Source organism: Pan paniscus, chromosome 6 (assembly GCF_029289425.2).
Source record: "Pan paniscus chromosome 6, NHGRI_mPanPan1-v2.0_pri, whole genome shotgun sequence".
In the NCBI taxonomy this organism is placed as follows: Eukaryota; Metazoa; Chordata; class Mammalia; order Primates; family Hominidae; genus Pan; species Pan paniscus.
In genome coordinates, this window is record NC_073255.2 from 95,157,693 (window position 1) to 95,386,613 (window position 228,921).

At 40.6% G+C, this 228,921-nt stretch overlaps 1 protein-coding gene, 1 long non-coding RNA gene, 1 other non-coding gene and 1 pseudogene across 9 annotated transcripts; 2 read left to right on the plus strand and 2 right to left on the minus strand.

The window, feature by feature from the left end:
• Positions 1-419: 419 nt before the first annotated feature.
• GSAP (gamma-secretase activating protein) lies at positions 420-112,664 on the minus strand. 7 transcript variants are annotated; one of them, XM_034964310.3, is made up of 31 exons: positions 112,394-112,631; positions 102,214-102,290; positions 100,745-100,801; positions 93,531-93,600; positions 93,167-93,220; positions 83,234-83,322; positions 78,433-78,502; positions 77,165-77,214; positions 73,149-73,253; positions 72,679-72,738; positions 70,884-70,927; positions 69,897-69,982; positions 58,482-58,559; positions 56,726-56,803; positions 48,549-48,641; positions 48,201-48,418; positions 46,565-46,688; positions 45,942-46,024; positions 42,349-42,402; positions 23,240-23,368; positions 22,332-22,390; positions 21,601-21,632; positions 19,210-19,271; positions 16,648-16,743; positions 14,331-14,401; positions 13,723-13,817; positions 7,366-7,485; positions 6,484-6,545; positions 5,185-5,286; positions 4,925-5,024; positions 420-4,533 (listed from the first exon to the last, which is right to left on the minus strand). In XM_034964310.3, the coding sequence occupies exons 1-31, from the start codon at positions 112,500-112,502 to the stop codon at positions 4,442-4,444; spliced, it is 2,619 nt and encodes an 872-aa protein (XP_034820201.2). In that variant the 5' UTR covers positions 112,503-112,631; the 3' UTR covers positions 420-4,441. The 7 variants fall into 7 exon arrangements, with proteins under 7 accessions (XP_034820201.2, XP_034820202.2, XP_034820203.2 ...); XM_034964311.3 differs by having other exon boundaries at positions 46,565-46,634; positions 112,394-112,626; XM_034964312.3 differs by lacking the exon at positions 42,349-42,402 and having other exon boundaries at positions 112,394-112,636.
• On the plus strand, positions 109,854-121,520 carry LOC130541710 (uncharacterized). Its single transcript, XR_008955805.1, has 5 exons — positions 109,854-111,529; positions 117,839-117,936; positions 119,530-119,681; positions 120,708-120,753; positions 121,287-121,520. It is a non-coding gene; the product is annotated as an uncharacterized LOC130541710 (long non-coding RNA).
• LOC112440595 (small nucleolar RNA U13) lies at positions 119,758-119,863 on the minus strand. Its single transcript, XR_003028621.1, has one exon. It is a non-coding gene; the product is annotated as a small nucleolar RNA U13 (small nucleolar RNA).
• A 12,730-nt stretch (positions 121,521-134,250) lies between the features above and the next one.
• LOC100969197 (beta-1,3-galactosyl-O-glycosyl-glycoprotein beta-1,6-N-acetylglucosaminyltransferase-like) lies at positions 134,251-159,294 on the plus strand (annotated as a pseudogene).
• The last annotated feature ends 69,627 nt before the right edge of the window (positions 159,295-228,921 follow it).

Below are 228,921 nucleotides of genomic sequence, written 5' to 3' on the forward strand. Positions count from 1 at the left end.
CCAGGTAAGGTCGGGAACTTCTCCCACAAACAGACCTTCAGCTTCTCCAGTGGGGGTGTGTGTCCAGGAGAGGAGGGTCTCCGTTTCCCACTTCCGCGGTTGGGGCACTCACAGTATTTGGGGTGTCTCCCAGGTCCTGCAGGAGCAGTCTGCTTCCTTCAGAGGGTCTGTGGGTCCTCTCAGCATTGCTGGTCTGTTCTTGTAGTTGATCTGGAGCTAAAATTCATAATGCAAGCCTCTGCATGCTGCTCTTCCAGAGCTGCAATCTAGTTCTGTATCCTGTCTGCCATGATCCACCGAGTCTACATATTTTAAATGGGGGATTTAATCCATTTACATTTTAGGTTATTATTGACAGGTGAGGACTTACTCCTGTCATTTTATTGATTGTTTTCTGGTTATTTATTCTTTGTCCCTTCCTCTTATTTACTTTTGTGGGTAGATGGTTTTCTGTAGTAATAAGGTTTGATTCCTTTCTCTTTGTGTATTGGCTCTACTGATGAGTTTGCCAGTTTTGCAAGTTTAAAAAATTTTTTTTTTTTTTTCTGTAGAGACAGGGTCTCACTATGTTGTGCAGGCTGGCCTTGAACTTGTGGCTTCAAGTGATCTCCCCACCTCAGGCTTTCAAAGTGCTAAGATTACACGTGTGAGCAACCATGCCCAGCCAGTTTCACATATTTTCATGACGATGGCGATTGTCTTTTCACTTCCGGATGTAAGATTCCCTTGAATATTTCGTATGGGACTTCATGTAAGGCCAGTCTAGTGGTGATAGATGTCCTTAGTTTTAGTTTGTCTGTGAAATATTTTATTTCTCCTTCATTTCTGAAGGATAGCTTTTCTGGATATAATATTGTTGGCTTTTTTTTTTCCTTTCAGTACTTTGAAGATATCAACCTATTCTCTCCTAGCCTGTAAGTTTTATGCTGAGAAATCTGCTATTAATCTAATGGGGTTTCCCTTACATGTGACTTGACAGTTTTCTCTTGCTGCTTTTAGCACTCTTTATTGTTGCCTTTTGACAATTTGACTACAATGTGCCTTGGAGATTACCTGTTTGGGTTGAATCTATTTGTGGTTCTTTTCGCTTCCTGGACCTGGATGTCCACCTCTCTCTCATGACTTGTGAAATCTTCTATTCATTACATATGTTTCCCTCACCTTTTCCCTTCTCTTCTCCTTTTGGAATGCCCATAATATGATTATTTGTTCACTTAATAGTTTTCCATAAATCCTATAGGCTTTCTTCATTATTTTTTATTCTTTTTTCTTTGTCTGCCTGTATTATTTCAGAATACTTGAAGTTTAGAAATTCTTTCTTCTGCTTGGTTTAGTCTGTTGTTGCGGTCTTCAATTGTTGTTTTTCATTCATTGAATCCTTCAGCTGTAGGATTTGTTTGGTTCTTTGTTGGATTTTCATTCAAATCATGAATTGTTTTCCTGATTTTGTTGAATTATGTATCTGTATTGTCTTGAATCTGAGTTTCCTTAGGATTATTATTTTGATTTTTTTGGCATTTCCTATATTTTGTTATAATTGGGGTCTGCTACTGGAGAATTGTTTTCCTTTGAAGGTGTCATGTTTCCTTACTTTTTCATGTTTGGTATGTCCTTACATTGATTTCTATGCATCTGGTGGAAAAGTCAGCTCTTCCAATTTTATGGAGGTTTCATAGGGAAAGACTTATTTGTATAAATGAGTTGTGGAGTGTCGGTTCAATGGAGTGCATTGGCCTTCATTCTAGCTGGAAGGAGTAGTGTGCTATCTTTAAAGTTTCTTCAGCTGCAATCCACACTAGTGATGTTTCTCAGTGGCCTAGGTTGAGAGAGTTTGTGGCAACTGCGGTGGGCTCACCAGGCTATTTTTCAAGTTGAGGGCAGATGCTTGCACATGGTGGATCAGCCAACTTGGAGTCTGGCTTGCTGAAGTTGGAGCCACGGAGCTTTTACTTTGGCTAGGGAACACGGGCATGTGGTTGCTCAGTCAGCCTAGGGACGTTTCTGCCAGGGGCAGCCAACTGTTTCAGGCTGTTTCTCACACCCTGAATGCAGGCACAATGCTGCATGGCTGGCCTAGGGGCACATTTGCTTAGAGTGGCCTACGGGGCTGTTTATCATCAGGCCTAGGGCACAGGTGCAAGTCTGCTTGGCAGGCCAGGACGTGCCTATGAGGAGTGGCCCATGGGGCTGTTTTTCAGGCCTGGTATGCAGACGCACAGCTCCTCAGCTGGCCTGGAGGCATGTTTGGTAGGGACACCTCACAGGGCTGTTTCTCAGACCTGGGACATGGTCATACAGCATCTCAGCTGGCCTGGGTATGTGTCTGCTGAGGGTGGTCCACGGGACTGTTTCTCTGGCTCAGGACACAGGCATATAGCTGCTCAGCCAGCCTGGGAGCAGCCCATGGAGCTGCTTCTCAAGCCCAGTATGTGGGTGCAAGGCTGCTCAGCTGGCCTGGGATCATGTCTGTTAGGGGTAGCCCATGGGGCCATTTCTCAGGTCCAGTTCGTGGGCACAGAGCTGCTCAGCTGGCTTGGGGGTATGTCTGCCAGGGGTGGGCCCAGGGCTGTTTCTCAAGCCCATGATATGGCTGCATGACTGTTTAGCTGGCCCAGTGGTGTTTCTGGAGGGAAGGGGGTGAAAGTATCTTTATTTCATACTGGTAGCTGTTATGAATTTTATTTTGCAACTCTGGGAGTGAGAAATATTCCATCCCTTTATTTTACTAAATTCGTCTGTACAAGGTCCTAATCCTGCCAGATTTAAAAGAAATTTAATGTCTCTCAGCCTAAATCTTACCTGCTTGGTGAGTCATAAAGCAATTACTTGGGAGTGCCTTTGAAAATAAGAAATACTGCATATTTAAACATAGTTCCTGTATTGTAGGAATTAGTAACCTCATTAGGGATTCAAAAATACCCACAAAGGAAGTTTGAGCAACCTAAGAATGGAAAACTAACTAACATCACAAAGGGAAGGATAGTTAAATATTACAATGCATGGTACTGACTCAGAAGGAAGATGCCACCAGGTGCTAGAATGACCTGGATCACAGAACTGTTTATCTGACCCTTAAGCATGAATAAGATTTTAACAGACGAGGGAATCCAGGTGTGGGAAATAATAACCTAAAGAAAGGCTTGGAACTAAGACAAGAATTGTGTTCAAAGCCCAGTGAACTGACCTGGCTGGAAGAAAATGTTCCTATTATACAAGGCAGGAATTTGGGGCACCTTAAATGTCAAGGAGTTTGAATTTTATCCTATAATGAATAGCAAGTTATTAAAGGATTATGAGCAGAGTGACCAGATCAAACTAGTGTTTATCTCAAATATGTTTCAGATAAATTTAGACCTTAGGGAGCAACTAAAACAATCCAGGTATGCAAAGAAATGAATGAAAGCAGGGATTGAAAGATAATGACCTTATCAAGAGAAAGAATCAGCATTGCATTGACTAGGCTCCAAGATTTTGAGTATTGGTAACAGTGAAGTATTTGACCAAAAAGGGTAATTCTATAAGAGAGGACAATTTTTAGAACAAAATGATTTTAGACAGGAAGTTGAATGATCATACCAGCTAATGATATTTATAATCATTAAAATCTCAAGTTCAGTCTGAAGACAGAAAAGCAAAGGGTTGTAGGCTGACCTTGGGCTGCAACTGTATTTATGGGTTAGAATGAAATCAATCACTATGGAAAAGCGAAAAAAAGAAATGGTACAATGAGTTAGGTGTCACATGGGGGCCTTTGGAGAAAATGTTCATAGACGCATGATTCTTGGCTTCAATAAGAAGGCTACGTTCAAAAAACAGGGAAAGTCAGGCCCAAACTTTGTTTTCAGGTTTTTTAATGACTGACAAAATATTCCTAGATCAACCTTTTATAAATAAAAAAAATTAAATACGTTTCATCTGAATTCACAAAGACAAACCCTGCTGCAAATACTAAGTACAAATTATTCTGTACTGGACATGGCAAATCTGATTTAGTACAAATTCAGTTTTTAAAAGGAGCCTCTTTCCAAATAGTGTTCTTATGTAACATTTAATTTTTATGCCTATTATTTTAATGACACACCTAGTTTTTGCTTTTCTAAGCACTGTTCCCTGCATTTTTAAAGCATATTTTATTTCAGAGTGCAACAGAAACTAGCTTGTGGCCTATTAAGCTACTAGGAAGAGCATCGTTTATGCCACTGTATGCCTTCTTAGGCCATTTATCATTTCTCTACACTTGATTGCTCGCTGGCTATTCAAAATTGGAATGTGATACAGCAGTTCTGTCTGAACGTGTACCAACCTGAAACTCACATGGCTAAACAATTATGGCTAGACTATTTTTGTTACCAATTTTAAATATTGTTAAAGAATTCTCAAAGGAGTAAGGTTAATAAGCAAGATTAAAATGGCAGCAGCAGATCCAATTGCGTTTTCTTTTTCATAAGCCTAAAAGCATCGCGGTGTGTTTCAGAGCTGCTTCCTCTACAAATTCTGCATCCACATTGTCATGTCCTTCGAAAGGATACAGGGCTGGAAAAAAATGGGGAGGGGGCAGGGAAAAAGGGTTACCATGGGGCCGTGAAACATTTATAACTTTGTGCTCACAGCTCATTAAAATCATAATTGTATTTTAGTAAAATGAATTTTTTAAGAATGTGTTCTTAAATTTAAACTTCAGCACCAAGAACATTTGCATCAACCAAATGGGCTTTAAACCTCTTGACTCTTTTAAAACTTCAGAGGTGATTATTTGGTAATTTACTCTAGGTAGTAAATTTGGTACTGCTAATGTAAACCAATTGCTATAAGGGTCTACTTGTATGTTAAAAGGATTTTGGAAAGAAAACAAAGAAGTGAATAGGGAAGGACTGATGTGTCAAGGGAAAAGTGGTAAGACCCTGAGAACAGGGGAGTAAATTACCTTGATTGGAGGACTCTATATCTGTCAGAATTTCAATGAAGTAGTTCAGAGGCAGAAATTCTACACTGAACGATGACTTGTTAATCATAGAATTCCGAGGCTAAAAGGGAAACCACTTCTGGTGTAAGCTGATTCTCCACAATAAGCACAATTTTAAAATAAAGTGATAAGAACTGTAATTGCTGTCCATACAGATATGTTGTCACGGGCAAACAGGATCCTAAAAACATTTAGTTGGCTGTGCTTTCAGAGAAACTCACCTGTTTCTTATAGTTCTGAAGCAGTCGCGTCATGTGGTTCCGTGAAATGATGTTAGAACTCATAGGATGATCCCAAAGTCTACAAATCTTCTGCCCAATAAGCTATTATGCAAATTGAAAAAAATGTAGAGAATATACCACACACTATATTAAGTAAACACACCTTATATCTATTCATAATTTTAAAAGTATTATTCCAAAGTAGCTGGTTAGTCTCCAGGCCCTTGATGATTAAGGACCCTTGGAGAAATGCCATGTTCCTATGAAGTTTCTATGAGGGAGTAAATACTCTCTCAAATGCTACACTGAGGAAAGTGGTTTATACACTGATGTTGCCAAACCCTTTTACTGAAATGGAGTTTATCTGCTGCTCTTCAAAACCAGAGATGGGCATGCCAACTCTGATGTTTTGACAGGAAACTAAGGGGGGTACGCATGTTTATATCAACTTCTCTGCCATTGTCTTGCCTAGAAAATTTTAATTCCCTAAGAGTACTGGGGAAATAAACAAATTTGGAGACCAAATTAAATATTCAGCAATGTTTCCCAGAGAGATCTAGCTATGGAAAATATGCTTTGTTTTCTATTCTTGCCTTTGCTTCAGTAAGCCTGTGAGTGAGGGGGAAGGGCCACTACAGAGCAGGGCGATTAGGTCCAGAAAGGTAACAGACAGCCGTTCGTGAGAGGACAGTGCCAGAGGTGCAAGTGTGCAAGGCATGTACACAGCAGATGGAGCTGGCTAAGGCTCTCCAGGTCAGGAAGTTTGCAGAGTTAGAGGCTCGGAAGACCTTGCTGTGGAATTTCATATTTTCATAGTATCTCTGACTCTAAGTGTTGATATTCCCTCGTGTTTCTCATTCTTCCTTTGACCTAGGAATGTCTTCCTACCATGGTAGAAATGCAGTAAGGGGAAATACAGTTCTAGAACCTTCTGTCCTCACCTGTATTCAAATGTATCCAAGTTAAATCTGTTTAAATGCCAAAAGCACGTTTCCCCTTCTCCCTCCCTCTCAGACTCAGATGTAAATATTAGTGTGGTTTCCTAAGAGGCAAAAATGGCTTAATGTTCTCACTGGACTGTGCCAAGGCAGTGCAGAGCCAGAGAGCAAGTGCTTTGTAGGCCAAGTGGGAAACAGCTGACAGAGGGCTGGGGACGGGTGGGATTTCTTGGAAGTGTTGAAAAGTGAAACAATTCAATTGACTTTAACCCAAAGCAAGTAAATGCTCTTTTTGCAAGAAGAAATTGAAGGAGGGTAATGCCAAAGCTTAGGGAGAAAATAAAATGTAACTCAGGATTACCGGAGGAAGCCGCACAATGATACTGAATTTCAGTTTTTCATTTTTCTCTGTATTATCCAGATCTACAAGAAAGTTAGAGATTAGCAAATGAAACAAATACCCATTTTGATACTTCAGCAAGTTAATATTAATACTTGAGTGGTTCATCTTGATAAGACATATCCCAACTGTGTATTCTCAAGCTAATCTAACAGCATTTTGGAAATTTTACTCTGACTCTCTGAATAAAAAGGGATTTTTCTATAATAGGCTGCCAGGTACAAAGCAATTTTATTGACTAACTTAAAACAGAAGGTACCTTGAGGAATGACAAATGCTTTCATATAAACAAAAATCATCTTAAAATACAATTGAATAATTTGAGTGATTATACTACAGAATTTAAAGTTCAAATTCATTTAATTGCCCCTCTCAATAATTTTCCTTGCATTTCTAGTCTAACTTTGAGATGACAGAGTTAATCAGCTGAAAGTAAGCCATTTCGTGACATTTTCTTGAGAAACAAGCCTGCAGAGGTTCCTAGCCTCAAGTGCCCTCTTGCACAGAAAAGGAATCTAATAGTTGTATGTGGATTGAAAAGTCCCTTAGGACCTCGTGAAGGGCTCAGAAACCTTAAATTGGCCCAAAAGATGATTACAGGGAATGGATTGTGCTCACAGGACCAGCTGTATAATTTGTGGGGCGCAGCACAAAATGAACATGAGCAAGCCCTCGTTCAAATATTACTAAGAATTTCAAGATGTATTGCAGCATTAAACTGAGCAGGGCACTCTTCTGAGTGCAGCCAGGCTCTTGGTGACTGCACAGGTTGCACACCCAAGAAGCTAGCCTTGGTGGTGCTCAGGCTGGAACTAGCACTCTGGCAAACTCAGGGCTTCTTACCTTTCATGAGCCTTATGACAGCTGTTTCAGTGAGAAGCAACACTCCACTGTCAATGCAATGCAGCAGGTTATGCAAAGGGAGACACTGGACCCCAAGGATGGTGTGCAGAGTATGAAAACCTAGGATGAGAGATCTGGAGGGTAAACACAGTCAGCCAACATCTCCAGCAGCCCCCGGGGAATGGATTAGATCATGTTAATAAAGCACTTAGTTCAGTGCTTGGTGCCTGGAACCAACTGAATTTCTTGAAAACAAGGTCCAAGTTTCCTTCTCTGTATTATTCATAACTAAATATCATGCTGGGTCTATAGTAAGTTTCCGGTAAGTATACATTCCTTGCTCCTTGGGTCTCTTCCTGCACAAAAACAGAGCAAGGGCCTGCTCAATGGTTTTACAGTTTGATATGTTTGTGATTCTACAGTAAGATAGCAAAAGAGTACAGAAGCATTTCAGATTTCATATGTCCAGACTAAAAGGTTGTTGGGATGGGGACCATTTTGCTGAAGGGAAACAAATTTGGACCAGAAGGCAATAGTTTATATGGCTTATCTCTGGGTATGCCCTAGAGAAAGGCTTTTAGAGTCTACTTGGACTAAAGTATAGGAAAGAAAGAATTAAGACAATATGGCCAGATAGTAAATTTATAGGAATTCAATTGAGAGGCAGGCATTCTCAAGCCTGTCTCACGGGTAGAGCTACCCACAGAAACCCAGATCTCTAAGTATACTAGTACTGACAACAGATAAAAACATCATGCATGGGAGAAGGTATCAGACCAGGAGAGAATCAAAACAGCTCTCTTGGAAGTGATGGCATTTGCGGGGAGCTTCAAAGGACAGATGCAATTCCTATCAGTGGAAATGAGTGGGGACAGTAGAAAAAGCCAGGTTTGGCATGAGCAGCCCTAGGCCAGAATCCAGCTGTATTACTCACCAGCTGCAGGCAACTAAGCCTTTCTGAGCCTCCATTTCTTCATCTCTAAATTGGAACCACCAGTACCTTTCCCACAGGGCTGCTTTGAGAACTAGAGCCAGGTCTGTGAAGAGCCTAGCATGCAATATAACAATAGCGACCCATACTGGACATGTACCAAGGCTTTCAACCTGTGTCCTGGCTCATCTGATCCTCATACAAAAGTATGGGGTGGGAATTACTAGATTCCCATTTCATAAATGGAAAAACCAAAAGCCAAGATTCACAGGAGCTAGGAAACTTGCCCAGGATCACAGAAATAACAATGTGTAAGTTGAAATTTGCATCAACTGTGTGATTGTAGGGTAGGCTTTCAACCATAATATCACTGTTAATAACTGGCAGCTGTGTTAATAGAACATGAACAGAGGTCCGAAGATGAGAAAGCACAGGGCATATTCAGAAAATAGTAAATGATCCAGCTGGGTTGGAATCATATTAGAGGAGAGAAAGATTAAGAGGTAAGGTTGGAAAAGCTAATTTATTCAGCACATCCCTTCCACACACCTGGCAAGGGGCTAAGAGTATAAAAATGAGCAAAACAGGCACAACTGCTGCTCCCATACACCTTGCAGTCTGCTGGGGGAGGCAGACAATTACAAAAAATAGACATTTTTAAAAATGTGACCAGTTCTGTGCTTATGAGTGCAGGTGACAGAGGTTGAATGCTGAATGATAGAGATTTATTAATTTGAGAAACTTTGAGGAGGTAATGAAAGTTTTTAAGCAGAACAGAAGATTTACCACTGGGATATTAATATGGCAACAGGCAAAGAATGAGTTGGAGTAATAATTTGCTACAGAAGGTATGAAGACCTGTAGAGAAGCTATTGCCTGAACGTGGATAAGAGGTAATGGAGGCACTGAATCAGAGAGGCATGGTAACATGTACAGGCTTTGCAACTGATTGAATGTGGGAATGACTGACAGAAGAATCACAGCCTACTCTTGGGAAGGTACCTGACAAAAGGATGATGCCCAACGAGCAGGGCTTGGATTCAGAGAAATCATGGGATTTTCTCTCTCTAAACACATGAATCACAAGCCATGGGGCACAGTCCTAAGTCCCTGTAACATCAAGAGTCAGATGAAGTACAGGCTCTGCCCACAAGCATGTGTTAATGGGCTAACAGGATGAGTCCACTAGCTTCCCTGAGTCCAAAAAAACTCCACTATTTTACTAGTTAATTAACAACACAGTTTTTCAAATGGATTTGGAAATTCTTCACAAAACTATTAGTAAAAAGTTACAAAATTATTTCTGAAGAAAAGTTTACACTAGATTATTGATGATATTGATTTTCTGGATTCAAATTTCCCTCTCCAGCCCTGTGTTCATATGCTAAAGGTCCCTGATGACCCTTCATCCTCTATCCCCAGGGCACAGTCCCAAGTTCAGGGACCTGTTCTTGGCCTCTATACATCAGCTCTGAGCAACAGAGCAAATTGGCTATAATTAGTCATCAGCTCCACCCAACTTTAATCCTCATCTTCCAGGGCTCCTGGCCTCCTCTAGCCAGCAAGTGCAATACAGTTCCTTTTTTTAAAAGCAAATGCCCTAGCTCTAAACCCTGACTTCCTTTTTGTGTTCCCCATTCTCTTCTTAACTTTAACCAATTCATGTTACAAGTCTCTGACAATCATAACTCAAATAGTCATCATTAGTCCAATAGGCCTGGAAAGTAAGCACACTTACGCATGTGCATATAGAAACACCCTGAATTCATACAAGCATGCACATGCACACACACACATGATCCAGTGTCACCTCCCCCCCCCATTTCCATGTCACATGATGGAAATAAACATTCAAGAGAAAAGGAGAGAGCATGGAATACTATGCAGCCATAAAAAAGGATGAGTTCATGTCCTTTGCAGGGACATGGATGAAGCTTGAAACCATCATTCTCAGCAAACTATCCCAAGGACAGAAAACCAAACACCACACGTTCTCACTCATAGGTGGGAATTGAACAATGAGAACACTTGGACAAGGGGTGGGGGGGAACATCACACACCGGGGCCTGTCGTGGGGTTGGGGGCTGGGGGACAGATAGCATTAGGAGAAATACCTAATGTAAATGACGAGTTAATAGGTGCAGCAAACCAACATGGCACCTGTATACCTATGTTACAAACCTGCACGTTGTGCACATGTACCCTAGAACTTAAAGTATAATTAAAAAAATGAGAAACACCTTTTCCTTACCTGACCCACAGACACAAGCCATAAGTCTACTTATAATAATTCTCGATCACTATGGATAACATCTTTGTTTTCCCTCCTTATCACTGTGAAGGAATGTGAGTTGGGTAGAAAGTGGATTTTTATGATCTCCAGGCATAACAATGTCCCCAGTAAGTCAGTTTCATTTATTTTCAAAAGAAGCTTGAATATCTGTAATGAACAAATCTAAAACTGTCAATCCATTTCCCTACCAAATTTTTTGTGTTAACAACAAACAATTAAGAATTTAAGCCACAAAGGTAGTTTTCCTGTAATCCTTCAATCTTTCTAGGGTGTACCTCATAACTCATATTCCATTGGGATAATTTTAAACCATCCATTCCCCTCACGAATGGTCCCTTTCAACTCCTTTTGTACTGCCATACAGACAGACATTAAATAAGGTGGATGAAGAATGAAGGATTCCAAACCGTATCAGATGTGTCATAAATGCAGAGCAGCATATGCTGTAGGGATTCTTTAGGCCCATAAATAGCCCATGTTTCAACATCAACTAATTCAACTGGAATATAAAATTCAAGAAGCAGCATGGATTTTGGAGCCAAACTGCCTGGATTTGAATATCAGCTCTGTCACTTAATAGCTATGTGACTTTAGGCAAATTACTTAACCTTTCTGGCCTCAGTTTCACCATCTATAAAATGGGAATAATATTAAGCGGAACCACATGAAAGTGCCATTTTTGTTGGCCAAAAAATGGTTGGGCACTGACAATTTAATGTGGCCCAACTTAAGTTTCTACCAGTTACAAATTTTACGAAAATTAAGTGTACTAATTTGTGTGTACTTTCAACAGTACCTGGCACAAAATGAGTATCGTATATATGTTGGCCTAAAATGAAGCAATGAACAAATGATGAATGGAGGAATATATATGAATGAAGTAACTAAAAATCAGCTGATATGTAGTTACAGCTATCATAAAGTTTAACACTCATTAGAACTTTATATGCAATAATAAACCCATTCATGTATAGGCAACTAATCTTCAAAAGCACCAATAACACACAATGGGGAAAGGATCGTGTATCTCTGATAAATGGTGTTGGAAAAACTGTCCGTAGGCAAAAGAATGAAATGGGACCCTTATCTTTACCATAAACAAAATTCAACTCAAAATGCATTAGAAAGTTAAACATAAGACCTGAAACTGAAAAACCCCTAGAAGAAACATAGAGGGAAAGCTTCTTGACATTGGTCTTGGCAATGATTCCTTGAATATGACATCCAAAGCACAAACAATGAAAACAAAAATATGTAAGAGGGACTACACCAAACAAAAAGGCTTCTGCACAGCAAAGGAAACGATCCTGGGCCTGTTGTGGGGTGGGGGGAGGGGGAAGGGATAGCATTAGGAGATATACCTAATGTAAATGATGAGTTAATGGATGCAGCATACCAACATGGCACATGTATACATATGTAACAAACCTGTGTGTTGTGCACATGTACCCTAAAACTTAAAGTATAATAATAAAAATATATATGTATAAAAGGAAACGATCCAAAGAGTAAAGGCAAAACCTACAGGATGACAAAAAGTGTTTGCAAACCATATATCTAACAAAGAGTTAATATCTAAAACATATAAGGAACTCAAACCTCAATAGCAAGAAAACAACCAGATTAAAAAATGGGCAAGGGACTTGAATAGACATTTCTCCAAAGATTGCAGACAAATGGCCAACACTTATGTGAAAATATGCTCGACATCACTAATCATCAGGGAAATGCACATCAAAACCACAATGAGATATCACCTCACATCTCTCAGGTTGGCTACTATCAAAAAACCACAATTTAAGTGTTATCAGGAATGTGGAGAAAGTGGAACCCTTATACACTGTTGGTGGGAATGTAAAGTGGTACAGCCACTGTGGCGAGCAGTATGGAGGTTCCTCAAAAAATTTTAAAAAAAGAATCAATATATGACCCAGTAATCTCATTTCTGGATAAATATCTGTAAGAATTGAAATCAGGATCTTGAAGAGATATGTATATACTCCCATGTTTATCACAACATATTCACAATAGCCAAGATAGGGAAACAACCTAAATGTCCACTGACAGATGAAGAAAGTGTAGAATTTACAATGGAGTATTATTCAGCCTTAAAAAATGAAATCCTGCTCCATGTGACAACATGGATGAAACTTCAGGTCATTACACTAAGTGAAACAAGCCAGTCACAGGACAGATACTGCATGATTCCACTTACATGCAGTATCTAAAGTAGTCAAACTCATAGACACAGAAGGTAGAACAGTGCTTGCCAGGAACTGGGGAGTAGGGGATAAGTAATTGCTGTTCAATGGGTATAAAGTTTCAGCTATGAAAGATGAGTAAGTTCTAAAGACCTGCTATCCAACATTGTACCTATATTTAACAATACTGTATTGTGCATTTAAAAATTTGTTAAGAGGGTAGGTCTCATGTTAAGTGTTCTTACACAATAAAAAAATGAACTGATATGTAATGAGCACAAGACAGTTTATAGCTAACAGGGGCTTATTTCTCATAATGGATACTGATTTCTATGTACATCTTCCCAACTAGACTCTTACTAATCTTTGTAATTGCTCTAATTTCTAGCACGTTACCGGTCATGTCATAGTTGCTCAACAAATGTTTGTTGACTAAATGAACAAATGACCAATTAAATGAATGACTGCATATACATCTCCCCAGGATGTTTTGTGGCCTGACTTGATCCTATTTAAAAATTCCAAGGGAATTTTTTAGCCTCCAAGCGCATAAGAATCAGTTCAATTCTTGGCACCAAGCCAGACCGACTTCCCAGTGTTAATCTTCAGACATCTCAATCAGATAAACTAGGCCTGGAGACATCAGAGACAGAGCTCCCTGAATTAGTTCTACTAGTTCAAATTATCCTAGAAAGCTGCATGGGGTAAGCCTAGGTTCCCTAAAGTTAGTAATAAGCTACATCATAGTTTAGTAGTCAGAGGAGCTCTGGTCAGCAGAGACCAACCTAAGGGCCCATCACTCACAGTAACACCAGATACACAATTTCTCATACACAAGTCTCATCATCAAACTTATAATGTACCAAAGGCAAGGGCCCATATGAAGAAGAAATAAATTTATTATACCAAAGGACAAAAGAGCCAACACTTACCAGGAGGCAGAGGTAAAAACAAACTGTTTGTAGCTTCCAGAATCCTGGTCATGATGTGAAAAACTGCAAATTCAGCAGCACTGCCACGACTATTGCTGGGTAAAAAAAACAAAGCAGCATGTCAGCCAAGGAGCTCATCTGTGATGCTCCATTTGTCCTAAGCAGTGGCTTTGAGTACTACACAAGGGTTCATGCTAATCATGAAATGCTATGCCTTGTAGAAAGCCCCATAAATATGACTGTGACCATCGGCCTAATGCCTAGAATTTAATCAGAGTAGGAACATATGTTACACATTGTATTAAGTGAAATTCCCCTTCTTGGCAGTACTGGGCTCATTTGTCCCTCCCCTGTCACCAACCATGTGCCAGGGAAAGAGGATGGGTAAAGTAACGGGCATAACTTTGTTTTAATTTTAGCTTTTATTATACATTAAAGGGTACATATGCAGGGGGGCATAACTTTAAATGCTGAGTATAGAATTAAGCTAGATGGTGTTGAAGCTGGTGAGAACTGATTTGAACTAGTGCATTTCAAAAGGGTTTTGCTACAACAGAGTTGTTTCCACTCTTTGTACACCATGATAAAAGTGAGAAATACTTGCGTACAAGTGGAGAACCCAGGAATGAAGATTATGTTTCCTCCAACTGGTTTCTACGATGTGGCAAATGAGATCCAGCTGGAGGGTGAAGACAGTCCATTAACCATTGCTCCATTCCTTCCCTCAAGGGCCCCACAGCTAGGCCTCCACAACTCAGATAAGCATTTCAGGGCAGCTGGCATTCAGGCTGCATCCAGACACACAACTAGCCTTTCTGAGGTCAATTCTGAAGCACTGAACCCAAAATAGAAAGACTGAAAATGTGCACCAGAATCTAACAAAGCATCCTCTGTTTGTGTGGGCAGTGCCCCAGCTCAGCCTCCCCAGCCCAGCTAACTGGCCCCACCACTCACACTTACAGACCCCCATCCATCAGTGAAGGTAAAATGCTACAGGGTTTGCTCCAGGCCTGTCAAAACGCAAGAGCCAACAGTGGACAGTCAGAAGAAAAGAGACACAGAATGGAGGTCATGATCATGAGCTGTGAAGTAAGACTGGTATCAAGTCCAGATTCTATACATTACTAGTTGTGTAACCCTACACAAGTTACCCACCCTCTCCAAATTGCAGTGTCCTCATCTGTAAAGTGAGGGGAAATATTTCATAGGGTTTTTGTAAGAATTGGTTAGCACACTGATTGGAACTAATCAACCAAAGTAGGTAGCCTTCTTTGTCTTAGAGCTTTATCCAGAAACCCATTCTAACGCTGCAACGAGTTTGCCAGCAGAAGAGCAATCCCTATGGAGTTGTTTTCAGCCACGAATCCACACATTGTGTGGGCTAAAAACGGGGCAAAGCAGAAGGATCTCCATAGACTCACAGGCAAACGCTATCCTCGATACAGATCCTCAGTTTCTCTTTGGCTTAAATCAAGTAAGTTAACATGTAACCAATATAATCAGGTTCTGCAGCAACTTCCTTGGATATGTTTTAGAAAGGATGCCAGCCACTCTCCTTAGAGGGGAGCAGAAGGCATGACTAGTGGCTGCTGGGCAGGGGCAGGGAGATGTGGCCTCAATCAGTGACTGCTGAGTCAATGTCAGGGACCTTGAGTTTTCTGAGACTTCATACGTATCGTTTCTGGGCCTATTGGTTCTACAGGCTGTTAACACAAACTAGTGTTAAAACTTATGTTATTAACAATGGAGAAAAATGACGCTTGAATGGAAATCCTTCTTAGCACTTTGGGAAGTAAGATTTCGAGTCAACAGAAATAAAGGTGATAGGTGGATGTGTTAAATCACTGTGTGTTGTGAGTTTTTTTTTTTTTTTTTTTTTTTTTAAAGCAAGTTAATGTCAACATGGGGAGGATCAGTAACACATTCATCAAGTGAGTTCCTTGGTACAGTGCTATTGAGAAGGAGACTTAAGAAAGATTCAAATCCCTGATTATAAATATCACTACATGAGAATACTAACCTCTCCTAATATATTAAATACTATGAAACTCAAACCTTACTATAGAAATTCAAATATATTATGTAGAAACAACACTAATGGCTGCAATAAAGGCAGAAAACTTGAAAATTAAACATGAAATGATTAAATCAGGATTATAGCTAATAAATTTAACAAATCTTCCAGAGTTCAATGGAAAAATATATGTTCACACACTGGCTTATTTGCATACTGGTCTTATACAAATTTGGAGAAATAATGGAGTGTTCTTTCTCTTTCTGTGCAAACATTTTTTTGAATTTGTCAAACATTATTTCTAGACTCTAAGCAAGATCAGGCCTCAACTCTCTATGCTTTTTGAAAGACTCAAGACAACCTTAAAATTCAATCTAGTCATATCACTACTATTTACACATACAGTGGTGTTACTAATCTGGATCACAAAATTTCAGTAAGTGGCTACCAGGTAAGGAACTGCCAATCTCAGCCTCACATGGTAGTATTAATACAAGTGAGCTAGAATCTGGCCTACTTAGGCTACTGGAACTAATTAAGATTTGAAGTTCAAGTTCTCTCCTGTCTGCATAAACCTCCATGTACAGAAATCATCTACATGGAGCTGGAAGTTGCCAAGATGAGATATTAACATTTGGCAAGCATACTAAATTCATTGTCCTATGCATCCATGGGTATAGAATCCGTATTTGAAGGAAGGACAATAAACCACTTTCCAAACCAAATGCTCTTTGTTTATGGTCCTTATTTCCCTTTTCTCAATCTACAGCACCAAATACTGATTTAAGAACAGGAGATCTCCAAAAATCTAATTTGAAAAACACATAAATGGGTTCCCTGAACCACATTTTCAGAACTATATGGGGAGTGGGGTGAAGGGGCATATGAGGAGAATAAAAAGCAAGACCAACCAGTTTTGAAATGTAGTCCAGAACCATCTGTTCAATTTTCTTCTTTTCTACACCCTGTAGATGTCTCAAAAAATGGTCTTTTAGCTCAGACACCATCTGAAAACAGGATATGCATTAGATAAGTCACAGCCTACCCACTCATACCTGCAACTGGTTTGAATTAGATCCACTTATTAACATTCTTCATCAATATAAAAAATACTGGATCTGAAGGTCCCATCAATGGAAATGCATAACTCTCAGTATTTCTCTGGTGAGCATAAATAAGGGGTCCCCAACATTTGCCTCAAAAGGAATTACTTATGATTCACCCAAAGCCCCATGAGCAACTGCGAGTAAGGCTCTAACTCTGACGAGAATCCTCCAAAGAAGACAGTGAAAGTCACCAACTTAGAAGTCACGGGCTTTGGGATCTGCCAAAGGATTAAAGTCTACTTCTCCTAGAGTCCTGGGGGATTAACAGGAACAACTCTATATATAGAATGACTGAGCCAATGGGGGCAACAGTTTTGGGTGTTTTGGAAGGACAGAAGCAGGAGTAAATGGGAAATAACCAGGTACTTCCCTCTACACAGTGGCCACAGACACTTAACACAGCCCCTTGACATGCAAAGGTAATGAAATATTCATTCTGGTGCCTCCAAATAGGTTTGTTTCTATACTCGCTTTGTTTGATCATCCTTGGGCCTCCCCACTTCCCCAACCATTAGCATTCCCAGCCCTCCCCACCTTTTGCTTCTCTCTCTCCTCCTCCCTCCTCTCCCTTTTGCCCAGACAACACGCTCAGCAAGAGCAGGATGCCAGGACCACGTTTGTGCCAATAAACAGCCCAAGGGAGTTGTACAGCTTATATCACCCATGCACACATCTTCTATTTTAGCAGGTTCACATTACAATACCCCGAGTAAAACCAAGTCCACAACCTTCAGGGCCAAGACATAATGGTACCTTAATTCAATTCAGTCTCATGCATGTGCCAATTAATTTGGCTTTAAATAAAAGATGCTTTCTGTGTAATATATAGTGCATACTTCTTTGTGCTTTTCAATTTTTCCATGAAGATAAAAATTAAAATCACCCATAATCCTACCACCCATATTAACAATTGCGTTTTTTTTTTCCTGGTGTGCACACCCATTCTAATGTTGCATGTTTGTCGTGTAAACATTGTTTGCCATACTTTTTTTTTTTTTTTTTTTTTGCTCTGTCACTCAGGCTGGAGTGCAGTGATGCGATCTCAGCTCACTGCAACCTCCACCTCCTGGGTTCAAGCGATTCTCATGCCTCAGCCCCCCAGTAGCCGAGATTACAGGCACGTGCTACCATGCCCAGCCAATTTTTGTATTTTTAGTAGAGACGGGGTTTCACCATGTTGACCAGGCTGGTCTCGAACTCCTGACCTCAGGTGATCCACCCACCTCGGCCTCCCAAAGTGCTGGGATAACAGGTGTGAGCAACAGTGCCCAGCCATGTTTGCCATACTATTTTAATGGCTGTGCAATATTTAATTTTATAAAAGTACTATAATTATTTCCTTCTTGTATATGTGAGATTTTTCTTTTACTATTGTTGGCATATCTAAACTAACCTCTCCTAATATATTAAAAACTATGAAACTCAAACCTTACCATAGAAATTCAAATATATTATGTAGAAACAACACTAATGACTGCAATAAAGGCAGAAAACTTGAAAATTAAACCTAAACTAATAAATAGATTATCCCATTCTTAAGTCCACATGGTATTAAAAAATAACTTATTAGGCTTTCCAGATGTCTCTTTAATCAGCTTTTTAAAGGTTTTGGATTTATTTACAAATTCTGCTTTTCAATTAATTTATTTTGATTCATATTTTTTTGGTCATCCTAGTATTATGACTTCTTGAGAAAAAGTACTTTGTTCTGTTGTTTTTATGTTGTTGTTTTGTGTTGTTTTTTGAGACGGAGTCTCCCTCTGTCGCCCAGGATGGAGGGCAGTGGCGCAATCTTGGTTCACTGCAACCTCCACTTCCTGGGTTCAAGCGATTCTCCTGCCTCAGCCTCCTGAGTAGCTGAGATTACAGGTGTGCACCATCATGCCCAGCTAATTTTTGCATTTTTAGTAGAGACAGGGTTTCACCATGTTGGCCAGGCTGGTCTCGAACTCCTGACTTCAGGTGATTCGCCCACCTTGGCCTCCCAAAGTGCTGGGATTACAGGCATGAGCCACTGTGCCCGGCCTGTTCTGTTGTATTTGAAACCCCAAATACAAATGCCACAAAGATGCAGCTCTTTCCTTTTTTAAAGCACTCTCAACACTATACACTCCTTTTATCATGGTTTGTAAATTACATATGTATTGGTGTGATGCATGTGTGTCTTCCCCCTTTGACTACACATTCCAAGAGGGCAGAAATCATATGGGTTGCTTACCACTGGGCACACAAGGTCCATAATGCTGGCAAAACATACTTGTGCAAAGAATAAAGAATAAGATCAGAATGAGAAGCCCACTGTAATCCTTTCTCCTTGTCTTAGGGTCCCTTGTTTGCCAGCCCCTAAAGAACCCACGTACCACTTACCAGCCCCATGAGCAGCCGCTGGTGGCTGTCTTCCTCCTGCAGGAGGGGTGTTAATCTTGGCCCTGAAATGAAACAGAGCAATAGTTAGGCTCTGAGCAGTTTTCAGGAGATGGGTTAGAAGGAAGAAGAATCAGCCTGGGTTTCCCTTCTCTGAGTCATTGAGAAAACATAACACAGGATGAAAATTTTTCATCACCTAAGTGTGACCTAGTCCTACAAGGTGAACTTATCAGAGCTGTGTGAAACAGGGAATGACCGAGAAAGAAACCAACACATTCCTCAGCGCCAGTAGGCTCTAGCTTTGATTTTTGTTCAACACTAAAACTCACTGCTAAGAACCTCTGCTCCACTGGAAACAGAGGGACTTGGGCCTTCTCTTAACCCTTCTGGGGTCATAAATTGAGGGAACAGCGCTCGGTGGAAGGACTGCATGGCTCCCTTCTACTTTCTGAACCCTGTAGTTCAGTAGCCTTGGGAGTTACTGAGCTGAGGGGGCCAGTCAATTACTGCAGCAAATAATACTAACTGGCACAAGTTATCAGACTACAAAGGTAGTTAGGTAAAGGTGGAAAAGTGATATGTTAAATCAAATGGTACTTTCTCCACCATGATTTGCAATGCACACTTACAGTGTAGTGGCCCTAGGGGCAGACAAACCCAGTCTTGCTGGAAAATCTGCCCCAAAGCGCTTCTAACATCTTTGTATTCCATTCTTTTCTTCTTAAATACTTGAGATCCAGTGCCAGGCAAGAGGGCAGAACCACCCTGCTCAGTGGGCTGGCAACTCCTTCTGGGAGGGCATCGATATCTCTTGACCCCCCGGGATAAATCTTCCCTGGATCCTACACAACCCTCGTGATTGAGATGAAACAATTTAACATGTGAATCCAACAGCCCTGCATGTCACAGAATGTTCTGTTTCAGGCAGTGACATTCTTTATGGGGAACTAGTATACGCAAAGCACGTGCAAGGAAAGGGAAGAGTTTCCTAAAGTGCATTAAGATAGACTGACTAGTAACAGGATGCAAACGGCCCTGACACATACAGTAGCTCCATAAGCAGGGCAGGAGGGGTGGCACGACAGAAACCTCAACCAGACCAGCAACATTCCCCGTGTTGCGAAACCCCCAGCAATGCAAGGATGATAAGCCTGAAACACACACACACATGCCCCTGTCTGGCAGGGTAGATCCCCTGGCTTCAGGGATTGATGGCCTGGTAAGGCAGAGGCTGGTTCCTCCCGGGCTGGTCAGTGAGACCAGGCTCTGTCAGCCTAAGCTGGATGACAAGTGCACTGTCACAGTTCACTGTGCTGTGTGCACAGCTGGAGGAGGTGCAGCAATGCACTGTATAAAATAGTTTCCATTAGAATCACCCAACATCCAAGCCCATAAAACAGGAGTGGGATATAAAAACAAAAGCTTATTTAATGAAGGCTGACCTTCATGAGGCACGAAAGTGTTCTTCTGGCAACTACAAATAAGCCTGTGCCTGAATATGCTCAGCATTCCCCTCCCCTGGTTTCACTTGGCCAAGTCCCCTTTGTTTATCAAGACTTAACTCACCTGTCAGCCCTCTGGGGAGCCTCTTCCAACCTCCCTCCCTCCTCCAGCCATCCCCGCTCCTAACCTATCCTCTCACTCCCTGCACCTATGGATTATATAATACCTGTCATTTGGTTTAGAAGCCACATGTTAACATTTCTTCTTTACACACTAAGGAATAAAGCAGCCACCTCAGGTACCCTCATGTGCTAAGCACTATGTTAGGTGCTATCTGCATTACCCCAGTTAGTCTCATTTTCTCCTCACTCCCCTAAGGACAGTGCACAAATGGGTAAGTGACTTGCCCAGGAGCACATGGTTCACACAAGAGGCCATGCTGGAATATAAGTCCAGCTCTGTCTAGCTCTCAAGCCTGTGCTCTTTCCCCCAGAACCACACTGCTTACCTGGAAGCTCCTCATCTTTATGCCTCTAGGACCTGTGTGCCCAATTTTTAACCCAAATGAGAGGCACAAACAAGGCAAGACCCGGTAGGATCAGACAGCTAGAAAGCAAGCAGCACCAAGCCAAGGGAAATGCCAAAATGCATCCTGTGGGCACAGCCAGAGGGCAGCTCTGTATGACAGGAAATAAGGAGAACCGCAAGGCCATCACCCAGGGACTCCCATCGCAAAAGCACATTCAGCAGCTGTCCCCGGAGGTCCTGGTGCCTAGACAGACATGGGAAGAGCCGTGCAGCCACTCTAACAGCAAGATATTAAAAGGTGCTGCCTGCACCACACTACTGGAAGTGATTCTCTTGCCAACCCACAGTGGTAGGAAGAACAGTGCTACAAACAAAACACTGACTGGAACCCAGAAGGCTTTATTACAGATCTTTTCTTACCCAAATTTCTTGCTTCTAGGTTAGAAATCACCCTACGAAGAAATTAGCCATGTTATTCACAGACAGCATTGCTTTTAAAAAATTTAAAGCCACATCATACAAAGATATCCTCCTTTAAAAATTCATAAAAACCACTGTAGAAACTATTCTCAGGCTGCTGAAAACCTCAAAAACTTTGATCAATGTAGTGAAAGCCACATTAGGCAATTAAAAAATCTCAAAACCCTTTAGTGCCAACAACGGCAATAATTTAGAACAACTGTAGCTCTCAGTTATTGAAAATAATGGGGACAGAAAATAGAACAGAGGTTGGAATGAGGCCTATACTTTTAGTACTCTGAGATGACTCATATATCCAGAAAACAGGCTTTCAAAATAAAAGCAAGCTCACTAGCCCACTGACACTTAAAAAAAAAAAAAAATCAACCTACTATTTGCCTTTCTCTCCTAAAATGCTCACTAATAGGAAATTTCTTTACCAATTATCCATTGTAAACATCTATCCACAGGTTACAAGTCTTTAAGGTTCAACATATAAGCTTTTCCCACCAGAAATTCCAGCACCAAATTCCAGAATAGGGTCCAAGTGGCTGCATTCATGAAGCTGACAATATTATTTTGCTGGGGATATGCAACAAAAGTAAACTACTTCTATAAAAGGTAGCCAACAAAACAAAGTAATTGTAAATGTTAACCATCTTACAGATATGATAACCTCTGCTTTCACTTACTTTACTGCATTATCAAGAATATTCCTCACGTATGCCGCGGACCTTCTTTTTCCTGTTTTCTAGGAGTGAGAACACGTCAGGAATGTGGAAGGTAAAGGTTTTATCGGTGACTTTTCACATCAAGGATATAATGCAATACAGTTAAGAGCATCAGAGAGAAGAAATATACTTTCCAGGTAATCAGAACACCTAGATTTTTTTTAAAGTTTTAAGAAATATTTTATTCTGAAACAATTACAGATTCACAGGAAACTGCGAGTCAACTATATACTACACACAACAACACTAATCTACATGCAGCGATACTAGAGAGAGATGCAATGTACCCTCCACCCAGTCTCCTCAGTGCTTATATCTTACCTAACTAGAGCACAATATCAAAATCAAAAATTGACATTGGCACAATGTGTGTGTGTGTCATTCTATGTCATTTTATCATGTTTAGATTCATGTCCCACAATGTACCACCACAATCAACACATAGAAGTCTTCGATCACCCCCAAAGATTTCCCTGGGTCACCCCTGGACAGTGAGTCACGTCCACTATTCTCCCTCCAACTACCCCAACCCCTAATGACCACTAAGTTGGGAACACCTAGATTTTTTAATATCAATTTTTAACTACATAAGTAACCTGAGAACACATCTGAGACATGGATATTAATCATACTTCTACTATGAATGTGCTGTGTGTCCCCTTAAACTTTCTGCTTTTCAGTTTCCTCCCTAGGAGAACAGAGATCATAGAAGCATCTCTGCCTATTGAGATCAGTAATGACAATGATCAAGTCCCTGGCAATTGGGAAGAGTGCTGCACATGGAAGCCAGCCTTATGATTTAAAGGCATCACCTGGATCCAGTCCACTATGCCTCGCTGCTGGCTTTGTTCTCACTGACCCACTCATACCTCTTCAGAGATCAGGTTGTGCCACTCTCTCCTGACCACACTGTTGTTATAGTGGAAGTGTGGCTTGGCGTACTTAACATATTCTAGGTTGGAGTTCAGTTTTTCCCAGTAGCCCTTAAAGCTGAGCACCTGTAGGAGACAAAAACATCAGTGGCCTTCAGAGGCAGGCCCAGTGGCCCAAACCACCCAGTGAGTATTACACAAGCCTTATTTCCCGAGCTCTCACGGCCCACATTTCTGAGTGAATACTTTGTACAGAGGATGGCATTCTAGACCCAATAGGGATTCTAAAATAGACTTAAAGAATCTTCTTTACCCACTTCATTTTCTGTCTCTTTTGTTTTTTTTTTTTGTTGTCGTTTTTTTTTTAAACCACATAGAGAACTGCTGCTCACTTCCCAAAACCAACAGGACTTCCCCAGATTGAGGCTTAGCAGGGAAACCTGTATTAAACACATTGAGTCATTTCCTCCCTTGAGACCCGTTTTTATGACTTAGGTGGTGTCAACAGTGCCATGTTCACTAAGAGAAAGTTCATTAACATTTGGATAAATGGAGTAGGCGTACTTTCCTGCTAAATTTATTTACTGCCAAGGACATTTTTCAAAACCTAGGAATCAAAAAAAGATAAAATGAACTAATTTTACATTGTCACATACACCAAAACAGAATTAGTCAGCATTCTATCTAGATCTTTGAATTATTGATATAATTGTACTACCCTGAAGCAAGAATGTATCCATTATATTCATTTTTAAATAATAAAATGCAATGTTAATACATTCTTAGTGTTGACCAGGTGCAGTGGCTCATGCCTGTAATCCCAGCACTTTGGGAGGCTGAGGTGGGCGGATCACGAGGTCAGGAGATCGAGACCACGGTGAAACCCCGTCTCTACCAAAAATACAAAAAATTAGCCAGGTGCAGTGGCGGGTGCTTGTAGTCCCAGCTACTCAGGAGGCTGAGGCAGAAGAGTGGCATGAACCCAGGAGGTGGAGCTAGCAGTGAGCCGAGATCATGCCACTGCACTCCAGCCTGGGTGACAGAGCGAGACTCCGTCTCAAAAAAAATAAAAATAAAAAAATACATTCTTAGTGCTGAAGGATATTCTGACACAACTTGGTTTTAAACCAATAAAGGTAGACTTAGGATACTTTTTGCCAAAATATGTGCATTTACAAATGATTTGACTGGGGCCAGAGATGTAATGTGTGGTCATAAAACTAAGTGAACTATTGCCTGCCAAGGTGACAAGACTTGGCTGAACTGCAAGAAAAATAAGAAAACTTAAAAACAAACAAACAAAAACACCTCAATCAAGAAAAATGCCCTCATGTTAAATTATAGCACATTATTACCATTTTTATTCAAAAGACAGTCATAATTGGTTTGAAATGTGTTTTGGAGTATCAGTAAAGTAAGTAACATAATATTAAAACTTGCTCTTTCAGAAGCCTGAAATGCCCATCCAGCCAACATCCCTTCTCCCAGAGACAGAAAAACTCTTCCCAAGAAAGTCTCATGTCCAGGGGAAAACATGAATCAAATCCCACTCCTCACTTGACTCACCTCACTCGTCTTTTCTTTCCCTTTCCATTTATTTATAATGAACGTACACTTATCCACCCTTTGGGTCTTCTTTGTATTTAAGAAGAAAAAAAAAAAAAAAAAAGACAAGACAAATCCTGCAGACGTCTGACGGAATTAGGTCCCTGACTGGAAGTCTCTAAAGCTTTCTTGCTGTCCTAATCTGGGCTCAGGCACAGGAGTGCCAAAAGCCAGAAAACTAATTGGTGTTGTGGTGACATCTAGTGTTCAGTTGAGCTATTAATTCCTCCTGCTTGGCCATAAGAGTCCCACCCACGCAGTTCACCCAGACCTTGCCCAGGACAGGATATGGGAGGGGAGAAACTCAGATGCCCTCTAACTGTCATCTGGCCCCATCCCCTCAAGTCAAATGCTATCCTGTTGTTAGAAGTCCCCAGTCACTGCAGCTCCTAAGAAAAGATCTCTCCCAAATCACCTTCCTTCTTACTCCATTTAAAAAATCCCTTTCCTCATAACCTTTTGGGGAGGTAGGCACATTTTTCATAGTTTTGTTTTATTTTAAATTAACAAATAATTGTATATATTTATGGGTTGCAATGTGGTGTTTCAATACATGCATACATTGTGGAATTATCAAATCAGGCTAATTAGCATAGCCATCTGTCTGCTAAAAAGAAACAGATCAAACAGAGCTCGCCACATGTCAGTGGACAGGCTTTCCAGGGGCTCCAGCACCCACTGCCTGAATGTAAAATAGAGCATGTGTTTGTATGAGCGCTCTTCTGGGGAGATGGTCTATAGCTTGTACCAGATTTTCAAAGAAATCCATGGCCTAAAATAGACTAGAGTTAGAAGGAAAAAGATCTGAATTTAAAATAAAACAAAAATTAAAATTTACACTTAAGTAAGAAATACTGTTAGCCAAACATCCCAAAAATATTTTCACATGAACTTACATGTTTTTTAGGAGGGGGGTCACTGGCCTAATATAGATATTAGATATATCTATAATATCTTACAGATATTAAGATGATACAGAAAAATCTATATATTTCACTATTTGGTATCCACTAGAGAAGTGATCTAACTTTTTTCAGTTAAGAAATGCGGCCAGGTCATGCCTGTACTCCCAGCATTTTGGAAGGCAGAGGCAGGCGGATCACAAGGTCAAGAGATCAAGACCATCCTGGCCAACATGATGAAACCCCATCTCTACTAAAAATACAAAAATTAGCTGGGCGTGGTCGCATGCACCTGTAGTCCCAGCTACTTGGGAGGCTGAGGCAGGAGAATCACTTGAACCCGGGAGGCGGAGGTTGCAGTGAGCCGAGATGGCGCCACTGCACTCCAGCCTGGCGACAGCGCGAGACTGTCTCCAAAAAAAAAAGAAATGCAGAGATTATTCTAAATTGGAAGGTCTATTTGGAAACTTGGAAAACAGAGATGGAACAGGGGAGGGAAATGGATTTGAATCAGTGAAGGACAAGGAAAGGATATTCCAGGTGGGACTCTTTGGGTGTGAGCAAAGAGACAGACTAGAAGATGGATTCGGGGCTCAGATCTGAGCCAGAGCATCAGAGTCAACAGTACTTCATTCTCTATGGTGAAGACAATAGCCTCCAGCATGTGCAACTCCCAGCCTCAGCTGCCCGTTGGAACCACCTGGGTCCCATCCCCAATTAGATTTAATTGGCTTGGGGTGTGCCTGAGCCTTATGAGTTTTACAAGTTCCCCCAAGGCATCCTAATGTTCAGCCAGGACTGAGAACAGTGAGCATGTTCAAGTAATCCCGGGCACCCCACCCCACCCTCAAACACTTTACTCAGTCTATACACCTCTGGCTTAAAGGCTATATAAATCACCAGCTGTCTAAAGACTTCTGATTGTGTGGTTTTAAAATAGGAGATATAGTTAAAGAGGTAGTTAGGGCCAAATCTTTGAGGGATTCTGAATGCCAAGGTGATACCAGCATGCTCATTATCCCAGAGAATAAAGGATCTCCCACATAATGTTTTAGATGTTGTAACCCAGAATGGAGGGGAGGGCAGGGGAAGGGAGAGTTGAATCTGCACAATCCCAAGAGCCAAGACACACCATCGCACCACTATGCTCTAGGATGAGACTGGTCAAGAAACAACAGATGCTGGTGAGGCTGTGGAGAAATAGAAATGCTTTCACACTGTTGGTGGGAATGTAAACTAGTTCAACCATTGTGGAGGACACTATGGCGATTCCTCAAAGACCTAGAACTGGAAGTATTATACCATTTGACCCAGCAATCTCATTGCTGGGTGTATACCCAAAGGAATACAAATCCTTCTATTATAAAGCTACATGCATGTGTATGTTCACTGCAGCACTATTCACAATAGCAAAGACATGGAATCAATCCAAATGCCCATTAATGATAGACTGAATCAAGAAAATGTGGTACATATACACCGTGGAATACTATACAGCCACAAAAAGGAACAAGATCATGTCCTTTGCAGGGACACAGATGGAGCTGGGAGCCATTATCCTCAGCAAACTAACACAGGAAGAGAAAACCAAATGGCACATGTTCTCACTTATAAGTAGGAGCTGAACAATGAGAATACATGGACACAGGGAGGGGAACAACACACACTGGGGCCTGTTGGGGCGTTGGGGGAAGGAGAGCATCAGAATAAATAGCTAATGCATGCTGGGCTTAATACCTAGGTGATGGGTTGAGAGGTGCAGCAAACCACCATGGCATGCGTTTACCTATGTAACAAACCTGCATGTCCTGCACATGTATCCTGGAACTTAAAATTAAAAAAAAAAAAAAAAAAAAAAAAGATGAACCTGGGAGCACAGGAAATCACTGTCAATCAGCTAGCAGTTATCCAACAAAGCAAATACTGTACTCATCAGGAATAACAGCACCACAAAATGAAAGCCACAACTGCCCAGGAAGCCCATCACCAGCGACTCGAAAAGAGCTAATAAAGCTTTAAAAATAAAACACAAAAATGCTGTATAAGAAACATACCCGGCCAGGCATGGTGGCTCATGCCTGTAATCCCAGCACTTTGGGAGGCCGAGGTGGGTGGATCACAAGGTCAGGAGATCGAGACCTTCCTGGCTAACACACTGAAACCCCGTCTCTACTAAAAATACAAAAATTAGCCGGGTGTGGTGGCGGGCGCCTGTAGTCCCAGCTACTCTGGAGGCTGAGGCAGGAGAATGGCATGAACCCGGGAGGCAGAGCTTGCAGTGAGCTGAGATTGCGCCACTGCACTCCAGCCTGGGCGACAGAGCAAGACTCCATCTCAATTAAAAAAAAAAGAAAAAAAGAAACATACCCATGCCAGATGCAGTGGCTCACACCTGCAATCCCAGCACTTTGGGAGGCCAAGATGGGTGGATCACTTGAGCTCAGAAGTTCGAGACCAGCCTGGGCAACATGGTGAAAACCCGGCTCTATTAAAAATGCAAAAAATTAGCCGGGCATGGTGGTGTGTGCCTGTAGGCCCAGCTACTTGGAAGGCTGAGATGGATCACTTGAACCTGGGGAGGCAGAGGTTGCAGTAAGCCAAGATCATGCCACTGCATTCCAGCCTGGATGACAGAATGAGACTGTCTCATAAAAAGCATAGCAAAGAAAAATACCCCTGAATTAGAGACAATGTTAGAAGCAATCAGATCCTCAAGGAATGACCTGGAAGCATTTTCCTACATAAAGGGGAGTTTTTTCTCTTAGGATGACCTGAAATAATTGCCAAACACAGCCCATCACAACTATTCACTGAACAAAAGAACCAGTGGGTTACATTAAGGAATTGTTTCCCATTTATGATTTGGATTGCCAATTGATCCAAAAACAAACAAACAAAAAGCTCTGTGGTACTGGCTCATCTGCAAATTACTGCCAGAAAAAAAATCTGCCTTTCATTTCTAAAAGGCCCTCTGGCTTTGGTCCTACTTCTGCTGATTAAGCAGCATCTTCTTACAGAGAAGGCAGCCAACTCAAAGAGAACCCTTTCCTCTGTGTGCCAGGACTCAACTAGCACAGCTAAAGCATCATCCAATTTGGCTCTTCAGTGGATTCCATCTCAGTATCAGCTTTTACTTAACAACCCAGAGAAACACAGTGACCCACTACCTCTAAGCACTGACAGAATAAATAGAAAATGTTTGTGTGTACATAAAGCTAGGAAGGCACTAAACTAAGATGCTCTAAACAGGAACACTCATACACAGGGCAAGTGACCAGAACTCCTGAGGCTGCCCACTTAGGGAAACACATGCTGCAATTTCAAGGTCTCCTGAATATAATTGGACTTGCTCCTTCTTCCCCAATATCTAGCAAAAATTTCCACTTACTTGCCCATCTGGGTAGTTCTATTAGCCATTTTTAATGGATTGGATTTTTTTCTAAAAATGAAATCACTAAATATGGCTCTAAACTCTTCCATCTCACAATCAGCTTATGCCCTGAGAAAGTCAATGCTAAGCTCTTTCCCTCCTCTCAGTCTTGAGAATGAAAAACACCTGTCCCCAACCAAAACTATGAATAAGACCAGCACAGTGTAGTAGGTGGTAGAAGAGGAACAGAAACAAGAATCCTCCATCCTGGGTCTGTTCCTCAATTTCATCATCTAGGAAGTAGGCTGAAGACACCTCCATTGCTACAGAAACAACAGGAATGATATCACTAGCCTCAAGCTCTTTTTTTTGTTTTTGTTTTTTGAGACAGAGTCTCCCTCTGTCGCCCAGGCTGGAGTGCAATGGCGCAATCTTGGCTCACTGCAACCTCCACCACCTCCCAGGTTCAAGCAATTCTCCTGCCTCAGCCTCCCGAGTAGCTGGGACTACAGGTGCCTGCCACCATGCCCAGCTAATTTTTGTATTTTTAGTAGAGATGGGTTTCACCATGTTGGCCAAGCTAGTCTCAAACTCCTGACCTCAGGTGATCCACCCGCCTAGGCCTCCCAAAGTGACGGGATTATAGGCATGAGCCACCGTGCCCAGCCAGTATCATCTTATTTTTTTTAATCTATGCTAATCTACCTCTAATGAGTATTTCTTTGTTGCATCACAAAATTAAGGTTTATGGTATCCACTGGCCTCACTATAATTAACTGTTCCAGAAAATATGTGCAAACTGAACTTTGGGAAATCAGTATTTCCCACATAACCAACTAACACTGCTATTGATGCTACATCTTTGTCAAAGCAACAATTTTTTAAAATTGTAAACTATTATATTGTAATTATACCATTACTTCAGACCACTAAAAAACTTTTTATTTAAGTGATCATGGTTGTCTGTATTGTGGGGTCAAGTCTTTTGTGTTTCACTAAGCAATTAATTACATTCATGCTCTGCCCAATTAAAACTTTGTGTTTCGTTTGTGAGGTGGAGTCTTGCTCTGTCGCCCAAGCTGGAGTGCAGTGGCACTATCTTGGCTCACTACAACCTCCACCTCCCAGGTTCAAGGGATTCTCTTGCCTCAGCCTCCCAAGTAACGGGGGCGGGGGTGGGGGGGTGGTTACAGGCGTGCACCACCACACCTGGCTAATTTTTGTATTTTCTGTAGAGACAAGGTTTCACCATGTTGGCCAGGCTGGTCTCGAACTCCTGGCCCCAAGTGATCCACCCGCCTCGGCCTCCCAAAGTGCTGGGATTACAGGTGTGAGCCACCGCACCCAGCCTACAACAGTTTAACACCAGTGAAGAAGCAGATAAACAAGTCTCTGGAGAGCAGCCCAGGTATAAACTACTCTTCTCCCAGTTGCTCAGGGGCATCAGACCACTGATAGACATTGGCAGTAACACCCTCACATCTGAGTGGCCATAAGTAGAAGGGAGCAGTAAGTTTTTGTCCTTCCCAGTCTCTGAGTCAGGTAATCAACAATCTCTAACAAGTGATGAAATACACTACAGATGTCCAACTTAAAGACTGTGGTAAAAATATCCCATTTCTCCATTTGTAGCATGCTCATCTTTTATCTTTATATTTAAGCTATTTTCCATTTTTAAAAATCCATACATGCTTCCTGTGGTTGAATAGTTTTAATGGTTTTTCTTCTCAAAAAATCAAGGGCAGCCCAGGTGTGGTGGCTCATGTGTGTAATCCCAGCACTTTGGGAGGCTGAGGTGGGATGATCCCTCGAGGCCAGGAGTTTGAGATCAGCCCCAGCAACATACCAAGACCCTGTCTCTACAGGAAACAAACAAACAAACAAACAAAAATTAGTCAGGCATGGTGGCATGTGCCTGTGGTCCCAACTACTTGGGAGTCTAAGGTGGGAGGATTGCTTATGCCCAGGAGGTCGAGGCTGCAGTGAGCCACTATGGCACCACTGCACTCCAGCCTGGGTGACAGAGGGAGACCCTATCTCAATCAATCAATCAATCAAAAATTTTTAAAAATAACCATAAAATCAAGGGCAATTTTTAGCCTTTTATGAAAGTTGCCGTTTCCCTAGAGCAATCCACAGTTTACAAAGGGATAAAATCATTCTTAGGAAGGATACTCTTAATGACATTCCTTTTAAGGCAAGCACCTTGTTTCAACATATTTCCTGTTAGTGTTTTTAAAATGACTTTGAGAACTATTTATAAGATGAGGAAGTCCTTTGTCTCTCTAGGAAGATTTTCTGATTTAACTGGTTTATTCTGCCCAAGATGTTCATATAGGTCTTAGTCTGTTACAGCAGGTACACCAAAATACCATAAACTGGATGGCTTATCAACAAATTTATTTCTCACAGTTCTTCAGACTGGAGTGCCCAAAATCAGGGTGTGGTCAGTTATGGTGTCTGATGAGGGCCCACTTCCTAGACTGCCATGTGTTCGCTGTAACCTCATGTGGCGGGAGGGCAAGTTGGCTCTGTGGGGTCTCTTCTATGAGGGCACTAATTACAATCACCAGGGCTCTGCCCTCAGAAATAATCACCTCCCAAAGGCACCACCACCTAAAACCATCACCTTGGGGGTCAGGACTTCAACATATGAATCCTGAAGGGATGTAAACATTCAGACCATAGCAATATTGCAATTTATTAAACATTTGTATAGTGTTCCACTTTATACTAAAAGGAAGTGCTTCAGAATGCAGACAGAACAGGAGGAAGGTACCTATCCAGTTCCCACACACACACCCCCGCCCCTCTCCTCCCTTAACTCCTTATCAGGGCACTTATCTACTAAGGAGAAAAGAAATAAGTTTGGTCAGAGTAAATAGGGGTACCTTGGTCCTCAAAGAAAGAATGTGGAAGCAAGCACACACTCTTATGTAATTTGTGATTGAGGTCATGAGTGTCCAGAGCCACCTCCTGTTGGGTAAGTATGGCAAGAACAGTCACATAACTGAGACTAGGGAGAGAGGAGCTGAGGGTGGGACATGCTCATGCAACCAGCTCCATCCCTCTATAATTAAGTTGGGACTTGGGGGTTGAAGAAGTAGGTTAAAGGTGAAGGTAGCAGCTTGGAGTGAATGGGTGGTATTATGCAAGCAGAGATGAGGAAACAAATGAGAAATAGCAGGATCAAGTGCCTGGGAATGAGAATCTCCTGATTAGAGTCTCCCATGCTGAGCATTTGGGGTAGGTGGAGTTGGTCAAACAAAACCCAGTACTATCTTCTCCTGAGTCCAGGGCTAGTCCCAGCAATACAACTCTGCCTTCCTTGATGGATCATGGCTGTGTGCAGAGGGTCATAGAGAGATCTACAGTGCCTCATACTTGTCCTCAGTATTAATAACTACTAGCAGATGAATACATGTGGAGCCAAAAGAGCCCCCAAGCATGTGTGGAAATGGTGAATGGGAAACAACTGTCTGCAGAGCCAAATACAAAAGCTATGGGTAGAGGAGAAAAACGTGAGGAGAAAGAGGGAATGTAAAAGGAGGACAGAAACACATGGAGGACATAAAATACTCCATTTTACACACACCCACACACAGAAAACAAACAAGCCAGTGCAAAAAAGAAGCGACTTTGTTCCTAAGCAAAGCTAAATCATATTCTTAGAAAACCTAATAGGTAAAAGTTAATAGGACCTTTCCATCACTCTTTTATACTTAACTTTTTAAATGAAAATACACAATGTTGATAAGGGTATAGTAAAACTGGTAAACTCATAAATCCCTTGTAAACATAAATTATCCCTTGTCAGGCCTCTGAGCCCAAGCTAAGCTATCATATCCCCTGGGACCTACACGTATACATCCAGCTGGCCTGAAGGAAGTGAAGAATCACAAAAGAAGTGAAAATGGCCAGTTCCTGCCTTAAATGATGACATTCCACCATTGTGATTTGTTTCTGCCCCATCTTAACTGAGCGATTAACCTTGTGAAATTCTTTCTCCTGGCTCAGAAGCTCCCCGACTGAGCACCTTGTGACACACGCCCCTGCCCATAAGACAAAACCCCTTTTGACTGTAATTTTCCACTACCCACCCAAATCCTATGAAACAGTCCCACCCCTCTATCTCCTTTCGCTGACTCTTTTTGGACTCAGCCCACCCAGGTGATTAAAAAGCTTTATTGCTCACACAAACCCTGTTTGGTGGTCTCTTCACACAGACGCACGTGACATTTGGTGCCGAAGACCCGGGACAGGAGGACTCCTTCAGGTGACCGGTCCCCTGTGCTCACCCTCACTTCCGTGAGGAGATCCGTCTACAACCTTGGGTCCTCAGACCAACCAGCCCAAGGAACATCTCACCAATTTCAAATCGGGTAGGCAGTCTTTTCACTCTCTTTTCCAGCCTCTCTTGCTACCCTTCAATCTCCCTGTCCTTCCAATTCCAGTTATTTTTCCTCTCTAGTAGAGACAAAGAAGACACATTTTATCCGTGGACCCAAAACTCCGACGCCAGTCACAGACTCGGGAAGATAGTCTTCCCTTGGTGTTTAATCACTGCGGGGACGCCTGCCTGATTATTCACCCACACTCCATTGTGTCTGATCACCGTGGGGATGCCTGCCTTGGTCATTCACCCACATTCCCTTGGTGGCAAGTCAATTGCGGGGATGCCTGCTTTGGCTGCTCACCCACATTGCAGCCCAGGGCTGCTCACTACCCCCACCCCTTCTCCGTGTCTCTACCCTCTCTTTTCTCTGGGCTTGCCTCCTTCACTATGGGCAACCTTCCACCCTCCATTCCCCCTTCTGCTCCCTTAGCCTGTCTTCTCAAAAACTTAAAACCTCTTCACCTCTCACCTGACCTAAAACCTAAGCGTCTTATTTTCTTGTGTAACACCGCTTGGCCCCAATACAAACTCGATAATGGTTCTAAATAGCCAGAAAACAGCACTTTTGATTTCTCCATTTTACAAGACCCGGATGATTTTTGTTGAAAAATGGGCAAATGGGTCTGAGGTGCCTGACTTCCAGGCATTCTTCTACACATTGGTCCCTCCCTAGTCTCTGCTCCCAATGTGACTCATCCCAAATCTGTCTTCTTTCTCTCCTGTCTGTTCCTTCAGTCTCCACCCCAAGCTCTGAGTCCTTTGAATCCTCCTTTTCTACAGACCCATCAGACTTCTCCCCTCCTCCCCAAGGCTGCTCCTCACCAGGCCAAGCCAGGTCCCAATTCTTCTTCAGCCTCCACTATCCCACCCTATAATCCTTTTATCACCTCGCCTCCTCACACCTGGTCTGGCTTACAGTTTCATTCCACGACTAGCCCTCCCCTACCTGCCCAACAATTTCCTCTTAAAGAGGTGGCTGGAGCTAAAGGCACAGTCAAGGTTAATGCTCCTTTTTCTTTATCTGACCTCTCCCAAATCAGTTAGTGTTTAGGCTCTTTTTCATCAAATATAAAACTCAACCCAGTTCATGGCCCATTTGGCAACAACCCTTAGATGCTTTACCACCCTAGACCCAGAAGGGCCAGAAGGCCATCTTATTCTCAGTATGCATTTTTTTACCCAATCCACTCCCGACATTAAATAAAGCTCCAAAAATTAGATTCCGGCCCTCAAACCCCATAACAGGACTTAACTAACCTCGCCTTCAAGATGTACAATAATAGAGTAGAGGCAGCCAAGTAGCAACATATTTCTGAGTTGCAATTCCTTGCCTCCACCGTGAGAGAAACCCCAGCCACATCTCCAGCACACAAGAACTTCAAAATGCCTAAGCCACAGTGGTCAAGCATTCCTTCAGGACCTCCTCCCCCAGGATCTTACTTCAGTGCCAGAAATCTGGCCACTGGGCCAAGGAATGCCCACAGCCCAGGATACCTCCTAAGCCACATCCCATCTATGCGGGACCCCACTGGAAATCAGACTGTCCAACTCGCCCAGCAGCCACTCCCAGAGCCCCTGGAACTCTGGCCCAAGGCTCTCTGACTGACTCCTTCCCAGATCTTCTTGGCTTAGCGGCTGAAGACTGACGCTGCACCATCACCTCAGAAGCCTCCTGGACCATCACAGATGCTTTTGGCAACTCTCACAGTGGAAGGTAAGTCCGCCCCCTTCTTAATCAATACAGAGGATACCCACTCCACATTACCTTCTTTTCAAGGGCCTGTTTCCCTTGCCTCCATAACTGTTGTGGGTATTGAAGGCCAGGCTTCAAAACCCCTTAAAACTCCCCCAACTCTGGTGCCAACTTGGACAACATTCTTTTATGCACTCCTTTTTAGTTATCCCCACCTGCCCAGTTCCCTTATTAGGTCAAGACATTTTAACTAAATTATCTGCTTGCCTGACTATTCCTAGGTTACAGCCACACTCTCATTCTGCCCTTTTCCCTAGTTCAAAGCCTCCTTCGCATCTCCCCCTGTATCTCCCCACCTTAATCCACAAGTATAGGACATCTCTACTCCCCCCTTGGCGACCGATCATGCACCCCTTACCATCCCATTAAAACCTAATCACCCTTACACTGCTCAATGCCAATATTCCATCCCACAGCACACTTTAAAAGGATTAAAGCCTGTTATCACTTGCCTATTACAGCATGGCCTTTTAAAGCCTGTAAACTCTCCTTACAATTCCCCCATTTTACCTGTCCAAAAACCAGACAAGCCTTACAGGTTAGCTCAGGATCTGCGACTTATCAACCAAATTGTTTTGCCTATCCACCCCACGGTGCCAAACCTATATACTCTCCTATCCTCAATACCTCCCTCCACAACCCATTATTCTATTCTAGATAAACCTACTTGACCCCATAGATCCTAAATCCTTTCCCCACTCTCCTTTCCATTCCTTAAAAAACAGCTCCCACACTAGCTCTCCCTAACTTATCACTCCCTTTTCATTACACACAGCCGAAGTGCAGGGCTGTATGGTTGGAGTTCTCACACAAGAGACGGGACCGTGTCCTGCAGCCTTTCTGTCCAAACAACTTGATCTTACTGTTTTAGCCTAGCCTTCATGTCTGTGTGTGGCAGCTGCCGCTGCTTTAATACTTTTAGAGGCCCTCAAAATCACAAACTATGCTCAACTCACTCTCTACAGTTCTCATAACTTCCAAAATCTATTTTCTTCCTCACACCTGACGCATATACTTTCTGCCCCCCTCCACTACTTCTCAGCAAGCCGAACTCATTGCCTTAACTCAAGCCCTCAATCTTGCAAAAGGACTATGCATCAATATTTATACTGACTCTAAATATGCCTTCCATATCCTGCACCTCCATGCTGTTATATTATAGGCAAAAAGAGGTTTCCTCACTATGCAAGGGTCCTCCTTCATTAATGTCTCTTTAATAAAAACTCTTCTCAAGGCCACTTTACTTCCAAAGGAAGCTGGAGTCATTCACTGCAAAGGCCATCAAAAGGTGTCAGATCCCATCGCTCAAGGCAACGCTTATGCTGATAAGGTAGCTAAAGAAGCAGCTAGCATTCCAATTTCTGTCCCTCACTGCCAGTTTTTCTCCTTCTCATCGGTCACTTCCACCTACTCCCCCACTGACTAACTTCCACCTATCAATCTCTTCCCACACAAGACAAATGGTTCTTAGGCCAAGGAAAATTATCTCCTTCCAGCCTCACAGGCCCATTCTATTCTGTCGTCATTTCATAACCTCTTCCATATAGGTTATAAGCCGCTAGCCCATCTCTTAAAACCTCTCGTTTCCTTTCCACCGTGGAAATCTATCCTCAAGGAAATCACTTCTCAGTGTTCCATCTGCTATTCTACTACTCTTCAGGGATTGTTTAGGCCCCCTCCCTTCCCTACACATCAAGCTTGAGGATTTGCCCCTGCCCAGGACTGGCAAATTAATTTTACTCACATGCCCGGAGTCAGGAAACTAAAACACTTCTTGGTCTGGGTAGACACTTTCACTGGATGGGTAGAGGACTTTCCCACAGGGTCTGTGAAGGCCACCGTAGTCATTTCTTCCCTTCTGTCAGATATAATTCCTCGGTTTGGCCTTCCCACCTCTATACAGTCCAATAACACACAGGCCTTTACTAGTCAAATCACCCAAGCAGTTTCTCAGGCTCTTGGTATTCAGTGGAACCTTCAGACCCCTTACCATCCTCAATCTTCAGGAAAGGTAAAATGGACTAATGGTCTTATAAAAACACACCTCGCCAAGTTCAGCCTCCAACTTAAAAAGGACTGGACAATACTTTTACCACTTGCCCTTCTCAGAATTCAGGCCTCTCCTCGGGATGCTACAGGGTACAGCCCATTTGAGCTTCTGTATGGACGCTCCTTTTTATTAGGCTCCAAGCTCATTCCAGACACCAGCCCAACTTGGACTGCACCCCAAAAACTTGTCATCCGTACTATCTTCTGTCTAGTCATACTCCTATTCACTGTTCTCAACTACTCATAAATGTCCTGCTCTTGTTTACACTGCTGGTTTACACTGTTGCTCCAAGCCATCACAGCTAGTATCTCCTGGTGCTATCCCCAACTGCCACTCTTAACTTCCTTTTAGAGTGGATAGATGATCTTTGCTGATGGGGTACACTCCAATACTTTCACCCTGACGAAGTCCTATTCTTTACTTTTATACTCAGTCTTATTCTTGTTCCCATTCTTATGCCACCCTCTACCTCTCCCCAGCTATCTCCACCACAATGCCAATCTCACTCTCACCTAGCCGTTTCTAATCCTTCTTTAACAAACAATTGCTGGCTTTGCATTTCTCTTTCCTCCAAAATTGCTGAGGCCTCAACTTACTCACTGCAACAACAACAACAAAAAAAGAAAGGACTCTGTATATTTTTAAATGAAAAGTGTTGTTTTTACCTAAATCAATCTGGCCTGGTATATGACAACATAAAAATCTAAAGGATAGAGCCTAAACTTGCCAACCAAGCAAGTAATTATGCTGAACCCCCTTGGGCACTCTCTAATTGGATGTCCTCCCAATTCTTAGTCTTTTAATATCTGTTTTTCTCATTCTCTTATTCGAACCTTGTATTTAGTTTCTCAATTCATCCAAAACCACATCCAGGCCATCACCAATCATTCTATATGACAAATGCTCCTTCTAACAACCCCACAATATCACCCCTTACCACAAAATCTTCCTTCAGCTTAATCTATACCACTCTAGGTTCCTATGCTGCCCCTAATCCTGCTCGAAGCAGCCCTGAGAAACATTGCCCATTATTGCTCCATATCACCCCCAAAAAATTTTTGCTGCCCCAACACTTCAATACTATTTTATGTTATTTTTCTTATTAATATAAGAAGACAGGACTATCAGGCCTCTGAGCCCAAGCTAAGCCATCATATCCCCTGTGACCTGCACGTATACATCCAGATGGCCTGAAGGAAGTGAAGAATCACAAAAGAAGTGAAAATGGCCGGTTTCTGCCTTAACTGATGACATTCCACCATTGCGACTTGTTTCTGCCCCATCTTAACTGAGCGATTAACCTTGTGAAATTCCTTCTCCTGGCTCAGAAGCTCCCCCACTGAGCAACTTGTGACACACGCCCCTGCCCATAAGAGAAAACCCCCTTTAACTGTAATTTTTGACTACCCACCCAAATCCTATAAAACGGCCCCACCCCATCTCCATTCGCTGACTCTTTTCGGACTCAGCCCACCTGCACCCAGGTGATTAAAAAGCTCTATTGCTCACACAAAGCCTGTTTGGTGGTCTCTTCACGTGGACGCACGTGACATCCCTTTCATTGAATATCAATTTATCACAAAATAAGAATCAAATGCTATAAAAATCATCATAGCCTTTCACCCAATGTTACTTCTGGGCTCTTAACCTTAGGGGAATAGATCAAAAGAAAAACTGTATGTATAAAAATGTTCACTTTGGGAGGCCGAGGTGGGCAGATCACCTGAGGTCAGGAGTTCGAGACCAGCCTGACCAACATGGTGAAACCCCGCCTCTACTAAAAATACAAAAATTATCCCGGCATAGTGGTGCACACCTGTAATCCCAGCTACTCAGGAGGCTGAGGCAGGAGAATCGCTTGAACCCAGGAGGCAGAGGCTGCAGTGAGCCGAGATCACACCAAAGCACTTCAGCCTGGGCAACAAGAATGAGACTCCATCTCAAAAAAAAAAAAAAAAAAAAGAAAGAAAGAAAAAAAATTCACTGCAACATTATTTCTAACAGCAAAAAGAAATTTTTTTAATGGGGGCTAGGGACAAACTAAATGTCCAAAAAACAGAAGAACAATTGAGTTAAGGCACTGCAACCCAGCAGGGCATGGTGGCTCATACCTGTAATACCAACACTTTGGGAGGCCGAGTTAGGAGGATGGCTTTAGCTTAGGAGTTTGAAACTAGCTTGGGCAACATAGTAAGACCCTGTCTCTACCAAAAAAAAAAAAAAAAGTTTTAATTAACCAGACACGATGACATGTACGTGTAGTCCTAGCTACTCAGGAGGCTGAAGCAAGAGGACTGCTTGAGCCCAGGAGTTCAAGGTTGCAGTGAGCTGTGACTATGTCATTGCACTCCAGCCTGGGCAACAGAGTGAGACCCTACCTCAAAAAAAGAAAAAAAAAAGTATGACATACTTATCGTGGTGTTTTGTATGTATTAATTTTCATCCACCCACTCCTGGTTCACAATGCCCATAGCCTTTGTTACAGCCTGATGTTATAATATCGGGTATTTTAGGCTTCGGGACCAGGACTAGTCTCAGGAAACTCTCTCTCTCCTGCCTTCCTTTCACCTGCCCTAAGGCATGACTCTCCCCTCCACCACTCCCCACCACCACCCCCCGCCCCACCCCCCTGCCTTTCTGATTGCAGATCTTAAGACCCTCCCCTAAGAGGGTCCCGCCTCATACCCTGGAGGGAAGGAATGCTTCCATAAAAATCCCAGAAGACTGGGTTGGGGAAGTTTCCCCATAGCTGAACAGGTGGAGGTTCCTGGAGGGTGGTGAATCGAAAGAGGGCATGGAAGCTCCACGTCCCTTCCCCCATACCCCACTCTATGCGTCTCTTCATCTGTTTCCTTTGCAATATCCTTTATAATAGGCCAGTAAACATGTTTCCCTGAGTTCTGTGAGCCACCCCAGCAAATTAATCAAACCTAAAGAGGTACCGTGGGAACCCCAACTTGAAGACAGTTGGTCAGAAGTTCCAGAGGTCTGGACTTGCACCTGTTATCTGGGGGTGTGGAGGGTAGTCTTGGGGACTATGTCCCCCAACCTGTGGGATCTGACACTGTCTCTAGGTAGATAGTGTCAGAACTGAATTAAAGGACACCCAGCTGGTGTCCGCTGCTTGGTACATGAAGAATTCCCACACATTTGGTAACAGAAGTGTTTTTCTGTGTTGATGATTATTGTTGCAGTGTGAGAGAGAGGGAAAACACAGTTTGGACAGAGTTTTTCCTCACACACTTACTAATTTAAAATAATAAAAAGAAAAAGACACTGCCATCCAGTGGAATCCTATGGAGTCATTAGAAATTATAAGTTTACATAGCAACATGAAAAAATGTTTACAATAACATAATTTCTAAAATTTATCTAATATCTGTAGATCACAATTACTACTGGGTAAAATATGCATACCTATAACAAAGGCCAAGAGGAAATGGGGGAGAAGAGACAGTTGGTACATTAGGAACTGTAGAATTATGGATGATATTTCTTTCAAAATTTTTCTTCACTGGTTTGTTGTCCATTAAAAAATTATGGTCCAGCATGGTGGTTCACACCTATAATCCTAGCACTCTAAGAGGCTAAGGCAGGAGGATGACTTGAGGCCAGGAGATTGAGATCATCCTGGCAACAAAGCAAGACCCCATCTCTACAAAAAAAATAAGAAGAAGAAGAAAAAATAAGAAACTGGATGGGTGTGGTGGCTCATGACTGTAGTACCAACCACTCAGGAGGCTGAGACGGGAGGATTGCTTGAGCCCAGGAATTAGAGATTATAGTGAGCTATGATCATGCCACTGCACTCCAGCCTGGGCAACAAAGAGAGACCCCATGTCTAAAAATAAATAAATAAAAACACATTATGGATTTGGTAAGACTAGTAGAAAAGGCAGAAACAATAAACAATAAATAAAATGAATGGGTGGAATCTTTTAAAACACCTTTTAAACTATTAATAAAACCTTTCTTTTCTCTTCATCTTCATATGTTAGTAGGACTTCACAGCAGTCCCATGCTTTTGCCTGGAAACACAGATCATCAGTCTATTTTTAAGGGATTCTTCTTAGGACCAAAACCTAGAACCACTAACCTGGCCCCCGATCTACCCTCTCTTGCCCCCAGTGAATCACTGTGACCTAAAATGCCACAGCCTTCCCCCAGCTGTCCAGGCCCAGCCTGCCCTTCACAGATACAAAAGAATCAAATGGAAATAAAAGGCATCAGCACCCTGAGCTCCCTGCTGCCAGAAGTTGAGATTTCCCAGTCTACCTCAAGCTATGATTAACAGGAGGCAATGCTAAATGCCAAAAACAACAAAGGAGCTTCAAGGAAACTGTGCTAAAACACTCCCCCTAGTTTTAACTACATACATATCCTTTTCTATTCACTCCACCCCATTCTCCTATGGTACTCCAAAACTATTGTGAAGCCACCAGGTTGCAGAAAGACACTAACAGCTACAGCTTAACGTTCAGAGGTTGATGAAGACCACATAGTGGGCCAATACAGATCACTCCTGAGAAACAAAAAAGCTGTTTTTACAACCAGAAGGAAATTAGATAATCCTAGCCCACATTACTTAATGGTTTTAAGACTGGAAATTCTGTGTGTGTGTGTGTGTGTGTGTGCACGTGCACGTGCGCAAGCTCATTTTGAGGGAGTAATAGTGCAAATAAAGTAAAAGCAGCTACCAGCCTCTCTAAAGATCATCTACAAGACCTCCCCCAGTACAGCCTGTTCTGAGGTACAGTGGCAAGTGCTGGTTCTGGAAGGTTTAAGTTGAGCACTGTAATTCTCTCCTATCTTCAGGAAACTTCCTTCAAAGAGCATTCCTGAGAATTGCCATAATACCATACTCAGTGATCACTCACCCATGTAGGAAGGATTCTCCAGAAAACCCACCCTACTGCCTTGCCCTCCCCTCCCCTGCCAATTTGCAATCCCTTTTGGAACCACCATAATACTCAGGCAGCAGAGCTTTAGTCATGTATCTGTACTTTTGTTTCTTGCTGTAAGGGACCTACCTTCATAAGAGGCAATGCAATGTCTTCTGTCACAAGAGTTATTCCAGGAATTTCCTATAGTGGGGAAAAACACACACACACAGCTGCTCAGTGTATGAACTACCACTAGCTCAAGCTTTCAGGGAGTGTTTTCTGCACAGACAGAAGCTGAGGGCAGCTTCCAGCTTCTAACCTCTACTTTAAATAAACCTTGGAGGGCATAAATAACAGTGAATATAGCCTATCTCTTGCCTCAGGAAGGGACACATTCTTTAAAGTCACAATTATAATAGGTGACAGGGTCTCTAAAGTAAAGGAAAAGACTATTACAAAGAAATAGAGAGCAAATAGGGTATTTTTATACATTTCTATTAAAGAACAAATGAGGCAAATTATGTTTGCACCAAATGTAACGATAAAGGGGAAATGTTTCATTATCAATACTCCTTCCTCTCTCTTCTTTCACTTAAATGTATTATAGTTGGCCCCTACCTCACTAGAAGGAATCAAGACTAACAGGATTCTTGCATGACTTGACTGGGTAATTTTTCTGTACCTCATTGTCCTCTGTAATTTCAGAGGTAGGAGCCCCCCATACCCAAAGGACTATAAATCATGCTGCTATAAAGACACATGCACACGTATGTTTATTGCGGCATTATTCACAATAGCAAAGACTTGGAACCAACCCAAATGTCCAACAATGATAGACTGGATTAAGAAAATGTGGCACATATACAACACCATGGAATACTATGCAGCCATAAAAAATGATGAGTTCATGTCCTTTGTAGGGACATGGATGAAATTGGAAATCATCATTCTCAGTAAACTATCGCAAGGACAAAAAACCAAACACTGCATGTTCTCACTCATAGATGGGAACTGAACAATGAGAACACATGGACACAGGAAGGGGAACATCACACTCTGGGGACTGTTGTGGGGTGGGGGGAGGGGGGAGGGATAGCATTAGGAGATATACCTAATGCTAAATGACGAGTTAATGGGTGCAGCACACCAGCATGGCACATGTATACATATGTAACTAACCTGCACATTGTGCACATGTACCCTAAAACTTAAAGTATAATAATTTAAAAAAAAAAAGTTTCTGCAGCAGCCAGGTGCAGTGGCTCGCGCCTGTAATCCCAGAACTTTGGGAGGCCAAGGCTGGCAGATCACTTTAGATCAAGAGTTTGAGACCGACCTGGCCAACATGGTGAAACCCCGCTCTACTAAAAAAAAAAAAAAAAAAAATTAGCCAGCCATGGTGGCGGGCGCCTGTATTTCCAGCTACTCAGGAGGCTGAGGCAGGAGAATCACTTGAACCTGGGAGATGGAGGTTGCAGTGAGCTGAGACTGCACCATTGCACTCCAGACTGGACGACAGAGCAAGACTCCGTCTCCAAAGAAAAAAAAGTCTCTGCAGTGCTATCATCATGGCAAATCTGAAAGGTGAACAATTCATTTCAAGAAGGGCAAATGATAGCATTCTGCTAACTAGTGAGTGTTAAAACAGAAATTTAATAAAAGGATAAACTTTCAAGATTGCCTTTTATTCACTATTATTTTGAAAAGTGTATCTGTATGTTAATTATGTAATTAGCCTCTCATCTGGTCAAATCAGCTTTCATTTCCTTAAAAAAAAGTAGATAAGTGTATAAGAAAATATTTTAGGAGATGTAATGTAGAAATAAAAATTGATATTTGTCTATAATTTAAATGACTGAGATTTTACTGATATAGAATATTCCTGTAAAAAAGGGTATCATGGGGACAGAGAAATAAGTTTTCAGAACATGCAAACAACTAAGTTCTTCAATGTGACAGTTGAAAGCCGTGATAAGAATCTATTGTGTGCTTCATTTATCACTACAGAGGATACCTCAAAAAAAATTAAAATTTCATTACAGTTTTGGTTATAAATAGCATTTTAAAAGAGGTATAGTTGTTTGCAAAACATAATTCAGGATTATCTATGTGTAAGGGCATCACATTTTCTATTATCTTAAAAAATCCAAGAGAGTTGTCTCCTACAAAAATGTGAAATCCATGTTTTCGCCTGTGGAAACTTTTTATTAAGGTTGTAGCATTAAGAACATTTGCAGATAAGAGAAAAATAAATGATTTGCATCACAGCTAATGATAAGCATAGACTGATAGATTTTCAAGATTAGAAGAGACCTTTAAGGTAACCTAGTCCAACCACAAGAAGTTTAAAGCAACATGGCAAACCCCAAGATTAGTTCAGTACAGGGAGGTTATAACCACAGGTTTCTTTATATCGCTCTTCTTGGACTTCCTGATGTCACCCTGTGCGTGTCCACAATAGCTGCTCCACCCTGCACAATCTTGAGAAGTGCAAAAGGGAAGCGTTACCCTCAGGGTGATATTCTCACACCACATCCAATTAACATGTGGCTCAGTCTTTTAACACAACCCTGGGAACCAGTGGTCCCAGCTGCCTCCTGGACACTTTGAACACAGGACATAACAGCAGGGGGTTGGTAAGGGTAAGGGAGGGAGCGGAGATGTGCATTTCCTGACTCTGGGGTGGTGTAACCTGCAGACTTCCTGCCATATGACCACAGGGTCTGCATGTCTATTCACATGTGTTCCAAAAGAAAAACGTGGGCGCCTAGAGAGGGAACAAGTTCAGGTCTTTCTTTCCCTTAAATTCTAAGGTGGGGCATAAAAATCTAATAACCACGACAGTAAAAGACAAAGAAAAGGCCTTTAGGAAAGCACTGCCACTGTGCATACCAAAAATTTAGAAATTAATCAAACACACTTGATACATCTTTTTTAAGGACTATATTTAGACAGGGTCTAAACATAAAGTGTCACCATTTACTCTAGTACATATTTTCCTATGACTGTGTTATTTAAATTCAATTTATTTTTCTAAGTACCTTTTTGATATAAACTTCTGCCTCAAAAGCAAGCATGTAGTTCTAATATCTAAATAAGAAACATGAGGCAGAACTTTTTCAGACACAGCCTATGTACGGTTTTCACTTGCTGGGCCAGCAAAGCTCTGTCTACTGTACCATATTCAAGAGAAAATGAGCAGTGTTTTAGCTCAGCACATCCTAATTTAAAAGGAGGGAGTCAGAACCAACAGGGAGAAAAAGTCATTTGGGGTGAATGTACCTAAGATTGCTGACTTTTACTGATCCTGAAGCTCTAGAGTTATTACAGACTTCTTAATGGGGCTGGAAAAAGGGGTCATGAAGGTCCTTATCTACCAAGTATGATAGCAGCAATCCACCCATTCCTCACTTATAAAAACTCAGTACATATTTTAATCCACTCTAGTCACTTAGAAAATAAAAATACCATGATAGAGGTTTAGTTCTGCCTGGTAATAGGAAGAATAATAAATACCCTGTGTACCTGCTCCTTTGGTTTTACTGTTTTTATACAAATACTTTTGGCCAATAGCAGGGATTTGCTATTACTTTTCTGCCAAAAAAAATTCAACTGAGTTCTTTATCAGTCAAAACAGTAGTGAAATCACGACCTTGATGGCTATAAGAGAGGTGTCCAACAACTGACCCACAACTGTGAATTGATTTTATTTGCATACAGCATACACAGTGTTAACTTACTGTATTCCAAGTGAGCACTGAGGAATGTGGCAATAGTTTGTCCATGTTACTTGTCTCTGAATATACACTCCAGTATGAAGAAGCTGAGTAGATTTTTTTTGAAACGGGGAAAAAAGATGTGGTTTAATAAGATGATGACAGCATTGTAATTCAACCAAAACAAGCAAACCAACAAAGTTTTCATTGTCTTATCCCTCATCCTCAAAACGGTAACCATTATGATTTTATCTACTGACTAAAATGTTCAGGTTCTGCTTTTTACAATGAGAACAATAACTTAGTACCATATCTACCCAAATGACATTATATCATTTCATACGAAACCAGCCAACACAAAACTGGGCTAAGAAAGTTACATCTTACTGGAAAAAAAAATCACTAATAAGGTTATAGAATCAAGATCCTATCTTGTATCTCATCAATCTCTGTACAGCCATAGCTTCTTAGAAAACCACAAGAGAATGAAATTTAATTAGCTGCTGACTCCGATAGAGTTTTTTTTTTTTTAAATGTGCTCCAAAGCAGCATTTGGACAGGTTGAGGCATTCACTATCAATTTACTGCTTTCCCTCAAGCAAAAAGGTCAAGTATTCAACTGAAGCTGCAACATCAGCAACACTTACCAATTATAAATTCCTGAATGAGGTCAAATGAATGGCAGGCAGAGACATTCTCAGAAATCCATTGAATAATCTTTAAAAAGTCAGACAGAACTCTGTTGGTATTTAAATCTGCTCTCTGCCTCCACTACCAAAGAAGTACAAATATACATGAATCTTTTGCATTCTATACCTATTTTAGAATTGCCTAAGAATATACTCACTTCTATACTATCTTCAAGATACATAATGCAATTCTGGGTAGGTAAAACAGTATTTTATAAGTGAGATCCTTTTTATACATCTTTTTAATAAATCTCCTTGGCTGGAAACCAAATAAACTTTCCTCAACCTAACGTTTGTGCAAGAATAGGTCATGTTATAGCAAAGCCCAGTGGAAAGAGCCGTGGGATACAGGAAAAAAAGAAAAACAAAACCACTAGGCTTGGGGGCAGCAGAGCTGGGTGTGAATTCCAGCTGGGTCCTGGGTGTGAATACGGACACACCAGTTAACCTTTGTGAGCATCACTGTACTGCCTCCTGAGGGAGGGATAATCCCTGCTATACCATCAACTCGCTCATCTCCATAATCATCCTCACCTGCTAGAGGAATGTTTGCCATCTCAGCACTGACAGATATTATAAGGCATGCCTAACCATGGTGCACACTTGTACTTCTGCTCCTACCAGTAAGCTGTTTAATTCAAAACCGATTTATGTTATTGTACTTATTTTCAAAATTAGGTAATACAATATTACTATCGACAAGTAAAATGTGGATGCAGAGAGTGTCATTGGGTCAGTAAAAGTTGAATGCTTTGTAAAGAGTCAAAGGCATGTCTCTAAAACACTAGAAAATTAGGTTTAGGGGAAACAACTAAAAAAGACTGGGTAAAAAATGTCTGGTATACACAGCTTGCTTTGTAAGGGTCTTTAAATTACTATATCCTTAGAAATAAAAATTTTTAAAAAGTAACAGGAAGTTAGAGGTAACTCATTACTAGTGCTTTTATGCATGAAAAATGATGTTGAACTTCAATTAGCAGATGCACAAAGAAAGGCTTGAGTCAAAACATGGGTGAATAATGTACATTGTTATGTTTCAGGTTAAAATAAAACGTCTAATGTCTTTTTTTTTTTGTAGTTAACCAGCCACTCTTTGATCTTAACCACATCTGATAAAGAGATTTTTCTGACTTCACAGGATAGCTGTAAAATAACACAGAATGCATGTGGAAGTACTTAATAAACTCTAATGTGAAATACAAATGTAAGCTATTTTTATTACAAATGTAATAAATATCTGCCACCAGATTTTAGTCCTTTTGATAATTATAGATCAAATACAGACCAGGAGAAAAAGTAGATATTTAAGAAACGCATTATTTACCGAGCTCTTCATTGAAATATTACTGACACAGCTAAACTTTTATTCCCAATATGGAAAAGGGGGTACCCAAAAGAACAGAAACACCCTGAGTGTGAGACCTGGTAGGGATCCATAAAAAAGCAGCGCAAAAGATGACGATGTCAGCAGCAAGGCCATACACCTCAATTAATTGTTACTAAATAAAAATAACTCCTGACCATTTTCAACCACAAAATAAATATGTTCAGTGTCGTCTATCTGCCCATTTTAAAACATGAGCTATCTTCTCACCTGGCCTTCCAGGAACTGCGCACCTTGACCGCAGTAGAGCGCACAGTGCAACGCAGCCATCTTCTCACAGTCTAAGCAAGTGTTCTGCAGAAGCTGTAATAAAGACGACTGGCTGAGCAGTGCTCTATAGAGCTTTCCAGAACAACAATCCAATACCAGGGACCCTGACAATGACTGTAAAGGGCAATGAGGTAGCATATCAATCATTTCATTATTTCCTGGCAAAAAAAAAAAAAACAAAAACAGTAGATCAGCAAATAAAAGAAACTCCTTTCACCCAAACATAGATATTAAAGTCAAAACAAACTCAAATGGGCCACCTCTACAAGAGAAAAACTATAGCCGTACCTGTCAGAAAGAGATTGTGGCAGATCAGGTCTGGATGTTGAACATTAAGTAGGTGGAAGAAATGACCAGGTAAGTAAACAGCCACATAATAGTCTATAGAAGAGAAAGATTTACGTCATCTACATGTGGTAAGAGCTGCACAGGTACAGAATGTCACATTATCCCTGCTTGTCTCTGAATATCTCAAAAGGCAAAAGTTTTACCAATGTAATAAGCTATCTAATGACAGCCCGTTTTTTTTGTTTGTTTTTTTTTTTGTTTTTTTTGTTTTTTTGAGACAGGGTCTGACTCTGTCACCCAGGCTGGAGTAGCGGTGGTGTGATGTCGGCCCACTGCAGCCTCAAACTCCTGGGCTCAAGTGATCCTCCCCACCTCAGCCTCCCAAGTAGCTGGGACTACAGGACTGTGCCCACAACACCCCACTAATATTTTCTATTTTTATAGAGATGGAGTCTCACCATGTTGCCCAGGCTGGTCTTGAACTCCTGGGCTCAAGCAATCCTCCTGCCTCGGCCTCCCAAAGTGCTGGGATTACAGGCATGTTGCCCAGGCTGGTCTTGAACTCCTGGGCTTGAGCAATCCTCCTGCCTCAGCCTCCCCAAATGCTGGGATTACAAGCATGAGCCACCACACCCAGCCACATTTCTCTTACTAGGTAAACCTCATTTATTTCCATCTTTGGCTAATTTTCTTCAGATATTTAGCTATGGTTATCTTAATTTATACCTGCAGTTTTGTTTCTAAGTGATTTGTGGCTTTATGTGAATCTAAATGATCTCAGAGCAAATTAGAATAAAAATATCAAGCAACACGAATTATTCCTTAATCTGATAGGCTGGAAATAGCCTATATTGGGAATTTTCTTCATAATTTCTGCCAGTTTCGGGAAGCTCTAAAATTTTGTTGCCCATGTTTGTCCAGTGATCATCATTATCATCATCAGTAGCAGGAGCATTTTGTTTAGAGAACCTTTAAATCGATATTCATCAGAATAATCTCTGCAGACACATTGACACTTTGTGAAGTACTAATTTATTTCCTTGCATATCAAGCTGACTAGAATTCACACCTTCAGTCCCTGCACTAGATATTTTTGTATCAAGAACATTTGTACTCAGATGGAGACAAGGTATAAAAAATAGGTTTCTGGAGAATGGAAGGGTGGAAGTAGCCCTTGCCAATACTTTTTCTAGGATCTTAGAAAACAGAAATTCACACAGTAGTAATTTTATATAGATGAAACATTTAGATTATAAGTGAGCCAGCTAGACTCCTTTTCCTAAGAAGTGAAGGAACACATGCTAATCATTTGCATAGAAGGCGTTCTGTGGAAAGGAAAGAGGATATAGAACTCAAACCAGTCGACTTACAAGTGTCCTTTCAGTCAACGTGGATTAAATGATGCTAAAGTGCTTAGCACAAATGGTTGCAATCATCTTATTACAGCAACACTTTACTAGAAAAAGACAAACAACAATACAGTGCGACATAATGGAAAGGGTATCGGCATCAAATGACCTAGTTACCTCCCAGCTGTACCACTTAACTAGTTAATTAGGATGGCACTATGTCCGTGGGGTGGTGGCATTTGAAAATATATGACAGTGATTTGGGTTGTTAACATCATTGAGGTAGTGAGAGGGAGATTCCTATTTGGCATTTGGTGAGTGGGCTCTAGGGATGGATGTTCAGTCCCTCAATGAACAGGGAATTTTTGTCTCACCAAAAGGGGCAGTAGTATCTGTGGTAGGCTGAATGATGGCTCCTGAAGATATGCACGTGCTAATCCCCAGAGCCTGTGAATAGGGTAAAAGAGACCTTGCAGATGTGACTAGGATCTTGAGATGGGGAGACTATCCTGGAATATCCAGGTAGACACAGGTAGGCACAAAAGTCCTTATGAGAGGGAGATTTGACTAGAGAAGAGAAGACGACCATACGATGAGGAAAGTAGTTGGAATGAAGTGGCCACAAGCCAAGAAATACTAGCCTCTAGTCAGGGGTGTCCAATCTTTTGGGTTCCCTGGGCCACACTGGGAAGAAGAAGAATTGCCTTGGGCCACACATAAAATACACTAATAACAGCTGATAGCTAAAAAAAATTAAAATCTCAAAAAAATAAAGTTTTAAGAAGTTTTACAGATTTGTCTTGGGCCACATTCAAGCCATCCTGGGCTGTGTGCAGCCCATGGGCCAAGGGTTGGACAAGCTTGCTCTAGAGGCTGGAGGGAGGACGCAAGGAACAAATTCTTCCCTGGAGCCTCCAGAAGGCACTAGTCCTGCCCACACTTTGGTTTAGCCCCTTCAAGACTCATTTCGAACTTCCAACTTTACAGAACTTTAAGAGAATATTTGTGGTGTTTGAAGTTCTAAGTTTGCCACAATTTGTTACAGCAACAATAAACTAATACAGGATATGCTAACTAGCCTGATTTGATCATTCCACAATGTATATAGGTATCGAAACACCACATTGTACTCCATAAACATATACAATTACTATTTGTCAGTTAAAAACAAAATAAGGTAGGGTATTATTTTTATTGGCTGGGCACGGTGGCTCACGCCTGTAATCCCAGCACTTTGGGAGGCTGAGGCAGGTGGATTACTTGAGGTCAGGAGTTCGAGACCACCCTGGGCAGCATGACAAAACCCCATCTCTACAAAAAATACAAAAAATTAGCTGGGCATGGCGGCATGCGCCTGTAATCCCAGCTACTCAGGAGGCTGAGGTGGGAGGATAGTTTGAGCCCAGAGGCAGAGGTTGCAGTGAGCCAAGATCATACCACTGCACTCCAGCCTAGGCAACAGAGCAAGATCCTGTCTCAAACAAACAAACAAAAAAGTTTGCTAGGAAAATTTGATGAAATAACTCTGTATAAATTTGTTATATTTTATTTGCTGACTTTTCTAATAAAGATCTTATATGGAGAAGAAAAGGTACTACACATAAGCAGACGCTATACCTACATTCATATGCCACATGTAAAATGGATACTTCTTATAATTTCAAGAAAATACTTTAGTCACTTATATTTAGTTAAAACTTTAATGCTTGAAAACATTTAGACTGAAGTTTTATATTTTTAAAAATATATCGATATTCAGAGAAGGACTGTGTGGTAGATAGAGCTCCCTCTCCCCTCTCCCCTCTCCCCTCCCCCCTCTCCCCTCTCCCCTCTTTCCACGGTCTCCCTCTGATGCTGAGCCGAAGCTGGACGGTACTGCTGCCATCTCAGCTCACTGCAACCTCCCTGCCCGATTCTCCTGCCTCAGCCTGCCGAGTGCCTGCGATTGCAGGCGTGCGCCGCCACGCCTGACTGGTTTTCGTATTTTTTTGGTGGAGACGGGGTTTCGATGTGTCGGCTGGGCTGGTCTCCAGCTCCTAACCACGAGTGATCCGCCAGCCTCGGCCTCCCGAGGTGCCGGGATTGCAGACGGAGTCTCGTTAACTCAGTGCTCAATGGCGCCCAGGCTGGAGTGCAGTGGCGTGATCTCGGCTCGCTACAACCACCTCCCAGCCGCCTGCCTTGGCCTCCCTAAGTGCCGAGATTGCAGCCTCTGCCTGGCAGCCACCCCGTCTGGGAAGTGAGGAGCGTCTCCGCCTGACCACCCATCGTCTGGGATGTGAGGAGCCCCTCCGCCTGGCTGCCCAGTCTGGAAAGTGAGGAGCGTCTCTGCCCGGCCGCCATCCCATCTAGGAAGTGAGGAGCGCCTCTTCCCGGCCGCCATCACATCTGGGAAGTGAGGAGCGTCTCTGCCCGGCCGCCCATCGTCTGAGATGTGGGGAGCACCTCTGCCCTGCCGCCCCGTCCGGGATGTGAGGAGTGTCTCTGCCCGGCCGCCCTGTCTGAGAAGTGAGGAGACCCTCTGCCTGGCAGCCACCCCGTCTGAGAAGTGAGGAGCGTCCTCCCTCCTCGTCTGGGAAGGAGGTGGGGGGGTCAGCCCCCCACCCGGCCAGCCGCCCCGTCCGGGAGGTGAGGGGCACCTCTGCCCGGCCGCCCCTACCGGGAAGTGAGGAGCCCCTCTGCCCGGCCAGCCGCCTCGTCCGGGAGGGAGGTGGGGGGGTCAGCCCCCCGCCTGGCCAGCCGCCCCGTCCGGGAGGCGAGGGGTGCCTCTGCCCGGCCGCCCCTACTGGGAAGTGAGGAGCCCCTCTGCCCGGCCAGCCGCCCCGTCCGGGAGGGAGGTGGGGGGGTCAGCCCCCCTCCCGGCCAGCCGCCCCATCCGGGAGGGAGGTGGGGGGGTCAGCCCCCCGCCCGGCCAGCCGCCCTGTCCGGGAGGGAGGTGGGCGGATCAGCCCCCCGCCTGGCCAGCCGCCCCGTCCGGGAGGGAGGTGGGGGGATCAGCCCCCTGCCCGGCCAGCCGCCCTGTCCAGGAGGTGGGGGGGGCGCCTCTGCCCGGCCGCCCCTACTGGGAAGTGAGGAGCCCCTCTGCCCGGCCAGCCGCTCTGTCTGGGAGGGAGGTGGGGGGGTCAGCCCCCGGCCCGGCCAGCCGCCCCGTCCAGGAGGGAGGTGGGGGGGTTAGCCCCCCGCCTGGCCAGCCGCCCCATCCGGGAGGTGAGGGGCGCCTCTGCCCGGCCGCCCCTTCTGGGAAGTGAGGAGCCCCTCTGCCCGGCCAGCCGCCCCGTCCGGGAGGGAGGTGGGGGGGTCAGCCCCCCGCCCGGCCAGCCGCCCCGTCCGGGAGGGAGGTGGGGGGGTCAGCCCCCCGCCCGGCCAGCCGCCCCGTCCGGGAGGGAGGTGGGGGGGTCAGCCCCCCGCCCGGCCAGCCGCCCCGTCCGGGAGGGAGGTGGGGGGGTCAGCCCCCCGCCCGGCCAGCCGCCCCGTCCGGGAGGGAGGTGGGGGGGTCAGCCCCCCGCCCGGCCAGCCGCCCCGTCCGGGAGGGAGGTGGGGGGGTCAGCCCCCCGCCCGGCCAGCCGCCCCGTCCGGGAGGGAGGTGGGGGGGTCAGCCCCCCGTCCGGGAGGGAGGTGGGGGGGTCAGCCCCCCGCCCGGCCAGCCGCCCCGTCCGGGAGGGAGGTGGGGGGATCAGCCCCCCGCCCGGCCAGCCGCCCTGTCCGGGAGGTGAGGGGCGCCTCTGCCCGGCCGCCCCTACCGGGAAGTGAGGAGCCCCTCTGCCCGGCCAGCCGCCCCCTCCGGGAGGGAGGTTGGGGGGTCAGCCCCCCGCCGGGCCAGCCGCCCCGTTGGGGAAGTGAGGGGCGCCTCTGCCCGGCTGCCCCTACTGGGAAGTGAGGAGCCCCTCTGCCCGGCCAGCCGCCCTGTCCGGGAGGGAGGTGGGGGGTCAGCCCCCCGCCCGGCCAGCCGCCCCGTCCGGGAGGGAGGTGGGGGGGGTCAGCCCCCCGCCCGGCCAGCCGCCCCGTCCGGGAGGTGAGGGGCGCTTCTGCCCGGCCGCCCCTACTGGGAAGTGAGGAGCTCCTCTGCCCGGCCACCACCCCATCTGGGAGGTGTACTCAACAGCTCATTGAGAACGGGCCATGAAGACAATGGCGGTTTTGTGGAATAGAAAGGGGGGAAAGGTGGGGAAAAGATTGAGAAATCGGATGGTTGCTGTGTCTGTGTAGAAAGAGGTAGACATGGGAGACTTTTCATTTTGTTCTGTACTAAGAAAAATTCTTCTGCCTTGGGATCCTGTTGATCTGTGACCTTACCCCCAACCCTGTGCTCTCTGAAACATGTGCTGTATCCACTCAGGGTTGAATGGATTAAGGGCGGTGCAAGATGTGCTTTGTTAAACAGATGCTTGAAGGCAGCATGTTCGTTAAGAGTCATCACCACTCCTTAATCTCAAGTACCCAGGGACACAAACACTGCGGAAGGCCGCAGGGTCCTCTGCCTAGGAAAACCAGAGAACTTTGTTCACTTGTTTATCTGCTGACCTTCCCTCCACTATTGTCCTGTGACCCTGCCAAATCCCCCTCTGCGAGAAACACCCAAGAATGATCAATAAAAAAGAAAAAATATATATATATATCAAAAATGCTATAAGATAAAAATCAAATTCTATGAATAAATCTTTTTAAATTAAGTACTCTAGGATTGTAACACTGACAACACTAATTATCTTTTCTAGTTTGGGTAGTTATGTTGCATACTGTTTGGGTGACTGATGGGATCATTTCACTTCATTTTCTCTCAGTTTATTCTGGATTGCATTACAGAAAAATACTAGAACAAAACCTCTAAACAAAACACTTGATAAAGTTTTAGTTGAAATAAAATGCTAAAAAACAAAAATTACAAAATGTTTAAAGAAACTATTAATAGGCTAGGCACAGTGGCTCACGCCTGTAATCCCAGCACTTTGGAAGGCCGAGGCGGGTGGATCACGAGGTCAGGAGTTCAAGACCAGCCTGGCCAAGATGGTGAAACATCGTCTCTACTGAAACTACAAAATAATTAGCTAGGCATGGTGGTGCGTGCCTGTAATCCCAGCTACTTGGGAGGCTGAGGCAGAGATGGAGGTTGCAGTGGGAACCTTGAACCCGGGAGGCGGAAGTTACAGTGAGCTAAAATTGCACCACTGCACTCCAGCCTGGGAGACAGAACAAGATTCCATCTCAAAAAAAAAAAAAGAAACTATTAATAATCTAGTGTCCCTTATAAAAGACACTGAGGTAAGCCTAAGCACAGAGCTCACTCTTTCTGAGCCTCAGTTTCATTATCTGTAAAATGGGGATAATATCACCAATCAGAATTGCTGTAGGGAGCAAGATAACAAGTAAAATACTTAACATATACTATTCATTAAATAAATAGTAGCTCATTATTTATAAACATATCTTTCTTACATAGAAGTGTCTGGGGTTCATGGAAATTTTCAAAAAATTATTCTTTAATATTTTAATCAATATAAGCCCATTTTAATAGGGTGACAGTCCAGGGAAATTGCACGTAATAGCAAAAAATATATTACTCAAAACAATATTGTTGTCATAAAAATTACCTGTACAGCAGTTTTAAACTGGGCTATGATTTTGTGCCTATAAAATATGCTTAAGAAGGAAAGACAACATGTTTAAGATAGCCTATTTTTACAAAGCTTATATTTCTGGCCTCTCCACACGCTGAAGACCACAGATTAAATCTTGCCTGCCCTTTGCAAGTCATTCCCAGGGGTAAAAAAAGGAAGGATACCTTTGCCCTCACAAAGTGCTGTTTTCTTAGTGGAAAGTTTCCCACATCACTCTTGAGATGGGATGCTGATAAAGCATTGCTGATAAGAATCAAGTCCCAGACCCAGGAAACCTTCTATAATATTTCTCTCTCTTATCACAGGAAGCAGTAGAACCAGGCTTCCCTAAGGCAATTTCCCACAAATTCAGAGATCATGTTAAAATTTGCCCATACTGGCCCACTCAGCGTAAGTATCCAACCTCATCAATGGTATCATTCAAAATAAAAATAACTTTGCTCAGTTTCCTCACATTGCACTCTCCCAAACATGCGTCATGACAGTGGATGGACTGTGGAATAGGGATGGAAAAAGATATCAAAGAATTACATGCTCTAAACCTGAAACTCCTTTTTTAAAGGAAATGTTCCATATGCCATGTTCCATATGTAAGCAAGTAAATAATTACTTAGTCTTGTGCTAAACTTTGTGCACCACATCCTAACTGGCATGGAAAAGCAGCTTTCAGGGGGGAGGTACAACAAACCCTTTCTTTATTTTCCTCATTATACTCAGGTTCCCTTCGCCATATTTACTCAATCAAAACAACTCAAGCTGATCCATAAATCATTAATGGGACTTGGAAGCTTTTCAAGATTAGCAACAGGAAATAGACAATTTCCCAGAGGCCCCGTCCTCTCTATAATCAAGGGATAACATGATGTATTATTTCTCATGGGCTATTTGGGAACATCTCATACAAGTTATCATTTTTATGTTAACAAATAGCTTTTTAGGCTGCTACCAAAAAACATAAGAAAGCTCACAGCCTAGGTTCTCTAAAAAGGGAAGATACAACCCCCAACCCTTTTCAAGCCAAAGGCTAAGGAGTTGAGAGGGAAGGGTGTGTTCCAGAGAAAATCTTCTCTCATCAGATTTCAAGTGGGTCATTGATTGTCATCACAATCCGAGTCTCAAAGAGGCATGAGAAATGGGATAGTATAGAAGGCTGAGGTATACCATGCCTAGGAACAAGTGTTCAGAGCAGGGGTGTGATCTCTCCATCACTCACCAAGGTTGAGAAAAGTAATGCCCTTTGTCATGTGTGAGCCAACATTCTCAAGAGAAGTGGTGAAGGTCTTGCTGTGTCCTGCAAAGAGAGAACATGAAGCCAGAGAATGTTAAACAAAGAACTGGAACTCCACCCAAGGCAGTGACTATGTAACACTATATTTTCAGTGACCATGAAACTGGTAAGCAGGCATCTTCAGACTTCTAGATTTCACGGTTCCCCTCATTCTCCAAAAACCAGCATTGAAGGCAGATAATCTGAGTGCAGTCACACTCCAGTAGTTGTTCTGGGCTTATTATAATCTTAGACCATGACAGGTGGATTGTTCAGGGAGGAGAGGATCTGAAGGAATTTACTTAAAGATCCAAGAGATAGAGATGACCACATGGCTCATTGGCCCACATTCCTCAAGGCTCACCGCCACACACGTGCAGTCATTAAGACCCTCTGAGACTTCTCCAAATCACTTACAAATCCCACTTTTAGGTAGGAAGGGAATTAGTCGAGCTAATAACCTCAGTATATTGGCCTTTCCTGTCTACTTTCTAACTCTTAATCTTCAGAAAAGTTTTATTTACTGCCTTTGATCAATAGATTAACCATTAGAAAAATGTGTGAAAATTTTCCACAAAAATCTCAAACTTATACAACTTAAGTATGAATAGTATATATGTCTAGTTCTGAAGTTACTTTAGCTTCTCCATTAAGTTCTTAAACTTTTTTACCTTAATCTCTAAACTGAGGAGGTAATATCAGGTCCATCTATAGAATAAGCAGCTCTGGTGTGGCTTGGCGTAATTTTTTTTAAATATTGGAAAAATTTTCATGTTTAAAAAAATTTAAATACACCCATAGTATATACTGCACAAATACTCATTTTAAGGAATTAAACAAGCAAAACAATAACTCCTTAGCATGGTTCAAACTAAAACTACTACAGGGCACACTGTGATTGACTACAGAACCAGGAGAAATTAGTTAGGCATTTGACGGCTTCTCCCTAGACTTTTTATCAATATCTTGGGCCATAGATGTGTGAAATGGAATAAATGTATCTTAGATCTAAAACCTGTTGAGGTCTGAGATCATGGACGCTTTTAACTGAAACCCTATTTAACTCTGTAAGTTAAATCTATACATACTTTCCAAATAGCGATAACTAAAAAGCAAATAAACACACTTTGGATAAATACCTTCCTTAGGATTGGTCCACAAGCCTAGAAAAATATATAGACCAGGATAAAAATATATGATATATAAAAATAACTAGCTAACTTGATACTCACCATTGACAACTTTCTTCAGGAAATATATATCCTGTAAGTATACAGATATAGAATGAACTGATAAAAATTGATTCCATGGTAATAATACTCTCAGCCGGGCATGGTGGCTCATGCCTATAATCCCCACACTTTGGGAAGCTGAGGCGGGTGGATCACTTGAGCTCAGAAGTTCAAGACCACCCTGGGCAACATGGTGAAACCCCATCTCCACAAAAAATACAAAAATTAGCTAGGCATGACGGCACACGCCTGTAGTCCCAGCTACTTGGTGGGCTGAGGAGGGAGGATCACTTGAGACCATAAGGTTGAGGCTTCAGTGAGCAGTATTCATGCCACCGCATTCCAGCCTGGGTGACAAAGGGAGACCCTGTCTCCAAAAAATTACTAATAACACTGTTAAGAGCTATCTAATTTGCTACTATTTGGAAAAAGTTATTATGTAAAAGTAACAAAGAAGACATGAAAAGTACCTTTATGAATGTAAAACACTGAATATGTGATTTGTTCCCAAGAGGCACACTTTGGGCTGTAACATACACACAAACTTCCTAGAAGAAAAAGGATATTTAGTAGAGTTTAACAGAATCTATGTCATAAATAAAGTTTCCTAAACCACTTAAACTTACTTCTGTTCCTTTAGATGTCCTGTCTCATCTTACCTCATAGATTATTCCCAAGTCCTAGAAGTGGTCTATTAACAAGTTGCTAAGAAATTTCAAAGCAGTAATTTTTTAGTGCACACTATATAGCAACATATTGTGGCAGGCTATTGAAGGATAGGAAAATGAACACAGACATACTCCTGCATATGAAATAATGGGGTTCTAGACAGTTTCCAAAGCTTCATGAGATTCTCCTAGTAAGCATGCATTGTCCTTCCTTATCTAGCTTGTCACCTTCCAATTATTACTAACAGCTATGAACACCAGTTTATCAAAAATGTGTTCATTTCACAGAAAGTTACCAGTCTCTAGTTTATCTTGATTGAAAGGCAAAGTGTGATCTATCTTATGGGTCAGTGAAAACAAATGTGGCATGTGAGTCCATATCCATCCATAACTGAGTCACTGAAGGCATTGGCCCAAGGCCAAAGGAGAGCTCTTGGCATAGAGTGGCCTTTCCAGGTGAGTCTTGACCCCCTTCACTTACCCCATCACTCCAGAACACCCTCAACTTTCCCCACCTCTCTCAATGCGTGAAACTGTACATTATCTCTAGCAGCTGCTGCTGTATGGACTAATGTCCATCAGTGACCTACATACAATTGAGGACAGTATGCTTAAACAGGTATGTCTATCATTTATGTGATTAACTGAAATAGGAGATTGACAGGTAGAAAGTAACTTGACAAGGAGTCAGGAAACCTGAGTTCTAGCCCCAGAGCTAATGTTAACTAGCTGTGTGAATTCAATCGCTACTCTACTTCAGTGGATTTCAATGTTTCCTCTACTTTCCTTCATTAGTTTCATCATCAAAGAATCATGGTAGAAAAAAAGTCAGTTTCCCCTAAGAGGGCTATTCAAAGACATTTATAAGTATTCTGTTATAATATTTATCAATTATGACTTTTTAATGACATTTAACACTGCAAAGTATTGTCAGCAGTACATTTTATTGCAATTATCTGAAACACAAAATAGCAAAAAAGAATAACTTCATCAGATAACATGGTAACAATTCTATTAGATGTAAAATGACTGTTACGGTTACTGAGCACACAATAACAACTTTTCTTTACAATTACAGCTGACTCACAACTCACTGAGAATAAAAGTAATCTATCACTAAAGTATAAACAAAATAATAAGAGTTACAAAAGTCTCATATACCACTTGGACTGCTTTCATACAGTAAACATTATCAGCAAAAAACTACTTGTTTATCCATTCTTTCATATACTATAATCACAAGGAACATGAAATTGCTTAAAAAAAAGACAGACTTTAGATTCTCTAGTAATAAATGAAAATTAAAACAAGGTACCATAATTTTCCTTTAGAAGTAGTTTTTTAAATGATAATGAAATACTGTCAAGGGAGCATGTGCTTCTTACACAATTCTCAAATAGTAGTGAATGAGTCAACTAACACAATATCTCAGAAAAATTCTTTCACAGAGGGTTAAATATATTCATACCTGTTCACCCAGTAATTCTTTTAGGATTCTATCCTGGGAAATGAACATGATGGCAACATAGATCATAACCTCCATTCTAGCAAACTATCTGCACTCCATCCTTTAGAGAATGAAAGTTTTTTTCTCATTTTGAAAACAAGTAAGATGTACATTCTCAGTAAACTATCACAAGAACAAAAAACCAAACACCGCATATTCTCACTCATAGGTGGGAATGAACAACGAGAACACATGGACACAGGAAGGGGAACATTCCACTCTGGGGACTGTTGTGGGGTGGGGGGAGGGGGGAGGGATAGCATTAGGAGATATACCTAATGCTAAATGATGAGTTAATGGGTGCAGCACACCGGCATTGCACATTTATACATATGTATAATAAAATAAAATAAGTGAGATGTAGAATAAATGTACCTAATTACATATTCTAAGAACCATATCCAGAACTTATAAGCAAATATTTCCAAATTGTTAGGTCATGCTTAGTTGCCCCACCCAATCCCAAAGGGAAAAAAAGACACAGCAAGTTGAAATGGTATGTACACAGGCTCTGTGAAGCTATCCAACAGAACTGTCTTTGACAATGGAAATGTTATATACCTGTATAGTCCAATATGGTGGCAACTAGCCACATGTAGTCATTGAACACTCAAAATGTGGATAATATGACTGAAGCACTATTTATTTGAGACAAAGTCTCACTCTGTTGCCCAGGCTGGAGTGCAGTGGCGCAAACGTGGCTCACTGTAGCCTTAACCTCCCAGGCTCAAACAATCCTCCCACTTCAGCCTTCCAAATAGCTAGGACTACATGTGTGCCTGGCTAATTATTTTATTTTTTTAAGAGATGGAGTCTATGTTACCCAGGGTGGTCTTGAACTCCTGGGCTCATGTGATCTTCCTACTTTGGCCTCCCAAAGAGCTGGGACTACAGGAATTTTTAACTTCTATTTTCAGTTCAGGGGTACATGTGAAAGTTTGTTATATAGGTAAACTCATATCACAGGGGTTTATTTTTACAGATAATTTCATCACCCAGCTATTAAGCCTGGTACTCAATAGTTACTTTTTCTGCTCCGCTCCCTCCTCCCACCCTCCACCCTCAAGAAGACCCCAGTGTCTGTTGTTCCCTTGTGTTCAGGAGTTCTCATCATTTAGCTCCTACCTATAAGTGAGAACATTAGGTATTTCGTTTTACTGTTCCTGCGTTAGTTTGCTAAGGATAATAGCCTCTATCTCCATCCATGTTCCCACAAAAGACATGATCTCATTCTTTTTTATAGCTGCACAGTATTCCATGGTATGTATGTACCACATTTTCTTTATCCAATCTGTCACTGATGGGCATTCAGGTTGATTCCATGTCTTTGCTATCATGAATCACGCTGCAATTGACATTTGCAGACGTATATCTTTATGGTAGAATGATTTTTATTCCTCTAAGTATATACCTAGTAATCAGATTGCTGGGTCCAATGGTAGTTCTGCTGTTAGCCTTTGAGTAATCACCATACTGCTTTCCACAATGGTAGAACTAATTTACACTCTCATCAACAGTGTATAAGTCTTCCCTTTTCTCTGCAACCTTGCCAGCAACTGTGGGTTTTTTTGTTTTTGTTTTACTTTTTAATAATAGCCATTCTGACTGGTATGAGATGGTATCTCATTGTAACCTCTATCTGCATTTCTCTAATCCTCAGTGATACTGAGTTTTTCATATGCTTGCTGGCCACATGTCTTCTTTTGTAAAGTATCTGTTCATGTCCTTTGCCCACTTTTTAATGGAGTTGTTTTTGTCTTATAAATTTAAGTACCTTGTAGATGTGGATACTAGGCCTTTGTCAGATGCATAGTTTGCAAATATTTTCTCCCAATTCTGTAGGTCGTTTGGTTTACTCTATTAGTTTCTTTTGCTGTGCAGAAGCTCTTAAGTTTAATTAGATCCCATTTGTCAATTTTTGCTTCTTTTGTGATTACTTTTGATGTCTTTGTTATGAAATATTTGCCCATTCCTATGACTAGGATGGTATTGCCTACGTTTTCTTTCACAATTTTTATAAATTTTGGGCTTTACATTTAAGTCTTTAATGCATCTTGAGTTGATTTTTGTGTATGTTGTAAGGAAGGGTTCCAGTTTCAATTTCTATATATGGCTAGCCAGTTATCCCAACACCATTTATTGAGTAGGGAGTCTTTTCCCCATTGCTTTTGTCAGCTTTGTTGAAGATCAGGTAGTCATAGGTGTGCAGCCTTATTTCTAGGTTCGCTATTCCATTCTATTGGTCTATGTGCCTGTTTTGGTAACAGTACCATACTGTTTTGGTTACTGTAGCCCTGTAGTATAGTTTGAAGTTGGGTAACATAACTCCAGCTTTGTTCTTTTTGCTTAGGTGTACCTTAGCTACTCAGGCTTTTTTGGTTCCATATGAATTTTAAGACAGTTTTTTCTAGTTCTGTGAAGAATATTGATAGTTTGATAGGAATAGCATTGAATCTGTACACTGTTTTGGGCAGTATGGTCATTTTAATGATATTGATTCTTCCTATCCATGAGCATGTTTTTCCATTTCTTTGTAACTTCTGATTTCTTTGAGCAGTGTTTTGTAATTCTCATTGTAGACATCTTTAACTTCCCCTCCCTGGTTAGCTGTATTCCTAGGTATTTTATTCTTTCTGTGGCAATTGTGAATGGGATTGCCTTTCTGATTTGGCTCTTGACTTTGCTCTTGTTGGTATAAAGAAATGCGAGAGATTTCTGTACATTGATTTTGTATCCTGAAAGTTTGCTGAAGTTGTTTATCAGTTGAAGGAGCTTTTGGGCTGAGACTATGGGGTTTTCTACAGAATCATGCCATATGCAAACAGGGATAGCCTGACTTCCTCTCTTCCTATTTGGGATGCTCTCTTGCCTGATTGCTCTAGCTATGACTTCCAATACCATGTTGGATAGGAGTGGTGAGAGAGGACATCCTTGTCCTGTGCCAGTTTTCAAGGGAAATGCTACCAGCTTTTGCCCATTCAGTATGATGTTGGCTATGGGTTTGTCATAGATGGCTATTATTTTGAGGTTTTCCTTCAATACCTAGTTTATTGAGAGTTTTTAACATGAAGGGGTATTGAGTTTTATCGAAAGCCTTTTCTGCATCTATTGAGATAAACGTGGTTTTTGTCTTTAATTCTGTTTATGTGATGAATCACATTTACTGAATTGCTATGTTGAGCCAACCTTGCCTCCCAGGGATGAAACCTACTTGACTGTGTTAGATTAGCTTTTTGACATGTTATTGGATTTGGTTTCCATGTATTTTGATGATTTTTGCATCAGCGTTCATCAAGGATATTGGCCTGAAGTTTTCTTTTGTTCTTATGTCTCTGACAGGTTTTCAGTATCAGGATGATGCTGGCCTCATAGAATGAACTGGGGAAGAGTCCATCCTCCTCAATTTTTTGAAAGGGTTTCAGTAGGAATGGTACCAGCTTTTCTTTGTACATCTGGTAGAATTCAGTTGTGAATCCATCAGATCCTGAGCTTTTTTTGGTTGGTAGGTTATGTATTACTGATTCAATTTGGGAGCTTATTATTGGTCTGTTCAGTGAATCAATATCTTCCTGGTTCAGCCTTGGGAGGCTGTATGTGTCCAAGAATTTATCTGTCTCTTCTAGGTTTTCTAGTTTGTGTACTTAGAGGTGTTCTTAGTAGTTTCTGATGATTATTTTTATTTCTGTGAGGTCAGTGGTAACATCCCATTTGTCATTTCTAATTGTGTTTATTTGGATCTTCTCTCTTGTCTTCTTAGTCCAGCATGGGTTCCTGGAGTTGTACATTTACTCACCACTTCCCTGGGTGGTGGAAGTTCCCCTGGCTCTGTGTCACTCCTAGGTGGGCTGTCATCCTGCCTTGCTTTTCGCCATTCTCCATGGGTCAAGTTGTTTCCTGGATTAGTCCCAATGTGAACATCTACCTGGATGATTCAGTTGAAGGTGCTGCATTTACTCGCCCCTTCCCTGTGAGAGTGGCATTTACGCTTCCCTGTGAGAGTGGCTCACATTAGCTGCTTCTAGTCAGCCCTGGATTTTTTAAATTTTAATTAATGTAAATTCAAATAGCCACATGTGGCTATTGGCTACCATATTGGACAACACAGCTCTAGAGCACTGGTTCTTAACCCTGACAGCACATTAAACTTACTTGGGATCACAGATGCCCAGGTTCCACATCAGAAGAATTAAGTCAGAATCTCTGGGGGGTGAGACTCAGGCATTTGTATTTTTTAAAGCTCACTAAATGATTCTAACGTGAACCCAGATTGAGAACAACTTTTGAAATCAGCAGATTTGGATGTGAATCCTGCTTTTGGCTTACTAAGTCTATTGCCTCAGGCGAGTTAATTAAATTATCTAAGCCTCAGTTTCCTCATCTGTAAATAAAGAAAATATAGAACTTATTTCACAGGGTTCTTGTGAGATAATTAAATAAGATAGTGTGTATAAAGAGATTGTTAGTGTTAGATTGTTAGTTGCAAAGAAGTTATATCTGGCTATAAAGGTTAGCTGGTGTTATTCCATAACAGTCTTGCTGCTATTTACAAGCTGGGGAAGCATGCTCTTAAGGATGTATCCCGAGATGTTTAATGAAATTCATCAATGATGAAGATAATATCTCAACGTTGGCTAGCCTTGGGGAAACCATTTGGACAATGAAAACTACTGTGGACAAAGTTTTCCAAGGGAAATTATGTTATTGGAGCAATTATTAAAAGGCTCTATAAAGTGCTAAAACATAGGCCTAATCGGGAACTTGTGAAGAGCAACTCTTGCAGTTATATGAATAGGAAGGAGAATTTACACACTTCCCTACTCACTACCCTCCCAGTAGGTGGTGCACAAAAAAGAATTACAGCCACTGACTTAGAACACACAAGAGCACTACAGCTTCAGAGTTGACTATTAGGTAGGGAAATAGTAAGATATGCTTTCAATGCTTAGAAAGTCTGATTTATCCTTTTTATTAGAAAAAAATATATAAACTCATGTTAAATAATACACAAGTGGCCTGACAGCAGCAGTGGCAGCAGCACTTTTGCCCACCACCAATCTCATGAGCACGCCCATCACCTAGATTGTAACCTCTAGTTCCTTGGAAGACAGCCGTCTTTATTTCTTAGTGCTGGGAAATTCAGGACGAATGTTTTCAAGAATATAAAAAGTAATGCTGAAAGGACAAAATAGCTTCTGAAGATCAAAATGTGATAGCAAAATGTCAAATATTATTATATCATCATCATTAATGTAAATAGTTGAAATAAGTTTGTATAAGGGCCTAAGTCCATCAGCATTCCTTTCGTGAACCACAGTTTCTGGCCTCTATGCCAGTGAAGAATTCAGCTTTCTACTATAGAGGGAGTCACATTTAGATTAGACTCTTTGCTTCCTTCTCCTATCCTATTTTGCTGGAATAGATTTTGTTTAACAACAAAGGTAAAAAAAACACTTTTGAAGAGTAATATAGGAAACACATGAACAATTTCTTAGTCAAAAAACAAAAGGTTGCTTCTCTGGCTTGTTTCATCTTAAATCTGGAAGCATCTCATTTGAAACAGGTTTTTTTATTTATTTTTTCAAAGCTGATTGTGAAGAGTGAAGCTTATTTTCTACCCTTCCACACACTGCCGAGAAGGGGAAAAACAGACTCTTCCACAATTTATGTCAGATAAACCTAACATTTTATTAAATATGTCATAACTAGCCCCATTTATAACTTACAGCTAGTAATGGTCACGAGAAATTCCTGTGGAAATAGAAAAAGGAATAAAAAGCCGCACTGGATTAAAGCCAAAATGATTGTTCATATCCAATAGATTTAAAGCAAAGTACCAGGGGCCAGGCGCGGTGGCTCACGCCTGTAATCCTAGCACTTTGGGAAGCCAAGATGTGTGGATCATCTGAGGTCAGGAGTTCGAGACCAGCGTGGTCAACATGGCGAAACCCCATCTCCACTAAAAATACAAAAAAAATTAGCCAGGCATGGTGATGTGTGCCTGTAATCCCAGCTACTCGGAAGGCTGAGGCAAGAGAATCTCTTGAACCCGGGAGGCGGAGGTTGCAGTGAGCTGAGATCGTTCCATTGCACTCCAGCCTAGGCAACAGAGCAGAGCAGGACTCCATCTCATTCATAAATAAATAAATAAAGCAAAGCACCAGGGAAGAACCCACCCTGCTCCCTCCATGTGAGCTCCGGATCCCATTCCACCTTCTAAGCAAATTCACTATACCAGTTATCCTCTCTGCTATGTATTGTCCTGTTTCCTCTCCACTCAATATATGCTGTGAGCATTCAAACATCCTAGAGTCTGTACTGTCTTAAAATATTCCCTAAATCCTATTTCCCATTCCAGCTGCTGCCTCTGTCATGTCTACACATGCTGCTATGACTTTTTTCAATTCCCATATGCCACTTAACCCAGCATAGTTAAGATTTCACCTCAATTCCACAACACAAACAGTAATCTTCATGCTACTAGACACAGTGGACTCCACCTCTCACTACCTATTCAGTCATTTCTTTGTGAAACTACCCTGTGCCTTCAGCTATTACAATACAATACTTGTTTTGGTTTTCCCTTTCTCTCTCTCCAGACATTCTTTTTTCCTTTTCGTTTGGATGTTCCACCTAACCTTTATATATTTATGTTCCCAGATCTTATTCGTAAGTGTCCTCCCTCCTGACCAAATACTCCCTCCTATGCCTTCAAATGCCAGCTATATTCTAAAAACTTCCACATTTATTCATTGCCAGTCTTGACCCCTCTTCTAAGCTCCAGATCTTTTAGTCAACATGTCTAAAACAAAACTCACAATCTTCCTAAACTCCACCAAAACCCCTAAAACCTCAGTAAACGACACTACTGTTCACTCATTTGCTGATGCCAGAAACCTGAGAACCATTCCTCTAATTTATAGCAAATTATCTTAATTTCATCTCCAAAATGCATCCCAAACCCATCTAGTTCCTTCCACCTGTACTGCCCATCCTAGTTCACCCTTATTTCAAACATAGGACTAGACTTAACTGCTCATCTTCCCACTTTTTCTCTTGCCTTCTCCAATCCATCCTCCATCTTTTTTTTTTTTTTTTTTTTTTAAGACAGAGTCTTGCTCTGTTGCCCATGCTGGAGTGCAGTGGTGTGACCTCAGCTCACTGCAACCTCTGCCTCTTGGGTTCAAGTGATTCTCCTGCCTCAGCCTCCTGAGTAGCTGCAACTACAGGCACGTGCCACCACACCCAGCTAATTTTTTTGTGTTTTTACTAGAGGCGGGGTTTCGCCATGTTGGCCAGGCTGCTCTCAAACTCCTGACTTCAGGTGATCTGCCTGCCTCGGCCTCCCGAAGTTCTGGGATTACAGGCGTGAGCCACCGTACCCGGCCCAATCCATCCTCCATACAGCAGCCACAGTGATCTTTTGAAAATATGTATCTAATCATGTTACTGCCTGCACAGACGCTTCAGTGAAGGAGTATCAGTGAATCCTAAAACTGACAGGTGAAAAGCTGAGAATAGAATAGTCACGTGGTGACAAAGTACCATCCTATAAATTACTAATTCAGAGGTTAAAATGTGCCCTCACAAGGGAGACATACAGTGGTTACCACTTAACCAAATGACCAGACTTAGCATCACTAACAGTAGGATATTCTGACATTATAGGCCTCCTGATCTGATACAAATGAGGTTCACAACATCACCTGTGAAGTACTCTCACTAAAAATGCTTATGTCTAACTGTGCCTTTACTCAGTTGTGTGTAGCTTCCAATTTACAAATAATGTATAGAGGAAAAAGTTAAATGCCTATGTAAGTAAACAATTGGATAAATCCAGAATGTGGATCATTCTACAAGACAAATGGCCTGGACTTTTCAATATGTCAATGAAAAGAAAAGAAAGGCAGGGAGTAGGACATGAGAATTGTTGCACATGTTAATGCAAGACTATGAAGATTTAAACGGCCAAATGTAATGCATGAATCTTGATGGAATCCTGACTTTAAAAGTTATATACATACATATTTATTTATATATACACACATGACATTTTTCAAGAAATTATGAAAATTTGAATAGAAAATAAAGTTTATTGATTAATGTGATTAATTTATTTCAGTAATAAGGGAACAGATTATGTAGAAGAGTGTCCTTAATCAAAAGAGGTGTGTACTGAATTATCTAGTGGTTAGGTGTTATGATGTCTGCAACCTATTTTTGAATGGACTTGGTCAAAAAATAAAATGATATATATATATAGTGAGAATGATAAAGCAAATACTGTAAATGATATGATTGTATAAGTAAAAGGTAAATGGATGTTCATTATATTTTTGAACTTTACAGCGAGCTTGCGCATTCTCAAAATAAATTGTATAGTAACAAAAAATACCCTTCAATGACTTCTCATCACTCTTAGGATAAAGTCTAAAATCCTCCCATGATCCACAAGGTCCCACACAGCCTGGCCCCTGCCTACCTCTCCAGCTTTCTCTCTCTCACTCACTCTACTTCAGTGACATGGTCTTAGTTCATACATATCCTTCAAGTCTCTACTGAAATACCACCTCCTTGAGCTCCCTAGGACTGGTGTATGAAGGGATGAGTACAGCTGAGGGATACCTGGGATGGACAGGAAAAAGGGGAATGGATTATGCAGCAGTGAAGTGGGAAAGGGGGCCATTTTCAGGACTAAGAATGGAATGGGATGGGATATCTTGGAGGGAGGCAGAAATGAGGATAGACTGGCTGAACTAGAACATGGTTGAAGATACTAATATCTTCTATTAAACCTCCATAAGTTTTCATGAATTCCTATAATGCTCATTCATAATATGATTCTATTTAAATACTAAGTGTGCACTTATGTAATGTCTAAAATCTGTGCCAAATAGTAACCTTTACGCTAATAAAGATCAGAGCAGTTTTACTTATCATATCCCCAACACCTAGCAAACAGTAAGTCCTCAATAAATGTTGGCCTAATGGGTGAATATCCCACAATAATTTGGCTTTAAAGGAATACAATTTTAGTCCAAATGCTACTTAACTCAAGTAGTAAATGTCCATTAAAGTTGGGATATTAAAAATGGCTATTACATGTAGTTATCAGAGCTGATTGTTTAGATGATTATTAAGGTTAATGAGCAGTTTTTCACCAGATTTATTGAATGTAATCATATTCAGCTTCTCTCATCTTTAGGTATTTTCTTTACCCTCTCCATTTTTTCTATCTATAAAAACTGGTATTAAGGAACAAAATATTTCACATTAATAACTTTATGTCAAGCTCTGATTGTTACATTGGTGGGCTGCAGCATGGCTCTTAAAGCCAGGTACATAAGTTTAGAACCAAACACATCAGTAAGCCTGACACAGAAAGCATAGCCATCGCTGTTTGTCATTTGTTAAAAGATGAAGCAGGTGAGAAAATGTAGATTGGTTAAATACAATCCATTTTCTCTGTTAGAACCATCCAAATAATAACTACTAGAAGAATAACTCTGCCGTTAAGAATAACTGTGGCTTCCTCAATACAGACAGTGTATATTTAAAATTAATGAAGATTTGATATATGACAATCCATATGATCACCAACATAAAAATGTAGCTCTGTTCTATTTTCAGACTCCATATAGCTAAACAATGAGTAAATTTTGTCTAGAACTCAAATACGGTTGAATAAATTGATAGATACAACCCTAGTTTACCTGTATGGTTGGTAAAAACACACAGAGTCAGGTGTTTGGAAAATTTATCTCGGTCTTGATGATAATCACATCCAAAGTTGACAAGTCTAAGAACATAAAGAATGAGAAATTATTGAATGCATTTAAAAATACATCCCTTCATAAAGGATGTGAGTAACCACTAAATAATATACCCACAGAAGTAGAAACACATTCCTGAGAAATTTAAGTAGATAACTTTTTTTTGGTTAATAAATTCTGTAGTTTTTTCAAAATTCATGGTATATAAATGGCATCAGCCTGATAACAAGGAAAAAATATTACTTTCATCTTACATTTTTATAACTTTTCTGATATAGAGTAATGCACACACTAGTTTCAAAGTAAGCACAGCTAAATGTTCATATATGATGAAATAAAGCTAGTGAAATACTTAACGGTTCAGGATTATCATTACTCTAATTTAGGAAGATTTTCATGTCTTCTACAGATTGATGGCCTTATGCTTATTTTTTTAGAAGCATCTCATGTTCCCGCTACATGTAAAATAGAGTGGGAAAAGGAAAAAAACCTTGTCTTTTGTGTAAAAAGGAAAACAGAAAAAAAAAAACAATTAATTCAGCTGAGCTACAAGTGGATTGACCTGTGACATCCTCTTTGATGGCAACAAAAAGGGTTTTGATGTTTGATTCTCAATGTAGCTCTCTGACCCATCGAATCCCTCTATTTAATCGCAGGGAGAAGGGTATATCCTTATACCAAAATAAATGGAGATGCACTACAGAAATAAATGGCTAAGAAAATCAATACAATTGACCTTATATGTAAAATCCTGGGTTCATGTTTGATAAAGTTGTTTATATTTGCTATGGAGAATGGGAATACAAAAAAAGATGCACACAGAATATCAAACTCTCTTTTTATCTGCATAATATAATGTATGAATAAATATAATCATTTTGCCCACAAGTATCTATAAAAATTAGTAACAACCTATGAATAACTTACTTAAATCCTGAGTTGCTTAATGATATGTCCAAGGGTACTTCAAACTGTCAAAAAAATCAAAGAAAATGAACCCAAAATGACAGAAAGTGATGACAGTTCTGTAAACCAGAGCAAGCCCAAGTAAACCAGAAAAATATTATGCTTGCCTAATAATGATATTTAGCCATCATTGTCTTCAGAGGTTATTATACTCCAAATCCATTGCATAGAAAGTCCACTGAAAATACTCTGGAATTTACATACAATCATGAGCTTGATGTTTGTTTATTTCTTAAAGGGCTAATGCTTGACAAACTTTGTCTTAGATTTGAATATCAAAAACAGGTTGTACAATAGGCCAATTGGAAGCAACCATCTTTTACAAGACATAGATGACTGAGTAAGGAAGGAAGGAAGGACTGGGTGTCTTTAGAAGGAGAGCAGAGGGCAGGAGGGGTAAGTGCAATTCTTGCAATGGCATAACAATCTGTATTAGATAGCAACATTAGTCCTACTCAAGAAGAATAGGCTGGCATGGTGGCTCACGCCTGTAATTCCAGAAATTTGGGAGGCCAAGGCAGGTGGATTGCTTGAGGCCAGAAGTTCAAGACCAGCCTGGCCAACATGGTGAAATCCCATCTCTACTAAAATATAAAAATTAGCTGGTCATGGTGACAGGTGCCTGTAATCCCAGCTACTAGGGAGGCTGAGGCAGGAGAATTGCTTGAATCCAGGAGGCAGAGGTTGCAGTGAATAGACAACATGCCACTGCACTCCAGCCAGGGCAACAGAGTGACACTCCGTCTTAAAAAAAAAAAAAAAAAAAAAAAAAAACACCATATTGTTCATCACAAAGATATTAAGAACCCTTCACCACAATTCTAATTTTTTTAATCTTTTTTTAAAAAATTCAAGTTCTTAAATTGAAATTTTCCTATTTTTAGAAGTTTTTTTTCCACTGATAGAACACAATGCTAACGTTCCAAATAGCTTTATTCGGGGTAACGCTAGATTTTGGTTAAACTATACCCTCTCATTGACTTGTCTCTTTATTCTCAAATCCACCATCCTCACAAGTCCTTTGGGTCAAATAACTTATAACCCCTTAAAGCTATCTCTTACAGACCCCATCAATTATTAGGTTGGTGCAAAAGTAACTGCAGTTCTTGCCATTACTTTTAAATGATTAGAAACCGCAATTACTTTTGCGCCAACCTGACACCTTCTACTAATCCCCACTTACACATTTTTCTTTGATGTGAAGCATTCAGTTACTGGACATTTCTGGTGTGTGTTCTTCTAATGACCTACATTAACTGGATTTGTTATAGAGTGGAAGCCTGGAGGTGGCAAGAACTAATTTTACTTGCTCATACGAGTAACTAACACAACCATCAGGAATGCTAAAGCGCTGCTTATGATAACAATTCTCTTAAAAGAGAGTAATCTATAGGCTGGGCGCAGTGGCTCATGCCTGTAATCCCAGCACTTTGGGAGGCCGAGGCAGGTGGATCACGAGGTAAGGAGATCAAGACCATCCTGGCTAATACAGTGAAGCGCTGTCTCTACAAAAAAATACAAAAAAAATTAGCTGGTCGTGGTGGCGGGTGCCTGTAGTCCTAGCTACTCAGGAGGCTGAGGCAGGAGAATGGCGTTAACCCAGGAGGCAGAGCTTGCAGTGAGCCGAGATCGCGCCACTGCACACCAGCATGTGCGACAGAGTGAGACTCCATCTCAAAAAAAAAAAAAAAGAAAAGAAAAAAAGAGAGTAATGTATCATAAACTTTCCTGTAGTGTGATCATTTTCTGGACTTACCATTAAGTTATACCTCTCATCAGCATAAAACTGGATACATTTTAAGATACTCCTTGATTTCTAAAAGAGAAAACAGAATGGCATATTAAAAAACCAGGAAAAAAAGAAAAGGAAGCAGTCAAGAAGCAAACAATAATGAAAATCTTTTCATTATGTTTAATAAAACTTCACTATTTCCATCAATGAAAATGTAATGATTAGTGAACTGCAGTAATAATAATGTCAAAATCAAATTGTTCTTATAAAAAAGAGTGCTGGGGCCAAGCACTATGGCTCATGCCTGTAATCCATGTTTTAAGAGCCTGAGGCAGGTGCATCACTTGAGCCCAGGAGTTCAAGGCTGCAGTGAGCTATGATCACACCACTGCACTCCAGCCTCAGCAAGAGAGCAAGACCCTGTCTCTAAAAAATTTAATATTTTTGTAAAAAAAAAAAAAAAAAAAAGGAGTGCCCATGAACTAGTTTTTTACCTTCAGGTCAATGTAATATAATCTCTGTTCTGACATATCCCACTGAGCCCAAACGAAATCCTCAGCTATTCTGTCTCTTGGGAGATGGCCAGAATTTTTAATCACCTAAAAATGCAAAAAAAAAAAAAAGTATGAATAACTTTTAAAGGAGAACATATCTGGAATTCATAATTATTTTCCATGTCTATCTTTATGATACATGTAAATATTTCCACAGTTCACTGTTAGAAGCTCCCCACCCCTAGTATACACAGTCTTTCCAGAAATGTTTTAAGACATCATTTCATTGCCTCCTCTTCTTCCCACGTATAATATATGATTTTATTCTTGCTCTTAGTTTAGCAGACAGGCTGAGGCTGTTGAAGACAACACCACACCTCCCACAAATCAATAGCTGCATTAATAGAAGATTCGGAACTTACTGTTCTGTACCTAACTCTCTTAAGTCAAGCCTCTGCAGACAACAGCCCTCCACTACCAAAGACAGAGGCTGTGATGCCAAGGAAAAACTCAGGCCTGACAGTGGAAAGTAGTAGGCAATGACCCCAATTTGGCCATAAACCAACCATGCAGCTTTGGGCATGCCTCTCACCTTTATGTCTTCCATGATGAGTATGATGATATTGCCCATCTCTCAGCAATACTTAACTACTCATTCTTCAAGACCTGACTTACACATTGTGTTCTACACAAAGCCTTCCCTCACATCCCCAAGATGTAGTATAATCCTCACCTGTTTTCCTATGGTGCATTGGCATGCTGCTTTGACAATTACATTTTAATTAATGCTATAAGCCTCCCCCAGTGAGTACGCACTCTTCTACAACACGTTTCTATTATCAATGCATTGACTGTTTATAGCATGTAACAGTGCTCAAGGAATGTTTGTTTGGAAGGCGGAAAATGGGCCGGGCACGGTGGCTCATGCCTGTAATCCCAGCACTTTGGGAGGCCGAGGTAGGTGGATTACCTGAGGTCAGGAGTTCAAGACCAGCCTGGCTAACATGGTGAAACCCCATCTCTACTAAAAAAATACAAAAATTAGCCAGGCATGGTGGTGCATGCCTGTAATCCCAGCTAATCGGGAGGCTGAGGCAGGAGAATCGCTTGAATCCAAGAGGCGGAGGTTACAGTGAGCCGAGATCCCACCACTGCACTCCAGCCTGGGTGACAGAGCAAGAGTCCATCTCAAAAAAAATAAAAAACAAAACAAAACAAAACAAAAAACAAAAAAAAAAAAAAACAAAGGCAGAAAATGAAATAAGGTGTGCAAGAGTAAATTTGAAATATTTGTTTACTAAGTAACAAAGTCAGAACTATGGAACATTAAAATCAGGAGATTCTAGAAACCATGCAATTCAACCCCTTAACAGGTAAGAAAACTGAGGTCCTGAGCAGTTAGATTAGGCTGCATAGTTAGTTCTGCAAGGTCTGGAATCCACGTCCTGGAATCCTCCCAGTGCCCTTTCAGTGCATCAGCTGACCTCGAAATAATTTAACAGAAGCAGTTAAGAATTAACTTTCCTCAAAATGCTTATCAAGCAAAAGTAATCTACATTGAGATAGATGAGTAAAGAATAAAGACAGGTTGGGGTAGAAGAAATGAGGAAAAAAGGAAACACCAGAATGGTCCATATTCATGCCTAAACCCTCCCTAATCCTAATAGGGATTTCTCCACCGATGGTAACTTGCAACTTGAGGGGGGCCATGTGGCATAAAGAGTTGTAAACCACTATTTCCGCTTACCGTGTCCATTATATTTAGACAAGAGGAAAGTGATGCCAGAGAAAAGATCCAAGAGGACCTGTCTGTCTCTAAACCTTGGACAATCATTTTTCTGAAATTTGTTGAGTTGGAGTAGATCTGAGAACCGTTCCAGGTAAAGGTATGTACTAACAAGAAAATGAATGTCAGATTGTGGCATACCCAGGTTCAAATCTCAGTTTTGTTCCTCTCTAGAGTCACCTCACCTCTGTGAGTCTTGGTTGCTGTCTTCTCTGTAAAAATAGGGATAAGCCTAATACCATCTCTATCATGCAGGGATGTTGCAAAGAATATGTGGAATTGCATATTCTTTGCAACATCCCTGCATGATAGAGATGGTATTATACTTATGCTGTGTGAAGCTGTCATCTAAGCCTTTAAGAATGAAGGCAGAAGTACTTCTTGGAAGAACACATGTGAATTAAGGAATGCTGAAGCTGCACCATCCTGAATGGCAGAATCTTTTCTGGGCTGCTGACAGGTGTCCCCTCCATCACTCTTCCCAGTGTGTGTGTCTGTCTGCCTCTCTCTCTCTTTTTGCTCTCAAGCCCTCTTCTAACCAGCCAGTCCCCTGTCTATGCTCACTCCCAGTTCCTGACCCCAACTTGCTTGTTTATTTCTCTCCTAAATTCTCATCACTGGCTTTGGGATTCAGCCTTGATCTTTCCTCTTGGGCTTGACCCTCTTCTGACTCCTGGCCCTCTCTGTCCTTGTGCTCCCATCCGTCTGTCCTTGTGCTCCCATCCACTTAGCCCCTGCGGGACAATGGTAGCCCAGAGCTCCAGTGACATACTTTCTCCTGGCAATTTTCCAGCCAGGCTTCTTGATTTGAGGCTTTCAATAGCTGATACACAATTGATAAATTCCATTTTCTGTTTCAATTTGTTCATTTAACTTTAAAATCTTCAGAGAAATGTTAAAATCTTCAGAGACAATTTTGATGCAGACTAAATATTGAAGAAAATCATTTTTAATATCAATAACATATTAAGATCCTATACAAATTATCAAGAAAAAGACAAGCCAGTAGAAAAACAGATAAGGATGTAACTAAACAATTTTCAAAAAAGCAAATCAAATAGCCAGTAGGCTTAGGAGAAGATGCTGAAATGCATTAATATTAAGGGAAACACAGACTAAGATAATATGCTATCAACTTAGACTCATCCAATTGGAAATTTTTTAAAAGGTAAACATACCTTTTCATGATATGAATTGAGGGAACATGTACTCTTACATTTTGCTTCTAAAACTGTCAATTGTTAGAAGTTTTTTTGGAAAGCAATCTGGAAAAATCTGTTGGAATTTATTAAATGCATGTACCCATCAAACAATCCATCCCTGAGGATTTAGCTCAAAGAAATATATGTACCAATACATAAGGCTATAGGAAAAAAAGGTTTAAGATGATTTATAATTCAAAAGCAAAAACAAAAAACTAGCAATTTAGTGAATGTCTATCCACACCAGGGACTATTATCTACTTCTAAAGAGACTGAATTGGAGCTATTCTAGTTTACTTGTAGGTAATTCCACAAAGCTGAATGAGTAAAAAATGAATAATAAACCCCTGGGTGGGTAAGAGGTGGGGGTAGGAGATTAGTATTAGTGCGGAAAAAAGTATGATACATACCAGGTTGTGAACAAAAGAGATTTTTAAAAAAGGTACATGTGGAAAACAAGCAAAAAAAATTATACTCTATGAAACCCATATATGGCATGATACATAGTATGATTGTATATATGGTATAAATATATGGTATGATCCCATGATATGCATATAGATACATATAAAAATTAGAGTAAATAACCAATTAGTTATATCTCTATTTTAGTAACCCATAGGGATACTCCTGATCTTTTTACCTGCTAAGCAAAAAGTAAACACAAAAGCAGCAGGTAAATATATGTATTATGATTCTACTTTGGTAAAAACAATTGAATCCCCACATATGTGCATCTAACCTTGCATAGGTTTGCACGAGCAAGGTAAAAGCTGTGGAAAGACACACAGGCTGTTATTAGCTACCTCAGGATACTGAGATTGAGGGTTGAGGTAGAGAAAAAGGGGATAATTAACTTCATACATATTTGTATCATTTCACACATTAAAACAGCAAGTCTATACTTCAAAAGTCATCAAATAAAGAAAACATTACATATCAATAACATTAATTTATCTTTAGCAGTCTAGTAATGTACTTCTTTTTGGGAAAAAAACTATGAAGCGAAAAGAATTTCAAATCTTTACCACTCTATTTCCATCTTCCTGGGCAACATGGATACGAAATTGTTCAATATCTTTAAAAGAAAAACAAAGAAAGATAATTTAACCTTAAGGAAATATATGAGTACTATTTTTGCCTAACTCTTGTAAAAACATTGTTATAAAAGCAATGCAGATTGAACAACTGGCCAGAAAAACAACACTATCACAAACTGTAATCTCACAACAGAGGTTCAAAAACTTTTTAAAACCCATTTTTCTCCAACCTCCCTTTACAGTTAATTTCAAGTCCTGCATTTATTCTGCTCCTCAATATCAACAATACATGAAGTATTTAGCCCTCCTGCTTCCCTGGGTTCCCTCAGCAAGTACTTGACTCCCCTATACCATCAGCGTTATATAGGGCTAACAAGGGCTTACTTAGCAGAGTTTATTCTTCAATTCCCAAATACCAAACACTTGTTTGTATGAACATACCAGATAAAAAACTCATTATACAAGACATTTTGGGGAAGCATTTTAATAGAGGTCAATTTCACATGAACAAAACCCTGAACACTAAAGACAATCTGTGTAGATGGTCTCTTTCTATCAGTAACAATTTGAATTCAGCCATATTTACCTTCTGCTGGTCCTAGTTACAAAACTGAGCAAGAGCTTAGAGACTGAACAAAGCCTTACCCCTCAAGCCTGTCCTTCCAACTATAAACTAGCAGTTTCATCTTGTAATGCAAAAGACAGCTTACTAGATAAGCTCCACCAGTAAATTCTGTCCTTCCTCTCCCTCTCTAACTTGAAATCATCATGGAAGGACATAACCTTTTATGTCCTAAACTTATTTGCCTCTACCTGAACTTGTCTAAGTTAGTAGGTCTTCTCAAGTTCTGCCATGGGATTCTTCTAGCTAATAAAATCTTCCCCTCTCTCCATCCAAGCATCTCCATATTATAGTTATCCACTATGACAGACATCCAAAAGACAGATGAACTAAAATGACAAAAATGACCTATGCAACTTTCTACAAACATTCTACCATGGGACAAAATTGCAGATCCATGTATGCAAGAGCCCATCATTCCCAGGATGAGAAAGCTGAACAGAGCCAAAGGGAACAACACTTGGGGGCCAAAGGAAAAGCCCTTCCCAAGGAATTCCAGGTCTCATATGGACATCAAAGCTTAGCAGACCCTTGGCAATGGCAGGTGGATATCTAGAAGATTCAATCATGTACCACACTAGGAGACGATATGCCATTCATGAAATTCCCGTATTCCACCTAAAGATACACTTACATTTCTCTTCTGAAATCAGTAACAGATGGTTCTCTGGAAGAGGATGACTTTCAATATGTGGGTAGAGAAACTGTAAAAAAGAAATTAATCATAATTGTAAGCAACTATCTTGCTTGAACAAGTATTTCCAAAGTTGTGCTTGATGACTGTACTATTACATACCATTGAAGAAACTGGGAATCACAGAAGAGTTTAGGGGAATCACCTGCACACACACATTGCAGGTCAAAGCAAGCAAGAAAACAGAACACTTTCAGAACCTCAGTTTTCCAGAGGGGAACTGATCTCAAATACAACACTATCTTCACTTATTTAAACAGTAAGGCTTCTCGCTGGGCACAGTGGCTCACACCTGTATCCCCAGCACTTTGGGAAGCCAAGACAGGCAGATCACTTGACCTCAGGAGTTCAAGACCAGCCTGGGCAACATGGCAAGACCGCATCTCTACAAAAAATACAAAAGATTAGCCAAGTGTGGTGGCACGTGCCTGTAGTCCCAGCTACTCAGGAGGTTGAAGTGGGAGGATCACTTGAACCCAGGAGGTTGAAGTTGGAGTGAGCCAAGATCATGCCACTATACTCTAGCCTGGGTGATAGAGCAAGACTCTGTCTAAAAATAAAGTAAAATAAAGAGTAAATTTCAAGGTTGAAGCTAATTCTAGGGATGGTACTTCCTATTTGGAATATTTGATTCTGAAACCAATCAGAAACAATGCAAACAACATTTATACAAAATGTTCTATTTCACACACACACACACACACACACACACACACACACACACACAGAGGTCGATATAGTCATGCAACTAAACCTAGTATATAATTTGAGAGCCAAGTAAATATATTCCCCACGACAACTTCCAAAGTTCCACATCCAAGAGACAAAGCACAACATAACCAGAACTTGTCAAGAAAGAACAGTGAGTCATGGTGTCACATGAGTTGAGGATTTACAAGTCTGAAAGCATAGAACGACTGTCACCAGGAAGAAAAGGCTTAAATCCACCCCATTCCTCCTTCTCTGTGCTCTCCCATATAAGCCCACCATTATGTGTCTGTTTGCAGGACAAAGTAGGCTGCCAGCAACACAAGTCCTGACCCCGTCAGCTGTGATAATGAGGAAAAATTGGTCACAGGATGACTCAAAAGGGCAATTGTAAACCAGCCATTTCATTTTGCAGCATGAAAGACCCGTGAATTTTGTTCTTTTCCTCACCCAAAACTTGAAAGTAATATAAAAGGGCACAACTTTTATGTCCCAATCTCCGAGTCATTAGTCTCACTAAACTTAGGACAATTTTTAATTATTTCCTAGTGTCCTACCTTTGCATAATATCAGATTAAAAATAGTACTAGTCAAATTTTGGAACATTTATAGTTGAGTTCCCTTTTAGAAATGAAAAGCAAAACATATGCTTCACAGCAATAAAGTCAAAATTATAAAATAGCAATGCAGAATTCAGCTACAAAAATAATACAGAACTAATTGTCTCATAATTTGTAAAATGTCACACAACAAGATACTTTGTATACCAGAGTTGAGGAAAAGCAGAGATGAATGACACCACATATAGGATGGGAGAACAAATGTTCAGTGCCTCAAAATATGGAGATATCTGCTGCTATGGAAGATGGTATGGCCTCCCGGTCTACAGAGGTGGCCAGGGCATGCCTGCTTAGGAATGTGACATGGACTGAGGTGCTGAAGAGGTATAACTGCCAACCTCTAAACCTCTGCCTGGTCTTCCTGTGACAATCAGGGAAAATGTTATTTTAAAAGTCCCGTTCAGGTAGGTGTTGTTTTTCTTTCTATTATAAGGTGGTCCTAGAGTAAGGCCTGGAAGCCAAAAGTAGACAGGATTCAGACACAGCTCTGCAAAAGCACTCAAGGTTATTTTTTTTGTATTGTAAGTAGGATTCTATGCAGATTATATTTACTTTGAAAAATTTATCTTCACAAATATGGAGCTAGACTTAGAATGAATATTGGTCTTTGGAGGTCTGTAGTCTCGGTGTGTAGAGGGTGTGTAATTACCCACTGGAACTATCTTGAAGACACACCTTGTGCTGGAAGGAAACACTCAAAGGGTCCCGGATTGGGATCCAAGCCCCACCTGCCACTGTCCTGCTGAAGCTCCTCTGTGTAGGTTGTCAAGACTACACATGCAGAGTTAGGGAAATGTGCTGCTGGAGATCACCATGGATGTTTTTGTAAGAAAAAGGAAATTGATCCCAGGGCAAGACCAACTCAATGGACAGTAGATGTCATTTCTCTAGAGGCAGGAGGGAGAAGGCGGGGATTTGCCACTGGGGTTTGAAGGAGTTTCTCTCTCCAGAGGCAGAGACATGGGGGCAGAAGGCAGGGCTAGGGACTGAGATGGGTCCACAGAATTAGTACAAGTTTTACTTTATTTGGGTTGGGACTTTTCCTTTGGCCTATAGATGCTGTCCTGTTCCACGTACTTCTAACTTTTTTTTTTTTTTTTTTTTGAGATGGAGTTTCGCTCTGTTGCCCAGGCTGGAGTGCAATGGCACGATCTTGGCTCACTGCAACCTCTGCCTCCCAGGTTCAAGCAATTCTCCCACCTCAGCCACCCAAGTAGATGGGATTACAGTAGCACACCACCACGCCCAGCTAATTTTTATATTTTTAGTAGAGATGGGGTTTTGCCACGTTGGCCAGGCTGGTCTCAAACTCCTGAGCTCAGGCAATCTACCCTCCTTGGCCTCCTAAAGTGCTAGGATTATAGGCATGAGCCACTGCGCCCAGCCACTTTTAACTTTTTTAAACTGAGTTCACATAACATAAAATTTACCATTTTAACCACTTTAATATATACAATTTTTGGTAGATTTTAATATATTCGCAATGTATACAACCACTTGCTTTTAAAAACTTTTCCCCTTTCTATGCTCCAATTCCCTTTAGTTACCCCAATCCTTCAGTCATGTCTCTACCATCTATATGGCCCTAACAAGATGCTAAGGAAGCCAAAGAACAGACCAGAAAAGGGAAGTGTGCTCTGTCCCCAGCCTCCCCACACTGATGACAGTGTAGATGGAGTAGCTTCCTGAGGGTAGGAGAATGCAGCTTGGGAGCTTCAGGCCAGGCCATATCTGGAATTGAGGAGCGACCACAGTGCTGTCAGGAGTGGCGGGGAAATGCGCAGCTGAAAGGACTGGCTGACAGGGGAGGACCCTGGGAAGAGAAAGACAACCCTCTCCCCTAACCCACTGGAATAGGGAGGCCCATAGGGTGGAGGCTGGTAGTAGCTTGGGGGACAAAAAGGCAGATACTTTGAGTGGTGCAAATTGACTCTGGCTAGACCAAAAGAAATGATATTTTGACCCTGTAACAAAATGTGAAATTAGGCGAAAGGAAATTATGCTGTAGCACTGTGTGAACACACACAGTTGATTCAAATTATTTGCAGTAGTTATGTTCTGTAAAGTCACCACAAATGTCGTATGCTGAATACTGAACCATTGTTTCTAGGGAAAATACAAAGGGAGTTGATCATAACCCCTGAAAGACACAATCCCAAATGCCATAATCCTAAATATTGAAATCCCAAAAGATCAAAATCCCAAAAATATAATTCTGGAAGAAAATAATTTTAAAAGTTATTTAAAAGATGTATTGACATTTTTAAAAGAAGACTTATCTGAGAAGCAAAACACAAAAGAACACTTCATAGTCCACTTTATACAATAAAATAGGCAATAATAACATACACAGTTTTGAAAGTATAGACACTCGTGTATACTAACTATCCTGTGATCATGGCTTTTGGGACTTTAGACTTTTGACCTTTCAGGATTTCAACATTCAGGATTATGGTGTTCAGGATTGTCTTTTGGGATTATGATCCAAACCCAAACAAGGATAAATTCTTGGAAGCCTCTAGTCACAGCATGTTTGTCAACAGATCAGTATATAACTTTGTTTTGTGTGTTTCTATTTAAAGACACTCCCTAACCTCATGGCCAACAGCATAGTAACTCATGCCTGAATGAAGCTTATCTGAAACACATATTTTCTCCCTAAGGCATCTGACAGCCTTCTTGCACTTAGAACACTAGACGGTGCCTCAGCGCTATTCCTGGAAGCCGTTTAAACTGTGAAATCGCCAGGAAGAAGCACAAAAATTGAAAGATGGAACTAGGCCATGAAAACAACTGTCATTTTAGTATGAGAGCTAAAGCAAAAAAGGCAGGGCATCGCCGTGTTCAACCTCAATTGCGAATGTCCATGTTGGGTGACAAATTCTTTCACCACTCAGCATGTATCTGCAAATAACTGACCAAGTACTATAAGTGTTTAATTTAGGGGTTACAAATAAATTTTAGGAGTAGCAGAATATGCAAATATGGAATCTGCAAATAATGAGGAATGACTATATCTATGCCACCTACATTATACATGCAGTTTCTGCATCAACTCATGAAGTTGATAAATTCAGGGATTAAGCCATTTAATCATACATACTTAATCTGTCAACCATGCAAATACATTATATTGACCATTTTAAAGCTTACCTTAAATGTGTTTTAATATTTGATATTTTATCATGAGAAAATATTACATTACTAAGAAACAAACAGAGTTGGTGGAGCTAGCTTCGAGTTCTTAATTTCCATGCTTGCAAAGAAAGAGCGGATACTTCCAGCCATAGTAGTCTACAAGACTGTTCTGAGGATTAAATATGATAGAGTGAAAGTACTTTGTAAACCCCAATTCTTCTAGGCTGCACACCTTTTGATTAATGAGGTAAGTGATAAATGGTATGCTTACTTACCTGAACCCAAATATAGCTATCCACAGCCTTTAGAACCTTCACATTGTTAACAGGGTGGATTTCAACCAACAAAGTCAAGCACTTTGATCCTACAGAGAAAAGAAGGCTTTTAGTAACGAAGATTATAATATCACACATTATTTTTTCCAAAGCAAGGAGTAAGAACAATTTCCGGTAAATCCTACTACAGTGACTATAAACTAATAAAACAATTCTACCACCATCCTAAAGTCCTGTGAGGAGACTGAAACTATAAATCTGTTCCCAGTTCTACTCTCTAGGATGTGTGGTGGCTCCAGGACCCCAAAAGAGCAATCAGCCCAGCAAAGGACCTGCCTTCCACACCCTCAGGAGCCCTGAAGAAGCTGCATTTTATTATGAAAACCACAGGATACTCAAGAAATGCAAATGTGAAAAGGGAAGTCTTTGAACAGCCCTGGAAACAACAGTAGATACAAGGGAGACAAATTTCAGGTTATAAGAATTCTGCATTTACAGAAAAGCATCACATTTAAAACACAAGTGGCTTCTGAATTCAAAGATCACTGTATATTACTTTGCACTCTCACCAGCAACATATAAGAGGGCCTAACGGGTTTCTAATGGATATCATTTTTCCCAATTATCACAATTCTATGATTTGCAAAAGCAGACATGTCTGAACTTTCTGAAAATATAAATATGCTAACTATTGTATTAGCTATTCTACCGGGGGAAAAAAAGGTGATTTTCTTAAAGTTTGACTTTAAAGTTTGACTTTGACACTTCTACAAATTCAACAGAGACACAGAAAAGATCTCAAGGGAGAAATCAATGTACACGGAGTGAAGAAGTTGTTTGTACTCACTCCATGCCATTTTTAGCATAGCTCCACAAGCCCTCTAGGCTTTTAAGTCTAAACAAACACAGTGTGATTCTCTGTCACTCCAATTCGGCAGCACAATGGCAAATATTGTTTGTGTAAGAAAATAAAAAGATTTCTGATACATGAACATGTTAAGGCTGACAGTATCTATCATTAGGACACAGGCTGGGTTTCCCTCGGGGACAGTGGTATAGCACTGATAATGACCCACTTACTTCTTCAGTGTCATATCTGAGCAAATGCCATAAAATACAGCAATCAAGAGGAAGTCCATGGACACGGGCTTCCCCGCATGGAGTTACCAAAGATATCTAAATTTAGGTCAAGGTTCCCCTTCCCCCAAGATTACACCGTAGAAAAGAAGGACTGGCCTTGTATTTGAGCTTTTACTGAGACTCTAATATGATCCAGTGTCTCTCAGTGACTTCACTGTGAAAAATAATATACAAAATTTGGGGATGGCACAGAAGCGTGGAATTAAATCAGTGTTAGTTTTCAATATTTAAGAAAGCAACCTGAGAGCACTGCTTTATTTTTTGAAAAAAGCAAAGAACGTAAAACAATTTCTGAGCTATGTCCTAACAACTGGAAGGTCTGGATCTATCTATAAACATGCCTTTTAAATATTACTTGAAAAAGACAGTAAGTGAGTTATACTGAATCATATAATATACATACTACAGAACAAATGGAAATCCAATGTTTGGTAAATGGGTGCTTGTGGCTTAGGATGAAAATCTTAGTGACAGGATCTTACAACCAAGGGTATGGATGAGTTACTTTGGGAATCTGCTTGATGACTCAAAAAATGGCTCCAGGAATACGAAAGACGTTGGTGTTAAAGATATTTGTGAAGAAAAATAGAATAGAAATGCTCTGTTGAGAGGTGAGTATGTGGGGGGGAAAATGAATTTTTCTTATTGTTATCTTAAATGTGTATGACTAAATTAGTATATTAAATAGCACGAACTGACTTTTTTTGACCTAAAAGTATGTGTGTGTGTATATATGTATATTTTTTGACCTAAAAGTATGTGTGTGTGTATATATTTTTTTTGTTTTGTTTTGTTTTTTACAAGACTGAGTCTCACTATGTCACCCAGGCTAGAGTGCAGTGGCACAATCTCGGCTCACTGTAACCTCCGCCTCCTGGGTTCAAGCAATTCTCCTGCTTCAGCCTCCTGAGTAGCTGGGGTTATAGGCACCCGCCACCACACTAGGCTAATTTTTTTTGCATTTTTAGTAGAGATGGGGTTTCACCATGTGCCAGGCCAAAAGTTTATGTATTTTAACTTGGAGGGGGGAGAAAAGCCTTTTTGGGGGAGATAGAGGAAATTTTCTCATTAGAAAAATAATCGCAGCCAGGCATGGTGGCTCACACCTGTAATCCCAGCACTTTGGGAGGCTGAGGCTGGCAGATCATGAGCTCAGAATATTGAGACCATCCTGGTTAACATAGTGAAATGCCGTCTCTACTAAAAATACAAAAAAAACACGTCATTTAGCATTAGGTATATCTCCTAATGCTATCCCTCCCCCCTCTCCCCACCCCACGACAGTCCCCGATGTGTGATGTTCCCCTTCCTGTGTCCATGTGTTCTCATTGTTCGATTCCCACCTATGAGTGAGAATATGCGGTGTTTGGTTTTTTGTCCTTGCGATAGTTTGCTGAGAATGATGGTTTCCAGCTTCATCCATGTCCCTACGAAGGACATGAACTCATCATTTTTTATGGCTGCATAGTATTCCATGGTGTATATGTGCCACATTTTCTTAATCCAGTCTATCATTATTGGACATTTGGGTTGGTTCCAAGTCTTTGCTATTGTGAATAGTGCCACAATAAATATACGTGTGCATGTGTCTTTATAGCAGCATGATTTATAATCCTTTGGGTATATACCCAGTAATGGGATGGCTGGGTCAAATGGTATTTCTAGTTCTAGATCCCTGAGGAATCGCCACACTGTCTTCCACAATGGTTGAACTAGTTTACAGTCCCACCAACAGTGTAAAAGTGTTCCTATTTCTCCACCTCCTCTCCAGCACCTGTTGTTTCCTGACTTTTTAATGATTGCCATTCTAACTGGTGTGAGATAGTATCTCATTGTGGTTTTGATTTGCATTTCTCTGATGGCCAGTGATCATGAGCATTTTTTCGTTTTTTGGCTGCATAAATGTCTTCTTTTGAGAAGTGTCTGTTCATATCCTTCGCCCACTTTTTGATGGGGTTGTTTGTTTTTTCTTGTAAATTTGTTTGAGTTCATTGTAGATTCTGGATATTAGCCGTTTGTCAGATGAGTAGGTTGCAAAAATTTTCTCCCATTCTATAGGCTGCCTGTTCACTCTGATGGTGGTTTCTTTTGCTGTGCAGAAGCTCTTTAGTTTAATTAGATCCCATTTGTCAATTTTGGCTTTTGTTGCCATTGCTTTTGGTGTTTTAGCCATGCCTATGTCCTGAATGGTATTGCCTAGGTTTTCTTCTAGTGTTTTTATGGTTTTAGGTCTTACATTTAAGTCTTTAATCCATCTTGAATTAATTTTTGTATAAGGTGTAAGGAAGGGATCCAGTTTCAGCTTTCTACATATGGCTAGCCAGTTTTCCCAGCACCATTTATTAAATAGGGAATCCTTTACCCATTTCTTCTTTTTGTCAGGTTTGTCAAAGATCAGATAGTTGTAGATATGGGGCATTATATCTGAGGGCTCTGTTCTGTTCCATTGGTATATACCTAAGCTAAATGACGAGTTAATGGGTGCAGCACACCATCATGGCACATGTATACATATGTAACAAACCTGCACGTTGTGCACATGTACCCTAAAACTTAAAGTATAATAATAAAAATAAAAAATAAAAAAATACAAATACAAATACAATTACAAAAAAAAATAGCTGGGCATGGTGGCACACGCCTGTAGTCCCAGCTACCCGGGAGGCTAAGGCAGGAGACTCACTTGAAACCAGGAGGCGGAAGTTGCAGTGAGCCAAGGTTGCGCCACTGCACTCCAGCCTGGTGACAGAGCGAGACTCCGTCTAAAAAAAAAAAAAAAAAAAAAAAAAAAATTAGCCGGGTGTGGTGGCACTCATCTGTAGCTACTCGGGAGGCTGAGGCAGGACAATCACTTGAACCCAGGAAGCGGAGGTTGCAGTGAGCTGAGATCACACCACTGCACTCCAGCGTGGGCAACAGATGAGGCTCCGTCTCAAAAAAAAAAAAAAAGAAAAGAAAAAGAAAAAGAATCACCATATATTTGGCTTTTTTTTTTTTAAGCAGGAATTTGTACCCAAAGGAGATAGCCAGCTATCAGCAAGATTTTCTTACCTTTAAAATGGGAAGATCTTTGAAGGCAGAAAACACCTTTCTACACTAATTTTTCCCTTCTGGAGTACAACCCAGACATTTGACTAATATTACTAGCTTAATAAGAGTAAACCTTTGCAAATAGTAATTTCTCTCAATAACATAACATGTGCTTTCACAGTGAAAAAGGAAGCATCGTGAATTAAGATTCTAGAGACATCAGTTCTAGTTTCAGTTCTGCCATTATCCTGGTATTTACTTCACAGCAAATCACCAAGCTTTCCTAGGCCTCAATGCCTCATTATTAAACATAATAAAACATGCAGGGCAAGGTGCTCACACCTGTAATCCCAACACTTTTGGAGGCCAAGGCAGGAAGATCACTTGAGGCCAGGAATTTGAGACCAGCCTGGGCAACATAGTGAAACCCCATCTCTACAAAAAAATGAAAAAAATATTAATAACAAGCTGGACATGGTGGTGTGTGCCTATAGTCCCAGTTACTCAGAAGGTTGAGGTGGGAAGATCACCTGGGCCAGGGAGGTCGAGGCTGTAGTGAGCCATAAGAATGTCAGTGCACCCCAGCTTGGGCAACAGAGCAAGACCCTGTCTCAAAAATAATCAGAATAAAATGAAAGACCAAAGAACCAGATTACTTCTACAATCCCTTTCAGCCATAAAATCCCATTATTCTATGAGGTGCTAAATTGAGAATTTTGATGGCCGGGAGTGGTGGCTCACACCTGTAATCCCAGCACTTTGGGAAGCCAAGGCGGGTGGATCACCTGAGGTCAGGAGTTCGAGACCAGCCTGGCCAACACGGGGAAACCCCATCTCTACTAAAAATACAAAAATTAGCCGGAAGTGGTGGTGGATGCCTGCGGTGCTGGCTACTCAGGAGGCTGAGGCAGGAGAATCTGAACCTGGGAGGCGGAGGTTACAGTGAGCCGAGACCGCACCATTGCACTCCAGCCTGGGTGACAGAGCAAGACTCCATCTCAGGAAAAAAAAAAAAAAAGAATTTTGAGAATCAAGATATCAGTGGAGACTGGACACAGTGGCTCATGCCTGTAATCCTAACATATTGGGTGGCTGAGGTGGGCAGATTCCCTGAGCTCAGGAGTTCAAGACCAGCCTGGGCAACATGACTAATCCCCTCTCTGCTAAAAACACAAAAAATTAGCCAGGTGTGGTGGCGCACACTTGTAATCCCAGCTACTCGGGAGACTGAGGCAGGAGTATCGCTTGAACCCGTAAGTTGGAGGTTGCAGTGAGCTGAGATCACACCACTGCACTCCAGCCTGGGTGACAGAGCAAGGCACTGTCTCAAAAAAAAAAAAAAGATTATCAGTGGAGACTGGGAGACCATCACTGAAGGGGAAGACAAGACCAGGCAATATCTGGATACCACAAGGAGAGACAGCAGGATCAGGCAGAGGGATAGACATGACATGAGGAGAACGGAGGTGAGCAAAAGACCGTGGTGTGATCCAGGCACATGCTGTGAAATGGTGACAAGGATGGGAGAGTTCAATATGGCCTGGTTCTGAAGGAGCTCTGGTTATTCAAGCTCTTGAACCGAATCACAGCTTCACAGAGCATCTGTGACACTTGACTGTCTATGATGGTGAGAGGGAGTTCTGGAAAATCTCAGTGGCAATGGGGCCCCTGACCCATATGGTCACCCCAATTGCTGCCCAGTGGGAATCTGCTGTGACTTGTGGCAAATGCAGCTCCACAGGGGAGGATGAAGGGGACAGCCAGAGCCTGGTTTCCTATGGAAGTCCGTTTTCTCAGTAAAATATTCACTCTGCCATGTCTACAGCCAAGAAAAGGAGCATTACTGATTAAAAAAAGAAAAAAAACTGCATTGTAAAGTATGTGGATCAAAGAACCCTGTTTACAAAAAAATGGTACAATTTGTCTCATCTACAGTGGAAAAATCTTATTTTAAGCAACAGTGTTAAACCCCACCTGAGACAAACCACATCTTATAATCAAATGGCTTGTAAGGCCATTTGATGGACAGACAAAATAAATGTTTCCAAAATATTCGTTCAAATAAAACATTCTAATAAATCCTATAGTGCTTTCTGGTTACATCATCTGAAATCTTTACTGAACAAAATGAAACCTTCCCATGATGAGCAATACCTTTCATATACTGATGACTCCTAAATGTGCCTCTCCAGCCGTGACCTCTTACCTGGCCTTCTGACTCAACTCCAAACTCCACCTCACAACTCCACTGGGATGTCTATTAGGCATGTCAAACTGAGCAAGTCCAAAATGAAACTCTTCCTTCCTGCCCCTCCCATACACACATACACACCCACATGCCCTTCTACCTGTTCTAGCCAAAAACCTTAAAGTGAGTCACGCTTGACTTGTCTCTTTTTCTTATGTTCCCATCAAATCCAGCGGCATGCATGCATATATATATATATATAAAAACACTTTTTTTTTTTTTTTTTTTTTTTTTTGGAGACAGAGTCTCACTGTGTCACCCAGGCTGGAGTACAATGGCACGATCTCTGCTCACGGCAACCTTTATTTCCTGGGATCAAGCAATTCTCCTGCCTCAGCTTCCCAAGTAGCTGGGATTACAGGTGTGTGCCACCACACTCGGCTAATTTTTCTATTTTTAGTAAAGACAGGGTTTCACCACGTTGGCCAGGCTGGTCTCAAACTCCTGACCGCAGGTGATCAACTGCCTCAGCCTCCCAAAGTGCTAGGATTACAGGCGTGAGCCACTGTGCCCGGCCAAGCAGCTAATCTTGACAAGTCGATCTTTTGAATACATCCAAACACAGCCACTTAGCCCTTGCTCCACTTTACCAGTCCAAGCCATTAGACTGTAATAGTTCTCTCCTTGCCCTGCTGCAGTCCATCTTCCACGCAGCAGCTACAGCAATCCTTTTATGAAGCAAGTTAGATCATGTCCCTGCTCAGTATGCTTATCTCTTCCCATTTTACTAGGAATGAGGGCCACACCTTTACAATGGCCTCCTTGGGTCTATGTGATCCGTCTGCACCTCACCTCTTTTTTCCTTTGCCCTCAGTTCCTACCACTCTGTCCCTTGTTCACTCCACTCATCTCACTGACCTCCTCACTATCCTTGAACAGCGAGTCTACCAAGTATAGTCCTGTGATGACTGTTCGATCTGCCAGAAATGTGCTTTCTCCATAGCCTCGTGCTTGTTCCATCCCCACCTTCAGGTCTCTGTTTAAACATTCCCCTAATGGCCTTTCCTAGTATCATTCCCCAGATAAATTAATTGGACTCAAATCTCTGCTTCAGACACAGTTATGGGGAAATTCACACTAAGATAAGAACTTATCTCAGGGAGCAATATAACTCTAGGATCACTCTAGCCAGCATTGGCATAAGAGATTGGGAAAAATGAAACAGGGAAGAAAAGTATACCAGTAAATGGGGCATTATCAAATTAGTGACCACCTTGGATTTTAAGCTGCTTGGAGTACACCTCACAATTACCCACTTTAGAGATGGAAAGGAAGACCATTTATCTTTCAGCTCCTTGCCACCATTGGTCATGGGTTATTCTCCTGAGCATCATGCCCAACCATACTTCCAAGCTGTACATGTGTAGGCAGTAAATAGATTTTCCCAAGCGCCCTTGGCAGAAAGCAAGACACAGGTAGGGCAACTGAGGCGAGGCACTGTCTCACTACACCTAGGCAGAGCTGGCCAACATGATAAAGTTGTGAGGTATCCAACACAATAACTAATAACGTTCATTGCACTGTTTTTAAAGATGCAAGCAGATCATCTCACTATAAGTGCATCAAACTTACAAGACAGAGCAAGCATCCCTGAATAGACTTTAATGTTGTAATCAGGTAAAGTTTAAAATTGGCCTGAAAGTAAATTTTATAATCTACATAATCATAAAGGACTACTGTTCTGTGTGACAGTCAGGCATAGATGGTGAACAATAGACAGATGTAAAAAATGTAGTTACTACTCAGTTTCCCAACACAATAAAGAATTTTTAAGGCTAAAAAAATAAGGCTCAAGAAGAACTGGGAGGCACAGGAGCCAACCCAAGTTTCTACACAGATGCCCACCCTCACCACCTCCAGGAACACAGCAGCTAGGCCTTTCCTCTTCTTAGAGAAATGGGTCTATTAGTCCAAAGGTCGCAGCCATATCCTGGGGTTTTGCCCATACCCTTGTTTTAAGGGTCAGAACACTAATGTCCCAGATCGTATTTCACTTAAGCTATTCCAGTTCCATCTCCTCTGAAGCAAGCCTTGCACTTAATTCTAAAAGGAGCAGAGAGTTCTGACAGTACTGGGAAAAGGAGGACATGGCACCAAAGACGGAAGGGGTTGTTCTCAGTATATCATGGCAGGGGGAGGGTAAGGATGAGCAATACAAATGATGAGATTTCAGGTGAGCCTCCTGCCCACCAAATCTCCCATAAACAATTTTACTGAGGCCCCCAAGAAGGTCCCTTGCAGACTAGGCTCTGGGGAAATGTGTGTCATGAGAAGCCTGGGAGTGCCTCACAAGTCTCATGTGGAAAGTAAGTACAAAGGGTTTTTCCATCACATGCAATGGCAGGAAAATACATCTGAGTGGGAACTATGCTAACAAAAGAAGTAATTTAAGAAGGAATTTAAGTGTCAAATAAACAGAACAGATGGAAAGCACCTGGGAGCAGAATAGTAAGAGATTGATAGGAGACCCACTAGGCCAGAAGTTGACCAATGGTAATCACAGGCTGGCTCCAGCCCACAGGTGGTTATTATTGTCCCAAGTACGATTTTCAAATAGATTCAAGCCAACATTTACAAATTCGATCTTTACAAGAAGCTCCAGACTTCCCTTGATAAATTGAAAAGCCAGTTCCACTGGACTTGCTAGTGACAACAAAAAGCTAGAGCTGAGTAGTGGCTCCCCTTCTTGAAAGTCCCCCATGGGGCATCCCCACCCTACTACTAGTCTCTATATCTCTTGAACTTTTTTTTTTTCATTAAAGAAAAAAAATATTTCTTGGTTTCTATGTTAAAAATGGAAAAAAAAAAAACAAAGACATTCTGCTGGTGACTTGATTTTTTTCTTACATTCAATCTGCTTCACATATTTACATGGTCTCTCTGGCTAATGTATGCATTTGCAATTGAAACCCCAGACTAGACTGAAAGCCCCATGAGGGTAGATGCCTATACCTCTCTTACACACCATTGTATCCCCAGCACCATGCATAATGCCTGACCCCCAGGAGGCACTCAATACTGTTGAGTTATAGACAGAGGGATGACTTACAGCAGTTTTTAAAAGGTGGTGGGGAGGGGCCAGGGAGCATCACATAGCTACAAAACTATAAAGTGGGCCTTGGCAAATGAGCAGAATTAATCTTTAGTATTGGTGTAGTACTTACAATGTGTTAGGTACTAATCAATACCTAACCAGATATAAGAAAAGATGCATTCTTGACTTTCCCTATCTTTTATACCAACATCTGACCATAGGTTTCTACTTCAGCATTTATTTAGCCTGCAGGTACTAATTACCATCTTAATACTTCTGCTGAATCACTGTTAGAACATTGTCTGTCCTTTTCTGTTTGCTTGAAAAAAAAATTTTTTTAAGTCTTTTTCATGCTTGACATGACCTTTGCCTTTTATTCTGAGATACGATAAGGCTATTTCTAAATGATTTGGTAGTATAATAAATCATCTACCAATAACCTTCATCTACCCATAGGTACTAAAAAGTGTAATTTCATTACCTGGTTGAAGTTCGTTCCTTTTTCCTTCTTTAGTAGACTGAACTAAACTTGCAGCTAATGGAAAAAGAAAAAAAATACATTAGCAATTGATCCATATGGTAGCTTGTTAAAGTTTACCAGTTTAAACCTGAAATAGATGAGGGCTCAAAGGATATGTCAACGGAAGATAAGGGCAGAACACAAAGCATTCTTTTTTGTAGGTATACCCTCTACATTCTTTATTTCAAACTTAACTTCTCAAGAACATTTCTTTCCTAGGAAATTATTGTTATAGAATAATTTAATACTGCAAAAATCTAATACTTTGAAACTCTTGAAAGATGTAGTTCAGTTCTTGACATGTAGCAATAAGAGCTCAACTTACCAAGCAAAGTCCTTTCACTGTTGACAGAGCAACTGAAAACTTGCAAGTCTTTCTCAAAGGTATATAGAAGCTATTAAAACAAAAATATTTTTTAATTTGAAGTTTCATACATTAAATAACAATTGTATGAACATAAATTCCCATTAAGCTCTGTGCTAAGTATTACTAGGGCAAAATATTTCAGTGAAGAATCAAACTAGTTTAGCTATGCTGACACATTCCAGACTACTCTTTACCAAAAAAAAGTTTGCTATTGTAAGCCATGTTGGCACCGATATTTAGCCATGAGACAACCAAGTATAGTGGTTAACAGCATAGACATTGGAGCCCAGCTAGATCCAGGTTCAAATCCTGACTCTGTCACTTGCTAGCTGCGTGACCTTGGATAAATTATTCAGCTTCTCTATCCCCCCATTGGTAAAATAGGAATCATAACATCTACTCATGGGATTGTTAGGAGGATCAAGTGAGATAAGGGCTACATGAAGCACTTAGTGCAATAAGCACTCAAATATTAGCTATTGTAATTACTGAGGTAATTAATTACCTCAGTAATCATTAGTTTTCTTACCCACTGTCACAAGTGCATCTCCCATAGGCCTTTCATATTTAGAGGACTGGGAAGGTAGACTTCTTTAATTTTTTTTCCTTGTTGTTGTTTAAAATGTTCAAAATATTGCAAGATTCCATTTTCTTGAATATTAAAGAAAATGAAAATGCCCATGCAGGAGGATGTGATGTAGAGATTGAGGAACTAGAGAACACCAGTTCTATTAGGCAGGCTCTCTTAAAGAACACCCAGAGGATAAGGGAAAGAGACAGTCTTCCACCTCAGAAGAGAACTGACTAAGAGAAACAGTAAATAGTATAAGTATTAAGAAGGTTACTAGTATCTGCACACTAAAAAAGTATCGAAAACACACCAGACCCCTATAGCTAGAAGTTGATGGGAAAAGCTGGGAAAGTTAGGGAACAATTGATTACACAAAGTGAACTTTCAGTTAATCAGATACTGAATTCATGTGAGAATTGTCGGTTTCCTTTGACTCTTGCTCTAACTGAGGGATTCTAAATTATTACTAAGAAGAATCTAATTCTAAATTATTACTAAGAAGAATGGGTATATACACTTAATTTTTAGTTTGTTATCTTTTAATTACAAAGATAACATAAGTATAGTCTCAATGTTTAAAAGATTCAAACACTATCAAATAAAAAGTCAAAGCCAGCCTGGACACCACGACAAAATCCTATCTCTACAAAAGTTTTTAAAAAAATATGCCAGGCATGGTGGCATGCCTGTAGTCCTAGCTACTTGGGAGGCTGAGATAGGAGGATTACTTGAGCCCAGGAGGTCAAGACTGCTGTGAGCCATGATTGTGCCACTGCACTCCAGCCCAAGTGACAGAGTGACACCCTGTCTCAAACAAAAAAAAAAGGTCAAAAGAAATGACAGTCCTTTATACTCAGCCAATCCCAACTCTCTTCCAAAAGGAAGCATGTTTATGAATTTTCTATATTTATGCACTTATATTACACAGTTACATTGCAAGTTTTTTAAAAACATAAATGGAATGTATTATTCTGACAACTTGCTTTTTTCATGTAACAACATGTTTTGGAGAGACTTCTGTACCAGTACATTTATAGACTTCTTAATCCTTTAATAGCTGTATCAATTTCCAAAAACTTACTGATGGGCATTTAGTTTGCCTCCTACATTTAGGTAATATAATAATCCAATGAACCTTTTACATAAACCTGTGTGAATTTGTGCAGATATTTCTGTAGAATCAAAACCTCAAAGTGGAATTTCTAGGTCAATAGGTGTGCAAGTATCAGAAGTCTTTAACTCCAAGCATCAAAAAATCTTCCCCAAACTAGCTTAGGCAAAAAGACAATTAGTGGCTCATGAAATTGAACAGAATGGGGTGTTACTTCAGTATTGGCTTGATCCAGAGCTGGAAATATACATTCTCCTAGCTTTCTGGGTTCAATACATTCGTCAGCTTCCATACAATAGAGCTCCAAGTTCTATTCCCCAAAGCCACAGCAATTCCAACCCAGTGAATTCACTTATCACCAAACCCAGTGGAAAAGAGAAGAATCCATGTCCCAAATTACCAGCAAAGCATTCTCTTGTATCCAACCAGTTTAGGTCATGTTCACTCTTGTATGCACTACCAGGGAAGTCCTACATGACAGAAGGTGGGAGAAAGAGGTGGAAGAGGGTGAGGAAGGAAAGCTATTGGGACCGTGCTTATGCTTATCCCATTACTTATGCTAATGGGAAGCATAAGTAATACACTGCTTCCCATTTGCATATTGCAGGGTGAGACCATTAACTCAAAACGTGAGGTGGTGGGGGGGCGGGGCAAAGTGGAGTCAACCCACTTGTCCCTATTGCTCCCACCAAGTACAGTTTTAAAACCCTGGACATATATTTTTTAAGTTTCAATGACGACTCTGAAATGCAGAGAGAAGGCAGCAGACTCTTTAGGGACCTCAGATCCTGATGAATGACATAGTGGTGAGTTCCCTGGGTTTTCCTTTTGTGTCATATAGCCTAGACTCAGAGCTAAAGAGGTGAAAACAACAGAAATACTGATGGGAGCGGACAAAAACAAACACACACCCATGCTCTCTAGCCAAAGGAACTGGAAAGAGGAAACATAGCAAGAGAGAAACTTTTTTACTATAACCACCCTAACTCCAGCCAAACACCACAAAAGAAAATGCAACCCCACTCCCATCTCTACCAGCAAAGGCTGCATGGGGAGCTTAGACTCCCACCTTTGCCCAGGTGTTAACAAGGCAGCCTTCCCCCTTCTGCAAGAAGAGTATCAAAGAAGACCAAGTAGGAAATCAGGACTTTCAACCATTCCCAGTGGTAAACAAGCTTTCCCCCCACCAAGAGTGCCAGCAAATCCACGTGGATCCTGGACTCCCACCCAGACCCAGTAGTAAAGAGTTCCCTTTCCACCTCCTCACTGGGATTGTGTCCAAGGTGGCTGAATGGGAAACCAAAACTTTCGCTACCATCTAATGATAATGAGGCCTTCACCTACCTTTCCCCCATCCTGCTCCTCTGCTGTGGTATCAGTGGAGGCCAAGTGGGGAGACTGAAATCCCACCTCTGTCTAGCCATAACAAGACACTTCTCTCCACTGGGGTGTCCAAGTAGGGCAAGTGGGGAACCTGGAACTTCCCCTGGCACAACCTAGCAGTAGTAGGCTGTACCACCAACCCCGCTAATTCCCCAACAGGTAAATTATCACAGGAGGTATGCTAAAGAGAAGACTTAAAAAACATCCAGAGTTTCATAATGCAGTACTCGAAATGTCTAACATACAATAGAAAACCTCATGTCATACCAAAAACCAGGAAGATCTCAAACTGAGTGAGGAAACAATAGGCACAAACACTGAGATAACAAAGATATTGGAATTTTCTGACAAAGATTTTAAAACGGTCATAAAAATGCTTCAATAAGTAATTACAAGCATGCTTGAAGCAAATGAAAAAAAGTCTCAGCAAGAAATAGAATATATAAAGAAAAATACAAATGGAAATTTCACAACTGAAAAATACAATTACCAAATTTTTTTTTTTTTTTTTAACAAAACCTCCATGGGTAGGCTCAACAACATAGTGGAGAGGACAGAACAATCAGTGAACTTGAAAACAATAGAAGTTACCTAATTTAAACAACAGAAAATCAAAAAATAAAAGAAACAGAACCTCAGAGATCCATGTGACTGTAACAAAAGATCTACCATTCCTGTAATCAGAGTCCATAAAAAGAGAAGAGAAACAGATTGGAACTTTAAGAAAAAATACTTGAAGAAATATTGGCTAATGACTAAAAATGTCCCAAATTTGGCAAGAGACTACAGATTCAATAAGCGGAGTAAACCCCAAACAGGCAAAATCCAAACAAATCCACACCAAGACACAGCACAATCAAACTTCAGAAAACTAAGGAGAAAGGAAAATTTTTTTCAAAAACAGCAAAGAAAAAAGTGACATCTATATGGGGGGGAGAAAAATTCAAAAGACAGCAGATTTCTCATGAGAAACCAGAGAACCCAGAAGGAAGTGGCATGTTTTTCAAGAGAGGAACAAAAAGAACTATGAATCCTGAATTCTATACTTGGCAAAACTATCCTTCAGGAATGAAAGGAAACAAACACATTCTCAGATGAAGAAAACTATGAAAATTTGTCATCGGCATAGCTACCCTAAAAAAAATGGTTAAAAAAAGTTCTTGAAAGAGAAAGGAAATGATAAAAGAGGAACCTTAGAACATCAGAAAGAACCATGGAAAGAGCAAATATATAGGTAAACACAATAGACTTTCCTTCTCCTGTGTTTTCTAAATTATGTTCGACAATCAGGGCAAAAAGTATAACATTGCCTGATGTGGATCTTAAAGAATGTATAGGAAATATCGAAGACAATCAAAAACACGGAAAGGTAAAGAGACTCAAAAGGAGATAATAGTTCCACACTTCATTCGAACTGGTAAAATTTCAACACCAATAGATCTTGTAGAAATGGAATAACTCTTTCTCGATTGCAGTGGTAATTACAAGAATCTACACAAGTAATGAAATGGCATAGAACCATATGCACACATTCTACCGACATTAATTTATTGGTTTTAATATATTATCCTATAGTTACACAAGATTTAACAATTGAGAGAAACTGAGTGAAGAGTACACAGGACATTACTGTACTAGTTTTATCAAATTTAAAAAATAAAAACTTTTAGAGAAGGATGGGTAAGCATTAAGACTCAAACACTGTTATCCCATCCTGAAGCTCAATTACCAAGAGAAAGATTTTTTTTTTTCTCTTGATGGCACCATCTTTCCTCAGGGTGGCACCTTTCCAAGTAAAAATATAGTACTTGAAAAGAATCTTAGGCCGGGCACGGTGGCTCAAACCTGTAATCTCAGCACTTTGGGGCTGAGGCAGGCAGATCACGAGGTCAAGAGATTGAGACCATCCTGGCCAACATGGGAAACCCCATCTCTACTAAAAAAAAAAAAAAGAAAAAAGAAAAAATATATATATATACACACACACACACACACAAAAGATTAGCTGGGCATGGTGGCACACACCTGTAGTTCCAGCTACTTGGGACGCTGAGGCAGGAGATTTGCTTGAACCCAGGAGGCGGAGGTTGCAGTGAGCTGAGATGGCGCCACTGCACTCCAGCCTGGCAATAGAGTGAGACTGTCTCGAAAAAAAAAAAAAAAGAATTTTAAAGCCCATCTAGATTTGGTATACAAATCCATTCCTTCAATAAAACCATCAAAAGGTCTGTAAAAAAAAAAAAAAAAACATATGGGCTGTAAGGGTTGTGCCTACATGGAGAAGAGATGGGAGAAGGGGAGGGTTTGTTTAGCGACTACGGTTCAGAAGAAAAATTTGCCGTTTACAAAGCTAGTTTAAATTTCCTATTAATTTATCCTTTGGCCAATTTATTTTCTGGACTAACTTTCACATTTTGGAATTCAAAGCAGCTTTGTCACTGGAAAATTTTTGAAAAACAGCCACTCTGGAGGGAACCTATCACTATCAATCCATTGAAAAACATTCACTGTACTCCTACCACTCACAGGCAGTAAGCTAAAGGTAACAGGGATAAAACACATTGGTATGCAAAGCGCTCCTACTATCAAGTGCTCACAGTCTTGGGAGAGAGGAATATGACCACAAAAGATAGCAGCAGTCACCACAACTGGATTGACAGAAGACAGACTATGATGTCTCCTCTCAACCCACCTTTTTAGAATACATGCCACACAGAAATTAAGCTAACAATTGCACTGAAAACTTGAGATTTTATTCTCTTTCCCTAGACTGTGTATTGTGAGTTTATGTTGATCATCACTGTGTCTCCAGCACCTGACAGGGAAAACACTCAATGATTATTTGTTGGATCAGTGAATGGGTGAATGAATTAATGAATAAAGGTGAAAGGGGTGGAAGAAGGGAAGAGAGAATTAACCAAGCAGCGTATTGGAACCCTGAAGAGTAAGGTGACCTGTAAAAAATTTGTAATGGATAAAGGACATTTAAGTTCAAAGATGTCTAATATTCAATTCTAAATTGTTTTTACATAGGTACAAAATTACTCCCTCCCATTTGCTCCCAGAATTAGACAAAGCCTGTCACATCAACCAACGCCTTATGTTAGTAATTTGGGGAAAAAAATAAGGAAAGGGGTTCCTTGTCTGGATCAGTAAGAAATAATGAGAAACAAGACACGTGAAGGTTAAGCAGAAGCAGAAAGAGTCAGAGGTCATTATAAGATGACCTGGGAGTACACAAATCTCAAGGAGGACATTGGACCTCCTACTTTCTTAGAGGATATTGAATAATTTGTTTGAGCCAATTTTACTTAAATCTCAAAGGTCTAAGAGACTTCACCTCACTTTGTGGTCCAATAGTCCTTGCATTTTTTGTTTAAGATAACAGGACCAAGAGATCGTTAAGGGAGAAGAGAAGGAAAGCAAAGAAATATAATTTTTTAGAAAATAAAGTTGGTATTCCCACTCCTAGATACACACACAAAAGAATTAAAAAAATAGCTATGTATACAATAGTGTTCATAACAGGCAAATATTAGAAACAGGTGTCCATCAACAAATAAATGAATAAAACTGTTGCATGTACTGTGATAACTGATTACAAGAACTGGAGTTATTCTGTCATACTCAATCGAGTTAAATCAAGAGATCAGGAGAGGAAAAGAGAAGCACACAGGGCACAAGGGCCTGCCCAGGTATTGTGCAAGCCAGCTGCCAAAATGACCAAATGCCATAAACTTAAGAACAGCTTCACCTAGTAGCTGCTGAAACAAACTGCCATGGCTCTAAAACTAGTTTTACCTACTGCTTTCACACACCGATGAGATCTGCCAGCTCCTGGAAACTTTCCTATTGCCAATGAGTTTTCTTTCAAAGCCATGTGTAACATTTCTCTTTCTGATAAAACCCCCAACCTTTCTTAGTTCTTTGGACATACCAAAGACTACCCTGGTCTGTGTGTATGCCTCAAATTGCAATTCTGTTTTTTCAAATAAAATGTTTACAAAAAAAGAGAAAATAAAGTTGGAATTTATATCTAGAAAAAGGAGGAGACAAAGAAAACTCTAAAGGCAGTAAAGTAACCAATGAGTAATCTATGATTTTTACCTCATTTTGTCTGGTTTGACAATCATATAATCCAAAGACGACATTTCCCTTATCATCCTAAAAAAAAAATTAACCAGATGTTTATTAAATGTCATTGTTTAGGAAGTTAGAATGTTACTAGTTTTAAAACCAACCTGCAATAACTCAATCTTAGCAGTAAGCACTCTAAAAGAAGCTTTCTGTGCCTGTCAGAGGGGGACTGAATCCAGTTCAGCTAGTCATTTGGGCTCAAAGAATGAAATGGATCAACAGTGTAGAGCTCAGTGAGTTTGGGGAACTGTCTAGTAGGACTGAGCATGGTGGGCGTAAATCTTTTTATACTTCCACTTATGTCTTTGAAAATATACACATATGATAGATAATAGGGATGACTAGGACAAGTCCATAACATTCTTATAAGTAAAACATTGTGAATCACACAATTCCTTAAAGGTACCATTCTAAGACACAACTTAAAATAATTATTTTTACTTTAAAAAGTACAGTGATATAACTGTGCAAAGCAAACTGGCCATTTGAATTATTCATGTGTGCTTATTATAGTAAAGTTAAATTTTCCTTAGAACACTTGACATTGAAAACACATTGTTAAATAACATGCTTCACATGCCTATAGTCCTAGCTACTGGGGAGGCTGAGGCAGGAGCTCAAGGAACCTACTTGAGCCCATGAGTTTGAGGCTGCAGTGAGCTATGATTGTGCCACCACACCCCAGCCTGGGTGACAGGGCAAGACTCTGTTTCTAAAAACAAAATAATAATGCTTCGAAAGTCCTAATATATCTATGTCTGAAGAGAGTAATCATATTTAATATTTTCTCCAATGATAAAATGTTAACATATTAATTAGGTTTAAACATTTTTACTTGGCATTTTTTGTCTAGAAAATGAAATTGTTCATTGATTCAAAATTTGAGTATTATGTCAGATATGCCTGTTTAGTTTTATTTTAAAATGAAGAAACATTTAATATTTAAAAAAATTTTTTTTTCTTTTTGAGACAGGGTTTCGCTCTGTCACCCAGGCTGGAGTGCAGTGGCACAATCTCAGCTCACTGCAACCTCCTCCTCCTGGGTTCAAGCGATTCTCCTGCCTCAGCCTCCTGAGTAGCTGGAACTACAGGTGTGCGCCACAACACCCAGCTCATTTTTGTATTTTTTGGTACAAACGGGGTTTTGCCATGTTGGCAAGGCTGGTCTCGATCTCGTGACCTCAAGTGATCTGCCCGTTGCAGCCTTCCAAAGTGCTAGAATTACAATTGTGAGCCACCATGCCCAGCCAAATACTACTAAATTTCAATCACTTTATTCAGTCTCACACACACAAAGTCATATGTTAAGATTAAATGCCAACAAGTTTATTCATTACCCTTCAATAAGATACAGTATAGAATTCTGTAAAAAGAGAATATAAATGATTAAAAACAGTAAATTTTACATCTTACCACAATAAAAAAGAATATAGACATACCTTATAGGTATAAATAATATTTCCATTTCTTTCAACATTTAATACACGTAAGCTCTCATAATCGTTTTCTAAAACATCTGAAATGATAATAGGAGGTTAATACTCAGCAGAAGATGGTTAAAAACATATGTAACCAATATATTAGTGAAGGAAGCCAAATATAAATATATACTAATAATTCTATTATATAAAACTTAAAAACAGGCAAAACGAATCTCTTTTATTAGAAGTACAAACAGTAGTAACCTTTAAGGAAGGAGAAAGCCATAGTCATTGAGAGGTATCTCAAGTGAGCCTTGTTACGTGTTGGTAATGTTAAATGTTTTGGGTATACTGATATACTCTGCAATAACTCACTGAACTGTACACTCTTTTCAGTGTGAATGTTATACAATAAATTTCAAGTATCTATTAGTTTTTGCTTTATGCATTTTGAGGATATATCATTAAGGGCATACGAATTTGGAATTGTTAGAGCCTCCTGTAGATTAACCACTGTTAGGCTCTAAGCTGAGCTGCCAGGTGTCTGAGTACTCAATTAAAACAAGATTAAAAAGTTAATATTAACTTTTTAACAGTCAAGCTTTTAATCACTTACTGTGATGCTATAAAGCAAGAGGCTAAACAAGAGAAAGTGCTAATGTCCCTGGTCTATTTTCTCCGCATGGAATGGTGCCGTTAGCCAAGGGTCAGGTGAATCAGCACAGATATGGAGCTCTCTTCACTATCGAGGGACCCTCCCAAAAAGGTTCCTGCAGGATCATGGATACAGGAGCCGAGGGTAGGGAGAGGGAGAAGAGCTAGGAGTGGAAAAGTATTTCACTGGAGTAGAGAAAAAACAGTCTTTGAAGCTCCCCTCTCCCCGCTGCTAAGGCGGTTTTAGTGGTTTAGAGGCACCTGAGAAAGGTCTCTGCTAAAGGCCTCTGATAAAGAGGCCTCTAAATGAAGAACCCGGGCTAGGGATGCAGCTATCTGTAAGAGTATGGCTGGCCAGCGGGGCCTGAATCACAGGCACAACTCATTTCAGGGACTACAGGGCATTGACCACACACCAAGTCGGATTTGGGGAGGGCAGCTTTCTCCCGTAAGGCCTGTCAGATAAAGTCTTTGTAACTGCACATAGTTGGGTCTGAAAAATTACACTTAAGTTTTTAAAATAGGAGCTGGATTAGCAACCCTTTATTCATTATACAATGTCCTTTATTTCTAATAATTATTTTTACTTTAAGGTCTACTTTGTCTGATATTAGTATAACTACATCAGCTTGGTTAGTGCTTGCATAACCTTCTGTTATTAATCTTCCTGTGTCCTTATATTGAAGATATGTTTTATAAGCAGTATCCACTTGAGATTTTTTCCTCCAATCTGACATTCTTAATCTTTTAATTGGGATATGTAGTCCATTTTTACATTCAATGTAATTACTAACATATTGGGTTGATATTTATCATATTACTATTTGTTTTCTATGTGTCTCACCTGTTTTACTACTCTTCTAAGTTTATTATTTCATTCTATTACCTATTAACTTGTCAGTTATGTTTTTGCTATTCTTTTATTAGTTATACTAAAAGTTATAACATGCATCCTTGACTTATTATGTTTTAGTATTATGTGATGCAAAAAAAATCTGAAGCAACTGAAACTCTCATACATTGTTAATGGGAGTATAAATTGGAAAACTGGCAATATCTAGTGAAGCTGAACACATGACTCAGCAACTGCACTTGTACATATATCTTCAAAAGAAATATATACATATATTTAGCAAGGGACACATAAGAATGTCTATAGTACTGTGGTACATTATTGCCCAAACCAGAAACCCAAACTATCCATTAAGTGAAGAATGAATAAATTGTGTTATATCCAAACAGTGGAATAGTACAAAACAATGAATTAATATTCTGCAATAACACATGTGAAACTGAGCAAAAGAACCTTCCCCACCACCAAAAGAAGGTACAAATTGTATGTTTCAATTCACACACAAGTTTTCAATAATGGGCACAACTAATCTACAGTGTTAGATAAGTGACTGTTAGAAAGGAGCATGAAGGACTTCTGAGGTTCCATTAATGTTTTCCTTCCTGTTCTGAGTCTTAGTTGCATAAGTGTGTTTCACTTGGTGAAAATTAACTAAGCTGTGAACTTATAACTTGTGTCCTTGTCTATATGAAAGCCCTATTTTGCTGAAGGATATACAGACTCTTTACACAAAACATTTAACCTATAAGTTAACTGACCATCTTTCTTCTAAAATTTTAGGGTATTTCTCCTAATTCTACAGTTAAAGGATTTAAACACTGGTAGATTCACCATTGTAATTATCACTAATTGGGCAGAAGTGTGTACTTTCCCAATTTCCTCAAAAGTTATCCAAAATTATGGCCGGCACAGTGGCTCACGCCTGTAATCCCAGCACTTTGGAAGGCTGAGGTAGATGGATCACTTGAGGCCAGGAATTCAAGAGCAGCCTGGTCAACATGGTGAAACCCAATCTCTACTAAAAAATACAGAAAATTAGCTGGGCACGGTGGTGCACACCTGTAATCCCAGCTACTCAGGAGGCTGAGACAGGAGAATCACTTGAACCCAGGAGGTGGAGGTTGCAATGAGCCGGGATTGAGCCATTGCACTTCAGACCAAGACTCTGTCTCCAAAAAAAAAAAAAAAAAGAAAAGAAAAGATAAATTGCTTAAATTTGACTCATTTTTCCCATACAGGAATAGTTTTTACATGTTAATTACATTGATTATGACAAATTCTAATATTCAGACAAAACATATGCAAACTATCTGTAACTCAGCAAATTTCTATCTGTATTCCTAAAAGGAAAAGACAAGATAAAAAATAAGGATAATTGGTGAGCTGGACACCTGCACTGGAGCTGGAGGTGGGAAACATTTAGAGAGAGGAAGACCAGGTTTCACTGAGAACTTAGACATCATCCTGAGATCTCTCTTCCCCACCCCTCACAAGCAGCAGCTTCGTGGGTCTCCTAGGGGCAGGGCAAAGGGATAGGGCAAAGTGTTTTCTATACATGGGTATAAACGTTTGTCAGTATATTGACATGTATATGGAGCTGTCAGACTCACTTCACACTGAAGGATAATAAGGATAATAATTTGGTCTCTTAGGAGACTAGGATTTAAATAATCAGTTCATGGGCCAAGCATGATGACTCATGCCTGTAATCTCAGCACTCTGGGAGGCCAAGGTGGGAGGATGGCTTGAGCTCAGGAGTTCAAGACCAACCTGGGCAACACAGCAAAACCCTGTCTCTTAATAATAATAATAAGCTTATGGCTAAGTAGGCCTTCACAATTTAGAGAGTTCTCATTTCTATCTCATCTGCATTGTATAAGGTATTCCAGGCCTACTATACTTTTCAATGAGATAATGATACTTGACCAATATACAGTGAAAAGGTGGCGTAGACTGAACTCAAACCTAGAAAAAGGTAAACAGAACAATGGACTGAGTGTTCTGTATCAAGCTTACAATGAGAAAATGGGTAATTACTCAAAAGTCCTTTGAAAGGCAGATATTGTAGACATCTAAAGAGAATTTCAATGAGTTTGTTCATCCTGTACATGACTCAAAACTTCTGGAATGCAATGTGTCAATATTTTGAGAAGTATTTTTTTTCTTTCAAGATTATAAGTATGCGAGGAGAGATCGTCGCAAAAGTACAGTTAAAAGGTTTCGGCTAAGATAAGAACTCCTTCACAAGAAATCTTGTTAAATCCAATTTACTTGCAAAAGCATATCTATTTTCAGATTACTATAATACTAAGAGAAAAAATTCTCCAACAAACGCAGATTACAATAAATGGCACATTTTTATCCCATTAAACTAGTGGTTCTCAACTCTGGCTGTCTTAAAATCATTAAGGGAGCTTTTAAAAGAACACTGATGCCCCAAGCCATACCCAGGATATTCTGATTTTATTGAGCTGGTGTGGAGCCCACTCTCTGGTGTATATGTATGTGTTTTAGATTCCCTGGGTGATTCTAATGTACAGCCAGGGTTAAGAACCATTGAACTACAAATGTACATTACATATTAAGCAATATTTGTTAGAGGGCATAACTTGGACCATCTTATAATATAACTATGGTAGACAGAGAGTTGAAAGAAATAAAAATAATGTTTTCATGGGAACATTAGGTAATAACTGCAGGGCTGAATACCCTGCAGTTAAGTACACAGTTCACATTTCAAGGACATGTGAAATAGACAAATTTGGTAATGTTGCAAATCCAGAGACCAATGTCTCACCACATACTATTAAGCCATCGGCTCTTTCTCCCTGGACGAGTTGCCCATGTCTTAACACACCCTTTTAAAAGAAGTATTCAGTAACCTCTTTGCTTATTCATTCTGACTCTTCTCCCAGTAGTTCATCACTGGAAAGTCCAGAGGAAGAAGTTTTGCAATTTCAAATGAGGAAATGTGGCTTAATTTCACAGTTTAGTATATTCAGTTCTCATGAATAAAACAATGTAGCATTTTGACAGATACTTGCATAGGTAAACCTATAAAAGAAAGGAGAGTACCTAGATATTAAAGATATTGGCAAGGCATAGCTCTTGTAAAACAAAAGCTGGTTGGCCAGATATTCTCATTCGTTTCAATCTATTCTTTGTCAAACAAAAGTGATTTCACTTTACAGGAATAGGGGTTCTCAAATGTGTACATTTTATCCCAAACTGCTATGAGACAAAAATTAAAGTATTTGTCTTTCCAATGACCATATTTAAGGAGAAAAACGTCATTCAGCCTCATATAAAATTTTGAACTAGTTCCTAATACATACATCAAGAGGTGACAAAATATGATTACACCTATAACATTCCTATTCTGTAAATAATTCATATAAATCCTCAGGCTCAAGATGACCAGTTATTATAATTCCTAAACCTATGCAGTAAACATTATGTGATTTATATTTCATATTCTGAGTAAAATGAAGTTAAGAGAGAGATGAGAATTAGAAAAGGAGACTAGGAAAGAATTAGCGGAAAGAAAAGTAAAAAGGACAGATAGTGGCAAGAAAATAGTAAAAAAAAAAAAAAAAAAAAAAAGTGAAAACAATGTGATTAAGGTAACCCTCTGGCCCCCAAATCAATCTAGGAATACACAGGAGGCAACCAAAAAAAAGCATTATTCTTGAATCAGTCACTTGGTAAAATATACCACTTCCCTGGCAAAGATTACAATATTTGAAAGACAAGTCAATCTGGTGTATCATAAATCCAAGACTAATAAAAGCAGGCAAGAAAATCTACATCCTTTCCAGTCTTAAATATTGACATTTAAATGTTAGAAAACTTACATATTGCAGATCTTATTTTCTTGAAGATGTGATCAATCCCAACAAGGGATTAAGCACGGGATACAAAAGTCAACATATAAGATCTATCTATTATAGTGCTATATACCAGCAATAGTTACAACTTGTCATGTTTTTAAGTGTGCTAGTTATGAGAGCAACAAAAAAATAACCTAGGATGAAATCTAGCAAAACATGCGCAGAACCTTCATGGAGAAAATTCTAAGACTTATTAAGAGTCATTTAAAAAGATCTAAATAAATAATGAGCTGTATTTTGTTCATAGTTGGAAAGATCCAATATTGTAAAGATGCCAATTCTCCCCAAACCGATCTATAGAGGCAATACAACTAAAGGAAATCCAAATCAACTTTTTTTGTAAAATCTGACAAGCAGATTCAAAAATATATATATGAAAAAGCAAAGGGCATACAATAGTTAAGACACTCGTGAAGAATACTAAGGTGAGGGGACTTACCCTACCAGTTATCAATACCTACCATAAAGCATAGTTATTAAGATGTTGTCATGGCCGGGCATGGTGGCTCACAACTGTAATCCCAGCACTTTGGGAGGCCGAGGTAGGCGGATCACCTGAGGTCAGGAGTTCAATACCAGCCTGACCAATATGGTGAAACTCTGTCTCTACTAAAAATATAAAAATTAGCTGGGCGTGGTAGCATATGCCCTTAATCCCAGCTACTTGGGAGGCTGAGGCAGGAGAATCGCTTGAACCCGGGAGGTGGAGGTTGCAGTGAGCTGAGATTGTGCCACTGCACTCCAGCTGGGTGACAGAGCTTGACTCTCAAAAGAAAGTTGTCAAGTTGAGATAATGAAACAAAATGAACTCAGAAAAGGAGACCTACATAAGGAAGCTTGATGTGACAGAAGTGGTTTTGTTGTGAGAACAAAAAGGACTGTTTGATTGATAATATTGAAACAATTAGCTATTAATTTTTTAAAAAAAATTGGACTCCTATAAATCACATAAAAATAAATTCTAGGTGGATTAAAATCAAAAGGTGAAAAAGTCATAAAGCTTCCAAAAGTTAATACTAAAAATGTCTTCACGACTTCAAAACAGGGAGGATTTAAGAGATCCAAAAAGGAACAAACTATAAAGAAAAACTCCTAATTTAGACTACATTAAAATTAAGAACTCCTGTTTATCAAAGGCACCATCACAAACCGAAACAGAAGTGACAGATTGAGAGAAAAATATTTGCAACACGTGATAAAGAACTATAATCCCAAAAACATAACCCCTAAAATAATCAATTTAAAAAAATAGGAAAGTGGACAAAAGGATGAATAGACATTTCACAGGCAGGGAGATTCAAGTGGCCAGTAAATACATAGAGATGCTCAACCTCGGAGCACAATGAAATAATTAATCCTACCAGTTTGACAAAAAAAAAAAAAAATTAAATTTTGAGCTGTCACGGGCTTGTGAGGATAGTGAGTATCAGAAACATTTCCACACCACAAATCAGAGTGTTAATAAGTACAACACTCTGGAAAACAATTTGGCACTGCCCAGGAAAGACGAAGATGTGCACAGCCTATGACTTAGCAACTCTACTTTTAGACATACATTCTAGAGAAACATATGCCTGTGTGCACCAGGTGGTTAGTAAGAGTACTGACCATACAGCAAACCCCAGAAACCCCCCAAAAGCCACCCACTGGAAAAATAAGTTGGGTTCCCCAGGATGCACTCTGAGACAGAGTTTAGTACCCAGTATGTTCATCAGGGAGTGCTCAGTAAAGTGGGATTAACACCCTTAAGAGGAAGGAGAAGGAAGCAAGTCCTGGTAGGTGAGAAGTCCAGTAGCAACGCAGGCCCAATATCCTCAGGTGACCTTGGGTCCCCCAAAGAGGAAGCTTCGGAACTGAAATGGAGTTGTCCCATGTTCAGTCAAAATGGCCAGGCCTTTAAAGCCCACTCAGTTTCACGTGGTCCATACCCAAAAGGAAGTGAAGTTGGGTAGGGCAGCCCTCTTGGCAGGCAATCCCTGAAGGGGCTGACAGCTGAAGACTGCCTGCTGACTATACTCACAGCACCTGGGACAAGCTGTTCTTTGAAAGGAAAATCTAAGGGGTGCATCTCCATGTCCACCATCGTGTTGAATTCACACTATGGAACACTATATAGCATTAATTAATACAAATTAATAACCTGCAGCTAGCCAGTCAATATGGGTAAATCTCACAATATTGAGAAGGAAAATAAGCAAAAGGAATGCATACAGTATGTTTAAAGTTCACAGGCAAGCAAAATGAAATATTTTGCCCATACATATAGGCTAAAACTACAAATAAAGTCAAAGTAATGTTAAAATATAAAAATGTAAATGGTTGCTAACCTAGGAGGTGAGGATGAGAGAAAGAAATAGAATCAGAAAGGAGCACATAAGAGACTTCAAGAGTCTTGACATTGCTCTGTTTTTAAGCTGGGTAGTGGATACACGGTTTTACTTCGGTGGTTTTTTTTTTCTTTTATCATTTACAGCTACCTGTTAAAATATTCTTTTATGTAGTTGTTTTGATTTTTAACAAATATCTTCTTTTATTTCAGGAGAAACTGTTTTCTCAAAAGTTCAACCCAGAACCAGGAGCAAATGCAGTAACCAAATCTGTTCTCCTTCCTCCTTGACCCCTTGTTGACCAAAATGCTTACAGGCACAGAATTTCCATGGCTGACTCAGCCCTGCTCTCTGTTTTGCCAGGAATATATCATACATATCTCATGAGAATTACTTAGCACCTCTAAGAAAACTTCAATTGTATTTGTTGATGTAAAAACATTAAGGCTTCAAATTTAGAAAGCAAGTATGCATAGAGGAGGCATTACAATGGTATAGTAATTCATAATTTACATTTGAAAAGCCAGAACTTTGAAAGGATAAAGATTTCCACAAATGTGTGTAGTAACTGCTGTGCTAGAAATGAGACAGAATCCCAGATTTCCCTGCCACTGCTATAAATTACAGAACAGGAATTAATTTGTGTGGGGGTATTTTTGAGCTACCACCCACTGGTGATTATCAGAGGTGATAATTCTCTTAGTATAACAAGGCTACTATCTTACCAAGATATTTGCTCTGAAAGAGCAAAATACTACCAGTATCAGAAAAGCTAGTATTTCCAGAAAGTACCTTCTGAGGACCTAGGGCTATCTGTTGTTTAGTGGAAGGTCAATACACAAGTTTGTATTTCTTCAGAGATGAGCGAAAGATACAAGGAAGCCAGGTCCCAGTGGGTCACACACAGCTTTTCAAGCACGACACACATTACGGAAACATAAGACTGTGGCATTTCACACTCATCTAACTTCTCATTTGCAGACACCTGCCATTTAGCAAAATAAAGTGGGAGTCCAGAAATAGGAGTACTTGGTAGTAGAAGACAGAGCTGCCTGTTGTATTTCAAAAAGTTAAGCCTTCAAAAACTTTTCAGACATTTGGGCGACTTTTTTTTTTTTTTTTTTTTTTTTTTTTTTTGAGATGGAGACTTACTCTGTTGCCCAGGCTGGAGTGCAGTGGCGAGATCTCGGCTCACTGCAACCTCTGCCTCCCAGGTTCAAGCGATTCTCCTGCCTCAGCCTCCCGAGTAGCTGGGATTACAGGCGCGTGTCACCCCGCCCAGCTAATTTTTGTATAAAATTCTTTCTTGACCACCCTCTCCACCTCGAAAAAAAGTAAAGCCTTACTAAGCATGACACTAATGCAAACTCAATGCATACGCTACACAAACATATAACTCCTTATTTGGAGCTAATAATATTCCAAGCCAAGGAAACCTACAAATAATTTCGCTATAGTCATAGGAGAGTGTGAAGATACAAGATAGCAACTTGATATATAACTCACATCAAGAAAACTTTCACCAGCGTTTAAGGGAAAGGAGTTGTAGATGTGGGTCATTTAATACCCACTTCCAAATTCACTGAAGTGGACAGCGCCCTACACACAAGGTGAGACCTACAGGCATCATTGCTTTGAAGCTGCATTTAAGCTCTGAAGCTCCAATATTTATAGAAGACCTTTAAAACTTTGTAAGAAATCACAAAGTTCCCCTTCTTTAAAACAGATCAGTGCTGGGAAGGCTCAAAAGTCACTTTCACTCCCTTACCAAATCATCAAAAAGCCCGGAGTGGCAGGGCCGGGAGCCGAGCATCTCGCGCGCAGCCCCAGCCTGCACAGGTGCGGAGCTCGGGGGCGGCTGGGGGCTCTCGCCCCGCCGCGCGCAGCCTGGAGGCGGCCCCTGCCCTCTTGCGCCTCACCGCCGAGGCCCATGTCCCCTGAGCCACGGACACGGTTCAACAGACACATAAACACGTCTCGCAAATGTGGGGACAAACTGTTCCACCGTTAGGTATAGGGTGGTTCGCTTGGTGGTCACGGATTCTTTCTCAAAACGTGAAGCTTCCAGGAGCACTCCTGTCTTGACAAAGCCCCTGCGCTGCCGATGAACCCCCCGGGAGGTGGGATGCGGCCGCTGAGCTGAGCACGACCCTCTGCCCTCGCCGTGAGGTGATGCTGAGGGAACTGCCAGCGGCCTGGCCCCTCTGCCAAGGGCGAATTTCCGCGGGCCGGCAGCGAGCCAGGCGCCTCAGGCCCCACCGCGACCTGGCCCGGGCTCTGCCCCCAGACCTTCCGCCGTGGCTGGGTGAGGGTGGCAAAGCCAAAACAGCCCTCTGAGGAGGGGAGCGGCGCCCTCGCACCAGCCTTCCCAGGGCGGCGACGCCCCGGGTTGCTCCCCACCGGGTCGGAGTCCGGGGGATATGAGGGACTCCCACTCCCCGCCCCCACCCCTCTCCGCAGCGCGCCTCCCGCACCTGCGCCGCCGCTTCCGGCCCCGCTGGCCTCGGACACTGCCCGCTGCGCCCGCAACCACGGGAGCACGTCCTTCCCGAGGTCGAAGTCGGCGACCAGGCGAAGAGCCATCGCCCGGACACGACCACCGGGCGGCTCTGGGGCCCCGCACCGCGGGCATTCCCGGCCCCGCGTGGCCGCCTCGCCCTCGCGTCCCCGCTCCCGCCCCCTCTTTCCTCTCCCCCGCCCCCTGCTGCTTTCGGTTCTGCAGCGCCCTGGCCTGAGAAGCTCCGGCACCACCTCCTCCCGGCCGGCGGCCCGCACCTGAGCCTGAGCCGGAGCCGGAGCCGGAGCCGGGCACGGCGGGTAGCGGTGGGGCGGGGAGGACCAGGCGCCAGGACCAGGCCCGCCGGGGCGGGAGGCCTCCGCGCGCACCTTCGGGGCTGAAGATAGAGGGCGCAAGGACGTGGGCGCTTCAGGGCCTTGGCGAGGCCGCTAGCCCAGTGGCTTCCAAACCTGGAGGGTCGGCCTATTTTCTTTATTCTACAAGTGCCTCCACAGTGCAGCAAAGTGTGGAAACCACTTGGCTTGAGAGAGCTGGGTCCTCTGGAGCAGTTCAGGGTCACCACAGAAGTAGGCCGTCTCTTGGACCTATTCGCCCCAGCTTCGAGGTGGTGGTGCTTTATTAGTGTTATTAAGGTAATGAGTAGCAACTGGGAGCGTATGACGAAGGTGATGATCCCATTGTAAGAGAAACGCTAAAAGGGGTTAATGCGCTTGATACAAACAGCGTCCTTTTTGCCTTTTAACTCTAGTACATCTCATTTGATGCCTTGAGACGTGAAAACTGAATCTTAAGTCTCCACGCAAACCCTCTGCCTCCCACCAGGGTCTAACAGAGCACTCTGGAAGGTGCTCGACAATTACTGAAGAATGAGTGAATACAGTAATAAAGAATGCTTTTTCACATGTTTCCGAAATTAAGGTCTGAAAACTACTTGTATTGACGTCATCTGGGGCACTATTTTACAATGCAGACTCCTGATCTCTACACCTGGACAAGACCAGAAACGTGCATTTTACCCAGAGCCTCGGGTGATTCTTAGGCTTACTAAGTTTGAAAACTACTCCAACCAAATGTAAAAGAAAGTCTTGAATTTTTTTCCCTCCTAGAGACATGTTTCTCCAGCTGAGGTAGTGGATGATTTCAGGTAGAACTCCATTACTCACCACCATATACAGAGGAAAGTCCTCCCACCCGGGAAGTGCATGCAAATTCAAGATAAATGCCTAATGAAGCTGCTAATATTATCAGTGAATAAAAGGAAGGCCACTGGAGCCCCCAAGGAGCTAATGCAACTATTTCATATCAAATAAGCTTGTTGCCTTTGTCATACAGAAACACTGTTGGCCAATTTTTTAAAGTCAGTACATTTCCATTGTTTTTATTTTTGCAGTTAACTTCTATTTTTGCCAGGCAGGACTGATTTTATAGTCAAGCAGTGATGATATAAAAAAATCTCTTCAAATTAAGTGAAAAAGCCAATGTAAAGAAGGTGAGAAATAATAAGATAATGATAGAAAGATGTGGCCAAAATCATGAGGGTGCTATATGAAGGCATGTGTATCAGTTAGGATTAGATTCTCCAGAAGTTAATAAGAACTCAGATTAACAGTAAATTAAACACACAAGTTTTATTCTGTCACCTAGCTGGAGGTAGGCAGAATAAAGCTCTTAGGGCAGGTTCCTGAATTTATCAGGGACCCAGGCTCCTTCCAGTTCTTTGCTCCACCTGATCCTGAGTGTACCCTTGTCCTCATGATCAAAGAGGGTTGCAGAAGCTTCAGCCTTCACGTCTGCATTCCAGAAATCAGAATGGAAGAAGAGGAATAAAAAGAGGATGCTACCTCTCTTTTAAGGATACTTCCCAGAAGTTCGACACAACATTTCTACGTATGTTTCACTCACCAGAATTTAGTCACATGGCCAAATGTAGCTTTCAAGGGAGGCAAGGAAATATACCTGGCCATTGCTGTGCCCAGATAAAAATCAGGACGGTATTACTGAAGAAGGTGGGGAAAGTAGATATTCAGAAGCAATTAGAGATCTCTGTCAGAGTATGATACCCAATTCTGGCCACTGAGTTGTAAGGAAACCTCTGCTATGACAGATTTCTCTATTCTTAAAACAAGAGACATGGGAAAAGATGGTCCCTTTCAGTCTTTAACTATTTCGGGATCTAGATATGATTGCTGGAATTTCAGCCATCTAGCACACTGAAAATGGAGTCATTGGAGTCAGGAGAGTCCTGAGAACTGCAGAGAAGAGAAACCTTGGTAAATTATTTTTGGAGCCATCCTCTGCCCTTTCTGATATTAGAGATGTTGAATTTCCTATTGTTTAAATGATATTGAGTCAGACTTTTATTTTACTTGCAACCAAGGGTTTCAATTTTAAGGAGTGATCATTTCAAAATTTAGGGCACAGGCCAAAGAGCACTATAATAATAGGTTTGTGTTTGAACACATATTAGAACACATTCTATATTTTGTATTGTTAACATAAAATGAAGTTATGTTGAGGGAGTAGGCTTACAGGAAACAGCTCAGATAAGCAAAAAGAGTTTGTTGCAAAGCCCTGAAAACCTAAGGGCCTCTAGATTAGATCACCTGAAAGTCATTCTACGTATCATGCAAGCCAGTTTGAGTTGGGTTTTCTGTTACTTGTGCCAAAAGCATCTTAAATCAGCGATTTTCAAACTTTAATGAGCATTCAAATCACCTAAGGATCTTGATAAAAGGCAGATTCTGATTCAGCAGGGTGAGGTGGTGCTGAAGAGTCTACATTTTAACGAGTTTCCAGGTCATGCCAAAGCTGCTGGTCCACAGATGACATTTTGAATAGCAACATTCTGCTACTTAATGTGAGGAGCTTTCCACCTCTGTATTGCTGCCTTACTGTCCACCATAGAGAGGGCCAGGTGAGGAAATGCATGAAATGGCTAGCTTTGAAGATATACCAGAGCTAAAGGTCGGTATGTGAGGAGAAATCTAAAATGGAGGTAAATATTGATTCCAGAAGTTTGAACCACGCCATGAGTCACAAGTTTTAGTAGCAAGCCATAGAGAATCAGCTAAAGGGAGGAGATAAAGGTGCTTACACTATAGTAGAGATGCAAGCACAAGGCAAGAAAAGAGATGAAGCAATGCAGTGAATCAGAATCTTCAAAATTATGATTCTTGTGCACACCGAAGTTTGGGAAGCACTGGTCTAGCTATCTGGTGCTTTAAATGGAGGTGGTTTTCTTTCCTTCTCTTCGTGACTGGATTACTGAGTTTCAAGCCTGTGTTGATTTGTTGCAGAGCAGAGACCTCACCAAGATGCAGTAGGCAAGAGGGGAGAGGAACATGAGTCCTCCGAAACACACACTCTGTGCACAGCACAACACAGTGATCCTAATAAAATAAATAGGCATCCTAAATCAAGGTGATCTACTTTACATATGTTCACTAACTTTTCAGTGTTCTTCTTAGTATAATTTCAAGAATACTATTAAAGATTTGTACAAGAGAAGATGAAAACAGTTGTGGTTTTTCTAGAGAATTTTTAAAACTACATAAGATGTTCAAGATGAATAATTCCTGAATTGCCAATTCCAAGTGCTGTTATAATAAAGATGTCTTTGCAGTCATTTCATAGCAGTTTTTTATTCTGTCCTAAAAATGAAGCACATTGACACCCTACATATTTTCTTCATCTAACAGTTTTATTTAGATATGTTTTAAAATAGAAGATATAGTCCTATTTCTTAACAGTTACAAGTGGAATTCCAAGGACTTTCCCAACTCCTAACTGTTAACAATAGTTTTCTGTGGGGAACGTAACTCAGTGAAGGTTGTTTTTTGTTTTTGTTTTTGTTTAACGTTAGGCACATGTTAGCTTTTCAATTTTAAAAACTAGCTTAATTTTTAAAAATGTATCTTCACTCAGATTTTGACTATAAAATTATTGTTCAGCCTTTAAGGGACCATCTTCCTGACAACTTCTGCTAATTTTTGTCCTGTGTAGTTACATAGATGGCTACATGCTCAGGGTCATCATATATTGTTGTTTTTTGTTTTTGGTTTTTTTTTTTTTTGAGACAGGGTCTCACTCAGTTGCCCAGGCTTGAGCATAGTGGCGTGATCTCGGCTCACTGTAACCTCCGCCTCCCGGGTTCAAACGATTCTCCTGCCTTAGCCACCTGAGTAGCTGGGATTACAGGCACGCGCCACCACACCCAATTAATTTTTGTATTTTTAGTAGAGACAGGGTTTCGCCATGTTGGTCAGGCTGGTCACGAACTCATATTGTTTTTATTTGTTTTCTTAGAAAGCTGACACTGAGTTTAGCAATGATTAATAGAATAACTCTTTAAATCTGCTTCGTTATTATTTATGATGTTAGAGTGAAAGCACTCATCCTGAAATTTGTTGAAAAGAAGACTGACACAGATTTTTTTACGGAAATTTTCTATGGAATGATAGCCCTATGACTTGGCAGGAAATAAAGAACTGCCATTTGACAAGATGGGCTAGACAACAATTCAAATATTCTAAAGGAACTATATCTGATTTAATCAAAGGAACAAGGAAGAACTGAGGTGAAAATAGAGTACTAAACATTTCTGAGAGCAAGAATGCTTCACTAAGTTCCTTTTAAAGTTTTGTTGATGAACAAATATTAACTGTATGGTTTTAGTATCATTTGTAATGACCAAGAAAGAAAGGATGTTATATTCTATATCAGTCAGAAAACACTCCATTTTAAGTGGCTTGATTCTTCTCTTATTAAAACTGTATCATTTTCAAACAGAAACTTAATCTCGTGACTTCCACATAAATGTTCTTCCCCTTTCCTCCTTTTCCTTCCTACTTTTCACGCTTTATTCCTTCCCCTTCCACTTCTAAACAATTCCATCCTAAAACTACCAGATTAGACAAAGAAAAGCAAGCCTCTGCACAGGGGTTTGGAGCAAGGTGTTGACCAAAATTTGGATGTCAGAACTCAAGCAGGGAGAAGAGGTTATCCCTGGGGGATGGTGTGGGGACTAGGGAATGGTCACCCAGCATGAGATGTCAGAGTCTAACTAAGTAGGGTGAGAAGGGTGTCCATGTGGGCCATGTGGGTGGATGAGTGGGCAAGGAGTGGTTGTCCAGCCTGGGGTGTCAGATTTCACGTGGCTTAGAGAGGGCATCTGCCAAGGATGGGAGTGGGAGCTGAGACGAGGTTGAATTATTTAAGTGAATGTGTTAAGAATAATGTGACCCATGTCTCTCACTGGCAGGCAAAAGAGTCACAAAAAAGAAAAAAAATAGCTGTAGTGTTGGATTGGAATTATAAATATTGGGGTAAACATAGTTTTTATTTATTTATTTATTCTTATTTATTTATTTATTTTTGAGATGGTGTCTTGCCCTGTCTCCAGGCTAGAGTGCAGTGGTGCGATCTCGGCTCACTACAACTTCTACCTCCTGAGTTCAAGCGATTCTCCTGCCTCAGCCTCCCGAGTAGCCAGGACTACAGGTACGTGCCACCATGCCTGGCTAATTTTTGTATTTCTAGTAGAGACAGGGTTTCACCATGTTGGCCAGGATGGTCTCGATCTCTTGACCTCATGATCCACCCACCTCCGCCTCCCAAAGTGCTGGGATTACAGGCGTGAACCACCGTGCCCAGCCAACATAGTTTTTAATACACAGATGATGATAGGGAGATAGAGGGGTACATATCATAATAAATATGCATATGCATGTATGCACATACACACATATATTCTTTAGTTCTGTCCACTGAACATCGGGGAGCAGCAATGCCCCTATATCAATCAACACATCTGGCATAAAGAAAGATGAACCTGGAACACCTTGTAGTGCCAGAAAGCAAGAACATGCTCAAAGAACCATGAGGACATGTCAGAAGGACACAGCAGCCAGTGTGAATGAAACCCCTGTTGCAAAAATTATAACAGTGAGAAAATTATGACAGTGAAAGAGATCTGACCTAATTGACTCCAACTTGCTTCAAATCTCCAAGTTGTCCTTGTTCATTCCTGGATGTAGGCCAAACTAACTTTGAGAGGAACTTAACTTTAACTTTGAAACAAAGATGATAACAGCCTTTTCCCAAAACATACCCCCTTCTTGCCTGGGGACCAGACTGCCTTTGTAGGACTAACAAGTTAGATACAAGATCAGAAATTATGGTTTAAGAGTCATGCAGCCAGAAACCCCAAGATCACTAACCCCCCCAATTGCTCCTATAATAACTTCAGTATTGTAAAACCCAATATTGGTGTTTGAGGTCTTTTTCAGACCTTGTACTCCATGGATCAGCTGGTCCCACCCAGATCAATAAACTGGCTCATCTGGTCTTGCGGCCCCCACCCAGGAACTGACTCTGCACAAGAGGACTCCTTATGATTTCATCCAACCTGACCAATCAGCACTCCCCACTCCCTGTTCCCCAACCCGCCAAATTATCCCTAAAAGCCCAAGTCCCTGAATTTTCAGGGAGACTGATTTGAGTAATAATAAAACTTTGGTTTCCTGTTCAGCCAGCTCTGCATGAGTTGAACTCTTTATTGCAATTCCTGTGTCTTGATAAATTGACTCTATCTGGGCAGGGCAAAATGAACCCACCGCGCAGTTACATGAAGGAGCTTCCAACTGGCCAGATCTGGGACAATTTGAACATCAAAATACACAATGGCAATAAATAAGTATAACTTATTAAAACAAGAAACCATAAGTCCACAGGAATATAGATACATATATATGTATATGCATATGATATCTGTATATATACAGATATATATGTATTAAAATATATACATATATTAAAATACATGTAATATATGTATTAAAAATACATATATATATATACATTGAAAGTTTGAGGAACAGGACATCTAGTTTCCAAATACTATCCCACAAAATACTTATTAAGCCTGCTATACATCACTTTAATTAAGTGAACATCATCAGTAATAGGACAAATGGAAATCATATGATACAACCTCTTCCAGAAATGAATAACCTTAATCTAATCATGAGGAAACAGCAGACAAAACCAATGGAAGGACATTCTACATAATAACTGAACTGTAATCTTTTGAAGTGTCAAGGTCATGAAAGCCACTGAAAGACTGAGAACTGTTCCAGAAAGGAGACTAGAGAGACATGGCAGCCAAATGCTCCACATAATCCTGTCCTGGATTCTTTTCCTACAAAGGAAGGGGTCTGAGGATTAGGTGGTAGTACTGAATCAAGGTTAGTTCCCTGATTTTGATGTTTGTACTGTGGTTATATAGGAGAATGTTCTTTTTTTTTTTTAATAGTTTTTTCATGTCAGATGGGTAATGTCCCAACATTGTACCAAGATTCGAGGGTGGCACATGTCACATATGAGCATGTGAACACCCGATCATCACGCTTATGAACTACGAAAGGATCAGAGAATATTCCTGTTTGTACAAAATACATCCTAAAGTATCTGGGAGTAATGGGACATCAGATCAGCAGTTATTCTCAAATAGCTCAAAAAAACATGTTTCCTGTATTAAACTCCCAACTTTTCTGTAAGTTTGTGATTGTTTCAAAATGGAAAAAAAAAATTTTTTTTTTGAGACAGGGGCTCTCTCTGTCACCCAGGCTGGAGTGCAGTGACATGATCACAGCTAACTGCAACCTCCACCTCCTGGGCTCAAGCAATTCTCCCACCTCAGCCTCCAGAGTAGTTGGGACTACAAGTGTGTACCACCATACTCGGATAATTTTTTAATTTTTTTTGTAGAGACAGGGTCTCACTATCTTGACAGGCTAGTCTTAAACTCCTGGGCTCAACTGATCCTCCCAAAGTGTTGGAATTACAGGCAAGAGCCACCATGCCTGGCCTGAAATAAACATATATACTTTTTTTTTTTTTTGAGATGGAGTCTCACCCTGTCGCCCAGGCTGGAGTGCAGTGGCGCAATCTCGGCTCACTGCAACCTCCGCCTCCCGGGTTCAAGCAATTCTTCTGCCTCAGCCTCCTGAGTAGCTGGGACTACAGGCACATGCCATCGTGCCTGGCTAATTTTTTGTGTTTTTAGTAGAGACAGGGTTTCACCGTGTTAGCCAGGATGGTCTCGATCTCCTGACCTCGCAATCTGCCTGCCTCGGCCTCCCAGATTGCTGGGATTATAGGCATGAGCCACTGCGCCCAGCCGAAAAATATTTTTTAAAATCATAAATGTTATCAGAAGGACTGGTATTTCTGAAGTCTCATAAAGTTTTTTTCTTTTTCCCCCACGTAAGGAACTATCATCTCCTATTGTGCTGTAGGCAAACTTGAGTGACATGGGTAAGTTTGATTTAAAACACTGAATTAAAAGATGCAAGGGCTTTACATTAGATTGCATTTTCCCCCCACTGTACTGCAAACCCCTAATGAAATTAACCGCATTTATTGGCCTTGTGCTGTATGAATTTAATTCTCCAAAACTGGCTGAAATAAACTATAGTCAAATAACAGAAGAAGCTTAATGAAAAGTGTTATTTTTACCTTTTAAATGACTGTCCTTTCCTCTATAATAAGAAACTTCCATTAACTGGTCTCAGGAAAAAAATTACTAAAATCAAACTTTTTTTGCAAAATAATCATATGACTTAATTGCACAGGCAAATTCATGACAAGGAATAAATAATATCTATTACAGAAATATTTTCATTAAAATATACACATTGACTTCCTGAAATCCTTTGTGAATTTCATGAGTAGCACTTAGCCATTTTAAAAGAAACGTATGACAGATACTTGTGTGTGTGGCAGATTTTTAATGTCCAACTGCCATGTGTTCTGTACATAGATTTTTTTTCTCAAATTTCTAAACACAGTGGAAGCCACCAGAGAGAATATCTGAAGCAATTCATTAAAAACTTGGCAGCCAGACCCCAGCTCCCACTTTCCCTGAAAGCTCCCTTTAATGAAGCTGAACGCTGTCCCAGCAATTCCCTCCACAGAAGACCTACTGTCACCACCTCTGGAGGGGCAATTCCTGGAGGAACCAAGTCAGCCAATCGAAGGTCCTGAATAAGCAAAAACTAAGTAAATAAATTACCATCTCGAAAGTGATGGGTTAGTGTGCTCTTTTGAACGCCCCGTAGGAAAATAAATTTGATTAAAATTAAATATTTTGTTGTACGATGTAATGCTCAAATTCAGGGGATTCTGGTGTCCCTCTGGACAGTGTCAGTTGTGGGGGGAGGAGGGAAATGCCAGCTGTCCTATGGCTGTTGAATCACAAGAGCTTATTTTCTTTGATAGGATTTTACTTTGAAAATATGTTGTAGGTGATCATAAATGAAGGATGTGCCTCCTTGCTAAGAACATTACATTTTTCTGCATTTTTCACCTGTTTGTGGCTTTGCATGTTGTTTTTTTCACTGCTGTTCCCTCCAGCCGGTTTTGATAATGAGGGCTGGGAAATTTTTTCTGATTCCAGTGCTCCACAGGAGCCTCTTGCCTCCCTCCGGTCTCCTCCCAGTGGCTATCTCTTTGGTGTCTTTGTTCTCAACACAAAATAGTCCCTGCTAGCATTGATCAAACTTCTGTGAATACACACTGACTCATTAGCTACTTAAAGATCTTCGTTAAGCAGCTTCTTTTTTAAAATTTCAATCGTGGTTTATTTTTTATTTATCTTAGCATGAATCACAATATACAAAAGAAACCTGACTTAACATGGGGTATAAAAGAATTACCATATCATAGAAAATTGTTTTGAAAAAGATTTTACTGTGCAAACAAAAAAAAAAGCAAACCTCTGAACCTTTCTTTACATGAATGCTAATAATACAGACGACTTTAGAGAAATTGAAACTAGCCCAGCCTGTTCGAAAGGGGATCCAAGCAGTTCATCACTAAAACGGCCACAGCTCAGCTCTCTTAAAACCCGTTATTTTCTGAAAATAATCTGTAGAAGTATTGAGATTCGTAGGTAATATTTTAAACATTTTATGAAGGATTCCATTAGTTTCCCTCTTATGTTTAATTTTTTGAACTATGTTTAATTTAAACCCTGTTCATTCTCAAAAATCTACATCTTTCCCAGATTTTAAAAGAGGCTACCTCCTCCACCACAGAATTTTTCTTTAAGAAGACAATCAGCACGTCTATCTTTTTAGTCAAGATCCATCTCTGGATCTGCTAGAAGAGAGACTATGGAGACAAATTAGAGTCCATGGGAAAGCGATATCTCTGTCCCCTGCGTGGAAGCAGCATGCCATCAGAATGCTTAGTATTAATCGCAAACTGAACCCTGTAATGTGTCACCTTTCTCTTCAGGGCCTCCAGCTTTCCAAATGTCCATCTAATCTGTGTCCACCCCCGGGAGCAGATAGTAGTTTCCCGTGTTCTTTGATAGTATCAAAACTTTGTCACTTAAGAAAAAGCCTGATATTTACACCAGGTTGGCCAAATGCTCAGCTGAGTCTCAAGAGGGTAAAGAATTTCAGGCATTTAAAAAAAAAAGAAAAGAAAAAGGCCAGCAATAGAGTCATGTATTTAGTACTTGACTCAGAGTTAACAGGCCTGGATTCTTGAGGCAGCCCTGGCATGAACAGGCTCTGTGACCTTAGGCAAGTTGCTTAACTTTTCTGAACTTGGTTTTCTCATTTGTAAAATAAAAGAAGTTGAACTATGATCCCCAAGGCCCCATTTGCTTATCAACAGTGCTGATTCTTAACTATAGTAGCAATAAGATCATCAAAAAAATTCACTTCCCAATCCCTGTCACCAAGTTCATATGCAGAGAGACAGAGGGGCTTAGGAGAAAACTGCAACCTAGTAACCAAGGAAACATGAAAATTTTAACAGTGAAAGACATCCTGTGTAGCAAATTCTACAAAGTGAACCAGGAAAATAGAATTAAGGATGAAGAAATAGGCTGGGCGCGGTGGCTCACGCCTGTAATCCCAGCGCTTTGGGAGGCTGAGACAGGTGGCTCACAAGGTCAAGAGATCGAGACCATCCTGGCCAACGTGGTGAAACTCTGTCTCTACTAAAAATACAAAAATTAGCTGGGTGTTTTGGCACGTGCCTGTAGTCCCAGCTACTTGGGAGGCTGAGGCAGGAGAATTGCTTGAACCCGGGAGACGGAGGTTACAGTGAGCCAAGATTGTGCAACTGCACTCTAGCCTGGTGACAGAGCAAGACTCCGTCTCAAAAAATAAAACAGGAAATAGTAGGGAGAGTTTTCAGAAACTCTCTTCTACTCCCCAACTTACCCTCAAAAATCAAATTGTAGGTTTCCCCACAGATCTCTGGAAAAAAATGCTTGACAGTTCTCTGGGGTAAACTCTTCTATTTGATCTAAGATTCAGGTAGTGTTAACTTTTGCTTCAAATGCCTTAGTCAAGATTGCTTTTACTGTTAGAAAAATCCTAACTCCTTACATACTGATTATATGCAATCTAGGTAAGCCAAGCCTTCTGCCCTGTCTGCCATTCAGAAGTCTCTTTCATGTATGTAGCTGAATAGTAATCTCATAAAATAATATTGGAATGAATAAAGACCCAGATGTCTCAGGTCATTCCATCCACGCAGTTTCCTCTTTCTCCTTCCTATATTTACATGTTAATTTTAAGTCACAGGTGAAAATTAAAGCTTGCTGTCTCTCAGTCTCTCTTTGATATTGCAAAGAAATGTTACAAAGCTTCCTAAGGGAAGGTTTCTTGCAGGAAATAGTGACTCCCAGTATGATTAGTCCCCAGATCTGCCTGCTAGGCTGAGTGAAGAGGACTGAAATGCTCTGTGGGTCACAAGGTCATCAACCTCAGGAATCTGGCCACACTGTCAGGCATTCTCCGCCAAGGACTGGGGGATGTGGGTTCCTATTAGAAGCCAGGTCACCACCAGCTGAAATTGAAACATACATCATAGTCACATCCTGTTTAAGTGAAAACTAACTTCTATTTCCTGGAATTGCTTTTTATCTGAGGAGAGGGAGTGATTGGGGTGTAGTTAAGGGTAGCTAAGGTGCATGTCATCCCTTGGAATGGGAAGCACGCAGGTTAACGGGGGATGTGGGGACTGCCCTGGAGCATCTTGTCTCTCAGCCATCTCTAGCTCACGTCTCACCCTCCCTTGTTCACCTCTCCCAAGTTCTCGAGTGAGCATTCTGGGCACAGGGAGGTCAAGAGGAAAATGGGGGAAAGTAGTGGGAAGGGTAAGTGAGATGAGAGATGGTAATGATAGAGAGCAAATCCTTTTTAGGCCTCCTGTCCCTTGTTTTTCCATCTTGGAGATAGGCTCAAGCTCCGAAATTGAGGGCTACAAGAGCAATAGAGAGAAGCTTTGCTTTCATGGCTGGCACAAAATATGAACCACAAGTTAGAATATCTCCTATTTGAGCATTTATCTGGGATGAGCTCTGAATCCCAGAGGAGGAGTTTCTGCTCCAAGATACAAGTCCTGAACTGGCTCAGAAAGAGAAGCACCCTCTAATGAGTTGGTGGGATAAGCTTTGCGCTGTTTGTGATCAGCCACTCCCCATACTGCCCACAGGCTGGCCCGCCCGTCCCAACCTTGCTATCACCCTGTGGAATGGCAATTCTAAGAGGCACTTGTATAGAGGGCTTGTTAAAACACTGATTGCTAGGCTCCACCCCACAGCTTCTGATTTGCGTCTCTAACAAGTTCCCACGTGATGCTGATGTTGATGATGCTGAACCACACTTGAGAACCACTAGCCCAGCACATAGTAGGCATTTAACCAACATTTGTCATTCATTTCACAATGGGAAGTCAAGGATGAGTGCTGTGGAACTGAAGAAAATAGGAATCATCTCATTCTGGATCTCTGAGTTTATAAGTATTTGTTGCATGTTTCCTGCTTCCCACACTGTTCATGCAATTTTAGCAATTTTCAGGAAACAGCTGCTGCTTTCCACCTTGAAAGACAATGAAAACTTAATAATAGGTAAAACGACATTTTGGAAGAAACTGATGTACCTTATATATCTGGGACAGCCTCGCCTCTTACATAATTAACGGTAGACATTGTAAGGATTATGTAAATTGACTTGATTTTCTTTTAAATCTTTAGGAAGACTTATCAATTAAAGAAGTCTAAGTGACTTGCCAAGCTTTACACAAAAACTTTTTTTTGGTCATAAACAAACATTTCTCACCTGAAAATTTTTTTTTCTAACTCAAGTGATCAATTTTGATCATGAGTCAGAAAAATATTGGGGCAATGTGGGGTTTAGGATTGCTGCTTACTTCATGCCATTTCTTCAGCTCATCTCCTTTAGCTTCAAGGCTGAACACAAATGAGTTAAAAGGAAATGGATTACTTAAAACCTACATTTGTGGCTCATTTTCCATTCACCAAACTCTCTCCTCCTTCCTCTTAGACATACACACTTTGGGAAAACCTCACAGAGCATGAAGAGCCAGCTCTTTTTTTGTTGTTTTGTTTTGTTTTTGAAAACAGTCTTGCTCTGTCACCCAGGCTGGAGTGCAGTGCAGTGGCGGGATCTCAGCTCACGGCAACATCTGCCTCTGAGGTTCAAATGATTCTTGTGCCTCAGTCTCCCCAGTAGCTGGGATTACGGGCGCACCCCACCAGACCCGGCTAATTTTTGTATTTTTAGTAGAGATGGGGTTTTGCCATGTTGGCCAGGCTGATCTCAAACTCCTGGCTTCAAGTGATCTGCCTGCCTCGGCCTCCCAAAATGCTGGGATTACAGGCCTGAGCCACCGCGCCTGGCAGAGCCAGCTTTTATTTAATGAAACTGAATAATGCGTATTCATCAATATATCGATAACTGGAATTAAGATTTGCAAGGACCACTGCAACGACAATATATATTCTTGCAACTATACTTCTCCTTGCTCAAAAAGCTTTATAGGCTTTCAAAATGAATGCCTGTAACATCCCTCTGAGGTAAATGAGGAGCAGGTGTAATTATCTTCTCTTCACAGATGGACAGGCAGACACAAAGGAATGGACTGAATCAGCCAGGAAGGGAATCAAGCTAAGGACCTAAATAATTCTAATACAATCTGCCTGTCTTGTCAGTGCTGCTTTCCTTCGATGCATGAAAATCTGTATTGTGGGAAACTCTGAAGGTATTGTTTTTGTATTCTTTAGTGATGTAAGAAACAAAACTCCGCACAGATACCTAAAGAGAGGAAGTGATGGGACTGGTAAATATGGGTGGCAGCAGGGCAAGTCTATAAAAATCAAATTTAATTTTGCTGGATAATATGATCAAGGCCCTTCAATGCTGGATTCCATCAGCATCTGATCAGCCAGTAGCATGCTGCTATTTACATAAAAGCACGCAGAGAAGGGGTAATATTAAACTAATAGACATTATCGTATGGCTACAAACCTCTAAAAGTATTCAACATTTGGGAAGTACTAAGCAACTGGAAATTTTTTCAATGACAATAGTTTTCGGTGCAACAGGCTTAGAAATCTACTGTCTCTGGCCAGAAGCCAGATGGCTGACACAAAACAGCAGAGCCACAGACCCCAGGGAGAGGAGAATAACAGTAGCCCCAAAACTGGCACTACTAACCCTGTTTCATATTATGCTGTTTTGTTAAGAAGAAATTCATACTACAAAAACAGGGTCGTTTAGAAATTATACGTTTTAATGATCTCACCTCTTAAGCAATGGACACATTGACAGGATCATCAACCAGAAGGCCTGGAAGAGTCTCCACACTGCTGCCTTCCGCGTGGCCCCTCTGCATACCCCAGCTTCTGAGGTCATCTGGCAGCAAAATCCCCAGCTTACCAGAGACCTCATTATTCCTGTCCCTCAGACACAGTTACCTTCTCAAGGCCAGCGACCTCCATGAAATCTCTCCTGCCCAGATGCCTCCATCCCAGAGGTCATGAGACTACAGGAAATGAAAGGCTGCAGCAGGGAGAGGCCTCAAACTACAATGGTTTGGGGTTTTCCTTTTCTATAATACTGTTCTTTACCAAGTGGAGTACATTTTAAAGTGCAGAATTCAATTCAAGGATAGAACAAAATACACAAAGTTCTCGAGAGAGCCAGAGATTATAATATGGGTAAACTGCTATTCTAAAAGGTACTAGGGTCCAGGCATGGTGGCTCATGCCTGTAATCCCAACACTTTGGGAGGCCGAGGTGGGTGGATCACTTGAATCCAGGAGTTTGAGACCAGCCTGGGCAATATGGTGAAACCCCATCTCTATAAAACTACAATAAATGAGCCTAGCCGGGTGGTGCACACCCGTAGTCCCAGCTACTCGGGAGGCTGAGGTGGGAGGATCGCTTGAGCCTGGGAGACAGAGGTGGCAGTGAGCCCAGATCATGCCACTGCACTCCAACCTGGGCAAAAGAGTGAGACCCTGTCTCAAAAATTAAAAATTAAAAAATAATAAAAAGTATTACCCTTAAAATTCAAACAATAAAAATAAAGGAAGGGTCTTATCTATACAGTTCCTTCTAATATTTTGAGGTGGATAAGGTAACATAATACATATACAACTACCTACGAAGACTGATTATGTAAAGATATAAATAGGTATTTAAAGGGAGAGTTACAGTTCTAATAAAATAAAACTTACAGCTTAATCAAACACATCTGATGTTATACTTAGTTGTTGTGTTACATGGTAAGAAGATACAGCAGTAAGGAGATCACTGAAATGACTGGAATTAGGGCTATTTTACACTGCCTTAGGTTTTTTCAGGAGTTTTGTTGTTGTTGTTACCTTGATAGTTGAGAATCTTTACACCAGCAATATTATTAGTCCATCAATCAATATTACCAGCTTTCCATAATATCATAAATTTTTTTGATGATCATCATTCACACAGATATATTCACATTGGGGGGGAAGAAATCAGGGCTGAATCCAATTTCTTCTTACCCAGAGATTTCCTTGTTCCTCCCCCACAACTTCTGCCCATGTACCTCATGGGTCTTCATTCTGCCAGCTCTCACTATGTACATTAGCAATTTTTCTTAAAGTTGTCAGGTCAAAAAAAATCATCTAAAGAAAAAACAGGCTGGGCACGGTGGCTCACGCCTGTAATTCCAACACTTTGGGAGGCCCAGGCGGGCAGATCACGAGGTGAAGAGATTGAGACCAGCCTGGCCAATATGGTGAAACCCCGTCTCTACTAAAAATACAAAAATTAGCTGGGCGTGGTGGCATGCGCCTGTAGTCCCAGCCACTCGGGAGGCTGAGGCAGGAGAATCACTTGAATCTGGGAGGTGGAGGTTGCAGTGAGCCGAGATCATGCCACTGCACTCCAGCCTGGCGACAGAGTGGGACTCCGTCTCAAAAAAAAAAAAAAAAAAACTAAAGAAAAAACAAACAAAAAACTTTCAGGGCCATTCAATTAGCTAAATCAGAATATCCAAGGGAAAAGCTTAGAGAATCTGTATATTTAACAAGCAGCACCGGTAATTCTTATTAAGTGAGTTCAGGCAATACTGTACTATAGGGTCCGTATTTTCTGAGTCAAAATCAGAGCTCGCGTATTTTTTTTAACTAGTTAGTGAACTTATTTACAAAACAATCTCCTAAGATATACTTACCTCAAATACTTTTATAAATAAGATGGAATACAAATAAATGGTTTAAAGATGATAGATATTAAATTGCATTTTGGCATATTTTATAAAACTTCTTTTTTTTCCCAAAAGAAGAAGATGGCTTTACCTGAAATGAGAACCATCTTGAATGTATAGCCCCTTTCTGGCCAGGAGTTCTGAAGTGGCGGGGATCAATGCTCAGAACTCCCCAGGGGAGCTGGGTACTAGTAGGTGAGACAGTCAATCCTGAGCAAGGGGGTGCGGGGCGGGGAGCGTGACGGGGAAGAGCAGGCCAAAACGGTGGCACAGAAAAAAGGAAAGGAGAATAAAAACAGATTGGATCCCAGACATCTGAGAGGGAAAGGGATAAAAGATGTCAAAATTAAGGAAGGGGCTAAGACTGTGTTGGTGGTGCTGCAATCACCACTAGGTATTCACCACCTTCCACAGAATATACACTCTGAAGCTGTGACTACTGTCGTTTATCCAGTATACCCTTTGGATACAAAATAGGGTTAGAGAAGACAAACACCATGTCTTCAGTTTCTTAAGTTCCTTCCCTAAAAACAACCAAAGAAGATTTATTTTTAAAGTCACCTAAGATATAATTGGCTGTAAAAACAGCAAGATGGACTATGCCCAAAGAAATATACATTCCCCTAGGAAGGAAGAAAGTATTATTTATTATGTACTTGTTCTATGTTAAATACTGTGGAAGGTACTCTGATGTGTGGGTCTGATATTCATTCCACAAATTCTTCTCAAGGATCTGTCAGGTGCTAAGCACTGGATTAGGAGCTAAGAATATAGAACAAAAAAAGGATGGTCTGTGCCTTCATGAAACTTACAATCTAGGGAAGACAGACATTTAAAATAAACATATATGAGATCTCAAGCGGCAATAAAAAATAAAAATAACTAACATAAACACATAAATGTGAGTGGTGTGGTGGGTTTAAAATGTATAGCCATATCCCAGATGTGCTGGAATATACTTTTAACTTTTCTGATGGCATTCAACTTAACTCTTGCATCCCCTTTCTGCTAATGAAAGGAAAATTAACTCAGTCTTGTCATTTGAAGATAACTTAGCCTCTTTCAGTATAAAATGAGTAAGTATTCAAAGTTCTCCTCTTCCTTCTTCTGTTTCCCTTTTTCGGGAGGATGGCCCAATTTCCTCTAGAAAGCCTTAACTATCCTCCAGCGTCAGGGCACAAGGGGCGTCTATGGTGTGGTTGTCCACATGGCCCTTGCTGGGTCACATACGTGCATCAGCTGAGGTGCAGTTTATCACAAGTGGTATCTGGCATTCACTGCTGGTGTTCATGGTCCCTGCCATTGCTTCCAGCCCCAAAGTCCACACACGCCATCTTTCCTCGTTCCATGGACACCTTGGCATTTTTCCACTACCCTCAAATCCCTCAGGACTCAGAACCTTTCAACAATTTCCCCACACTATCCTGGAATGTGCAGGGTTCTGTAACGCTGTCCTCGGCCCATCTGCATTTCAAACTTGAGATGTTCCTAAATAAGTGTGGTTATTACAGTTACCTCCTTTGGTTTTGCCTCAACAGGAAACAGGGTGCTGGGGGCTTCTCTTCAGTATCTACTAGCATCTGTACTCTCACCTTTTCTGAATCTCTTCTTCCTATCTATTTGGAGGACTGACCACACTGTTAATACAACAAGCCTATGAAATGAAGAAATAGCCCAAACCTCAGTTAAGGGTGAGAATCAAGTAAAGAACGGCATACATATGGGATAACCTTTGCCCAGGAACCTAGTTCTTCTTCCCAGGGGAGGAGAAAAGGGGAAGGAAGAATTGAATTTGACTTGGTGCTTAGTCACAAGAGAAAAAGTTCCCATCTGGAAATGAATATCACAAATTGTCAAATGTATATTTTCCTATTCCCAGCTGGAAACCATGCTTGTGGTTTTATACAGAACTCCCTTGTGCTCAAAGTTACATTCATGCACTCCTGACTTTTCTAACTATAAAAATGTCAAAGTCTGCTACAGTTTCATCCTGACAATTGCTGGGAAGGAAAAGTAGCGGGTATTCTGAAAAGATACAGCAAGAGGTCCAATTTAGATTAGAGAACAGGAAGGGATTGGGGCAAGAGAGACAAACTTTCTCAGCCTGATAGCAGCTAACCCAGTCACAGCGCCCACAGGCAGCTGGGATCCACCAGAAATGCTGGTTTCTCTGACTTCCAGTTGTTATCATTAGTGTCCAAAATTAACCAGCAAAATTAAATGAAATCTGATAATAATATGCATGAACATTTCCTTTAACGTTTCAAGCTGGCTTGTAACTACACCATGGGCATGAAAGCAGCAAAATCCAGACTGCAAAGAAAGCTACAGCTCAAAAATCTGTTTTCTTCAACAAATAAATTACAAGGAGAATACAGAGAGAGAAGTAACATGTAGATCAAGGAGAAATCATCACAATGTGTGGCACTGGAGGCTGATTTTCTTTAAAGTAACTTTAAAAGTTGGTGTTTTTAAAACAATGGGAAAATTGAATACTGATGGCCTATTTGATGATTGTATGGAATTTGCATTACAATTTTGGGTATGATAATTAATCTCGTGGTTTTTTCTGAAAGTTTTTTAAATCTTCTAGACAAATATGCTTCAACGACAAGGCACGGTGCCTCACGCCTGTAATCCTAGCACTTTGAGAGGCTAAGGTGGGCGGATCGCTTGAGCTCAGAGTTCGAGACCAGCCTGGCCAACATGGTGAAACCCCGTCTCTACTAAAAATACAAAATTAGCCGGGTGTGGTGGCAGGCGCCTGTAGTCCCAGCTACTCAGGAGGCTGAGGCAGGAGAATGGCGTGAACCCGGGAGGCGGAGCTTGCAGTGAGCCGAGATCCCGCCACTGCACTCGGGCAACAGAGCCAGACTCTGTCTCAAAACAAACAAACAAACAAACAAACAACAACAACAAAAAAAAAACAAATATTAGGCCGGGTGCGGTGGCTCACGCCTGTAATCCTAGCACTTTGGGAGGCCAAGGTGGGCGGATTGCCTGAGCACAGGAGTTTGAGACCAGCCTGGGCAACAACGGTGAAACCCTCTCTCTCCTAAAATACAAAAAATTAGCCAGGCCTGGCGGCGTGCGCCTGGAGTCCCAGCTACTCGGGAGGCTGAGGCAGGAGAATCACTTCAAACCAGGAGACGGAGGTTGCAGTGAGCCAAGATCACGCCACTACACTGCAGCCTGGGCGACAGAGCGAGACTCCGTCTCAAAAAAAAAAAAAAAAAATTACAAATATTAGCCTTCACTGTGGCGGGCGCCTGTAGTCCCAGCTACTCAGCAGGCTGAAGCAAGAGAATCGCTTGAACCTGGGAGGCGGAGGTTGCCCTGAGCGGAGATCGGCCGAGATCACACCACTGCACTCCAGCCTGGGCGACAGAGCAAGACTCTGTCTCAAAAAAAAAAAAAAAAAAGAGAGAGAGAGAGAGAATATGCTTCAAATATGTAAACAGGAAATGATATAATGTCTGTAAGTTGCATCAACATAATACCAATGACAGAGTGGATGAGGGGATGGACAGGAGAGGATTGGCCTCAGGTTGTTGGATATTGGGGCTGAGTGGTGGCTACATAGGAATTAATTGTGCTATTCTATCTACTTTTCTGTGTATTTAAAATCCACCACAATTAAAAATTAAAAAACGAAAGAAACAAAAATAAAATCTGCCTTGTAATTCTCCTCTTCATACATGACTATGTGAACAGACAAGTACCACCAGGCACAGTGTGTCAGTGGAAAATAGTTGTCATTTTTCTTTATGACTGTGTATTAATATATACACACATATGCATTTAGTCTTACATACACTTACTGCCTGTCATCAGTCCAGTGTCATTCAACGGACCTAGGTTCCTGGGTTCCACTTTGCTGCTTCCATATTTGTGTGTCTTCAAGCATGTAGTTCATGTTTCTCACTTTGAACTCCAAATGGTGACGTTGTTGCTTTTAGGGTGGTATTGGGAGAACTGGTGATGGAACATTTAAAATAGTTTAGCATTATGCAGTATAATAGAAGGATGTTAGGGACTAGGGCTGGTTTAAGATCTGTTATTAGTCCTGGCTCAGCCATTGGTCGGTCATGTGAAGGTGCAAGTTGGACAGCTCCTTTAACTTGGTTAGTTCTCAGTTTCTTTACCTGTATATAAAGTGCTGAGCCTGCTCTCCAAGGTGCTTTAGGCTCCAGTACTCCATGATTCATTAAATTTTATTACAGAATATTATAAAAGCTTATCATATAAAATATATTGCTTTTTTGCTCATAAAGGAGAGCATGGTATATACATATATATAGATAGATAGCCTGAACAGCATAAGTTAAATATATTCTTTTTTTGTTTTTGTTTTGGTAGAAAGTGATTCTTAGTCTTCTATAAATAAAGAAAACAGAATAAATAATATTTAACAGCAAATGACAATAAAAGTTAAGTTCATATCACACTGTAAGCTAATCAGGGTTATGACTAGGGTTTCAAGACTGCGAAATTATATGGGAACATAGAAATTAAATTACTCTTATTAATATCCATAAACACTAGAAAAAGGTCAAGGAAACATTTTTTAAAATAAACTAACAACATAATGGTTAAAACTGAAAGAAATGATGATAGCAGCATTAACAATATTAATAATTGTGGTAGCAAATTTTTATTTCACTCTTGCTGTAATATAGTAAGCACTATTTTAAGCAGTTTGCATACATTCAACTTGTTTAATTTTCATAACGATCTTAGGAGTGGTTATTATTATTTTCCTCATCTCTAAAGTGACGACCCTTGCCCAAAGTTATAGAGTCGGTTTACCTGCAGGGTGTTCTGTGAGTATCAGATAATATTTGTGAAATAGTGTATATGAAAATGCTTTGTAAGCTGGACGTGGTGGCACGTGCCTGTAGTCCCAGCTTCTTGGGAGGCTAAGGCAGGAGGATCACTTGAGGCCAGGAGTTTGAGGCCGTCATGAGCTATGATCGAATCTGTGAATGGCCACTGCAATCCAGCCTAGGCAACATAGCAAGACCATGTCCCTTAAAAAAAAAATGCTTTGTAAAGTGTTAAATGCCAAACGTGTTAATTATCATTATTAGAATTAGAGGGAAGTTTAAATGTTTTAAATATGTTTAATAATGTAAGAAGAAAAAATAAAATATTTTTAAAACATTGGAAAATCTCATTGCAAAAAGAGACAAGACATGCCTAATGAAATAATAGACTAGGCAATGATCATCAATGGCAGCCAAGGCAACTAGGCGAAAAGCCAAAGGCAAACTTTATAATGAATGCATCTGGTAAAAACTCTTAAACCCACTAATAAATGTTAACATCAAAAAGAGAGATAACCAGACATTATGCCTTCTGGTGGAGATACACAACCCCACCCTTTGATGAAAAACCAAAACCTGAATCTGATCAAGATAGTTTGCAGGAAATACTGGGGACAGAAGTACATGAAACTGTTGCACAAACCAGAAGAAAAGAATCAGCCAAATCCAGAGAATGAGAATCATTATAGGACAAATGTCCTTGTTTCTTCAACAAATAAATTCCAAGGGGGAAAAAAGGAGCAGAGAAAAGACTTGTTGTTTTAAAAATATTTAAGAGGAATGTCTAAAATGTATTGTGTGTATCCCTTGTTTGTATCTTTTCATTTTTAAGTTTCTTAATGGTGTTTTCTGAGTATTGTAAACCACTTTATTGGGGGTATGATTGGCATACGAAATGCTGTACATAATTAACGTATATACCTTGATGAGCCTGGAGATAAGTACACATCTGTGAAACCATCACCACAACCTATGCCATACATACATCCATCACCTCCAAAAGTTTCCTCCTGCCTTCTTTATTTATTTATTTAGAGTGTGTGAGTGTGTGTGTGTGTGTGTGTGTGATAAAAACACGTAGATCTTGTTTGGATCTTGATTTGAACAAACCAATTGTTTAAAAAACTATGGGAAATTTAAGTACTAACTGGATTATTTAGTGATACTAAGGGATTATTGTTATTTTAAAATGAGATATAGCATTGTGGGGTATTTTTGGACAAGGCCTTACCTTGTCCAAAGGTCTGGTGTTACAGACATATTTACATATGAAATAATATATTTGTGTTTAGCTTCAAGAAATTTAGTGTGGGAGGGAAGTGAGTATATAGATTTTAAAAGACTGGGCATGGGCCAATTATTGTTAAAGCTAGGTAATATGTACATGAGATTTCATTACAATACCCTGTCCATTTTCATATATATGTTAATTTTTCTATAATAAAAAGACAAGAATATAAAGACAAACAAGATGAAATGGTTAAAAATAGTCCATAGAAGCAGAAAATAATATTATTATTTTGAAATTGAAGATACTGCAGCTAAATTTCACTTTCTGTAGGTGAAGTGAGAAATTGCATTGCAAAGTACTGTTTTAAAAAAGACAGAACCATTAGGGATTTGTCAACTTTGTTTCCCTTTCTGTGTTTAATTTAGGAATTAAGAATTTTTTTAAAAAGTCTACATAAATCTATTATTTAACAAAGACATTTCCTGAGCACACACTAAATGCCAGACTCTTGTCTTACTGTATATATTTGAGGAATTTTAGTTACAGTGTGAAATCCAGCTGGAGATGCCAAGACAACACCCACAAAGCAATTAGAAATCAGAACAGGACAACATTGTAACAAAGCTAGCTACTCCCCAGATTTGTGCTTCTCTTCCATAGAGAAGAGTAGTTCCAGGGATATAGACACCCAGCCAGGGGGTACATTTCCCAGCACAAGGTGGAGCCCTGTGCCTAGTTCTCACCAGCGGAAGTGTTATGACATGCCACTTCTGGACGGAGGTGGCAAAGAAGCAGATAGACTGTCCCTTCTTTCCAACATTCAGCAAATACCAATGCCTGGGGCAACTCTGGGAGCTTTGTGTTGAAGATGGCAAAGCCTCCATCACCCTGAGTCTCTAAACGGCTGCAAAAAGCACAGCGCTCCTTTTCCCCATCCCTGCCCCCAAAGCATCATGAATTATACACTCTCACCTGTGATCAGCAAGTATAACTTCTACGGTGTTAGGCCACTGAGATTTTGGGGTTTTATCTCTTATAGAGGTTAGTTCATGTATCAGTTGCTAAGTGGGATGTTACAGTGTATATTTGGAGATTAAGAAATCACTGTAATCACAAAATGTTTCAGGGGGAAGGTGGAGCTTAAGCCGGAATTTTTTTCTTTTTTTTTTTTGAGACAGGGTCTTGCTGTGTCACCCAGGCTGGAGTGCAGTGGTGCAAACTTGGCTCAGCTCACTGCAGCCTCTGCCTTCCGGGTTCAAGCGATTCTCATGCCTCAGCCTCCTGAGTAGCTGGGACTACAGGCGTGCACCACCATGCTCAGCTAAGTTTTGTATTTTTAGTAGAGACTGGGTTTCGCCATGTTGCCCAGGCCGGTCTCAAACTTCAGACCTCAAGTGATCTGCCCACCTCAGCCTCCCAAAGTGCTGGGATTACAGGCATGAGCTGGCACCCCCGGCCTTGAGCTGGATTTTGAACAATGAGTTGAAAGTGACTAAATGGAGAGGATGGGGAGTGAGTGGGTACCAGGATAAGGAACCAACATAAGAACCACAGCACTAATTCACATGCAGCTAGAGGAGAGTGAGACCATCTTGATGAGTAGATGCAGTTGGGGAACAAGGGAAATAAGGATGAAGAGGCAGGATGGAATCAGAGCATCGAGATCCTTGATAATTCAGGATCTGATTCAATGACGACCACTTCTGAATTAAAAGGATGAAGCTTCTGGAGTAAAAGGATGATTTATGAAAGGTCTGTATTAGCAAAATCAGTGAGACAAAATAAAGGAGATGGACCGGAGAGAAAAAAGATTAGGCTACATGACTAGCTAAGAGGATGTCGCAACAATCCAGTTCTGATATAATTAGAGACCACATTGGCAAACTCAGTAGAAAGGAAGGGTGAATGTAATCATCATCTTAAAGAACAAATCCACAGGGATTGACAGCAGAGAAAAAAACATGAATTCAAACATTTATTAAACCAGAAGTATGTCTAGTTCTAACACTCAAAATTGTGAGTTCTATTATTTGGGATATTATTTAATCTCATTGAGTTTGTGTCTTCTGTCAAATGAGAGGAAAGAACCAAATGACCCAAAAGTTCTTTTCACCTGTGAAAGTCTATGGCTGTAAAGTCATGAGTTAAAAAAAAAAAAAAAAGTAAATGACATATTCAGTAGGAGGAGGCAAAGAAGGGGGAGTATACTAATGTATGACTGAAACATACTCTATTTGAACTAGAACTGGTCCTCTATACTGGATGTTTGAATTGTTACTAATCTTTTGTATTACAAACAATGTAGCAATGAATGATGGGAAAGTACTTTAACTTTCCTAGATTTTCAATTACACCTGGTTTTAAGAACTAAGTCCTGGGCTGTGCAAGGTGGCTCACACGTGTAATCCTAGCACTTTGGGAGACCAAGGCGGGAAGATTGCTTGAGCCCAGGAGTTAAGAGGCCAGCTTGGTTAATACAGTGAGACCCCATCTCTACAAAAAACACAAAAAATTGGCCAGGCATTGTGGCATGTGCCTGTAGCCCCAGCTACCCGGCAGGCTGAGATGGAAGGATCACCTGACCCTGGGAAGTCGAGGCTGCAGTGAACTGTGATCTGTGGGTGACAGAGTGAGACCCTGTCTCAAAACAAAAATTAAAACTAAAACTAAAAACTAAACCCCGAATATGATAACTTGCCACAACAGTTACACTAGATGCAGTATTAATTCCCTCTTAGAGATGAAGATAACTAAAGTTTATTTCCTAATTATAAAGATTTAAAAATGTGAAAGTATTTGGGGGAAAAATGAAGACTTCGCAAATATAAAGTATTAACATCAACTTTGTTATTACCATCAAGCACAGGTAACACTGGCTACTTTTTTCCCTAGATAACTATGTATAAAGTAGCATTAAAATGTGTTTTGGGGTGGGCACAGTGGCTCATTCCTATAATCCCAGCACTTTTGGAGGCCGAGGCAAGTGGATCGCTTGAGCCCATGAGTTTGAGACCAGCCTGTACAACATACCAAAACTCTGTCTCCACCGAAAAAAAAAAAAAAAAAGCACAAATTAGGCGAGCATGGTGGCATGCACCTGTAGTCCCAGCTACTCAGAAGGCTGAAGTGGGAGGATCGCTTGACCCCAGGAGGTTGAGGCTGCAGTGGGCTGAGATCACACCACTGCACTTCAGCCTGGGTGACAGCAAGACCCTGTCTCAAAAAAAAAAAAAAAACTTTAGTTTTCTGTTTTACAATTACTCTTAGGCTTGTTTCATTTTGTATTACTTTATAAACAGACCCCTAGATGAAACTGTTAGTAAACTAAGAAAGTGAGCACTACTTTCCATCCTGAAAATAACAACTAATAAGGGCAAATAGAAAGTACAGTCTCTGACACTCAGTAGTTTTCTGGTACTCCAGCATTGCCTTGCTATGTATCAAAGAAAGATACCACCTAGCCAGTATGTATTTCACAAACTTATAAGGATCTTTAGGCAAGCTATATAGACAGTGCTAGACATGGGTTCCATTATACTACAGAATGAAGACCAAGATGGATGAAATCAAAGAAGAAATTGATTCACAAACATATATCGGACAAGAGACTGGTATCTAGGGTATATAAATAACTTCTATAACTCAATAACAAAAACATAAAGCATCCACTAAAAAGTGGGCAAATATTTTGAACAGACACTTCACAAAGAATGGTCGATAAGCATGTGAAAAGTGCTGAACATCATTAGTCATCAGGAAATGCCAGTTAATACCACAATGAGACACCATTATGCATCCACCAAAACAGTGAAAATTCAAAAGACTGACAGCCCCAAATGTTGGCAAGAATGTGAAGCAACCAGGACATTCAGACATTGCTGGCAGAAGTATAAAGTGGCATACTCATTTTGGAGACAGGCCTGGTAGCTTCTTATAATATGAAGCACACACATATTCTATGACCTGGCAATTTCACTCCTAAATATTCAAAAGAAATAAAAACATAATGTCCTCAAAAACACTTGTATGGAAATGCTCTCAGAAGCTTTATTCATCATTGCCGAAATCCAGAAACCATTCAGGTGTTCACCAATAGGAAGGTGGATAAACCAACTGTGGTGCAGTCAGGTAACAGAATATTACTCAACAACAAAAAGGAACTATTGATGCACACAAAAACATGAATGAATTGCAAAAACATTATGCTGAATGAACAGTCTTACCCATAAAAGCACATACTTTATGACTCAATTTATATAAGTTCTAGAACAGGCACAGCTAATCTATCATGGGAAAAAATTAGAACACTGTTTGCCTGGGGCTAGGGGAAGGTAAGAGAGGATTGACTGCAAAGGGTCAGGGGAAACTTTCTGGGGTGATAGTAACATTCTGTCTTGAGAGGGCATTAGGATACACAGGTGTATACATTTATCAAAACTTGGCCAGGCACAGTAGCTCATGCCTATAATCTTAGCACTTTGGGAGGCCGAGGTGGGAGGATCACTTGAGCCCAGGAGTTTGAGACCAGCCTGGGCAACATAGTGAGACCTCTACTCTACAAAAAATAAAAAATTAGCCAGAGGTGATGGCACATGCCTTCAGTCCCAGCTACTCAGGAGGCTGAGCTGGGAAGGATCACTTGAGCCCAGAAGGTTGAGGCTGCAGTGAGCTGTGATCTTGCCACTGCACTCCGGCCTGGGAGACAGAGTGAAACCCCATCTCAAAAAAAAAAAACAACCAGCTCTGTGACTGGTAAGCTTAATATTTATACAGATCATATTACTTGAAGAGAAAAAAGAGCAATACAAAAATCTAGTTAAAGGCCAGGCACGGTGGCTCACACCTATAATCCCAGCACTTTGGGAGGCTGAGGCGGGCAGATTGCTTGAGGTCAGGAGTTCAAGACCAGCCTGGCCACATGGTGAAAACTTGTCTGTACTAAAATACAGAAATTTGCCGGGAGTGGTGGCATGCACCTGTAATCCCAGCTACCAGGGAGGCTGAGGCAGGAGAAAACTCCTGTTCTGATCAGGAAATTGTTAGCCATGTAAGCCTTTCCAAGCCTAATAGGCTTCTCTAGGTCTGGGAGGGACTTGAAAGCAAAATTTAATTTGATTTGAAGTGACCTCATGGAGAGAGAGCTGCAATGAATAATTGTTCTTATGATGCCCAACTAACACTGGGCTCTTTAAAAATATGCCTGCATTTGTGAGTGTCCACTTCTGTGCCTGTTGTTGAGGTCTTTGAGAGGCAGCATTCCAATGGAGTTAGGGCTGTGCAGCTGCCACTGTGACTAAACAGCAGAGAACACTCCAACGTACAAGGGAGCAATTTCAGGGTCACTCCCCCTCCTCCAAGCAGAATCTTTCCCATTCCCACCCCCCCAGCCAATCTGAAGTACACATAAACACAAACACATTTGTACACTGGGAGCTCCTGCTGTGTGCTGAGATCTCAGTGTGTGCTGAAAGATCTCCTTCCATACTGCAAGTGAAAGCTGTCCCTTTTCCCAGCTACTGAAGGCTACCCCTTACGCTGAGCACAAGTTTCCAGCAGTATTTCTCTCTCCTCATACAAAAAGTCTGATAACCAAAAATACATTGAAAGAGAAGAAACTAAAAATCGCCTTTTTATCTTAAACTCACAAAAACAAAAGCCTCAAAAATTATGTGGAGGCTGAAAACTAGGAATCCTGATCTGGAAACTGAGGTCCAACGTTGCCAATATTTGGATGGAGGTGAGCTTGCACAAGATCTAAAAATTGTTACATTTAGCAGGTGCAGGCCTGAACCAACAATGACAGTTTTTTCTATGGAGAAATATAATCTGACTGTCAAATAACCAGTTTGCAAATTTTGGAATACAACTCATTTGTGAACACTCTAATTCGATAAATTGTAATGTTAAAATTACAGGATAGATTATCATTTATATTTCAAACCAGTGTCCATTTTGCTGTATGATATTTGATAATCTAATCATTAAATGTTTGTTGAGCATTTACTATGTGTCAAGCACTATGCTAGGCACTAGGTATAGGGAAGTAAACAAAATGGACATGATCTCTAATGTTATAGGATTTATTATCTAATCTAGATAAAAATAAGCACCAAATTAATACATAATTAGAAATTATGACAACTGATAATGAAGGGAAAGGGTCAATAAGAGAGACTCCTAAAATCATAGCAGGCTTTTCTGAGGAGACATTTAGCTGAGAAATTAAGAGTAAGTGAGAATTAACCTCAGGAAGGGTTAGGGAAAAGACGTTCCTGACAAAGGAACGTTTCCCAAAGCCTTGGAGTGGGAAAGCATGTCGTTCCTTCAAGAGTTGAAAGGCCCGGCACGGTGACTCATGCCTGTAATCCCAGCACTTTAGGAGGCCAAGGCGGGCGGATCACCTGAGGTCGGGAGTCCAAGACCAGCCTGACCAACATGGAGAAACCCTGTCTCTACTAAAAATACAAAAATTAGCTGGGCGTGGTAGCGCACGCCTGTGATCCCAGCTACTCGGGAGGCTGAGGCAGGAGAATCTCTTGAACCCAGGAGGTGGAGGTGCACTGAGTGGAGATCGCGCCATTGCACTCCAGCCTGGGCAACAAGAGCGAAACTTCATCTCAAAAAAAAAAAAAAAAAAAAAAAAAAAAGAGTTGAAAGAAAGCCAATCTGAGCAAAGGGGAGAAGCCCAAGATGATGTTGGGGGAAAAGGCAGGAGCAGACTCTACAGAGCTTTGGAGAACGTGTTAAGGAAACTGTAGGTTCTAATAAATGCGATGGGGAGCCCAAAAAGAGGGAGTGATGCCATTTACACTCTTAAAACCATCTTTCAAAAGGCCGGACGTGGAGAATGGATTAAATGGAAGCAAGAGTCATGTCTCTTTCTCTGTAAGCTCCCCATTCAGAAAAATGACAACTTCCAATTTACAACCATGTTAATGTAGCATACTTAAAGTTATTTCTTTTAAATAATTATAAAAACTTAACATCCCGGCCAGGCGCAGTGGCTCACGCCTGTAATACCAACACTTTGGGAGGCCGAGGCTGGCGGATCATGAGGTCAGGAGATCGAGACCATCCTGGCGAATATGTGAAACCCCATCTCTACTAAAAATACAAAAAATTAGCTGGGCGTGGTGACGGGTGCCTGTAGTCCCAGCTACTTGGGAGGCTGAGGCAGGAGAATGGCATGAACCCAGAAGGCAGAGCTTGCAGTGAGCTGAGATAACACCACTGCACTCCAGCCTGGGTGACACAGTGAGACTCCATCTCAGAGAAAAAAAAAAAAAGTTTAACATCCCACACATTTTTTGCTTACTAGGCAACTCGCTCCCAAGAAAATATACTACCACTAAATGAGTGAAAACTGCAATCTTTTCTATTCGGGCAATATAAATTCCAATATTCATTGAGAATGAAGATAAATTACCATTCAAGACAGAGGAAGGGGTAAAAATAAATGTCTTTTTATGTGACATGGCATTCAGAATATTATCTCTATTTTATAATCAGAGGAAACTCTGCATTTCATTGAAGTTGCTGGGACAGAAACAGCCAGAAATAGATATTCTGCATTCTTGACTTTATTCTGTTTTTGTTGCCTAGTACCATTTCTTCCTGTGGAGCATATAAGAGCAGCAGCCAGTCCTTTTCATCGTTCTCATCAAATTTGAAGGTAGGCTCCTGGCAAAAGTGAGTATGTGTGTAACTGGGTAATACAATACTTTTTTTTCCTTTTTGTGAAGAACGGGGTAACCCTATATTGCCCAGGCGGGTCTCGAACTCCTGGGCTTAAGCTATCCTCCCACTTCTGCCTCCCTAAAAGCTGGAATTACAGGCATGAGCCACCGCCTGGCCTCCAATACTTTGAAAATAATACGGTCTTCTCTTACCGCTCTGAGAACAAGTTCCTTGACATGTTATTTCATGCTATTCGTTTCAGGGGAGAGGGCTGAAAATAAGCATATCTTAAGAAATACAAAGACAAAAGAAATACTCAGCTTCTTGCATTCAAAATAGGATCATGTAACAATCTAGGTTATCTTCCAAATACCTTATTTCCTCCCCTCTCCCTGACCAAACCCACAAGGCTCATTCTCACTGCCTTTTTGTTTGTTGGCTTGTTTTACATGTGTTGATATAAGGGTTCATGCTTTATGGAAGTAGGATGCTACGTTAGGGGAAGCAAAAGAAAAGTTTGCTTCTCTCACATCCCAGGAAATTGTGAAAAGAAGAAAGAGAAGGAGCAAGAGAGCAAAAGAAAAGAAGAGTTAGTCAGACATATATTCTGATTTCGCCTCTCTGTGAATTGGATTAAATCTGTGGCTCTCAAACTTTAATGGGCCTCAAATCACCTAGAGTGCCTTTTAAAACACAGTTGTCAGAACCCCACCTCCAGAATTCTTGATTCATTAAATCTGAAGTAGGACTTGCACATCTCACAAGTTCCCAGATGTTGCTAATGCTGCTGACCCAGGGACTATGCTTTGAGAACCACTGTGTTGAAGAAATCCAAATAATGCCAAGGTTAAAGGAGTCTCTTGTCCTTGATTTTTTCTTTTTTTTCCCCCCTTGATTTTCATGTAGTGCTCAGGAAAGACATCATCAAACCTGGTGAGCAGCCAAATCTCCCCAACTCATCCCACATCAGTGGGTACATAAACCACAACCCTCTTCCCTTCACACCAGGGCATCTTCTTAGGGACAGAAACAGGATGGGTGAGGGCATCTCAGAGACTGATTATTTTTTTCCTAGAAAGACACAGCATTCCTTAGGAGACTGTTTCAGTCCCAAAATCTAATGACTCTTAAAACATTGGACAGCTGGTCAAGTTTCTTTCCCTTTCATTCCCTGTGTCAGGTTTCATAAGGCCTTCTGATTCCCTCTTCTCTTTCTCACAGACTGCAATGTGAACCTGTTACAGGAAAAGGGTCCGAATCCAGACCCCAAGAGAGGGTTCTTGGATCTTGCGCAAGAAATAATTCAGGGCAAGTCCATAGAGTAAAGGGAAAGCGAGTTTATTCAGAAAGTAAAGGAATAAAAGAATGGCTATTCCTCGAGGCTGCTGGTTGTCCATTTTTATGGTTATTTCTTGATTATATGCTAAACAAGGGGTGGATTATTCATGCCTCCCCTTTTCAGACCATATAGGGTAACTTCCTGATGTTGCCATGGCATTTGTAAACTGTCATGGTGCTGGTGGGAGTGTAGCAGTGAGGACAACCAGAGATCACTCTCATGGCCATCTTGGTTTTGGTGGGTTTTAGCCGGCTTCTTTACTGCAACCTGTTTTATCAGAAAGGTCTTTATGACCTGAATCTTGTGCCAACCTCCTATCTCATCCTATGACTTAGAATGCCTGACCATCTAGAAATGCAGCCCAGTAGGTTTCAGCCTTATTTTACCCAGTTCCTACTCAAGATGGAGTTGCTCCGGTTCAAATGCCTCTGACAAACGAGTTGACATGGCAGTGAGCCATCTTCAGTAGTGTGGATGATGAAGACAACACCTTCCAAATGGTAACACCACAAATTGGAAGCAGCCTTGGGTCTAGACACTGCCAAGCCACCTTACAGACCTTGGACTTTTACTTGTTTGTCATTGTATGTTGGCCCCATTTGATACAACAGTCTAATCTATATCTCAGTCAGATCAAATGAAATGAGAGGCATAAGTGATGTGAGACTAATATATGAAGTCATTGCAGTGCTTACAATTATAACATCCTTTTTCTATGTTATACTCTTTTTTTTTTTTTTTTTTTTGAGATGGAGTCTCACTCTGTCACGCAGGCTGGAGTGCAGTGGCACCAGCTCAGCTCACTGCAGCCTCTGCCTCCCGGGTTGAAGCGATTCTCCTGCCTCAGCCTCCTGAGTAGCTGGGAGTACAGGCATGCACCACCACACCTGGCTAATTTTTGTATTTTTAGTGGAGACAGGGTTTTACCATGTTGGCCAGGCTGATCTTGAACTCCTGACCTCAGGTAATCTGCCCACCTTGACCTCCCAAGATACTGGGATTTACAGGTGTGACTGCCGCACCCGGCCTTCCTATGTCATACTCTTATTGACTGATGGTCAGTGATCTCTCCAGGGCTTCGGCTAGATTAATCCTTTGATGTTTCACTTTTCTTCTCATTTCCAATTATTCTTCCTTTTCTTTCTTGACTATTGTTTGTCTATATCATTGCATTTTCTCGGGTCTAGTGATCTGTGTAATTTTACCTCATGTTTTAGTAGCATTTCTTCTACAACTGCCTTGAGAGTTGTTACAAACAACTTACACATTTTTTTACAGCTGTTAATACTTTGAAATGTCGGAATAAGTCAATAAATAATCAAAATACTACACTTTTTTTTTTTGAAACGGAGTCTCGCTCTGTCACCCAGGCTGGAGTGCAGTGGCACGATTTTGGCTTACTGCAACTTCCACCTCCCGGGTTCACACCATCCTCCCACCTCAGCCTCCCAAGTAGCTGGGACTACAGGCGCGTGGACTTCAGGCCACCACGCCTGGTTAATTTTTTGTATTTTTAGTAGAGATGGGGTTTAACCATGTTAGCCAGGATGGTCTCGATCTCCTGACCTTGTGATCTATCCACCTCGGCCTCCTAAAGTGCTAGGATTACAGGCATGAGCCACTGTGCCTGGCCAAAATCATACACTTTTGAAAGATTTTCATTATCAACCTTTCACTTCTAAGGTTAACATTTATGAATTAACAGGTGTGATTTGATTAAGGTAATAATGCAAAAATTATATCCAGTAGAATCCTGGGCCAACATACCTAAGAATAAATAAATAAATATATTTGTGTATGCGTGTGTGTTTCCCTGAAATTTTATATTTGTATACATATGTATACAATAGACACAGATGATTTTTATTGAATAAAAACTCATATAATAGATACAGGCTCACATTCTTACACATTTAATAGTCAAATATTTTTTAATCAAGTTGGTTCCTTTGTAAACTCAATATGCATTCAGATTATGTTAAATATTCTTAAAATTTCTATTTTTTCCAAAATAAAGTATTTTTTGTAATAAAAATTACCTCCTAGACATTGGGGCTATATCAGATACTATATCAAAGCTAAGATTCAGTCCTGAATGAATGCCAATTTTGAAGTATTTTTCACTGTAGAAGTCACAGTCCTTCAGAATATAAGTCACCAGTAAGTGCTCCGAATTCCTTTCTGAAGTGTCACATCACTGATTTAGTTAGACCAAGAATAAAACAATTTGAGAAACAAATACACATCTCAATTTATCTCATCCCTTAGCCAACAATATAATATGATTTTGTACCTCCCTCCATTCAAAGCACCAATAGCCAGAGAGTCCTCTTTCCAAAAGAACAAACATACAAACAAATGCAGCTTAAAAAGTAAAATAAATACTCATAGCATCATCAATAAAAAATTATAAAAACAGGGCAAATTTTATTTCAAACATTTTACAGTGCTTTTAAATATTGTTTCAGAAGAAGGAAATAAGCGTATGTATTCTGCTAAGATCTAATGCTTCAGGAACCCACAAAACAGTTATTTTATCACCCTAGCTAGCTACTGATCACAGACATGGGATCAGATGCCATGATAGAGACCAAAACAATGAAGCTTTGTGACCAGCTACAGGACTGCAGCAAACCCAGAGACACTGACATTGCCTGGAAACCAGTGGTCAAGACAGAGCCAATAGTTAGAAGTCAAAAGAGCTTTCATGAGTTATGGAGCACACACATCCAGGAGTTCAAAGCAAGCCTTGAATCACATGGATAACGAAGGCCAAAAGAAAGCATAGAATCAAGACAAGAAGGGCTGGGCGCGGTGGCTCAAGCCTGTAATCCCAGCACTTTGGGAGGCCGAGACGGGTGAATCACAAGGTCAGGAGTTCGAGGCCAGCCTGGCCAAAATGGTGAAACCCCGTCTCTACTAAAAATACAAAAAATTAGCTGGATGTGGTGGCGGGCACCTGTAATCCCAGCTGCTCAGGATGCTGAGGCAAGAGAATTGCTTGAACAGGCCTAGGTTGCAGTGAGCCGAGATCGCGCCACTGCACTCCAGCCCAGGCGACAGTGAGAGACTCTGTTTCAAAAAAAAAAAAAAGACAAGAATTCAGAACCATGCATATGAAGCCCCACGCTGACTGTCCTGTGCGTTAGTCATTTGAGTGAATATAGCTGCAGCAAGAATAGTGTGTGTTAGCTGCAGATAAATTAGTCCCAGCCATTCCTTCCATCATAGTGGTTTTCCCAGACACTGGGAATTACATATGTCATTTATTTTTCCCACTATCCACAGTTAAGGACTCAGGAGGAAAGCCAGATTGGTTATAAACTAAATAAAGAACTTATATTTTATCTTCATGTCTAAGTTGCATTGTGAGTCAAATTCCCACCCTGCTAATAGCTAATGAGCTATTGGCTGGACTTCAAGTAGAATCAAAGAACAAAGTAAGTCTGAAATTTGGCATGGGAATCTCCAGCTAGCCAGAAAAGTACCAGGAGACAAAATTACATATAAAAAAAATACCCATTCTTTTAATTTGTTTACAGCTTTATTGCGATATAATTCACAGACTGTACAATGCACCCACTTCAAGTGTACAATCTGATGGCTTTTAGTATATTCACAGATTTACACATCTACCACCACAATCAATTTTAGAACATTTTCATTACCCGAAAAAGAAGCTCCACTCCTCCCACCATCATTGCAGGCAACTGCTAATCTATTTTCTGTCTTTATAGAGTTACCTATCTGGGCATTTCATATAAACAGAATCACACAACATATGGTCCTTTGTGACTCGCTTCTTTTACTTAACTTGTTTTCAAGGTTCATCCATATTGCAGCATGTATCAGTATTTCATTTCTTTTAATTCATGAATAGTATTCTATTTTATAGACATACAACATCCATTCATCAGTTGATGGAAATTTAGATTGCTTCTACTCTTTGATTATTATGAATATCACTACTATGAGCATTCATGTATAAACTCTTCTATGGACGTATTTTTTGTTTGTTTGGTTTTGGTTTTGTTTTGAGACGGAGTCTCGCTCTGTCGCCAGGCTGGAGTGCAGTAGTGCGATCTCGGCTCACTGCAACCTCTGTCTCCTGGGTTCAAGTGATTCTCCTGACTCAGCTTCCCAAGTAGCTGGGACTACAGGTGTATGCCACCATGCCTAGCTAATTTTTTTTGTATTTTTAGTAGAGACAGGGTTTCACCATGTTAGCCAGGATGGTCTCGATCTCTTGACCTCATGATCTGCCCGCCACAGCCTCCCAAAGTGCTGGGATTACAGGCATAAGCCACCATGCCCGGCCTGGACATATGTTTTAATTTCTCTTGAGTACACCTAAGAGTAGAATTGCTTGATCATATGGCAACTCTATGCTTAACTATTTGAAGAACTGCCAGACTGTTTTCCAAAGTGGCTGCACCATTTTTCAACCCACCAGCAGTGTATGAGGGTCCCAGTTTCTCCACATTCTCATCAACACTTGTTATAATCTGTCTTTTAAATTATAATACCCCATTCACATTTTACAAAATCTTACGCAGTTCTTCTGGCTCTTTGGACCTGTTCATTGAACTAGTTTCCTAGTTAGAGAAGCCCACTTAGAAAAGGCAAAATACTGAGCACATTCTTGCCTAATGGGCAAGCAGGAAAGAAAAGGCCAGAGCTGGCAAAATGTCTAGGGGAAAAGAGGGGATGAAGAATACATAAAGCAACGCCCAGTCTCCCCGAATATAAACACAAAAGAGGCCTGGCATTGCAGCTGCTTCTACCTGAACTCATTCCAGGAATGACTAGGGCAGGATATGCAGGTAAGAAAAGATGAGCAAGAGTTGGAACTTCACTCAAATTAACTGGAGAGGGAATATGGAGCCAAAGTTAAGCTCAAACTATTCTCTCCCCAACTCCTATTTGGTATTTTTTCACCAAAGAGCACATACTGAAACGCCTTGGGGGTCTCTTCTACCTTTAAAGTTCTATAATTTCATGATTTTCTTCCTGTAAGTATACCTTAAGTTAATTATGCAGTGTATCCCTTATATAAACAGAAGACTGTCTCAGTAAGATTCCTTTTAAATGTTTTGAATGAATTTTTAAAAATATTTTTACTTTTAATGTTTCCTGAAGCTACACTGTCTATAGCACTGGTATTTCCCAGAAGTCACTAAAAGCTCCTGAAAGTCCAACTGACAGAAAAGATGGATTTGATTAAAAGGAAAAAACACAGAATATAGTCCTTGGAAAGTATACTGATTTGTTATTTAGCCAGTTAGAGAATTGCGCTGTTTTGCTCTTGGGAATTGTACCATGGAATAAAATAATTTTGTTGAACTGCAATATAATTACAACATCTGAAAATACAGGAAAAGATGAATTAGAAAGATGGAGGATTCAAAATAAGGAGGACCAATTCCAAACAAAATACCAAGCAACCAAATTAGAAGATATTAGAAGGTGTTACACATGCTCTTCCTATTTAACATAGAAGGAAACTGCAAGTAGTATTGCACTAATAAGGCACTTCCTCATCCCTAAAGTTACTAGTTCTTCAATTCAACAGATATTTTTGTGCACCCACTATAAGCTGGGAACTTTGCTTGTCTCTGAGGCTGCCAAAATAAATAAGACAGCCTCTGCCAGAGAAGAGGAACAGAGGGCTCACCCTCTGCTAGGCAAATGAAAACTTGTTATTCAGCTGCAATACCCTGAGATCATTCTACAGCTATGAGAGGAAAGAATGAGAGTTGAAATTGTGAAAAGAAATGATCTACAGTTGCCTAAGCTGGGGGTGAGAGGAGAACCTGGAGAGGGGTGGCAAGGGAATTGGAGGGAGAGGACCTGATTCATGAACTCCACCTTGTAAAGAACTAGCAGGATTTCACCAAGCAGAGACGGGCAACAGGCATTTGTGGAAAGTACTGTAGTGTCACAGCAAAGGTTTTGGAGATTTATACGTTTTCACCATATCAAACTATCAATACTCAACAATTTTTTGGCCTAGAAAAATATATATTCATATGGTCCAATCGAAAACAAAATAATCCCCTTGAGTGTCCCAAATGAATGTTTAGAAACTGTAGGAGAATTAGTTAGAAAAGTAGTTTGAGTCAGAGTTGGAAGAGCTTTGAACTGAAGTAGTTTCAGCTTTATTCTATAGGTGATGGAAAAGGCAATTCATAAAATAACTTTGAACAAATAACCAATAAACGTATGTTTAAATGTTTAAATAATTTCAAGTTTAAAGAAAACTATGTATCATTTTCAGTGCCACAAAGGAAAACAATTTAATGTTAACATTCAATGTCAATAAGGACTCAAGAAAACAGGATGTTTCCCTCCGTGGCTGGGTGTGTAAATTGGAATAAACTTTCAGGAAGGCGATTTGAATACACCATGACCTAGCATTCCACTTTGAAGACTTTATCCCAAGGAAAAACTCATGGATATTAAAAACAAACAAAACAACTTGGAGGCCGAGGTGGGTGGATCGCTTGAGGCCAGGAGTTCAAGACCAGCCTGCCCAAAATGGCAAAACCCTATCACTACTAAAAGTACAAAAGTTAGCCGGGTGTGGTGGCATGCACCTGTAGTCTCAGCTACTCGGGAGGCTGTGGCAGAAGACTTGCTTGAATCCGGGAAGCAGAGGTTGCAGTGAGCTGAAATCACACCATTGCACTCCAGCCTGAGCGACAGAGCAAGACTCCATCTCAAAAAAAAAAAAAAGTTTAGCCACCAGGATTTCCTTGATGTTCTACAGTAGAGAGTTGTGTAAATAAAACATGAATCATCCTTATAATTGAACATTACACAGCTACTTTAAATGCTTAAATAAATATTTAATGACATGGAAATGCTCATGAAATTTTGTTACATGAAAAAATTAGGTTGCAAAACAGTACGCGTATCAGTCAAGGCTCTTAAGAACTAAATCAGACTGACTAGGTTTGAGTTTCAGAGCTACCATTTATAGTCATTGGACCTTGGACAAGTAACCTAATCTCCCTGTAGCTGTTTTATCTATAAAATGGGGATAACACCAGTCCGTAACTCATTAGAGTTTTGTAAAAGATTAAATGAGTTAATACACATAAAGTCCTTAGAAATTTGCCCGGCACATAGTAAGCACTACCTAAGAGTCAGTTATTGTTAATATCATTAGTATTTGTTACCTGTGTATGAAGTCAACTTTGAAGCTAATTTAAGAAACAAAGGTGGGAAGAGAACTATCCAGGCAAGAACCATACCCAAAGCCTTCTGCAGAGCTAGTCCATGAAGTCACCACTCCAGCTGCCAAGCACTGACCCCATGGCTTGCACTGCCAAGTCTTTGGGAGCTGGACACTGCATATTGCCTCAGAACAGCTGTGTCTGCTGCCACTGGAAACCAGATGCAGCTGCTATTGCTGCTGTGGCCCTGGCCAGAGCGGATTCTGCATCATCCCTGCTGCTTTGAGTCACCAGCCCCTGAACCAAAGTCAACAGAGGATTCATCTGCTTGGCTGCACCAAGTCCCCAAAAGCAGCTAAAGAGGTTGAGAAAAAAACAGCATTGGGTGTTTTTATTCCATAGAAAAGGCAAATTTTGGCCGGACATAGTGGTTCATGCCTGAAATCCTAGCACATTGGGAGGCTGAGGCAGGCTTGAGCTCAGGAGTTCAAGACAGCCTGGGCAACATGGCGAAACTCTAAAATATACAAAAATTATATATTTTACAAAATACAAAAATTGGCTGGGCGCGGTGGCTCATGCCTGTAATCCCAGCACTTTGGGAGGCCAAAGTGGGCAGATCATGAGGTCAAGAGATTGAGACCATCCTGGCCAACACGGTGAAACCTCGTCTCTACTAAAAATACAAAAATTAGCAGGGTGTGGTGGGGCGTGCCTGTAATCCCAGCTACCCAGGAGGCTGAGGCAGGAGAATCGCTTGAACCCAGGAGGCGGAGGTTGCAGTGAGCCAAGATCACGGGCCACTTCACTCCAGTGCAGATGACAGTGCGAGACTTGGTCTCAAAAAATAAATAAATAAATAAATAAATAAATAAATAAATAAATAAATAAATATTAGCTGGGCGTGCTGATATACACATGTAGTCTCAAGCTACTCAGGAGGCTGAGGTGGGGAATTGCTTGAGCCTGGGAGGTTGAGGCTGCAGTGAACCATGATTGCACCATTGCACACCAGCCTGGGAAACAGAGTGAGACCCTCTCTTTAAAAAAAAAAAGAAAGAAAGAAAAGGTAGATTTTACTTTATAAGATGGGGGAGTCAACAAACTTAGAAAGCAAATTTATACATTAGGTAATTTAAAGAAGATAAAGGATCCTTTTTGGTTTTAAAAATACAGATACAACATGAGTGTGTATTTTCACTCAAATAAAGAAAGGAGTAAAAGGATACACATCAAACTGTTCATGATTGATTCTGAATTGACCATTATGGCTGATTTGAGTGTTTCATCTTCTGTCTATAACTTTCCAAATCTTTTGTGACATAGAAAAAAACAAGACTGAGCAATATCAGATCTCTATTTTTGAAAGAATTGAGTCTTTCTTAGATATAGCTATGGAATAGAAAGTGGAAGACTAGGTTCAGATGGACATCATTATCTTAGAGCAGGACCTTGCTACTCCAAGTGTAGTCAATGGACCAGAAACATTAGCTTGACACAGAAACATATTAGAAATACAGAATCTCAGGCCCCGTCCCAAATCTAATGAAAGCAAAAAAGGAAATGAATCAGCTGATATTCGAGAAGTATAAGCAACAAGGCTTGACAATATGAAGAAACTCATAAAAGATTACAAGCCTTAAAAACATTTCCAAATTTAGAAGTATGCAGGGTCATTAACAGAAACGAATTACTGGAACAGGAGCCAGTTTTTTGTTGTTGTTTTTGAGACAAGGTCTCAGTCTATCTCCCAGTCTTGAGTGTCGTGGCATGATCACAGCTCACTGCAGCCTCAACCTCCTGGGCTCAAGTGACCCTCCCACCTCAGCCTCCCAAGTAGCTGAGACCACAGGCACACACCACCACGCCCAGCTAATTTTTCAATTTTTTGTAGAGACGGGGTCTCCCTTTATTGCCCAGGCTGGTCTCGAACTCCTGAGCTCAAATGATTCTCCCAAAGCGCTGGGATTATAGGCGTGAACCACTGTGCCTGGTTGGTTTAGACACAAAAGGTTTGAGAACTTGAAAGATGGCCCAGCAAGGGAAACATAAAATTAGGGCCAATAAGAAATGTCAAAATTAGGCTTATAAATATGAGCATAATCTAAGACAAGGAGACAACGGAAGCCATAACAGTTGATACGACTTCTAACGGAGAACATGCAAAGCAAGATAAGAAATCCAAGCAAGATCCTTTGGTAATATGTATATTTTGGAGATGGGGGAGAAAGAGAAGTCAGAAAATGAATGGCCAAAACTAACTTCATCAAGAGATTAAAGTGTCAAAGAAAAACGAACGACAAGTATTTCATTATTATTCAATTCTTTCCTCCTTTCGTGACAAATTGTGAGTGGTTTACACAATTATACTTAAAAGAACAGTAATGGATTAAAATAGATCTCAATTCTAGAAACATAGAATGGTCAAAATGTTTGGGAGGGGGAGGATATGAAAGAGAAGGACACTAATGTCTTGGATGTTATAATAGGTCTCATTATTGGAAGATATCAAAAAGTTCATAGCTTTTTTTTGTTTTGATGAAAATTTCACAATTTTTATAGTGTTGCAAATCAAATAAGACCACGACTTATCTTTGTTTCATTCATTCATTCAGCTAACATTTATGGAGCACTTGCTACAAGCGAGGAACTCTTCGGGGTGTTGAGGATACAGCAGTTAACAAAACAGACAAGACCCTTGCCCTCATGGCCTTACATTCTAGAAAGGCAGACAGACAATAAACAAAAGAAGTAAGTAAACATATTGTGTGTCAGATGGTGATAAGCACTATAGAGGAAGGGATAAAAGGTGGGGTGAGAGCTGCCGTTTTAAAAGATGGGACAGAGAAGACCACTGGGGAGATAATTAGACCTGAAGGAGGTGAAGAAGCCACTTATTCAAGTATCTGAGGAAAGCGCATTTCACAGCAAGGCTCTGAGGCTAACATGGCCCTGGTGCGGTCAAGGAGGCCAGTATGGCTGTGCTGAGGGAGTCAGGAGTGGGGAGGAAAAGAAGACAGAGGAGTAAAGGCCTTCGGAGGTTTTCGAGCAGATAAGTGACATTATCTGATGTGGATTTTATCATTCTGGCTGAATCTATTCATCTATCTATCTACGTAACTATCTATCTATGAATGATATATCTATACCTGTATTTATATAGATATAGATGTATTTTTTTGAGACAGGGTCTTACTCTGTTGCCCAGGCTGAGTGCAGTAGGGTAGTCTTGGCTCACTGCAGCCTCAACCTCCCAGGCTCAAGCAATCCTCCCACCTCAGCCTCCCAAGTAGCTGGTATTACAGGCACATACCATCACAGTCAGCTAATTTTTTTTTCTCTTGTAGAGACATGGTCTTGCTGTGTTGCCCAGACTGGTCTCAAACTCCTGGACTCAAGTGATCCTCCCACCTCAGCCTCCCAAAGTGCTGGATTTCAGGTGTGAGCCACCTTGCCCACTGGTTGCTATTTTAAGAACAGATTGAAGTGGGAAAACCAGATAGGAGGCTATTGTAAATACCTAGCCAAGAATAATGGTGACTTGGACCAGGTACCTTTGACAGTTTTATATTTTTCAGATAAGCACCTTTTTTGTTTTTCTTCTAGTATATCCTAAGAAAGTGGGATGGGAAGAGGGATGAGAGATTGTGTGTGTAGCAGAGAAAGAAGTGCAGAACTCTCAACTCTTCTAGTTACATAATTCTAGGTATTTCGCAATCATCCTCAGCCACACAGAATAAAATGTGTAAGCAACTTAAACATTTAATATGTCTAAATATTTAAATCTTCTAAATTATCACAGCTTCAAGGAAATGCTAAAAACAAAAACTAAAAACCATTATCATCACTACGTCAATAAACGTATAGTTAGGCCAAGGTAACAATAAAAGAACCCAATCATGTATTTTAAAGACATGAGCAATATATTTGAAATGTAGAGTCACTAAATAATGAGTAGTTCTGAAAGGTGTAATTTTAAACCTTCCACTCTTTCAATGCTATAATTAAAACAAAAATGAAGCAGAATCTAGAGAGTCCACACACAGACTTGGATCACATCAGGACATAGAATTTGCTTTTTCTATGGATCCGAGACCAAAGGCTTCGTTTATTCGCTAAAGATTAAAAGGATAAACCATTATTTCTCATTTTAAAGTACACAGACAACCAAGTCAAGTTAAATGTTGATTCAGAGAAGAGTTGTCAACACTGCATTAACATTACCTAGTTCTGTAGGGTGCTTTATTGTTTACAAAGCACTTTAACTACCATTACTTCATTTGAACCTCACAATAGACCCATTAATATCATAATTCTTAACTTACAGATGAAGAAACCCAGTCTCAGGGAGGTTAAGAGACTTACCCAAGGGCATCCAAGCCACTAGCAAGAGCCAGAGCTGGAAACAGAACCCTCACTTCCTAGTCCACTGCTTTTTTTTTTTTTTTTTTCTTAAGTAAGTGTATTTTAATGCTATAGCAACTATCTTTCAGGATCAAGATAAAAGGCATTTCAGAAATATTTAAGATTGCTACTATTTAGCAATTAACAACATAAATAAATGTCATTAATGCATTAAATCATATACAAACCCAATAAAATTGTAGTATTCTTTCAAATTCATTATCTCCTTCAATGAAACAAAGCTTCCTATGCCAAGTTCCAGCTTAGGAAGGATTTGTCACAAAATAAAAGTACATTGTTGATCTAAGGAATAGGATCGAAAGGACTCTGAAGAGTCAAGTGATGGAATGGCGACCTAAACACCCAACACAATGGAGTCCACTGCTTTTTATACTGTACCAACCTGCATTCTTTTCCAGGCATAGAAGAGGCCACAGTAGGAGAATGATTTCCTTTGTGTGGGAATTAGCCAGGTCTGCAAGACCAAAGGTAGAAAGCAGTACCTATGGAAAGGTACCAGCTTGGGAATAATAGTAAATATTGGGAATTATGGTAAATATTGTTGTCCCTATTTAACGTTGGAAAAAAACAAGGAACAGAGGTTTGTTCTAGGTAAACGGTGACTCTTCAATTATTCAGGAGTGGCTTGCCATTTAGGCTTCCCTTGATCTTTTTCAGTATTCTCTTTTATGGCTCTTGCTTATCTCCTGGCCTGCTGGTTAGCACCTCCACCAGAGGGCAGGAAGAACAGGAAGAGAAGCATTGCAACCGGTTTGATCAAAAAGTTGCAATAAGAAAACTTAAGTCATTATCTTAATTTAGGCTTTGGAGTCTTTCTAGATTTCAGTTACTAATATGACCTTTGCCAACATTCTCCTAGATAAATCTACAATAATCAATGCAGTAAAATGATTTCCTATAAATAAAAATCATCTACTTCTAATTGTATTGTTCAATACAATATTACATATATTGAACCTTATATAACATTTAAATTTATTTAGAACTTATTACATGCACTAACTTTGTATAACATTTTTAACTTCTTTGGAATTGGTGTGAACTTCTCCAAAGGCATATCAAATGCTCCGGAGCTTAGAAAATAAAATCTATCCTGGCCGAGCATGGTGGCTCACACCTGTCATCCCAACATTTGGGGAGGCTGAGGCAAGTGGATCACCTGAGGTCAGAAGTTCGAGACCAGCCTGGTCAACATAGTGAAACCCCGTCTCTACTAAAAACACAAAAATTAGCCAAGCGTGGCGCTTGAACCAGAGAGGCAGAGGTTGCAGTGAGCCAAGATCGCACCACTGCACTCCAGCCTGGACGACAGAGTGAGACTTCGTCTCAAAAAAAAAAAAAGAAAGAAAAGAAAAAAGAAAAAAAGTCTCCTCCACAGCAACTTCCTCAGCATTTCAAACAACAATCAGGAACTTTTGTTGTTGTTGTTGTTAAGGGCAGTCTTCTAGGCTTCAAGCACCAACAGATGTTCCTCCTTCATGGCCTTGAAGGTTGTCAGTTTGCATGTATCAGAAGTGCAAAGGTATATTAAAATAAAGAACAGCACATTTAGAATTAAGGAAAGTCTGGATCATTTAGTGCTCTGATTCCAGGTGACATCTGGCACCCATTACGGTACCTGTGCTTTACTCTGCATGGAGAGAAAGTGCTAGAGTGAAAGTCTGGCCCTGGAGGTGCAAGAAGGTGCCCTACTGTGTTGCTTCTGCCTGACAGAAGCCTTGAGGGGCTGAGGGTGTGGTTTTTGCATTCCTGTGGAGTGGTTCAGGCTGACCTCAACTGCATGAAGGACCTCTACACAATGAGTACAGACTAGGGTACTTGATAAATCTTTATGGTATGGATTTTGCTATTCAAACCAACCTGGAAATTTTCAGGAAGCTCAAGTCATTAATGGGTGGAAACAACCTGGAAACTGAGACGATGCTAGTCAATAAGGAAGAAAGGTGGAAAAGAGGGCATGCAGTTATTAGTGGAAAGCTGACAAACATGGGGACTGTCAAAATGTGTCCTCCACTCGAAACATCTCTTTATTCAGGCAGTGCCTATTTTGTGGTCAGTAGGGAGGACGTGGGGTATATGCTAGAGAATGAAAAAAATTTAAAAGTTTATGGAGTAGGCCCAAGACACACACAGCAAGTATCTCTAGGCCACTGTTCAAAGGATTCCTGAAGTCCCCAGCTCACTCTCCTTAAGCCATGAGTATGACTCTTCTGACATGCATGCAGCTTCTAGGTTTGTCAGGTGGCAGCACTTTGAAGCACTCTTTACCCACCTGCAGTAGGGCCCATGTGCGCTTAGTGTGCCTTTTCGGAGCTGGCACCTTGAACTGGACGCTGTGCAAGCACCATTTGTTTGCCAATAAGCCTGACACGGGCGGTGACCTCTTTGCCATCCAGTGTTTAGATGAGCATCTGAGACATACTTTGGAGACTTTAAAACACTGGCCACTATAGGCAATTTTAGTAATAGGAAGAAGAATGCGCAAAATTGACACTATCTGGTTCCTCTTATTTGTCAGTAAGCACCAGGAAAATTGTACAGGGCCCTCTTTGGAGCAAGGACTCTAAGTCTTCGTGTCAGAGAAGCTGCCTGGTTTCTGCAGAGCACAGTTGGCTAGAAAGGTTGGAGCATTAAACTTTCATCTAGAGTTAAAGTGAGGGGGAAGTATAATAAAAGTAGCTGTGAAGCCAGGGCCGGTAGCAAGTCATTCTGAAGAGAATGGGCTGAGGCGGCTGGAGAAGAGGCTGACACAAAACAATCAGCCTGTCGAAAGAGCTCAGGGGCTGGATGCAGTGTCTCACCCTGGTAATCCCAGAACTTTGGAAGGCTGAGGCAGGAGGATTGCTTGAGCCCAGGAGTTCTAGTTGCCAGCCTGGGCAACACAGGGAAACCCTGTGTCTTCAAAAAAAATTGTAAAAAATTAACTGGGCATGGTGATGTGTGCCTGTAGTCCCAGCTACTCAGGAGGCTGGGATGGGAGGATTGCTTGAGACCAGCAGGTTGAGCCCCCAGTGAGCAGTAATCATGCCATGGCACTCCAGCCTGGGTGACAGAGACCCTGTCTAAAAAAAGAAAAGAAAACGCCAGGTGCAGTGGCTCACGCCTGTAATCCTACCACTTTGGGAGGCTGAGGTGGGCAGATCACCTGAGTTTGGGAGTTCAAGACCAGCCTGACCAACATGGAGAAACCCCGTCTCAACTAAAAATACAAAATTAGCTGGGCGTGGAGGCGCATGCCTGTAATCCCAGCTACTCAGGAGGCTGAGGCAGGAGAATCGCTTGAACCCAGGAGGTGGAGGTTGTGGTGAGCCGGGATTGCACCACTGCACTCCAGCCTGGGCAACAAGAGCAAAAACTCTGTCTCCAAAAAAAAAGAAAAGAAAAGAAAAGAAAGAAAAAGAGCTTAGGGACTTAACGTTAGAAGATTTCACCTGTGCCAAAATTATTTAGAGAATTTTAAATGTGACAATTGTCCTGGTATGAATACATTTACAGCAACAAATAATCATAAAGATATAGTTTATCTCATATATTTGTTAAAATAGAGATTTGATTTTACTCTAAACGATCCTTGTAAATAATTTCTTTTCTGCTATACCATTGTGCTGTGTAGTGTGTCTCTGTATATCATCTCAGAAAGCTTAAAATTGGCTTGATTTAATAGTAAAGAATTTTTTAATTAAAAAAATTTGAACTAACAATTGTCATAATTAATCTCATTTTAAAGTTAGTCCATGTTGAACTTTTCTGGACTATTTATGCATTGATTATTTTAGCATACATTTACAGAATGCCTACTGTGTGCCAGGCATTATAATAAGTGCTGAGGGAAAAAGATAAAGAAGACGCAGATCTTTCCTCTAGAAGGTCTCAGTCTAGAGAAAGACAGACAATTGCATTACAGAGCAGTGAAGAAGTTAAGATTTAGAGTAAGACGAAGTATGCAATGGTGTATGCCTCAGAATACGCAACAGGCATAATGGCCTAACACCAAACCGGAGGAGTGGGTACAAATCAAGAAAGGAGATGGTCGCTGAGTAAAGGATGAATAAGAGTTTCCCACATGAAGTGAGGAAAGTCGGTCCAAGAAAGAGGGGCAGCATCTGCAGAGTTATGAAAGTGTGATGACAAAGCGAGGTGAGTATGGGGAAGTAAAATTGGTTCAGCATGACCAAGAACTTATATTGGGCTGGCACAATGACTCACGCCTGTAATCCCAGCACTTTGGGAGGCCAAGGCAGGCGGATCACCTAAGGTCAGAAGTTTGAGACCAGCCTGGACAACATAGTGAAACCTTGTCTCTACTAAAAAATACAAAAATTAGCCAGGCATGGTGGTGAATGCCTGTAGTCTCAGCTACTTGGGAGGCTAAGGCACAAGACTCGCTTGAACCCAGGAGGTTGCAGTGAGCCGAGATCACGCCATTGCCCTCCAGCCTGGGCAACAGAGTAAGACTCCGTCTCAAAAAAAAAAAAAGTTATATTGAAGCGAGGAAGCATGCTGGCAGATAAGGCTAAACAGAAGGGCAGATGTCAGATGATGAAGAACCTTTTATGTCATGCTAAAGATTTGAATTTTGTTCTGAAGGCAGTGTGAATTCACTAAAGGTGTTTTAACAGAAGAAGGTCATGATCAGATTTGTGTTTTAGAAGGTCAATTTGTTGGCAGAATAGAGAATCAATATTGGAAACAGGGAAACCAGTTAGCAAGCTGGTGCAGAAACTCAGGTAAGAAATCACAATGGCCAGGTCTTTCTGGTCATGGTCATTATAAATGCTTGTGAAAATGTTTAATCTCCTTCACTGCAGTAAAATTCAGATTCAAACAAATAATACTCATTCTTATTTTTGAGTCCTAACATTTTAAGTTGAACTCTTCCCACCCTCTTGAAAGCAAAATATTCTGATAGTCTCGTCTCAATATTTAGCATATCTTTTTCTGAATCATAAAACCACCATTTGTTAAGAAGGTAACAAAAAAATGGGGATGTGGTTCTTTAAAATTACAGCAATTTCACATGTCTGCACCATAATCTACTACACCTGTTCATACACCCGCCTCCTGCCATTATTAATAGTCTTTTGCTTTTACAATTTTCCATTCAAACCTCATTTTTAAAAACTAGGGTGACCACCAAATTGGGTGAGTCACTTTTACAGTCAATTCTTCTGGTTAGTAGAATTTCAGTTCTCAGTTTTGTTTTTAAATAGTAAGAGTTATCCTAAGTGTCCAAAAATGTAGTTGAGTAGTATCATCATCTTTCTTAAGCGTATCAGAAGAAGGCAAGGAATTTTAACGCAATATTAATTCAAATTTAGGACTTGAGTTATGTACTATGATAGGTGTGATTGGAAGTAAAATGTACTCACAAATGTCAATTTGCCTAAGTTTGAATCAAATGGGAAAGGCATAACTCAATAGACGTTATGGAGATAAGTTGTAAACAATACTGCATTAGTGGGAAACTTCTGCAAGTCTATTAAGTTCATTAAATGAGACATATTTAGGCATGCTTTTAACTTGAACCTTTTGTTTTCTCCATATGCCTTGACTTTAATGCTAAATTACTGTTGTCATAATAAATATTTATAAGTCTATTACCAGTGGCACTTAATGGTAAAACTAAGAAATGATGAGAAATAGAGTTTGGGAAATTCCTCACTCCACTAACAACTTCATAAGGAGAGATTCAGAATTTCCAAGACAGAAATTTGGGCCTTGGTTTATATAATAGATGAGTTCCTGTAATTTACATTTACAGGAGAACTCCTGGAGATTACTTTGCTCAACTCCCTAATATTGAGAAAGTGAAGACTAGAGAATTTTCTGATGCAACCAGTGTGACAAAACTTATTGGTAACTGCCCTAGAATCTGGGACAGAGGTCTTCCCAAGCATCCCTGCCTTCTTTTCCAGGATCTTATAACCAATTTAGTTAAGGCAGAGAATTCCTCCTAGAGAAGGAATTCTTTTTTTATATAAAGTTAGTAATCATACTAACTTTATAAAATTGTACTATAAAAAATATAAAAATTATACTGTATTTTCTATGAATTTTGACAATAATACCTCTATTTAGTATACCCATGGGAAAATATATTCAAGCAATTCATCCATCAAGTTTGAATTAAAAGAGTTTGGAGGTTGTGTGAGGACGTAACCTGAATTGATCAAAAGAGTTAAACCAAAAATAATTTGGAAGATTTTTTTTTTTTTTGTAAATAGCAATGAGACTAAGCTGACCATGTCTTGTTGCTCATAGACTTAGAGATCCCATTTTAATAACTGAATGGGGGTAATGGGTAATCAATCAGATGTCTAAGCTGAGTTGTTCTATCTTGCCTTGACTCAAGGGAGTCTAAAGCCCAGCCACTTCTAATCTGTGATTTTGGAAGTTCTAATTATGATATTACTTTAATTATTAAAAATTTCCAGCAAAGGGAAAGTGGAGGCCTTACAGGAAATTGCACCAGAGGCTTTCAGTGGAGCCCCAAATAGGAACATTCCCTGTCTCATCTTCTTCCATCAGTATGGACTGTAAAAAGAAGTGGGGAGATTATCATGCTAAGGACATGACATACAAGAGTCCTTGGACTTATTGAGAGTCTTGGTCTCCACACACAATATTCAATTAAAATGGAGAAAGATTTGGCTGCTTAATGGTATTCATTTTCATATGGGCTGGGTGGGGTCCTCATGCCAAGGGAAGTCTAAGCTATAAAACAGTTACTCAAGCTCTTGTGGCTGAGCCATTATTGTCCAAGAATCAGGCTATTCATTAAAGAAAAACTTACCTTTTGAGTCCTAGTCACACTAAAAATCCCTTTCATTAAAGTGGTGGCAACTCCTCGTCAATAAGGGAAGGGAACTGACATTTGTGCACCTGCAATATGTTTTGCATGTTTCCTCATTTTCACAATAGCTCTGTCAGACATGTATTACTGCACTTCACAAATGAAGGAACAAATTCTAAGAAAGGAAGAAAGTGACTCCAGGTCACTTTCAGAAGACTGATCTGTCTGAACTCCAGATGAGCTGTCTGAACTCAGAGTTCAAGTCCATTCCACCATACTCTGCTCTTTACCTGATATAAGAAGAGCCAGAGGATCCGAAAACCTCCATTCAGAGTGAAAATATATTGTAAAATCCCATATCCTTTGGGTGTGAAGACAGTTGGCCTTGCTATGATGCCATATTATGCCCTGTGCATTTTATCTGCAAAATCTGCTGGCTATACCAAACGGCCAGAAAATATCTCCAGCTATGATTAACTCTAGGGTGGGTGCTTAACTAAGAAATGCAATTTGATTGCCAGGGGCGGTGGCTCACGCCTGTAATCCCAGCACTTTGGGAGGCTGAGGCAGGCGGATCACAAGGCCATGAGTTGGAGACCAGCCTGACCAACATAGTGAAACCCCATCTCTACTAAAAATACAAAAATCAGCTGGGTGTGATGGCACGTGCCTGCAATCCCAGCTACTCAGGAGGCTGAGGCAGGAGAATCACTTGAACCTGGGAGGAGGAGGCTGCAGTGAGCCGAGATCACGCCACTGCACTCCTGCCTGGGCAACACAGCGAGACTCTGTCTCAAAAAAAGGAAAGAAAAGAATTGCAATTTGATGATGCTGGGAACATTTGTTTCACAGCTATCCAACCAGACCTAATCCCAGCTTCATTGTTTTGAGATTGTCAGATGCCAAAAGTAGTGAAGACAAGGGGCCAAGGCAGATGTTACAACAAATTAACAAGGGATGCTGCAGGCCAGGGGAGAGTTGTAAGTGTTTGAGGCATACGTTCAAGTCATCTAACCTTGTTGACTAAAAAAGGCTGTCAGAAAGTAAAGAGCCACAGAGACAAGACAGCTGAGCTCCCAGCAGTATCTGGCTTTATCATCAGTAGCTTCACTGCTGTCTGGCTAAGCGTTTGGGCTGGCTTTCCCATGCAATGGGATCATGTAAGACGGAACATTAGGTCATGTCCAGTTTACCAGAGCCAGTCAAGTGTGTTCTACATTCAGAAAAAGAGGAAGAATCTCTGGGCCCCCACCCCCTTACTAGGCCACAGAACAGCCAGCCTAGGGTCAATTAGAATGACCATGTCTTGTTTTTGTTTACCCCACATACACCAGGAAACGTCTCTGGCACTACATAGGCCACATTTTTTTTTTTTTTTTGAGACAGAGTTTTGCTCTTGTTGCCCAGGCTGGAGTGCAATGGCGCGAACTCGGCTCACTGCAACCTCTGCCTCCCAGGTTCAAGCGATTCTCCTGCCTCAGCCTCCCGAGTAGCTGGGATTACAGGCACCCACCACCATGCCCGGCTAATTTTTTGTATTTTTAGTAGAGACGGGGCTACACCATGTGGGCCAGGCTGGTCTCGAACTCCTGACCTCAGGTGATCCACCCACCTCTGCCTCTCAAAGTGCTGGGATTATAGGCGTGAGCCACCGCACCCAGCCCCTAGGCCACATTTTTATGTTACTAAACTTGGAATAATAGTAGTAGGGTATTTTTTCATCACATTCACAAAGGTAAATATTATAGACCTGCCTAATTGTGAAGATTCATACACATTAGATACATTCAGTGGGAATTATCTCCAAAATATGCCTATTATAAAATACAGTTGTGTATTAAAGGGTCTTCCAAATGAATGTGTTAAAATATAAATATGTAAAAACTGAGAAGTCTTACCAAAAACCAAAGGACGTGCAAACAGCATTTTTAGATGGGGGAAAAAAATGTTCACCATCACACTGATAAGAAAAAAGATGTGCAAAACAAAATTGCAATGAGATCATTTTTTTTTTGCTTCTAATATTTAAAAAATTACAGTATTCAATGCAGGAAAGGGTACGCTGAGGATAGACTTTCTTGTATTCAGCTGGTAAAAATATAAATTGCTATGAGCTCTCCAGAAAGAAATTTACCAGTATATTTCAAAAGCCTTAAAATGTTCATACTGCCTCTGAAAGTACAACGGTATTAGAAACTCTGGGGCGGGTCCAATCCACCGGTGTTTTAACAAACTATCCAAGTGATTTTGATGCACACTTAGGTCTGAGAACCACTGCCCTAGGGACTCTCACCCAGTCCCATGGCTTAATGGCTATCTGCTAGATTGAATGTTTATGTCCCCCCAGAATTTATATATTGAAACCTAATCCCAAATGTGATGTTATTTAGATGTGGGGACTTAGGGAGGTGATTAGGTCATCATGGTGGAGCACTCATGGCACTAATCTGTTATAAAAGGAACCTCAGAGAGCTCCTTTACCCCTTCCATGATGTGAGGTTACAGTGAAAAGGCACAGTCTACGAACCAAGAGGCGGGCTCTCACTAGACACCAAATCTGCTGGTGCCTTGATCTTGGACTTCCCAGTCTCCAGAACTGCAAGAAATAGATTTCTGTTGATTATAAGCCAGCCAGTCTATGATATTTTCTTATGGCAGCATGAACAGACTAAGATACCATCTCTAGGCCGATGGATCCTAAATCAACATCTGTACCCCACATATTTTTTCTGAATTCCAGGCCCAAATAACCAACTTTCCACTTGATATTTCCATTTTATATGTCATAAATACTTCAAAATAAACATTTTTAAGATTAAGTTCAGACATTTCTCCTTAAAATCTTCTCTACCTCCAATGATCCCAATCTCCAGAAATGGCACTATCAATTCTGCTCAAGTCAGAAACCTCAGTGTTATCCTTGACTCCTCTCACTTTCTTCCACCTCATCCCTATATCCAATCAAGCACAGTCTCCTAAAGGTTAAGATATTACTATGCATCGAATTGTGTTCTCCCAAAATTCATATATTGAAGCCCTAACTCCTAAAATAACTCTGTCTGGGGTCTTTAGGAGATTATATAATAAGGCAAAAGGTGGGGCCCTAATCCCATGGGACTGTGACCTTATAAGAAGAGAAAGAGATTTCTCTGTTTTGCTTTCTCCCTGCCATATGGGGCCACAGCAAGAAGATATCTGAAAGCCAAGAAGAGAGCTTGACCTACCCTGCCAGATGTTAATCTGGGACTTCCAAACTGGGAGAAAATAAATGTCTATAGTTTTGCCACCAGTCTATGGTATTTATTATGGCTACTTAAGAAGACTAAGACAGATATCTATAAGCTGTCCATTTCTGTTCACCTCCACTGCTACCATCCTATAGATGGAAACTCCACAGTTTCCCTCTAGATCAGTCTCACACTCTTCAAATCATTCTCTATACCAAGCTAGAGGGATATCATCAAGTCAGGTTTCTGTTTAAAATCCTCCAATGGCTTTCCATTGTCTTTCAAATACGGCCCAAATACTTAACATAGATATGTCAGGATGCTACAAGAAATAGTAAGTGGTGTCCCCAACCCCACTCTATTACACTGATCCCTTATCTCTCCTCCTCTAAACACTTGCTGCCCTTGGTATTTGCATCATTTCACCAGCAGGGTCCTGGTCAGCCTGCTCTAACTTGGAAAATATATGGCTCCTCTCCCCAGTCCACTTGGGATCATCTTTAACTGTTAGACTGTGCTTGGGTCCAACTCTCAGGCACCCCATGAAGGCCCTGTACTATAATCTTACTCAGTGAGTATACTGTCCAAATTTTTCCAATGTCTACTTGTTAATTTTTTGTTTTAAACTTAAAAGCCAAAAAATTTAAGTTTCTGTTCTTGGCTTTCTTTGGGATACTTCCTTTGCCTCTTAGGGAAAAATACACCTTGGCTTACAGCCCAAGTGGTGGAGGGTTTAAGGTTTACAAAGTTCTGGGATTAAAAAGACATCAGTTAGGGCTGGGCACAGTGACCCATGCCTGTAATACCCTGTAATACCAGTGCTTTGGGAGGCTGAGGCAGGAGGATCACTTGAGGCCAGGAGTTCAAGACCAGCCTGAGCAACATAACAAGACACTATATCTACAAAAAATTTAAAAATTAACTATTCATAGTAGCAAAGACAGGGAATCAACCTTGGTACCCATCCATAGTGGACTGGAGGATAAAAAATATGGTACATGTATACTATGGAGTACTACACAGCCATATAAAAAAAAACCATACACACACACACACAAAATTGGCTGGGCACGGTGGCTTGCACCTGTAATCCCAGCACTTTGGGAGGCCAAGGCAGGCGGATCACTTGAGATCACCAGTTCAAGACCAGCCTGGTCAACATGGTGAAACCCCATCTCTACTAAAAACACAAAAATTACCCTGGTGTGGTGGTACACGCCTGTAATCTCAGCTACTTGGGAGGCTGAGGCAGAAGAATCACTTGAACCCAGGAGGCAGAGGTTGCAGTGAAGCAAGATCGTGCCACTGCACTTCAGCCTGGGTGACAGGGCGAGACTCTGTCTCAAAAGAAAAAAAAAAAAATATCATGTTCTTTGCAACAACATGGATTCAGTTGGAGGGCCATTATCCTAAGCAAATTAATGCAGAAACAGAAAACTAAATACCCTATGTTCTCACTCATATGTGAGAGCTAAACATCGGATGTATATGGACATAAAGACAGAAACAACAGACACTGGCGACTACAGGAGTGGGGAGGGAGGGTGGCAAGGGCTGAAAAACTACCTGTTGGGTACTATGCTCACTACCTAGGTGATGGGTTCAATCATACCCCAGACTTCAGCATCAGGCCATATACTCTTGTAACAAACCTGCACATGCACCCCTTGAATTTAAAATAAAAGTTGTTAAAAAAAAAAAAAGAAGTTAAAAAAAAATTAGCTGGCCATGGTGGCAGCCCACAGTCCTAGTTACTCGAGAGGCTGAGGTAAGAGGCTTGCTTGAGCCTAGAAGTTTGAGGCCGCAATGAGCTATGCAATGAGCCACTGCACTTTAGCCTGGGCAAGAGAGTGAGACTCTGTCTCTAAAAAAAACCCATCAGTTAGTACTCTACAAATTACCTTAATGCATTGGCTAAGATGCCCTATACTATTTGGCCTCTATGTACAGCTCACCACTCTCTTCAGCTTTATTGGGGGAAAGCCATGTGGAATTTTAGTTCCTCGAATAGACTGTGCTCTCTCCCACCTTTCGGCCTTCACACATACTGACCCATCTACCTGGAATACTTTTTTTCCCCCTTACCTCTGCCTGTTCACTCTCCATGTCTCCATCTAAATATCATTTCCTTAGGAAGAACATCTTCGACCACATTTATATAAGATTAGTTTCCCTGTCAAACATTCCCAGCATACTCAGAATTTCTTTCAACCTGTAATTTATATATTTATTATTACTTACAATTATTTGTTTAATATCTATCTGTCTATGTCTAATGGAACTTAAGCTATAAATTCCATGTGTCTGTTTTGTTCTCTAAAATAATCTCGGTGTCTAAAACATACTAAGTGTTCAGTGAGTATCTATGACTGACACCAAGGTTAAATTATTTTTGTGTAGATTTCAGAATTAGGGTTCTCATACCACATCTGTTTATCTGCAGTATCCTAAGATTGCAAAATATGTTGTTAAAAAAAAGTTGCAAATGCAAAGTATCCTGAATGGATCAGAATTTTATCAATATTATGCAACCAGTACAAATCGGGAATAAACTTGTTTGCTTACATATAATCATTGCCCATATACCGTAGTTTTACACTTTCATCTCCGTCAAAATAGTCTCCTTGTTCTCATGGAACTCAGGCAACAACTTTAGAATAAATAAATGGTATATATTTGAACTTGATCAAGTACAGGTACAGTAATGAAATACTATTTCTGCATAAGATTTCACTTGAAAAGAGAGCTTGAAAGCTACTTTAAACAGTGGCTTTAACTCCTAGAGAAAGCAGAAACAGGACTTTTACAGTAAGGTTGGAAGAAGAATCTAGAGTTCTCCTTTACACAAAGACCTGTGAGACATCTGCGGGAGCATCATTATTTTTATCTGAGCTGTTTTGTGGCCACCTGAAACATTTACAATAATACTCCTAGTCTTAGTTGTTATTTTTCCCTATTACCCTTATCCTACATAATCTTTCCTTCTTCAATTTACACAACCAAGATACATTTCTCAATGGGCTGGAGAAAAGGAGAGGAAGGATTAAGGGAGAGGGAAGGAGAGCCCTAAGGGAAAGAGCTGGGCCTCAAGCATCTCCTAGGCAACCTATAGCATGGACTTTCCTGCCACAAATCTTTTCACTTTTCTGCTTTACAACCCAGTAAGAAATATAAAGTATATTAGACTCCACGTCATACTGGAAATGATACTAGGTTTGTTTTCTGTTGTTGTTGTTGTTGTTTTACCGAGTATCGCTCTGTCACCCAGGCTGGAGTGATCTTGGTTCGCTGCAACCTCTGCCTCCCAAGTTCAAGCAATTCTCCTGCCTCAGCCTCCCGAGTAGCTGGGATTACAGGCACGTGCCACCACGCCTTGCTAATTTTTGTATTTTTAGTAGAGACAGGGTTTTACCATGTTGCACAGGCTGGTCTGGAACTCCTGACCTCGTGATCCGCCCGCCTTGGCCTCCCAAAGTGCTGGGATTACAGGCGTGAGCCACCACATCCAGCCATGATACTAGTATTTATGTCATCTTCAGGATGACCGTGGTTCGAATCACATTAATGAAATAATTTAGCTACAGCAGTGATTCTCTGAAGTCTCAACAGAGAATCCATTACTAATCAACTTCCAGACCTGAGTCATCAAATCTATTACTAGCTACCAACAATGTAACAACTTCACTTGGATATCAAATCCAACGTGTCTCAAATGGAACTCGTTATCTTACTCCACAGATTGGTTTCACTTCTTAATTTCCCTGTGTGAGCTAGTGCTAAAGTCATAATCCCCGTCAGGCGAGCTTACAACCTAGCGGCTATCTTTAACCTCTCTCTTTTCCCATTCTCACAGTACAGAGAAGAGGGAAGGAATTAGGACCTGCTGTCTGTTCTACCCACTAACATGGGCTAGACACTGACATCAGAGAGTTGTCAAGGTGTAGACCAAGGTCCTTGTGGGTCAGAATGCCTTGTGGCTCTTGTTAAAAATGCAGACTTCCCACCACACTTCAAACCTACTCAATCAGCGTTGGGTTGGGGAACTGACATTTTAAATTAGATTCCCAGGAAGCTTTTAAGGCCAACTAAAGGGAAGCAGTACTCTACAGGAAATGACCCAGTTATAGAGAGACACATGTGGAGGAGCAGCAAGGTCAGTAAGGCACCCTGTCCAAAGGGCACAATAAAGATTCGAGGGGAAGCCCTCATGTCCCAAGCAGGTGGATGAAACATAGAAGCAGAAAATTGGTAGGTAAGGGGTCAGCCCTTCTTCTTTTTTTTTTTTCTGTCGCCCAGGCTGGAGTGCAGTGGCATGATCTCGGCTCACTGCAACCTTCGCCTCCCAGGTTCAAGTGATTCTCCTGCCTCAACCTCCCAAGTAGCTGGGACTACAGGCACGTGTCACCACACCCGGCTAATTTTTTATTTTTTGTAGAGACAGGGGTTCATCATGTTGGCCAGGCTGGTCTCAAACTCCTGACCTTAGGTGATCCCACCCGCCTCAGCCTCCCTAAGTGCTGGGATTACAGGTGTGAGCCACCACGACTAGCTGGGGTCAGTACTTCTAAGCTCACATTTACATCTGTTTGTGAATAGCCTTCACCAGGGTAGGGCAGGAGAGACTCTAGTTCCCCAAAAGTTGGACCAATCAGAACAAGTCATGCCAGAGCCTAGTTCTGAGCATTAAAGCACACAGGGGAGGAATAGTAGCAACTCAGGTAACGATGTGGCATTCCAGGGTTATCACTGGCTGGTTGGATCCCAGCTCTCTTAGACAAGAAAGAGACTTAGGGAACAATACAGGAAGCAGGGGGCTAGAAGGAATCATTGAGGGTTTCATCTGTATCAGCCAGGATTTGGTTGCCAATAAAATAAACCATTTTAGCTACTTTAAACTTATAGAGATTTAATATAATGAACTAGGAGTTTTCAAAATTACTGGAAAGGCTGGGGAAACAGGCTCCAGGCTGAGCTTCCAAGAATAATTGCCAGAAGTGCCTACCAAGGTAGCTATTTCCTGTGCCATCCTCAGAAAACTGAGGACTGATCAGAAAGCACTTCAGCCTGGCGACAAGAGCAAGACTCCATTTCAAAAAAAAAAAAAAAAAGAATGCCTAACCTCCTGGGAATGCAGCCCTGTAGGTCTCAGCCTTATTTTACCCAGCCTCTCTTCAAGATGGAGTCACTCTGGTTCAAACAACTCTGACAATGTCACCCTTGTACCACTTCTCTTGTCCAAATATCATATTCATACGTTTGTTTGGCAGAGGCTGGGTCACATATGGAATCTGACAGAGTCTGAGCAATGAAGGCTGCAACTCTCTGTCCTGTAGCACGCTACAAAGGAAAGAGGGGTAGAGTTGTATAGGCCATATATGATATCTCTCTAGGCATCTAGTCAGCTATAAGTTTCTCCACTAGAATGAAAGTTATCAGAAGCCAGGGACCTATTGTTTACCATTTTGGGGGCCCCAGTAGTTCACAGAATGTCTGATGAATAGTTGGAGTATTGTGGGGGTGAAGAAGGAAAGAAGGAAGCAAGGAAGGAAAGAAGTTCAAGATTAGGTCAGGGCAGAGTCTACAGGCAGAAAACAGGAAACTCAGTTTTGATGGTATTTAAAACCTAAAATGAAATGAAGCAGGGATGGACACTAATAATTCTTCTTTCCTAGTAGTGTTTGCTTTTAGTCTGTTTCTCTTCATTTCCATGCCGATGAACTTAATACAGTTGAAATTCCTTAAGTCTGGAAAAAATCAATTGTCTCCTAACTGGTACCTTGCCCAATTTATCCCCATTCTTCCCCATTCTAGTCCATTCTACACACCAATCTCTGGACTGGGTTTCCTAAAACATGATCTTCCAACTTTTTACTTGCAAACACTTCTAAAAGAATTTTGTAAAGCTTGTGTCCTCTTGCACATTTTTAAGCTGACATCTAAAATTCTTCATCCCATGTTAAAATAGTTGCAAAGGATGTAACTTCCAATGTTCTGTAAATATTGTCATTTTAAAATAAAAATATTATAGCACTTTAAAAAATATATCTAATATAATCTAAATACCACATCCTCCCTTTTTTAAAAATACATGAACAAGCTGTTCTTTAATAATCAGAAATTTTGTATTTTTCCTTTTTCTCCTTGAACTCATATTTCTATTCTGCTTCCACCAAAAAATTGTATCCTAGTATGATATTTTTATTCCTAAAAGTCTTTTTATCAATTATCTTAATTATCACAATAAAAGTATATATGTTGAAATTACTTCCTGTGACCATGAAGCTATGTTTAAGAATTATCCTGGATTGAGATTTCATCTCAATTATTATTATAATATTATTGACAAAAAACAACATGAATATATTACAACTGTTGATAAGTAATTATTAAACAGAAAAAGTAAATTTTTATTTAAATCTATCTCTTAACTAGCTGGGTGGAGCCTGGCTGGTTTTGCTAAAATTAGGTCAGGTATCTTAGATAAAAATTACTTACTATATTGAGACATGGTTCAATCTGTTTCATTCCCCCCACCTTTTTCTGTTTTATTATTAATATAAATGCTGGGAAAATTTGTCTGCATAAATAAGTAGGTAGGAATAGAAACAGTGCTCTCAATTCTTTGCACTCTGTCAGAATCATGTCAAAAATCTTGGGGCAATCTGGTATCAAAAATTATTTTTTAATTATCTATCAGGTGATGACTCAATTGCAGACGTTCCTACAAAGATCTATAAATTGCTTATTAATAGCAAACTAGGAAACCATCTAATTGCAAAAGAATTTGTTATGCATTTATTAATGTGACAGCAAACATGGATGGAATTGGAAGCAATTATCCTAAGTGAAATAACTCAGAAATTTAAATACTCATGTTCTCAGTTATAAGTGTGAGCTAAACACTGGGTACACATGGACATATGGAGTGGAATAATAGACATTGGAGACTATAAAAGGTGGGAGGGTGGGAGGAGGATAAAGGTTATCACCTACTGGTAATAACCAATAGGGTAAATGAGGTATCCATCACTTTAAGCCTTATTCTTTCTTTGTGTTACAAACATTCCTATTACACTCTTTTAGTTATTTTTGAAAGTACATTAAATTATTGTTGACTCTGGTCACCCTGCTGTACTATCAAGTACCAGATATTATTCATTCTAACTATATTTTTGTAGCCATTAACCATCTCCATTTCCCCAACCTCTGTGGCACCCCCTACCCTTCTCAGCCTCTGGTAACCATCATTCTGCTCTCTATCTCCATGAGTTCAATTATTTTAATTTTAAGCTCCCACAATTGAATGAGACCATGCAAAGTTTGTCTTTCTGTGCCTGGCTTATTTCACTTAACATAATGACCTCCAGTTCCATCCGTGTTGTTGCAAATGACAGGATCTCAAGGAATCTACATTTTTAACAAGCACTCCAACTGATTCAGATGCAGATGGTCCTTAGGTTCTACTTCAGGAAACATTCACCTAAAGGGGGAGCATACTGGAAAATGTAGAAGTTGAAATTTGCAGAGGTGGTTTATAAAACGAAAAAATTAACGACTAGGGTGTGTTAATTAAGCTGGATTTCGGGCAAGGAGAACCACTACAAAGTGCGTATGTATGAATTCAGTGTCAATTTAAACAGAAGCACAACTTTGCCTATGGTAGTTATTCATCTCCAAGGGATCTCTGAGGTCCAAAGGTGAGCTCACCCTATGCCCTTGAGTCTGTGTGCTCTCCTGGGGACAAAGAGGACCCGCCAAGTCGCCTTACCATTCTTGTAACAAAACATTTTATATACTAAAGAAGGGCTAAAGACATCACACTATATAAGCTACTTTACAGGCTAAACAATTTGAATTAATGAGGAACCTGATTTTAGCAAGCTCTTTACTGTCCAAGAATGCCTGGAGTTCTTTAAAAAAAATTTTTTTAACAGGTGGTGTTGGGGTGCTATAAAGAAGATAAATCAACATAAAGTGACACATTGTAACAGAGAGAAAAACATCTCTACATTTACATTTGTTAGTATTTATTGGTTTGGTTTTTTTGGGGGGCAGGTGGATGGAGTCTCGCTCTGTCACCCAGGCTGGAATGCAGTGGCATGATCTCAGCTCACTGCAACCTCGGCCTCCCGGGTTCAAGCAATTCTCCTGCCTCAGCCTCCAGAGTAGCTGGGATTACAGGCATGCACCAGCATGCCCAGCTAAATTTTGTATTTTAGTAAAGACGGAGTTTCACCAGGTTGGACAGACTGGTCTCGAACTCCTGACCCCAGGTGATCCACCTGCCTCAGCCTCCCAAAGTGCTGGGATTACAGGTGTGAGCCCCTGCACCCAGCCACGTTTGATAGTATTTATTCACTAGTGTTCGTAGTATAGTTGTGCTATAAAATAAAAAACAGTAACAGGCTGAAATAAGAAGTGACAAACTCTTAGGGGTAAAAGAATTTCTGGCAAACATGAACTTATTAGATTTGCAGTATATGTTTGTCTACTTACCTTTAGAATTACTAAAATATTATTTATCTACATATAAATATATGTTAAAAATTTTTTACAGGAAAGGTATAAGGTCTTTATAAACATTCAAATTCTCCTAACCTATGGAGTGGATAATAAACTGATTATTGTGTTTTGTTTTGTTTTTTAGAGACGGGGTCTTGCTTTGTTGTCCAGGCTAGAGTGCAGTGGCATGATCGCAGTTCACTGCAGCCTCAATCTCCTGAGCTCAAGCAATCCTCTGGCCTCGGTCTCCTGAGTAGCAGGGACTACAGTCATGTGCCACCATGCCCAGCTAATTTGGGCGTCCCACTATGTTGCCCAAGCTGATCTCGAACTTCTGGGCTCAAGCAATTCTTCCACCTAGACCTCCCAAAGTGTTGGGATTACACGCGTGAGCCACTGCACCCAGCCTACGTGATTTTTTTTTTTTTTTTTTTTTTTAAGACAGAGTCTTGCTCTGTTGCCCAGGATGGAGTGCAGTGGCGTGATCTCGGCTCACTGCAAGCTCCGCCTCCCGGGTTCACGCCATTCTCCTGCCTCAGCCTCCCGAGTAGCTGGGACTACAGGCGCCTGCCATCATGCCCGGCTAATTTTTTGTATTTTTAGTAGAGACGGGGTTTCACCGTGTTAGCCAGGATGGTCTTGATCTCCTGACCTCGTGATCCGCCAGCCTCCCAAAGCCTAGGTGATTTTTTTTAAACATTTTGTTTTTAAACATTTTGTTCTTAAACATTTCAAACATATGCAAAAATATGCTAGTACAATGAAACTGCTCTAGCTTTCGATCCTTAATTTACTTCCGACACTGGGGATTTTTTCTTTCTTTCTTTTTTTTCCAAATTCAGCTGTGTATACATTTTTGTTTGTTATATTGTATCCAGCATTTCTAGCTATATGCTGGAAAGTCTATCTATATATGTCTAGTATTATTTCATCTGTACTCCCTGCATTGCCCTCTCCTCCCCTTACTGGATTATGTTAAAGCAAATCTCACATCATCATTTTTATCCTTATTATTTTAGTATATATCTCCAAAAAGTGACTTTCTAAAAAACATAACCACAACATCATTATCATACCTAAAACATTAACAATATGTGACTATTTTAAAATACACTGGAGCTTGCATATCCAAAGGAAGATTCTCTTCAAAGAATCATCTTAAAAGGCTATAGTTTCCCAAAACATTTTTGGATACCTCTCAGGATTACTTTCAGGACTAGCAATATATTAAGTATCCCGAATGGTGACAAATCTTCACTCTTCAAGGGTAGACTGGACTTGAAAATAGCTGAAAAGTCTTTAGGAATAAACCCTAATGAGCGGTTGGAGTAATCAGACTGGTTTTGTTAGAGAGTAATATACACAGAGGCACAAGGTGTGTCCATTTCATGAAAGGAGTCTGATGCTTGTAAACTAGCTCAAATTACCTACTGGATGACCAGAGATGCGAGGCTAGAGAAAGAGGAGCTCTGTTGCATCAGGAGCTGAGGCAGGAGAGGATCCTAAGAGGAGAATGTGAGAGGCAGCTGAGAGAACCCGCCAACTGGCAAGAGGGAGTTATGCTAAATCTTTGTACCCTAAATTCCAATGATTCCAGGCCACTTTCTGGGTTTATCTTGCATTTCAGGCCTCCTTCCTTTTGCAAACAATGTTCCCTGTGATTGGAATGCCTACTCCGGCTGGGTGGACCCACTGGATGAATCTCTAGTCATCCTTTAAGATCTTGATCAAATATTATCACATTATTTGACTCTCTGGCGCAATAAGTTGTTCCATTTTCTGGCCCAGTTGTACTTTGTAAATGTCTCTTTTAACATCTCTGTGACTGTTTCATATTATTCAGATTTGTATATATTCCCCCAATAAGACTGGGAGTTTCATTTTTGTATCTTTGGCATATAGACAGTGACTGGCACATAGTGGGGCTTCAGTAATCATTTATTACATAGATATGATTAATAATCTGCATATCTTTATATGGGTTAGATCTTGAAATATCCTCATAATATAACAAAGCAGTTGTGGGCTCTAAACATTATAGAACAAAGCAAAGAAGAAAAGCCTTATGCAAGAGCAGTATTTCAACAGAATCCCTAGAAGTTTCAGATCTTCACAGTGGAAAATTACAGCACAGAATTGCCCAAAGATATGTTGGCAATTTCATTCCCTCTCTTTCTTTCTTTTTTTTTTTTTTTCCGAGATGGAGTCTAGCTCTGTCACCCAGGCTGTAGTGTAGTGGCGTGATCTTGGCTCACTGCAACCTCCGCCTCCCAGGTTCAAGCAATTCTCTGGCCTCAGCCTCCCAAGTAGCTGGGATTACAGGCACCTGCCACCATGCCCAGATAATTTTTGTATTTTCAGTAGAGACGGGGTTTCACCATCTTGGCCAGGCTGTTCTAGAACTCCCGACTTCGTGATCTGCCTGCCTCGGCCTCCCAAAGTGCTGGAATTACAAGCACAAGCCACCACGCCTGGCCCTTTCCCTCTCTTTTTAAAAATACATTTTCCAAATCCATTTTTTTGAGATTAGACTTATTCTATTTTTCTTTAAGGGATTAATGTTTGAAAAGTTAGTGAATTAAGGCCAGGCGCGATGGCTCACACCTGTAATCCCAGCACTTTGGGAGGCCGAGGCAGGCGGATCACGAGGTCAGGAGTTTGAGACCAGGCTCGACAACATAGCTTAACCCCGTCTCTACTAAAAACACAAAAATTAGCCAGGCATGGTGGCGGGCACCTGTAATCCCAACTACTTGGGAGGCTGAGACAGGAGAATCACTTGAACCCGGGAGTTGCAGGTTGTAGTGAACCAAGATCATGCCATTGCACTCCAGCCTGGGTGACAAAAGCAAGACTCCATCTCAAAAAAAAAAAAAAGGAAAGTTATTGAATTAAGTACAAATTGAAATTGAGTTCAAACTTAGTTGATTTACATTTTTCTCAAAATAGATTTAGAAGGCAGAACACAAAGCATAAAAATAAATCATCTGGCCGAGCGTGGTGGCTCACGCCTGTAATCCCAGCGCTTTGGGAGGCTGAGGCGGGTGGATCACCTGTGGTCAGGAGTTCAAGACCAGCCTGGTCAACATGGTGAAACCCTGTCTCTACTAAAAATACAAAAAGTAGCCAAGCATGGTAGCGGGCATCTGTAATCCCAGCTGCTTGGGAGGCTGAGACAGGAGAATCGCTTGAACTGCAGAGGCGGAGGTTGCAGTGAGCCGAGATTGCACCACTGCACTCCAGCCTGGGCAAGAAAGAGCAAAACTCTATCTCAAAAAAATAAATAAATAAATCATCTACTTCAGAGGAAATAGATGACTATCAGTCATTGTGTTAAAACTATAGAAATTTGATAGAGTTCAAAATAACATTTAATATGCTGTCTTGTCAGGACCATTCATATACTCCTCTTTCACTCCCACCTTCTGCCCTAGATCAAGAACAACCCCATTCACTCCTAATCAAATGACCAACCTGGCCTTTGGCCTTAATAGGAAGTAAAAGTGTCTCTTCCGGCATTGTATCAGTGGTATGTGCTGCACCTACCACACCTGCAGCATAGTCTTAGGATGAGGAAGAAGTTTGTGGGTAGCCCAGGTGGGTAGAAAGGAGATAGAGAGAGCCACATGTAAAGAACAGTTGCATCTGATGTCACCTGTTCCTGGCTGAACCTGAATTTTATCAAGACCATAAAGTCCTCTGAGCCCTAGCTGGTTCACAACATATTTTCAATCTAGTTTTTTTTTTTTTTTTTTAATCACTAAGTCCACAGAAATTTTTACAATCCTTGTCAGGTGGTAAATATTCTATTAAACCGTGTTTGTATGGAAATAACCTGATTTGGATATAGAAGAAACAGAATTGAATTAGTTGAGCAACAGGTTTGCTTGGTTCTCATGGTTACATTGCACAACCTGGGCAAGGCATCCCATGACATAAAAGATTGTTGTAATTCAACCCGGAAATCCGGCCAGACCTCCCAGGTACTTACAAAAGCAGTTCAGCCTCCACAACATAGGAATGATTTATCTGATTTCATGACACATGGCCTCTTGGATCCTGTGACCATTTCTCAACTGGACAATATATTAAATAAATTAGCACTTGCTTTTTGATAGTTTCATAAAGAAAATTTATTGGTTTTTTAAAAATAAAAACAGAATCCAAAATCATAACTTAAAATGAATGCATGCACACAAAGTTGAAAACATAGAAATGATGCAACAAGTAACAGTACCATTTGTATGTTGTTTGAAAGAATAGCATATTTTAATTATTACATGTAAAAAATTTCACATTCCTAATAAAGAGGGTAAAAGTGAAACATTCAAGACCTCCTTTTATCCTTTTTTGTCTTTTTGAGACAGGGTCTCTTGCTCTGTTGCACAGGCTGGAGTGCAGTGGCATGATCACAGCTCACTGCAACCTCAACCTCCCAGGCTCCAGCAATCCTTCCACCTCAGCCTCCCAAGTAGCTGGAACTACATGCAGGTGCCATCACACCCAGCTAATTTTTTTATTTTTTTGAGACAGAGTTTCATTCTTGTCGCCCAGGCTGGAATGCAATGGCGTGGTCTCAGCTTACTGGAACTTCTGCCTCCTGAGTTCAAGCGATTCTCCTGCCTATGCCTCCCAAGTAGCTGGGATTACAGGCACCCACCACCACGCCCAGCTGATTTTTTTTTTTTTTTTTGTATTGTTAGTAAAGACGGGGTTTCACCATGTTGGCCAGGCTAGTCTCGAACTCCTGACCTCAGGTGATCTGCCTGCCTTGGCCTCCCAAAGTGCCGGAATTACAGGCGTGAGCCACCGTGCCCTGCCAGTGAAACCCCTTCTCTACTAAAAATACAAAAATTAGCTGGGCGTGGTGGCTCGCGTCCGTAGTCCCAGCTACTCGGGAGGCTGAGGCAGGAGAACCGCTGGAACCAGAATCTCAGAGTGAGCCGAGATCATGCCACTGCACTCCAGCCTGGGAGACAGTGAAACTCCATCTCAAAAAAAAAAGAAAAAGAAAAGAGTCAGGAAAGTAGCACATTTTAAAATGAGTCTAATAGTGTTACGTAGAAATAATATAAAATTTACCAATTATGAGGTTATCCTTCGTTGGTTCTCAGTATTGGTTAGGGCTTAGTTATAGCAATGTTTCTGCTTTGACTTTTCACGTTTAAAAATGTACACATTTTACAGAAATATAAGAAAAATAAATGCTTGTAGATACGGTACAGATTAATTGGAGATTCCGAGAAAAGCAACCAAAATCTTAAAAGGACATATAATCAGACCTATAAGAACAAATTTTAAAAACTGAGTTTCTGCTCTACTCTGCATTTCAGAACTGTTAGCATGAACTGTGATAAAACAGAAAGCTTTTCAGATGAAGCTATGCAAATATTTATAGAATCAAAGATAATTTGGACTATAGTATCTAATAGTAATAATAGATATTATTGGCTTCATGAATATAATCTGCTAAACACTTTATTATTACTTTTTTTTTTTTTTTTTGAGACGGAGTCTCGCTCTGTCGCCCAGTCTGTTAGCGCAGTGGCGCGATCTCGGCTCACGGCAACCTCCGCCTCCCGGGTTCACGCCATTCTCCTGCCTCAGCCTCCCGAGTAGCTGGGACTACAGGCGCCCGCCACCACGCCCGGCTAATTTTTTTTTAATTTTTAGTAGAGACGGGGTTTCACCGTGTTAGCCAGGATGGTCTCAATCTCCTGACCTCTTGATCCACCCATCTCAGCCTCCCAAAGTGCTGGGATTACAGGCGTGAGCCACTGCACCCAACCTTTTTTTTCTTTTTGACTGAGTGTCACTCTGTCGCCCAGGCTGGATGTAGTGGCGCCATCTTGGCTCACTGCAACCTCCACCTCCGGGGTTCAAGCTATTCTCCTACCTCAGCCTCCCGAGTAGCTCGGACTACAGGCGCATGCCACCACGTCTGGCTAATTTTTTGTATTTTTTTTAGTAGAGACGGGGTTTCACCGTGTTGGCCAGGATGGTTTCAAACTCCTGACCTCAGCTGATCCACCCGCCTTGGCCTCCCAAAGTGCTGGGATTACAGGCGTGAGCCATCGCTCCTGGCCCTGTGATTTCTTACAAAAGTGTTCTGTAGTTCTCCTTGTAGAGATCTTTCATCTCCTTGGACGTATTCCCAGGTATTTTATTCTTTTGTGGATATTGTAAATGGGATTGTATTCTTGAGTTGGCTCTAATTTTTAACATAATTGTTGTGTAGAAATGCTACTGATTTTTGTACATTTAATCTTGTATCCTGAAACTTTACTAAAGCCATTTTCCAGTTCCAGGAGTCTTTTAGCAGAGTCTTTAGAGTTTTCTAGGTATAGAATCATATCGTCTGCAAAGAGAGATAGTTTGACTTTTTCTTTTCCTATCTGAATGTCTTTCTTTCTTTCTCTTGCCTGACTGCTCTGGCTAGTATTTCCAGTACTATGTTGAATAGGAGTGGTGAGAGTGGGGATTCTCGGTGAGAGTGGGTATCCTTGTCTTGTTCTCAAGGGGAATGCTTCCAGTTTTTGCCTGTTCAGCATGACGTTGGCTGTGGGTTTCTCAGAGATGGCTCATTACTTTAATGTATGTTCCTTGATGCCTCTAGCCTGTTGAGGGTTTTTTAAATCATGAAACGATGTTAGATTTTATCAAAAGCTTTTTCCAAGTCTAATGAGATGATTATACGGTTTTTGTTTTCAATTCTGTTTATGTGGTGAATCACATTTATTGATTTGCGTATGTTGAGCTAACAATTGCATCACAGGAATGAAGCCTCCTTGATCATGGTGAATTAACTTTTTGATGTGCTATTGGATTTGGTTTGCTTGTATTTTGTTGAGGGTTTTTGCGTCTGTATTCATTAGGAATACTGGCCTGTCGTTGTCTTGTTTCCTTGCGTCTTTGCCAGGTTTGGTATCAGGGTGGTGCTGGCTTCATAGAATGTATTAGGAGAGAGTCCCTCCTCCTCAATTTTTTGGAATAGTTTCAGTAGAATTGATACCAGCCCTTCTTTGTACGTCTGGAGAATTCAGCTGTGAATCCATCTGGTCCTGGGCTTTTTTGATTGGTAGATTTTTTTATTACTGTTTCAATATTGGAATTCAATATTGGTCTGTTTGGGGTTTCAATTTCTTCCTGATTCAATCTTGGGAGTTTGTGCGTTTCCAAGAATTTATCCATTTCTTCCAGGTTTTCTAGTTTATGTGTGTAGAGATGTGCACAGGAGTCTCTGAGGATCTTTTGTATTTCTTTGGAATCAGTTGTAATGGCACCTTTGTCGTTTCTGATTGTGCTTATTCTAAACTTATTTCTAAGCAGGGCTGAAAGGAGGCAATATTAGCCCCAACTACTAATATTATTCAGTAAAAAGCATTTTATTCCTTAATCAATAGGGGCTTACTCTAAAAAGTAAATACTTGGGGAGAAAAAAGTCTTTTTAAAATTATTCATAGTTAAATGGAAAATATTTAATTAGATAATCACTTTTCTCCACCCTTAATAGCTAATAGTAGTTGTTTTGATGGGGAATGTGAGCAAGAGGGCTAGAATAAATTGGGAGTACTAAAATTTCCAGGAGTGGCCAGACTGAGCTGGGCATCAGAGGGGGATTACTGTCACTTAAAGGGCATGGTGGGCACATTACAATTTGTCCTGGTACTTCACATGGCAGTAGCCAATCCCTTGAGAGTTTGGTAAGGTTCCCTAGTAACTGAATTTTGTCTAGCTTGTCCCAGTGGCACAGCAAGCACAGCCAGGAGAAATGTGGTGGATTGTATATGGTAAACGCAAAGATGAACTTCCTGATTATAAGGATGAGAAACACTGGAACCAGCTCCTTAGAGAGAGGGAGTTTGTAGAATCTGTATCCTGGAAGAAGTGGCTCTCTCACAGGAAAAAGTTCTTTGATAGAAGGTAGCTTTGTGGAGTGTGTACACTTAACTGGACATGACTGAAGATAGTAGGGGAGGATGAGCTTTGCTTTGAATGAGAAGCAAAGGAGTTGCCCTTTTTTTTTTTTTTTTTTTTTTTTTTTGAGACAGAGTTTTGCTCTTGTTGCCCAGGCTGGAGTGCAATGGTGCGACCTAGGCTCACCGCAACTTCCGCCTCCTGGGTTCAAGTGATTCTCCTGTCTCAGCCTCCTGAGTAGCTGAATTGAGTGTGTTGTGAATACCTACAACACACTCAACAAAGAATTCAATTGAACTAATACTTTCACATCTTATCCTCATTTGAAAGCACATTAATATTATTGTACTTCAGTTTCTACATATGTAAAATTGGTGTGCTGGAGGAGTTTGAACAAACTAGATGATCTATGAAGTCTCTTTCAATTCTAAGATTATAAGTTTCCTTTTTTTTATTATTTTTCAGACGGACTCTCACTCTGTCACCCAGGCTGGAGTGCGGTAGCACAATCTCGGCTCACTGCAACCTATGCCTCGCGGGTTCAAGCAGTTCTCTACCACAGCCTCCCGAATAGCTGGGATTACAAGTGCCCACCACCACGCACGGCTAATTTTTGTATTTTTAGTAGAGACGGGGTTTCACCATCTTGGCCAGGCTGGTCTTGAACTCCTGACCTTGTGATCCACCCGCCTCGGCCTCCCAAAGTGCTGGGATTACAGGCATGAGCCACCGCGCCTGGCCAAGATTATAAATTTCTGTAGTCTTTCCAGGCTGACAGGGCTGCTTTTGGACTATGGAGTTAGAACTGGCTCTGCCACTTTCTTAGTGAGCGACTTTGGGGAGGTTGCCTAATCCCCTTTGGAAACAGTTTCCTCATGTCATTGCTATCATTATCACGCCCACTTGGTGCACTTTGTTGGCCAAGTTACTTAACTTGAGATGCTGTGGATGGGATTAAGAATGCACAAAGGTTGGCCGGGCGTGGTAGCTCACACCTGTAATCCCAGCACTTTGGGAGGCCGAGACGGGCAGATCACGAGGTCAGGAGATCGAGACCATCCTGGCTAACACGGTGAAACCCCGTTTCTACTAAAAATACAAAAAATTAGCTGGGCGTTGTGGCGGGTGCCTGTAGTCCCAGCTACTCCGGAGGCTGAGGCAGGAGAATAGCGTGAACCCGGGAGGCGGAGCTTGCAGTGAGCCGAGATTGCGCCACTGCACTTCAGCCTGGGCAACAGAGCGAGACTCCGTCTCAAAACACACACACACACACACACACACACACAGGTTGAGCATCCCTAATTTGAAATCCAAAATTCTCCAAAGTCTGATACACCTGACCCCAAGTGATGGATCACAGTAAAAATGCAGGCATACAACACAGAGTTTATTCAACGTCTCCAAGGGAAAAAAGACCCTTCCACCCCAGTTCAGCTGCAATATATATTTTCTGTGCATGACCAAATTCCTCCATGAAAGCACACCCATAAAATGTAATAAAATAGCACATGTGCAGACTGGATGTGCCAACAGCCGGTTCCCCAAAATGCCCTACATGTAGTAAAGACCTACATGCATTGCTCCTTGTGTTTTCTTGTTTATTTTCTACCCTGTGGTGTAAAGATGTTGCTGAAAAAATGTTCAAAAGGCCTGCAGATACCAACAAAAGAGGAAGCATTTATGTTTATAGGATAGCACAGAAAGTCAAGCTGTTGGAGAAACTGGACAGTGGTGCGAATGTGAAACATCTTAATAGAAGAGTATGGTGTCAGAATGACCACCATATATGACCTGAAACAATAGAAGGATAAACAGTTGGAGTTCTATGCTAAAAATAATGAATAAAAATTAGTAAAAACAGAAAAACACTGCATAAAACTAAAAATAATGGTCTTGATCATGTATTGAAAAATTGGATCGGTCAGCAATGCAGTGAACACTTGCCACTTAATGTCATGCTGATAATGAAATGAGCAAAGACTTATCATGATGAACTGGAAATTGAAGGGAACTGTGAGTATTCAATATATCTGGCTGCATACATTTAAGAAAAGACACAACATTTTTTTTTTACAATTTGAGGTGATAAAGCATCTGCTGATCATAAAGCAGCAATGATTGATGAACGTGCCCAAGTTATCACTGATGAAAATCTGACACCAGAACAAGTCTATAATGCTTATAAAACATCACTGTTTTGTGTTACTGCCCCAGGAAGACACTGACTACAGCTGATGAGAAAGCCCCTATAGGAATTAAGGATGCCAAGGACAGAATAACTGTACTGGGATATGCTAATGCAGCACACAAACACATTGTAAACTTGCTGTGACAGGAAAAGCTTGTGTCTTCACTATTTTAAAGGAGTGGATTTCTTACCAGACTATTATTATGCTAACAAAAGTGCACAGATCACCAGGGACATATTTTCTGATTGGTGTTCCAGATGTTTTGTACCAGAAGTTCATGCTCACTGCAGGGAAGCTAAACTGGATGATGACTGCAAGATTTTGTTACACGTGACAACTCTTCTATTCACCCTCCTGCTGAAATTCTCATCAAAAATGTTTATGCCATCTACTTTCCCCAAAATGTGACTTTATTAATTCAACCATGTGGCCAGGGTATCCTTAGATCAATGAAGAGTAAATATAAAAACACTTTCCTGAACAGCATGCTAGCAGCAGTGACAAGAGGTGTGGGTGTGGAAGGTTTGCAAAAAGAGTTTAGCATGAAAGATGCCATACATGCTGTTGCCAATGCTTGGAAGACAGTGACTAAAGATACAGTTTTGCATGCCTGCAACCTCTAACCTGTGACTATATGCAGTGATGATGATGATGAACTAAGTAGTGACTTCGAAGGATTTCATATGTCAAGTGAGGAAAACAATGAATGTCTGACCTTATATATGCAAAATAATATATCTTCAGAATGCATCAGTAAGCTGGAAGAAGTAGATGTCAAAGAAGCTTTTAACATTGATAATGAGCCTCCAGTTGTTCATTCATTGACCAATGGTGAAATAGCTGAAATTGTTCTGGATCAAGATGATCACGATAATAGTGACGATGAAGATGATGTCATTAACACCAAAGAAAAGGTGCCTATAGAAGACATGGGTAAAACGTGTGATGGATTATTGAAGGACTAGATCAGTGTACATTCATAATTGAACAAATCATGTCAGTTTATAAAATGAAAGAGAAAATTCTAAGACAAAAAACCATTGTTAATGAGACAGATAACTCTGGAGGAAATTTTCTAAAAAGCCATTTTGCAGATTGCCTCCCCATCCCTAGAACACCCACCTTCTGGTCCTTCAAGTGCTTCTGATGTTTCTTCTCACCTAAAAATAAATAAAATAAAATACCTGTACAGTGACTTTTTGTTTGTTTTGTTTTGTTTTTTGCTTTTTGTTTATTTGAGACAGAGTTTCACTCTGTCACCCAGACTGGAGTGCAGTGGTACGATCTTGACTCACTGCAGCCTCCGCCTCCTGGGTTCAAGTGATTCTCCTGCCTCAGCCTCCTGAGTAGCTGGGACTACAGGTGCGCACCACCACACCCTGCTAATTTTTGTATTTTTAATAAAGACAGGGTTTCACCATGTTGGCCAGGATGGTCTTGATCTCCTGACCTCGTGATCTGCCCACCTCTGCCTCCCAAAGTGCTGGGATTACAGGCGTGAGCCACTGCACCCGGCATACAGTGACCTTTTAATGAAAACACAGCATCATAGGTGGAGACGGCAAGCATGCTGTTGTTTGTAGTTGCTGTTGTTTAGCAGCCAGTACAGATATTCTGGTGATGCAACTGTGCTGCTTTGTTATCCTGAACACATTATTTTTCAGTGTATTAATGGTAAGTCATTTTTTTTTACTGTTAAGTATTAATATGTGGATAAGTATAAGAAAATGATGGCTTTTTGGTAGCGTATAAATTCAGAGTCAGGAACAATGGTGATGCCAAACAACCACATATTTCCACATGAGTGGCTGAGACGGTGACACCTTTGCTTTTGCATGGTTTAATGTATACAAACTTTGTTCATGCACAAAACTATTTAAAATATTGTGTAAAATTACCTTCAGGCCATATATATATATATTATACATATATATATATGGTGTTTATGAAACATAAATTAATTTTGTGTTTAGACTGGGGTCCATCCCCAAAATATCCCAATTACGTATATGCAAATATTCAAAAATCTGAAAAAAATCAAAATCTGAAACACTTCTGGTCCTAAGCATTTTGGATAAGGGATATTCAACATGTAAAATCTATTTAAAATGTTGGGAGGCCGAGGTGGGCAGATCACCTGAGGTCAGGAGTTCAAGACCAGCCAGGCCAACATGGTGAAACCCCGTCTCTACTAAAAATACAAAAATTAACAGGGCGTAGTGATGGGTGACTGTAATCCCAGCTACTTGGGAGGCTGAGGCAGGAGAATCACTTGAACCCGGGAGGCAGAGGTTGTAGTGAGCCGAGGTCACGCCACTGCACTCTAGCCTTGGAGACAGAGTGAAATTCTGTCTCAAAACAAAACAAAACAAAAAACAAACTATTAAAAATGTCCAGCATAATACCTCATACTATCTCTCATAGGAGAGCCTCATTAAAGTTAATGTCATCCTTTTTGCTGACTGTCTTTGGAGAGGCTCCTCGTCTATTTCAAAGTAACATCACACAAAATTTACCACAAAAACAAGGGACAGGAGTTGAGAAAATTGTTAGGTTTATGCTTTGGGGTTAAATATAGGTCTTGCATTTCAACATTTTATTTTTCATCTTTTATTACCCATTATGATCAAAACTACCTGGCATGTACAAAACTATGGACTATGGAGTTAGATCCACATGCACTACCTGGCATGTATAAAACTATGGACTATAGAGTTAGCTGTCTGGGTTCCCAAAGCCAATGTTCAAAATAAATACATATGAACTTGACCAGAAGCACCTGCTTTTATCAGAAATACAAATGGCTGGTTTAAATAGCCAGATACATTTTATGAGAGTCTGAAACTTTTTCTGAATTTTTTTGGGGGAATGGAGTCTCGCTCTGTCACCAGGCTGGAGTGCAGTGGCGCGATCTCAGCTCACTGCAACCTCCGACCCCCTGGTTTAAGGAATTCTCCTGCCTCAGCCTCCCAAGTAGCTGGGATTACAGGCACACACCACCAGACCTAGCTAATTTTTGTATTTTTAGTAGAGATGGGGTTACACCATGTTGGCCAGGATGGTCTTGATCTCCTGACCTTGTGATCAGCCTTCCTCGGCCTCTCGAAGTGCTGGGAATACAGGCGTGAGCCACCGTGCCCGGCCTTTTTCTGGATATTTTAAATCCCTTGCCTATTATTATTTTAATTCTTTGTATTATTAACAATATAAAATGTTCTTCCCAAACTAGACTCATATAGTTTTCTTTTTTTAATTTAGACAACAAATATTTACTGAACAACTATAATATGAAAACAATGACAATAAAGATGAACATGGTATTTCCCTTTGAAGATCTCATTATGAACAAGCATTCAAAAAAAAAAAGGAAAGATCATTTTGTGACCAATTATTGTGACCAATTATTTTGGAATTAGGATGTGTGTTTAAGGGAATAACCTGTGTGAATAATTTTGAGATGAGCAGTTAGGGAAAATGCGACTATAATTCATCCCTATAACTTTACAAACTGCGTTTATTCCTGTTGCATCTTACAATGAATGCTGTGCAGTTCCTTCTATCTGACAAGCATGGATGGATACTAGTCAAACATGCATTCACTCCAAATACAGCTTGCTAGTTACAGAAATAATTTTAAATAATAATTTAGAAAACATACAAGTGAGTACTACACCTCACAAAAAATCTTTCTCAATAGATATCTGAATAAATAGTAAAAAAAAACAACCTGCCCCAAAGTAATTTATGTTTTCAAAACAAAATAATAATGTTTTAAAGTGCTAAAACAAAGAGACAAATTAAAGAAGAGATTTCATGGAACGCTCAAGCTCTCTATTAGAATCTCTGCAGGAAGAGTCATTCTACTGAAATGGTAACCTAAGCTATCCCACAGAATTCTCATTTTCACTACCATGTTTTAATTTTCTCCATAAAATTTACCACAGTTGTCGTAATACATATGGCAGCTGATATGGTTTGACTGTGCCCCCACCCAAATCTCATCTTGTATTGTAACTCCCACAATTCCAATGTGTTGCAGGAGGAACCCGGTGGGAAGTAATTGAATCATGGGGGCAGGTCTTTCCCATGCTGTTCTCATGATAGTGAATAAGTCTCACAAGATCTGATGGCTTTAAAAATGGGACTTTGCCTGCACAAGTTTTCTCTTTGCATGCTGCCATCCACTTAAGATGTGACTTGCTCCTCCTTGCCTTCCACCATGATTGTGAGGCATCCCCAGCCATCTGGAACTCTAAGTCCAATAAGCCTCTTTCTTTTGTAAATTGCCCAGTCTCGGGTATATCTTTATCAGCAGCATGAAAATGGACTAATAAGGTAAGTTGGTAACAGTAGACTGGGGTGCTGCTGAAAAGATACCTGAAAATGTGGAAGCAACTTTGGAACTGGGTAATAGGCAGAGGTTGGAACAGTTTGGAGGGCTCAGAAGAAGACAGGAAAATGTGGGAAAGTTTCGAACTCCCTAGAGACTTGTTGAATGGCTTTGACCAAAATGCTGATAATGACATGGACAATGAAATCCAGACTGAGGTGGTCTCAGATGGAGGTGAGGAACTTGTTGGGTACTGGAGCAAAGGTGACTTTTGTTATGTTTTGGCAAAGAGACTGGCAGCATTTTGCCCCTGCCCTAGAGATTTGTGGAACTTTGAACTCAAGAGAGATGATTTAGGGTATCTGGCAGAAGAAATTTCAAAGCAGCAAAGCATTCAAGAGGTGACTTGAGTGCTGTTAAAGGCATTTAGTTTTATAAGGGAAGCAGAGCATAAACGTTGAGAAAATTTGCAGCCTGACAATATGAAAGAAAAGAAAATCCTATTTTCTGAGGAGAAATTCAAGCCAGCTGCAGAAATTTGCATAAGTAACAAGGAGCTGAATGTTATTCCCCAAGACAATGGGGAAAATGTCTCCGGGGCATGTCAGACGTCTTCGTGGCAGCCCCTCCCATCGCAGGCCTGGAGATCTAGGAGGAAAAAGTGGTTTCATAGGCTGGGCCCAGGGTCCCCATGCTGTGTGCAGCCTAGGGACTTTGTGCCCTGTGTCCCAGCTGCTCCAGCCATGGCAGAAAGGGAGCAATGTAGAGCTCAGGTCATGGCTTCAGAGGGTGCAAGCCCCAAGCCTTGGCAGCTTCCATGTGGTGTTGACCCTACGAGTGCAGAGAAGCCAAGAACTGGGGTTTGGGAACCTCCAACTAGATTTCAGAAGATGTATGGAAATGCCTGGATGTCTATGCAGAAGTTTGCTGCAGGGGCGGGGCCCTCATAGAGGACCTCCGCTAGGGCAGTGTGGAAGGGAAATGCAGGGTCGGAGCCCCTGCACAGAGTCCCTACTGGGGCACTGCCTAGAGGAGCTGTGAGAAGAAGGCCACCGTCCTCCAGACCCTAGAATGGTAGATCCACTGACAGATTGCACCACGCACCTGGAAAAGCAGCAGATACTCAACACCAGCCCATGAAAGTAACCGTGAGGGAGACTGTACCCTGCAAAGCCACAGGGGTGGAGCTGCCCAAGGCCATGGAAACCCGTGTCTTGCATTAGCATGACCTGGATGTGAGACATGGAGTCAAAGGAGATTCTTTTGGAGCTTTAAGATTTGACTGGCCCACTGGACTATGGACTCGCATGGGGCCAGTAGCCCCTTTGTTTTGGCCAATTTCGCCCATTTGGAATGGCTGTATTTACCCAATGCCTGTACCTCCGTTGTATCTAGGAAGTAACTAACTTGCTTTTGATTTTTTTACAGGCTCATAGGCAGAAAGGACTTGTCTTGTCTCAGATGAGACTTTGGACTGTGGACTTTTGAGGTAATACTGAAATGAGCTAAGACTTTGGAGGACTGTTGGGAGGACATGATTGGTTTTGAAATGTGAGGACATGAGATTTCGGAGGGGCCAGGAGCAGAATGATATGATGTGTCCCCACCCAAATCTCATCTTGAATTGCAACTCCCACAATTCCAATGTGTCGTGTGAGGAACCTTTTGGGAGGTAATTGAATCAATGGGGGCAAGTCTTTCCCATGCTGTTCTTGTGATAGCAAATAAGTCTCATGAGATCTAACGGCTTTAAAAATGGGAGTTTGACTGCATAAGCTCTCTCTTTGCCTGCCACCATCCACATAAGATATGACTTGCTCCTCCTTGCCTTCCGCCATGATTGTGAGGCATCCAAAGCCATGTGGAACTGTAAGTCCAATAAACCTCTTTATTTTGTAAGTTGCCCAGTCTTGGGTATGTCTTTATCAGCAGCATGAAAACAGACTAATACAGCAGCCTATCATAATGATTAAGAGTACTGTGTAGAGCCTCCTGGATCATTTAGATGAACATACTTTGATTTTCAATGTGAGTGAAAGAGGAAGCATTAGAGGGTTCAAGTAGAGAAATGAAGTGATCTGACTTATAAAAGGATCACTGGATGCTCTGTGGAGAATAGATAGTACTGAAGCAAAGACAGGAACAAGAAGACCAAGCAAAAAATGGTATGATCAAGAGGTGGTGATGATTTGGAGCTGGGAGTGGCAGTGGAGGTAGCAGGCAGTGGACTTCTATCTTTAGCATCTGAGGCAAAGACAGCAAACAGCCTATAGAGAATGTTCAACCAGCTCCCACAATTACAGAAGGTCAGATCCCTTTAATAAATCCTTTTCTTAATAAATAGAAGAGGGAGAGAGGAGTGTGGGAGGGACAGGAATAGAAGATGGGAAGGGAGAGGGAATATTTATGTGTGTATATATATATATAATACATATTATATTTATGTATGTATGTATCTCTCCTCATAATTCTACTCTCTGGATCCTGAATGATACAGGAAGCGAGGAAATAAAAGAAAGATAATCTAATCACTGATTTGCTGGGAGTAGGGAAGTCTAAAGGAGATGGAAGAATTAGGCATGACTGAATTGGATGACTGGATGGATGGTGGTGGCATTCATGACTCATGTAGTTTTGTTGAAGCTTTTTACTTTTAAAGTGCATGTCTTCACCTCGCTGTAGGTAAAAATTATCTATAGATTTTATGAAAATTTTAGTTGAATATAGAATTTAATGTGTATACATCTCAGAGAGTAAATTAATAGTAAGTATAACCCTTCCTTAGGGCAGGTGGATATGCACGTTATATATAAATACTTAAGGACCATCTAAAGATGAGATATGTTCATGAAAATTCTAGGGCATGTACAGAACAGGCATATATGTCATAACATCGTAAGTACTGCCTGAATAAATGAAAATAAGAGATCTCAGAAGGTTTGTGAGTCTTAGAAATGTGTTGTATTCTATATATATATATATATATATATATATATATATATATATATATTGTTTACTACATGGGATACTCCAAGAGGGACAGAAATTACTAAGTCTGTTACTGTTCACATTACCCCAAAATGACAAAGTCAATCTGCATTTCTTCAGCTTTCATAGAAATCTATTTAACATTATGTTCTTAAACTTTTGCCAAAAGCCTATGTGGAAATGACCACATGAGGAATGTTTTGGTATTTTTTATAAAATTGCAATTTGATGATAATTGTGTTTGTTCAGCGTCCTTAACAAGATCTATGTGGTAAATTCTTGTTAGAGTTGAATGCTAGGCAATATTTCTTTCTTTCTTTTTTTTTTTTTTGAGATGGAATCTTGCTCTGTCACCCAGGCTGGAGTGCAATGGCACGGTCTCGGCTCACTGCAACCTCCGCCTCCCGGGTTCAAGCAATTCTCCCTGCCTCAGCCTCCCAAGTAGCTGGGATTACAGGCACCCACCACCATGCCCAGCTAATTTTTGTATTTTTTAGTAGAGACAGGGTTTCGCCACGTTGGCCAGGCTGGTCTCAAACCCCTGACCTCAGGTGATCTGCCCACCTCGGCCTCCCGAGGTTTTCTGCTAAATTTTAACAGCTATTCACGCTTAAGTTTTCAGGTTAGTAATTCACTATCCCTACACCTTCCAGTCCTACCACCTTATTCCTAAACTGAATGTTGTTCTTTTTCTCTTGTGTTTTTTAAAAAAATATGCCTCTATATTTTATTATAAACTACTTCAAATCTTTTCAGAATGAATACAGATAAATAATTATACATTGTGAAACTTAATCTAAATTAAAATTTTCTTAATTTAGCAATTCTTATAATAGAAGCTAAAATTATGTCTGGGTACATAATGTTAAAGCTTAAATTTGAAGAAAACTCTTGATAAACAATACTCTAACAGAAGAGGTAAATGCTGGGAATGTCTGTTTATTTAGTAATCTACTGCCATACTGTAGTGGCAGTATAATGGTTGTTAACGTCAAACATGTCAAACAACTCCGAATGGAAATATGTCCACCGTTAACAGGATGCCACGTATTCCAAATACTCTATTTCTTTAGTTATTGCTATAAATCATTTTATTTTACACCAAAATTTTCAAAAATCTTAATTCTTCCCTGGATTTATAGTAGAAAAAATAAATCTGAAATATTTCTGGGTGTGGTCTCTGAAGGTTTTATCTGGGTGTAGTCTTGTGAGGTTGATTTTGATTAACTGAATATTTGAAGCCATCTTGAAATATGATCCTTGTCGGTCCAAGAGCTATGTAAATTTTTGTTGTCCTTGAGAACACCCCAGTGATCACTTTATTGGAGCATTCTCCTCGACTCAGCCTTAGTGACATGCATGCGTCAGAAGGGCTTTAGGTACAGAAGCCACTGTGTAAGAACTAGAGCACCTGTGCACTCACACGTAGACATTTCCATGATACTCTTGGTTCTAATAAAATTAGAAGTCAAATCTTCTGATCACGTCATTTGTGAACTCTGAACTGGCTACATATGAATAAGAGAATATCAAGCATTAATACGAGTGGTGGGAAGTATAAATGCAAGAACCAAAATGAGAAGAAATTGCCCTCTGAGTGCTGACACCAGATCATTTTTGGCCTCTCTTAAATAAGCTAAGCCTCTTCTGGGTCAGTTCCAAGAGCACCATGAAAGAAGGCCAGTTCTAAAATTAATACTCTGCTGATCATTTAATCATTTCATAAAAATTGAATGATCAAGTGATTGAAAATAAATGGGCCAGGCGCAGTGGCTCACGCCTGTAATCCCAGCACTTTGGGAGGCCGAGGCAGGCGGATCACGAGGTCAGACAGAAGATCAGAGACCATCCTGGCTAACATGGTGAAACCCCTTCTCTACTAAAAATACAAAAAATTAGCCGGGCGCGGTGGCGGGCGCCTGTAGTCTCAGCTACTCCGGAGGCAGAGGCAGGAGAATGGCGTGAACCCGGGAGGCGGAGCTTGCAGTGAGCCGAGATCGCCCCACTGCACTCCAGCCTGGGCGACAGAGTGAGACTCCGTCTCCAAAAAAATAAATAAATAAATAAAAATAAAAATAAATAAATAAATTATCTTCATTTTCTTTTTGGCTTTCTATTCAGGAACCCATGTTACTTAAGCAACTCTATTCTTGCAAAAGAAAGTCAATCATACCCCTGACTTAGAAAATCATTAAAACACATACATGTGCTGAGAAAAGTATGCTGGTGAGGAATACCTGAAAGATATGATATCAATTCATTCCTTTAGATAAGCAGTCACAGACACGGATTAATTTAGCCCTTGGAATTATTTTGTTTGACCCACACAGTATTTAAAAATAATTTAGCCAACACTGAAAAATTGAGGTGTCAGATGTAGAAGATCTGGCAACATTGTAATGGTATCCCCACACGGCAACAACTGCTGGAGCTAAAACATGGCTGCTGCTCCATTTAGTTAGGGCCGGGGTTTTCCAGTGGTCACAATCCGCATACACACACTCACACACACGCACATGCACACCATCATCTCATAAGCAGCAGGCTTTACTCACTAAATTACTTACCTGGCCCCTGTAGTCATCTGCATTTGTGATTCCTATAAATATCCTAGTCAGTCAGATCAGCAGAGAACTGCATGCCAGGATCACATCATGCTGCTGCCGTTTGTGTCAGTATTATTTTTACCAATTTTACTCTGGTGGTTTTCATCAGCCTATATTTAGGGATATTAGCAAACAACCTTAAAACCTCTGTATTCAGCTATAGTTAGTGTAGATTGCATGTTCTTTACAAAGCAGTATCTTCTGTGAGAATCTTCAGGAGAAATTTTCTTCTGGCTTTATTAAGAGTACTAGTTACGCTTGTCCACAGCAATTTGTTTGCTTTTCCCTCATAAAATGTGTATCTTGTGTATCTCATCAGCTTAGTCTCTTCTTACAGATTGCTAGAAAGTCTAGAGGCTAATTTGCAGCCTATTCTTAGCAAGTGTATAGGGCTCAATGGTGTATGTGCACTCTTGGCTGCATCTTATACCAACTCTTGTTCTTTGCTTCAGTCTTTTCTCTCACTGTATTTAAAAAGCAACATCATATTTTAATAGAAGAAAATAAAAAGAAGACAGCAAAAAATGAAAAACCTAGAGAATTGTTTTTACTATTTAGTTTTTAAAGAAAAGTAATACATAGCAATAGTTAGAAGATTCAAATAGTATAAAGAATAAATTAAAAATCTTCCCCCCCATTCCTTTTCTCAAAGGTAACCACCTGCAGACACACACACACACACACACACATTTATATTTACATATCAAAGCATAGACACATCATCAAGGGAGCAAAAGAAGTTCCCTTTCAAATTTTTAGCATTTTATGGGAAATAGTTTAGGTATATTTTTAGGAATGCTATTTTCTTGCTCTGAATATTATAATTATTTTATAATAATTCACAGTACTAGATTTTCTTTCAAGTGAAAAAAGATTTCATGAAAATATTATTTATAGGACAATTAGGAAAAGAAGAATATTTGATAATACTAAAAAGTTACTCTTGTTTTTTGGATCTGCAAAATGACAATATGATTATGTTTCAGTGGTGGAGTCCTTGTCTTTTAGATAAATGTACTAAATATTTTCAGATAGAATATGCTACTTAGGACTTCAAATAATCTGAAGTACAGAGAAAACAAAATTAGTCAGTTGATCATTGTTGAAGCAGAACAATACATATATGGGCTTTATTGTACTGTTCTAGCAAAGTATATGTTTGAAATCTTCCACAATAGAAAGCTTAAAAACTTCATAGGTATATTACATTTATTTGAAATGTGATAAAATTGAGTTCTTAAAATATCACCTATAACTTCTCTGAATATATATTTTTCACACTACCCAAGAAAAAAAGTTTTTCAAATTATAGAAGGTACTAGTTTACAGTCCCAGAATGCAATTTTTTTTTTTTTTTTGGAGACAGAGTCTCACTGTGTTGCCCAGGCTGGAGAGCAGTGGTGCAATCTCGGCTCACTGCAAGCTCCGCCTCCCGAGTTCACGCCATTCTCCTGCCTCAGCCTCCCAAGTAGCTGGGACTACAGGTGCCAGTCACCACGCCCGGCTAATTTTTTGTATTTTTAGCAGAGACAGACTTTCACCGTGTTAGGCAGGATGGTCTCAATCTCCTGACCTCATGATCCGCCTGCCTCGGCCTCCCAAAGTGCTGGGATTACAGGCGTGAGCCACCGCGGCTGGCCCCAGAATGCAATTTTTTTAATAACAGTTTTGTTGAACTATAATTCACATACCATGAAAAATGCACCTTTTTCAAGTGTATCTCCAGTGGTTTTTAATATTTACAGAGTTACTCAACCATCACCACAATCTAATTTTAGAACATTTTCATCAACCCAGAAACCCCATGCCCATTAGTAGCCCAGCACTGCAATTTGATTGCAGTATCACTGCACTGTCATCTGTCTTTTTTTATTTTTTTTCTCTACTCTTCTGCACTGATATCTAATTATCTTTAAAGCATTTGTCCTATCAGAAGAGTCAGATCTCAACTGTGGCAATTCCTTTCTTCTTACCTCTTCATCACACCCACAACATAAAAAGAACAGTCACCTACAGTAGGCTGCAGTGAGTGTTCCCAAGTATAGGCTTCCTAAAAGAGGATTATGTAGGGAGTGGCCATATGTCATGCATTGGCCAATGGAGTGTGAGCAGACATGATACACAAAATGTCTGAGCAGTAGTTTTGTAAGACATTGTGAGTTTCTACCAGCCCTCTTGTTTTCATTTGGTTAAAATGTCAACCTTAATTTCACTTGTGAACGTGGTTATCCATTGGTGGCAGCCTGGTTATTCAGTTGCTTGATTTTTTGGGTGGGAAGGGAACAGGAGTGTGGGGTGAGGGTGTCTGTTATGCTTTTCTCATTGAAAAAATAAAGGAAGTCATGCTTTTATCCTGGTTCCAGTTCCTGTTTATAGGCTAAAGATGGAATTGTCATTATGCTGTGGAAACGGCTTATGTATTCTTTTCCTTCCACTCTTTCATGAACAGGATATGGCATAGAGGGATTTTTGCTTAGTTCTGGGATGTTAGAATGTTTACATGTGAACAACTATAATCAAAAGTGAATTTCAGGGTAAGTTGGTATGGCTTTTGTGGAAGGCAATTTGGTAGTATTTAAAAGAATTTTTGAAGATACTATTTAACATAAATTATAGAAATTTATTCTATAGAAACACTTTTACATTTATTCAAACATCTATAAGTAAGAGTATTCACCAAAATGAAAAGATTTAAATGTCTTTCAATAAGAGTATGGTTTAATAAGTTATGGTACATTCGTATTGTGAAATACTGTATGATGTATTATTTTGAAAAAGATGTAGATTTATATGTGCTGAAAAATTTTTAAAACCCTGTATGATTTTCGTATATTTACACAAATATATGTGTTGACACATATATACATATGTGTGCATGTATAGATATATACACATACATATGTATGTACAGAGAGATATATAACATTTATAAATGTTTTTAAAACAGAATAAAAAGTATCTGGAAAAATCATATTAAAGCAGAATTGAACGGGAGGTTAAGAGAGATTTTCACTCTTTATGTATTTTACGTTTTTTAAATTTTATTTATTTATTTTTGAGACAGAGTCTCGCTCTGTCACCCAGGCTGGAGTGCAGTAGCCCAAACACAGCTTGTGCAGCCTCTACCTCCCAGGCTCAAGTGATCCTCCCACCTCAGCCTCTCAAGTAGCTGGGACTGCAGGTGTGCATCACCATGCCTGGCTACTTTAAAAAAAAATTTTTTTTTTGTAGAAGCAGGGTTTCCCTATTTTGCCTGGGTTGGTTTCGAATTCCTGGGCTCCTTCCTCAACTTCCCAAAGTGTTGGGATTACAGGCATTAGACACCATGCTCAGCCTTTACATTCTTTAAAAAACTATTTATAATGAGTGTATTTTACTTTATTTCGTTCATTGAAAATATATGTAGAAAGCGAATGACCACTGGCATGACTGAGCTGGGTGTGGTGGTGTGCAACTGTAGTCCCAGCTACTCAGGAGGCTGAGACAGGAGAATTGTTGAACCCAGGAGGCGGAGGTTGCAGTGAGCTGAGATCGCCCCACTGTGCTCCAGCCGGGGCGACAGCAAGACTTCATCTAAAAAAAAAAAAAAAAACCGCGATATGATCTGTGATTGCACACAAGCACACTGTTTTTATCTAAGTAAATCTGAAGTGATTTGGGGGGGGGATTCTAATAGATTTTAGGGTCTTCAAGTTTTATTACATAGCAAGCTCATTTCTATTTAGATAGTGTGTTTACTTATTTAGATGGTATTATGTTTAATATGGCTGGGTGAGGGCTGACAGTACGAAGGCCTCCTCCAGCCACTCCTTGGCACTACCTGTTTCGTCACTTTGGGCAAATTATTTTAACCTCTTGAAGCCTCAGTTTCCTCATCTGTAAAATGACGTTAGACTACGTAATTTTAAGAACTTTTGCCCAGCTTTCAGATTCTATAATTCTGGTATTTTGTGACATCCAAAACTCAAATGAGGAAAACATTAGTTAGAGGGGCATGGTTATTAATTGTGATTTGTGACTGCACTTTACATAAACTCTGGATTTAAAAGATGCTATTAATTTTACATTTCCATTAACAGAAGGGAATAGTGTTGTGAATCATCCAGAATAGCATAATTTAAAAGTCATTTATAGTTAGCTTTAGCATATCTTAAAGTATCAGATGATTTCTGAGCAAATATAATAATTTTTATTATGTTTTAATATTAAAATGATTCTCCATTCTCTAAGTGACATTTGTAGGCAATATGATAAACTTGTAAATGTTTTGAATAAAATTAAAAAATGTAGAAAGCTAAAAGTTGACTTAACCTAGAAATGTTACCAAAAATTGCAAATACCTTGTCCAGTGTTGAAACACAACTGTGAATATGTAGGCAGCACTTCACGGTGATTAACAGCATCAATGTTACTGTCAGACAGACCTGAAGCTACCTCATGTAAGTTATCTAAGCTCTTTGAATTTTAGTTGCCATATCTATAAAATGGGACTGAAACATTGTACCTATTTTGTAGGAGGTGATTTGTAACAGGTGATTTGAAAATTAAATTAAATTAAATTATAAGGCTAGGTGCAGTGGCTCACCCCTGTAACCTCAGCAATTTGGGAGGCTGAGGTGGGCAGTTCACCTGAGGTTGGGAGTTGGAGACCAGCCTGGCCAACATGGTGAAACCCTGTCTCTACTAAAAATACAAAAATTAGCCAGGCGCAGTGGCATGCACCTGTAGTCCTAGCTGCTTGGGAGGCTGAGGCAGGAGAATCGCTTGAACCTGGGAGGCAGAGGCTACAGACAGCTGAGATCCCATCACTTCACTCCAGCCTGGGCAACAGAGCGAGACTCTGCCTCAAATAATAAATAAATAAATGAGATAATATAAGGAAAGCACACAGTACAGTGTTTGACATATAATGTTTGCTCAAAACAGCTGATTTCTTTCTCTTTTTTTTTTTTTTTGTCCTTAAACACAGTATTTACTCGACTCTTCAGTTACAAATAATATACTGGTATATTATTTAGTATATGTTGTAAATCGAAGGTATCATAGGCTTTATGATTAACAGTTCAAATTCTAAAATTTAAATGCCTGTGTCTACATGTCAACTCTGCCACTTGCATGCTATGTGACCTTGGATATCTGTAAATCAGAATGAATGATAACTAATTCATAGAGTTGTTATATGTATTAATGCAAATGAAATAATGCATATAAAGGATCAAAAATGTTAGCTACTATTACCATTCATTAACTATAGAAATCGATCATCTAACATTGCATTTAGTGGCAGACCAACATACAAGAGAACATTGCTCTCTTTCTGCTTCTTCACCACTCCTGCCTTATTTTGGTCTGCAAAATATCCTAAGGTGGGGGTACATCTTCATTAGGCCATGGGATCCTTTCTTTGATGGGACTTTAACAAGCATCTTTGAAGAAACACTCATGAAACTAAATTTATAACAATGATTTTTTTTTGTTAAGTGATGAACCCAGCAATATCTGTTTGCTGCCTTTTAAAAAAGTCTAATGAGCTTACCTGTAGCAAATAAAAACACAAAGAGCTGACCCAAGGACATTGAAGGCAACTTGTCAACAGGAAAATCTAGACAAAAATTATTATTATTATTATTATTATTTTTGAGACAGAGTCTCACTGTTGCACAGGCTGGAGTACAGGGGTGCGATCTTGGCTTATTGCATTCTCTGCTTCCCAGGCTCGGGTGATTCTTCCACCTCAGCCTCCCCAGTAGCTGGGACTACAGGCAAGCACCACACAATCAGCTAGTTTAAAAAAATTTTTTTTTTACAGAGATGAGGTTTCACCACGTTGGCCAGGCTGGTCTCAAACTCCTGGACTCATGCAATCCACCTGCCTCAGCCTCCCAAAATGCTGGGATTACAGGCGTGAGCCACTGCTCCGGCCTCACTCTAATTAATTTTAAAACCTCATCACATTGGCAGCATTCTTTTTCAAAAATGATAACCTTTGTGTACACCCAATGCAGAATAATCCATTCATTTGTAATTACTTTCTTAAAACCTGTATTATGTTAGTAGATTCCTACCCATTCTTCAAAGCACAGCTAAGATAATATCTCCCCTGTGAGACTGGCACCAATATTTCTTCCATTTCCCAGAAAGAACTAGTCCCTCCCTCCATTTTTACTTAAATGGTAACTCAGAATTAGCAGTATTTATTTATACAGCACTTAACATCAACAATCATTTCCTTGTTTGTTTGTTTTCTCCTGTTGGAATGGAGCTTACAAAGGATGTCTTATTCTGCAGAATATTCTTTGTATTTAGTTTTGGTCCAACTGATTTCTATTTTGTGCTTGGCCTGCCCTCCTTTGTAGAGTCTATGCTTTTCCCATTTGGGACATCTTTCCCTTTTTTGAAAGAAAGATTGAAACTACAACTTGGCTTCTTGAGTCTGTCAACTACATGGCTTATTTATTCATTTTCTTAACTCAACTTGCTTCTTAGCACACATTTATTTTAGATGGTGACCTTTATTTATTTTTTTATTTTTTTTTGAGACAGGGTCTTGTTCTGTTGCCCAGGCTGGAGTGCAGTGGTGTCGCAGCTCACTGCAGCCCCGACCTCCTGGGCTCAAGCAATCTTCCCACCTCAGCCTCCTTGAGTAGCTAGGACTACAGGCATATGCCACCATGCCTGGCTAATTTTTTTATTTTTAATTTTTTTGTAGAGATGGGTTTCTTTCTGTTGCCCAGGCTGTTCTCAAATTCCTGGGCTCAGGCAACCCACCCACTACAGCCTCCCAAAGTGCTGGGATTGAAACTGTGAGCCACCACGCCTGGACTGATGGTGACATTTTTAAAAGCCTCTTGGCTTTCTTTAGTTTGGAAATTGAGGAAGAGATGGTTAGTTGACTCTTATACACCCTCCCTTGTATGACAATAGAAACTCCAATTTTCAGTGAGCAATTGATGACCCAAGGAAAAGACTGCTTTTCTCAGCAACTCCTGCAAATGAGTATGACCCTGTAACTAATTTATTGCCAATGATAGATGCGTGTCAATGCCCTCCACCCAAAAATCACAGGAGTATGCTAGTGGTTGAATAAGGTGGGTTTACTCCTTATTATGAGAGAGAACATGCACCATGGGGAACTATGGGTGTCTCAGTAAAAAGAGTATTAGAAAGGCTTTACATAAGATTTGCCTTGCTTTAGGTGGTTTTAGGAAGGGCTGAAGGAAGCAGGGCTTTACTCTGGATTGGATGCCATCAGGAAGCAAGGGCAATTCTATGACTGGGTATATTAAAACATTGTCGGGGAAATGAAACATAGTCAAAGCTGTAATTGGTAACAAACCATATTAGGCAAAATAGGGAGATGTTTGGTCACTTTGCAGTTTGGACAATGTTCATGTTTTTGTCTGTATTCAGGCATAATTATGGTGCAGTTTTGTGTTTATATCGATCCATCATGGTCACAGAATGGCTTTGTCAAATGTTGGTATTCTTTGCAATTGCATATATTTAATAGGACAACACCAAGTTTTACTGTGACTGCTCGGGCAGCTCTTAGATGTCAGGTGCTGTTTTTCTCATTCATTTTTTGAGACAGCATCTCCCTCTGTCACCCAGGCTGGAGTGCAGTGGCACACTCACAGCTCACTGCAGCCTCGACCTCCTGGGCTCAAGTGATCCTCATACTTCAGCCTCCCTAGTAGATGGGACTACAGGTGTGTGCCACTACACCCGGCTAATTTTTATATTTTTTGTAGAGACAAGGTTTCACTATGTTATCCAGGCTGGCCTTGAACTTCTGGGTTCAAGTGATCCAGTCACCTTGGCTTCCCAAAGTGCAGGGATAAGCATGGTGAGCCACTGTGCCTGGCCATGCTTTTCTCTTTCTTATAGGTAAGCAAAGTATGGCAGTTCATGGAAACCGTCTTTATAAGAGAGCTGATGGGTCCTTTGCCCCTGATTATTCTTTTCTTCCTTCAGACAGACTGGAATATGGTTGTGATGGCTGGAGTAGCCCAGCTGAAACAAGAGGTGACCTTGGGAATGGAAGCTACAAGAGTACCGGGCCACCTCAGCTCTAGACTAAGCCATTGTTTTTTTTTTTTACTCACAGCTGAAGCTATTCCTGACTGATACAGGAATCTAGTGGTAAGTTCTTTTTTCAGTGGGTTTAAGGTTGGTTTCATATCTTTAAGCTGGACAGATTGTCAGATAAATGACTTAAGTGTCAGAACTAATTACCTTTGTACAAATGGAAGGACATCATGAATCTGTATCATTGTAAGTTAAAATACTATGACTTGATGATGACTATTTGCTGAGATACTGTGACTTTTCTAATATATAATGATAATAACAGTAATGACACTTATATTCTCCACGGCTGTTGAGATTAACACTTTTGGCCATAGTACATTGATTTAGGTTTTAAAACATGACACTAGAAAGACTAAAATAATTAATTTAATTAATAAGTTTAAACATCAGAAAAAACAAACTAGTTAAATTTACTCAATTTGGTCAAAATGTCTGTTTTCAATCTGCTATATCCCTTGATAGTTTTCTGTTACCTGAAGATATTTTCAAGTTGTCTTTTTATTTTTTTAATTACAGACATACATAGTTGTTTTATAGTCTGTGGATCTGTTTCTAATATCTGCTGTTTCCTTTGAATCTTGCTTACAGGGCCAGACTTCCTTATGTACCTCAATATCTTTGTGCATTGCTCATTGTAATTGAAAATTTGTTTTATTTTTATTTGGGGGGGGGCGGGGTTAGGCTCCATTCTACAAAACAGAATGAAAAGGCCAAGATGGGCGAATTACCTAAGGTCAGAAGTTTGAGACTAGCCTGGCCAACATGGTGAAACCCCGTCTCCACTAAAAATCGAAAACTCAGCCAGGCATGGTGGCAGGTGCCTGTAATCCCAGCTACTCGGGAGGCTGAGGCAGGAAAATCACTTGAACCCAGGAGGCAGAGGTTGCAGTGAGCAGAGATCACACCACTGCACTCCAGCCTAGGTGACAAGAGCAAGACTCCATCTCAAACAAAAAAACAAAATATCAACCCTGGCCAGGCACAGTGGCTCACGCCTGTAATCCCAGCACTTTGGGAGGCTGAGGCAGGTGGATCACGAGGCCAGGAGATCGAGACCATCCTAGCTAACACTGGTGAAACCCCGTCTCTACTAAAAATACAAAAAATTAGCCAGGCGTGGTGGCGGGCACCTGTAGTCCCAGCTACTCAGGAGGCTGAGGCAGGAGAATGGCGTGAGCCTGGGAGGCGGAGCTTGCAATGAGCTGAGATCACGCCACTGCACTCCAGCCTGGGCGACAGAGTGAGACTCCGTCTCAAAACAAAAACAAAAACAAAAAACAAAACAAAACAAAAAAACAACACCATTAAAAAATGGTCAAAGGACATGAACAGAGACTTCTCAAAAGAATATACACATGTGGCCAACAAACATATGAAAAACACTCAGTATCACCAGTTAATAGAGAAATGCAAATCAAAATCAAAACCAAGGTGAGATACCATCTCGCACCAGTCAAAATGGCTATTTTTAAAAAGTGAAAAAATAACATGTTGGTGAAGTTGTTAAGAAAAGAGAATGCTTATACACTGCTGGTGGAAATGTAAATTAGTTCTGCCACTATGGAAATTAGTTTGGAGATTTCTCAAAGAACTTAAAACAGAACTACCATTCAACCCAGTAATCTCATTATTGGGTATATATCCAAAGGAATATAAATTATTCTACCATAAAGACACATTTCCTATCTCAAAAAAAAAAAAAAAGACACATGCACTCACATATACTTTGCAGCAATTTTCACAATGGCAAAGACATGGAATCAACCTAGATGTCCATCAACAGTGGACTGGATTAAAAAAATGTGGTACATATACACTGAGGAATACTACAGAGCCATAAAAAAGAATGAAATCATGTTCTTTGCAGCATGGGTGCAACTAGAGGCCATTGTCCTAAGCGAATTAATGCAGGAACAGAAAACCAAACCCCAAATGTTCTCATATATAGGTGGGAGCTAAACAATGAGTACACATGGACACAAAGAGGGGAAAAACAAGACACTGGGTTTTACTTGAGGGTGAAGGATGGGAGGAGGGTGAGAAGTGAAAAACTATCAGGTACTATGCTCACCACGTGGGTGATGAAATCATTTGTACCCTAAACCCCAGCGACAAACAATTTACCCATGTAACAAACCTGCATGTGTACGCCCTGCACCTGAAAGAAAAGTTTGAAGAAAAAAAATTTACCCTTACATTGTAAGTCTTGAAATATTTCCTTTAATTATTTTTATTGCTTTCCGTGCTTGTATTTTAGAGGTCAAGCTTCTTTCATTACATTGTAAATGCCAACTTTTTGTGAAATTTTTTTCTTGTCTCTAATGAATTCATAGATATGAAAAAAAGGACTATTGTTTGACATCACATAGTAGCTTATGTTATTATCTTTTTCATGAATGTGCCTTATTTCCTAAACGCCTAAAGGAAATCATATCTTATACATCTTTGCATTCTCCATAGTATCCCACTCAATATTGGTGGGTTAATTGTGTTTCCAAAGTTTTGTGAAACTCTGTGACAATTATTTCAAGCATAAAACCAGTTTAGCAAGCATTGTGAAAAATAGAACACACTAATATGTATGGAATAACAGGAAGACATTGCCACGCTATGGTTTTCCCTCCTATATGTACTCTACATTTTGAGTGTGCTAGATACTTTACATATTGCAGAGCTGATTTTCATGAAGTTAAGATTATTCAGTGCCTGAGTATCCAATTTGAAGACTACCTATGTCTTTTAGACATTATATTTCCCATTAATACCTCCAGTGAATGTCAGCTGGGAAAATGAGAGGAAACTCAAGTTAGCTGATGGAAGCTTCCTATTAATAGCTCTGTAGAAAAGTATGGTAGGGAGTTTGAAATTATTATTGAAGATGAAAATGAGGAAATACCCATAGATCGATTAGCTGTACTTGAGACGTGTTTATTTAAACATGTACATTCTAACGATAGTATTTTTATTCAGAGGGACCTTTGATAAAAGAGAACCTAGACGAGACAACAAAGTAATTTTTGGCCGGGCGCGGTGGCTCACGCCTGTAATCCCAGCACTTTGGGAGGCCGAGGCGGATGGATCACGAGGTCAGGAGATCGAGACCATCCTGGCTAACACGGTGAAACCCCGTCTCTACTAAAAACACAAAAAATTAGCCAGGCGCGGTGGCGGGCGCCTGTAGTCCCAGCTACTTGGGAGGCTGAGGCAGGAGAATGGCGTGAACCCGGGAGGCGGAGCTTGCTGTGAGCCGAGATTGCGCCACTGCACTCCAGCCTGAGGGACAGAGCGAGACTCCGTCTCAAAACAAACAAACAAACAAACAAAAAACAAAGTAATTTTTACATCCAGTGACCATACACTCCTGATTTTTCAGAACAGTTCCCATTTTAAATATTATGTCTGTTATTAATGCCCAACATGTCCTACCATGTATCCTGATTTATGACATAAATATGTCACAATATTTATAGGAACATTTAAGACACTTTTGAAAAGTCTCCTGGTGAACTTCATCTAGGTACTTCCAATAGACATTAAGTGGATTTTAGCAATTGCTCCACAATCCTTCCTAAGAAATTTTACAACTTCATATAAACATATAGAATAAAACCTCTTGTGCTATCCATTTGGAGTTAATGGAACCACCGTTCATTCAATAGGAAACTGAGAATCATGAGTCCTCCCTCTCAGCCTCTTCACCCAGTAAGTCGCTTTTTATAGCTTGAATGTTTGTATTCCCCTCAAAATTCATATGCTGAAACTCCAACCCCCATTGTGATGGTATGAGGAGGTGGGGCCTTTGGCAACTAATTAGGTTTAGATGAAGTCATGAGGGTGGAGGCCCCATGATAGGATTAGTGCCCTTATAAGAAGAGGAAGGGAAACCAGAGCTCCTTCTCTCTTTAAGGATACAGTAAGGAGGTGGCCATCTACAAGCCAGGAAGTAAGCCCTCACCAAGAATTAAATCTGCTTGTGCCTTGATCTTGGACTTTCCAGCTTCCAGAATAATGAGAAATAAATGTCTGAGTTTAAGCCACCCAGGCTATGGCATTTTGTTAAGGCAGCCCGAGCTAAGACATTTCTATATCTTGTACCATCCCTTCCCAATTGGCCTCACCATTTATCCTCCACAGTAAGCCAGAATGGTCTCTGAAAGAGCAAATACATTCATGTTAACTCCACCTTAAGATAATCTTCTGTGACTCCCCATTGCTGCAGCAGGGGGAGTAAGCTCAAATGTCTGCAGGGATAGCTAGGTAACCTAAATATGGAGGGGTGAGCCTGAGGAGACAGAAGACTAGAGAATGTACGTCTTTTTAAAGACATTCAAATTCAAGAAAAAAAAACCTACAGCAAACAAAGAATATTTGTGGGCAAGATTCCTCCTGTGGGGTGAGAGTTTTAATTATTTTAACTTGTTAGCATGGTAGAACAAGTATCTTCATTATCTGGCTCCTATAAACATACATCATCCTCTCCAATTATTCTCAGTTGTGTGCTCCTCTCTGAAATTGCCAAGCATTTTTGCCCATGCCTCTTCCTCTGTCCAGAATGTCCTACTGGTGAATTTCTACTCATTCTTGAAGGCTTATTACCTCTGAGAAGTTTTCCTTGATATACCTAAGCTGAAATTAGTATTTTTCTTCTGCATTCCAGAACACATATTCATATGCTGTTTAGATATACAACTTATCTCACTGCTGTAATTAGCTTTTATGTCTGTTTCATCTAAACACCACACACATAGCTCATGGTGAGTGTTGAATTCATCTTGATGTCCCCAGCATTTTACGTGGTACCTACGCACAGGCACTTGGAAAACATGCTGGATAGACAGATGGCCTGCTTAACTAAATGAAATGATTGATCCAAACAGTATTTTAGAAGAAGTGCAGTTTTCAACATTTCAAGTGTACAGAGTAGGTCCACTCGCCTACAAAGTGTTGCCAAGTGGAAGCCACTGTCAGAAATGTATTAATGACAGACAAGTCTTAGGTATGATTGGCATCCTCATTTATGTGAAGAAATGAAGCCAAAGGAAAGCACCCTTAGACCAACCTTCTTCCCTCCCCAACCACATGGAAAGAACTTGCATGCTAATGGTCAAAAGTTGGAGCTGGGAGTCAGAGATTCCTGGTAGAATTTCAGCATTACCATCTAGAAACAGTGAAGCTTCAGGCAACTTACTTAATCTCTCTAAATCTGATCATCTTGTTTGTAAAATAAGCTTGATAATAGTACTTAATGAGAAAAAATATGTAAAGCATTTGGTATAGTATCTGGCACACAGTAAGCACTCATCACATATTGATAATTCTGGTAGGATGGTATTTTGAGATATTCACATTTTTTCTCCCTTCATTTTCCCCTTTCTTTCTACATCTCACAAAATTCAAAGAGCTAGCCTTTTGTTCACTGTTTCAGGGGAGGCATTACAAAATGGTAGAAAGAAGACAAGCTTGTAAGTTTTCTGCCTTTTATTTCCAAAAGTCCTGGAGAGGTTGAGAAGATTCAAGTACAAAGTATCATGGCCAAAAATGAGGAGAATTTCCCCAAGATAAAAACAAAATATCTGCAGGCTGAAGATGAAGAACAGGAGGTCTACAAATAGGTCTGTATTTCTAGGAAAAGAGGAAACTTAGGCTTTGCTTCCTGAACAGAGACTGGTGGAAAGGTGCAAGCCCAGTGAAGGAATAACTACATGGTGTGTTGGGGCAAACAGGGACAGAGGCAACCTCACAAGAATTTCCATACTCAAGTGCCTCATGAAACAGCAGGATTCCTGTGCTTCTGGGGTATCATGTAAGCAAAAGACAACGTTTAGACCTAAAGGAGCCATGCTTTATTAGTTACATATTCTGTATAACAAATTACCACTTGAAAACTTAGTTAAAACAACAAACATTATCTCACATAGTTTCTGTTGGTAGGGAATTCAGGAGCTTCTTAGCTAGGTTGTTGTGGCTCAGTCTCTCATGAGGTTGTAGTCAAAATATCAGCCCTGGCTGCAGTCATATGAAGGCCTGACTAGGGCTAGAGAACCCACTTCTAAGATGGCTCATTCACATAGCTGGCAAGTTGGTGCTGGCTCTTGGTAGGAGGCTTCAGTTTCTCACCATGTGGATCTCTCCATAGGAATGCTTGAGTATCCTCATGAAAAGTAGCTGGCTTCACTCAGAGAGAGACATCCAAGAGAACAAGTCAGACATCACCATGTCTTCTCGGATCTAGTGTCACAAGTCACACACCATCACTTCCCTGAATTTTATCACAAAGACCAACCTTGGTATGACATGGGAGGACACAACACAAGGGTGTGAATATCAAGAGGTGAGAAGCACTGGGGGCTATCTTGGAAGGCACCACACATGACAAATGGGGTGGCAATTGTCTCAGTTGTACTGCTTAATTAGCTGAACAAGATGCCATTATAATACCTGACAGCTTGGCCAGGTGTAAGGGACCAGAACCTAGAATAACTGGGGGAGGACAGAGGCATAAAGAATTGCTCTTTTTTTTTGTCAGTCAGGTGGGATTATAGGCACAAAACAGAATTTAAACAATTAGAGAAAGTAATGTAGTATTTATTGCACATTTTAGTTTATGAATAATAGTAGCAATTATCATTATTATTATAAATGAAGGAGTAACTGTATTGTTGCATCATTTTTCCCAAGTGGTTCAGGGTGACTCCAGTTCCACTAGGTCAGTAATTCTCAATCTTGCAAATATAATAGAATCAACTGGGAATAGCTTCTGATTTAATTGATTTGGAGCAGGGCCATGGAGCTTCCGATTTAACTGATTTGGAGCAGGGCCTGGGCATCAGTATTTTTTTAAGCCCCATAGTTGATTCTAATATGTAACCAAGACTGAGATCCAATGCTTTATGCAAATTCAAGACCTTCTTGCTACTTCAACCATCTATGATTCTATCAGGAGCTTGCCATATAGGAAGCTGGCTAATTCTCCCTATTAACTGCCTGGGATTGTTTTCTTCATAAACACTGGAAACACTTGTCAGTAACAGTCTACTTGAGAGAGCAGAGCAAAGGCTAAAGTTTGCTAAAAACAAACAAAACAGAATCAAGGGGATCTCAGTTGGCATTGTATTCTCTAACGTAATGCAACTCTGCCTCTTGTCCCTATCATCTTCAGCAACTAGTCAACATTTAAGCCTTGCGCATCAACAATAATCTCATAATCTCTCTCCCTTTCTCTCTCACACACGCACACCTCCATGCTTCCTCCTCTTTTATTGCATTCTTATTTGACTTCTTTAAGGTATCCGACACTTAAAATATATTTATTTCCCTGGACTTACAAGACCTATCTCTAGTTCTTTCCCTACTTCTCTGACAACTTCTTATTGTCCTTTGCTAGCTTCTCTTTCTCTACCTGCCTCTTAAATGATAGTGTTCTCTAAGATTCTGTTCCTTGTTCTCTTTTGATCCCATTCTATATTGTTTTCCGTGGGCAAAACTCACTCCCAGCAGTTCCATCTACCATCTATTTACTGACAACTCCAAGATCTTTATTTTCCAGTCCATACTTTTCTTGTGTTCCAGACCTGCATTTGTAGTTTCCTGTTAATTAAGCTACCTCAAACCCTGAATGCTCCTTCAGGTTCTCCACGCCACCTCTCGAACTGCTTCTCCTCCTTTAATTCATATCTGAATAGCACAATACTTCTTATTTTTTAACCTGATGGTTTTATTTGCTTGTTTTTTCCCCCAGCTTTATAGAGATATAATTGACAAAAATTGTATATATTCAAAGTGTACAATGTGATGTTTTGATATATGTATACATTGTGAAATAATTTCCACAATCAAGCTAATTAACATATCCATATAAGCATATGGAGAGATCTACTCTCTTAGCAGGCACCATGCTTCTAATCATTTAAGGTAGAAACCAGGAATCACCCCAGAACAGAGGTGCAACCTGCTTATTTACTAAACTTGTTTTTATTTGGTCCAGGAAGTACTTTTAAAAACTTTGGGCCAATATTTAAGATTTGGGAGATTTCACATAAGAATACAGGTTTAGGCTTCTCTTTAAAAAACAGAAGATGATGAGGCAACACTTCATCCTACCTGCATGGAACAACTGGCTGGAGATGAGCAGCAGATGAGCTCCTGGTTCATGTAGTCTTCATGGTGACCATAAAGGATGCTGAAGCTCCTTTCATTCATTTATATACACTTGCCTGGCTCTTGAATATATCTCAGATTGTGACTTCTCTCCTTACTCATACCTCTCACCATAGCTCCCTCTACAATTGATTAGGAAGCCCTACAGATTCTAGCACTTCTCTAATCTGTCTTCCTCCTCTTCATCTTGATTGCTACGTTCTTAGTTCAGGATCTTCACTTTGCTTATATGGAGTATCTAACAGTCTACTTCTAGCTCCGTCATTAATCCATTGCTTATAAACCAGTAAAATGAAGTGATGTTATTATCCTGCCTAAAGGCCTTCACTGGTTCTCTACTACCTACAAGATAAAGTTCAAATTCCTCTAGTACATGGTACCAGGCCATCCATGCCCTGACCCCTGCCCACCACTCCAGCCTTATCTCACTTCATTCCCACAGTAGGTAGTCTATGCTTTACCCCTGCCAAACAATTCTGCTAACCAGGTGGATTATTTCAAATCTCTGAATCATGTTGCTCTTTATGCCTTAAAAAATATCTTAATGCTACCTACCACCCACTTGGCCCACACAACCACATTCTTAACTTCAGAGATTTGGTTCAAGTGTTACTTTCTCTTTAAAGACTTTTCTACCTCATTCCCAATCTCATAGGTAAAAAGACCATTACACTCCCACCTCCATCCCCGACCCCGACCCCCGTCCCCTCTAAGACTGCTATCCTGGTGACTATAACATATTATTGTATCTACTTGTTACTTGTTTATATTCCTTTCTATTAGAAGGCAAATTCCTTAAAAGTAGTGGCTATCCTTATATATCCTTATATTTCTAGATCCATGCTTAGCGCATATAGCTGCTTAATAAATATTGCCTGAACAAATTAAGGATTACTTCAAATGATTACTTACAAGTCAGTTGTTGTCTTAAATAGGTTGATCATCTTTCTGTAATCATGTTTATACTATATCACGGATCTGCTTTTACTCAGGGATTATACAAGGGTAAACATTTTAGCTCAGTTCAAGCAAATTAACTCAATTTTTGAAACAGTAGGAGTTCAAATCGATGACATATATTTTATTTGTGTTAACAATGTTTCACCAGTTTTATTCTTTTTTTTTTTTTTTGAGACGGAGTATTGCTCTGTCGCCCAGGCTGGAGTGCAGTGGCACGATCTCGGCTCACTGCAAGCTCCACCTCCCGGGTTCACACCATTCTCCTGCCTCAGCCTCCGGAGTAGCTGGGACTACAGGCACACACTGCCACGCCCGGCTAATTTTTTGTATTTTTAGTAGAGACGGGGTTTCACCGTGTTAGCCAGGATGATCTCGATCTCCTGACCTTGTGATCTGCCGGCCTCGGCCTCCCAAAGTGCTGGGATTACAGGCGTGAGCCACCAAGCCCGGCCTCACCAGTTTTATTCTTAAGAAAGATATCACATATTGCCCCTAATACCTGGGGGCAATATGATTGATAAATAATTTTATAATTTAGGCTATTATACCATATGTAGGAGACATATCAGTGTGACTTATGGGTATGGCTTATAAATAACACTAGGTCAGAGCTGTCAATTCTCTTAATGAAGAAAAGAATACAACAGAACTTGGCTGGGCACAATGGCTCACACCTGTAATCCCAGCACTTTGGGAGGCTGAGGCGGGTGGATCGCCTGAGTTCAGGAGTTTGAGACCAGCCTGGCCAAAATGCTGAAACCCCATCTCTACTAAAAATACAAAAATTAGTAGGGTATGGTGGCAGGTGCCTGTAATCCCAGCTACTCAGGAGGCTGAAGCAGGAGAATCGCTAACCCAGGAGGCAGAGGTTGCAGTGAGCTGAGATCGCGCCATTGCATCCCAGCCTGGGCGACAGAGCGAGACTTCTTCTCAAAAATAAATAAATAAATAAATAATAAAAAATATAAAAATTATATATATATAGAGAGAGAGAGAGAGAGAGAGAGAACCTAATATGTGCTGGCACTGTTTTAAACTCTAGGGATGCTGCTGCCTTTCTAAACAGGCCGAAGGGATGAGGGAAGTGAGTACAATATACCAGCCTGGAAAACATGAAAGGGAGCCCAGGGCTGATTATGTAGCATGTCAAAACAAATGTCATTTTGCTGAGGAATTGGACAATTTTTTTTTCACCAGTACCAACCCATATGTGGCGGCCCTGCTCATGAAGTTTAAATTTTAGTGTGACTGTAGGGGTGAGGTAAAGGGCAGGTCAGCAGGCAACCAAAAAATAAGTAGTTGTCCAGGGATCAGTGAGTCCCCTAAGAAAAATAAGACAGGGAAGAGATATGAGGAGTACCGGGGGACAGAGGTACAATTTTAAATTGGGTGATAAGGCAAAGCCTCACTGAGCAGGTGGCATTTAAGCAAAGAGCCGAAGGAGGGGAGGAAATGAGCATGTGGATACCTGATGGAAGAGCATTCCACAGAGAAAACAAACAGCAAATGCAGACAGAGGTCCAGGGGTGGGCATATGCTGGAGCTTGCATGGAAAAGCAGGGAAGCCAGTGGTTAGTGGGCAGAGCAAGGGAGTGGAGAGCAGAACAGCCAACAGTAGATTCAATTACTGAGGAAATCTAGGAAAAGAAAGGCGCTGGGTCAGAATATGTAGGGTAGTGTTTCTCTAGGCTAACAGACCCAGTGCCCCTTTTATATAATAAATATTTTATACTTTTCCCTTCATATGCTGAAATTAAATTTATGGATATTATAACTATATACAAAACTAACTTCAAAATAACTAATATAATGCTAAACCTGTAATATAAATGAGAAATGCATGAAAGCAATTTATAATAATATATATTTTAATATGTAAATGTGCAGACGTGAACACCATAAAAGATATAATGAAATAGGTGTTTACACCTTTATGTAGAATCACATAAATGTGGTAGCTACAAATGCAGACTGATAGAGGAATGTTGACTTCTTGTCTCAAATGCCATGAATAGTGAAACTGATGCTGTCTCTGACATGTTTTTCCAGAATAGCAAACCTCTGACAAAATTCTGAACAAAATACCATTTTGTTCTCAACTTACATCACAGTTACATTTCTGAAAAATCAAGTGTACATTAAAACTATGCTAAAAATATTTTGTGTTTATATATATGTAATTAGTTTCTAGGCTCAGATATTTATAAACAGGTTTTTCACCTTCAAGAATATCCAAAGGGCTATTCAAAAGTCATGCAGAAGGCACATGAGAGAACTTTTTGTGGTGATGGGAATGTTTTATGCCTTGATTATTGTGGTGGTTACACAGATATATAAATGTGTCAAACATCAAATTGTACACTTAAAATGAGTACATTTTACTTTTGATAAACCATACCTCAAAAATGGATTATTATTATTATCATTATTTTTTGAGACAGAGTTTTGCTCTTGTTGTCCAGGCTGGAATGCAATGGCATGATCTCGGCTCACTGCAACCTCCACCTCCTGGGTTCAAGCGATTCTCTCCTGCCTCAGCCTCCCCGAGTAGCTGGGACTACAGGCATGCACCACCACCCCCATTTAATTTTTTTTGTATTTTTAGTAGAGACGAGGGTTCACCACGTTGGCCAGGCTTGTCTCGAACTCTTGACCTCAGGTGATCTGCCCGCCTTGGCCTCTCAAAGTGCTGGGATTACAGTGTGAGCCACCACGCCTGGCCAAAAATGGATTTTTAAAAAAACTCATAGAGGAGGATGAGGGACAATTCTTTATAGTGAGGGAGTATGTATAATGGTCTAGCAGCCCAGACCCCCACATACTCAATGCTACCACTTAATTATGGTACAAACAAAAATACTCCCACAAATTTCCAAAACATACCTTAGCAATACCACTTCTACTGAGAATATTGCACGCCATGTCTTAGTGAGATGGGAAGCCAACTGGAGGGTTCTGAGCCAAGAAGTGAGGTGACCTGACATGTTTTAAAAGGACTGCTTTAACTCTTTCAGGCAGAGGCAGGAAAGGGCTGATGCAGAGAGACCAATCAGAAGGCTATCATGAAAGGCAGGTGAGAGATGATATTGGCTTGGACAAAGGCAGTTGCAGTGGTCATCATGAGACATATCAGAAAAGAACTTCAGAAGTTTCGAGTCCCAAAAAAAATGTTGGAAACAGAAAGAGTTCAAAAAATGTTTATTAGATTACAAGAAGTAAATAGCAGTAATTTTCAAGATTCTCAACAATCCTCACGTAACACTACTTCATTATTAAATGAAATTAAAAAACACTTTGGGATTCTAGCTGTGTCATTTTACATCCAAATATAATGAAACGTTATTTTCTGGCAAAATGAGATTCAGCAAAAATGTCCTTTTGAAAAATGTTACCATAGGCCGGGCATGGTGGCTCACGCCTGTAATCCCAGAACTTTGGGAGGCCAAGGTGGGTGGATCACCTGAGGTCAGGAGTTTGAGACCAGCCTGGCCAACATGGTGAAACCCTGTCTCTACTGAAAATACAAAAATTAGCTGGGCATGGGGGTGAGCGCCTGTAATCCCAGCTACTTGGGAGGCCGAGGCAGAAGAATCACTTTAACCCTGGAGGTGGAGCTTGCAGTGAGCCGAGATCGCACCACTGCACTCCAGCCTGGGTGACAATAGTGAAACTCTGTCTCAAAAAAAAAAAAAAAAAAGTTACCATAGAAAAGTATACTTCCCACACTAAAATTTAAATTTAATAAGCAGGGTTGCAACATAGGAAGGTTCTGGTGAAACACTTCATCTTGGCTGTTTCTGTGATAATTTAGCTCTTGCAATACCTTGAGTTCAGTGTAATGAATATCAGTTCCTCATTTGAGTTTTTCAAAGTGTAGAAGTTCAGAAAATTATGCTGGATTTGTTTTAAGACTAGAACCTATTAGGTTGAATTTTTTTAAGCTCTGAGATGGCAGATAATTTCTTCCAATTTGTCCTGTTCTCTTAAAATTGGAGGATAGTTAATTGAGGGTTTCAGTTAGTTAACCTCAGGTGAACTAAAGTTCTATGTTTAGTACTTCAAATCTTTCCTTTAAAAATGTCAAAAGTATTTATGTATGTATAAAATGATTTCTGAGGTTTGCTTTAAAATAATCCAGCGGGGAGAGAGTGGAAGGGATTTAGATGAAACCAGATTGATGCTGTATCGATAATTATCAAAGGGTGTTCATTTTATGATTCTCTTTACTTTTACACATTTGACATTTTCCATAACAAAAAGTTTTGTTTTGTTGTTGTTGTTGTTGTTTCGAGACAGGGTCTCACTCTGTTGCCCAGGCTGGAGTGCAGTGGCGTGATCAAGGCTCACCACAGACTCAACCTCCCCAGGCTCAGGCGATCCTCCTACCTCAGCCTCCCAAGTAGCTGGACTATGGGCGCATGCCACCAAGCCCAGCTAATTTTTTGTAGATATGGGGTTTCACCATGTTGCCCAGGCTGGTCTCGAACTCCTAGACTCAAGCGATCTGCATGCCTCAGCCTCCCAAAGTGCTGAAATTACAGGCGTGAGCCACCATGCCTGGCCTTCACATTCTTTAAAAGTTTTTCTTTTTTTTTTTTTTTTATAATTAGTGTATTTTACTTTAGCTATTTTGTTCACTGAAAATATATGTAGAAATTGTGGCCAGGCACAGTGGCTCACACTTGTAATCCCAGCACTTTGGGAGGCCGAGGCAGTTGGATTACTTGAGCCTAGGAGTTCGAGGCCAGCCTGGGCAACATGATGAAACCCTGTCTCTACAAAAATACACAAAAAATTAGCTGGGCTTGGTGGCATGTGCCTATAGTCTCAACTACTTGGGAGGTTGAGGCTGGAGGATTGCCTGAGCATGGGAGGTTGAGGCTGAGGTGAGCCAAGATCGCATTACTGCATTCCAGCCTGGGTGGCAGAGTATGACCCTGTCTCAAAAAAAAAAAAAAAAATTAAATGCAAGTTTTGAGATTTAGTATTTTTTGAGTAATTACTATGTACCAGACTTTTACTATGAACTTGGGAGAGATTTATTAGCTACAGGGATAGATCTCTACATTAAGGAGCTCATAACCTAGATATATAAACAAACCAGTATAAGGCAATGTAAGGACTAAAATATTGTGTTAAATGTATAAAGTGTTACAGGAGGAAAGAAAGAGAGAAATAGGCAAAGGGCTGAGTGGACATTCCTCCAAAGATATACAAATAGCCAAGAAGCACATCAAAAGATGCTCAACATCATTAATCATTAGGAAAATGCATATCAAAACCATAATGAGGTACCACTTCGTACCCAGTAGGATGGCCAAAAATTTTTTAAAGGAAAATAACAAGTGTTGGCAAGGATGAGAATAAATTAGAACCCTTGTACAGTTTCTGGTGAGAATGTAAAATGCAGCTTCTGTAGAAAACAGTTTGGTTCTCCACAGAAAACCATGATCACAGGAACACTATTCACAACTCCTCAAAAGTGAACACTGCCCAAAAGTCCATCAATGGATGAAAGAATAAACAAAATGTAGTATATACTTATAATGCAATATTATTCAGCCTTAAAAAGGCAGAAAATCCTTTCATACGCTATAACATGGATGAACCTTCAAGACATTACACTAAATGAAATTAGCCAGTCACAAAAAGACAAATAAATGTGAGCCCACCTGTATGAGGTATCTAAAATAGTTATATTCATAGAAACAAAGTAGAATGGTAGTTACTGGGAGCTAGAAGGACAGGGAAATGAAGGAACATTGTTTAATGAGTATACATGTTCAGTTTTGCAAGATGAAAAGGTTCTGGAGATCTGTTGCACAACAATGCAAATATATTTAACACTAATGAACACTTAAAAATGGTTAAGATAGTAAATTTTGTTACGTGATTTTACCAGAATTTTTTTAAAGGCAAGATACTACTCAGCATAAGGTTATACATGCACTGGAACAATAAAAATTCTAAATACAAGATAATGGTTATTTCTGGGGAGAGAAAGGAAGGACTCTATAGGTATCTCAACTCTATCCATACTGTTTTCTTACTGAAAATCTGAGGCAAATATGAAAATATTAAGATTTGAAACAAAACATTATGCAAGTGAAAGAAGCCAGACACAAGAGGTCACATACTATTATATATGATTCCATTTATATGAAATATACAGAATAGGTAAATCCATATAGACAGAATGCAGATTGGTGATTGCCAGGATGTTAGGGGAGGAAGGAGTAGGGAGTAACTGTTTAATGGGAATAGGGCTTTCTTTGGGGGACACGAAAATGTCTTAGAACTAGATAGATGTGGTAGTTGCACAATATTGTGAATGTACTAAATGCCACTGAATTGTTAACTTTAAAATGATTAATTACATATTATATAAATTTCACTTCAATTAAAACAAACTGAGGAAAGGGAGAATTTCAAGAAGGAATGGTATTCACTGAAAAGGGTCAAATGCTGCACAAGGGTTAAGAAGGATGTACACTAAGAGGTCATGAGATTTGGCAAGTAGGAAGTCCTTTAGGAGAAATGTGCCAGTAGTCAGACTGTTGTGGGTTGCATGAGATGGGCAGTAGTTTGTGGGAGTCTTGAGCATTTTGTAGGATAAGGAGAGTCACTGAAGGGGAAAAGACTGACAATAAAGGAGAGGAGATATTTGTACAGCAAGAGTAGGAAGAGACATAAAAGGGTAGAGAGGGTCAACAGAATCCTAATAGTGGAGAGAAACGAGTAAGTTATGGGGGTAAATTTGTGATTTCCCAATTTCACTTGGAAAGGAGAAACTGAGTTAAAACTTGATAACTCCATTTTTCTAAGAATGAAGAAGCAGGGTGTAGGGCTTGAAGCGAGTGATAAAGCCATGGGAGCTGACCAAAAATGGATAAAAGGGCTGTCTGAGCAGCTTTGAGGGCTTTAGTAGAAATCGTAAATATCTCCCTCGCACACACAAACCCACAATTAAAAAGTTCAACTGTTAAAGGTATTGCATGATTAATAGTATGTCTCACAAATTGCTCATTAAAAATAAAACCACTGCCTAGACTCATCTGTATGACACATGATACTGGATTTGTGAAATATTATGAATATACTTAAAAATAGTATTCATGTAACACAACAGAAAGATCACTCAGTGAGAACTACAGAAAGCTAGCAAATTGAAATCTACTGAAGAAATATTAAATACCAAACATTCAGCTAGAAAAAGAAATGAAATATCTCTAGGAGACAACTTACTACTGAAGAAAGATATAAATAAATATTTCACCAGAATTTTGAAATAATGGAACTATTTAAAAATTGACAAGGAAAGGGCAGTTGATGATTGCCTTGATAAATTACATAGTTAATTTCTTTGAAAAAAAAAAAAGGATATGCCCTAAAGTTTAAAATAAACTATTTTAAAAGTATACTTTTAAAAAGTAACTGGTAGAGCATATTAAATGGAAATTAAAAACAATTTTAAAACCATAAAATGCTTGCTAATTGAAAACTAAGACTAATCGTAACTAGCTATTAACAGTAAATACCTTTTAACAAATTTTCAACTACTGAGTCAGGTGCAGTGGCTCATGCCTGTCATCTCGGCACTTTGGGAGGCCAAGGCAGGCAGATTGCTTGAGCTCAGGAGTTTGAAGCCAGCCTAGGCAATGTGGCGAAACTCTCTACAAAAAATACAAAAATTAGCTGGGTGTGGTGGCGTGTGCCTGTGGTCTTGGATACTTGGGAGGCTGAGGTGGGTGGATCACTTGAGTCCCAGAGGTCAAGGCTGCAGTGAGCCATGACTGTGTCACTGCATTCCAACCTGGGTGACAGAGTGAGAGACCCTGTCTTAAAACAAAACAAAAACCAAAGTTTCAACTACTGAATGAACTTGAATATAACTAAAAAATTGGCAGGCGCCTGTAGTCCCAGCTACTCGGGAGGCTGAGGCAGGAGAATGGCGTGAACCCGGGAGGCAGAGCTTGCAGTGAGCCGAGATCATGCCACTGCACTCCAGCCTGGGTGACAGAGTGAGACTCCATCTCAAAATAAATAAATAAATAAAAGAAATGTGATATTCACTGACAAGGTAAGGTAACCATCAAATGATGACATATAATATGCACATTAGGTGCCTTCTAGAATTCTATGGGCATTAGATGATTTTTGCATAATATTACAACAATTCTTGGAAATGAAATTTCCCTCTATAGATTTTAGTTTAGACTTGTATAGCTGCTAACGACACCAATTATTTGTTTGACTATAGGCTAAATAACAGAGTTGAAAGAAATCTCTGCTTTCTAGTTGCCAACACAGAAACATGAAGTGCAAGATTTTCACAGAATGGTGAATATGATAAAAATATAAAATCATGGAACTTTAAATATACTTTTTTAACTGCAGTACAATATATCTAACATAAAATTTATCATTTTAACCATTTTTAAGTGTATAGCTCAGTAACATTAAGTACATTCACATTGTTGTGCAACCATCACCACTAACCATTTTTTATCATCTCAAACTATATATTTTATTTATTTATATTGCGGTGAAAAACACATACATTTGCCATCTTAACCATTTTTAAGTGTATAGTTTACTAGTATTAAGTATACCTGTATTGATTCACATTGTTGTGAAACAGATCTCCAGAACGTTTTTATCTTGCAAATCTGAAAATCTATGCCCATTAAACTCCCCTTTTCCCTTCTGCCCCCAACCCCTGGTAACCACCATTCTATTTTGTTTCTATGAGTTTAACTACTTTAGATACCTCAAATAAGCGGAAGCACATTTTTTTTTAATCTAAATTATTAGTGGTCACTGAAGAAAAGGGATTTTTTGCTTGTTTTGTTTTGCTGATAGTTTGGCCTGACCTCAATCAATAAAGTGAATGAATTTTATATGGCACAATTATATTTCATAAGCCTTGTTAATGATCCATTCCTGAATACAGAAACCAAATGTCATCATGTTGAAAAACGACTAATTAGATGGTCAGGTAGTATTTGACTTTGAAGTTATTTATAAAATTTTAATTTTTCTTTGAATGTTAAATGAAACAGCATAAGAAGTATGAGATAGAAAGGTTAGAGAACAGGGTGGATTTAATGACTGTATTCTCTTGCAGTTAGCATTAATTATTACTGTATGTAGCCTTTGTTGTGTAACACTCTTAAGTTTTCATTGAGTGGAGAATTATCTGGGTTTTAGTTCTAGTTCTGCCATCTATGTGATCTTGGGCAAATAATTTAATTTCTCTAAAGTTATGCATTATTATCCTTACTAGTATTCTAATGCATATATAAAGAATATAGGGTCGGGTGCGGTGGCTCATGCCTGTAATCCCAACACTTCGGGAGGTTGAGGCGGGTGGATCACCTAAGGTCAGGAGTTAGAGACCAGCCTGGCCAACATGCTGAAACCCCGTCTCTACCAAAAAAAAAAAAAAAAAAAAAAAAGAAAAGAAAAAAAAATTAGCCAGGCATGGCGGTGCACACCTATAATCCCAGCTACTTGGGAGGCTGAGGCAGGAGAATCACTTGAACCCTGGAGGTGGAGGTTGCAGTGAGCCAAGATTATACTACTGTACTCCAGCCTGGGGACAAAGAGAGACTCCTTCTCAAAAAAAAAAAAAAAAAATATATATATATATATATATATATATATAATAATACCTGACCTACCTACTTAAGGGTAGAGTTATAAGGATAAACAGGATGTGATATATGAAAAAGCTCTGAAATATTAAGCTTTGAAATACACATTGAATATTAGAGAGATTTCATCCCTTCCAAACTTCTCTTCATTTTTATGTGTCTTTCTTCTGAAAATTTTATGTTACCGTAGGAAACCAAAAAGTTATGCTCCCTTACTGCCAGTTTCCTATTTATTAGATGACACATTTCAACAAAAAACTCAGATTAAAAAATGGTCAACATTTGCTGTGACTATGGCTAGGAAGAAGGAATAAATAGGATACCAGGATAAACAAGAATTTCCCTAGCTTCTCATTCACTCTCTCATAACCTCCCACCCAAAAGTCTATCTGAAATATAGTTTCAGAGTATGGAGAGGACTGAGGAATGTAGAATGAAATGACAGGTTAATATTAGAAATGCCATTGTGGGAGACTCTCAGGAATGATTTCAACCTTCACCTGCAGTTTCACTTAAATCACACCAGGTATAGAATCATTGTGACTCAGTGGTTTATGCAACAATCTGGAAACTCAGGACCTGTAAGCTTTGGCCATGTGTCTGACATTTGTTTTCCACAAGTAAGCTAATCATGTTCACTCACTGTGCTTCATTTAGCTTTTATCTATTAATGAAGAAAATGATATGAAATTACTTCCCAGGGTTGTAAAAAAAAAAAAAAAAAGAATAGAACTCACAAAGAGCTATAAAATGCTGTGAAAGCCATAACAAAGGTAGCTTGTATGAGTATAGATGTGAAAACACCCCAAAAGTTAAAATTTCCACACATTTAAAGCATTAATTTTACCTGAGCTAAGGGAAAAAAAAGGTAATATGAACATGAAACAAGTAGATCATCCTGAAACCTCTTTTGGATTATTAGTTTTAAATTCCTTCCCACTCAGACCTTCACAAAAGTAGTAAGAAGAGAGATTTTTTTAAAAATGAAATTTAGCTTTCTTCTCATTCCTCCTGTATTTACCCAGAGTGATGTAGCTAGTGAGTAGGAAAAGGGCCTAAAGAGATGAGGAAGGAGGTAAAAAAGCACAAGACCCAGAAATCATTAACGGTCTTTAACCAGTTATTATTTTGTGTTTTGTTTTTCTTTTCTTTTTGAGACAGAGTCTTGCTTTGTTGCCTAGGGTGGAATTCAGTGGCATCAGAGTTCACTGCAGCCTCAACCTCAACCTCCGAGGTTCAAGCAATCCTCCCACCTCAGCCTCCCAAGTAGCTGGGACTACAGGTATGCACCACCACGCCTGGGTAATTAAAAAATTTTTTTTGTAGAGATTGGGTCTCACTGTGTTGCCTAGGCTGTTCTCAAACTCCTGGGCTCAAGCAATTCTCCTGTCTCAGTCTCCCACAGTGCTGGGATTGCAGGTGTGAGCCGTTGCGCCTGGCCTATTTTGTGTTTTCTATGAGTAAGTATATAGTACACCACTGCTGAAACATTATCTCATTAAGCCAGCACCAGGTGGCTTTCCTAAAAGAGGAAACTGATGCTTAGACAGCTTAAGCGACTTACCCTGAACAAGAAATGGAACAGGTTTTTGAACCTTCATTTCTCTGACTTCAGAGCCCATGCTCTTTATTACTGCCCTATTCTGTTTCAAGAAAAGCAAAATTTACTTATGGAATAAATGTCAACTGAACCTCTCCTAAAAGTTTATCGGAAGTCAGGTTACTCTGGAGATTCTCCCCATCTCCCCCATGGCCATATGGGTTATGTTGTGACATACCCACATATTGCTGCATGTCTGCTTAATGTTCTTTTCTTTCCTTTAAAAGTTTATTTTATTTTATTTTATTTTATAGATACGGGGTTTCGCCATGTTGGCCAGGCTGGTCTCGAACTCCTGGCCTCAAGTGATGTGCTCGCCTCAGCCTCCCGAAATGTTGGGCTTACAGGCGTGAGCCACTGAGTGCATCCTAATGTTCTCTTCTTAATCAGATTCTTTATACTTTCTACTCTCTCTCAAGGCTTCAAATCGCTAATTCTACCCCATGGCATACATTCAGCTTCTGCCCTTGCTGCATAATGACTCACTCTTTCTAGGTTTCCAAATTCAGATTCCTAAGAGTGAGAACTGATTGGCCCAGACCATCTTCTTATACCAGGACATAGGTTGCTGGCCAGTCTGTATGGGCTGATTAACTTCTCAACTGCCCAAACACGTGGCTGTGACAGAGGATAGGCAGAGCAGTAAATTTCCCTGAGACTATAGTATAGGTAGGTGAGCTTTCTAAAGCTGGACCTACCATGTGCCATTTTTAAAAATCTCCCAAACAAGATCTGCCTCCTTCCACCCAGCTTTTTTTTCTGAGACAGGGTCTTGCTCTGTTGCCCAAGCTAGAGTGCAGTGGTACAATCATGGCTCACTCCAGCTTGGAACTCCGGGGCTTAAGCAATCCTCCTGCCTCAGCCTCCTGAGTAGCTGGGACTACAGGCGCATCCCACCACACCTGGCTAATTATTTTATTTCATAGTGACAGGGTCTCGCTATGTTGCCCAGTCTGCTCTTGAACTCCCAGGCTCAAGTAATCCTCCAGCCTTGGCCTCTTGAAAGTGCTGGGATTACAGGTGTGAGCCACTGCACCGGCCTCCTTTTCCTTTGATTTGCCTGATTCTATTAAAGATACTGCCATTTTTCCCACAACCTGGGTTGAAATTCTACAAGAATTTTAAAATTCAATAGATTTAATTTTGTTGGAAAAGTAATGCATGCACATGGTAAAATATTCATAATAAATGAATATACAGATTGGAAATTGTCTCCTTTCTACCATTCTCAAGATCCTCCTAGAGGCAACCATAGCTAACAGTTTTTAAAGTATTCTTCAGAAAAATTCTATGTATGTTCAATTTAAATTATTCTCATTTAAATATTGTATAACTGGAAGAATACTATAAACACAATGTGTGCCTTGCTTTTCTCATTTACAATGAGCATATCTTCGGTCCTAGTCCATGTTAGCATACATAGATTTTTCCTTCTTTTCTTTAATGGCTTCATAGAACTTCATTGCATATATGTAATTTTGTTCTTTAACCAGTGCCTTTTTTTTTTTTTTTGAAACAAGGTTTCCTTCTGTCACCCAGACTGGAATGTAGTGGTGCGAACATGGGTCATTGCAGCCTTGACCTCCTGGGCTCAAGTGATCCTCCCACCCCAACCTCCCAAGCAGCTGGGACCACAGGCACATGCCACCATGCCTGGCTAATTTTTTTCATTTTTGTAGAGATGAGGTCTCGCTATGTTGCGCAGGCTGGTCTTAAACTCCTGGGCTCAAGTGATCCTCCTGCCTGAACCTCCCAAAGTGTTGAGTTTACAGGTGTGAGCCACGGTGTTGGGACTTCAGCCTTCTTTCCTGTTCTGTAAATCAGTCACCCCCCAGTTCTATGAGTTCTTTAAAGTCTCTCTCACCTCCATCTGTGTCTTTGTATTTGCATTTGTTACTTTTTTTTTTTTTTCTGAGATAGTGTCTCACTCTGATGCCCAGGCTGGAGTGCAGTGGCACGATCTCCGCTCACTGCCTTCCAGGTTCAAGTGATTCTCCTGTCTCAGCCTCCCGACTAGCTGGGATTACAGGCACACATCACCACACCTGGGTAATTTTTGTATTTTTAGTAGAGACAGGGTTTCATCGTGTTGGCCAGGCTGGTCTCGAACTCCTGACCTCAAGTGATCTGCCCGCCTTGGCCTCCCAAAGTGTTGGGATTACAGGCGTGAGCCAGGGCACCCAGCCTGCATTTCTTACTTTTTATTTTATTTTTTTTGAGACGGAGTCTTGCTCTGTCACTCAGGCTCGAGTGCAGTGGCGTGATCTCAGCTCACTGCAAGCTCTGCCTCCTGGGTTCACGCCATTCTCCTGCCTCAGCCTCCGGAGTAGCTGGGACTACAGGCTCCAGCCACCACGCCTGGCTAATTATTCGTTTTTTTTTTTTTTTTTTTTAAGTAGAGACGGGGTTTCACCGTGTTAGCCAGGATGGTCTCGATCTCCTGACCTCGTAATCTGCCCGCCTTGGCCTCCCAAAGTGCTGGGATTACATGCGTGAGCCACCGTGCCCGGCCACTTCTTACTTTTATTTTTGTTGTTTCATGTATTGGCTCCTAATATCTCTCATTCCCTTCTCTCTCATTCACAATTTATCAGAAAAGTACCAGATTACTATTTTCCTCATTTCCATAATTTTGCTTCTATCCTCAGAAACATCTTGTGGCTCCCATGCCTACAGTATCAACATTCTCCAGAGCCTAGTCTACTTTGGAGCTTTCACATCTATACAAATGTTCTACTTCAAACTTCTGCTTTGCTGTCTTCATGCTTATCACTTCTCTTGCCTGGGCGTTCTACTTCCTGTTCAAACCTAATTTAACTTACCCTTTAAGGTCTACCTCTGTGACCACCCCATGCTGACAGCCCGGTCCACAATTCTCTCTCCTCAGAACTGTTAAATCACTTATTATCTGTATCACTCTTTCACATTTATTAACTTAAAGTAACTAAGAGTTTATTGTTTTTCCTGTCTCCTGAACTAAGATATTCATTCCTTAGGTGTAGGAGCCATCTCTATAACATTTTTGTATCTGACACACACAGCATAAACCCTCATATGTTGATATGTTAAAAAGCCATATGTAGATTGAAACAAGACCTAAATGTATTGAAAAGAAGAAAAAGCCACTTTGAGAGGCCGAGGTGGGTGGATCACGAGGTCAGGAGATCGAGACCCTCCTGGCTAACATGGTGAAACCCTGTCTCTACTAAAAATACAAAAAAATTAGTCAGGCATGGGGGCGGGCGCCTGTAGTCCAAGCTACTCGGGAGGCTGAGGCAGTAGAATGGCATGGAACCCGGGAGGTGGAGCTTGCAGTGAGCCGAGATCACGCCACTGCACTCCAGCCTGGGCGACAGAGTGAGACTTTGTCTCAAAAAAAAAAAAAAAAAAAAAGAAGAAGAAGAAGAAGAAGAAAAAGCTAGCAAGGTACCAAGGAAAGCACTGCTAAGCCTTTCCAAAGAACTGAAATCCTGGCGGGGCTTGGTGGTTCATGCCTGTAATCCCAGCACTTTGGGAGGCCGAGGTGGGTTAATCATTTGAGGTCAGGGGTTCGAGACTAGCCTGGCCAACGTTGTGAAACCCCATCTCTACTAAAAATTCAAAAAAATTAGCCGGGCGTGGTGGCAGGCACCAGTAAGCCCAGCTACTGGGAGGCTGAGGCAGGAGAATCACTTGAACCAGGAGGCTCAGGTTGCAGTGAGCCGAGATTGCGCCACTGCACTCCAGCCTGTGCGACTAAGCAAGACTCCATCTCAAAAAAGAAAAAAAAAAGAAAAAAAAGAATTGAAATCCTTGGAGATAGTTTACAAAAATTTTCCCAAACCTAGCAGTAGATGCCAAAGGTAGCCGCTGAGAACTCAAGAAACTCTCAAGTGTTGCAAGAAAGAGAGAGAAGCTTGCCAATAAGAGGAAACATTTTAAAAAAGACTAAAAACACCAGCCAAAATGGGACTCAATACCTTAAACAAGTAACACTTCTTACCCAACACTATACCAAACCGTACTAGACTGTTACACAACTTGTTCAGCATATCTTCTTTACCGATCATTGTCTGGTTGGTACATTCTTTTGAACCATCAAAAGCAGAGGCACTTCTGATCATCCTTCCATTTCTCTTCCTACAGTCGAATTTCTCTCCCATTTCTGAGGGGAAAGGGCCATCTACAATAAGCATGATCAAGCCCTGATTCTGGCATTTCCTCACATCCCGTGAAACTCAAGTCTCAGTATCTGGTTAAAGTAAAATACTGCGGGCCCTTTTTTCAAATAAAGTTTACCTTAGAAATTAAACTATTCCTCTAAGTGAATTTTTAAAATACAGAGCAAAACTGTATCTCTTTGCATGCACACACATATATAAATGCATAGGAAAAAATTTGGAAGGGCATAACTTGAAGTGCATTTTTTTCTTTTCTTTTTCTTTTTTTTTTTTAGAGACAGAGTTTCGCTCTTGTTGCCCAGGCTGGAGTGCAATGGCGTGATCTCGCTCAATGCAACCTCCGCCTCCTGGGTTCAAGCAATTCTCCTGCCTCAGCCTCCTGACTAGCTGGGATTACAGGCATGCGTCACCACGCCCGGCTAATTTTTTGTATTTTTAGTACAGACGGGGTTGGTTTCACCATATTGGCCAGGCTGGTCTTGAACTCCTGACCTCAGGTGATCCGCCCGCCTCGGCCTCCCAAAGTGTTGGGATTACAGGCATGAACCATCGCGCCTGGCCTTTTGATTTTTATTTTTTGAGACAGACTCTCGCTCTTTCACCCAGGCTGGAGTGTGGTGGCACGACCTCGGCTCACTGCAATCTCCGCCTCCCAGGTTCAAGCGATTCTTCTGCCTCAGCCTCTGGAGTACCTGGGACTACAGGCGTGCACCACCACACCCGGCTTTGTATTTTTAGCAGAGACAGGGTTTCACCGTATCGGCCAGGTTGGTCTCGAACTCCTGACCTCAAGTGATCCACCCAACTCGGCCTCCCGAAGTGCTAGGATTACAGGTGTGAGCCACTGTGCCTGGTCTGAAGTGCGTATTTCTGGAGTGGATGTATTAGTTGGATTATTTTAACAGAAATATTTTCCTTTTTTTGAAGAAGTAAATAAACTATATCCTGTTACACCTATTTTCTTTTCTTTTCTTTTTTTTTTTTTTTTTTGAGACAGGGCCTCACTCCCGTCGCCCAGGTTGGAGTGCAATGGTGTGATCACAGCTCACTGCAACCTCCGCCTCCCGGGTTCAGGTGATCCTCCCATCTCGGCCTCCCAAAGTGCTGGGATTACAGGCGTGAGCCACCGCGCCCGGCCTACACCTATTTTCTTCAATGAGTTTTTCACTAAATTCCATAGTGCTCCTAACTTTCATCTGAGAAAGTATTCTACCACTGATATTTCCTATTATAACCAAATTCGCTGACCAATCTGCTCTGTAAAAAAAGGTTTGTGGGTATAAATGACGAAAGTCAGTTCATGGATCAAATCCTTCAGTTCTGTCACATTGTGAGAGGCCACTGTTGTGAAAGTAAAATAACTTGTATTCTAGTTACGGCTCTGCTAAGAATACGCTGGGGGATGTCAGGAAGTCGCTTTATTTGTAAAATGATGAGTTAGACCAGAATATATTCTCTGATAGAAGTTTACAAAGATGAATAAAGATTTATAGGCTAGGCGCGGTGGCTCACGCCTAAAATCCCAACACTTTCGGAAGCTGAGGGGGTGAGGATCCCTAGTGCACAGGAATTCGAGATTAGCCTGGGCAACCTAGTGAGACCCCCTTCTCTACCAAAAATAAATAAATAAATAAATAATAAATTTTAAAAATGTATTAGCTGGGCTTGGTGACGTACTGAGGCAGGAGGATGCCTTGAGCCCAGGAGTTCAAGGCTGCAGCGAGCCGTGATCATAGCACTGCACTTTGGCATGGGAGATAGAGCAAGACCTTAGCTCTAAAAAAAAAAAAAAAAAAAAAAATTAATAGATTTATAAAGTCCATTCTATGGATGAAAGTCTCTTATTCAGTTATGAACTGCTGCGAACCTAAAGGCAGGAAGGCAAATTCCCTTCAGTTCGGCAAACACGAAGACCCCACATTCGCGTCGTCTGTGAAGAAGGCACTCCGAACCTCAGGCGCTCACTCGCCAGGTTTAAGAGGATGAGCAAAGAATAAAAGTCCTCTCACCCAGGAAGCGTTTCGCTTCCCTTAGCTGGAGCCACGCTCCAA

Bases quoted from the DNA above. Each gene is read 5' to 3' on its own strand.
- GSAP (XM_034964310.3), bottom strand. From the start codon at position 112,502: ATGGCTCTTCGCCTGGTCGCCGACTTCGACCTCGGGAAGGACGTGCTC. The intron at 14,402-16,647 runs GTTGGTCTTGCT...TTCACCCTCCAG, and splicing joins TGGACTACATTTCAAAACTG to CTGGATCTCATTTGCCACAT. The intron at 5,287-6,483 runs GTAATCCTGAGT...TTTGCATAATAG, and splicing joins TCATTGTGCGGCTTCCTCCG to CTTATTGGGCAGAAGATTTG.